Genomic DNA, 285,478 nt, shown 5'->3' on the forward strand with positions numbered 1-285,478 from the left:
AAGGACTCAACAGACTGAAAAGATGGAAGGAGTCTAAGAAGGTGAAACAGGATAGTGAGAAATGCCACATCCTGAAGCTGGGTCCCAAATTAACTTTCTAAAATTGGAATGAGGTAGACATACTTTAGAAGCAGCATATTTAGGAAGGATTTAGGGGTTTGCAGTGGTCACAGGCTCAATTTGAGTCAGTATCATGATGTGCCTGCCAAAAGTACATGCCATCTTAGGCTACGTCAACAAAAATATGTCCAGAATGGGGAGGTGATGATAAGAATATCCAAGCGGTCAGAGTCCCGATCTTCAGACACTTGAAGGATTGTGAAGGATTTAGGCCAAACCTGGCTGAATCTGTTGGGAAGCTTGTTAGAAGTAGGTTGGGTTGGGCTTCCCTGGTGGTGCAGTGGTTAAGAATCCGCCTGCCAATGCTAGGGGACACAGGTTCAAGCTTCTGGTCCGGGAACTAATCCCGTGAGCCACAACTACTGAGCCCGTGTGCCACAACTACTGAAGCCCGCATGCCTACAGCCTGTGCTCCGCAACAAGAGAAGCCACCGCAATGAGAAGCCTGTGCACCACAACGAAAGAGTAGCCCCCGCTCGCCACAACTAGAGAAAGCCCGCGCACAGCAACAAAGACCCAAAGCAGCCAAAAATAAATAAAATAAAATAAGTAAATTTATTTAATAAAAGAGAAGTAGGTTGGGTCGCCAGATTTGGCAAATAAAAATACAGGATGCACAGTTAAATTAATTTGGATTTCATGAATTTCATATTTGGGACATCCTTATACTAAAAGAAAATTATTCATTGTTTATCTGAAATTCAAATTAAACTGGGTGTCTTGTATTTTATATGTGATTCCTACCTAGACCTACTGAATCAAAATCTCTGGGGCTGAAATTGTCAGTGTTCCCCAGGTGATTCTGATATAGACCATCTGTGGACCAGCAATTGGGAGCCGGTTTTACAGCAGCCGTTCTCAAATCTTATTAGGCAGCAGAGTCACCTGGAGGGCTTGTTAAACCATAGCTGACTGGTCTACCCCTGAAATCTCTGATTGGGTAGATCTGGGGTGGGCTCTGAGAATTTGCATTTCTAACAATGAGAATTTGCATTTCTAACAAGTTTCACCTGTGCTGGACCTTGACCCACACTGAAGGGAGCAAACCCCTAGCCAATCTGGGTGGTTCCAGAAGACAAAGCCAGGACTCCTGCCGAGAAGTCATCTTGAGCGGACTTCAGCTAAGTCCAAGGTAGGATTTTTTCCCCTAACAATCAAAACTTTAGAAAAACTAAGCAGTTCATCCCAGGATGAGTGAGTTCCCCATTACAGGAACTACTCAAATAGGAGATAAACTATTATATTCACACAACAGACACTCGCACAGCATCTACTCGCCCCCTCCCCCAGCAACAAATGCTGGAGATTTGGAGACAAGCAAGACCCCATCCTGACCCTCTGGCAGCTCACAGGCTAGTTTGGGAAACCAGTAGTTATCGCGGTGTAGTGTGATAAGAGAGAATTTGAGGAGTGTCTGCATCTCTGCCTGGTTGGTCAGGGCAGGCTTCCCAGAAGGGGTGAGAGGGGCTGGAGACAGGGACACCAGGGCAGCTGGGCCCTGGCCAGGATTCAAGAAATAAATGGACAGACTGGGCAGGACTGTTGGCGGACTGGGTGTGGGGTGGAGGGAGGCACCTTGGATAACACTGGGTCTCTGGCTTGGGCGGCCAGGGGGATGGTGCAGACATTTACTGTGATGGGGAATATGGAGGGCAAACTGGGCTGTGTTAAGGGTGAGGGGCTTCTGGGGGTCAAGCAGGCAGCTATGAGGTCTGGAGACATAACACTGACCCTGACTTGTTAAGGTCCTTGGGGACATTGGTGCTGTGTCTCTTTGGAGGCAGGGTGGCACATGGGAAGTCTCTTCTTGACCCCTGATTGGCTGTGAGACCCTGAGCGAGTCTCTTCCCATCTCTGGACCCTGGTTTTCCCAGTGGACAATGAGAGACTGGACTCAAAGACCCCACAGGTCTTCTCCTGCTCTGGAAATCTAGGTAATACTGACTATGTATGTATACCGCCAAGCCTTCAGCCCACCTCCTTCCTGCTGCTGTAGCCAGTGGCCAGGACCACACCAGTTCCCCCCAGAGCTCAGCCTGAGGCTGTCCCCAGCACTGGGTCAGGTCCCAAGGGCAGGCCCAGATGCTGGGCCAGTCAAACCCATGTGCAGATTAAGTCATGAATTTAATGCTGTCTGACTGGTGGGGCGGGGGTGCGCGGCAGGGTTGCATCTCCTCTTCTGACAGCCAGGAAGTGGTTAAAGGGCCATAGCCCTGACTTCCAAGCCCCACTCCTGAGTCCTTGGGCTTGCCTCCTTCCCTCAGTCCCAAGCCTGGGTCCCCTGAGCAGGCCTGGCTGAGGACAGGATGGAACACAGTCTGCCTGCCAGTACCTGCAAGTCCAGTCCTGCTGGTAGAGATTAATTGAAGGGGAAATAGCCCATCTGTACTGCAGGGTCCAGCCTGCTGTCAGGCACAGAGGCCTCTCAGCTAATGAGATCATCACTCACCTCGGGGCTCAGAGGGGTAGGATGCTAAGGGTGGTAGTGACTGGACCAGGTCTGGGGAGAGGGAACAGTGGACCACATATGTGTCTGAGAAGGAGACTGCGTTGTGCCACGGGGAACATGGTTTGAGGCGGGGAGACAGGGCCGTGCTCTTTGGGAACTCATGAGCTGAGTGACCTTGATCATGTGGCTTAAACTATGTGCCTCAGTTTCCTTGCCTGTGAATTGGAACTAATAATAGCACCCTCCTCGTAGGGTCGTGGTAAAGGACTAATGCATGTGAAATGCTAGCACAGTGCCTGGCACACAATGAATGGCCCATAAATGGTGATGATTATTTGTCAGTGGTGACTGTCCTCTTTTGGACATGGTGGGGGTGAGGAGCCCTTGGACATCCATGTGAAGATGTCCAGATGGCTGAGCTCTGGGTCTGATTGGGGGATGTCATCACATAGCTGGGGACTGAGACCCAAGGGTAAGCAAGGTTGTTGATTGTGGAGGGAGGAGAGGGCAGAGGCCGGAGCCCAGGGCAAGGATGACCTGGGCCACCTTTCCCCATCGCCACTGGCCTCAGCAAACCCCTCCCAACTCACTTTCAGTGTCTCAGCCTCCAGCCCCCATGGCACCAAACCAGGGGCCCCCTTTGCTCCTGGGGCTCAGGAGCCTGTCTCCCCAGGGGCCCACTCACCCCCCTGGGGGCTCCTTTCCCCACCCCTGCCTGCCAGAGACCCATCTACCCGGTGATGATGTCAGGACTCGGGGCCTCTGCACCCTCAAAGGTACAGGTTCCTACAACTTCAAGTAAACTCTTGACCTGTGGTCATACACAGTTTAACCACCTTCTTGCCACTAAGGTCCCTCTGCTGCTCCCGCTGGCTCAGGAACAAGGAGCACTGGGTTGGGAATCAGAAGATTTGAGCTTGAATTCTGGTTATACCAGTTCTCCCTGGGTGATCAGGGAATGTCACCAAACCTCCCCGAGCCTCAGTTTTCTCATCTGTAAAATGGGGACAATAACTCCCTAGCTCATAAGGTGGTGGGATTGTTCATTCTTTCAGTGACAAGCTTGTTATGAAGACAGATCCTGATTACCCCCCCCCCCCAATGCTACAGGAGCAAAAATGAGACCAGGGAGGGTCCACCTTTGCCTGCGATGGTCAGGGAAGGCTTCACAAAGGCAAGGGTGTTTACACTGGTCCTTTGAAGGATGAGTCTAAGGAAGGAGGAGTCCAAGCAGGGGATGGCACGGGCTGAAGGCAAGGGTACGGCGAGGTCCAGGGACCTGGGATTAAGAGGGTCAGGGTGGAGTGGGATGCATGATGGAGAGCAGCCTTCCCGTGAAGGTGGGGACTACTAACACAGGGTGAGCCCGCCCAGAGAAAAAGCTCAGTGTGGGGAGAGGGGGTGGGGAGGGACGTGCCTCCGGAGTTTCCTGGAGGAAAGAGTTCTTTGTAACTGTCAGAAACGTGATGGAACTGACAAACACACGTGAAACCAGGCACTTAGCTTGTGAAACTAAGTCTGGGTCTCTGTAAAAATAAGTGTGTAACAACAATGGTATTGTCAAGATATTTTATGAAGCTGGCAAAGAAAACCCATCTCCACTGTGTCCAAGGAATCTGGGTGTGGCCCTTCCCCACCCCAGTCCCTGCCCTGAAGCCAGGCTGTACTCCTGACCACAGAGGATGTGTCCCCAGAGCACCCTGGGGAGGGGGCTCTCCTGTCAACTCCTCCCTTTCCCGGGGGGACCCTTCTCCAGACCTCCAGCCCATGAACACAAGCGTGGGGAGGTGGCATAGGTAATCAGGTCATGGCTGGAACAAACTAGAAGCCCTCCCTGTGCTCCCTGCCCAAGGGGGTGCGGCTGGGGAGTAAGGGCCACAGGACTGGGAGATGGCGCCTCAGCTCTAGGGGCAGGTCACTCATTCATGTCACAGCTATTCGGTGAGTGGCCAGTCTGAGGCTCACCAGAGGAGATGCAGGGGGAGAAGCACTGTGAGGTAGCAAGATAAGTGCTGGGATGGTAGACATGCAGCAGAGACATCAGCTGAGCTGGAATGTGTTTGGGGAGGATCAAAGCTGGGAGGTCTTCCTGGAGGAGGACTCTTGAAGCGTAAGTAGGAGCTGGTAGATGTAGAAGGGGAGGAAGGGTGTCTTGCACAGAGTGTGGGGCATGTGGGAAGAAGGTTTGGAGAGGAAAAAAGGAAGAGCATGGGCTCATGCACAGGTAGGCAGAGTGGGCCAGGAGGGGCTGGAGGAGCTAGGCCCACACCCTGCAGGCAATCGGGAGCCAGTGAAGGCTGCTGAGCTGGGGAGGTCACAGTCAGCTTTGCATTTCAAAAAGATCTCTCTTGCTGCCTGGTGCCCTTGATTTTGGTGGCCTTTGCCCTGAAGAAAGGTCTGCCTCTCAGAGATAGCCCGGTCCACATTAACCAAGACAGATCTGTACGGATCAGCAAGTGACAGAAGAGCCAGGCTGGGTTCAAATCAATTACTATGTGCCCTAAAGTGACTTGACCTCTGTGCTCAGTTTCCTCATTTGTAAAATGGGGTTAATATAAGTACCCCCACCATTAGGGGTGAAGGAATTAACATATGTACAGTGCAGCAGTGCCCAGGAATGTAGTAAGTTCTGTGTATAAGTGTTAACTGTTAGTACTATTCATAAACAACGCCAGCTAGTCTAAACCACTACAGGCATGAGTTAACCAGGAAGACGTATAGATCGGTATAAATCAGAACACATAAGGTAGATAATGTACCACATCAGTGCCAACTTGTGAAGACTAGTAGATACCAACCCACACGGACCCATAGAGACCAGTATTCGCGGGTCAGAAGATGCTGTGGGGAAAGGCCTGGGAGGAAGGTGCTTGGCAGGCCGGCAGAGAGGATTAGCAGCGCAAGCTTCCTCCCTGCCTTCTTGGAGTCTCTCTCAGGAGGCGCTGGCACTGCTGTTTGTTACCCAACCCTCAAGAAGACGCTGCAGTGGGGAGGGAGAAAGCTGAAAGCCTTCTTTTCAATTATTCAGCATCCGGAGCTTCCTGCCGCCCGGATGGAGCCGGAGGAAGGCTCTGGCCAGAGCCCCCGGGCTGGGTCTGGCTGGGCTGGGGGGAGGGCTGGTTGCAGGAGGGATGGGCAGCCTGGCCTGCACACAGCCTGGGCCTGCTCCTGCCCTTCCTCCCCGATGCCCGCAGCCCTGGGCTGCGGGGTTTGGCGGGGGGGGGCAGCCGTGCCTGGGCAGGCTTGGAGCTATCCCCTTCCCTGCGGACTCAGACTGTGCTGTGGAACGGAGGTGGGGGCGGGCTGGCCCAGTTCCCAGAGCCAAGGTGGGGTGTCTGGGGGTAGGCAAGGGAGGGAGGGCCTGTCCACTGTCCACAGGAGAAAGCCAGGCAGCTTAGCTGGCACCTCCGTCCTGGGCAACCTGTCCAGCCCCCTGTACGTCAGAAACACGGCACTCGGCTTCACCCAAGAACATGCTAGCCCAGACTGCTCCCTTTGCCTGGAATGCCCTTCCCCTTCCATTCATCTTGCAGTACGCGGCTCAAGCATCACCTCCTCTGTGAAGCTCTCCCTGACCTCCACTGTGGCGTGTGCCTCCACGCTGCTTCCAGAGCCTTACCTTCTGGTTACCACTCTCAGTGTTCCCCTTGTCCTGCTGTGACTATTTGCTCCCTAGCTGAGCGAGGGCTCTCCAAGGGCAGCGACTGGGCTGTGTCCATCTTTGTGTCCCTACGGCCTAGCACAGAGCTTGGCACAAAGCAGCCATCTGTGAATATTTATTGAAACCCGGCTTGTGTTTGCACTGACGGGGAGCTCACTACTTATTTTTTTAACCACCTCCATCTCTGGGGACCTCAGTGGGAAAGGTCCCTGGTTACCGCTCTCAATATGCCCAGACTTGATGTGTGTTAATATTTGCAAAGGCCACATTGTCATATACTTTGTAAGCCTTGGAGTCCAGCTCTGTCATTGAATGGATAGGAAGGACTCACCTGGCACCTAGGTTCCTGCCCATCAAGCCAGGGCCCTGTCTTTATTCCTGTTGCCTCTGATTTGGGTTCCCAGAGCAGAGGATCTGGATGGCAGGTCCCCAGGGACAAAGAGGCCTCAGCTGTCTGCTCCCTACAGAGGGGCCCACAGTATAGGCAATATAGCCTAAATGAGACCAGTGCAGCCCACTGCAGCCCAGGACAGGCCAGAGAGGAACCAAGAATTCAGACTGGATACATCAGGGAGCACACAGACCAATGCAGACCCGTATCCTAGACCAGTGGAATAGAGCAGAACACACAGTACTGGTCATTGAAAATAACACAGACCAGTTTAACTCAGGAGGCAGCCTGTATAGACCAGTACTGATATCAAACAGCAAGCAGTGTTTTAGTCTCCCCTCCCCTGCGTTCTGGTGGAACAAAGGAATCCCTGCACCCACTCAGCCCACTCTGTTCCTTTTTAGGGCCCTCAGTGGCCTTCAGGGAGCTGTAGCCTTCCAGCTAGGGAGCAGGCAGCTTCCCTGTGGCTGCCTGAGCTCCAGTGGAGATTTGGGATTGCGGGGAGAAGACTGCGAAAGAACATTTTCATGGCTGAGCTGTCACTGATGGCCTGGGCTGCCAGGGAGGTGGGGATCTCTGTGTCCTGGGGAGGGGCCGAGCCAGATGGCCTTGGGGAGGTGTCCTAGAGAGAGTGCCCTAGGTGTCCTGCTCTCTAAGGACTCTCCCAAGCTGGCCTCTAGGGCTGAGGCTGGAGTAAAATCAGAGGGGCCCTGTGCTGTCATCAGCTTCATTACGTCCTTTACCCGCTTCTCCTCCCGGAAAAGATCAGACCCACCCAGGTTCACACCCGGGAGCTGGGCTGAGGAAGGGGAAGATGGGCTAGAAGCTGTATGACCAGATTTCTTTCCCTTTTCAGGTTTCAGTTTCCCCATCTGGACTAAGTGCCAGGGCCTGGTTACTAGTGGGGCCAGGGTAGGGCTGGGCTCTGAGTCCCTGGCAGCCCAACACTTGGAAGAATCCAAGTTGGGTGGTGATGTGCCTGCCCTCCCAGGAGCTATCAACAGGAAGCGTGTGTGCTGGACAGACAGACAAGCCCCTTCCACCCGCTGGGGAGGGTGAAGTGGGGAGACAGGGCAGCTGCCTCCACTGCCCACACAATCTCATTATGGAAAATTCCCTCTATTGACTCAGCTTTAATCAGGCAGGCTGCCCTGGGCTTCCCCCCCACCAGGTTTCTGCTGGGCTGGGTGAGATCAAAGAGAGAGCCGGGCTGGGGGCTAGAGCCTCATCTGCCATTCCCATCGATCCAGATGCGCCTCTTGTTGCTAGGCAACAGTCTCCAGTCTCTCCTGGTCCTTCCTCCCCCAGGGGCGGCAGGATCGGGCAGTAAAGGGGGAGAGAGACCCCACGTTCATTCTCTAGTTCTCCCCTTACCAAGCTAGAGATATCTGTCACCAAGCCGGGAGCCCTCTTCCTGCCCAGGAAGGGCCCCCCATCCTGGGAACTTGACCCTCCCACCAAAACAGACCCCTTTTCTCCCCTCACATTTGTATTCATCTCCAGAATACTCGAAATCCACACCTCCTATGTCCCATGTAAGCACTCTATCAGGAAGACAGTCCAGGGATTCACCAGAGAGGGGAAGGGACCCTTGGGGGTGTGGGGTAGGAGTCAGTGAAAAAGTCCAGATGGGGCTGCAGGCTACCGTCTTCCAGCCCAGCATTGGACTGGATGTGGGAATCATGTAATCTTGAGAGAACGGCACTGAAGACAAATTCACACTCTCAGTTTTGAGTGGGTTGGCTTTTTTTTTTTCTTTTTCCAAAACGTAGGATGCATTTCATAGTAGTTTTTTCTTTTTTGTTTCAAGTGCTATAATTTAAAACTGTAAGTTGTATTTTAAAACAGGCATCAAAATGTACTGTGGGTTTTGGGGGCTGTAATTGACTAAATAATGCAGATCATTTTATCACAGTTTAATATTTTGCATATTTGATCTACCCCATACTGCTCATCTTTCTCTTTTTAAAAAACTGAGTGTGTGCAAGTCATCCCCACAGTTGTTATGTGGTGACCTACTTATATCGTGGCTTATTTAGGATTTTAAGGTCTCTCCCCTCTCTGAGGTCTTTACAGTCCTTGGGGATGGAAAGTGTCTCACTCTTACCTCTGGTCCCTCATCAGACCTTTTTTTAAAAAATGCAGCTAAGGGATAGGAAGAGTCGATGCACTTCCCAAAGCATAAAGACCCAGAACTCAGGAGTCTGAGGACCCAGCCCCGAGAGCTGCTGGGAGATGCACAGTCCCTGGGCAGCCGTCCTGGTGCCCTCGGTCCTGCCACTGCCTGCCACCTGCTTCCCCCAGCTCCACAGCGCAATGACAATTCCTCTCTGCCCCCCCTGCCCAGACCCAGTCACACACTCCAACTCTGAGAGGCATAGCTTTCCAGGGTCCTTGACAAATGGTAACCAATTAATGTCAATTAATCTGATTAGCCTAAATAGTTAATTAAGCAGTTAATTAACAACATCATTGACAATAACCTATGGCTCCCGAGGGATTGTGGGTGGGCGGTAGGAATGGCAGGGGGCGGGGGCCCTCCTTGCTCTGGGAAGAGGCGAGCCCCTTAAGTTCAGGTTGAGAGTGGGTGGCTACTCGTGCAGCTGTGGCCTCTCTGAGTCTCTGCCTTGCTCTGCCATCAGGCCCAGAATCTTCATCAGGGCCTCCGACCCCACCCCGGCCACAAACCCTTCCCCGGCCCCTGACCAGGTTTGAGAGGGTCTGATTTCTATGAGAAAGGCTGAATCTCAGCACAGGAGGGAGAGGGAGAGGAGGGAGAAAGGCCTCCTGTTTGGGAAGTTGTTCCACCCCAAAATCCTAGCGAGGAGTCCCTGCCCCTGCTGCCATCCCAACCCCCCCGCCCAGACCGCACACCTCATAGCCTACCACCCCCACCAGGGCCATGGACTTTCCCAAGCTGCAGAGCAGCCCTGGAGGGGACTTGTCATCCTTAAGCCCAGATGAGGAGACAGCACCTCTCCTATGCCGGGCTCTGTGCTTGCACTGAGCACCAGCAACGACAATCAGCCCCGGGTGGCTGCCCTCAAGGGCTCCTCGTCTGGGGCGTCACAGAACAGTGCAGCCTACTGCGTCTTAGCTGGATGACGCCAGCGACGCTAACCACCTCTCTGGGCCTCAATATCCTCTGCTGTGTCCTGGCTCCGTCATACGATGTTGTGAGGACTAAATGAGTTAGGACACATGAAGCCCTTGTAGCGGTGCCAGTCACACGGGAGATTCCAAATGTTCGTGATGGTTACCGAGGGAGATGGAAGGGTAAGCAACCATCAGGACAGAGTATAAAAGCGGCTGAGAAAGAGGTGGTCCCAGGCACCTGGGGGCACACAGAGGGAGCTTGGAACGAGGCATCGCACAAAAGACGTGGGAGTAGAGGCTGAAGGTCAAGGAGGTAGAGGAAGAGGGAAGAAGGGCATCTAGGCAAAGGGAACAGCATCTGCAAAGCAATGAGGCACCAATTCTCCCTGCTAGCATGGGTAGTCACTGGGGAGCTTTCAAAAATCCTGACCTCCCTGGTCCTACACTCAGATTCGGAATGGGTGGGTCCCAGGAACCTGCTGTTCATGGACTGTTTTGGAAATACCAAGGCAGGTAGGTACTCTGCACCTAGAGACCGTGGCTGCCGTGGTTTCTGGGTGTCCCAGGCTGGGAGGAGCAGAGCTGCATCAGGAGAGGCCCCAGGCCATGTGACCCATGTCCCGAAAGCATACCGCAGGCCCCCCTGTTCTCTCCATCTGTCCAATCATGCTCGCCCTTCACGGGTGACCTTCCTGAAACAGCTCTGGCCATGTGCTTACCTGCTGGAAACATCCCTTGGTTTCTCTGCTGCCTTCAGGAGAAAGGCCAGACTCCCCGACTGGCATTAAGGTGCCTCACGAGGCCTCCCTCTCCAGCCTGCTCCTGTTCCTTGGACTCTCCAGCCGCACTATTCCCTAAGTGCCGGGGATCTTTTCTCCTCCGTGACTCTGCTCATGCCTGTTCTGTTCCTTCTGGCCAGAAATTCCCTTCCCCTTTTTCTCCCCCTGGCAAACCTGTACTCATCCTAGGAGGACCATCTGTGATGCTGGCTCCAAAGTCAATCAGGCAGGCAACTACCCACCCCCGACCACCAGTGCCCAGGCAGCCCCCGGGATGGTCCCACATAACCCACATTCCATCCCTAAACATTCACCAGCTCATGGGCCTTGCTCCCCACTGGACTGAGGGCGGCTCCTCCCTTTCTCCAGCGCTGAGCACAGGGCTTGGGGATGACAGGGATAATTGAGTTTTCAGTTTAGAGGAGCTGCTGAGCAAATGTTTAATGAATGAAGGAATGGCCGTCTCTGCTTTCTGACGTATGAGGAGCAGAGGACAGAGGAAGAGAGAATTCGGGAGGCAGATAAGAGAGGTGTTCTGGGTACAATAATGTATGGGTCACAGGGACCGAGAAGCATATGCTAGACTGTGCCAGGTAGGGAGGGGGGACAGGGCTGCCCGGAGGCAGGACCCGCTGAGTGTCCCAGCTTCCCTTCCATCCCGGAGGCCCCCTCTGGCCCCCTGCTGGGAGAAGAGGGGGCTGGGCCCCTTTGCCCGTCCTGAAGCCCACTTCCCCAACCTGGTTCTCTGGTGCTGACGGCTGTGCCAAAGCTGCGCTACCTCTCACCCTGCCCCTGCCCCGGGTGAGCCCAGCCTGGAGCACGTGCACATGCCCTGTCAAACCTCCCAGCGGTGCATCTCCGGTACCCGTCTCACCTGCAGCTGTGCCATCACCTCCTCCCTGGCCTCTCGCCCTTGGTCTCTTTCTCTTCATCCTCTTCCTCCCAAAGGCGGCCAGCGTAGGCTTCCTTACGCGCAAATCTGATCATCTCATGCCACTGCTCCAAAGGCTACTTGGCTCCCATCACTTTCCAAATAAACTCCCAGCGCTTACAGTGGTTTTTGAGGTCCTTCAAGACCTGACCTGGCTCACCACGCCGCCGGGGCTGCGCTCTATCCTTGGGCACGCCCTCTGTGCCATGGCTCTGTTAGATCACTGACTATCCCCTTAGTTCACTAGGACTTCTCATACCCCTGTGCCGCGGCCCACGCTGTTGTCTGGAGTGCCCTGCCTCTACCTTCTCTGTCTGGCACCTTTCCTGTCATTCTCCAAAGCCCAGCTTAAAGGTCTCTCTCCCCAGTCTCCTCTGGCTGCCCACGTCACATCTTAGTCCTAGCAGAACCTCAATGGTCATCACTGTCAGTTAACTCACGCCCCCGTTTCCCACTAGTCTGGGAGCTCCTCAAGGTCAGGGTTGGTGTCTGATTCACGTCTATGTCCCCGGTGTTCATACAATGCCCGGAAAATCAGAAGCATTCAATAGATGTTAACGGTGTGACCTCACACACTCAAATGACCGCCACCTCTGGGCAGCACACTGGGTTTCATCTCTCCTTGGGTGTCTTCACACTCATTACCTGAATCACTTGTCAGTGCACACCTGGAGGTGGGTATTATTATGCCCATTTCACAGGAGGGAGAAACAGATCTGATTGTGGAGGTTGGGGCCTAGATGTGATCAGAGGCCAGGAGATTGGCAATCGCCTGATTCCCAGCTCTGAGCTCCTTCTTCTAAGGTCTGGGTGGGTCCAAGTTCTCACCCTGCCCAGGGGATGTATGACTCCCTCGTGCTTCCCCTCGCCTGGCAGCCTTGGCCCTCCCCACCTTGGTCCCTGGCAGAGGGGTGTACTGAGGAAGCAGGCCCACCTCAGTCCCTGGCTAACCCTGTCACAGGCCTCAGAGCCATCCTCTCCAAGGGAAACCCACAGCCCACAGCAGATCCCCAAGGTGTGCCCCACCCAAGAGGGCAGGGGAGGGGCGAGTTCTCCCCCCAGCTCTCACTAGCTCCCTGGGAAGCTGGTCCACCTGTGCCCAGTGTTCATATGGCCTTGAAAAGTATGCTTTTTGCAGAGTCTTTAAAGACATCAGAGAATTCTCACTATAGAGTAAAAAACAGCATGCCGACTTCCCTCAACAGGGCGTTCCCAGTTATTTAATGCTATGTATCTATGAACGCATGGACAAAATCCTGGTAGGAAACACCCCGCTGTGTTCACAGTGGCTGTCTCTGGGTGGTGGGACCACACATGACTTTTTTCTCCTTGTTTTCTATTTCCCAAGTCTCGCACAGTGAGGATGTGCCGTTCTTAAAATCAACAGAATTCAATGAACCTCACTTGTCTCCATCCTAGGGAGTTCTGGGGAATGGTGGTGGGAATGGGGTTCAGTACAGGGAGAGGTCTCAGAACCACGGGCTACTCCGAACACTGGCGCCCCAGCTCCGTAAGCTGCCTGGCCCTCAGGGTCTGTTTCCCTGGGCTCAGGCCCCCCTCTAGTCCTCACAGGCCCCGGCAGGATGCTGAGCGAGCTGTGGTCCTGCCCGCCAGCTCCAGCTGGCACAGCAGCCTCTGCAGTGGGCAGGAGGCCAGGGCGGGGGCGGCAGGATGCTGAGGCCAGGCTGACTGCCTAGGAAGCAGCGCCACAGACGGATGGGCTGGCGGCTTTTGGCTATAAGCGGGGAGACCCTGGAGGTTGGGGGCTGCTCTGGAGCCCAGGCACACGTGTCCGCTGAGGCCTTTCTCCCAGATCAGTGGGCAGCCTGGGCCTGGCTCACCTGCCCAGGCCCCCTGAGAGCCCCGTTCTGGATGACACAGAGTCAACAGGGCTTGGCCTCTGGGGATGGAGCTGTCACCCCCCTGTGCTCATGACCCAGAAGAACATGAAGAGACAGGAACCTAGAGGTGTCAGCAGGCACTAAGCCACAGTGAAGACCTAGGCTGGGCCAGGCTGGGGTCTGTAACTGTTGGTAATGGTCCCTCCCTGTCACGGGCTCCTCTGGGCTTCCCACGCCCTCATGCTCCTGTCTCTCCTCTCTAACGGCCTCGGCCTCGTCCTCTCTGAGCTCACTCTCCCCTCCTGAGCCCCCATACCCTCTTCTAACTCCATTCCACTCATCAGTTGCCCTCCCTTCTCTGAGTACCACCTCCCTGAGCTCCTTCCCCTCCCGGAGCCTCTAAGACCCCACGGGGCCCCTTCCTTCAGCGAGTGACCTCTTCCTTTCTTTCCTTAAGCGCTTCCCCCTCTCCCTGAGCCCAGGTGTTAGAATTGAGCAGGAACTTCCCCATTTCTTGCCTGGCTGCTCCTCCCCCAATACAGTCTAGACTAGTGTCCATACCAACCCACTCCCGTGGCAGGGCCCCGCATCTTCTCTTTAGAGCATCAGCTGCAAAAATCCCTCCCTCTCCCCAAGACTCTATGAATAAGCTTCCAACACCGTACCGCTGCTGCTTCCCTGGATGTGGGACCTGAGCATACGTGTCCTGGGGGATTCCTGAACATTGCTGAACAACTCTGGGAGGTGTGTGGAAGGCATCTTCAGTGTCCCTGCAGGTCACCTTAAATCTTGGGCCAGGAGGGCTCAATCCTGGCTCTGCCACAGAGTCCTGGGATCTCTGGGGGAGCCACTGGGCCTCTCCAAGCCACATTTCCCCATTTTGAGTTAAGACCACAAGTTTGTAGTTAGGAGGGATGGGTGAATTTTAAATCTCAGCGGCAATGAATAAACCTAAGCTTCAAACATTGGAGGTGAATTCTATCTCTGCTGACGGGACCACAGGCTTCCTGACGCACAGATTTATGGAGCAGAGAGATCTTAAAACTTTAATGCTGGCAGGGCCGTTGGGGGGGTCATCTGATCAAGGCCCATCATTTTATGGTTGAGAACACTGAGGCCCAGAGACAGGAAGAGACCTGTTCAAGGTTACACAAGGAGCCAGGGTCAGAGATGGGCCCAGAAAGAAGGTCCTGGGACTCCATCTCATGCCACCCTCCAACCCCTACTGGCCCACAGTGCCCTGGCTCATCCTCACTCAGGAGAGCCTGGAGAATCGAGGGCAGAGTGGCGTTGTGGAAGCCCTGGGCCCCTGAGGCAGAGGGCTAGAGTTGGACCAAGACCTTGCTCTGTGACCTTGGGAAAGTCATGTCACTTTCAGGCCTTGTTTTGCTTCCCTGTGAAAGGGAGACAGTGGCACCTTTGGCACCAGGTTATGTGAGGATGAAATGAGATACGTATGTGAAGTGACAGGCCCATGGCAGGGGCTCAGAGTGTGTGTAGGAGTTAAGAGAGAGAGGGTGGGCTCTCGCCCGTCTCCTCAGCAGCACCGATGGCTGGCTACTGGGACAGGAGGAGCTGTGATCCTGCCCCACTGGCAGCGAGAAGCAGGCAGAGGAAGAGTCAGTAGGCGAGGCTGACCCCAGCATTGCCGTGGCCCCATCACAGAGGGTGAGGGCTAACTGCTCAGAAAGGAACAGGCAGTGACCGGCTTGCCAAGGTCAGCAAGAGGCTGGCAGGCAGAGAAGGTGAGAGTGGGTGCGGAGGTGAGCAGACGGGGCCTGCCAGACCCAGACTCCCCCTCTGGCAGGCATGATGGTGGCGGGGGTGGGTTGTGATGGGAGCACCCAGCTGGATAATTCAAAGCACATTCCACCTCCAAATATCCCGGTGACCTTGGGGGAGTCAGCGCCTCGCTGCACTGCACACCCTCACCCATGTGCTACGGGCTCCTCACCTGGAAAGCTGGCCTCATGAATCAAGAAACTGGCATTTAACTGGGTCTTGATATCAAGGGGCCAGGACAGGTTATCAGCTCCACAGCTGCCCCAGGGAAGACAGCTTGGGTGGCTTCGTGGCCTTGGGAAAGTCATTCAAGTCTCATTTCTCAGTTGTGAAATAGGGACATTGATGGCTTCCTGGGCACGTTCTCGTGAGGATGAACTGAGTTAACTGTAGCCTCCTGTGTGCCCATTATGGAGCCTGGTGCGAGGCCCTCAGCCAATGTCCACCTCCTTCTGGGGAGAGGAAGACGCACTTGAAACAGTGCTGGAAACTTTTCCACCTTTTTCTAGCTCCGCCGTAAGAAATTCTTACTTGCGTTTGATTTGCTAACACCTCAGCATTTTACAGCTGACAGCTAGTTTCCTATCTAATAGCTGGAGTATTTCTTTGACCGCCAAAGCAGATACTGTTAACGCTATACCTGTTTTACAGATTGGGAAACAGGCTCAGAAAGGTTAAGTGGCTTACCTGAAGTCACATAGCTCGGATATGAACCCATGTCTCTCACGCTTCAAAGTCCATGACTCCCTACCCATTCAACCCCACCTTTTAAAATCCAAACCATTCTTTATTCGCTCTTCAAGAATTCCTCTTCCATCCCTCATGGGAGAGTGGGATGGGGCATAAAGTTAAGGAACCAAAAAGCTGATGTGTGGGAGCAATTTGTTAGCCACCTTGGTCCTATTTCTGCCTGGGAAAGGATCTGGCTGGCACATGCTGGGACCGTGACCTTAAGATGCCCCCTAGACAGAGAAACTCTCCAAACCCTGCCCTGCTCTCCACCAAAGTACCTGCCTTTTCTCTTGTCACAGGATGAAAGACCAGCCCAGGCCCCTTGATGCCAGAAGTGGATGAGTGAGTGAGGTCTTAGGAGAGTGAGAAGTTATGGCTGGGATAGAGAACAGGCATTAGAGTACCAGGTCAGAGCTGGGTGCGTTCCTCTTGTTCCCCCTCCAATCCCCACAGTGGACCTGCTGCCAGAAGCAGGAACTGCAGGAGGCTTCAGCACTGTCCAAGCAGGAGCTCTGGGATGGAGGGGGAGGAGGATACAAGAAAGAGGCTGCGTCTCTTCTCTATCTCTCCTTTTTTTTTTTTTGTAACCAGGAATTTGCTCTGGGGTTGGTTGGGCCCACTCTGAGCTCCAGAAACTCTCCCTGGGCATCCAGAGAGACCATGTAGAACCCCCCCTAAATTCCTAGTGGCTATTATCTCTTCTGTGCCCTCCATTCTCTCCCCAGTGAGAGAGTAAATGCCATCCTGTGTGAGACCCAGTTCTCGTTGCCAGCTTCTGCCTCCCCAGGGGCGTTTGGACAGCTGGGAAAGGGGCCAGACTGTCCCTTATGCTGCCACCCTGTGCTGGACAGAAGCCCAGCATTCAGGTGGGGGCCTGCTCATTCCATCCCTCCCAGTGACCAGCATCTCCACAGGGTCCTTCATTGGTCTTTCCCTTCCCTAGGGAGCAGGTCCTTCTCCTCAATTGGGGGAGGGCAATTGGACTGCAGTTGGGTGCCTCTCTAGCATCCTTATGGGCCAGGCCATGGTCATTTATGCTCAGTGGAGTCCTGCCCATGACCCGGCAGGGTTCTCACTTTCTCCATCCCTCTCAGCGAAATGAAAAACGTTTCTCATCTCTGTTTCCCAGGTGCCTCGCACCCACGACCAAACACACTAACAGTCCCCCAACCTCTACCCTCTGCTCTGGGATCTGTGGACCGTGGGCCCCGGCCCGTCTGGGGAGGCCCAGGATTCCACCCAGCCCCAGCCCCTCTGGGAAATGCCCCCGCCCCGCCAGGGGCTCTCACCTCCCTGCTGATCGTTGCGCTCCGCCGGGCGCTGGAGCCAGGCCCTCTGGCCCCGCTTGTCTGGGCGGCCTCCGGGCCGCCTCCTCGGCTCGGCTCGGCTTGGCAGGGCAGCTCTGCCGCTCCCGCGGCCCCGCGCCCTCCGTCTCCCCGCGGGCGCCGCCGCCGATTGCTGAAATGCTGGACAGCGCACCACCATGGAGGCGGCCTCCCTGCCCGCTTGCCGGCCAGAGCGGCCCGGCATCCACAGCGCCCCCTATAGTCCTGGAGGCCGACGGCAGCCAAGCCAAGGGACTGGGCGTCTGTCGGGGGCCGGAACCTCCACGGCGGTGACCTGCTCCACGACTTACGGGTAGCGGGTGGGGGCAGGCGCCTGGGGCAAGGGATCCCGCTGGGATGCCCTCTTTCATCGTGCATCCTGGTGGCCTGACCGAGGCCAGGCGGGGTGGTGAGAGACATCCCAAAGGGGTGAGGATTTTGAGACTGGAATCTCTGGACCTTCTGCGGTGCTGGGTTGGCTGTCTGGAGTCCTGAGTTCGAGTCAGGACCTTGGTAGCCTGTTGTCCTGCAGCTCCCGCCTCCGTTTCCTTGGCTGGACAGTGTAGCCGGTGGAGTGAAGGGACCTCGGGTGGGGCAGGCTGTGCAAGGAGCACTGAAAGCACAGAGACCTTTCTGTGGTAGGAAGGAGGCCAGGAACGAGGAGGCCTTTGCGTGGAGCCACCAGTGGTATCCCTGTGCTGTCCCAGGAAGCAGGGCTGAAGTGCTAGAGCAAACCTGAGGCAGAGCAGGGACTAGGATGAAGCAAGTGAGGCACCTGGGGCACAGATTATAAGAAGGCCTTTGCACGACACTGGGAGTCATTCAAGTGAATGTTTGTTATGAATCTGCACGTGTTTATGCGTGTGTGCACCCGTATATACGTGTGTCTGTTTCTATATTCCCGTCTGTGTGTGTCCTCCTCCCCTCCTCTCTCCTTTCCCCCAAGTTTCTTCACCTACCTGTGTCCTTGGAGTGTATCTTGGGGTCTGTGTGTGTGTGTGGTTGGGATATTGGCACTGCAGGCCCTTTGAGTCTGCAGAACAAAGCTTGGGGTGGGGGAGAGGGCTGGGCTACAGCTGCTGCTGCCATTACTGCAGCCCCATAGCCCCAGGGGTGAGTCCTCTGCTGGTCTCCTGCCGTCTGGCTGCATGAATATTTCATATGCTGGGGCCTTGAGCTGGCCTAGCACCAGTGTGTTTGCTCCCCCTGCCTGGGAGGAGCTGCCCCCTTTGCCTGGCTGGGCCTCCCGAGGCAGAGGGGTAGTAGGCAGATCAAGGGCTGGAAGAGGGCCCCCTGGAGGGCCTGTGGCCTCGCCTTGCCTGGGGAGCCTTGGCTGGGTGTGCGGAGGGGAGGGCGGGGGTGGGGGTGGAGGCCAGAGGAGGTGCAGGGAGGCGGCATCCTCCCAGAGTGAAGCCCATGCCTTAAATGAAATCAAATTAGTTTTTTGAAACCTCACCGCATGATTTGGTTCCTGATCAGCCCCCACCTCAACTCTGTTTGGGACTGGTGCCTGGGAACACGTTGCCCCGGCTGGGCACACCTCCTCCTGCCCTCTCCTCATCTGCCTCTGCAACCCCTGCTCCCTGGCTTCACAGTGGGAGCTGCTTTAGGGGAGAAGGGGAGAGGGGCCTGCAAGCTGGCTGCAAGCAAACCTCCCCAGCTGCCTTGGGCCCTCTCTTCTACCAGACCTGGGATGGGGGAGCCCTGGAAGCCTAGGCAGGCTCTCAGCCCCAGTAGCCCCCTCACCCCTTGCACTCTTGTGCCCTAGCTCAGAGGGATAGACCTCTATCTTGGTTTCCCTACCAGCCTGCTAATTTTCCAAAAAGAGCTCCTTCCTTTGTGTTACATATTTCAACAAATGGCATCACCATCTGCCCTGGTTTTTCTCCACTTGCCCCTCTGGTCCATTCCCATCCTTCTCTGCCCTGTTCTGGGCCTTGGGAGACTGACCTCTGCAGACTGATTACCCAGGTTCCCCTGCTCTTGGCTTCTGGTTGGGTTCATCCAAGGGGAAGCATCACCAGGAGAATGAAGGGCGGGAGGAGAAAGAAGTTAAGTATTTATTCTCCTGCCGAGTTCCTCTCCATCTCTGGTCCAGTGTCCCCTCATCCATGGCTCCATTCTTCTAGTCAAGCTCTGGCATTAAGTTTCCTCCCTGTGACACTTCAGGCCCAGAGGTGGTAATGGCTCCTGCTGTTATAAGTCTCTGGGTGCTTCTCTATCCCTTGGTGGTCCATTCTCGTATCCCCACCCCATCTCAGTGCATAATCCCTTCATCAGGGTCTCTTCTGTTAAACCTTTGGAGGTGCTGTCGACTTCATTCTGGGTCCCTGGCGCATGCACCCTCCGTCTCAAGTCCAGTCTCCAAGCCAGAGCCCTGAGTGTCCTTGAGCCCTACAATTCCCCCTTCTCCCTGCAGACCTTCCACCTACTGGAACTGTGTTTCTTCTTCACCTCCAGGGTGTCTGCCTGGCCCAAGCCTTGGCCCTGGACCCCAGCTTAGTGCCTGCTCACTCCCCATTCACTCCCCCCTGAAACATACATCTCTGCTTGGATAGCACTCGATCAACGAACTCTTCCAATGAACCTCATGAAATAACGTCTCCCAGACCAGCACTCTTGTTCCCTCTTAGTCTCCTTTAGAAAAATTTACTGTGGTAAAATATTCATGACATAAATTGGCCGTTTTTTTTGCGGTACGCGGGCCTCTCACCGTTGTGGCCTCTCCCGCTGCGGAGCACAGGCTCCGGACGCGCAGGCTCAGCGGCCATGGCTCACGGGCCCAGCCGCTCCGCGGCATGTGGGATCTTCCCGGACCGGGGCACGAATCCGTGTCCCCTGCATCGGCAGGCGGACTCTCAACCACTGCGCCACCAGGGAAGCCCAATTGGCCGTTTTAACTATTTTAAGTGTTTACAGCTTAGTGGCATTAAGTACGTTCACAATGTTGTGCAACCATCACCCAAACCCAAGCTGAAACTCTGTACCCATGAAAGTCCCCCAGCCCCTAGTACCCCCCATTCTACTCTCTACCTCTATGAATCTGACAGCTCTGTGGGCCTCGCATAGGTGGAATCATACAGTATTTATCTTTTTGTGTCTGGCTTATTTCACTCAGCAGAATGTCCTTAAGTTTCTTCCATGTCATAGCCTGTGTCAGAATGTCCTTTTTTAAGACTGAATAATATTCCATCGTATGGAAGGACTACATCTTGTTTATCCATTCATCTATCAATGGACCTTTGGGTTGTTTTCACTTTTTGGCTTATATGGTAATTCTATGTTTAATTTTTTTGAGGAACTGCCATACTGTTTTCCATAGCAGCTACACCATTATAATTCCCACCGCAATGCACAAGAGTTCCAATTTCTCCACATCCCTGTCAATACTTATTACTTTCTGTTGTTGTTTAGGATAGCCATCCTAATGGGTGTGACTTGGTGTCTCATTGTGGTTTTGATGCATTTCCCTGATGATCAGTGATGTGATCTTTTTTGTGTGCTTATTGGTTATTTGTCTGTCTTCTGTGGGGTACCCTCTCTTATTTTTTATCTTATCCCCACCCGTCGTATGACTCATCCACTTGTGTTTTTTCCTGTTTTCCCACTCTGGACCTTGAGCTCCACGAGGGAAGGCCTTTGCTTACTGCTGTCTTCCCGGCTCCAGCACATAGTAGATGCTCAATAAATATCTGTTGATCAAATGTCTAAATTCTCCCCTTGATGCTTTTCTCCATCCACCTCTGCCGAGCCTCACCAACAAAATTCTGTCTGTCTTCCATTCTGCCATTTGTATTATGAGAACGATAGTGCCGTGAATAAACTTTTCCAGACGCGGGATCCAGGGTCTGATTCAGAGCCCTGCACCTGCAGCAGATTCATATTTTCCCATTCCCCGCATAACCAGACTCCCTGGCCTTCAATCTGTCACTGAATTTGACATTGCCCACCTCCCCAGCAACACTTGCCTCCCCACTGGCCTTTACACTTGCTGTCCTCCCAACGGTAGCACCTTTCCCTACTTCCCCTGTCCTTCAACACTCAGCTCCAGGGGGAGCTCCCCTTCCAGGCGCCCACCCTCCTACGTGCCTGGTCACCCCTCCTAGGGGCCTCATGCCCAGAGGCAAGAGCAGGAAAGACCCTGTGATGAGAGACCAGCCCGGGCCAGGCTGGGGTGCTTCACTCACCAGAGTTCCCAGGCCCAGAGAGTGGCTTACAGTGGTTTTGACCTCAGAATTGGCCCTTCCCTTTCTCTCTTATTCTGCCCTGTCTCTGATACCCTCTCTCTGTGCCAACCTGTGTCTAGAATGTGAATTCCGTGACGGCGGGGATGCATTGTGCCTACCTCCCATCTCCCACCCTAGCACAGAGGAGGCAAGAATCTTTGCTTGTTGAGTTGGGTTGTCGGGATTTCTGCCTGCCTCCAAGCTCTTCTCCGTTCTCCGTCCCCATCTCCCACTTTTTTTTTGCCTCTCCACTCCTCAGACAATCGACTCCTCCCTTTCTCTCTGTCTCTGTCTCTTTCCACTTATCCTTCTGTATGATGTGATGTAGACATGCACCTTGGGGCACTTGGCCTTGGAGTCAGCCCCTCTCTTCTGGCACTTCTCAAAGTGTTTCCTCTACCCTCTGCATCAGAACCACCGGAAGTGCTTGTTGAATGCGCTGGTATCTGAGCCTCTCCAGACCTACTCTAAGGGTGATCTACTGCTGCGTAACAACAACCATTTTACTGTATTTCACAAGTGTGTGGGTCAGAAATTTGGGCTTGACTACGTGATTCTTCTGCTCCACGAGGCATTAAATGAGGTCACTAGGTGCTTTTCAGCTGATGGATGTGTTGTGGACTGGAAGGTCCAGGATGCCAGGATGCCTTCTTTCACATGTCTCAGGCCCTGGTGGGGATGTCTGGAGGGCTGGGCTCAGCTCCGCTTCTGTCCTTCTCTGGGTCATCTCAGGGCTCTCCACATGGTGTCTCCAGAAGAGTCGTCAGACTTCTCACACAGCAGCTCAGGGCTCTGAGATCAAGTGTTCCAAAAGAGAGGAAGTAGACATTACCAAACTCCTAAGGCAGGCCGAGGCTCAGAGGCACAGCACTTTCCCCGTTTTCCAGCGGCCAAAGCAGTCACGGAGCCCACTCCATTTAAAGTAGTGCTTCCTCACTCATATCCAGAGGTAGGGGACATAGATCCCCTGCTCTTGATGGGAGGAGGGGCAAGGAATTGGTGGCCATCTCTCTTTTTGTTTTTTTTTTTAATAAATTTATTTATTTTTGTCTGCGTTGGGTCTTTGTTGCTGAGTGAAGGCTTTCTCTAGTTGCTACAAGCAGGGGCTACTCTTCGTTGTGGTGAGCGGACTTCTTATTGCGGTGGCTTCTCGGGTTGCAGAGCACAGGCTCTAGGCATGTAGGCTTCAGTAGTTGTGGCACGCGGGCTCAGTAGTTGTGGCTTGTGGGCTGTAGAGCACAGGCTTAGTAGCTGTGTTGCACAGGCTTAGTTGCTCCGCGGCATGTGGGATCTTCCCGGACCAGGGCTCGAACCCGTGTCCCCTGCACTGGCAGGCGGATTCTTTACCACTGCACCACCATATTTAATCAGCCATACCTACTGAGTCACATCTTAGGGGTAGACCCACAATCATGCCCCTGAACTTGAAGAATGCCATGGCCCCCATCTGCCCTAGAACTTGCACTCATCATCCCCTGGGTTGTTCCTTTGCCTCACGGTTACCAGAGCAACCTGGGAGGGAGAATCTTGAGCTGAGTCCAAAGGGTGGGGAAGGTATGACTGACCCAGTGGGAGGAGTGGGTTCTGGAGTCAGGACCCAGGTCTGATGCCCAGATGTGCTGCTGACTAACTATGGATTTGAGAAAGTGATTTAGGCCTCACTGAGCCTCAGTTTCCTCATCTGTAAAATGGGTCTAGTAATACCTGTCTCTGAGGGCTGTGCTCCTTTTCTAATTATTATCGATCATCTCGTGGTCATAGCTTGCAGTGAATTGGTAATGTAGGTGACAGGCCAGTGATGTTCTGCTGTCTTTTATCTGGAAAATGACAAAACCTGGGTGTCAGGGTCCTGAGACCTTAGTTATTCGCTCCTTTCCCCTGGTTCAACCCAAAAGTGTTTTCCTCCTGTTATCCTGTCTGTCTCCTCGCTCCCTTCCCTGTCGCATGAGGGCCCCCTCAGAGCCCAGAACTCTGCTGGGTCCACTCTGCATTCAGGAACCACCAGGCCTCTTTCTCTCGGTGCCTCTCTGCCTGGCCCACTCCAGGCCTCTTCCTCTCCATTTCCCTCCCGTCCTCGTAGCGCATCACTCTCATTTTCTCTGCAGAGCCTGGGAAGTTGAGGAGTCCCTGGTGGCAGACGGGCAGGGCTGACCTTGAAGCAGATCTTTAATAAAAAATGAGCAGAGACAGCAGCCTCCCCCATTCCTCAGCTTGCTTCCCCTGACACCCCTCCTCCCTCCAGCCCGGGCTCTCCTCTCCTTCCCCTGTAAACCTACCGTAAGGGGCTACTGCTCTGGGTTAAGCATCGCCTTCATCAGGGTCCTTTTAGAGGGTGCAAATCCCTGGGCTGTGGGAGTGCGAAGGAGGGAAGTTTTTGTTGGGATGCGGGGTTGGGGGGGGGAGGGGGGGCGGGAGGAAGTGGTATAGGAGGGGAGGGGGGTATACTCTGAGGCTGTGGGCCCTGCCTGCCTCTGCCTTAGAGCTTTACCCAAGAATCCCCCTCCCACCGAGGCCTCACAATTGTCTCAATGGTTCAGCCCCACCCCTGGCCCAAAGCCATCCTGGGCTGCAGTTGGGGGTGTCAGCAGCAGCCTAGGCCTCACCCACTTGGGTACTCGGAATCAAGTCCCCCACAGACCCAGGTCCCACTCAGCCTGAGCGCCGGAGTGAGAGGGACCCGCACCTTGAACACTGCCTTATCCCAGCAATTGCATTCCGCCTCATTACCTCTAATCCTTACAATGAGCTCCTGAGCTGGGGATCACTGTCCCATCTCACAGATGGCAACACTGAGGATCAGAGAGGTTCAGCGCTGCCCACAGCCACCCAGCCCATCGGTGACCTGGGCGATGACTTGAGCCACCATCTGTCTGATGCAAAGCCAAGCTTGTCCCTGAACCACTGACCTCAGAGCTGAGCACAGTCTTATTCCTTCTTCCTGCTCCTGACCGGGGCCCACAGTTCCTCCGCTTCCCTGAGGCTGCACCTCACCCTCCAGTGTGGGCCCTGTGGGAGGGACAGGCCTCCCAGAGCCAGGTTGCCAACTCCCTGGCTCCTCAGTGCGTCCCCCTTTCCCCCTGGACCTTTTGGGACCCCAGAGCCTAAACCCACCCTGAGCTGTCCACATGGTGGGTGTGACTCTGGCTGGCCCAGCTACTTTGCCCCTTGGGGTCTTACAGGTGTACAGGAGGTGTAAATATGTGTGTGAACAGATGGGTGGATACAATGTGTGTCAAGGGCCTGGGGAATAGATGAGTGAGTAACTTAGTGAATACATTTGCAAATGAGTGAATGAATGAGAAGTGATTCAAATGGATCCGTGAATGAGGCACTGAGTCAGTGAACTCCGTCCACCAGGCAAGGTCAGGGCAGGAGCAAAGAGATTGTGTCCTCTCTGGGCTCTGCCTCCCCATGAGGCCCACTGTGACGGAGATGCCCACCGAGTTGTCAATGGGATGTGACTGCCCATCCAGGGACTACATCTCCCAGCATTCCCTGCATACAGATAGACTATGTGACCAATTCTCACCAATGATGTGCAGGCAAAGTGCCATTTTCCTGGAAGAGGCACCTAAGAAGCAGGTGTGCGCTCTCCCTCCTCTCTCCCCTCTCTTCCCCCATCTGCTGGCAGGTTGTACAGGACTCCAAGGCCCTGGGGAGGGGAGAGGGAGCCACGAGATGGAAGGAACCTGAGTCCCTGTATCATCATGAGGAAGAGAGCTGCCTGCTGACCAGGAGCGTCAGTCTAGGACCGTTAGAGAATGAGAAATAATAAGTAGCGATAAGCTACTGAAATGTTAGGATTTATTTGTTATAGCAGCTAGCGTTTCCTTAAGTGACACACTCACAGAAGCTAATTATTCATTGCCAAGCTATGGAACTCGTCCCTGAAACACTTAGGCGGGGGCTGGGGAGACCCTCGACAGGCATCTGTGACAAGGACCAGTAGGGGCTCCATCCTTTGCCTGCTGGTGGTAGGGATAGACAGTGTGACCTCACAGCTTTCTTCTCACCTCTCCCATTCAGGGAGGAGTTAATGTTGCTCTGGGGTTGGGGGAGGGACTCAGGCAGGTATTGGGAATCAAAATGACTACTTAGACAAAACTATCGTATTAGAAGTCAGGACCGTAGTTGTCCTTGGGGAGGGCATGACTAGAAGGGGTATAGGAGGGCTGGTTATGTTTCTCGATCTGGGTGCTGGTCCATGGCTGTGTTCAGTTTGTGAAAATTCATTGAGCTGTGTATGTATGATTTCCATACTTTATGTATTATTGTATTTTAATAAAAAATTTTAAACGCCCAGGAGAAGGGAGGGTTAGGATGAGGAGACAAAAAGAGCAAAAGAAGACAGGGGAATGTCAGCAGAGGGACAGGAGGGGTGCAGGTGGGCAGAGGGCAGCCTGCCCCTTCACCTATCACTGTAGCCTGGGATGCACACCTCCCTTCTTTTCTTGGCAGGTCACCATAGACCCTCACCCAACACCCATCGTCTCTCCATCCTACACTGGGCACCTACTGCATCCAGGTCCAGGAAGAATCCAGGTTGTCCCAGTGGGCAGGTCCCCTGTCCTGGGAACCCCCATCCCCAAGGAGTGTGCAGTGAGCTCTTCTTAAAGGCCTTGAGCGCCACAGCTGGGTCCACGTGTTCCGATCAGGACAGGGCGGGTGGGGAGGGGATGCAGAGATGGCAGCTGAGGCTGTCTTGGAGGCTGTGACCCAGTTTCATCTCCAACATTCGTCTGCCAGCAGAAGTGACCCCAGTCACCTGACCCCACCATACACTAAGTCCCATACACAGCCCCATACACATGTCAGATCCACTCATACACACACACACTCAGGAACGTTGTTACATCTCTACACCTGGACAACCCAAACCTCAGACACACACAGCACACACACACTCCCGCATCAACATGGGCCCCACACATGTGCGTCCGTGCATAAATACTCCCACCAACACATCAGACTCTGGGACAGAGATGGCTAGAGACGGCTTATAGGAGGCGTGCACCCACACTGAACCTGACCCCCGAGGCACCCAGAGGCAATCAACTGAGGGTCTCTTTAGGGGGGTCTTAACCTGGGCGCCATCTGTTTCATGCGCACTTTCCTGACTGTTCAGTGGCCCAAGAGAAGCCCCCCAGCCCCACCCCAGCTGGAGTGGCAGCCAGAGAGAGCTGGGGCCAGGGCTGGAAGGCAGAGCCAGGTGGGAGCAGCTGGGGAACTCCAGGGTCCTAGACTGGACCAACCTGGGCCTGCCCACTCCGACCGCTCTGGGGAAAGGGCAGCTGGCCTGGGACAGGCTGTCAGGCGGGGACGGTGAAAGAGCAGGCTACTTGGGAGAGGCCTGCACCTGTGTGTGTACACACATGCAGAGATTGGTATAAATGTGATGCATTTAATTGCACACTGCCAAAAAGCCTCCCTCTTTCTCTCCCCTGGCCGTGTTTAATGATCCCTCCGGGGACCCCAGCAGGCTAAATTTGCTTCCTGAGCTGAGGCCAGCTCAGACATAAGCCCAGGCTGGCCCAGCCCTGCGGGGTGGGAGGGCCCTGAGCATGTGCTCTGCCTGGGGCTGTCCCCAGGACCCCGGCTTCCTTATCTCTGGCCAGAGCCCTCCTCCCAGTAGCCCTCACCCTCAGACCTGGAGCCCCAGCAGGGCCCTGACCTCCAAGTGAGGAACATGGCAAGGATGGTCATTATTTATTGAGTGCCTACTGTGTGCTGTGGACTTTATTTATTTTTTAAATTAAAAAGAGTTTTTGGCCGCACCCCGTGGCACGTGGAATCTTACTTCCCTGACCAGGGATCGAACCTGTGCCCCCTGCCGTGGAAGGGCGGAGTCCCAACCCCTGGACCACCAGGGAAGTCCTTGCTGTGGATTTTAGACACTAAATCCTCTCAGCAAGCCTGGGAATGGGCATAATTTTACTAGTGAGGAAGCCGAGGCCCAGAGAAGTTAAGTAATTTGCTCAAGGCTGCACAGCCTTGGGGGCTTGGGCATGGGGAGGAGGTCTGGGGTCTGGAGTGAGGTGACCCCTTGTTGGCCCTCAGCAGCCTCACCTCCCAGGCTGTCCTTCTAGACTACTCCAGCCCTGTTGGACTCTCCTTCTGGAAGGTTCTGTCGCACTGGGAAGCTTGCAACGTAGCACGGTGCCACCGAAACTTCCGCAATTCCTGTCCTGTCTCCACATTTCTGCTCCTCTGTGTACCTTCTGTGCTATTTAACTCGTTCTTGAAATCAGTTCCTGTTTGTACTCAGCCTTGTCTGAGCCGTGCTGCCCAGGGTGTGTCAGGCTTCATGAGCTGATTTCCGACACTGAGACACTCGTCACAATAAACGTCCCTAAGTCAGGTCAGGGCCCCTGGGAGAGGCCTGGCCTGGGCAGTGGCCTCCTCCTTCAGCCTCTCCCACAGCTGCTGGGACAGTCCCCCCTCCAACAGCTGGTCACCTGACTCGAGCCTCAGTCTGTTAATTATCTTACACGTACCTGTGCCCAGGAGGTGCCTGGGACAGAGCAGCCGTCCAGTAAAGGCGGCTGAAGCTGCGCTGGGCTCGCATCGGGAGAGGGGAATGGGGGGTGCTCCTGGGCAGCCCCTCCCTGCTTTCCCGTTTGTAACAGCTGTGAGATGTGAAAGGTTCCAGGTGAGGACAAGATGCTCTGTGATGCAAACAGGCACTGCCTGGTCCGCTCCAAGCGCTCAGTGGGAGGCACTTGAGGGTCCCATTGCCCCCCACCCCTTTCCTGAGCCAGAGCTTTTCCCTGAGCCCAGGCCGGGTACATCTGGCATCGGTCACCGCTTTCAGAGCTTACAGTCCCCCAAAACATACACCCCACATACACACACTGCCCACACATACACACACCACGCAGAATCACCCCGGCCCGTGAAAGAAGCACTCCCAGTCACCCCTACCCCAGCCGCAACCAGCCGACCTCCATCTCTGGCAGGAAGGGAGTTAACCTAATTACTGGCCTGCGTCTGCCTGGCAAGGGCTCTCAGCCTGGCTGGGAGAATATTAGCATCAGCAGGAGCCTGGGAGGGAGAGAGCAGGGCGGGGAGGAGTTATTTTTAGACAACGGAGGTGGGGTTTGTAGTTGAGCTGGGCTGGTGGCTGAGGGGGCAGGGGGCAGTCTTCACGGAGTGATGGAGGGCTCAGGTCAGGGGGTGAGGCAGCCTGGCTGTGGCCCCTCCTAAGAGGGACCAGGCCAGCTCTTAGGAAGGAGGGGAGGGGACAGAGAGAAGGAAGGAGGGACTTGCCAAGCCTTCCTACCAGAGCTGTCCCACTGGGCTGGGTTGCCAGCTGGGAGAATGTGAAATGGCTCTAAAATGGGGAGAAGGCTCTGCATGAGCTGACAGCCCTTCCCCCCACCCACAGGCAGACATACAGGGTGGGAGCAGGGCGGGGCTTCTCCGTCAGGCCTTGAGAGCAGCTGGGCAGTGGCAGGGTCTGTGACTTCCTGAGGGCACACCAGCTCCTTTGTGAATGGCTGGTCCCCTCCATTCAGGCTCCCGATCTGGGGTCAGTGTTCCCCCATCCTCTGTGGAGTGCCCCCAAGATCCTGTCTCGCAGTGAGGGGCACACGGGGCAACCCCCCAACTCCCAAAGCACATAAAGCATCAGAGCATGGTGAGCCAAGAACCCAAGAAATCCAAGGGTCTGGTTTCGTGGCACAGAACCGCCCCACATTCAGACAGCCCTGCCCTCCCCAAGGCTGCAGGCACCTTGCTGACTGGGGCAGGGGAAGCTCTGCAGCCAGAATGCCTAGGTTCAAGTCCCAGCTCCCTTCACCTGCTGTGTGACCTTGGAAAGTTACTCAACCTCTCTGGGCATCACTTCTCTTGCTAATGTAGCCACCTTAGAGGACTGTGATGAGGATACAAGGGAATACGTGTGCAAAATGCCTAGGAGGGTGTACCAGCTTCCCATGGCTGCTGTAACAGCTGACTACAAGCTTAGTGGCTTAAAACAACACACATTTATTATCTAACAGTTCTGGGGGCCAGACTTTCTAAACTCAAGGTGTCAGCAGGGCTGCTTTCCTTCTGGAGGCTCTAGGGGAGAATATTTCCTTGCCTGCCTTTCTGGAGGCTGCCTACACTCCTTGGCTGGTGGGCCCTCCCTCCCTCCCTCCCTCCCTCTCTCCCTCTCTCCCTCCCTCTCCAAGGCTTGAGACAGTAGCATCTTCAGATCTCTCTCGCTCTGACCACCTCTGTCATTACATCCACTGCTTTGATTCTGACTTTGATTCCGCTCTTCCTGCCTCCTTCTTAGGAGGACCATTGTGATTACATTAGCCCCACGCAGATAATCCAGGACAATCTCCCCATCTTAAAATCTTTAACTTCATCATATCTACAAAGTCCCTTGGAAGGTAACATATTCACAGGTTTCAGGGATAAGGAAATGGACATTTCTGGGGGCCATTATTCTGCCTCTGCTAGGAGGCCTGGGAAGTAGTGAGTGCTCAGCAAATGTGAGAGAGGGAAAAGTGCTCACGGCCTGGACAGGGGGACACAGCTTGCACACTTGGGGGTTGATTTAGTCGATAGGGGTTTCCAGGGGCTGCCAGGAAGAGTTGGCCCTGGTTCTTGGCTTCCCCTGGCAAAGGCTCAGCCAGCTCATCAAGGTCATTAACACCATCCACGCAGTCCCCGGGTTTTTGTTCCTTGCTGAGGCGGACAGGAGTCGTGTGTCAGGAGGCCACCGGAAGGTAGGGATGACAGCCAGTTCACAGACTGGGAGGTGTATAATTGGAGCTTGAAAGTGGGGGTGTGGTTAGTTTAACCCACGCTGCCAATGGGCTGATGGACTTCTGGGCGGTAGAGGTGGGGCTGGGAGATGCTGGTGTTTTCTCCGTCATCCTTCCCTTCCCACTCACTGCCACCCCGCTTTGGGCCCTTGTCCCTTCTGCTGTCAAAGCGTCCTGAGCAGTCCCCGCTGCCACATCTTTCCTACTTAAGTGTGGCCAGCAGCAAGGACATCACCTGGACCCCTCCCCAGGCTCCTGGGCCACAATCTGTATGTTAACAAGCCCCCGCCTAGGATCGTGTCACCTGCCTGCTCAGCGCCTTTACCCTCCCTGTTCCCACCACGCACAGGACGAGGTCTGAGCTCTGCAGCCTGCATGGAAGAGCCCCACCCCCCCCACCCCAAATGGCCTCACTCCCCTCATCGTGTGAACACTGGCCATTCCTCAAACCCTCTGGAGCCCATTCTCCTAAGCCTAGCCTGATTCTGCAGCGGCTGCCTGCTCGCCGTGACCACCCTGCCCTCCCGGCCGGCTGGAATCCTACCCCTCCTGCAGGGCCAGCTCAAATGGCCTCTCCTTCTCTTCCCTCCTGGCTATCTTGATGGAGCAGTCTCCTCTGATCCTGGCCTCTGCCAAGATGTCCAGAAGTAACCTAGTCCTCTTCTGAGTCCTGTGGTACTTGATCTGCATTTTTCTGATTCTCTCATCCCTGACTTATCTGTAAGTCCTGAAAGGCAGGAGGCTTATATAGTGAAAAGAGCTCTGGGGCAGCCAGTGTCCAAAGTGCCGTCACTGACTACCCCATCCCCCCTCAGCATAATCTGGAGGGATCTGGAATATTATAGGTTCTTGGTCCTTCCTCTCAAGACTGCTAGATCAGAACTTCTGAGGGGTGGGCACAGGAACCTGCATTTAAAAAACTTAAAAAAAAATTGAAGTACAATTGATTTACAATGTTGTGTTATTTACTGCTGTACAGCAAGGTGATTCAGTTATACATATGTATGCATTCTTTTTAAAAAGTATTCTTTTCCATTATGGTTTATCATAAGACATTGATATAGTTCTGTGCTATACAGGAGGGCCTTGTTGTTTATCCATTCTATACATAAAAGCTTCCATCTGCTAACTTCAACCTCCCACTCCATCTCTCCCCCAACCCCTCCCCCTTGGCAACCACCAGTCTGTTCTGTTTGTGATTCTGTTTGTTTCATAGATAGGTTCATTTGTGTCATATTTTAGATTCCACATATAAGTGATATCATACGGTATTTATCCTTCTCTTCACTTAGTATGATAATCTCTAGGTCCATCCATGCTGCTGCAGATGGTATTATTTTGTTCTTTTTTATGGCTGAGTAGTATTCCATTGTATATATGTACCACATCTTCTTTATCTATTCCTCTGTGGATGGACATGTAGGTTGTTTCCACGTCTTGGCTATCGTGAATAGTGCTGCTATGAACACACGGGTGCATGTATCTTTTGAAACTATAGTTTTGTCTGGATATATCCCAGGAGAGGGATTGCTGGATCATATGGTAATTCTATTTTTAGTTTTCTGAGGAACCTCCATACTGTTTTCCATGGTGGCTGCACCAGTTTACATTCCCACCAACAGTGTAGGAGGGGGCTGCATTTTAAGCAAACCCCTTCGACGGGCCTTATGTGGTAACCGCTGGTGTATGGAGACCGGCGCCGACCTGACCACCCTAAACCAAGACCACTTGTGGAGTCATCGCACTAGGTCCTGCCTGTCAGCCCAGAGCTGGCACAGTGCCTCAAGTACAGAACCTCCAGGAGGCATTAGTCCAACAGCACCGTGCCGTTCAGAGCCATGGTCTTCATAGTAGTGAAAGTCTAAACCACCTAATGATCCAACAGTGGAATACGTTTTATAGTACATTCACCCGAAGGGTCATCCAGCTATTAAACAAGCGATATGGGAAGACACGGATACACTTAAGGAATTGTGCGCGTGTGGTAGAGAATCTCCAGAGCTGGCTCCCAAAGGACCCTTGAGGCCCCTCCCGCCATGGACCTGGGCTTGCCTGGTGACTCGCTTTAGTCACGAGGATCTGGCAACCGTGATGCTGTGCCGGTTCTGAGCCTAAGCTTTAACGCCTGGCAGCTTCTGCTTTTGCACTTTTGGGAACCCCAGGCCATCAAGTAAGAAATCTGCGTGCCCTGCTGTAGGGCCTCGTGGAGCCCAGCTGTCCCATCACCCCCTCAACAGCAGCCATGCGCCGGAGCCATCACCCTGAACGTGCCTGACTAGCCAGCCCCCCACACCTGGAGGAACAGAAACTTCCAGCGGAACCCTGCCAACCACAGAATCCTGAGACGTAATAAAATACTGGCTTAAAAGCAACTAAATTGTGTGTGTTACACAGTAATTAACCAGGACAGGTTGCAAAATGGCCCAAGCAGCTTTATCTCGACTTTTGAAATATGCAAAATCAGGAGCACAAATACTATTATCGGAGATAATTTCCTGTATTTGGCTACATTTTGGTTTTTAAACGATGAACATGATCACTTATATAAGAACACAATGATGTCATACTTGATAAAATCCACTGCAGTTTAAAAAAAAAAGCTGCAGATAAATGGGTCTCTGTCTACTGGGCGTAGCTCGAACACCACCTGCCCTTTCACCGGAAGGTCATCACCTGTTGTCACAAAGTTCTCAGGTATTGAGCTCTCAGTTTCCACTTCAGAGGCCACGGCTTCTGGGGAGCAAACTGTACCCGAAGGGAATCAGGTCTCCCTTTAATTCCCCACATGTATCCTAAGCCCAGCTAATGCAACAAAGTCCCTTCTGGCCACTGATGAAGACACGAAGCCACCTCCCCTGTGTCCTCAGCCCTGTGGCTGCAGCTGGTGTTTTGGTTTGGTTGTTCCTGCCCCTGCCCAGCCCTCCTCACAATTCTGGCTTTGGCTAGTCATTGCCACTGAATATCAGGGCTCGATCAGAAGAGGACGAAGTCCAGCCAGTGGTGCTGTCTGCTCGGCCAGAAAAACCACACAGAGAGAACCTGCGACAGAAGACAGCGGCCCAGCGTCGGCCACTGGGCTGCCACCCGCACAGGCGAGGACACCGCGGAGTCAGACCCAAGCTGGCCCTTCCTTCAGCTCACACACCTGAGGGACACGATGGTGCAAAGAGCAGGGTTGGGAGAGCAGTTACTGATGAAGATTACAGGCTTGAAGCTACTGATGAGACCATGATGTTTCAGTCTACTTTTTTTTTTAACCGTACGCAGGCCTCTCAGTGTTGTGGCCTCTCCCGTTGCGGAGCACAGGCTCCGAAAGTGCAGGCTCAGCAGCCACGGCTCACGGGCCCAGCCGCCCCGCGGCATGTGGGATCTTCCCGGACCGGGGCACGAACCCGTGTCCCCTGCATCGGCAGGCGGACTCTCAACCACTGCGCCACCAGGGAAGCCCAAGTCTACTTTTTAAATAACACCTGATTCTAATTCGTGATGGAAGAGATGTCAGACACACACTCTGCAGTCAGCTCCAATGGGCTTCTGAAAGCACAGTATTTAATTGGAGACCTTGGAAAAGAAAATCAAAGCCTGCTTTTATTGATGCACCGACAGACTGACCCGCGATTTGGAAGGGGTAGTTCGCTAATACAATACTCATCATCAGAGCAAACTGAGAAGACCACGGTGTCTGAAGTGGCTTTACAGCGACACGATGCCTTAATAAGTTACGGAGACGGCCTGCTCGTTAACCGCCTTCTCACTTCATGTTCTTTACAAACTCCTCTCCTTTCTTGATGGAGGCTTTCAGCTCAGGAATGGCCTCGGCGATCATCTTCTCTTCGAAAGGGGAGATTTTGCCAATGCCTAGATTCTTCTCGATGCCCTTTTTCTGAAGGAGAGAGGGGAGGTGGTAAGATTTTACAAGAAAGTTTCCATGAATGGGTTTGTTACAGAAAATCCCACTTGTAACTTCATCAGCCCTGCCTCGCCTGTCTAACCGGTGGCTCCTGGGCAGCCTGCTGAGGGAGCCGCACACCCTGGGGACGGGGCAGGACGGGGCCGGACAGGTGTGAGCCGTGCCAGGAGCTCAGCTTCTGTCATTCAGCCCTGGGCTGGGAGCCGGGCTCTGGCACTCACTGTGTGTGCACCTGTCACGCACCCGCCAAGTGTGTTTCCTTATGGACCCCACAGGAGGCTGTGAGGACACATGTGGGTTGCTTGGCACACAAAGAACTCAATAATTAGTAGCACCTGAGTTATTCTCCCTGACACGGAGCGTACTTTTGGGATCTAGTTTTTTTCCCAAGTTGGTAAAGGACTGAAGAAACACTTTCATAGCCACCTGAATCCAACGTAATTAACGAGATACACGTCGGACGTTAGGAAAACAGCAGGCTGGCGTCCAGGCTGCCTCCTCGGAGCCTCCCTGACCAGGACTATCAGCCTTGGGGGCCTCTCCTACAGGCCCCACCATGCTGCACACACCTGCGCTCAGCTGGCTCTGGAGCTATAACCACAGGTAGTTCTGGAGACCAGTGTCGGTCTCGGGGATTTTGGACACCAGGGTGTCTGTGGGAAGGGCTTCTTTCTGGGCACGAGAGGAAGGCGAGCACACATTTGCCTGATCCCAGCGGGTGCCCACGGCTAAGACGTGGAAACCTGCTCACTGAAGACTCGGTAGGAGTCAAGCAGACCAGAGAGCTGCCCCAAACCAGCCTGGCTGAAGCCAGCAAGGTGACTAGAAGGGCCCCGTCCCAGTGCATTTCAAGGAGGAAAAGCAGTGAGACGAGGAGCAGGGCCCAGGAACGCCTGAGCTGGAAGGTCTAACACGTGTGCACGCCCCGGCAGGCCCTGAGGTCAGAATGAGAAGGAACCAGCACAGCCTGGTGTGGGGAAGCCTCTTTTGTGAGGGCTGTCCGTGGGCCGCCTCGGGACACAGCGAGGGTCTCACTGGGAAACATACCCAGGCGGCCGCTGCTGACCGGCTGCTGGAGCCGTGAGATTCCCGTCAGCCCCCACAGACTGAGGTGTCTCCCCGCCACTGCTCCTGGGATGCTTCTACCCTCAGAAGTCCAAGCACAGGCCAGGCAGTGAGATGCAGTTACTGCACAAGGAAATCTGAACCATGGAGCAAACGCACGGAGTACAGCTGCTGAGTCTCAGCTACAGAAAGTGCTCCTCCTTCCGGCCAAGACCTGGCCTCTGGGATACATACCCCCAGCAGCAATGGTGTGGAGAAGTACGGACAGTCCGTTTCTTGGGACTTAACGAAGGAACATTCGACAACTCCTTCCTTTCCGTTCATCGCATCCACGAGGGAGAAGACAAACCGGGCTCCAGCATACGCCATGGATAGGGTGGCAGAGCCTAGGAGGACAAAGGCAGGTCAGCCAAGCTAGCGCTGCGACCGTAAGACCCAGACGAGCTTCCCCGCCAGCTAAAACCCCATCTGCATAACCTCCAGCTTTCCAGTCTCATCAGGAATTTAGGTCAGCATCCCTTGAAGTGACAGACCCGCAGACGGCACGCAATTAGCTCTGCTGACCTCAAACACTACTCCACGCCCCCCAGCAAGCCGCGCTGCCCTCTGACCGGGGGGCTGCTTATCGAGCAGACGGACGTGAGACTTAGAAAAGGACCCGCTCCTTGCTGGGCCCTCATGAGTCTTCGGCTCTGCCTCTAAAAGCCTGGGGCCACCTGGGCGCCTACCTGCTCCGGCCTTGGCCTTGACCACCTCCGTGCCGGCCTCCTGGATCCGCCCGATGAGGGGGGTCAGCTGGTCCTGGGGGAAGTCCACCTTGGGGGTGCACTGCAAGTGCAAGTCACAGGGCTCACGTGAGCAGGACCAGGCTCCGGTCACCTCCCAGCCCCACGCCCGGCGGGCCCCGGCATCGCTGCCACGTGGGAAATCAAGACCTTTTCCTTAAAGAAAAAGCCAACTTTGTTGGGAGGTGTAGTGAGTTCTCTACTCATTAAAAAAAAAAAAAAAACTTTCTCTATTTTGGACTAATTTTAGACTTAGAGAAACGTTGTAAAAATAGCAGAAAGATTTTCCTCACCCGGCTTACCCTGATAACACTTTACATAACCACAGCGCAGTTATAAAGAACAGGAAACTAACTAAACCACAGACCTTACTCAAGTGTCACCGACTGTTCCACTACCGTCCCTTCTGTTCAGGGTCCTACCCAGGACCCACCAGCACCCAGGGATCTCGCCTTTGACTGCTTCCTCAGTCCTCCCCTGGCTTTCAGGACATCTGCCAAGGGCACTGAATGCTCGCTTTGTAGGGTGTCCATCAACTGAGGTTTAAAAGGTGCTTCCTCAGTACTTTCTCCTGAGGTTATGAGGTGATTTATCTTATTCTCAGTGGTGTTTACCTTGTCTCGCCTCATTTTTAAACAAAGCAGCTTTGCCTGCTCTGACCTAATCAGGAAGGCAGTGACGTTTCCACCAGCAGTTTTCACTGTGTAGGAGCTGGCCCTTTTGAACACCTTCTGACCACACTCACTCCCACAGCTGTGGACGCTTCAAAGTAACAACAGACGGTGAGATCCGTGTCAGCCTGATTCGAGGGCCCCAAAGTGAAGCTCTGAACTGTGCTCGTGGTCGTGAGGCTTCCGGGCAGGGTGACACACGCACCTGAGAGACAAGGGGGATGATGGTCTTCCCAGCATGGCCGCCAATGACAGGAACACTGACGCGAGCCGGGTCCAAACCCTGGTCACCGAAAGTGGAAAGAAAGCCTGATTAACTTTTAACAAGCGCTTTGAGTGTAAAACACGTCATATGCACCTAAAGCACCAATACCGGAAAAATCCACAGAACTCGGAAACCAGGTAAGAGGCCGCCTGACTCCAGCCGTGCTCACATGTCCCACTAGGCGCCCCCTGCAGTTTCAACACATGCAGTGAGTAACTCGGTGTCTGGTGAGGTCACTCCGAGGCTTTCCCTTCACAATGTGCTGCAAACTGCCTTCGTGAAGGGTCCCAATTGGTTCCCATCAGTCCGACAGCTTCTTGGAATCAGAGGATGACAAATCCTCTTTCCCACACCTGATGTCATCCCCATGCCTTAGCTCAGACTTATGTGCCTACACTTTGTTACAGAGAACAAACACCTCGTATCAGAGCAAGACTCCACAACACCCAGGGGTGAGAAGTCTGTCAACTCAAACAGTGATTGGAACAGAAAGAAGGAAACCAAGTTGAAAGGGGTCACAACGCCAAGGTTCATTAAGTGGGGCTTGCTGGGACGGCTGATTCATTTGTTAAACCGGAGGCACGATGCCCCCAAGAATCTGCGAACCAGGTATTTCTTAACACAGTCAAAAAAAGAAGCTGGTGGGAGTAACGGGAGGGGGTGAGCAGTCCCCAAATGCTGCAGCTGCTAAAGAGAGACACCGTAAGTTAGGAACCAGCCTTGCCTAGGTTGGGGAGCCCAGCCACAAGGGTGGGCAGACCCAGCAGCACCGCTAACGGACATGCACGGCAGTGCCTACAGGCCAGGGCACCACGCCGGTCACCAGGGACACAGGCACGAACAGAAAGGGCCCCTGCTTTTGAGAAGCTCATTGTCCAAAATGAGACAGATACAAACAGACGCTCCAATGCGAAGGGTGAAGCCAGCCACAGGGTGGCTCTGGAAGGCGCCTGAGAGAAGGCCTCCTGGGGCAGACCTAACTTCATCTGGGAGGGAGCAGGACTCCACCAAGGGAAGCGTATTCTAGGCAAAAGGAGCAGAAAGAACAAAGACCTGGGGGTTCACAGGGCAGGTACCATCAGCAGAGCATGAAGTGCAAAGGGCAAGCGCAGTGGAAGGCGGGGGTAGAGACGGCCGAGGGGGGAGCCAGAGGCTGCGAGGTTAAGGGCAGCCTTTCGCCCTCCATGCAATCCAGGAACTTTTCAGAATGCCAGGCAGCCTGAGGTAAAGGGCGCACTCCTTAACTGATGGATCCAGGGCGGAGACATGCTTCCCCACCTCACATGGCAAAGCTTCGAGGCCAAGCCTCTATGGTCTAACAGAACTCTCTGTGGGAACACAGCAGCCACGTGGGGCTTTGGAGCATCTCAAGTGTGGCTGGTGCAACAGAGGACCACAGTTTCTAATTTAATTATAATTAATTCAACTAGCCACAGGTATCTACTGTTGCAGCAGGATTAGGGGCCCAGGGGAAACGCGTGCTTCCCCCGGAGCTGGCAGCACCACGGGAGCCCTAAGAGAACGAGCACTGCTGCTTCCAGGAACCGGGGGCGTGTGCCTTGGGAAGCTGGAACCCCCGCCTCCCGGCCTGGGTGCGTTCAGACTCGGCTTCACCGAGACCCGCTCCGCAAAGCCTTTCCTGACTCAAAGCCAACCACAGTCTAAACACACGTGCACTGAAACGGTGATTCAGTTGTCTCTGGAATTAAAGTGTCTCTTTCCTCTTCACTCACAGAGCTCCCAGGCCCCGGGGCCACATCTCAGGGATCCGACCCCACTCGGAGAGCAGAGCCTGAGGAACACGCCAGAGCGTGAATTGCAGCGGGGCACCGTACCGTCCACACCCTAGAAGAGAAGTGCTGGGTGCAGGGGAGGAAGAGGAAGGTCAACGGTCCTGCGTGCGCCCTTCTCACTAAGCTGTGCGCACGACAATTATTCCCGACTTGGGAGGACCCCCTCTTCCACAAGTTCACGAAAAATGGCCTGAAGCTCAGGAGGGACACTTATTTGGGCCAGAGGAAGTGGTTCTGCTGGGTCCACAACCCAACAGACTAGACGGCGAGCTGTGAAAGGTACCGAGGACTCCACACCTGGCGCCGGTGCCACACCCCCCCTCGGGACAAGCCCGGCGGCTCAGGAAGAAGCAGGCAGCCAGCAGGAGCAGAACTGAGGTAAGTCACTGCAGGCACCCAGGGAGTCAGAACACAGACCAGGGACAAGAATTCTGACATGATTTCAGGGACTCTCCCAAGTTCTTCGTGTTTGCTGATTTTATCATTTGTCTAATGGTTAGCGGGTAAAACCTGTTAGGACCAGTTTTCAGAGCCGAGCCGATGAACACGAAGAGCACAACCCAGTCTAGCCAGTGAGAAAGCCCGGGAAAGCCGAACCCTTGCTACAGCAGGGAGAAGAGCGAGCCTGGCCGGTTCCCGCCCGCAGGCGCCTGCTGTCTGCGTTCCCCGCGCAAGCTGCTTCCCACCAAGGAGGCGAGCTATAAAGACATTTAAACCCTCCAGTTACATGTGGCCTGTAAGGGCCCCGGTGTCCTCCAGGCCCGTAAAGGAGCCAAGAATAGCCACAGAGGTTCCGAAAGGGAACCTGAAAGATGCCCGAGGCAGCTCTTACCTTCAGTTCTGCAACAAAAGTGTTGGCTCGGACAATGTCCAGGGTTGTCACCCCAAATATTTTGCTGGGGTTGTATACTCCGTGTTTCTTGAAAACTTCTGCTGTGATTGGGATGGTGGAGTTAACCTAGTAAATCCAAGAGAGAGGGGCACAATTTGCCTGTGTTCTGAGAGCAGAGCCTCGCGACAGGAAGAAAAATCTTCTCGTCAGACCATGAACAAGCTCTAAGCTGTCACATTAAATTGCCCTGATAAGCGACCCTCACGATGGAAGGCCCCCTACTCTAAAAGACTGCTGCTTCTCCCCGCCACGAGAAAGAAGAAACCATTCGCTGGGGGAGGCACTCTTCTCCTTGGCGGCCTCCGAGCCCAAAGTTCAAACGTGCACGTGACCCTTCAACTATCAACTTAAAAATGTGATGGAGGATCCACAAGGCACCTTCTGCTCCAGCTGGGACTTAGCCCAAATGGCCATTAAAAAAAAAAAAAAAAGACAGCCTAGCAAGAAGCTACAAGCTCAGTCCCAGCTCTGTCACTCTGTGTCGTAACCCCGGCCAAGTTACCTCAACTCCTTAGAACTCAGTTTCTTAAAACGGGAGACAACTACCTCATGAGGTGGTTGTGAAGATTAAGTGACTTAATACATGGCAAGGGCTTAACACATTACCTGGTACATAGAAAGAATAAAAACGAGACAAAAACAGCGAGATTTATATTAGGCACCGGTTAATCAGCCCCCCAAGATCTTCTGACCAGTTGCCCCCGAGGAAAGGTGAGCTGGTTGGAAAGGGCAGGATCCTCTTCTCAGAGGCCACGGGCACAAGCTCTGCGTGTTCATCAGCGGCCACGTTCCTGAGTCCACATCAGTGTCATTGCACTTCCACCCAGATCCTTCTTGTACTCGCGAGACCAGATCAACCAGCAGGGAGGAACAGAGGGCTGCTGTCAAATGCAACCTGAGGCCCTGCTAGGGCAGGCGTGGGAGCCACAGCCAACTTCTCAGGAGGGACACAGCACCCGGAGTCTCTGAACTGAAGAACTAGCTTCCTGCAAAAAGCAGCAAACAGGGCCTGGGGGGCTGCGTACGGGACCATGTGTGAGTGTGAGGAGGGAGGGGGCGCCAGGAAGCAGGAATTGCAACCCCCAAGTAGAACACAGGAAAAGGAGTTAACAGGCTACCACAGTCACGGCTGAAGCAGCCTCAGGAATGGGCTTATTTTCCAGGTGGAAAAACTAAGATACCGAGAGGGGAAGCGATCTGCCCAAAGGCACACGGTCGATGGGAAAACCAGGTTAAAACTCACTTAGTCTATGCCAGAAGGAATCCTTAGGAAATAAATTTAAGGGCCTTTTACTAGCTCATCCACTTTATCCATTTCAGCACATGAACCTGATTATTCCCCCTCTAAGCACAGAAGCACACTTTTGCTAACTGTGGACCTTCACGCGGCATCAGCAGCCGGCACTCACCGGATTTGCAATGATGCAGATCATGGCCTCGGGGCAGTGCTGGGCACAGGCAGCAGTCAGCGTGGCCACAATCGTGGCGTTGGTGTTGAACAGGTCATCCCGGGTCATGCCTGAGAACAATCCAATTCGAGGTGTTCATAAAGCACAGGACGAATTTCCAAACGTGTACCACGTTGTGTGTGTTTGTTGTTATGGGAAATTCAAACATGAGTGAGACAGGGTCCCTGTTTCAAGTAAATCCATCTTGTAGGGAAAACGGCCCGGTGTGATAAGTGCCAAGATAGAGGTCTGTGAGGGTGGAGCGTGGGGAGGGGAATGAGGGGGCTTATACCCGAGGAGGATCACCAAGGACCAGTACAGCTTCCAAGGTGGAGGCAGGTGGAGGAAAGGGCCTTGCATGCAAAAAAAAAAAGTGCACACAGAGCACAATGAGACAGGGCGAGGGGACCCAGGACAGGTGGAGGGCTTCATCTGTACCCCACAGGCACTGGGGAGCCTTTGGAATTTTTTCTGCAGCAGAGATCTGACCAGATCCATTTTTCACGGAAAACCACATCCTCAGCTGACTTGTGGGGAGATGCTAGGCAAGGAGTTCAACACACACCTGGTTTTCTTGGGACTCCCGCTGGAATCACCACCACGTCGCAGCCCTTCAGGCAGTCTGGCAGCTGCTCAGGTCCGAGGTAACCTGGAAGAAACACCCACGTGAGCAATTTCACCACTTCCGACTTGGAGAGGCCAGCACGTCTGTGGGGACAGAGCCCAGGTAGGACGGGCCCACCTGAGTCCAAGGCCGGCCACAGGCCTCAAGACAGGCTGGAAGGACCGCCCACGAAGGGGTTCCTCTTCTGGAGAACTACCACTGTGGGCCTGATGACACCGGCTGGCAGGACAGTCTCTTTCACTCCACTTTCCTCCAGCCTCACTGGCCCAGCCCCGATTCGGAACAGAGTAACCGTCCAGGTTCCCACAGAATCAGCCAAATCGGCTGCTTTTCCTTATCCAACCCAACTCGCCAGCACTTCTCAGTCCTTCTCGGCTCCCAGTAAGAGCTGCTTATTCCACGTCACGGTCATCCTAACAAAAGCTCTCTCTCGGAGTCAGATCAGAAGGCACGGTGGAGGCCAGGAGAGAAAAGCCCCGTGCTGAGAAGCAGGGACGAAATATTAGCATCCATTCTGTTTACTCCTATCATCCGAGGCATAAAAGGTCCACTTTCAAAGATCTCGGGGAAATCGGCCGAAATCTGCTTTGATTTGACTTCTCCCTTATTGTGGGAGCTTTTGGAAACGCAAATATACAGCCCAAAAGAAAATGAGCGAACTAATTCAGAGGCACCACGGAAGGCACACCAACAAATGATCGGACAGTCAGTCAGTCTCCTGTGGAGATGAAGATACATGCAAACACCATCAAACAGTCTCACACTGACAGCAGAGACAGAAAGCAGTACAAGTTTTCTGCACAGCAATCTGATACTTTATAGTAAAAGCTTTAAAATAGTCATACCTACTCATTCTACTTTTAGGATTCTTTTTTTTTTTTAAGGATTCTAAGAAACAAGAGGTAAAGATAAAGATGTTTACACAGCCTAGCTATTTACAGTAGAGCAAAACAGGAAACAGCCCAATGGACAATACTGTGGGTATAATAATAAATGATAAATTATAGTACACTTTTAAAAATGATTTTACCAAGAATTTGGTGACATGGAAAAATGCTGCTATAACGTGAAGGTAAGATAAGCAGGATATATATGATTGTATGTAATTATGAGTGACTTCTTGGATGACATAGCTAGATGTCCCTTGGATTTTCCTAAGGTGGCCATGCTCTGAAGAAGTTGGCGGAGGAAACCCTGGGGTGGAGGGACGGCCCAAGGTGGGGAGCGGCTGGCAGCATTTCTCACTGCCCCCACGCCCCTGCACAAGGCTGCCTCTTCCCCATCCTCATATTACTTGTTGAATTATAAAAAATTAAAAATGGGAAGGTGAGACCACCGTTGTTATTCTCAAAGACACTATTTAAATTTTTGTAGGCTCAAGTCAAAAAAGGTGCAATAATATATAAAATTTAATTCTAAAATGAGCATGGAAACCCCAAGTCTCTGAACACCTAGTTTCACTTAGGAATCTCACTCTAAACCTGAATCCTGGCCGACGGGGGAGGACAGGTGTAAGTTCTCAGGGCCGGCGCGCTCGATACCTTTTACTGTCGCTCTGGTCTCTATGTGGCTCAGATCGGCGGCCACTCCGGGCGTATGAGCAATATCGTAGAGGGTCAGGCGGCTCACCAAGGGGCTGTTCTTCAGGAGAAGTGAAAGCGGCTGCCCGATTCCTCCGGAAGCCCCCAGCACGGCTACTTTAGCATTGTTCTAGAAAGAGGCACAGAGAGAGGACTGTGAAGATGGAATCAGCATTAAAAGGATTCACATGGTAATAAACTGCAGCGTACTGTACTGGGTCTTTTTTATTGCAGCAGTACCAAATGAAGATGCAATCGTATTCCTACCATTCCAAAGGCCCCCTTTCCTTCTGAAGTTCAGAGGTTTGCCTCAGGAAAATGGGGGAGAACTCATGTCTCTAGATGCTGTGACAGTCAGGGGCATACTCCTGTACCCTCCGAAAGGGGAGCAAACTTCACTCGATCGCCACCTGGACTGGTAACAGAAGGCTTTCCTTCAATGTGCAGTTTTATTATTTTTTAAATAAATTTATTTATTTTGGGCTGAATTGGGTCTTTGTTGCTGCGCACGGGGCTTTCTCTAGTTGCGGTGAGCGGGGGCTACTCTTCGTTGCGGTGTGCGGGCTTCTCCTTGCGGTGGCTTCTCCTGTTGCAGAGCACGGGCTCTAGGCACGCAAGCTTCAGTAGTTGTGGCTCGTGGGCTCAGTAGTTGTGGCTCACAGGCTCTAGAATTCAGGCTCAGTAGCTGTGGTGCACAGGCTTAGTCGCTCCGCGGCATGTGGGACCTTCCTGAACCAGGGCTCGAACCCGTGTCCCCTGCATTGGCAGGCGGATTCTTAACCACTGCGAGTGAGGCTGTTTCTAACCTAAACTCACAAATGAGAAGGGGAGCCTTTCCCGGGCAAGCAGGCAGGGAGCTGCCAGGGAAGAAGACAAACCGAGAGAAGAGCAGCCACAAGAACGCAAAGCGTGGCGTGTGGTCCTCTAGGGCAGCCGTGTACTCTGGGTCTTTACATTATCACTGCACACTGTGTTCCACAGCAACGGATGCTAGTAATAACGGGCTTCCGTTATCAAAAACAAAAATCAAACCAAACAAACCAAAACTCAAGCCGAAACCAAAACAACCACACAGTGTCATCTGCTCGAGGAAACTAAAACTCTAAAAAGCATATATTACATCTAAGATTGGAATTCAGGTTTCATTTGTTTGTTTTTAAGTTGGTGCTTTAAAGGTGGACCCTTGACTTCATAGAAAACTAGCTGGACCAACCCAGAACCTGAGGTCTGGCAATCTCACCCGTCTCCAGACCTTCAATTATCACTCCCACATCCTGTCCCGAATCCTAGGGACTCCCAAGTTCCAACTCCACATTCCCAGTTCTGTTAGGCATACCCACTGGTCCCACAAACCCAACTGTGTAAATAAATTTGTCCTTACTACCTCTCCCATCCCTGTTCCCAAATGGCATCTGTGTGCACCCAAATTCAAAACTTTAGAGCTATCTTCTGCTTCTTCCCTTACTGGAGACACCCAGTTAGGACACAAAAGGACTTGGCATCTCAAACATCTTCCCAATCTGCCCCCCGATTTCCATCCTGATTCCATTATCTAACTTAGGTCCTCAGCTCCACCTCTAAACCACCCTTCCAAAAATTCAAAGTTTTAATCATTTCCTTGGGTAAAAAATCTTCTCAAGTTCCTCATGCCCAGATTACTCAGCCTGGCTCCCAAGGCTGACCAGGGCTCCAATGTGGGGAGCATAAGACAGTTCCCTTGGTGTGCAGGATGACAATGTCAAGGCTGTGTCTTTATTTTCATCAATCAGGTGAAGAATTAAACTCTACCAAGAAACAGACTGACCTGGTGCTCTCAATTAGGGTCCTTAAGTGAATCAGTCCCACGTGACACAGAAGATGAACCCAACACAGGGAGAGGGAAGAGGGGACTGCTCTCAGTGTGACGAGGTGATGTTATTGTTTGTATATTATAAGGTTTCATCAACTTAGTTAATATTTATAAAAACATAACTTGTAAGTGGTGATATCTTTACAGTGAGATGAGAATCTTTGGTACTGCAGGTTAGCTCATGATCTCTTTGTAAACAAGCTGTTTCCAAACTCCATATCTTTTTCCACGTTGAGGAATGGTTGTCAACAGCACACTGTTTAGCAACGGGGCTTTGAAAATGGATGTATAGTAACACTTCCTTCACTTATTAAGTTTTCTTTTTTTAATCTGTTATGGTTTTTAAATTTCTGTGTTTTGTGTCATACATATTAGTACATTAGTACATACGGAAAGACATAAATACACTGAGGTTGAAGTCTCCCTAGGCCAATGTACCATCTGGCTCAAGCTCATCTTTCTGACTTATACATACACTTATATACTTCAACAACTCCACCTTTATGTCCAATAGGCATTTTAAACTCAACACATCCAAATCTGAGCTCCTGATACCCACCACCCTACAATCACTCTCTTCTAGCAGTATTTCCCACCTCAGCAAATCTCAACTCCAAAACCCAAAGCCTTGGTTTTCTCCATGTTCCTCTTTCTCTCCATACACCTCATGAAACCGTTATCAGCAAATCCCACTGTCTTACCTGCAGTTAATCTCCCTTCCCCCACTCCTCAGCATCAATCTTCATCACCTCCACCTGTCTTACGTTTGTTTTCTCACTGTTGGCTTAAGTGCCACTTCTCACTCATCCTGGTATCACCTGCAACACCCAGCACAGTTCTGGGCAACACGGATACTCAAATGTACTCATTCGTATATTTATTTTTCGAATGAACTGAATGCACAGGAAACTGATCTGAAGAACAAAAGCTAAGTAAGAAATGTGGAACCTCATTTAATAATCACCTCCCTTTTAGGGTGTGGCACTTCAAGAGGCAATGTGGGCATCTCCTGGATTCTAACTTTGGTTATATTAGAATCACTTGGGGAACTTGGCAAAAAACACGCAGGCCCAGGTCCTACCCTCCTTCGATGAGCCTCGGCCTCTGATCTTTACCAGCTTTCAGGTGATTCCGACAACAGAGTTTGAGAATCGCTGCCCTAGAAGAAGACGACTAAAAATAGCTTAGGCTTAAGTAGTCTCAGGCCAAGCCGCGCAGTTAACAACACCCGGGGGCAGGCCCAGTCCGCCCACCGCAGGAAGGAGCCTTCAAAAGGTCCTCAAGCAGAAGCAGAGTCTTCAGGTTCTTAGAGGAAAGGCTTGATGATCCAAACAAGTTACTGACAGTGGTCAGGAGAGCTGAATTTTAATCCTCTGGCCAAAACACTGTGTAACCTTGGACCAATGCTCTGCCCGCCTGTACTATGGAGTTAAAAATTACAGTGTAGGGGCTTCCCTGGTGGCGCAGTGGTTGAGAGTCCGCCTGCCGATGCAGGGGATGCGGGTTCGTGCCCCGGTCCGGGAACACCCCACATGCCGCGGAGCGGCTGGGCCCGTGAGCCATGGCCGCTGAGCCTGCGCGTCCGGAGCCTGTGCTCCGCAACGGGAGACGCCACAACAGTGAAAGGCCCGCGTACCGCAAACAGACAAAAAAATTACACGGTGCTTGTACGGACGCTGCAAGAACGAGGTTAGTCTCTCAAAATACTATGGAAAATAAGTTACTTTCGGCCCTAGAGCCCTGGCTTCTCCACCTTGAAGGAGCACAGGTCAAGAATAGACCCTCTGGGGGGCTCGGGGGCGAACTGGGAGACTCGGAGAAGCGCCCCGGTCCTGAATCCAGCTGGACTACTTCCCCACCCCCGACTCCTGGGCTTTCTCCCCCGCACCTCCTGCCCGGTATCAGGGCCGGCCCAGGACGCCACAGCCGAGGACCAGCACCGGGTGGCCCTGCGGTCCAGGCTGGCCCGGGGGTCAAGGCTGCACACGTGGCCTAGGTCGGGGAGCCTCCACCTGCAGGCAGCCCGTCGCAGGACCTACCTGGGCCGAGGTGCTGAAGCTGCGGCGGAGAGCGGCGCTGGCAGGCCGGGCGAGGGCGGAGAGCATGGCTGAGACGGGCGGGGTGCGGACTGGTCGGCGAAGGAGCTGGCAGTAGGACAGTGACTCCAACGACCTCCACGCTGCACCGAGCCTCCCGGCTCTGCTCCACCTGGCCTCGCGAGAGTGGCCTGGCTTCCGGCACCCCACCTTCTAAATCTCGCGGTATTTCGGCCACATCCGGACTGTCGCGGAGGCCGGCGGAGGGACGCTCTCCGTGCGCAGTCCTGGGGTGGGTCGTTGTGCGCTCGGGCGCCGTGCGGCCTGTCGGGGAGACGCGGTCGGAGTGGGAGGGAGAGTCAGCACCCGAGAGGTGCAAGAAGACAGGCTTTAGGCTGGAAGAGCCTTAGAGGAGCGATTTTGCAGGTGGGGGCCCCAGACAGAGGCTGTGATAGGGAGACCGGCTGAGGTCGCGCCGCAGGCCCGACAGAATGGGTGCGGCCCGAGTCCCCCGAGCTCAGCCCAACCCACCCCTCCTGTCCTTGGAGGCGGGAGGGGCTCCGAGCTTTGGAAAGCTCTGGAAAGGAAAGGGGGGAGGGGAGGTTGAGAGTCCCGCGGTTGGGGTGGAGGATGAAGGCTCCTCTAATCAGTCACTCCCGTGCACCCCTCCCCCCACCCCGGTCGCACACACCCCGTCCACCCGCCAGTGTCGTCGTCCCTCCTGGTGCCCAGGACCTTGTAGTAGAGTTTACAAAGCTTTAGAGACACCTCTACCAAGAATGGCCGACCCTGAGCACTGACGTGGCGCGAGACACTGTTCTACGAGTTTACAGGAAAGCAGTCCCGCGTTACAGATGAGGAAACAGGTATACAGTTGATAACCTGCGAAGTCACCCAGTCCCTGCCCCTCCGGTCTGCCCAGACGTGCTGTGAACCCGGCCACACTGTTTCTGAGAAACCAAGAAACCATGGCTGAGCTCAGTTAAGTGGATTCGTTCAGAGTCTACCAGAAAGAAAGTAAAGATACGGTTTCTCCTCACAAGAAGCGTATTTAAGTTGATCAGTATCCTTATAAGCTTCATGTGCCCCACTGCTGTTTTCTGGGCATACAGAGAATTCCTTGCCCACAAAAAGTTCAGGGTCAAGTGGGACAGGTAGGTGTGTGGCAGGTTGTTAACCTTAGAGGAGTGTACAAACCCAGTGGAGGGGACCAGTGACCGCTTCCCTGGGAACAGTGGTCAGGGAACCAGCGGTGAAAAGAATAGTTAACACAGGTGCTGAAGAACCTATCCGTAGGAGGGAGTGCATGGTGCCTGGCTTACTCTTTCCTCCCTCCTTTCCACTTGTTTATTGAGCTACTAAGATGTGCCAGTCCAATCTTGGAGCTGGGTGCTCAACTATGAACAAGATCCAGACATTTTCTGCCTTCCGGGAGCTCAGAGTCTAGTGGGGAGACAGGTAAACTGCAAGCAGCATGGTATGGCTAACACCAGGAAAATTACGAGGGGCTGTGGGAACACAAAGGAGGTCCATCTACCCCAGATTCGGAGTGGAGGTGGGGGCCATGTGAGAGAGGACTTGGGAGGATGAAACATCTAAGCTGAGATGTAAAGGAAGAGCAGGAGTTTCTCAGTGGGACCATTCACCTCCACAGGAGGGAGAGATCCTTGCCTGGGCTTTGGACCTCTCAAAGTGGGGGCACTAGGAGCTGGGCGTTTAACAATGGGAAGTGTCCAGATGAGAAAGAAAGGGAAAAGAGCCCAAAGACAAACCTGGAGGAAGGGACAGTGAACAGGTAATTTCTGTTGGAGAGGGGACATGAGGACAAACAGTGTTCTTTATCTTATCACTGACTGTGTTCTCTCTAATTGTTTACCCCTCTATCTTACCACTAGAACTGAAAGCATCTTACAGTCAGGTTCTTTCATCTCTTTATTGTCCAGCATCTGACCAGGCTGAGAGTGGGTTTCTGAATTTTGGGAGAGTTGAGTGGTTTTAGATACAAGGCTGGAAGACCCAGATTGTGCAGGACTTAACCGAATGTTAGCTGAGAAGTTTGTATTTTATTCCTCGGGAAGCAGGTGTTTATCAAAGGCTTTTGTGATGCCACCAGAACTGTGTTTGAGGAAGATTAGACTGACTTTGGCGTGTTAAAAGTTCCAAGGGGGAAAAAAAAAAGTTCCAAGGGAAAAATGTGCAGGGCAGGGAGATTGTTCAGGAGGCTATCTAATGAGATGATAAATATCTGAGTTACTGTGATGGTTTTAGAAATGGTGAAGTGGGGCCAAATGAGGGAGAGGGAAGAATGATAAGCGTTTGTGCCCATCTGGGTTTAAGAAACAAATGGAAGTGATGTGGGAAACCAGCCTGAGAGAACTGTATATGTACAGAAATGGAATTCAGGGTGTGTGTGGAAGGAGAGCTGGCTGGAGAAAAAGTAAAGAGTTCTGTTTTAGATGGGCTACATTGGAAGTGATGGTGAGTTGTCCATATATCAGTGGACACTTGGGGAATTACTCCAAGGGGAAATATGGGATTGAAACCCCTGAGAGAGGCCAGGGCTGAAGTCATCCCTATAGAGGGGAGAGCTGAGGCCAGGGGAGAGCTGAGGCCAGGGGAGAGAAACTGGAGTCACATTCTCGTGTGCCCACTCCCACATCTGGGGCTGGAACTCCTCCCCACCCCCCTGGCAAGTCAGTCAGCCCCTGTCAGCATCTCCACGGCGGGGAGTCACTACCTCCCAAGTCCTCTGCTCGGGCCATCCCAGCCACTTGACTGTTAGAAAAACGTCCTCACATTCAGCTCCTAGTTGCTTCCCTTTAAATCGCAAAATGGTTCGTAACACTCTTAGCAGCTACCGTATCAAGCATTGACTTTGTACCAGGCACCATGCCCTGCTTTGCAAGTGTAACTGTTAACAGGGAACATGCACAGCCTCATTCAGGAAGCCTAGTGCAGTCAGAAAATGACTGTATGTCTTCATCCCCATTCTTCCTCTAAATCTTTGCTTGCCCTTGGATTACATCAAGCCACCAGGACAGACTTGTTGCAATAGGCTAAATGTCCTGTTCACGTTAATAGTCAAAACTCTGAACTTTTAAGTCAGTGTTAAAGCTTCTCCCCTTCCCCTCCTGAGCTTGCTTCAGGCTCCCACCTTGGGAGTCGAGAGTGGTTGTCTTCTCCATTTCTCCATCTTACTTCCTCACTACCCCTCATCCCTGAAGACTGAGGCTTCAGGCCCATCAGTGTTAGTGGAGGGGGTTGTGAGAATAAAGATAGGGGCAGGAAGGGTCCATTTGGCATTAGTAAGAATTCTCTGAGCTTGATGGGAGTTTGTGGCTGACACTTCCATGTGGTGCTTTTGTGGGTCTCTCTTACCTGCAGTTCCCTTGACCTGGGTGGTTACACCTCAGCCTTGCTGTTTCCAGTTGCTCCCTCAACCCCTGTTTTCTGGAATCCTCCAGTACCTGAGATTGGTCCATTGTCTGTCCAAGTGGCCCTCTTGGGCAAAGTCCCTTTAAGATTGCTTCTAGTTGGCCCTCTCTCCTGCCTGGCCCACATCTGGTCTACAAGAGACACATAGGTATCCTTCACCCCATCAAATTCTGGGGGTGTAGGCTGTTTCAAATGCAGCTGCTGCTCTTTGCTAACAGCTAACCAGCTTCCGCTTTTTCCAGGCAGGGGCCCACCGCCAGCCTCTATGCCTGCACAAGCTTCAGAGGGCACAGGCCAAGCTATTCTAGGGGTTTTCTTTCTGGTTTCGTGAACTGCTTCAAGAAAGCTGAGACTTGTGAATATTTGAAATCAGGGAGAAAGAGGCTATAATAGAGGTGAAGAGCTTTGAGATGCTAGAAGTCAAGAGAGAAAAGGATTAAGTGGGAAAAGATGAGGTCAGAGGACACTTACCCCTTTGATTTTGGGAAGAAACTTGAAGGGCACCCAGCGGGCAGTTGGTGAGGTAGGGCAGTTTGCATCCCGTGGCCTTAGCCTTCCCAGGCGAGACCTAGAAAATGAGAGAGGTTGCTGCATGGCGAGGAGGTTTGGATAACAGTTGTAGCCATTGGGGAAATGCTGGGAAAATCAGGAACGGTGAGAAAGGATTCATTGGCAGCTCTGGGGGCCCAGCTGAAGGTCTGCAGTGTGTCCTTTCTGTGTGCCCAAGCTCATGTGGCTTCTCACAGCCCAGACCCCCACACCAAGTTCACGGATGTACGGGTGGGCCACACACCCACACATTTGTATCCTTGAACACAAACACATGGTTCTATACGGGGGATTAAAAGCAATTATTGCCATATAGTTTACATACAGTACAGTATACAGATCTTCAGTGTGCAGTTGGATAGTTTTGACAGTTTGCAGTCTTCTAACCACCACCCAAAACAAGCTATAGAAGCATTTTCATTATTCCAGAAAGTTCCCTTATGCCCCATTCCCCAGACAGCTACTTCCTGACTTCTATCACCATAGATTAATTTCGCTAGTTCTTCATTGCATGTTTTCATACACAGTTTAGAAATACATTGATGTCCTCCTTGCCACACCCCCACACAAGCCGCACACGTGCGCCTATACTGACCATTTTGTTCCTTAAAATAGGCTGAGGCCACAGTCGAGCTGTCAGATTTTTGCTCTTAGGTGCACATATTCTATGCTAACCTACCTTCTCTTCAACCCTAAAATCGTACCTCAAAGTGCAGTATTTCAAATCTTTCCTTTCAGATCCCTGGAGATAAAATGAAGAATTAGAAAGGTGGTAATCATCCCACCTGCATGAGAGTTTTCTTTATTTTCCTCTAGGGTCTCTAGAATATCGGCAAATGGGGACATAAAATTTTAAAACAGAACTGTTTAGATATATAGCTTAACTTTCAGTTGTGGCCCGGCTGGAAGTCAAAGGGTGTGGCTTTCCAAGATACATGCCAGCAGAGCAACTAGGAGATGGTGGACTGGTGACAGCAGAGGCAGCTGGCAAGGAGCTCCCAAGAGCTGAGAGCCGCCGATGGTGGCAGATCTGAGTCGGGAGCAAAGCCTGCAGTCCTCCAGGCCAGCCAGAGGTCGGGGAAGTGAGAACAAAGCTGAATCCAGAGGTTGCTCACGTCCAAGAACCCGTGTCAGGTGCAGAAGGTGGGGCGCTCGCCCAGCTGAGCAGAGGAGAAACAAGTGCTGGAGACAGAGTTGGAGGAGGTGAGACCACACCTGGTGGCCACACAGCCTTTGTGTAGCAGTTCGCTAGCCGCTACCTTTGACATGTGAATTGCTGCATGGGTAGGCCTGTCACCCTCCCAGGACCACTAGGGTACCTCTTGGGGATGTAGTGGGCCTAGGTTTGGGGCGATGGGAATGAAGGTAAGATAGACAAGGGACAGGGATGTGGTGGCTTGAGTCTGGGCCTCTAGCCACAGGACCTGGAGCTTCTCTGAGCTGAGAACTGGTTTCAGGACCACTTCTGCAGCCTCCACAGCTCTGGGGTGCTGCGCCTGTGACTGTGTCCTCTAGCTTTGTCAGGGTTCAGACCACAAGGAAGGTGTCTGGTTGGGACTGAGGAAAGACTATACCGGATCCCTTAGGAGCCTGACCCTTAGGCAGCATCACTGGATCCCCCCGCTTACAAACTTGGCCAGCTCCTGCTCTGGTCTTCAGCCCGAGATTTCTCTGAATGGTGCTTTCTGTCTACTGGGCATCCGGAGGCTCCTAGATGAAATTGAAGAGAGAGAGAAAGCAGGAGTAAAGGAATTTGTTTCCTAAGCTCCTGCTCTGTGCTGGGCCCAGTTCTGGGCAATTTATGTTTGTTATTTCAACATAACATTCCTACAGCCTTTCCAGGGTGTATTATTGCCTCAGTTTACAGGTGAGAGCATTGATGCCTGTCACTGTATTTAAGCCTGGGTCATCCTGGCACAGCCTCAGTTTCCCACACAGAACCAGGGCATAGTGGGGTTGGCTGTGGACCCTGATTCATATCTGTGCAGTCCTCTGGTCCCTGCTCAGCCTGAGCCAGGAACCCAGAGTAAAGCTTACGGTCTGACTTCTCCAGGAGTGTTGAGTGATGCCTCTTTTCCACTAGAAGCAAATGCCCATCAGTTGTGTCCACCTGGACTGTCTGGGCCTGAGCGCTAGACCAAGCTCTCAGGACCCTGGAATACCTGTGAGAAGGATGGGGTCAGGCCCAGCCTCTGGCAGTGATGCCATCAGTCAGAATGGAATTGGTCAGGCATAAGGAGGCAAGAAGGCCTGGATCTGGCCAGTTTCCCCTTAGTCTCAGGCTATGATGACCCCTAATGAAACATCCCTTCTCAAAGGTAGACACGGTCTTTTACTGGAGCTGAGCTCTCCAGCCCAGCTGTGTCTGGACCGGAGAGAGAGCCCCACACAAGCCCCCTAGGTTGAAGTTCAGGCCAGGTCATTACAGGGAGGGTGAAGAACCTTCCTGCTGGTGGGTGTCCAGTGTGCAGAGATGAGGCCTGTGCTGGCACCCTGCTCTCCTGACAGTAGGTGGCTCCTCGCCACCCAAAAATCTGTGTGGATTTCCCAGATGGGTCAGTTCATAGGAATACTGGTATCCTCTCACCCTATGAAGCCAGATCCCCAGGAGGTGCTCCCTTTGACCTCCCTTCCCACCTGCCTGCCCCATCACCCTTGCAAGAGCTATTGCACTAAATGCACTGAAAGTCTCTTAAGAGCTGTGCTGTGCTAAAAGAGCCCAAAGGGGAATGTCTTAAACTTGCCATCCTGGCTCCACTGTTTTGAATAGATCACCAGGAAATGAGACTTGGTAGAAATAATCATTACAAATGAAACTCACAGTGGCAGAAACCATACTCGGTAAAATCCGATACAATAAGAATCTGATTAAGGAATCAGATATTTATTGTAAAATTCACAGGGAAACAAGACTTGATCTTGGGAGAAATAATTTTGGCTAAACAAAATTGAAAGTGAAAAAAATTGGAATTGGTTAACTGTGAAATATAGAAAATCAATTAAGGGATTAAATCGGCTTAGTGGAATTCATCTAAGAAAAATACTTTTTGCAAAACCTCATCGACATTTGTTTAATGGTTCTATATAAAAGCTCAACATCAGAATATTCTTAGGGCCCAAATGGTGGAGCCAAGAACATCTTCCACCTTTCAGAATTTGGAGTAGTGCTGGAAGGGCTGTTAGCTACGTCCGGTCCTCCACCCACCGGGGCTAGTGGCCCTCCTCATCACGGCTCACAGAGACGCGTCTTCTCTCAGAAGTGTGCCGTTAGGTTCAGGACTGTACTTACCCTCCTGAAGTTTACCAGCAGGTGAGGCAGCTCTTTTTTTTTTTTTTAAATAAATTTATTTATTTATTTTTGGCTGCGTTGGGTCTTCGTTGCTGCGCGCGGGCTTTTCTCTAGTTGCGGCGAGTGGGGGCTGATCTTCGCTGCGGTGCGTGGGCTTCTCATTGCAGTGGCTTCGCTTGTTGCAGAGCACGGGCTCTAGGCGCGTGGGCTTCAGTAGTTGTGGTGCGTGGGCTTAGTTGCTCCGTGGCATGTGGGATCTTCCTGCACCAGGGCTTGAAACCTGTGTCCCCTGCATTGGCAGGCGCATTCTTAACCACTGTGCCACCAGGGAAGTCCCAGTGAGGCGGCTCTTGCTTGACAAGGGAGAGTGCCCCCTTTGGGAAGGAGATGTCTGAAGGAGTTGATTGCTGGGGCTGGACTGGGTTTTTACCTGAACGCCCAGAGACAATCCCTTGGCTAGTGAATAAAGAGATGGAGGTTGTAATGGGGAAAGCGGGTGGGAGTGTGAGGATGGGCTCTGAGCAATAGACCAGATAGGTTAGGAGCCAGCTTTTAGGTTGGCTTAGCAAAGTTGTGGGACTAGACACAAAACCCATCCTCTCTCCCCTATGCTCACCACCTCCAGAATGGCCTGAGATCAGGACTTTCAGAGGCAGAGGACCTGAGGGTACGAGTTGGGATGTCCTCAGGAAGGATCTTTATGTAGCATCTAAAAGTATGGCCTCAGGTCAGGATGGCCCCATTGGTGAAGGCAGGAATGGTGACTAGTAATAATGTAGTCATTCAACACGTGCTTACTGAGCACTAGTCTGCATCAAAAATCCTGGGCACTGGGTGAGGACACAGCAGTGAACAAGAAGGTCAAGGTCCGTACCCTCAGGAGCCGTATATTCCACTGTGGGGAGACTGATGATAAAACAAGCAAACAAATGAGTGCAATAATGCAGGTGAAGACAAACTCGTAGTTTGCAAAGATCACCCTGACTGCCATGGGAAGATCAGACCGTAGGGAGAAAGCAAGAAGCCCAGTTGGGAAGTATTGCATCCTCAGGAGAGAGATGCTAGTACCTTGGTCTAGGATGCTAGCCCTGGACTCGGGTTTGGAACATATTTAAGTAGTACAGCTAATAGATTGGATGTGAGGGACTGAGGGAAAGAGAGGTTAGGGATGTGACCTTGAGTAACTAGGTCGCTAAATGGTGCTGTTTATTGAGACAGGGAAGATTAAAAGACATATTGGAGGTAAGGGCACGTGTAATTTAAACATTCCTTTTTGGCCATGTTTTATTTGAGATGTCCATCAGGCGTCCAAGTGGAGCCTGGAGCTCAGTGGAGAGGTCAAGTAGGGGCCATAGTTGGGGAGTCGTTATTATACATGGGGTATTCAAGGGACTAGATGAATCACCTAGACTCTAGGTCTTAGATGCTTGTTCTCAACTGACAGTGACTTTGCCCCTCTTCCAGGGGACATTTGGTGAAGTCTGGAAACATTTTTGGCTGTTATAACTGGAGGGTGGGGTTGCTACTGGCATCCACCCAGTGGAGGCCAGGGATCCTGCTGAACATTCTGCAACGCACGGGTCGGCCCCACGACGAAGCATTATCTGGCCCCAAATGTCAGTGGTGCTGAGGTTGAGAAGCTCTGTCCCAGGGTGAGAGTAGATAGAGAAGAAAAGAGATGACTGTGCCCAAGGGCATTCTCATGGAGAGAGTTAGAGCAGGAACTGTCTGAGAGGTAGGAGGGAAGCCTGGAGAGTGGGGTGTCCTGGGAGTGGAGAGTGTTTGGGGAAGGAGGAGCGCTCAACTGGGTTACTGAGGCTCCATGTTTGAGCACAAAGAGAAATGACTAGTGGATTAGGCAAGAGGAGTATTTTTGATGAGCTTGATAGGAGCAGTTTCTGTGGTTTGGGGTCAGAAGTTCCAGGGGAGAAGGTTGTACCAACAGCTAACAATTACTGAACACTTCCTCCCTGCTCAGAATGTCTTACATGTGTAATTTCATTATTCCGCACACAACAAGTACTATTATCCTTGTTTTACCGAAATGGCAATACTATTTTTACCCCCATTTTACAGAGGTAGAAACTGAGGCACAGAGAGGCTAATTATTCCCTCAAGTCAGGCAGCCAATAGTAGGTGGCACAGCAGGGGTTTGGACCTAGAGTTTGGAGGTGAGGAAATAGAGGCAGTGTTAACACCACCTTTTTTTTTTTTTTTTTTTTTGGTATGCGGTCCTCTCACTGTTGTGGCCTCTCCCGTTGCGGAGCACAGGCTCCGGACGCGCAGGCTCAGCGGCCACGGCTCACGGGCCCAGCCGCTCCGCGGCATGTGAGATCTTCCCGGACCAGGGCACGAACCCGTGTCCCCTGCATCGGCAGGCGGACTCTCAACCACCGCGCCACCAGAGAAGCCCAACACCACCCTTTTGAGAAGTCTTGGCTGTAAAGGAGAACAGAGACTGGTACAGAGGATGTTTGTGTGCCACTAGGAATGACCTGTATGGAGGGTGAAACTGATGATGCTGGAGGGGAGGCTGAGAGCTGAAGTCCTTGAGGAAGTGAGAAGGATCCAGGGCCCAAGTCAAGGGGTTAGCCTTTCTGGGGAGCATTGTTCTGGTAATTCTGAAGTGGACCCTAACTGTTTTGAGCAGGATACCCCTGGACTTGACTGGCCTTCAGAGGTCTTCTGGCTGCCCCCACCCCAGCTAAAAGGTAGCCTCCCTGCAGGAAGCTGCTGCACAGGCCCAGCCTTCCCCCTCAGTGTCCATGGGGCACCAGAGACAGTTGTGCCAAGGAACCAGTGTCCCAAGAGCAGCCCTGTAATCAGGAGCCAGAGCCCAGGCTTGCTGGGCAGTTCTGTCAGTACAAGTGAGCCATTCTCCTCCTTCCACAGACCATCACGATCTTCATCATAACCCTAAAGGCCCCTCACAAGGGCACCTGCGTCGGCCTCCCCAGGGTCTTCACTCATTACTCTCTTCCCACTGTTGCCACACCAGGCTCCTTTTGAAATCTCTCAGATACTAAGTTCCCTCCTGTTGTCAGTTCCTACCTCCTCCATCCTCTCCCTCTCCTCCACCTGCCTAGGTCTTGCCTAACCTCCTGTCTCAGCTTAGCAATCACATCTCAGACAGCCCTTCTCTGATCCCAGCTAGGTGAGGCCCTCCTATTAGCACCTCCCATGACACTGGATGCTGACTCTTTTAAAAAAAACGCTTTTCCTACTCACAATGTATTTTTTTGTCCAGTGTCTGCATTCCATGCTAGACTGTAACCTTCATGAGGGTAAGTCTAGTTTACCACACTTATTTCCAGTGCCTGGCCTGTGGTAAGTGCTCAGTAGTTATTTACTGAAGGAAAGTGAATTGGTGACTGTTTTACAGCCTGCTTTGTATTTATATGGTTCAGATATGTCGTGTGCAACGATTATCTCCCCTACACACATTTCACTATCAATTTTGGAATTTTCCCTGATCACATGCATGATTATTTTCACCTTTGTTTGAAGGCATGTTAAGAAAGAGTTGAATTATCTTACTTTGTGGTCATTCATCTAAAATAGAAAGACGCACTAAGCTTTTACATGATTGATTCTTCCCTGTAGGATGAGTGGTTTGGTTTTGTGTGAACCAACAGAGCTTTACAACATCTTGAATCAGGTCACAAAACTATCCAGATTAACTGAACCCAACTATCTCTGTTTATTAGGTAAGTACTTTAAAAAATGTTGTGAACAGTGTCCTTCAAAGATTATTTTTCATGAATTAACAAACTTTGAAGAGTAATAAATTACTTTAGAAAACTATTAAACTAATTAGGCATAGCTCAAAATGCTACTATTAACTGTCATGTGACTTGGAATATTGCCAGATTAAATAAATCTAGAAGAAAAGTTCCCAGAAGACTCATGTTTGAGTCCTCTTACTATTGTTTTTAGTGAAATATTTTAAACGTCTAACAAACACATAGTAATACACATAAGCGCTTATGTACACACCATTCAGATTTAACATAATAAAAAGTTACACAAATGTACCCCTCTTTTGTACTCCATCCTGATCCTCTTCCTTTCCCTCCCCGAAGATGACTGCTTCTGTATTTTTACACGTTTACGACATAGGCAGGCATCCCAAAGTAATGTATGGTTCAAACATTTACATAAACAGTACCATAAGGTACAGTGATCCTGCAACTTACTTTTTTTTTTTTTTTGCGGTATGCGGGCCTCTCACTGTTGTGGCCTCTCCCGTTGCGGCATGTGGGATCTTCCCAGACCGGGGCACGAACCCGTGTCCCCTGCATCGACAGGCGGACTCTCAACCACTGTGCCACCAGGAAAGCCCAACTTACTTTTTTTAAATTTAGTTTAATTTATTTTTTTTATACAGCAGGTTCTTATTAGTTATCCATTTTATACACATCAGTGTATACATGTCAATCCCAATCTCTCAATTCATCATACCCCCCTGCCCCCACTGCTGCTTTCCCCTCTTGGTGTCCATACGTTTGTTCTCTACATCTGTGTCTCAGTTTCTGCCCTGCAAACTGGTTCATCTGTTTCCCCATTTCTGTATATGAAGATCTAGTTTATTTTAACTGGTAGTTGCAATATATATCCATTCCTAATTGATTGTGGTGTGTTGCTTGCATTGTGTTGCTATTATGAACAGTGCTGCAGTGAACAGTTTGTATCTCTCTCCCTATTCATGTGCAAGAATTTTTTCAGGATATATTCCCAGAAATGGAAGTACCAAATTGCACATTCATCTTCACTACATTATTGTCAAATTGCCCTCCGAAGACATTGTATCAATTTTATACTCCAATCAGCAGTGTAAGAAACATACCTACCAATACCTGGTTTTGTCACCCTTTAAATTTTTTTCTCTGATTGGCATGAACTTGTATTATGATGTTTTTCCCCACAATTAAAAACATCGTGTTTAAAATACACATAAAATTTACCATCTTAACCACTTTTAAATATCCAGTTCGGTGGTACATCATCACCATCATCTCCATAGCTCTTTTCATCTTGTAAAACTGAAACCCTACACCTGTTAAACAATAGCTCCCCATTCCCTCCTCCCTGCAACGCTGGTAACCACCATTCTACTTTATGTCTCTGATTTTGACTACTCCAGGTGCCTCATATAAGTGTAATCATACAGTATTTGTCTTTGTGACTGGCTTATTTCACTTAGCATAATGTCCTCCAGGTTCATCCATGTTGTAGTGCGTGTCAGGATTTCCTTTATTTTTAAGGCTGAATAATATTCCATTGTATGTATATACCACATTTTGCTTATCCATTCATCCATCGATGGACACTTGGGCTGCTTCCACCTTTTAGCTGTTGTGAATAATGCTGCTATGAACATGGATGTACAAAATATCTCTCTGAGACCCTGCTTTCAATTATTTTCAGTATATACCCAGAAGTGTAATTGCTGGATCATGTGGTAATTCTATTTTTAATTTTTTGAGGAACCACCATTGTGTTTTCTGTAGCAGCTGTACGATTTTACATTTGTACCAGTAGTGTACAAGGGTTCCAGTTTTTTGAAATCGTTGTCAACGTTGTTATTTTTCTGGGTTTTTATTTTTATTTTTAGTAACCATCCTAATGGGTGTGAAGTGGTATCTCATTGTAGTTTTGATTTGCATTTCCCTAATGATTAGGGATGTTGAGCATCTTTTCATGTGCTTATTGGCCATTTGTATATCTTCTTTGGAGAAATTACTATTCAAGTTCTTCGCCCATTTTTGAATTGGGTTGTTGTTTTTGAGTTTTAGGAGTTCTCTATATATTCTGGGTATTAATTCCTTACAAGATAGATGACTTGTAAATAATTTCTCCCCTTCCGTGGGTTACCTTTTTACTCTGTTGATATTGTCTTTTGATATGCAACATTTAAAATTTTTCACGAAGTTCAACTTGTCTATCTCTTCTTTTGTTGCTTGTCATATCCAGGAAATTGTTGCCAAATCCAGTGTCATGAAGCTTTTGCCTTATGTTTTCTTCTACAATTTTTATACTTTTAGGCCTTACATTTAGGTCCTTGATCCATTTTGAGTTGAGTTTTGTATATGATGTTTAGATAAGCATCCAATTTCATTCTTTTGCATGTGGATATCCAGTTTTCCCAGCATCATTTGTTGAAAAGACTGTCTTGTTCATGGTCCCTAGGGAGTCCACATGAATTTTGAATAGATTTTTCTATTTCTGCAAAAAACATCATTGGAATATTGATGGGATGGCATTGAATCTGTAGATTGCTTTGGGTAGTATTGACAGCCTACTATTAAGTCTTCCAGTTTGTGAACACAGAATTTTTTTTTGTCTCTAATTCATTTTGTAGTTTCCAGAGTTCAAATCTTTCAAGTCCTTGTTTAAATTTTATTCCCAAGTATATTATTATTTTTAATGCTATTGAAAATGGAATTGTTAATTTCCTTTTCAGATTGTTCATTGATAGTATATAGAAATACAATTGACCCTTGAACAACGTGGGGAATAACCTGTGTATCACTTATAGTCAGCTCTCCGTGTCTGTGGTTCTTTTGCATTCGTGGATTCAACCAACCATGGACCATTTAGCATTGTAGTATTTATTATTGAAAAATATCTGCGTGTAAGTGGACCCATGCAGTTCAAACTCATGTTGTTCAAGGGTCAACTGTACAACTGATTTTTCTGTGTTGGTTTTCTCTCCTGAAGCTCTGCTGAATTCATTTATTAGTTCTAACAGGTTTTTTTTGTGTGGAATCTTTAGGATTTTTTTGCATATAAGATCATATCTTCTGTGAACTTAGATGATTTTACTTCTTCCTTTCCAATTTAGATGCCCTTTGTTTCTTTTTCTTGCTTAATTGCTCTGTCTAGGACTTCTACCACTCTGTTGAATAGAAGTAGTGAAAGTGGGCATCCTTGTCTCGTTCCTTAAAGAAAAGCTTTCAGTCTTTCACCATTGAGTATAATGTTTGCTGTGGGTCTTTCATATATGTTTTTTTATTATGTTCAGGTAACTTCCTTCTATTCCTAGTTTGTCAAGTGTTTTTATCTTGAAAGGGTGTTGAATTTTTCATACTTTTTCTGCATTGATTGAGATAATCATGTAGTTTTTCTTCCTCCTTCATTCGTTTGAAGTGGTAAATTAAATTGATTTTTGAATGTTGAGCCATTCTTGCCTTCCAGGAATAAATTCCACTTGATCATGGTGTATAATCCTGCTGAATGTGGTTTGCTAGCATTTTGTTGAGGACTTTTGCATCAGTGTTTATAAGGAATATGATCTGTATTTTTCTTGCTGTGTCTTTGTCTGACTTTGGTATCAGGGTCATGCTGGCCTCATACGATGAGTTAGGAAGTGTTGCCTTCTCTTCAATCTTTTGGGAAAAGTTTCAGAAGGATTGATATTAATTCTTCTTTAAATGTTGGGTAGAATTCACCAGTGAATCTATCAGGTTCAGGGCTTTTTTATTTTCAGCCTAAAACATGTATATTTTAGTAAACACATGATAATTCCCTCTGAGAATGAATAGATATCCAGGTCATGAATTTCAAGAAGTTTATTATCATTTTTCAAGAAAATAAGTGATACACTGAATTCTTAAGTGTTACATTCCCAAGGAGCGGTGGATGAGATTCTTTCCTGAGAGCAGCTATTGGTTAATTAGATGTGGGAAAGGCCCTTTCAGGGTAACAGATTGGGGAGGCTACAGACAAGGGAAAAGCCTCAGTGCCCATACTATATTTGGCTTATTTTTATTTTATTTTTTTAAATTTAATTTAATTTTTATACAGCAGGCTCTTATTAGTTATCCATTTTATACACATCAGTGTATACATGTCAATCCCAATCTCCTAATTCATCACCACCACCCCACCCCCCGCCACTTTCCCCGCTTGGTGTCCATACATTTGTTCTCTACATCTGTGTCTCTATTTCTGCCCTGCAGACCGGTTCATCTGTACCATTTTTCTAGGTTCCACATATATGCATTAACATACAATATTTATTTTTCTCTTTCTGCCCTACTTCACTCTGTATGACAGTCTCTAGATCCATCCACGTCTCTACAAATGACCCAATTTCGTTCCTTTTTATGCCTGAGTAATATTCCATTGTATATATGTACCACAACTTCTTTATCCATTCGTCTGTCGATGGGCATTTAGTTTGCTTCCATGACCTGGCTATTGTAAATAGTGCTGCAGTGAACATTGGGGTGCATGTGTCTTTTTGAATTATGGTTTTCTCTGGGTATATGCCCAGTAGTGGGATTGCTGGGTCATATGGTAATTCTATTTTTAGTTTTTTAAGGAACCTCCATGCTGTTCTCCATAGTGGCTGTATCAATTTACATTCCCACCAACAGTGCAAGAGGGTTCCCTTTTCTCCACAGCCTCTCCAGCATTTATTGTTTGTAGATTTTCTGATGATGCCCATTCTGACTGGTGTGAGGTGATACCTCATTGTAGTTTTGATTTGCATTTCTCTAATAATTAGTGATATTGAGCAGCTTTTCATGTGCTTCTTGGCCATCTGTATGTCTTCTTTGGAGAAATGTCTATTTAGGTCTTCTGCCCATTTTTGGATTGGGTTGTTTGTTTTTTGAATATTGAGCTGCATGAGCTGTTTATATATTTTGGAGATGAATCCTTTGTCCGTTGATTCGTTTGCAAATATTTTCTCCCATTCTGAGGGTTGTCTTTTGGTCCTGTTTGTAGTTTCCTTTGCTTTGCAAAAGCTTTGAAGTTTCATTAGGTCCCATTTGTTTATTTTTGTTTTTATTTCCATTGCTCTAGGAGGTGGATCAAAAAAGATCTTGCTGTGATTTATGTCAAAGAGTGTTCTTCCTATGTTTTCCTCTAAGAGTTTTATAGTGTCTGGTCTTACGTTTAGGTCTCTAATCCATTTTTTTTTTTTTGCTGTACGCGGGCCTCTCACTGCTGTGGCCTCTCCCGCTGCGGAGCACAGGCTCCAGACGCGCAAGCTCAGCGGCCATGGCCCACGGGCCCAGCCGCTCCGCGGCACACGGGATCCTCCCGGACCGGGGCACGAACCCGCGTCCCCTGCATCGGCAGGCGGACTCCCAACCACTGCGCCACCAGGGAAGCCCCTCTAATCCATTTTGAGTTTATTTTTGTGTATGGTGTTAGGGAGTGTTCTAATTTCATTCTTTTACACATAGCTGTCCAGTTTTCTGAGCACCACTTATTGAAGAGACTGTCTTTTCTCCATTGTATATCCTTGCCTCCTTTGTCATAGGTTAGTTGACCACAGGTGCATGGGTTTATCTCTGGGCTTTCTATCCTGTTCCATTGATCTATCTTTCTGTTTTTGTGCCAGTCCCATACTGTCTTGATTACTGTAGCTTTGTAGTATAGTCTGAAGTCAGGGAGTCTGATTCCTCCAGCTCCTTTTTTCCCCCTCAAGACTGCTTTGGCTATTTGGCGTCTTTTTTTCTTTTTTTTTAGAGAAATCCGTGTACCATCCAGGCATCTCCTTTTATTTTATTTTTTATTTATTTTATTTTTTAAACATTTTTATTGGGGTATAATTGCTTTACAGTGGTGTGTTAGTTTCTGCTTTATAACAAAGTGAATCAGTTATACATATACATATGTTCCCATATCTCTTCCCTCATATTCCCTCCCATATTTTTTTCCCCTCAAGACTGCTTTGGCTATTCGGCGTCTTTTGTGTCTCCATACAAATTTTAAGATTTTTTTTCTAGTTCTGTAAAAAATGCCATTGGTAATTTGAAAGGGATTGCATTGAATCTGTAGATTGCTTTGGGTAGTATAGTCATTTTCACAATATTGATCCTTCCAATCCAAGAACATGTATATCTTTCCATCTGTTGGTATCATCTTTAATTTCTTTCATCAGTGTCTTATAATTTTCTGCATACAGGTCTTCTGTCTCCCTAGGTAGGTTTATTCCTAGGTACTTTATTCCTTTTCTTGCAGTGGTAAATGGGAGTGTTTCCTTAATTTCTCTTTCAGATTTTTCATCAGTAGTGTATAGGAATGCCAGAGATTTCTGTGCATTAATTTTGTATCCTGCAACTTTACCAAATTCATTGATTAGCTCTAGTAGTTTCCTGGTGGCATCTTTAGGATTCTCTATGTATAGTATCATGTTATCTGCAAACAGTGACAGTTTTCTTCTTCTTTTCCAATTTGTATCCCTTTTATTTCTTTTTCTTCTCTGATTGCTGTGGCTAGGACTTCCAAAACTATTATGTTGAATAATAGTGGCGAGAGTGGACATCCTTGTCTTGTTCCTGATCTTAGAGGAAATGCTTTCAGTTTTTCACCATTGAGAATGATGTTTGCTGTGGGTTTGTCATATATAGACTTTATTACGTTGAGTTAGGTTCCCTCTATGCCCACTTTCTCAGTTTTTCACCATTGAGAATGATGTTTGCTGTGGGTTTGTCATATATAGCCTTTATTACGTTGAGGTAGGTTCCCTCTGTGCCCACTTTCTGGAGAGTTTTTATCATAAATGGGTGTTGAATTTTTTCTGCGTCTATTGAGATGATCATATGGTTTTTATTCTTCAATTTGTTAATATGGTTTATCACATTGATTGATTTGCATATATTGAAGAATCCTTGCATCCCTGGGATAAATCCCACTTGATCATTGTGTATGATCTTTTTAATGTGTTTTTGGATTCTTTTTGCTAGTATTTTGTTGAGGATTTTTGCATCTATATTCATCAGTGATATTGGTCTGTAATGTTCTGTTTTTGTAGTATCTTTGTATGGTTTTGGTATCAGGGTGATGGTGGCCTCATAGAATGAGTTTGGGAGTGTTCCTTCCTCTGCAATTTTTCGGAAGACTTTGAGAAGGATGGATGTTAGTTCTTCTCTAAATATTTGATAGAATTCCCCTGTGAAGCCATCTGGTCCTGGACTTTCGTTTGTTGGAAGATTTTTAATCACAGTTTCAATTTCACTACTTGTGATTGGTCTGTTCATATTTTCTATTTCTTCCTGGTTCAGTCTTGGAAGGTTATACCTTTCTAAGAATTTGCCCATTTCTTCCAGGTTGTCCATTTTATTGGCATAGAGTTGCTTGTAGTAGTAGTCTCTTAGGATGCTTTTCTGCGATGTCTGTTGTAACCCCTTTCTCATTTCTAATTTTATTGATTTGAGTCCTCTCCCTCTTTTTCTTGATGAGTCTGGCTAAAGGTTTATCAATTTACTACATCTTCTCAAAGAACCAGGTTTTAGTTTTATTGATCTTTGGTATTGTTTTCTTTGTTTCTATTTCATTTATTTCTGCTCTGATATTTATGATTTCTTTCCTTCTACTAACTTTGGGTTTTGTTTGTTCTTCTTTCTCTAGTTCCTTTAGGTTTAAGGTTAGATTGTATGTTTGAGATTTTTCTTGTTTCTTGAGGTAGGATTGTATAGCTATGAACTTCCCTCTTATTACTGCTTTTGCTGCATCCCATAGGTTTTGGATTGTTGTGTTTTCATTGTCATTCGTCTCTAGGTATTTTTTTTTTACATCTTTATTGAAGTATAATTGCTTTACAATGGTGTGTTAGTTTCTGCTTTATAAAAAAGTGAATCAGTTATACATATACATATGTTCCCACATCTCTTCCCTCTTGCCTCTCCCTCCCTCCCACCCTCTGTATCCCACCCCTCTAGGTGGTCACAAAACACTGAGCTGATCTCCCTGTGCTATGTGTCTGCTTCCCACTAGCTATCTATTTTGCGTTTGGTAATGTATATATGTCCATGCCACTCTCTCACTTTGTCACAGCTTCCCCTTCCCCATATCCTCAAGTGTATTCTCTAGTAGGTCTGTGTCTTTATTCCTGTCTTACCCTGAGGTTCTTCATGACATTTTTTTTCTTAAATTTCCATATATATGTGTTAGCATACGGTATTTGTCTTTCTCTTTCTGACTGACTTCACTCTGTATGACAGACTCTAGGTCCATCCACCTCATTACAAATAGCTCAATTTCATTTCTTTTTATGGCTGAGTAATATTCCATTGTATATATGTGCCACATCTTCTTTATCTGTTCATCCGATGTTGGACACTTAGGTTGTTTCCATCTCCTGGCCATTGTAAATAGAGCTCCAGTGAACATTTTGGTACATGACCCTTTTTGAATTATGGTTTTCTCAGGGTATATGCCCAGTAGTGGGATTGCTGGGTCATATGGTAGTTCTATTTGTAGTTTTTTAAGGAACCTCCATACTGTTCTCCATAGTGGCTGTACCAATTCACATTCCCACCAGCAGTGCAAGAGTGTTCCCTTTTCTCCACACCCTCTCCAGCATTTGTTGTTTGTAGATTTTTTGATGATGGCCATTCTGACCAGTGTGAGATGATATCTCATTGTAGTTTTGATTTGCATTTCTCTAATGATTAATGATGTTGAGCATTCTTTCATGTGTTTGTTGGCAGTCTGTATATCTTCTTTGGAGAAATGTCTGTTTAGGTCTTCTGCCCATTTTTGGATTGGGTTGTTTGTTTTTTTGTTATTGAGCTGCATGAGCTGCTTGTAAATTTTTGAGATTAATCCTTTGTCAGTTGCTTCATTTGCAAATATTTTCTCCCATTCTGAGAGTTGTCTTTTGATCTTGTTTATGGTTTCCTTTGCTGTGCAAAGGCTTTTAAGTTTCATTAGGTCCCATTTATTTATTTTTGTTTTTATTTCCATTTCTCTAGGAGGTGGGAAAAAAAGGATCTTGCTGTGATTTATGTCATAGAGTGTTCTGCCTATGTTTTCCTCTAAGAGTTTGATAGTTTCTGGCCTTACATTTAGGTCTTTATTCCATTTTGAGCTTATTTTTGTGTATGGTGTTAGGGAGTGATCTAATCTCATACTTTTACATGTACCTGTCCACTTTTCCCAGCACCACTTATGGAAGAGGCTGTCCTTTCTCCACTGTACATTCTTGCCTCCTTTATCAAAGATAAGGTGACCATATGTGCGTTGGTTTATCTCTGGACTTTCTGTCCTGTTCCATTGATCTATATTTCTGTTTTTGTGCCAGTACCATATTGTCTTGATTACTGTAGCTTTGTAGTATAGTCTGAAGTCAGGGAGCCTGATTCCTCCAGCTCCGTTTTTCATTCTCAAGATTGCTTTGGCTATTTGGGGTCTTTTGTGTTTCCATACAAATTGTGAAATTTTTTGTTCTAGTTCTGTGAAAAATGCCAGTGGTGGTTTGATAGGGATTGCACTGAACCTGTAGATTGCTTTGGGTAGTAGAGTCATTTTCACAATGTTGATTCTTCCAATCCAAGAACATGGTATATCTCTCCACATATTTGTATCCTCTTTAATTTCTTTCATCAGTGTCTTATAATTTTCTGCATACAGGTCTTTTGTCTCCTTAGGTAGGTTTATTCCTAGATATTTTATTCTTTTTGTTGCAGTGGTAAATGGGAGTGTTTTCTTGATTTCACTTTCAGATTTTTCATCATTAATGTATAGGAATGCCAGAGATTTCTGTGCATTAATTTTGTATCCTGCTACTTTACCAAATTCATTGATTAGCTCTAGAAGTTTTCTGGTAGCATCTTTAGGATTCTCTATGTATAGTATCATGTCATCTGCAACCAGTGACAGTTTAACTTCTTCTTTTCCGATTTGGATTCCTTTTATTTCCTTTTCTTTGATTGCTGTGGCTAAAACTTCCATAACTATGTTGAATAAGAGTGGTGAGAGTGGGCAACCTTGTCTTGTTCCTGATCTTAGTGGAAATGCTTTCAGTTTTTCACCATTGAGGATGATGTTGGCTGTGGGTTTGTCATATATGGCCTTTATTATGTTGAGGAAAATTCCCTCTATGCCTACTTTCTGCAGGGTTTTTATCATAAATGTGTGTTGAATTTTGTTGAAAGCTTTCTCTGCATCTATTGAGATGATCATATGGTTCGTCTTCTTCAATTTGTTAATATGGTGTATCACGTTGATTGATTTGCGTATATTGAAGAATACTTGCATTCCTGGAATAAACCCCACTTGATCGTGGTGTATGATCCTTTTAATGTGCTGTTGGATTCTGTTTGCTGGTATTTTGTTGAGGATTTTTGCATCTATGTTCATCAGTGATATTGACCTGTAGTTTTCTTTCTTTGTGAAATCCTTGTCTCGTTTTGGTATCAGGGTGATGGTGGCCTCATAGAATGAGTTTGGGAGTGTTCCTTCCTCTGCTATATTTTGGAAGAGTTTGAGAAGGATAGGTGTTAGCTCTTCTCTAAATGTTTGATAGAATTCCCCTGTGAAGCCATCTGGTCCTGGGCTTTTGTTTGTTGGAAGATTTTTAATCACTGTTACAGTTTCAGTGCTTGTGATTGGTCTGTTCATGTTTTCTATTTCTTCCTGGTTCAGTCTTGGAAGGTTACACTTTTCTAAGAATTTGCCCATTTCTTCCAGGTTGTCCATTTTATTGGCATAGAGTTGCTTGTAGTAGTAGTCTCTTAGGTTGCTTTGTATTTCTGCGATGTCTGTTGTAACCCCTTTCTCATTTCTAATTTTATTGATTGAGTCCTCTCTCTGTTTTTCTTGATGAGTCTGGCTAAAGGTTTATCAATTTACTACATCTTCTCAAAGAACCAGGTTTTAGTTTTATTGATCTTTGGTATTGTTTTCTTTGTTTCTATTTCATTTATTTCTGCTCTGATATTTATGATTTCTTTCCTTCTACTAACTTTGGGTTTTGTTTGTTCTTCTTTCTCTAGTTCCTTTAGGTTTAAGGTTAGATTGTTTTATTTGAGATTTTTCTTGTTTCTTGAGGTAGGATTGTATTGCTATCAACTTCCCTCTTATTACTGCTTTTGCTGCACCCCATAGGTTTTGGATTGTTGTGTTTTCATTGTCATTTGTCTCTAGGTATTTTTTGATTTCCTCTTTGATTTCTTCAGTGATCTCTTGGTTATTTAGTAATGTATTGTTTAACCTCCATGTGTTTGTGTTTTTTATATTTTTTTCCCTGTAATTCATTTCTAATCTCATAGTGTTGTGGTCAGAAAAGATGCTTGGTATCATTTCAATTGTCTTAAATTTACTGAGGCTTGATTTGTGACCCAAGATGTGGTCTATGCTGGGGAATGTTCTGTGTGCACTTGAGAAGAAAGTGTAATCTGCTGTTTTTGGATGGAATGTCCTATAAGTATCAATTAAATCTATCTGGTCTATTGTGTCATTTAAAGCTTGTATTTCCTTATTAATTTTCTGTCTGGATGATCTGTCCCTTGGTGTAAGTGAGGTGTTAAAGTCTCCCACTATTATTGTGTTTCTGTCGATTTCTTCTTTTATAGCCATTAGCAATTGCTTTATGTACTGAGGTGCTCCTATGTTGGGTGCATATATATTTATAATTGTTATATCTTCTCCTTGGATTGATCCCTTGATCATTATGTAGTGTCCTTCTTTGTCTCTTGTTACATTCTTTGTTTTAAAGTCTATCTTATCTGATATGAGTATTGCTACTCCAGCTTTCTTTTGATTTCCATTTGCATGGAATATCTTTTTCCCTCCCCTCACTTTCAGTCTGTATGTGTCCCTAGGTCTGAAGTGGGTCTCTTGTAGACAGCATACATATGGGTCTTGTTTTTGTATCCATTCTTCAAGCCTGTGTCTTTTGATTGGAGCATTTAATCCATACATGTTTAAGGTAGTTATCAATATGTATGTTCCTGTTACCATTTTCTTAATTGTTATGGGTTTGTTTTTGTAGGTCCTTTTCTTGTGTTTCCCACTTAGAGAAGTTCCTTTAGCATTTGTTGTAGAGCTGGTTTGGTGGTGCTGAATTCTCTTAGCTTTTGCTTGTCTGTAAAGCTTTTGATTTCTCCATCGAATCTGAATGAGATCCTTGCAAGGTAGAATAATCTTGGTTGTAGGGTCTTCCCTTTCATCACTTTAAATATGTCATGCCACCCCCTTCTGGCTTGTAGAGTTTCTGCTGAGAAGTCAGCAGAGTTCCCTTCTATGTTATTTGTCGTTTTTCCCTTGTTGCTTTCAGTAATTTTTCTTTGCCTTTAATTTTTGTCAATTTGATTACTATGTGTCTTGGTGTGTTTCTCCTTGGGATTCTCCTGCCTGGGACTCTCTGCGCTTCCAGGACTTGGGTGGCTATTTCCTTTCCCATGCTAGGGAAATTTTCAACTATAATCTCTTCAAATATTTTCTTGGGTCCTTTCTCCCTCTCTTCTCCTTCTGGGACCCCTGTAATGTGAATGTTGTTGCGTTTAATGTTGTCCCAGAGGTCTCTTAGGCTGTCTTCATTTCTTTTCATTCTTTTGTCTTTATTCTGTTCCATGGCAGTGAATTCCACCATTCTGTCTTTCAGGTCACTTATCTGTTCTTCTGCCTCAGTTATTCTGCTATTGATTCCTTCTAGTGTATTTTTCATTTCAGTTATTGTATTGTTCATCTCTGTTTGTTTTTCTTTAATTCTTCTAGGTCCTTGTTAAACATTTCTTGCATCTTCTTGATCTTTGCCTCCATTCTTTTTCCGAGGTCCTGGATCATCTCCACTATCATTATTTTGAATTCTTTTTCTGGAAGGCTGCCTATCTCCACTTCACTTAGTTGTTTTTCTCGGGTTTTATCTTGTTCCTTCATCTGGTACATAGCCCTCTGCCTTTTCATCTTGTCTATCTTTCTGTGAATGTGGTTTTTGTTCCACAGGCTGCAGGATTGTAGTTCTTCTTGCTTCTGCTGTCTGCCCTCTGGTGGATGAGGCTATCTAAGAGGCTTGTGTAAGGTTTCTGATGGGAGGAACTGGTGGTGGGTAGAGCTGGGTGTTGCTCTGGTGGGCAGAGCTCAGTAAAACTTTAATCTGCTTGTCTGCTGATGGGTGGGGCTGGGTTCCGTCCCAGTTGGTTGTTTGGCCTGAGGTGACCCAACACTGGAGCCTACCTGGGCTCTTTGGTAGGGCTAATGGCGGCCTCTGGGAGGGCTCACGCCATGGAGTACTTCCCAGAACTTCCACTGCCAGTGTCCTTGTCCTCATGGTGAGCCACAGCCACCCCCTGCCTCTGCAGGAGACCCTCTAACACTAGCATGTAGGTCTGGTTCAGTCTCCTATGGGGTCACTGCTCCTTTCCCTGGGTCCCAGTGCACACACTACTTTGTGTGTGCCCTCCGAGAGTGGAGTCTCTGTTTCCCCCAGTCCTGTCGAAGTCCTGCAATCAAATCCCACTAGCCTTCAAAGTCTGACTCTCTAGGAATTCCTCCTCCCGTTGCCGGACCCCCAGGTTGGGAAGCCTGACGTGGGGCTCAGAACCTTCACTCCAGTGGGTGGACTTCTGTGGTATAGGTGTTCTCCAGTCTGTGAGTCAGCCACCCGGCAGTTATGGGATTTGATTTTATTGTGGTTGCGCCCCTCCTACCGTCTCATTGTGGCTTCTCCTTTGTCTTTGGATGTGGGGTGTCTTTTCCGGTGAGTTTTTGTGTCTTCCTGTCGATGATTGTTCAGCAGTTAGTTGTGATACCGTTGCTCTCGCAGGAGGGAGTGAGAGTACATCCTTCTACTCTGCCATCTTAAACCAATCTTCTATATTTGGCTTGTAATTCTGCTTTGTGTCAACTCTGTCAGTAAGAGAGTATATATTTGCATTATAATAATAAGGTGGTCTGCCCACCGCCTTGGCAGTGCTATGTGCGGGGTACATGTGTAGCACCCTGCTTTTGCTCTCAACTCCTCAGAAGTGGCAGTTGGGTTGTTGGTCTTTTTGTATTTTGTTGTTCATAATTTTCCCAACTGGGCATGCATGTAGTTATTTTTAGTCCCTTATAGTTTCTTTGTATTTATTGCTGGAGGAGACTTTTGTCCAGGTGCAAGTACTGCAGCAAAGGGTCCCAGGTTCCAGCCTGTCTCAATGGGACAACCAGGACACGTACTAGTTTGTGGAGATCCCTGGGAAAGTGTGGATTTTTAATCTAGAATGTACTTGAGTTTCACTAGTCTTTTTCATTGTGTTCATAGGAAGTTGCAGCTGGTCTGCCAGCAGTCATACTGTCTCTCTTATCCTGAGTTTGTTGTGAAATTCTGAAGCCATAGGTAGCTATTATACAAGTGAGATTCTGTAGAGTTTAAAGGAATAATCATGTCTCCTCATTCCAGGTTTGCACTTTCCAAATATCACTTAGAGTTCTTTATTCAGTTGAGTAGCCATATAGACACCAACTGTTTTTCTCAAATATCTGACTTAACACTGTCATTTAGGAAGTAGCTGTACCAAAACAGGCCAAAAAGAAACAAACACAAAAAAGAAATTACTGATGGCTGGTATTTGAGATGAAAATCCTTTCACTATAGAGCCTAGGGGTTGAGTTATTGCAAAATAAAAGCTGAGAGCTGTGAATTTACTACATCCATTCAAAATAAGTAGCATACAAAATACAGGCTCTGGCATAGAGAAAGGATGCGAAAATCAGTTCAATGGACTGAACTTGCAGATTTCGTGTTTCATTGCTCAAACTTGCACACACTAATATTCTGCAAAAGATAATTGCAGCAAAGAAAAATGACCTTTTGCAAATAGTCTAAAAGCATTCCTCCAAAGAGACCAGAGTAAACATGTGTATATAGGTATAAAGTGTTACTATTCAACACATGTTATTTCTAGAAAAAACTACATAGGTTAAAACTATGACAATGTGCAACATCTTAAGCCATTATAGCAGCAGCAACAGCAACAACAGCAGAAGTGGATCAAAATCACTGTTTTTATGGTGATTAACGTACCCAAATAAGAAATACTGATCAAAACTCAGGAAATAAATGCCTGGATGTCAGTTGTTGAACACTTTTTGACATATTTAAGATCATTTAAAAGTGAAAATGGAGTTCAGGCATCCAAAATGGATCTGGGTGGCCACCGTGGATGTGGTTTTAGACATGTTCCTACATCACTGAGAGCTTGAATTTTCTGAACCGTATAAAACTCATGGATACCACCAGCCATTTTCAAAACAGTATCTGCTAGCAGCTGCTAGCTTCAACCTTGTAGTATCAAAGTCTGAGCCCCCTCTTCCCGCACTGAAACTATGAAACTATGAAACATCTCAATCCCCAACCAATCCTTGCTTGACAAGTACCCTTACTTCTTGCCAACTCCAATTCTAATTCTTGACAAACAATGTATGTAACCTTGTGAAGTTTTTTGCCCTTTATAAGCCTCCCCCATTTTGTAATCTGGCGGAACACAATTCAAGTGCTTCTTGAATCGGTGTCTCTTGGGCTGCGGTCCTAACAAAGCCCAAATAAACACCTTTTTGTTTCAATCAGGTCTCCATTTCTCACATTTTGGTTTACGTTTACTTCAATTTAAATGTCTTATCATCTCTAAAAAATTTTTTAAGTGTTAATATTATATAAAGCAGGCAAATTCTTCAAATAATTTGCTATTAAGTATGCCAATTTTTATAGAGCTAAACAAGGAACTGAGAATAAGTTAAGGTGAAACAGGAAAAGATAGACATGGGGAAAAACAAGTTGTAGCTGCACAAGGCAATAAAATGCCGTCTTGGCCTCCTCATTTCAGTTAAACGCATGAGCTAACAGATTAGATGTCTGCTGGTTTAGCGTACTAACTCCCTTGGATTTGCTAAAATTTATACAACAATCAATAGGTATACATAAAGTCCTAAGGAAAAGAGTACCACTTAAAAATCAACATCGGAAACTATCAAAGCAATTTTCAAAATAAAAGATTGTCTATTACTGTGAATGAATATAAAATGTAATAGATATACAAACTAGGAACTAAAGCCTTGTCCAAAGTTTAATTACTTCTCCCTTTAGCTGCTTTTTCAAGGACGTGTACACTAACCAAAGGATGATTGAAGTGTTTGCTGTGATCTTTTTCTTTTCTAAAAAAAAGAAGCATAGAAGATACAAACAAAATCTCCTTCAGTCCCTTAGACTGCCAAGACTTCCTTTGCATTTCTTCTACTAGTTTCTTGTGAAACTGGCTGAGCCCTGTGCAGTCCAGAATCATCACTACCCTCTGACATGTTGTCACTTAGGTCACTTCCATCATGACTGTGGATGCATGCATCTTCATCAGTATCCTGAGACTCATCTATTGACATGGTAACAGGAGGTGATGCCAGTGTGGTTCTAGACACTGCTCCACATTTTTCTATTGGTGGGAGAAGAAACAGTGGTGAAATTGGTTCTCCACCTGCTGAGTTCTTACCAGGGAGGTTCTCTGTTGTGTTCTGATCATTTTCCATTTTACAGTGCATAATGTCAGCCTGTTAACTATCTGAAATTTCACCCTCTGGGTGAAATGCAGGTTTTATTCAGAGGATGAAGTACCAGTAGATTCCTTTATACTGGCAGCAAAACCAGGAAGACTCTTATCTGCCTCTTCTGCTGCTATTTTCTGAAGGGGAGCCTGTTTTCTTCCCTTTGGAGAGTAATTTTTGGTCTTTTGACTCCTCCTCTTTTAAGTTTTCCTTTGGCTGCAGTGGTGATGGTGGTAGGAGACCCTGTGCACCTGCACTTTCCTAGAGATGCTGCATTTTACTTTATATTCACTCTGCATGTTAGACTTTTCCTTTTTGTTATCTTTTTGGAAAGGAGACATTTTTGGGAATTGGCCCCATGTAAAGAAGAAGATCTGTAGAAGGAGTTGTTTTCACCCAAGCAGGCCCCTTCTGAGCAGTCTTGCTGCTTTTTTAACTTGATTTACTTTCCAGAGTTATCATTTTACTTTTTTTTCTCATGCAGGTACTTTTCTTTTCATTCTCCTCTACTTTGCTGTCACCATTTGGCACTTCCTGACTATTTTGGTAGAAAGCTTTTCTTTTTCTTTTTTGTCATAGGTTTTTCATCATTCACAGGATCATTTATGGAATGGGCTTCAGCTTCTATTTTCTTGTAACTTTTCTTGGTTTTACAGGATTTCTGAATCATTGCTGGTATGCACATCCATCTCTTTAGTCTCTGTTGCTGATTTGCAAGTTTTGGTAGACACTTGGATCTTTGAGACATTACTATAAGCCTTTTTCTCTTTTAGAACATTCTCTTTTTTCTCCACTTTCAGACCATTATTGATTTTTAAAATATATTGTATCTAGCAACCTTGATGTACTCTCCTACTAATGCTAATTGTTTGTGATTCTCTTGGATTTTATGTAAAACAATCATTTATCTGCTTATAACAAAAGTTTTATTTCTTCTGTTTCAATTCTTAAGTCTCACTACATTGCTATACCCTTTGCCCTCCAGTACAGTGTTAAAAAGGAACAGTGTGTTATAAAGCAGAAACTAACACACCATTGTAAAGTCATTATACTCCAATAAATATGTTTAAAAAAAAAAAAGGAACAGTGATGATACCAAGTCCAAGCTCGTACTGCTCACTGCACCACAGGCCAATAAATCGAGAGATGAGTTGTTGGGGCAAGGAATAGTGACTTTATTTGGAAAGCCAGCAGACTGAGAAGATAGTGGACTAGTGTCCCAAAGAACCATCCTACTTGAGTTAGAATTCAGGCCCCTTTTATACTAAAAGGGGAGGGCATGTGGCTGGTTATTGCAAACTTCTTGGTGCTGGCCAGACTCCAGAGGGTATGTAATAATCCTTCTTGCAGCTGTCCACATAGGTCTGGTCACAATGTTCCTGTAAACCTCCAACAAGACAAATGTTATACCTTTTAAAGGTCAAGCCTGGGAGTCAGAACCTTGAGAAAGGGCTAGTATATATATTTCATGCTATAGGCAACATTCCTTTACAAAGGTGTAGAGCCAGCATGACTAAGCACAGGCAACAGAGCACAAAGGTTAGAGATAAAGGAATAGATCCAATATGGAGTCAGGTTTGTTCTTCTCTGTTACAGTAATAGTGAGCATTTTGTCTTGTTTCTCACTTTATCAATCAGTATGATGTTTACTGTAGATACTGAGTAATTTACCTATCACATTAAGGAAGTTACCATATATACCTAATGTACTAAGAATTTTTTTCATGACATGAATTGAAAATTTTCTTAATTTGTTAAAATGAACATAGTTTTTCTCCTTTAATATCTTTAAAAAATTATTTATTTATTTATGTTTGGCTGCTTTGGGTCTTTGTTGCTGCACGCAGGCTTTCTCTAGTTGCGGCAAGCGGGGGGATACTCTTCGTTGTGGTGCGTGAGCTTCTCATTGCGGTGGCTTCTCTTGTTGCGGAGCATGGGCTCTAGGCTTGCAGGCTTCAGTAGTTGTGGCACACAGGCTCAGTAGTTGTGGCTTGTGAGCTCTAGAGCTCAGGCTTGGTAGTTGGGGCGCACAGGCTTAGTTGTTCCACGGCATGTGGGATCTTCCCGGACCAGGGCTTGAACCCGTGTCCCCTGCATTGGCAGGCAGATTCTTTTTTTTTTTTTTTTTTAACTTTTTGGCAGGCAGATTCTTAACTACTGCACCACCAGGGAAGTGCCTTCTTTAATATCTTAAAGATTTTCTAGTATTATTTTCTAGTATGACAGAATTCCTACTAGATCATGTTATATTATTTTTTGTGAACACGGTTAGGTTTAGCTTCCTATTCATTTCAGATTTTCGCAGCTATATTTATGAGTGAAACAAGCTTATAATATACTATACTCAGTTTCACTTGTTTTTAAGCCATATAGACCATGTCACTGACTTCCTTTGCTCAAAATTATATGATTAAGTTTCGCTTATGTTGTTGTATGTAGCTATACTGTAGTTTGTTCGTTTTTGTTGTTAAATTATGTTAAAGATAAACAAAGCCAGACACTAATCAGAGTGGTGAACACAGAGTTTAATCGGTAGTATACTCTTGCCATAGGGAAGAGTCCAGTGTGAATGGAACTCCACCTCAATTTGCACAGAGGCAACTGGGCCTTTCAAAGGAAGAGTGAGGGAGTAGGGAGGGAGATGAGTGGAGCTCAGTCAGGGAAGTGAAAAACTACAAAAAGGGGATGGGAGTTGGACCATGTGAAACCCAGGGGGGTTTACTAACTGGTGCTTATCCGAGTTAGGTTCTTACCCTCCACAGGGCCTGGGAGACAGGGGCCCTATCTTCAGGTGTTGGCTGAAATAAACAGTAAGTTCTTTGGAAGCCTTGAGTTTCCTCAGGCAGGCACTTTACTGGGCTGGAGTCAGCCTAGGGATGTGGTCTTGAGCTGTTTCTAAATGTGTCTCATAATACAGGTATCTTCAGATAAAGATATCTTCAGATGTCTGAATTTGTAAGTTCTTTATAAATTCTGGATACGAGATTTTCTTAGTTATTTGTATTAGGGATATTTTCTCTCAGTCTCTGGCTTGCCCTTTTGCTTTCTTAATGTTGTGTTTTTAATTTTTTTATTTATTTATGTTTTGGCTGCATTGGGTCTTCGTTGCTGCATGCGGGCTTTCTCTAGTTGCGGCGAGTGGGTGCTACTCTTCATTGTGACGCGCGGGCTTCTCATTGCGGTGGCTTCTCTTGTTGCGGAGCACGGGCTCTAGGCACGCGGGCTTCAGTAGTTGTGGCACGTGGGCTCAGTAGTTTTGGCTCACGGGCTCTAGAGTGCAGGCTCAGTAGTTGTGGCGGACGGGCTTAGTTGATCTTCCCGGACCAGGGATTGAACCTGTGTCCCCTGCATTGGCAGGCAGATTCTTAACCACTGTGCCACCAGGGAAGTCCCCTCAATGTCGTATTTTAATGAAAAGAGAAGTTTTAAATTTTAATAGGATTAGGTTTATCAATGTTTTCTTTTGTGGTTAGTGCTTGCTTATGTCTTTTTAAAAAAATAGACGTTTTTTAGAGAAGTTTTAGGTTCACAGCAAAATTGAACAGAAAGTACAGAGAGTTCCTGTATAACCCCTGACTCCCCCCACACCCCACAGGTACAGCCTCCTCAACTATCAGCATCCCAAACCAGAGTGGTATAGTTGTTACAGTTGATGAACCTACATTGACACATCATTATCCCGTAAAGCCCACAGTTTACATTAGGGTTGATGTATTGATACGTTCTGTGGGTTTTGACAAATATATAATGACATATGTCCATCATTATAATATCACACAGAATAGTTTTCCTGACCTAAAAATCCTGTATGTTCTGCCTGTCCATCCCTCTCTGTCACTAACCCCTGGCAGCCACTGATCTTTACAGTTTTGCCTTTTCTAGAATGTCATATAGTTGGAATCGGACAGTGTGAAATGAAGCCTTTTCAGATTGGCTTCTGTCACATATATGCATTAAACTTTCCTCCATATCTTTTCATGACTTGATAGCTGTTTTCTTTTCAGTTTCATTAATATTCCATTGTTTGGACGTACCACAGTTTGTTTATCCACTCACCTACTTAAGGACATATTGGCTGCTCTCAAGTTTTGGCAGTTATGAAAAAGCTACTATAAGCATCTGTGGTCATACGTTTTCCACTCATTTGAGTGAATACCAAGGAGCACAGTTGCTGTTAAGAGAACGTATGGTTTTATTAAAAACTGCCAAACTGTCTTCCAAAATGGCTGTACCATTTTACATCCCCACCGGCAACAAATGACAGTTCCTGTTGCCCTGCATCCGCACCAGCATCTCGTGTTCTGTGTTTTGAAGTTTTGCCATTCTGATAGGCATGTAGTGGTATCTCGTGTTTCAATTTGCATTTCCTTGATGACATATGATGTGGAGCATCTTTCCATATGCTTATTTGCCATTTATCTTTGGTATGGTGTGTCTGTTCATATCTTTTGCCCATTTTAAAAATTGAGTTGATTGTTTTCTTGTATTTTAAGAATCCTTGGTGTATTTTGGATAAGTCTTTTTTTTTTTTGATAACAGTCCTTTTTAAGATTTATGCATAACGGTTCTTTTTAGGATTTATGTTCCATGTTCCTCCCAACTTAGAGGACATCAGTACCACAACTTCTGTCCTCACAGGGGCATTAGAACCTCAACTCCTAGGCTCTAGAGTCTGAATTTGTCTAAAATTCCATGGGGCATTTAGTATGAGGCTACCCTGACTTTGATTTCTCCCCTCCCTGCTTTTTTCGACCTCAGAGAGAACTTCCCCTAAATCATAGATGCAGAGTCTCACTGTTCCTTACGGGGGATATGGGTGTGGATATGAGGGGGCAGGGGAGTTATATGGGCAGCCTAGAATAGGACAGCTACACGCTTTGAATTTTAAATTCACGACAAGTGTTGCCTAACTGCCAAACAAATATATGTTAATGCTGATGTAAGTGCTCTAGTTTGGTCATGTGTTCCTTTGCAAGTGCAGTTATTAGTTAAATACTTTTCCTTTTCAGATGTGCGTTCCAAATGGGAGTATGATGAAAGCCATGTGATTACAGCCCGTCTTGTGAAGAAGGTATATGGGCAGAGTCAGAATCTGGGGCTACCTTACAGGGGGGTGGGGAGAATGGGAGATTGTGTCCGAGGTCCAGGAGGCAGCACCTACTACTGGACACTGTGGGTGGCAGAGACAGGACTGCCCTTGTGCGTCCACCATGAGGGTCTCCTACACTGTTTCACACTCCTTAAGGTCTCCCCACTGCCCCCCACGGTCAACAGCTTCATTAAGCAAATGTTGCTTTAATTCCTTGACTTGCCAGGCGCAATGTTCCAGACCCTGGGGATACAACAGAATATAAGATGCCCTTAATTCATTCTCCCTGCCTCATGGAGCATCTCTTCTACTTGGGCAACAGACAACAAGCCATAGAAATAGTTAGTATAACCCAGAGACAGAAGCCCCTTCCCTACCCTCCCTTCCATTTCCATCCTATCTTCCTATTCCCGGTCCAGCTTTTATAATGCCTGGGCCCTGCAGGCAGTCACCGGCCTCACTCCTGCAGTGAAGCCCTTCCCTCCAGTCCCGTAGGGAGTCTTCTCTCTCTGGTCACTGCTGAGCATGGCAGCCTTCACTTGGGCTCTACCTTGACCCCTCCCATCCTGACCACATTCTCTGCCCTTGACTTCCAGGTTCTCCCTTGCTTCCCTGGTTTCTTCTCTACCTCGTTGGTTCAGCTTCATTTTCTCCTGCTGCCACCTGAAGAAACCACTACCCTGTTCTTGTATATCTGTTGGTCAGTATACTTTCTTCAGAGATTTCATCCAAGCTTACAGCTTCAGCTGTCCACACGCAGTTAGCCATCCTGTCAATTTTACTTCCACAATTCTGTCTTGCAATATTTCCCCCTTCTCCCTGTTCCCACTGCCACGTGCTGCTGCGCACTCCACCTCTGGCCCTTTCCCACACAACTGGCCAGGGAGCCTGTGCCCTGCCTCAAGTATTTTTCTGGGATAAGCTTGCTCCTAACACCTCCCTTTCCCCGCCCTAGTGTGTCATTATCTGCTTTTTTCCTCTCTGGATTTTCAGTTTTCTGGCTCCATACTCTAGCTCTTCATCTCCATTTCAGGCCTTCCTTGGTGTTTTGCAGCTGATTCAGAGCCCCTTCGTCCTGTATGGCTTTCAGCTTCCAGCTCACCTCTCAAATCTGTGTGTTCCTTTGATTCTGGCAGTACCCCCGGCTCTGGAAAAGAGGCATTCCCTCTGCCTCAGCCCCTCGGCCAGGCTGACACCTCACACCTCCCCTCCCCTACTTTCTGGCCAGGAGGTTACAGGCCTGAAGGCTGGAAGGGAACCCCAGCATGAGCAGGACACACAGCCCCCAAGTCGGTGTTCACACACCAGATCTGGTTCCACCTCCCTCTCCAGCCTCATCCGGCATGCTTCTACTCTCCCCTGACACCTCCACAACCGTGTCCTGCCGTGTTTCCTGGGGTCTAAGATGCTCATTTGTCCTTGTATTTTAACACTTCTGAGGTTGGAATATATCCTACAATTGATTTGCACCTTAAAGTGACAAAGTCTTTTCCCCCGAAAGTGAATGTGGCCACAACATCTGTTGTTTTTCTGCCTGGCACCTCCACTTTTTTGAGGGGAACTCCTCCTCTCTCTGCTTAAATCATGGGGGATCTAGTGGTGCTCCTTAGAATAGGATCCAGGCCCTGGCCACGGTGATTGGCCTGGGAAGAAAACAGCAAATCAGAATTGGCATTAGGGAAGGCTGCTCCTTCTACTCTGGTGGTAGGGTTTGGAGGATGGGAGTCTGAGCATCGCTGGTGGTCGTGACTCAGGCTTCAGGACAAAGTGGTCTGAGAAGGTGAACCCAGTGTGCAGGGGACACAGAGAGCAACAGGGCCCAGGAGGGAGGTCTGGGCTTTAGATCACCGATTCAGGTCTTCCCAGGACCACTTGCTCCCCGCCCTGCCTGAAGTAGCGTTATGTGCCAACACACCTCTCCTTCTGTGTACACTCCTGATTGCAAATGTTATGAAATTGGTGGTGCATCTTACAACCAATGGTCTCTTACAATCTAGGAAATGACAATATGTGTGGTCCCTTGGACACACTGCTCTCTGTGACCCAGGGACGTGTATGCTGTGTTCATCATTGTATCCCGGGTGCTCACTCTGGTCCCTGGCATCTGGTAGGTGCTTGGGACCTATTTGTTAACTAAAAATGAATGACGGGTATCTGTTTCTTCAGCCTGGAATGCTCCCCCAGCCCTTGTCCATCTGGCAAATTTCCACTTGCCCTCACAGTCTCATCTCAAATGCCTCCTGTCCCATGAGACCCTTCTGAGTCCTCCAGGCCAACTCAGGCATTTCCCTTTTTGTTTTTTCTTTTTTCTTGTATCTCCGTATTTCAGAACCTAGCACAGTGTGAGTGCAAAGTGAGTCCTCAACGAATGTTTATTAAGTGAAAATGGATGTTCGGCCACAACTCTCCTGTGCTCCCACCTGCTCAGGCCTCTAGGGGCTGTCCTCGCCGTCCCCCTTTTGCTCATGCTCTTCTCCATACCCAGAGCCTTCTACCCCCTCATTGTTGCCTGTCTAAGTCCTGCTCGTCCTCTGAGCACCACCTGTCTCCCAATTCTGTTAGACCAATATGATTTCTCTCCTTAGAATCCTGGAGAACGTCCTGGGTCTGTACTTCCAGGGGCCTTACTGCTCTGCCTTGCAGTACAGTAGATGCACACTCGTCCTATCCCACCTGAATGTCCTCTGTCAGGGCCTCTACGACAGTCAGCTCAGGTCACAAGGGACAGAGCCAGGCTCAGGTTCCCCTGAGTAGTGGGGGCTTTCAGGAAGCATTGCGAACAAGTGAAGACCCACCTCTCTGCTGCTACCAGCTGGGCCTTCCCGAGCTCTGGGACACCCTTTGGAGCCCTGGGCAGTTCTGGTACTGGGAGAGGTCATCACCTCCTTGGCAGAAGGCACCTGTTGTTGCTGCCCTTGTGGTCCAGCATAATGATGACTCAGCCAGTCCCCAGCTCCTCCTCATGACCTCATTGCTGCTGTCTGCCCATTCCTTCCTTTAACCATATTTATGGCCTGCTGTGTGCCAGGCACTGTTCTGGAAGCTCAGGATACATCAGTGGCCATAAAGGGACAAAAGTTCCTGCTCTCACAGAGCTTCCATTTGAGCTTACAGCCTGCCTCATGATGCCTGCTTGCTTATGACTTCTGTGCATTCAAGCCTTCTGCTTATTGCCCTCTTCATGGCAGAGTTTGGATTCGGTCCCCAACGCCAACACTCTCCCCCAGACAGAGAATGTCATTAGTTAAGGTGGCCACGACTGCTCTCATAGCACTCATGCCAGGGCACCTAAAGGGCTGTGGGCTGGTCCATAGACCACTGTTCTTTGACCCGGCAGTTATCTCTGGCCCAGTCAGCTGTGGTCAGCTTCCCCCAGGAGGGAATATGGGTGTGGCAGGTCCTTGGAGTTCAGCAGACTCTCTGTCCACTGTCAGTGCTCCCGTGCCTGTGTGTAGTCAGGCAGGTGGACACCGTCCTACCTGCGGCTCCTCCCGGTGCTGGCGTGCAGGGAATATGGGTTCAGCTGGACCCACCTGCCAGCAGCCTTCCTTTGTGGTTTCTTTAGAGGGCAGGTGAATATCTTATCCCGGAGTCTGTGGATCTGGAGTGTGTGGAACACTGTGTGGTGTATGATAACAACACCAGCTCCCTGAATGTCATCCTGAAAGGTGACAACGACGATGACAACGCTGATGAAGGCGATCAAGGTGGGTTTTTACAACAGCAGCAAGAATATGAGTTTGGTTATTGAGCACTTTTGTCACATGCCAGGAGCTCTGCCTGGGTCACCTCATGCAGTCTGCAGAGCAGCCCGATGAGGATGGCAATGCCAGGAACTGGGAAGGGCCTGGGCTTTTTCCTTCCTGTGCAAGATGACAGGTGAGCCTGCCGTGGTTCATGGATGCTGGCAAAAGACATGAGGCTCCTGGGTCAGAGGCAAAGGGCTTTATTTCTCAGAGCAGTAAAAGTAGCCAGAGTGCAGTGGGTGGTGTTATGGAGAACTCTGAGCTTAGGGGGCCTGAATCTTTTTTAACAAATGGGCAGAAAGCCTGCCTGCCCTTGGTTCTGGAGGCAGAAACTGTCTCTATCATCCAAGGCTGTTTGTTATACACATATCCTTGAAAAGCCAGTGCCTTTGTTCAGAGGCTATGTAGAAACACGAAAGACCATGGAGAATTGTGCCCTAATAGGTAACGTCCCCACTTTATTGATGAGGAAACTGGGGTCCAGGAAGGTGAAGTAACTCATTCCCCAGGTGTGAGACCATGGGTATCTATTGCTGTGTAACAAATTACCCCAAAACTCTGTAGTTTTTTTTTTTTTTTTTTTCCAGTACATGGGCCTCTCACTGTTGTGGCCTCTCCCGTTGCGGAGCACAGGCTCCGGACACGCAGGCTCAGCGGCCACGGCTCACGGGCTCAGCCGCTCCATGGCATGTGGGATCTTCCCGGACCGGGGCATGAACCCGTGTCCCCTGCATCGGTAGGCGGACTCTCAACCACTGCGCCACCAGGGAAGCCCAACTCTGTAGTTTAATACCATAAACATTAATTATATATTCGTTTCTGTGGAATTCAGGAGTAGCTTAGCTGGGAGGTTCTAGCCTGTCCTAAGGTTGTAGTCATGACGTTAGCCAGAACTGCTGTCTTGTGAAGGTTTGGCCAGGCCAAGATAATGTGCCTCTGAGATGACTCACTCACATGGGAATAGCTAGGAGTCCTCAGTTCCTCACTGCATGGATTTCTGCATGGGGCTGCTTAGATGGCCTCACGACAGGGCAGCTGGTATACCCCAGAGCGAGTGATCCAAGAAAGAGGGAGAGAAAGGGACAGCCATGTACCCTTTATGACCTACTCTTGGGACTTAAACAGTCACTCTTGCCACATTCTATTCATTAGAAGCAAGTCACTGAGTACAGCCTACCCTCAAGGAGAGGGGAATTAAAACTCAACCTTTTTAAAAAATATATTTATTTATTTATTTATTTGGTTGCACCATCTTAGTTGTGGCAGGCGGGCTCCTTAGTTGTGGCATGCGAACTCTTAGTTGCAGCATGCATGTGGGATCTAGTTCCCTGACCAGGGATCGAACCTGGGCCCCCTGCATTGGGAGCACCACCAGGGAAGTCCCTAAACTCAACCTTTTAAAGGGAGGTGTTTGAAAGAATTTGTGGAGAGTTTTTTTTTTTTTATTCAAATGGAAAGTCACAAAAATTATAATCATCCTCATCAGTTCACTCAGTCCCATGTAATTAATTTTTTTCATCTTGATCTTTTGTTAACACTTTTATGAATTCATCAGTTTTCCATTAGAGTTCTGAAAACGCTTATTCATTCAGTTCAGCAGTATAGTCAGTTACCAGAAACCTGTACTTGTCAGAGTCTTTTCCATGAATTCGTTGAAGATGAAACCCTTTTACAGGAACATTTTTGCAAAAGCATCACAGTACACCCAGAACTGTCTGTAAATGACAAAAGACTTAAAAATGACCACGGTTAAAGAGTTGATGGAAGTTCATAATAATGCAGTTAACAAGGAAATTTAGTTATTTCTGAGACATACATTTTAAAATAATAACTAGAATTATGACTTATAATATTATACCAGAACATATAAGATTTTTATGAATTTCATGTAATGTCTGAAACATTTATATTAACATATTTCCATACAAATAACCCAAAGAAAGTTTAGTATCAGTTTTTTTAAAGAACTTTTTTGAATTTTATTTATTTTTTTATACAGCAGGTTCTTATTAGTCATCAATTTTATACACGTCAGTGTATACATGTCAATCCCAATCGCCCGATTCATCACACCACCATCCCCACTCCCCGCGGCTTTCCCCCTTGATGTCCATATGTTTGTTCTCTACATCTGTGTCTGAACTTCTGCCCTGCAAACCGGTTCATCTGTACCATTTTTCTAGGTTTGTGGAGAGAGTTTTAAAACCACCACACCTAGCAAGTGCTGGGGCCAGGATTCAAACCTGGGCAGTTTGGCTCTGTCTGGTCTCCTAAGGCCAGGGTAGTGATGCTGGAGAACAGTGCAGTCACTCCAGCCACACGCTGGAGCGTGGTCAGTTCTAATCTGCTTCACTGAGGCTCCACTGCATTCTCCATTCAGCCCCTGCCTTGGGCTGACCACCCCTTGCTGCTGCTTGTGGCTCAGTGACTAATATATATGGGTGGAGTTCCATGGGTTGGGCATTCACACCAGCGGTCACTGGGTGGCGCTAGGCTTCCACCTTTAATAAAACCAGTCTTCTCAGGAGGTCCTTAGCCAGGAAATTGTCCCCTCTTTCCTAAGCTCATCCTGTTGGTCTCCAGTCTGCAATCCTAGGATTGTCGGCTGGACCCTGAAATCCTAGGAAATGTTGGTCAGTAAAGACAGCGCCGTCTGCAGTCTATACCTGACCTCACTTTAGTGCTATGGAGCCCCCAACCTCACTTGGTAAGAAATCACAACCACAGAACAACAAAACCCAAAAACCACACGCATATAATTTGCCTGCTCATGGAAAATTGCACAGTCGGGGGCAGCTGCAGTGGCTGATGGCTTGATGGCCGCAGCATCCTTTGTTTACTGATATGGCAAGCAACATTCTTTGTCCACAGTATATACCAAGAGAAATTAAACATGTGCACACAAAACCTTGCACATGGATGTTCATAGCAGCCTTATTCATAATAGCCACAAAATGGAAACATCCAAATATTCATCAATAGATAAATGGGTAAACAAAAGGTGGAGAGCCACACAGTGGAATATTATTCAGCTATGAAAAAGGATGGAGTGCTGACACTTGCTGCAACATAGATGAACTTTGAAAACGTTGTGCTCAGTGAAAGAAACCAGACACAAAACACCACATATTGTATAATTCAATGTCTATGAAATGTCCAGAATAGGTCAATCCGTAGAAATTAGATTAATGGTTGCCTAGAGCTGGATGTTTGGAGGGAAATGAGGAATGAAACCCTCTAACTGGTACATGGTTTCTTTTGGGAGTGATTAAAATGTTCTGAAATTGACTGCAGTGATGGTTACACAACTGTGAATATAATAAAAAACATTAATTTATATACTTTAAATAGATGAATTGTATGTATATAATATGTGATATTGTATATATACATACACATTCCCCTCATGCTGAATCATCCTTCCTTGCAACAATATGAAAAAAAAAATGAAATCTTGGAGTTTATAGAAAAAGATCAGCTTACTTGGTGGTGAATTGCTTTTTAAATTTTAATTGTAACATTCACCTCTATTTATATTTGCTTCAGCTTTCTAGACAATTGCTTTTCAGAATGGAGTGCCTATCCACTGGGCCTTTAGGCAAATGGTGAGCACACAGGGGACATTGATCTCTTTGGTCTCTACTCTTAGGAATTGTGCTTGGAGCTGCCGTTGAGTGTGGCAGAACCCTGACTCACCTTGCCCGCCACCCCATCCGTATCCTGAGAGGAGGCTACGAGAGCTTCTCGGCCATGTACCACTTCTTCCGGACACAGAAGATCATCTGGATGCCACAGGTAAGGCAGGGTGCTGAGCACAGGCAGGCTTGGATGGGAGCATGGCCTTCCCCTGGGGACCGAGGGGCAGGGAGCAGGGCTGGAGAAAGAGGAGAAGGAGACAGATGACATGGAAAAGATGGAAGAGATGTCAAAGATGGCTTGGGAATGAACCTGGGACAGCCAGGAGGTCCAGTCCAGTATGATGAATTTATAATCGCCAGGTTCAGGCAAAATCCAGGGCGGTGTTTAATAGATGAGGTTGGTTCAGAGGGCAGGGAGCCGGGGCAGCGTGTTCTGGATGGTGGGTCGTGGTCAAAGTCACACGGGCAGGCAGGGCCATCATGATTCGAGGCTGCCTCGCCATCCTTAGCCATCTGGCCTCACAAACCCTGGCTGGGTCCAGAGGATACAGTAAAAATTGGGAGATGGGTTGTAATAAGGTGTGGCCAAGGGATGCACCAGATGTCTGGAGCCCGGAGGAGCACTTACTTCCTGGAGCCAAACTGGGTGGCAATGATAGGCAGGCAGGACTGGTCCCTGGGGGCATTTTATAGTATCTGGTTTCTTGAAGGGTCTGAATGTAATGGAATGTGAACCTGCAGAGGTTTCATTCTTTCCAGCAATTGCCTTCAACTGTGCTCTCATTCTTGCCCTTTGCAGCATCATGGGCAGATTCCATACTTTCTGGCCGCTTTCGGTTATGGACAATTTCAGTCTAGTCATATTATAAAACAGCGGGGGAAATGCGCCTATGAACTGGAATTTGATGATATTATATTATTGTTATATATTTCTTTAGGTTGTGATGACATTATTATGGCTATGTTTTTAAAAATATGAGTCCCTATCTTTTAGAGATACATAATGAAATATTTATAATTAAAATGATATGATGTCTGGAATTTCCTTCAAAATAATCTGGGGAGGGTTGGGGAGTCAGGGGTATAGATGAAACAAAATGGGCCATTAGTTGATAATGCTTGCAGAAGGGTGATAGATCCAAGGTTTGTTATACTATTCTCTCTACTTTTGTGTGTTTTTGAAGTAACTTTTTGAAAAGGGCATAAAAACAGTCCAGTACAATCTAGGCTAGTTTAACATTCTAATCTCAACTCAAATCTCCTCTCTTCTCATCTTCCAGAGCTGGGCAGCCTTCCATTTGCTGGGGGCTGAGGGCTGGGAGTGGGGAGGGGTGTGGGATAGCTTTATGGGCATCTCCTTACGTCCCCTCTTCGGGGTCTGGTCCCTTTGGTGCTGGGGGTCCAGCGTGGGCCCTGTCTTGTGTGGCTGCCTGTTTGTCAGTGGTGGGGAAGTGCCTTCTCATTCTGTCCCAGCCAGCTTCTGTGCGCTGCTGCTGGCCTTTGTTGCTGGTTTTCTTGGGGCTGTGTTCAGGGGGCCCCGTCTGTTACTGAGCATCCTTCAGAGACAGCCAGCTGGGAATTCCTGACAGGAGTACCCCCAATGCCCTTCCCTTCCCTTGGTAGCTCATGACCTCCCACCACATCCATATTCTTTCACCTGAATCCCAGAATGAGCCACAGGGGAGTGTGACAGTAGGGAAGGAGGCCCCTTCTTGCCCTGCTGGCTTGGCTGCTCCAGTCAGCCTGTGTGAAAAGCTAGGGACCTGTGTCTGGGGTCATACCTGTTCCCAAATGCAGGGTATATATGTCAAGTTCTCCAAAGGCCTTCTTCTCCTTCTTCCACTGAGCTATGATGTTCAGCTCAACAGGTGTACAGCCAGCCTCCCCGTCCTGCCAGGCACTCCTCCTCGCTCCTAGAGGAGCACCCTTACTGGCTTTGCAGTGATGGGAGGGACTCTTTCTGATCTGAAGACGTCACATGCTGATACCTCACCTTCTTTATTTTTCTTTTAAAGCTTTAGGAAGGTGGAATTGGCATAGGATGAACTGCACCTATTTAAAATGTACAGTTTGGTCAGTTTTGACATGTATGCACCTGAGACTTGTCCTTGCCCCCAGTCTTCTTAAGTAGATTGGGAAGAGGGGTAGGGTGGTGGCTGGTGGTATCTAGCAGGGCCTGGATGGGTGAGTTCTACTCTGCTTGTATGTGGCCCTCTTTAGAATGTACGTTCCAAGAATTTGCCACTCCCTACTTTGGGACCTTTGTTATTAATTCAGGGGCAAGAGTGAGAGCCCCACTCCCTTCCTGTTACGTGTTCTGACACAGTATAAAGCAGGAGTGTCCCTACTGCTCCCCAAGGAACTCCTGCGAGGGGAGATGGAGGCACAGAATTTGGGCTCTGAGACTGCCCCTTTCCTTTAGACACAGTGATTTCTAATTTCCCGTTTTATATGTGGTACCCCTTAAATAAGATTTCACTTTGAGCAAAGGGGTTCTGTGACTAGGGCACGTGTGAAGACCACACTAGAGAGAGATGCTGGTGAGCCACCAAGTGGTTTTAAGTCCGGGGAGGGGCACCTGGTTAGATTGCCCTTTAGAAAGATCAACTCTGATTGCAGAGCAGAGCCCAGACCAATGCAGGCAGAGTGGGTCTGGGGAGACCTGCTAGGAGTCAGGGATGAAGAGGAGAGGACAGATTCAAGAAATACTTAGGAAACGGCTTCGATTAGACATGGGGCAGGGGGTATGGGAGAGGGAGGAGTCTAGAATAATGCCACAGTTCAGGTGCGGGTGACAGGTGGCCAGTGGTGTGGCTCATTGAGAAGGGGACACAGGAGGAGGCGGTGGCAGTGTCAGGGGAAGGCAGTGGGCTCGGTTTGGGCATGTTAATTTGTGACACCAGTTTCTTTTACATTTGTCAATGTGGTTGTCAAAATCGTGTCCTCTAGAATTAACAGCAGAGCTTCTTTTATCCGTCCCACACCCTCTTCCGCACAGCTGTTACAACCACAAAGGAAGCTGGTTTGAAAGCGTCAGGAAGAGTTGACAGATTTGTGGTGGGTATTGCGTGAGATTTTCCGAAAGAAACCAGATGGATTTCATTTGGCCCCCGGCAAGCTGAGCGTCCTGGGCGGGATCACCCTGAACCCTGGGGAGTGCTTTGGGTCACATCCGCAAGTAGTGGGCCTGCCTGCATGTAGAAGGGCCGTGAGTCTCACAAATTTGAGGGTTGGCTCAGCGTGGTGTCTGCTCATTGATAAAGGCTTTTGAGGCTAACAGTTTGGGAGGAATGCGGGCTTGTGGTAGGTTCACGGTGAGGCGAGCTGTGCTGAAGCCAGAAGGCTCTGAAAGGCTCAAGTGGACAGCAAAATAGCTTGAGGTACTTAAGATGTTATTTCTGAGTCAGACTTGGAGCCAGAGGCATTTTAGAGCTGGTTTGACCTTTGAAATTATATAGGTTAGCATTTCCCATGGAAAACTGATGGGAACCAAAGGGGTCTCTAAACAGATCGTATTAGAAACATCAGTTCATAGAATGTTAGTGGATTTCTTTTTTTTTTTTCTTTTGAGGTTATGCCTAGGTTTTATTTTACTAAACGTAACAGGTAAGTTTTCAATCCATGACAACAACAAATATGTAGCCACTGTTTTATTACAGACATCTGAACTGTAATAGGTCACCCAAGAAACCGTTAGGGGAATTTCCATTAGTTCTCAGTTTCCTGGAGGCATGCTTTGAGAACAGTCTTCGACTGGCATGCTTTTCTGGCTGTTTTCCAACTTGTTTGTAAGATGAGTCTTATTATTTGATGATAATTGTTTCTAAACACCTGATTGGTGCTCTAATAATCTTTCCTTGGAAACAATCAAATTTTGTAATTTTCCCTCTGGCTTTGATATATAATTGACATATAACATTGTGTAAATTTAAGGTTTACAACAAGATGACTTGATACACATATATGCAGAATGATTACCATAAGAGTCACACATCCGTCACCTCATGTAATTACCATTTTTTGTGTGTGTGTGAGATGAGAACATTTAAGATGTACTTTCTTAGCAACTTTCAAGTACATAATACTGTATTTTTTAAAAATAAATAAATTAGTTTATTTGTGACTGCATTGGGTCTTCGTTGCTGTGCGTGGGCTTTCTCTAGTTGCGGCGAGTGGGGGCTACTCTTCATTGCAGTGCGCGGGCTTCTTATCGCAGTGGCTTCTCATGTTGCAGAGCACGGGCTCTAGGCGCGTGGGCTTCCGTAGTTGTGGTTTGTGGGCTCTAGAGCGCAGGCTCAGCAGTTGTGGTGCAAGGAGTTAGTTGCTCCGCAGCGTATGGGATCTTCCCGGACCAGGGCTCGAACCTGTGTCCCTTGCGTTGGCAGGCGGATTCTTAACCACTGCGCCACCAGGGAAGCCCTGTGTTGTTAACCATAGTCACCATGCTGTATGTTAGATCCCCAGAACTTATTTGCCTTATATCTGGAAGTTTATAACTGTGACCAACATCTCCCCATTTCCCTCACCCCCACAGCCCCTGGCAACAACTCTACTCTGTTTCCATGAGTTTCGCTTTTTAATTTTTATTTTATTTTATTATTTTATTATTATGATGATGATTTTTGGCCACGCTGTGTGGCATGTGGGATCTTAGTTCCCTGAGCAGGGATAGAACCTGTGCCCCCTGAATTGGGAGTGTGGAGTCTTAGCCACTGGACTGCCATGGAAGTCCCGACTTTCACTTTTTTAGATTCTACATGAGTGAGATCATGCAATATTTGTTTTTTTCTGACTTATTCTCTTAGCACAATGGCCCCAAGGTCCATTCATGTTGTCACAAATGACAGGATTTCCTTCTTCTTTATGGCTGAACAATATTCCATTGTGTATATATGCCATATTTTCTTTATCCATTCATCCATTGATGGACACTTAGGTCATTTCTATGTCTTTGTGAATAATGCTCAAATGATCCTGGGGCGGGGGGGCTCGTGCAGATATGTCTTCAAGATGGTGATTTCATTTCCTTCAGATATATACCAAAAGTGGGATTGCTGGATCAAAGGGTAGTTTTGTTTTTAATTTTTTTTAAAAAGCTTTATTTATTATTAATTAATTTACTTATTTATTTTGAGCTGTGTCGGGTCTCAGTTGCGGCACGTGGGATCTTTGTTGAGGCATGAGAGGTCTTTCGTTGGGGCGTGGGCTGTTCGTTGCAGTGCGCGGGCTTCTCTCTAGTTGTGGCGTGCAGGCTCCAGGGCGTGTGGGCTCTGTAGTTGCGGTGCTTGGGCTTAGTTGCCCTGCGGCACGTGGGATCTTAGTTCCCTGACCAGGGATTGAACCCGTGTCCCCTGCATTGGAAGGTGGATTCTTTACCACTGGACCACCAGGGAAGTCCCTGTTTTAAATTTTTTTAATTTAATTTTTATTTTATATTGGGATATAGCTGATTTACAATGCTGTGTTAGTCTCAGGTGTACAGCAAAGTGGTTCAGTTATTCATATACATATATCCATTCTTTTTCAAATTGTTTTCCCATATAGGTTGTTACAGAATACTGAGCAGAGTTCTCTGTGCTATTCAGTAGGTCCTTGTTGATTATCTATTTTATATATAGTAGTGTGTATATGTTAATCCCAACCTCCTAATTTATCCTTCCCCCCTCTACCTTTCCCCTTTGGTAACCAGAAGTTTGTTTTCTATGTCTGTGAGTCTGTTTCCATTTTGTAAATAAGTTCATTTGTATCACCTTTTTAGATTCCACATATAAGTGATATCATATGATATTTGTCTTTCTCTGTCTGACTTACTTCACTTAGTACGGTAATCTCTATGTCCATCCATGTTGCTGCAAAGGGCATTATTTCATTCTTTTTTATGGCTGAGTAATATTCCATGTGTTATGGCTGACTAATATTCCATGTGTTATATGTACCACATCTTCTTTATCCATTCCCCTGTCAATGGACATTTAGGTTGCTTCCATGTTTTGGCTATTATAAATAGTGCCACAATGAACATTGGGTTAGTCTCATTCACTGTCCCAGTTTGTCTTTCTAAGCTTGTTTGCTGAGCCACATTTCAAGAGATGAAACAAAAACAACTTCTTCTCTGGGGATTGTTATCATAGCAGCCTTTCTCCTTCTCCACCTCAGGAACTGGATGCCTTCCAACCATACCCTGTTGAGATAATGCCAGGCAGGATCTACCTGGGAAATTTCAGGCAAGCCTGCGACCCTAAAATTCAGAAGGATTTGAAAATCAAAGCACATGTCAACGTCTCCATGGAGACAGGGCCGTTGTAAGTAGAAAAACCATTGTTTTTTTGTTTTTTTTATATTAGTATAATTTATTTATATAAGATTCCTAGTGGCATGCATTGACAGAATTGAAAGGGCTTTTAGAAATCAGCATATACTGGAGTAGGGTCTGCATTTATTTTCATCTATTCCTGGCCTGCACTTCATTGCCTGGCATGGCCATGGCATCCTCTGCCCCTGACTGAGAACCCCACACTTGCCCCATACCCCATACTTAAATCTTACCAAAATAATACTTTCTTGGTACTTAACATTCTGATGCAAAAATACCCTGGTTTACTCTGCTTCTCCTATCTCAGGCCCTCTGAGAAGTGACCCCTCTCTTTGTCCATCTGGGCTGCTGTAACAGGATACTGTAGACTGGTGGCTTATGAATAACGGAATTTCTCATGGTGTGGAGGCTGGGAGGTCCAAGATTAAGGCACTGGCAGATTCAACGTCGGATGAAGGCCTGCTTTCTGGTTCATAGATGGCATCCTCACGTGGCAGAAGGGGCAAAGCTCTCAGGGTCCCTTTTATAAAGGCACTAATCCTGCTCATAAGGGTTTCAATTTCTATCCTCATGACCTAATTACCTCCCCAAAGCCCCACCTCCAAATACCATCACTTTGGGGATTAGGTTTCAACATATGAATTTTGAGAGGACAGAAACATTTGATACAGCAACCTTTATGTCAGATTTTCCTTGGTGCTAGGAACATACAGACACACACACACACCCTCACTCATCATTGTTCAAAGAGCAGGAAAGTTCTGCACAGCCTTGCTTGTCAGCCTGTGTCTTCCCAGCTGTGTCCACTCATGATCACCAAGGCCCCCCGCACTGTACAACCTACCTCTTCTAGCTCCTGATCAAAGCTAATAAAATTCAGCTCAGAGAGAATTTATATAAATAACACAAGAATTCAGTAAGGCATCTGGTAAAAAACTATATAAAAATCAATAAATCTAAAGAAAATTGCGTCTAGGTACTTAGTGAAACTGCTGAAAACCAAAGAAAGAGAGAACATATTAAAAGAAGCAGAGGGTTTCCCTGGTGGCACAGTGGTTAAGAATCCGTCTGCCAATGCAGGGGACACAGGTTTGAGCCCTGGTCTGGGAAGATCCCACATGCTGCGGAGCAACTAAGCCCATGCGCCACAACTACTGAGCCTGCGCTCTAGAGCCCACGAGTGACAGCTACTGAGCCCGTGTGTCACAGCTACTGAAACCCACGTGCCTAGAGCCCACGCTCCACAACAAGAGAAGCCCCCGCAATGAGAAGAAGCCCGCTCAATGAGAAGCCCATACACCGCAACGAAGAGTAGCCCCCGCTCGCCGCAACCAGAGAAAAGCCCGCATGCAGCAATGAAGACCCAACGCAGCCAAAAAAAAAACTTAATTAATTAAAAAAATAAAAATAGGGCTTCCCTGGTGGCGCAGTGGTTGGGAGTCCGCCTGCCAATGCAGGGGACACGGGTTCGTGCCCTGGTCCAGGAGGATCCCACATGCCGCGGAGTGGCTGGGCCCGTGAGCCATGGCCGCTGAGCCTGCGCGTCCGGAGCCTGTGCTCCACAACAGGAGAGGCCGCAACAGTGAGAGGCCCGCATACCGCAAAAATAATAAATAAATAAAAGCAGCAGAGAAGTAAGACATTACTTTCAAAGGAGCAATAATTAGACTAACAGCTGACTCATCAACAGAAATCACTGCAACTAGAAGGAAATATGGAATGCGTCTTCGTAGTCAGTAACCTTTCTGGTGATTCCCCACCTCCTACCATTCACAGCATTGAATGTGGGCTAGATTTACTGATGTGTGCTAATGGATAGAATAAAGCAAAAGTGATGGGCTGTCACTTCTGATATTGGGTCACAGAAAGACTGTGGCATCAGTATTGCTCATTCTCTCTTGCTCACTCATTCTGAAGGAAGTCAGCTACCATGTGGTGAGCTGTCCTATGGAGAGGTCCACATGGCAAGGACCTGACAGTCTTCAGCCAACAGCTAGCAATGAACTGAGGCCCTCAGTCAAAAAGCCTGTGAGAAACTGAATCCTGCCAACAGTCATGTGAATTAGCTTCTAATTGAGTCTTCAGATAAGACCAGATGACAACGGCTTGTCCATAACTTTATGAGAGATTTTAAGCCAATGGTACCCAAATAAGCTGCTCCCAGATTCCTGATCCATAGAAATTGATAATAATTTTTTATTGTTTTAAGCCACTGAGTGTTAGGACATTTTGTTATCCAGCAATAAATAATAGAACCTTAAAGCACTGAAAGAAAATAACTGCCAACCCACAAGTTTGTACCCAGAGAATATATCCTTCAATAATGTAAGTGAGAGGACTTCCCTGGTGGCGCAGTGGTTAAGAATCTGCCTGCCCATTCAGGGGACACAGGTTTGAGCCCTGGTCCAGGAAGATCCCACATGCCATGGAGCAACTAAGCCTGTGCACCACAACTACTGAGCCTGTGCTCTATAGCCCGTGAGCCACAACTACTGAGTTCACGTGCCACAACTACTGAGTGCGTGTGCCGCAACTACTGAAGCCCATGCGCCTAGAGCCTGTGCTCCGCAACAAGAGAAACCACTGCAGTGAGAAGCCCACACACTGCAATGAAGAGTAGCCCCTGCTCACTGCAACTAGAGAAAGCCCACGTGCAGCAATGAAGCCCCAGTGCAGCCAAAAATAAATTTAAGAAAAAGAATGTAAGTGAGAAGAATTTCCATTTCTGGCCATGATAGAGTAAGTGGCTCCAGATTTACAACCCCACCTTAAACAACTAAAAATACTCAGACAAAGCATCTAAAACAAGGGTTTTTCAGACAATGGCCAACAGACAGCACAGGACAATGATTCCTGAGAGGAAAAAAAATGGTGAGCTCCACAATCGAACCAGCTTATTGCTTGGAGATTGTTTGCAGGTCACAACACAGATCCTATTATTCTTTCTGAGTTGAGGGTACAGAGTTGAGGACTCAGAGCTGTTGAGTTGGCTAGAATTTGCAGGAGACCTGCATGGAGAATAGAGAGCTGAGTACAAAGAAAGACTCTGGACATCTGCAGAGAGTCCTCCTGTGTCTTCAGCTAAGTACTAATAAGCACATGCATGTGAGAAAACTACTCAAGGCAGGGAGAAAAACCAATAGAAATCAACAGGTGGTACAATCCCCAGAGATTATGTGGGGCCAGGAGTAGTTTGTGTTTCCCGTCAAATTAAACAAAACTCACAATATACAGTGCATCAAACAGAGTACTTAGAAGACTACTGCTTCAGTAGTGAGGAAAAACTTAGCCCTATATTAGGGATGAAAAGTACAGTCTGAGATGAAAAATATACTGGATAGAATTAAAAGATTAGACACTGTGGAAGAAAAGATCGCTGAATTTGGAGACATAGCAATAGAAGTATACAAAATGAAACATAGAGAAGAAAAAGACTTAAAAAAAGAAACTAGAGTAGAACTTCAGTGAGACTGAGACAGCTTCAGGTGGCCTAACATATGTGTAATTAGAATCTCCAAAGGAAAGGAGAATGGGGAGACAGGAAACATTGAAGAAACAATGGCCAGAATTTTCCAAATTTGACAAAAGCTATAAATGATCATCTGCACTGATCTCAATAAAATTTTTAATTAAAAATAGAATAATTTGGAAGATTATGAGCAACTTTATGCCAATACATTTGAAAAATTAACAGTTTCCTCAGAAGACTCAAGCTACCAATGCTTACTTAAAAAGAGATAGATTTATAAAAACTGACAATATGATAGTTCCTAAAACAAGATTCAACCAATTTCAGGAGATGCAAATCATATAGAGTTGGCTTTCAACCACTGTGGAGTTAATGTAGAAAACAATAATTTGCAAATATAACTAGGAAATTCCTAGAAGCTTAGAAATTAATTTTACAACAGCTCATGGATCAAAAAAGAACTCACAATGGAAATTATGAAATAGTTTCAACTATATGATAATGAAAATAGAATATATCAGAACTTGTGGAGTGTAGCTAAGCTGTGAGGGAAATTTATAGCTTTAAATGCATCTATTAAAAAGGAGAAAGGCTAAAAATCAACTAGTTACGCATTTATCTCAAGAAATTACCAAAGAAACAGCAAACTAAACTCAAATAAGGAAGGAAGGAATAATAAAAGCAGATAAAATGAGCTAGAAACAATAAAATAGGATCTAGAAAGTCAAAATAGTTTTACAAAAATAATAAATTTGGTAAACCCTTGGCCAAAAAGAGAGAAAGCACAAATAACCATCTGTAAAAGGGGCTTCTAGGGCTTCCCTGGTGGCGCAGTGGTTGAGAGCCTGCCTGCCGATGCGGGGGACACGGGTTCGTGCCCCGGTCCGGGAAGATCCCATATGCCGCAGAGTGGCTGGGCCCGTGAGCCATGGCCGCTGAGCCTGCGTGTCCGGAGCCTGTGCTCTGCAATGGGAGAAGCCACAACAGTGAGAGGCCCGCGTACCGCAAAAAAAAAAAAATCTTCGCAAACTGAGAATAGAAGGGAACTTCTTTGATCTAAAAATAAAATTCTACAAAAATCTCTATAGCAAACATCTCAATGATGAAATGTTGAAAGTTTTCCCTCTGAGCCTGGGAACAAGACAAAGATGCAACTATCACCACTTCTATTTAACATTGCACTGGAGGTTCTAGTTGGTGAAATATGGCAAGTAAAAGAAATAAAATAGGAATCAAAAGGGAACAAAACCTGTCATTATACACAGTCTAATTGTATACACAGAAAAGCCAAAACAACCTGCAGATAAATTATTGGACTTAAATAAGTTTGCTGAAATTTTAAAAGCATACAAGTTACAATAGGACAAAAATATTAAATATCTAGGATTATACCTATTGAAAGATGTGCAAGATCTCTACACAGAAAAGTATACAGCATTACTGTGAATTACTAAAGATTATCTAAATAGCTAGAGGATGTTAGTAAACATCACCTGAATAAACAGAGGATGTACCGTAGTTGTGGATTAGAAGAATCAATTTTGTAAAGATGTTGATTCTTGCCCAATTGATCTATAGATTCGATGGAATGCCAATAAAATTCCTATGGATTTGTGAAAATTGATACAGTAATTTTAAATTTTATATGGAAATACAAAGGGCAAAAATAGCTGAATAGTGAATAACAACAAATGGGAAAATTGACTTGACCAGTTACGAAGACTTAAAAAGAACCACAGCAAGTAAGGCATTGTGATATTGGTGCAGGATAGAAAAATAAACCAATGGAGCAAAATGGAGTCCAAACACAGACCCATACATATACGGACACTTGAATTATGCAAAGATTTTCTCCTATATTTTCTTCCAGAAGTTTTGAGTTTTAACCTTCACGTTTTATGATACATTTAAAAAAATATTTATTTATTGCTTCAGGTCTTAGTTGTGGCATGTGGACTTCTTCGTTGTGGCATGCATACAGGATCTAGTTCCCCCACCAGGGATCGAACCTGTGCCCCCTGCAATGGGAGCACAGAGTCTTACCCACTGGACCACCAGGGAAGTCCCCTGTGATACATTTTGTGGTTTTTTGTTTTTTTTTTTTTTTTGCGGTACGCAGGCCTCTCACTGTTGTGGCCTCTCCTGTTGTGGAGCACAGGCTCCGGACGCGCAGGCTCAGCAGCCATGGCTCACGGGCCCAGCCGCTCCGCGGCATGTGGGATCCTCCCGGACCGGGGCACGAACCCGCGTCCCCTGCATCAGCAGGCGTACTCTCAACCACTGCACCACCAGGGAAGCCCCCCTGTGATACATTTTGAAATCAGTTTTTGTATATGGTGCCTGATATGGAACAAAGTTCATTGTTTTGTATGTGGAAGTCATCACTGTTGAAAAGGTGATCCTTTTCCTGTTGAATTGCTTTGATACCTTTGTTGAAAATCAGTTGACCATACGTGTACAGGATTATATCTGGATTCTTTGTTCTTTTTCATTGATCTATGTTTTTCTTTATACCAGTTTCCCACACTTGTTTTTCTCTTTTAAAAAAAATTTTATTAAAGTATAGTTGATTGGGGCTTCCCTGGTGGCGCAGTGGTTGAGAATCCGCCTGCCAGTGCAGGGAACACGGGTTCTTTCCCTGGTCCGGGAAGATCCCACATGCTGCGGAGCAACTAAGCCTGTGCGCCACAACTACTGAGCCTGTACTCTAGAGCCTGTGAGCCACAACTACTGAGCCCACATGCTGCAACTACCGAAGCCCACGCTCCTAGAGCCCGTGCTCTGCAGCAAGAGAAGCCACCGCAATGAGAAGCCCGCACACTGCAATGAAGAGTAGCCCCCGCTTGCCGCAACCAGAGAAAGCCTGCGTGCAGCAATGAAGACCCAACACGGCCAAAATAGATAAATAAAATAAATAAATTAATTTAAAAAAAAGTATAGTTGATTTACAATGTTGTGTTAATTTCTGCTGTATAGCAAAGTGACTCAGTTATAGATATATATTCTTTTTCATATTCTTTTCTGTTATGGTTTATCACAGGATATTCAATATAGTTCCCTGTGCTATACAGTAGGACCTTATTATCAGTTCCACACTTGATTACTGTAGTTTATAATAAATCTTGAAGTCAGGTAGTGTTAGTCCTCTAATTTTGTTGTTCTTTTTCAAAGTTGTTTCCTTTGAATTTCCATATAAATTTTAGAATCAACTTGTCAGTTTCTATACAGAAGCTTGTTGGAATTTGGACTGGGACTGAATGGATTCCATAGGGCAATTTGTGAAGAATTGATTGACATCTTAAAAATGTTGAGTCTCCCGATTCATTAACATGGTCTATCTTTCCGTTTACTTTGCTCTTTGGTTTCTTTCAGCAATGTTTTGTAGTTTTCAGTGTACAGTTCTTGCACATCTTGTATCAGATTTCTTCCTAAGTATTTGATACTTTTGATGTGATTATAAATGGTATATTCAAATTATAAATTTCTTGGGAATTCGCTGGTGGTTAGGACTCTGCGCTTTCACTCCTGGGGCCTGGATTCAATCCCTGGTCGGGGAACTAAGATCCCGCAAACTGCGCGGCATAGCCAAGAAAACTCAAATAAAATTTAAATTTCTGATTGTTGCTAGTATATAGAAATCCAGTTGGTTTGTATATATTGACCTTGTATCCTTCAGTCTTCTCCACCCAGATGTCTCCTCCGTTGTAAGGCTTTCCCCAGCTCCCTCGACTTTTCCCTGCCCTTCCTCTTCAGGAGCACGTGCAGGTCTTTATCCTAAAACCTAGCCAGTTGGATTGGGGCCATTTGTTTATGCGTCTGCCTCCCCCATCAGACTGGGAGCTCCTTGAAGCTGGGAGGGGCCCTATTTGATTCATCTTGTGTCCACTAGGGTCCAGCTCAAGGTCTGGCACACAGTAGGCATTGAGTGAGTATCTGAGGAAAGAATGAATGGTTGGGGATAGATGGGTGAATGGATGGTGGATGGGTGGTCAGGTGTGGAGGGAGAGAGGGATGAGGGGGAAGGGAAGGATGGATGGACGAATGAATGAATGCAGGGTGAATTGCGCTTGTATTTGTCACAGCAAGTGCTCATGCAGAAACTAAACCAGGATATTTTCATTTCTGAATCTGCTGCAACTTTCTGCATACCACAGTGAATGAATGTCACAGTAGGCCACAGTCGTCATAAATAACATTTACCAAGTGCGCACTGCACACTAGGCATTGTGCCAAGCTCCTTGTGGGCATCTTCTCATTAAACATGCCACGTACCTCATCTCCCTCCTCTTTCCCCCTTGATTGTAAAGCTCTAGCCCCTCTGATCTCTCTATTGTTTCTCAAACATATGAAACATACTGCCCTCAGGGCCTTTGCACTTGTATTCTCTACTTGGAACACTCTTTCCTCATATAACTGCCTGGCTTGTCCTGTCACCTCCTTTAAACCTCTGCCCAAGTGTTACCTCCTCAGTAAAGCCTTCCATGACCATCCTATCTAAAATAGCAGGCCCACCACTCTCCATCCTTCTCACCTTGCTTTCTCCATTTAACATAGCAGATTCATTACATATTCCTTTCCACCCTCACTTTCTTTGCTGTATTCTAGGAAAGCATCAGGTTTGTTTAATAATAATAATGTCACATTTATTGGGCACTACCGTGTGCCAAGCAGATTGCTGAATGCTCTACATAGATTGACTTAATCTACACAACACCCCTATGAGGTAGGTGCTGTTTTTTTTGAGAGGGGTTCATTTATTTGCCCACATCTCCCTGATGCTAGTTCAGCCTCCTTCCCCTATGATCCCATTGCTGTGGGTGAAGGATGCCACAGTAGGGCTCTGTGTGAGTTTGCCTGATTACCTGTGCTTTTCTTCCATTTAGTTTTGCAGGTGACGCCGACAAGCTTCTGCACATCCAGATAGAAGATTCCCTGGAAGCCAACATTACACCCTTTTTACGCCACCTCTGTCACTTCATTGGTAAGGAGCATTCTTTAACCAGGCAACAACTGGTCTGTGCCCAGGGAGCAGAGGGGCTGTGGTACCTCATCCACATGCCTATTGCTGACTGCCACTCCCAGCACTCAGGAGGAAAAGGGCAGGGCCCAGCACATGCCCAGCCAGGTGTGGCCAAGCCCTGGGACAAGCCTGCCCCCGGGGGGTCCTTGGAAATATGGGCAGCCATGCGTTTACCTTGGGAGCAGTGGGGCCAAATGAGAGCCCCAGACTGTGGCTTGAGTGCCCTGTGTTCTGGCCCTGGCTGGATCGCTATGTCCTTTCATGCCTGGCCAAGCTCCAGTCTCGGCATCACTGTGCCTGTTGTGAAATGAGGGTCCTGGCCCATCCTGGGTGCATATGTTCATGAAGGCCTGCTCCAGGCTAGGCTCCGGTGACCTGCAGGTGAATCTCACTCTGTCCCGACCCTCCTCTCTGGTCAGTATGGTGGGGTAGAAGGAAGACTCCAGAGCCCTTCCATCTCTAAATTTCATGGTCCCCAGTGTGTGGGCCCAGTGCCCCTTCTGTTCTCCTACCACACACAGCAGTGCCCACCAGCCGCTTGCCTCCCTGAGGGTGGAGTTTTCAGTCATCCTAAGGAGAGCAAGATCCCTGGAGAGAGCAAGGTTATGTCCGGTTGGAGGCCCACCCCAGGACGGCCTGCTCAGCACCAACACAGTCCCCAGCCTGAGAATGGCATTTTGGCCCAGACATCCTTTATTTTTCTGGGAGGTTGTAACTATCACTTGCCTAGGAGCTGAGACTGAGACTTGCCCTGGGTCCCATCATGGGGTGGCAGAGCCCTGTGGCCCAAAGAAGCCCCCTCTCCAGCTCTACCTCACTGGGTGGCTCTGAGCCAACCCTTAACTTCTCTGTGCCTCAGTTTCCTTATCCATACAATGAGGCAGTTGGCCTTAATCATTTGAGTCATCCTCCAGCTCTGACAGTCTGTGATTTTGCACTTGGTATATTTATCTTCAGTTCTTGGGGGTTACCAACCAGCCTAAGATGCCAGCTTAGATTTCCTTCCCACCCCTCACTGGGTGAGATTGACAGCCCCAGGGGCATTATTGAGTGTGGTTAGCTGACACTTGTGTGCCAGGCACTGGGCTAAGCACAGTGCAAAATCTTATCAGGTAGGTAGTATACTGTTGTCACATTTTCCAGATGAGGAAACTGTGGGTTAGAGTGCCCAAGCCCAACAGCCAGTACTTACTGGTTGTGATTCACATCCAGGCTACACTGCCTCTATCAGCACCCAAGTGCCCTTGGGGTATAGTCCTTTTATCCCTACCTGGGGAGGTCAACTGGTAGCAGACCTTCCTGGGATGGAAGCCTTCATAGCCCAGAGAAGGCCTTTGCATGATAATGCTGAGTGCCCAGGCGTGATTCTCTTGAACTGCCAGCTAAGTCTGAGGATCCCCATTTGCCAGGCAATGAAACAGTATCCTAGAGATGTCATGTGACTTGCCTAGACCATGGTGTGCTGGTTCTGAACCTACTCTTGGACCCACTGAGGCCAGTCATCTTACAGACCCACAAGGAAGGGGGCCACGCACAACCTCACACCTTTCCTTCCTTTTGCAGAAATTCACCTGGAGCTTGGCTCTGTCATCCTGGTCTTTTCCACCATGGGCATCAGTCGCAGCTGTGCGGCCATCTTGGCCTACCTTATGCACCGAAATGAGCAGACCCTGAAGGTATGTATTCCCTGGTCCAGGAGGTGGGGTCAGAGCTGCGCCTCAGAGGAGTGGGTCTCCAGCACTGACTTGGGGCCTTAATTGGGGGTGGGGGGTTTGGGAGGGAAGGGTCAGGGAGTGGAGCCCCAAGTCCAGGGCTTTACTCAGCATACCACATCCAAGGGAAGGAACCCGAGATCTGGGTTAGAGACCTGAGGCTGGGCAGACAGGGCAGGCCCAGGGACTCAGGCTGGGCAAGGCTGTGGCCAGCAGCACCATCTGTGTGTCCCCCAATGCTGTCAGTCTGTGTACCAGTGTTTGTTCAGGGTTTTCCAAGGGAGGTGCATTTTGACTCTTGACCATCTGTATGTCTTCTTTGGAAAAATGTCTATTCAGAATCTTGGCCCTTTTAAAAATCAGATTTTTTGTTTTTTTGCTATTGAGTTGTATGAATTCTTTATATATTTTGGGTATTAACCCATTATCAGTTACATGATTTGCAGATATTTTCTCCCGTTTCTTAGGTTGCCTTTTCATTTTGTTGATGGTTTCCTTTGCTATGCAGAAGCCTTTTAGTTTGATGTAGTCCCACTCGTTTATTTTTGCTTTTGTTGCCTTTGCTTTTGGTGTCAAATCCAAAAAGTTACCACCAGACTGATGTCAAGGAGTTTACCACCTATGTTTTCTTCTAGTAGTTTTATGATTTCAGGTCTTCCACTTGAGCCTTTAATCCATTTTGAGTTGATTTTTGTGTATGGTGTAGGATAGTGGTCCAGTTTCTTTTGTTTTTTGGCTGCACTCTGTGGCTTGCGGGATCTTAGTTCCCCAACCAGGGATTGAACCTGAGCCCCTGGCAGTGGAAGCATGGAGTCCTAACCACTGGACCGCCAGGGAATTCCCACCAGTTTCATTCTTTTGCATGTGACTGTCCAGTTTTCCCAGCACTACTTATTGAAGAGACCGTTCTTTTGTCATTGCATATTATTAACTCCTTTGTCCTAAATTAATTGACCATATATGTATGGGCTTATTTCTGGGATCTCTATTCTATTCCATTGATCTATGTGTATATATATTTTATGCCAATACCATACTGCTTTGATTACTATAGCTTTGTAATATAGTTTGAAATCAGGACGCATGATGCCTCTAGCTTTATTCTTCTTCCTCAAGTTTGCTTTGGCTATTTGGGGTCTTGTCGTTCCATACAAGTTTTAGGACTGTTTATTCTATTTCTCTGAAAGCTACCTTTGGGATTTTGATAGGGATTGTGTTCAATCTGTAGATTGCTTTAGGTAGTATGGACATTCTAACAATATTCCTCCAATCCATGAGCAGGGAGTATCTTTCTATTTATTTGTGTCTTCTTTAATTTCTTTCATCAGTGTCACAGTTTTCAGTGTACAAGTCTTTCACCTCCTTGGTTAAATTTATTCCTAGGTATTTTACTCTTTTTGATGCAATTGGGATTATTTTCTTAATTTCTATTTCTGATAGTTTGTTATCAGTGTATAGAAACACAGCGGATTTTTGTATATTGATTTTGCATCCTGTAACTTTACTGAATTTGTTTATTAGTTCTAACAGTTTTTTTGTGAAGTCTTTAGGGTTTTCTATATATATGTTGTATGTAAAGAGAGACAGTTTTACTTCTTCCTTTCTGATTTGGATATCTTTTTCTTACTCTGTCTAGGACTTGAAATACTATGTTGAATAAATGTGGTAAGAGTAGGCATCCTTGTCTTGTTCCTGATCTTAGAGGAAAAGCTTCCAACTTTTCACTGTTGAGTATGATGTTAGCTGTCAGCTTGTCGTATATGGCCTTTATTATGTTGAGGTACATTCCCTCTGTACACACTTAGTTGAGAATTTTTATCATAAATTGATGTTGAATATTGTCGTATCATGGCTTTTGTATATGTCAGCTTGTCGTATATGTCAGCTTGTCGTATATGGCCTTTATTATGTTGAGGTACATTCCCTCTGTACACACTTAGTTGAGAATTTTTATCATAAATTGATGTTGAATATTGTCAAATGCTTTTTATGCATCTCTTGAGATGATCATATGATTTTTATCTTTCATTTTGTTAATTTGATGTATCACATTGATTGTTTTGCAGATGTTGAACCATCCATACATCCCTGGAACAAATCCCACTTGGCCATGGTGTGTGATCCTTTTAATGTATTGTTGAATTCAGTTTGCTAAAATTTTGTTGAGGATTTTGTATTTATGTTCATCAGTGATATTGGCCTGTAATTTTCTTTTCTTGTGGTGTCCTTGTCTGGTTTTGGTGTCAGGGTAATGCTGGCCTCACAGAATGAATTTGGGAGTGTTCCCTCCTCTTCTGTTTTTTGGAAGAGTTTGAGAAGGATTGGTATTAATTCTTGTTCAAATGTTTGGTAGAATTTGCCAGTGAAGCCATCTGGTCCTGGACTTTTGTTTTTTGGGAGGTTTTCGATTACTGATTCCATCTCTTTGCTAGTAACTGGTCTGTTCAGATTTTCTTATTTCTTCATGGCTAAGTCCTGGTAAGTTGTGCATTTCTAGGAATTTATCCGTTTCTTCTAGGTTGTCTGATTTCTTACTATCTTTTGTATTTCTGTGGTATCAGTTTAATGTCCCCTTTTTCATTTCTGGTATTATTTATTTGAGTCCTCTCTCTTTTTTTCTTGGTGAATCTAGCTAAAGCTTTGTCTATTTTGTTTTACTTTTCAAAAAACTAGCTGGTAGTTTCATTGATCTTTTCTATTGTCTTTTAAGTTGCTATTTCATTTATTTCCCCGCTGATCTTTGTTATTTCCTTCCTTCTGTTCACTTTAGGCTTAGTTTGTTCTTTTTCTAGTTCCTTGAGGTGTAAGGTTAGGTAATTTATTTGAGATCTTTCTTATTTTTAATGTAGGCACTTATTGCTATGAACTTCCCTTTTAGAACTGCTTTTGTTGCATCTCATAAGTTTTGGTATGTTATATTTCCATTTAATCTGACTCAAGATATTTTTTGAGTTCTTGTTTGAATTCTTCTTTGACCCATTGGTTGTTAAGTAGCATGTTCTTTACTTTTCACATACTTGTGAATTTTTCAGTTTTCTTCTTGTAATTGATTTCTAGTTTCATACCATTGTGATTAGGAGAGATAGGAGAGATGCTTGATATGATCTAAAATTTTTTTTGGACATTTTAATTAATTAATTAATTAATTAATGGCTGCACTGGCTCCTCGTTGCTGTGCGTGGGCTTTCTCTAGTTATGGCAAGTGCAGGCTTCTCATTGCGGTGGCTTCTCTTGTTGCAGAGCACGGGCTCTAGGCGGGCGGACTTCAGTAGTTGTGTCATGCGGTCTCAGTAGTTGTGGCTTGTGGGCTCTAGAGCACAGGCTCAGTAGTTGTGGCACACGGGCTTAGTTGCTCTGTGGCATGTGGGATCTTCCCAGACCAGGGCTTGAACCCATGTCCTCTGCATTGGCAGGTGGCTTCTTAGCCACTGTGCCACCAGGGAAGTCCGCTTGATATGATTTTAAACTTAAATTTATTAACACTTGTTTTGTGGGTCTAATATATGGTCTATACAGGAGAATGTTCCATCTGCACTTGAGAGAAAGTGTATTCTGCTGCTTTTGGATGGAGTGTTCTGTAAATGTCTGTTAAGTCTATGTGTAGCTTAAGTCCAGTGTTTCCTTACTGATTTTTTCTGAATGATCTATCCATTGATGAAAGTGGGGTATTGCTGTCTACTTCTCCCTTTAGGACTATTAATATTTGCTTTGTATATTTAGATGCTCCTATATTGGGTACATAAATATTTATAAGTGTTATATTCACTTGTTGGATTGACCCCTTTACAGTGACCTACTTTTGTGTCTACTACAGTCTTTGTCTTAAAGTCTATTTTTGTCTGAATAAATATAGCTAACCCAGCTTTCTTTTGGTTTCCATTTGCCTAGAATATCTTCTTCCATCCTTTCACTTTCAGTCTGTGTGTGTCCATACATCTGAAGTTATTAAACCACCACTTTTACATTAGATTATTTTGAATTTTACTATATATTTACCTTTACCAGTGAGATTTATAGTTTCATATGTTTTCCTGTTACTAATTACTGCCCTTTTATTTCAGCTTAAAGAAGTCCCTTTAACATTTCTTGCAAGGCCTAGTGGTGATGGACTCCTTCAGCTTTTGCTTGTCTGGAAAACTCTCTACCTCTCCTTCAATTTTGAAGGAGGACAACTTTGCCAGGTGTAAAGCAATTTTTGGTTGGCAATTTTTTTCTTTCAGCTCTTTGAATATATTATGCCACTCCCTCCTGGCCTGCAAAGTTTCTGCTGAGAAATCTGCTGACAGTCTTATGGGGGTTCCCAAGTTGTTTTTCTCTTGTTGCTTTTAAGATTCTTTCCTTGTCTTCAGCTTTGACAATTTAAGTATAATGTCTCGGTGTGGGTTTCTCTGGGTTCATCTTGTTTGGATTCACGGGACTTCCTGAATCTGGAAGTTTGTTTCCTTCCCCAGGATAAGGAGGTTTTCAGCCATTATTTATTCAAATAAGTTTTCTGTCCCTTCCTCTTTCTCTTCTCCTCTGGGATCTCTATAATGTGAATATTGGTCCTTTTGATGTCCCTTAAGTCCCTTAATCTATCTTCACTGATTTTTAAATTTAATTTTAAACTTTTATATTGGAGTATAGTTGATTAACAATGTTGTGCTAGTTTCAGGTGTACAGCAGAGTGATTCAGTTATACATGTATATATTCTTTTTCAATATCTTCACTGTTTTTAATTATTCTTTCCTTTTGCTGCTCTGAATGAATGAGTTCTACTGTCTTTGAGTTTGCTGAGCCTTTCTTCTGCTTCATCTAGTCTGCTGTTGAATCCTTCTATTGCATTTTTCAGTTCAGTTATTGCATGCTCTGAGACTTCTATTTTGTACTTCCTTATATTTTCTATCTCTTAGTTGAGATTCTCACTTTGTTCAGGCATTCTTCTGACCTTGGTGATCATCTTTATGACTGTTACTTTGAACTTTTGTCAGGTAAATCACTTATCTCCATTTCATTAAAGTGTTCTTGTGAGGGTTTCTCTTTTTGTTTCATTTGGAACATATTCCTATGTTTCTTCATTTTCCTTAACCCTCTGTGTTGGTTTCTATGCATTAGATGTAAAACAGCCACCTCTCCTAGTGTCTCATGTAAGAGATGAACCATATTGTCCAACCCTTCCCTATCTCTTTGTTATCTCTCACAGCTTTGTGATTGTTCAAGCAGCCTACTTTGTTCTTAGTGGTTCCCAGTAGTTGAGGGTGTGCCAAGACCTGTCAGCCTTCCAAAAGGAAGGATCTCAGTCTGCACCTAGATTCAGGCTGATTGGAAGCCAGACCCTCAGGCAGCAACTTTTAAAGTGTGCAAATACATCTCTTTAAGGGAAAGAATGGAAAAAGGGTGTTTCTGTATGCTTTCTTTGCACTTAGCCCTGGGCTGATAATCCAGTTAAGAACTGTTTGTTTACTACTGTCCTGTTAAACCCATGAACACAAGCCCCACTGGCCACTTGCTTTCAATTCTTTTGGGTATAGACCCAGAATGGAATTTCTAGATCATATGGTAATTCTGTTTTTACTTTGTTGAGGAACCACTGTTTTCCATAGCAGCTGCACCATTTTACATTCCCATACATAGTACCATAAGGTTCCAAATTCTCCATTTCCTCACCAACACTTATTATTTTCTTTCTTTTTTTTTTTAATAGTAGCCACCCTAATGGGTGTGAGGTGGTATCTCGTAGTTATTTTTTCCCTTTTTTATTGCATTAAAACATACATAACAGGGGCTTCCCTGGTGGCGCAGTGGTTGAGGGTCCGCCTGTTGATGCAGGGGACACGGATTCGTGCCCCGGTCTGGGAGGATCCCCCATGCCGTGGAGCGGCTGGGCCCGTGAGCCATGGCCGCTGAGCCTGCGCGTCCGGAGCCTGTGCTCTGCAACGGGAGGGACCACAACAGTGAGAGGCCCGCGTACAGCAAAAAAACAAAAACAAAAAACAACAATAACAACAACAACAACAAAATACATAATATAAAATTTACTCTCTTAACCATTTTTTGAAATAATTTTTTAAAAATAAATTTATTTTTTTGGCTGCGTTGGGTCTTTGTTGCTGTGCTGCTGTGCATGCAGGCTTTCTCTAGTTGTGGTGAGTGGGGACTACTCTTTGTTGCAGTACGTGGGCTTCTCATTGCAGTGACTTCTCATGTTGTGGAGCACAGGCTCTAGGCATGTGGTTTTCAGTAGTTGTGGCACAAGGGCTCAGTAGTTGTGGCTCGTGGGCCCTAGGGCGCAGGCTCAGTAGTTGTGGTGCATGGGCTTAGTTGCTCCGTGGCATGTGGGATCTTCCTGGACCAGGGCTTGAACCCATGTCCCCTGCATTGGCAGGCAGATTCTTAACCATTGCACCACCAGGGAAGCCCCTGTCTTAACAATTTTTAAGAATATAATTCAGTAGTGTTAAATACATTCCTAATGTGCACCCATCACCACCACCTAGCCCCATAACTCTTCATCTTGTAAAACTGAAACTCTATATTTATTAAACAATAACTCCTTATTCTCCCCTCCCCCTAGCCCATGGTAACCACCATTCTTCTTTCTGTCTTTATAATTTTGACTACACTAAGTACATCATATAAGTGGAATCATAAAGTATTTGTTTTTTCATGAATGGCTTATTACACTTAGCATAATGTCCTCAAGGTTTAACCATGTTGTAACATATGTCAAAATTTCCTTCCTTTTTAAGGCTAATAATATTCCCTTGTATGTATATACCACATTTTGCTTATCCATTTATTCATTGATGGACACTTGGATTGCTTCCACGTTTTAGCCATTATGAATAATGCTGCTGTGAACATGGTTGTGCAAATATCTCTTTGAGACCCTGCCTTCAACTCTTTTGGGTATATACCCAGTAGATGAATTACTGGGTCATATGGTAGTTCTAATTTTAATTTTTTGGGGGGATCTCCATACTGTTTTCCACAGTGGCTGTACCATTTAATACATTCCATCAACAGTGCACAAGTGTTCTAATTTCTCCACATCCTTGCCAACAGTTGTTTTCTTCCTTCCTTCCTTCCTTTCTTTCCTTTATAGTACCATCGTAATCAGTTTGAGGAAGTATAGCATTGTAGTTTTGATTTGCACTTCCCTAATGATTAGTGATGTTGAGCATCTTTTTGCACGCTTATTGGCCATTCATATACCTTCTTAGGAGAAATGTCTATTCAGAGTCCTTTGCCCATTTATTAGTTGGGTTGTTTGTTTTTTGTTGTTGAGTTTTAGAAGTTCCTTATATATTCCTCATATTAACACTTTGTGCATTGAAGAGTTTTGGCACCCCTGTTGGAATCATTTTACTATATATGTGAGCATTTATTTCTGGGCTGTCTATCCTATTCCACTGGTCTTAAATGTCTGTCTTTATGCCAGTACCACATTCTTTTATCATAGTTTTGTAATAACTTAAAAGGTTTGAAATAAGGTTGAAATATAAAACAGGTATATGATTTGCAAATGTTTCCTTCCATTCTGTGTCTTGCCTTTTCACTCTGTTGATTGTGTCTTTTGATGCACAGAAGTTTTTTTTTTTTTGATGTACAGAAGTTGTTTATTTTGATATAAACCAATCTATTTTTTCTTCTATTGCCTGTGCTTTTGGTGTCACATCCAAGAAATAATTGCCAAATCCAATATCATGAAGCTTTTCCCCTATGTTTTCTTTCAAGGGTTTTATAATTTTAGCTCTTACTTTATATCTTCCATCATCTTGAGTTAATTTTTGTACATGGTGTAAGTTTACACTAGTTTCATTCTTTTGCATGTGGATATCCAGTATTCCTAACTACATTTGTTGAAAAGACTCCTTTCTCCATTGAATAGTTTTGGCACCATTGTTGAAATCATTTTACTATATATGTGAGCATTTACTTCTGGGCTGTCTCTTCTATTCCACTGGTCTAAATGTCTGTCTTTATGCCAGTACTATATTCTTTTATCATAGTTGTGTAATAACTTAAAAGGTTTTGAAATAACGAAGTGTGAGAACCCCAACTTCGTCTCTCTTTTTTCACAATTGTTTTGGCTATTCCAGGGTTCCTTGAGATTCAATATGGATTTTAGGATGGATTTTTCTATTTCTGCAAAAAACGCTGTTGGGATTTTGATAGAGATTGCATTAAATCTTCAGATCACTTTGGGTAGTATTTGCATCTTAACAATATTAAATCTTCTATTCCATGTACCTGGGATGTCTTTCCATTTATTTTAGTCTTCATTAATTTCTTTCAGCAACATTTTGCATTTTTCAGGGCACATGTCTTTTACCTCCTTGGTTAAGTTTATTCCTGAGTATTTTATTCTCTTGATGCTAGTGTAAATGAAATTTTCTTAATTTCCTTTTCGGATTGTTCATTGTTAGTTAGATACACAACTGATTTTGTATCCTGCAACTTTGTTACATTCGTTTATTCTAACAGTTTTTTGTGTTTAATCTTTAAGGTTTTCAACATACATTAAGTTCATATCATCTGCAAACAGAAATAATTTTACTTCTTCCTTTCCAATTTGGATGCCTTTTCTTTTTTTTCCTAATTGCTCTGTCTAGGACAGTGTTGAATAGAAGTTGTGGAAGTGGGCATCCTTGCCTTGTTCCTGATCTCAGAGGAAAAGCTTTCAGTCTTTCACCATTATGATGTTACCTGTGTACTTTTCATATATGACCTTTATTATGTTAAGATAGTTTTCTTCTAATCCATAGTTTGTTGAGGAACTGCTTTTGCCTTTTCCTTTTTCCTCTATCCTCAATCCAGATGGAGACCAGCTGGTCACCTTCCTTCATGTAATAACCTTTCCTGCGTTTGGGGGTGGGCACCTAAAAGAAGGCAGCTTCAGTTTTTCTTCTTCAGAGAATTTGCCGAAGTTCTCTTCCCCTTTCCATTCATTTATCCACTTACAATGCAAATCTTTGTTGAGGCAGCACTGAGTGCCAGGCATGGGCATGGTGCTTTCCTGTCCACAGGAGGTTTCACATATGTTTTCTCAACCTTCACGGGAGCCATCTGACATAAGAATGATTTCTGTCTATATTCAGAATGCAGAGGGGCTTGCCCCAGGCAGAGCCAGCTCCTACAACTCCTTGCCCTAATCTATTAACCCCAAGCTGCTGCTGTTTCTTTGTCCTGCCCTTAAGCTATGTTTCTGACCCCTGGGCAAGTGCCTCCTGTCCCCTCTGAGCTGGCTGTGATCAAGGTGGTAAGGGCCCAGGTCCAATCCTGAAGTCTGCTTTTCTCTCCTTGGGTTCACAGAGGTCCTGGGCCTACGTCAAGAAGTGTAAAACCAACATGCGTCCAAATCGGGCTTTGGTGGCTCAGCTATCAGAGTGGGAGAAGGTTATCCTTGGAGACAGCGTCACAGACATCTTGGATCCACTCTACTGATTTTCTCTGTGGCCCAGCTATGGGTCCAGAAGAACCTGCCTTGGGAGCTTTTTGTGGGTAGTGGGCCAGGGTGTGTAACCAGGAATGAGAAGGCCTTTGCTGCCTGGAGCCTTGTGTCAGCCTCCCGCAGTGCTTCTTCCCAGGTTCCTCATTTGTGCTAGCACAGGAGGTGCTCAGACTCAGCGAGAACCCCCATCCCTGGGGCATCGTGGACCCACCCCCACTGCACTCCTGAGGCTGCTTCTGGAGGAGCATCTGGTGCCAGAGCAGCTGCCCCTCATGTCCCCCATAACGTGGACCCTTTGGAGGCTGCTGGGTGGGAGCTCCAAGGGTTCCCCCAGCCTTGTGTTGTTCCACAGGGGATGTCACAATGCCCACCCATGGGTGGAGATCCCCCAGCCCCAGAGATGCCAAGCTCAGCCTTGGCTCAGGCCGCAGGCTACACAGCTTTGAGAGGCTCCTGGCACAAGGGCATACCCTCGCCTCATCCCCAGTTTCAGCATCCCTACTGCTCCATCACCTGTACAGATGTCCTTTCCTTGCTCCTCACTCATTTCTGCCTGGCTGTGTTCACCAAGAAGAGACTCTCACCCTCCCATCCCTCACAACCAGGTTTCTAGAAATTCCTCGGGTCTCAAAAGGAATTTTCCTCTGACTGCGCTTCTGAGTGCTGGCAGCACCCACAGAACGGGCCTGGAGTCAGGAGACAAGGGGACTGATGGAGAATTTAACATGTCGGTCCACGTTCATCCAGCAAACATTCCCTGACACCTGGGCAGGGCTGAGGACATACAGGTGAACGCCATGTTGCCTCCTAGGACTCTTTGCAGAGGGTTAGAGTAGCACTCCCCCGTGCCCCAACAGGAGCCCACGCCCTCAAAGAGTGGGGTTTTGCCAGAGGGGTAAGGGCTTTTCAGGCAGTGCAGCCTTTAGTCGGGACTTGAACTGGAACAGAGCCTGGGATGGCTGCAGAGCGATGGCTTAGGGACCTCCTGGCAGGAAGGGCAGAGCCATTGGAAAGTGTTCAGCAGGGACATGGTGGGGATTCGCCTTGTGTTTTAGTCAGGGCAGTCTGGTGGGTGTGGTAAGGGACACTAGCGGTGAACTTGGAGACAGGGAGACAGTAAAGGGGCCCTTGTAAAAATCCAAGCGAGATCAGAGGCTCGGAATCCCCTCCCTGCCAAAGAGCAGCTTCCCAAGGGGGAAAGTGTTTGAGGCAGGTGGCACCTCCCTGGGCCTTGGTTTACTCCCTGCCTGACAGGCAAGGACACTGCTGGCTGCACCACACAGTTGGCGCCACCAGGAGTGCCCCGGTTGGGGGCTGCCACCACCCTCCGAGCTGGGAGCAGCCGGGCGTAGGGCCCTCGGAGCACGTGGCCCCGCCCCCGCCCCTGGCCCGGATTGGCTCAGGCAGGGGGCGGGGCCAGCGCGGTCGCCGCTCCAGGCTTTTCCGCATTGGTGGTCGCGGCGGCTCGAGCCCGGAAGCTGACGGGGGCGGAGGCGGCGGAGGCGGAGGCGCCTCGAGCCCGCCGGGGTTGCGGCTCTGTCTTCGACTCGGCTCGTCCGGCTCACGGAACGGCAGCAATGCATCCCCCGCCTCCGGGCCCGTTGGGCGACTGCCTGCGGGACTGGGAGGAGCTCCAGCAGGACTTCCACGGCATCCAGGTAAGTGCTGATGCGGTCCCCCATTGGTTCCGAGCCATGTCTATCTGGCTCTGGGTCAAGGGTCGGTTAGCCCCGGGTCGGGCAGCGGGAGCTCGGGGTCAGGGGTCGGGGACCCTGGTGTCGCTCCCGACGGCGGCGAGGCCCCGGGTCTTGGTGTCCCCGGTTGGACCTTCCCCTCGGCCTCAAATGAATGTTCGGCAGCGGGACCTCTTCCCCGCGCGGCCGCCGCGACCCCGGAGTGACCCCACTGACCCAGGCGGACCTCCGGCCTCCCTCTGAGGCCTCGGAAAGAGGCCCCGACTCCGACCCGGTCCCCTTCCAGGAGAGTCCGAGCTGACCGGGGCCAGTCTTGTGTCAGTTACTGAGCAAATGCGCCGTGGGCGCCGGCCGGGCCGGATCGGCGAGGAGCGCCTTCCCCGCCCTCGGGCCGCGCGGTCTGGGCTGAGTGTGGCTGGGCAGCAGTCCGGGAGGCAGCCTGGCCTAGGTCGGGGTAAGTGGTGTTTAGGTGAAGTCCCTGGATGGGGGCGGGGCCCATCCAGGGTGAAGGACAGCTCCCACCAGAGACAGGACCACGTGGCTGATGCAGAGAGTGAGGGGAAAAGTGGGTGGGCCAGACCCTGCCGAGAGACCTCACGGGCGACGGGGATTGGAATCTCTCTGAGACCAGTGGGAAGCCAAGGGAGGAATCGTCTGGATCTGGCTGCTGTGGGCCGCTGTGCTGTTCTGTGGGAAGGCAGACAGGAGAGCGTGGTGGCTGGGGGTAGGCCGAGGTTGCCCCTCCTGGGCATGAGAAACAAGACCCAGGCAGGGTAGAGCCCAGGTCAGCTGGGCACTTGGTCAGGACTTTGCCTCTCCTGGACTGGTTCCAGCCCTTTCCTGTCCACGTTGAAGCCTGACTGCCCCTGGCCTGGCCAAGCTGCTGCCATTAGTGCTTCCCAGCTTGGTCACCACTGTCCTGGCCTCAGCCCCTGCCCGACGTTCCTCACACTGCTCCTTGCCCCATCTCTAGGCTGTTCCTTCTCAAGACTTACCCGTTGGGGCAAAGTGCTCTGGGAAGCCTTGGGCTAAAGGTGTTGGGGGAAGAGTAGAGGAATGGTCTTATAGCAAGAGGTCCAAAGGCTAAAGCCTGATGACCTTTACTCTGGGAGGAAGATGCTGGGAGTGCCAGAGCAGCAGGTATCTTGGACAACCTCATCTTCCCCTGCACTTGCAGGCTATCTGGGCAGGAGGATCTGAGCGGGCCAGGGATGGCTTTAGGTAGCCTGCTTGGGCCAGAAGGTAGACCCATGAGCCTAGAATCCGGATTCAGGACAGGCCAGAGAGGGGTGGGAACAACTAGTAGATGGGCTGAGGCTAAGAAAAGCTTCAGAGAACTCCCCTGTTTCTGGGAGAGCGGTACTGTGGGGGCTTCTGGGCTTACAGGGAGACCCCTGCCTCCTTGCCTGCCTTGGAGAGAGAGTACCCTCAGGGAGTTCCCTGGGCTGGCACAGCTGGCTGTCTCCTTTCCTGCTGAGACCCTCCCAAGGAGCCCTGGAGGAGTCCATGCCCCACCTCCTTCCCAGCAGGCTCTGGCTCGGGAGCCCACTAGCCAGCCTGAGCCTTACCCCGACCTGGTTCTCAGGAGACCCACCGGCTGTACCGCCTGAAGCTGGAGGAGCTGACCAAGCTGCAGAACAACTGTACCAGCTCCATCACTCGGCAGAAGAAGCAGCTCCAGGAGCTGGCCCTTGTCCTGAAGAAGTTAGGACCTGTCCCCATATACTCCCCCATGCCCTCCCATACCTCATCATACCCACCCCCCCCATACCCTGTGGCCTCGGACTGGGGGTGGGTGTGTGACCTGGTGGGGTAGAGAGCTGGCACTGACTCCCAGATGTCCCTGGGCATGGCTTCTCCCCTCTCTGGGTTGCATTTGCTCTCCTGCCGCGCAGGTGTCAGGTGTGATTCACACGTGGGGGTCCCCTGTTCTGACTCTGGCTTCTGTGGCCGCACCTGCAGATGTAAACCCTCCCTCCCGTCAGAGGCCGAGAAAGCTGCGCAGGAGCTGGAAAACCAGATCAAGGAGCGCCAAGGCCTTTTCTTTGATATGGAGGCCTACTTGCCCAAGCAGAATGGGTGAGGTTCCTCCCCCAGCTCAGTTCACAGCCATTTCTGAGAGGGAGGCCTGAAGCGCCGTCTTCCTCTGCTTGGCTTCCTGCACCCACTCTGGGCTGACCACTGAGACACAGTCCTAGCTCAGGGACAGCCTGAGTGACAGTGACAGCTCACTGCAATGAGTGCTTTGTGGGGGAGGTATAGGGAATGGGGGGAGCACAGTGAGGGGTACCTAACCACTTGGGAGGTCGGAGAAAGCCTCCTGGAGTAGGTGATGCCTGAGCTGAGTCATAAGGATAAAGAGGAGTGAGCCAGGCAGACATGGGAAGGCGGAAATAGTAGGTGTCACGGCCATAGCTCACAGTAGGAGGTGAGAGGTTGCGATGAGACCAGAGGGGGAGCCAGCCTGCAGAGCTTCCCTCTGGCCCAGTGGGCAGGGGAGAGTGACAGGTCAGTCATGCACTTAGATCAGCTGCAGACACAGCAGAGGACATGGCAGAAGCCTAGGTTTAGGGAAAACAATCCCGCAGAGACCCCAGGCAGCAAGACACCTGGGAGAGAGCGTGTTCCAGAAGGCAAGGAAGGGAGGCCTGGCCAGTAGCCTCCGATTAGTTGGCCCGGGGCAGCGTGGGAGGCAGTCAGATGCAATGCAGAAGGGGAAATGTTTCCTGGAAGTCAGGGTGACCTTGGAGAGAACCGCTTCACAGGAGCGTAGGGGTGGAAGTTGATACTGGGGATGACAGAAGAGCTGAGGATACAGCCAAGTTTAGGCCTTGCTTCAGAAGCTTGGCTGTGAGTGGAAGGAGAAACTGGCAACGAGAAACCGGTGGCTAGGACTTGGCATGAGAGTTGAGGAGTGGCTTTTGTTTGGGTGTGTGGGTGTAAGTTTGTACATAGGAAAGACTTGAGCATATCTGCCTGCTGAGAGGTGGGCCAGCAGAGGGAGAGACCCAGAAGAGGTGCCCTAAACAATGGAGGGAAGTCCCTGGGGAGGTGGGAAAGGGTGGGTGTAGGCCCTTGTTTTCTGGGATGGGGGGGTGCAGAGATGAGGGTGAGGAGGCAGGCAGGGGAGATGTCACCTGCCCGGACAGGGACAGGTTGGAGGATTTGGGAGAGGGTTGGACAAGGCCACTGCTGAGAATGGGAGAGGGAGCCCGTGGCGATGCTGAGAGGCAGCCTGGTCCCAGTCCCCGCTGTGCCCCATAATCTCTTCGCTGCCTCAGGCAAGTCCCTGAACCCCTCTGAGCCTGTGCATACGGCTCGAGTGTGAACAAGAGCCCCTGTGGGAACAGCTGCTTAATACACGACTGTAGCTTTCAGTCACCTCACGGAGTTCCTCTGGCAGAGAAGGACGAGACAAGCTTAGATGGTGGGGTGATGGCAATGCAAGGATTGGCAAGAAAGTGGTTCCGTGTTATGGAGGAGGGCTTGGTGACTCAGCTGGCTCGGGAAGGGAGACCAGGGTCAGGAGGGCCTGGGAGCCTCGGTGAGGGAGAGGGTCCTTGTGGGTGGGAGACTGGGCGCTCAGGGGTCAGAATATAGCCAGGGTTTCCGAGGAGGCCCTTTTGGGTTGGGAGGAGGGTGGTGTGGTCAGGTGTGGGTTGCTGCAGTGGCCTTGGGGCTGAAGGCTACCTCTCCTCACCTGGTGTTCCCTCCCCCAGGTTGTATCTGAGCCTGGTTCTGGGCAATGTCAACGTGACACTCCTGAGCAAGCAGGCTAAGTAATTTGTTGTCGTGGGCGGGGTCTCCACCCTACTCCCCGTCCCCTGCCCCGGGCCCCTTCCAGTCTGCCCCAGCTTCCCTGGCTAAGCTTGGGGTTCAGGGGCTGCTCCCCCATGCTGGCCCCATGCCACCACAGCAGTGTGTCCAGAGGCGTGGGTGGGCCCTGCCATCATCCCAGCCTGTCCCATGAGTGTGTACCCCTCGCTCCTCCCCAGGTTTGCCTACAAAGACGAGTACGAGAAGTTCAAGCTCTACCTCACCATCATCCTCATCCTCATCTCCTTCACCTGCCGCTTCCTCCTCAACTCCAGGTGGGTGTCCTGCTGCACGGGGCTGGACCCTGTGCCCTCTCCAGGCTCTGGCACCAACCTTCCGTACCCCTCCCTAGGGTGACAGACGCTGCCTTCAACTTCCTGCTGGTCTGGTATTATTGCACCCTGACCATCCGTGAGAGCATCCTCATCAACAACGGCTCCCGGTGGGCGAGGGCCGGAGCCCGGCTCCTGGGGGTGGGGGGTGGGGGGTGGGGGGAGTGACACTGGAGCTGCCCTAGAAAGCGGGGTGGGGGCGGCGGGTGCCGTGGCCCTCTGAGAAGCGGGAACTGGCTGGGGTACTGGTTTCTTCCCACTTCCTGTCCCGGAGCACTGATCCTGGGGGCTGAGGGGACAGGAGTGACGGTGCCTTCCTGACGCAGGATCAAAGGCTGGTGGGTTTTCCATCATTACGTGTCCACGTTCCTGTCAGGAGTCATGCTGACATGGTGAGTGGCCCAGCTTGGTCCTAGGGTCTCTGGGGGAGCCGGGGCAGGGAGAGGTGGCATCCCCGAGCCCTGACCCCTTCCTCTGCTCTCTGCCTTAGGCCCGAGGGCCTCATGTACCAGAAGTTCCGGAACCAGTTCCTGTCCTTCTCCATGTACCAGAGTGAGTGTCTCAGAGGTCCTGCTGAGCTTGGGACCGGCCCCCCCTAGGAGGGGCGGGAAAGAGACTTGGGACTCCAGCCCAGTCCTGATGTCCCCCCGCCCTCCAGGCTTCGTGCAGTTCCTCCAGTATTACTACCAGAGCGGCTGTCTGTACCGCCTGCGGGCCCTGGGCGAGAGGCACACCATGGACCTCACTGTGGGTGAGTCGCGCGTGGCCGCCCCTCTCTGGAATCCTGACGGGGGAGCTGGAAGGGCAAAGTCCTTTCCTCTTGACCTGGGCCTGAGTGATGGGGTCGTCTCTGTCCTGGTTGTGGTCCCTGCAGAGGGCTTCCAGTCCTGGATGTGGCGGGGCCTCACCTTCCTGCTGCCCTTCCTCTTCTTTGGACACGTAAGTTGTACCTCTGTCCCTGTCCATCGGGCTCTCTGTCCCCGGCTCTGATTCGAACAGGGACTGTGTGTAAAAACCGCCCTCCCTCCCAGTTCTGGCAGCTTTTCAACGCGCTGACGTTGTTCAACCTGGCCCGGGACCCCGAGTGCAAGGAGTGGCAGGTGAGCCGGGCCCCTGGAGAGGACGCCGGGAGGGCCGGGGCCTGGCTTCTGTCCTGACCCCGATTCCTCCCCCAGGTGCTCATGTGTGGCTTCCCCTTCCTCCTCCTCTTCCTTGGCAATTTCTTCACCACCCTGCGGGTTGTACACCAGAAGTTCCACAACCAGCAGCACGGGAGCAAGAAAGAATGAGGCTGGGCCTTCCCTGCCTGCTGGCACAGCCCTCTACGGCACCCCCGGCCTGGAAGGGGCTTCTGAACCCCATGTGTTGAGGGGGTGGGGGCTCCTCTCATCTGGGAGGGTCTGTCTGCTCTTCCCTGGGTTTTGTGGGCTCTGTGGGCCCTGAAGGCGGCGCTGGAGAGGAAGACCCGGGCCTGTGTCCCCGCCTGCGGGAGCCGGGGGCCAGCGACCTCAATAAAGGGTGAGAGGCTCAGAGTGGCTCGGTGTGTGTTCTCCTGCTGGTAAGACAGGGGTCTTGGGGTTCCTGAGGTCTCTCTGGGGTCTGAATTAAGGAGTCCTGGTGGAGGCCCCAGATCTATGCAAGTAATACCTGGCAAATACAGAAAACAGAACTTTATTCCAAGGGCCAGAAGTTATTTAAAATTATTTACACTCATTGAAAATCACGGGGAGGGGCCAGGCCCCACTCAGCTGAGAGGAGGAGCCCCTCCTGCTCAGCCAGCGAGGGCCCGAGGTGTTCACGGAGCATCAGCCCGGTCACCCGTAGCCACGCCCCCTGGGGCTGGCGGGTCCCAGGGTACAGCTCAGGCCTGGAGCAGTCTCTGTCAGTCACTGGGCCTGCCTCCTGTGGCAGGGCCAGCAGAACCCACCTAGGCGACTGGCAGAGGGGAGCGAGGAAAGCGATCACATTGGGGAGCGAGTCTGTAGGGCGTGCAGAGCAGAGCAAGGCGGCCCGGGTGCTCCTAGCTCCACACGTCCAGGGAGTAGCGGCCCTTGGTCATCAGCTTCTTGACATAGTCCACGGCCTGGGCGTGCTCCATGGCCCCCTGCTCGGCCACGATGTCGTAGAAGGTGTTCTGCACGTCCCTCGCCATGTTCCGAGCGTCCCTGGGGGCGGGAAGGAGGTGGCACTGGGGGCTGGGCAGGGGTCCCCCTCCCCCCACGGGCAGGTAGGCCCTGTCCCCGCCCCGCGTCTGCCCTCACTCACCCACAGACGTAGATGTGGGCGCCCCCGTCGTGGATCAGCTTCCAGAGGTGCTCCCTGTCCCTCTTCAGCAAGTGCTGCACGTAGACCTGGGGGTGGGGGCACCTGTGAGGAGGGCTGGTCACACCACCCTCCGCCCTGCGGGGCCCTGCCCGCGGCCTCACCTTCTGGGGCTGCTCCCGGGAGAAGGCCACGTTGAGCTGGGTGAGGGCGCCGTCCTGGTGGAGCTTGGCCAGCTCCTCGCGGTACAGGTAGTCCTCGTCAGAGCGGCGGCAGCCGTAGTAGAGCAGCGTCTCCCCCACCTCCTTGCCTGGGGCAGCAGCAGTCAGGGGAATGTGGGACGCCGGTCCCGCCCCCACTGCCCGCCCACCCGCCCGCCCAGGGCCCGTACACTCACCCTGCTGCCTCAGCCAGGCCCGCTCCTGGACGAAGCCTATGAAGGGGGCAACCCCGGTGCCGGGGCCCACCATGATGACAGGTACGGTGGCCTTGAAGGGCAGGCGGAACTGGGACTTGCGCACGAACATGGGCACCAGGGCCCTGTGGCCGTTCTCCCCGGAGGGCTCCTTGGCCCGCAGCCAGCTGGTGGCCACGCCCTTGTTAACGCGGCCAGACTGGGTTTCATACTCCACAGCCACCGCACAGATGTGCACGGAGTTGGGGTGGACCTGGCGGGGCGGCAGGGTCGGAGTGAGCGTGGTGATGCCGGAGGCCCCCTCCCTCCTGCCACCCACCCTGCCGCGGGGGGTCCCTGCTCAGCGCCTCTTTACACCCTCCGCGGCGCCCAAACCTGTTCAAAGGCCCCTTCCTGGCAGCTCTCCTGACTGGCTCTCGGCACTGGGGCCGGACAGCAGTTTGCAGTCTTACAGTCCAGCCTACTGGACACACAGCCCAGGAGTCTCGAGTGAACTGCCCTGGGCACGGGGGGCAGAGCTGGGGCTGTGGCCCAGGGACCCCGGTCCCTCCAAGGAGCCAACACTATGTCTCCTATAAGCGGGCAGGCCTGGAGCCCACACCTTGGAGGACGAGGCGATGGAGTAGTAGCGGGCCTGGAGACGAGGCAGCAGCTCACACAAGTGGTCGATGGGGGGCCGCAGGGACGAGTAGTCCTGCAGGATGGCCAGGATGTGCCTTCGAGCCTCGACCACCCAGCTCAGGTACAGCTCCTGGGGAGACGCAGACGTAGGTGAGACACGGGGACCTAGGGGACAGGGCTGAAGTGGGGCCCAGGCAGCCTGGGGAATGGCCCGGGGGTGCTGGCTGGGAGCCGCGGTGCAGGGCTGAGGCGGTGGCGGGCGCTGGGGTGTGGGTGGCAGGCCCACCTTGCCCTCGCCCGAGGAGGAGGCCATCTTGCGCAGCTGCTCCTGTTCCGAGGGCTCTGAGGCGTACTGGGCCAGCTCGTAGAGCACGTTGGTGCGGGGCGGGTTGGTGATATCCAGGTAGTAGGTGAGGGCCGTGCGGTAGGAGGTGGGGCAGGGGAACGGGTGCTTCTTGTTGGAGTCTTCTGTAGGGAGAGAGCAGGCAGGGTTCGGGGTTAGTGGCCGCCCCCGGGATGGGTGGAGTGCCACGGGATGGGGTGGGCAAAGCCTCAGGCCTGCTCTCACTGGAAGCAAGACCAGCTCTTTCTGGTCCTTCCTTGACTTTGGGGGCAAAGCCTCAGGCTTCGGCCACCCTCAGGCTTCACGCTGGACAGGTCGTCTTCATCAGAGGCAGGATATTGCCGGGGTAGGCCTGGCAGTCACTGTCCCCACCCAGGAGAATCAGCCCCTTCGGGCACCCTTCCCCTGCCAAGAGCTGCTCAGAGACAGGGCTGTAGAGGGGGAGCTCCCCAAGTGTGTCCTGCCTGCCTGCGGGCTGGACCTGGTCCACTGTGGGGGGGTGGCGCTCCAGGCTCATGACTGTGCGATGCCAATACCGGGCCTTCAGCTGTGACAGCAGAGCTCCCTCCGGGTCGGTTTTTATGCTTGGACACATGTGGAGGTCTGTGCATGGGTCACCCAAGGGCCAAGCTATGGGGGCAGCATCCTGTACACTCAGGGGCAGCTGCTGGCACAGACCCCCCCCCCCCCACCAGCCCTTGCCAGGGTCCTTCCACTACTACAGTCAACAGGCTGGCTTTACTGAGAGCTCCCCACAAGCAGGCTAGAGCTGGACTGGACCCAGGAGCAACTCCATCTCTTAGAGGCATGACTGCAGGGGCGTTTATTCCTGTGCACAAATGAGCCCCGTGGAACCGCGAGGCTGCCGAGCCACATGGAGAGGAGAGGAGAGGGCCTGGCCCAGGACGGCTCAGCCTTTAGGGGTGTGGGTCTGTTTTGGGGAGGGGTTTGAACTTGGTACTGAAGTGTGACCTACGTACAGTGTACAAGTCACGGTGCAATGCCTGATGGATTTTCATGAACTGAAAGTCCTCGTGTGCCCAGCACCCACACCAAGCAGCAGGTGTTCCCTGCGCCCAGGCGCCCTCTTGTGTGAGCCCAGAAACCAGGGCTCAGGCCTTGCACTACAGGGGCAGGTGTGGGCGCTTGTACAGCCCCACTTCTGCCTCTAGTTGAGCCTCTGCAGCCCTCTCTCTAAGCAGCTCTTGGCAGTGAACGGCTCTCCACAGGGGCCCAGAGTCTCCTGGGGCAGAGGGAGCACCAACACCCCTCCTGACCCCCAGCAAGGTCCTGCCTCAGATGGCACAAGAGACATGCCCCCCAGTGCAAGAAAGGCCCACGTGTGCACTACCGACCGCGAGTGCACTGCCGGCACAGTGAGATCTGATACAAATGAGCCCCCTTTCACGCAGCTCCTCTCAAGGCTGACTCGGGAGCTGCTGAGAAGGAGCTGCCCAGGCTCAGGTCACTGAGGACAAGAGTGAGCGGGGCAGGGCCAGGCCGTGCTGGGCCCCAGGTCAGTGGGCAGCCCTGCCCCATGGTAGTGCCCCTTGCACTCTGAGCACCCTGAATGGGCCTGGAGGGCCATCAGGATTGCTGACTCGGATCCCTGGGTTCACAGGTGAGGAGACCCTGGAGCCACAGAGGACCTTCAGCAGCCAGTTGTGGCTCTCTTCCCTGTAGGACACGGGCTGGCTCTGTCTCCAGGCACCCGCACTCCCTCAAGGGAGTATGGCGGTGAGGAGATGGGGGAACCCCAAAAGGGAGAGTGCCAGACCCTGCAGCCACCTCTTCCCCCAGCCCTGAGTTTGTTCTACAGCCTGTAACTGGGGTCTTGGTTATGAGGGCTTCTAGGGCACCAGGCTTTAGGCCGAAGCAGAAGTTCAACCTATGGACCTTGCCAAGGGGCCCATTCCCACCAGCCACCTCAGGCCCAGGTAGGTAGGGAGGCCTGGATCCCAGGACTCACCGTCAAGATTGTTCAGGGACATGATAACGTCCAGGTCGGCACCCAGGATCTCGCCAAGCTGGTTGACCAGGGCAGAGTCGTTGGCTGGGTAAACAGCCACGTGGTCTCCAGATTCATACCTGGGGGAGATGCGAGGCTCAGGAGGAGGGTGGAAGACAGCTCTGCACCCAAACAGGAGGGCTGAGTGAAAGGTTTGAGGGGGTGGGGGGTGGCAGCAGCTGATACCTGATTTTGGAGTCTGAGATGTCTAATTCCAGGTGCATGAAGTGTCGCTCGGTTCCCTGGTTCAGCTTCCGGTTGGTGGTGACGACAGCCAAGAAGGGGTTCTTGGCGTCGAAGGGGCTGGGTGGGGAGAGCAGCTCAGTGACTGGCCAGGCCTCCAGTCTGAATCTTCCCACCCCAAGGGACACTTCTGGCCACACAGGACACAGGAAACATCAGAGCTGGCCTCCAAGGGTCACGAGGACACCTCTCCAATTAGGTAGTGGCCTTTCCCAGCCTAATCCACAGCGGTGCTCCTGGCAACCCGCAAGGGGGTACAACTAGGCTATCAGTGTCCCCTCTTACAGACATGGAAACTGAGGCTGGTCCCTAAAAACCTGGGGGACCCTCCACACTCTGCACACGTTGGTGAGCAGAGCACAAGGAGGGCCAGGCCCTTGAAGGTGGCTCCCCAGGACGGAAGGGGCCTGGGTTCCGAGTGACTGTGGAGCAAAGCCGCCTCCCCCACGTGCCCAGGACTGTACGTGAGCAGGAGAGAGGCTTTCACTCTGTGAAGCCACTGAAATGTCGGGCTTTCCGGCTACAGCTGCAGCAGGGCTGCTGGTCTCAAAGCCTGGTGGTTCTAGGAGGTCTTTCCTGGGCGGCTCCAGCAGGATTCTGGGTGGCACCCAGGGGCAAGTCAGGGGCCCCAGAGAAGAACACTATGTTTCTGGACATATGTCCAGACGTCGAGGCAGATTTTTAAGGAAGCGAGCCCTTTTGCCCAAGTTCCACCTAGACCCAGAGCTGAACTCACTGTCCTGGTCCAGGGACTGGTGGGTACCCCCCACCCCAGGGTATTTACAGGGAAAATGAAGTACAAGCTGAGCAAGGGCCAGTCCCCCCAAGGCCATGCCCTGGGCGGAGGGACCGCTGGGAGCGGAGCGGAGGGGTCCCCAGGGCCCCGGGGTCAGAGCAGCCTCCGATCTCTCTCTGCTCCAGGCCTCACGCCCTCCTGTGCGGTGGAGATGGAAACGGAGGTGCCCTCACCCGGGCCCACTCCTGGATGTGGGGGTAAGGAAGCCCCACAGGACAGGGCCTGGGAGGACAGGCCCTGCGGGGACGCACAGGACAGGCAGCTGTCCGGCCCCAGCCACGCTCTCTACTCACGGTTTCTGGTTCTCATAGCTCTTCAGGCGGCCCATTTCGCCCACGTACACCTTGGCCGCGTCTATGTCTGTGTGGACCACAAGCTCATACTGGCGAATGCTGCAAAGGGGAGACGCAGGGTGAGGCGGGGGGCGGGAGGGGGCCGGGTCCCAAGGAGGGAGTGAGGCTGTGAGGCGATGGGACGTGCGGCGAGGGCTGCGGGGCCAGACGTGACCCACAAGGAAGGAGACGCGTGAGCATGGGAGGCAGGAGGGGCCAGCACAGCGTGCTCGGAGGGCGGGGCGGCCCGTCAGCAGGCCCGAGGCTCTGCCCTGAGGAGGCCAGGAAGCCCGCCCTGACCGTCACCTGCAGGCACAGCCCAAGCGCTTGGGCCCGCGCCCCTGCCACACCCTGACGGAGCCTCCTCCAGCCCCACCACACACGCCAGTCCAGTACCCCCCCTCAGCAGGCAGCACCCGAGGCCCCGGCCCACCTGCGCACACTCACCTGGACTCCTCTCCAGTGGCTTCCACCCCTAAGTGCTCGCACACGGCCGGCCAGAACTGCTCTCGCCACGTGATGAAGTCCTCCTCCAGGCTGGGGACGAGAGGGGATGAGCCAGGCTCCAGATGGGGCTGCCGGGAGAGCTCGGACTCTGTCCCATCACCCCTCCAAGCTGGAGGGTTCATTTCACGCCAGCCCACCCAGTGACGTAACCCAGGGCATCAGGAAGCGTCCAGAGGGTCTGCAGTAACCACGGGAGGCGCCATCTGAGCCGGGTGAGCCGGGAGGGTGTGGATGAGCAAAGAACGTGGGGACTGGTGATGGGGGGATGGCCTTCCCTCCCCTGCGGTGAGGCGGGTCACGGAGTTGCGCTGACATGGCTCTGCCCTCTCCTCCTGTGCCCCGGCCAGCCCTAACCTGTGGCTCCTGACACACGACAGCCCAGGGGGCCGTGCAAGGGCGGGGGCCCTGGAGGGGGGTCACTTACTTCCCGTCGTCGTCGCCCAGCCCCAGATCAAAGATCCGCTGGGCCCCGAGCTGCTCCAGCCGCTTGTCCACATACTTGCCCATGGCGTTGAAGTGCTCATAGGTCTTGTTCCCAAGGCCAAACACCTGTGTGCATGAGGGGCCAGTGGTCAGCGGTCCCTGCCAGACACCTTGCACTGTAAGGCCCCAGAGGCGGCTTTGTTTTGGTGACCTGCAGTCCAAGCCCCTCCTCAACCACCTTGGCCTTGACCCTGGCGGCAGCAGGGGGGGGTTCACCCTGCCCATTCAAGATTCTCCTTGCCCAGCCAAATCCTGGTCAGCCCACCGCCCTTCTCTTGCCTTCAGTCTCCAGTAGCACATGCTCCCGAGCAAAGTGGGGCTGGGACGTGGGGGGGAGCTCTTGGGCCGGGCCCGGGCGCAAGACAGGGTCGCCCCATGAGCGGCCTTCCTGGGAATCCCTGCCACGAGCTCCCTACCAGGCCCTCAGCTCGAAGCCGCTGTCCTGGCACCTGGGCCTGCCCTAGCTGATCAAACGAGGTGAGAACCGGAGGAGTTCCTCTTGGACACGGGGTTCCGGAGGTTGCACAAGCCCACACGGGTGACTCACCGCATACTTGACCCCAGAGAGGTCCACGTCCGTCTCCTGAAGCCAGTCATAGAAGTCCTGGGCATTGTCAGTGGGGTCCCCCTCGCCGTAGGTGGCCATACAGAACACTGCCAGGGCGTTCTCAATCTCTGACAGGCTGCTCAGGTCGCCCTGGGGAGACAAAGGCAGGGCCAGGCCCAGCAACCAAGACTAAGCCTGCTCCCAGCAGGGGTGCAGATGGGCGAGTCAAGGGTTCACGTGGACGGGGTGCATTTCAAGAGCAAAGGGAACAGCAGGCCCAGAAGAGCACAGGTGAGGGCCTGGGGTGTGGACAGAAGTATGCTGGGTTCTAGGCTGTGGGCTGGCACTTGGAACACGGTGCCCTGGGCCACCTCCGGAGAGCCTCATCATCCCACCAAGTCCCTGGGGCACAGGAGGACCTGGGCTCGCACTAATTCCTAACCAACTGTCCGCCAACTCGAAACCCAGGTCCTAAGACAGATGGGTAGTGGTGCTCGTCCCCAGGACCGAAGGCAGGGGTGTGGAGTCGGTGGGGGATGGTTCGGTTTGGGAGATGGAGTGGCACATGTGGGAAGCAGCTCTAAGGGAAAGTTCATTTATCATGTTGTTGGAGCAGCAAGAGCCCGACATTGCCTCCCCTGCCCCGATGTCTGGCAATGACCCTTCAGGGGAGAAGCAGGAAGGCAACTCCCTGGGGCATCTTCCCAGGACTACCTGCTCCCTGCCAGCCCTGCCCCTCCTGGGTGCCTAAGGACCACTCCCCACTTCCCTGCCCACTGAGTCCACCTGGGGCCGCCGGCCTGGCTGTCTCAGAAACAGGCAAGCAGACTGCTGGAAGTTTCCTGCCCTCTGGAGAGCCACGACTGGCGAAAGAGCCGATGCGCGGAGGAGAGGTAGCAAGGCGAGCGGGTCCCCACCACCCTCAGAGGCAGGCTGGGTGCAGCTGGGGCCAGGAAGTGGGGACTGCGTCCTGCAGACAGCCCTGTGTTGGCCCGGAGGAGCCACGTGCCAAGGATGGCTGACAGGAGAAGGCGGGGGTCCTGCAGCTCCAGATGGGGGCCCTTCCCTCAATTCCTGGGCTCTCTTTGGCCCTCCCCAAGCCCACACATGCGAGTTTACAGCCTCATTTCAAAGCCCAGCTGAAGGGTTCCTGGAGATGGCTCACCCAACACCCTCACTGCCTCTCTGTAGACGAGTCAAGGAAGGCCCTCGGTGGGCGCTCGCTCAGGGTCACACGGGCAGTCAGGGCAGAGCGGCACTAGAGCCCAGACCCCCCGATGACTCGGTCCAGCTCCCCTGGAACTGCAGTTCTCAGGTGGGGGTTGAGGGGAGATGAGAAACAGTTCCTCTCCTGACTTGCTGAGACCCTTTTCATCTTTTAAGCCACAACCAATCCACTAGGTGCCTGAGTCCCTTCTGCTGGCACCTGCCCAGCACTTGCAAAGCCTGCAGCGTGGAGAGCTTGGAAGGCTGAGCGTGAGCACTGCTGAGAGCGCACATGCGCACACCGGGGCCAGGTGTTCTTAATGTCCTTACAACTGGGGCCACCTGGCTGCTGGAACAGATGACAAGAGACGCCTATTCCTGTCTGTCCCTTTGGCTAACTCAGCCCTTTAAGCGTCTCCACGATCCAGACGTGACTTCCTTAATGCCCTGGGCTGCACTGCATGGGAGGAAGGGGGCAGGGTGCGGCAAGAGCTCACCAGGTCATACTCCTCCGGGTCTGCCGCCATGCCCCGCATCCCGTAGCGATGGGCATCCTTGGACAAGCGGTTGGCAAACTCCTCGGCGGTCCCCGTCTGGGAGCCGTAGAACACGACGATGTTCCTGCCCTAGGGACGGCCAGACACGCGGGATCAGTGAGGGGCCAAGAGCCACAGGCTTCACTAGAGGCTCTAGGTGACCACAGGGGCAGGCAGGTCCCTCAAGGGCACCCTCTTTCCTGCCTGCTTCAGGTCCTTTCTAAGTCGCTCTGGGGCTAGCATCTCACTGCCACAGCCACTGCAGCGGATGGGGTCAGAGGCCACCTAGCTGACTTCAGTGGAGCCATCAAGATAATGCTACTCACACAAGCTGCTCAAAATCACACTGTGGGCATATTTTTTTTTTTTTTTTTTTTGGTGGGCATATTTTTAAAGGACGTGTAAAAATGCAGAAATGACGTTCAGTAAAAAAAAAAAACAAGTGATCAAAGACTGTGTATAGCATAATCCAATTTTGTTACATATCCACTCCACATATATGTGTGTGTTTATACATATAAATGCACAGGGAAAAAGAACGGCGTGAAATATACCAAGAGTCTCTAAATGGGGATCATGGGTGAGTTTTTCTGGATGTTTACAAAAGTAATGCATATGCTTTATAAAAATCTAGACAATGGGGAAAGGTACCATATAGACTGGCTCACAGGCTCTTCATCCCACCCTCCTCCTACTGTGCCCACTGCAGCAGCTCTGGAAAAGCTGGAACTCCATCCCCCAGACTCCCTCCAGCCAGGGATGCAGCAAATTAGGTCCAGCCAACTGGATGTGCTTTGCAAGATCTGGAAGGTGGAAGCAAGGCACAGGCCACCTCCCCGGTCCCTTTCTGTAGACATGAGGTTTCTCTGCGGCAGCCTTCCAGTGCCCAAAATGCCTGGAGGGGTCTCTGGCCTGGCACAGAGCCCTAACTGACAGGTACAAATGACAAAATAAAACGGAGGGACTACAATTGCTGTAAAGTGTTCTCATACATTTTACATTTCCTGAATTTTCTACAAATCATTTTAAAATCATTTAAAAAGGTATTTTAAAATAATGCTTATGATGTCAAGGGAGCAAAAGAGGATATAAAACAGTAGCTAAATATTTATGGTAGCATCAAAATATATAAAGTACCTAGAAATAAGCCATACAAGAAACATGTGAGAAGCTGCCGAGTGATAAAGGACTCAACCAAATGGAAAGGCACTCTGATCTTGCACAGGAAAACTCAACGCACAAGACGCCAGCCCTCCCTCTATCAGTACAGAAATGTAACACGATCCTAATAAAAACCTGAACAGCTCTTTTTCCATCAACAATTTGATCCTAAAAATCCTGTGGAAAAATAAGTGCGAATCCATCCACTGGAACATCATTTGGCAATAAAAGGAATGAAGTGCTGACACGTGCTATAGCATGGACGAACCTTGAGGACATTACGCTAAGTGAAAGATGCCACAAAAGGCCATATACTGTATGATTCCACTTACATGAAATGTCCAGTTGCCATATAGGCAACTCTATAGAGATAAAAAGTAGATGAATAGTTGCTTAGGGCTCAGGGTGGGGGAATGGGGAGTGACTACTTATGGGCATAGGGTTTCTTTTGGGGATGATGGAAATGTCCTAAAATGGATTGTGGTGATAGTTTGTACAACTGGGAATATACTAAAAATCACTGATGTGATTTTTAGTATATTTATTTTTTAAAATAAACTTTAAATTGGAGAACTGTATGGAATAGGAATTATATCTCAATAAAACTGTTACCTAAAATGAATGAATACGTATGAAGTAATAGCCAGGAAAACTGAAAAATAAGAGTGATGGGGAGGGAGGAAGTGCCTAGTGCTACAGATATTAAAACCAGTTATAATAATTATACAACAATGTTATAATAATTAAACAGTATGATATTGCTTATACACAGACAGCTAGATCAAAGTACCAGAACAGGAAAATACAGAACTACACTCAAATACCCATGGGAATTACATTTATGATAAAACTAGTGGGGAAAAGATGGACTTTATGACACGGAATTTAGAGAGCTGTGTAAAAAATTGTTGGACTCGTACCTTACATCTTACACCAGGATAAATTCCCAACAGATTGAATTTTAAATATGGAAAACAAAATCATAAAAATACTAGAAAAAAATATGGAAGAATTCCTTTATCTCTTTAGAGGGGGGAAGGCTTTCAAATGATGACTCAAAGTCCAGAAGTCAGAGAACAGTTAAATGGACTAAAGAACTTTAACAGGCGAAACGAACAAGTAAACACACAGTAAGCCGAATGATACACAAACTGTTAGCTGGGAGAAATATTTTTAACTCATATCACAGACGAGGGGTTAATCACCCTAATAAGTTTAAGGAGTTCCTTGAGAAAGATCAATCCCAACAGAAAAGGGGGCAAAAGATTTGAACAAAGAATCTGTAAAAAAAGAGAAAAGAAATGCCAGCATAACATGAAAATTTGCTTAAACTCATTCATAGGAAAAATGCAAATTAGAACTCCACAGAAATATCTTTTTTGTAACCTAGAAAACTGGCAAAATCCCAAACTTTGCTAGCAGACTCTGTTGGCAAGGCTTGGGGAGCAGGTGTTCTCACACTGCTAGTGACGGCCCCGCGGCGTGACCTCTACGGGGGTGGGGCACAATCTGGCAGTTTCTATCACAAATGCATATATCTTTTTTTTTGTTTTTTTTTTTTTTTGCGGTACGCGGGCCTCTCACCGCTGTGGCCTCTCCCGTTGCGGAGCACAGGCTCTGGACGCGCAGGCCCAGCGGCCATGGCTCATGGGCCCAGCCGCTCCGCGGCATGTGGGATCTTCCCGGACCGGGGCATGAACCCGTGTCCCCTGCATCGGCAGGCGGACGCTCAACCACTGCACCACCAGGGAAGCCCTGCATATATCTTTTGATCCAAAAATTCCACTTCTGGGATTTTACTGTATTTTCAAATATGCAAACTGATCTACACAGTCACAGCAGCACTATCTGTAAGAGCTAAAGATTAGAAATATTCCAAGCGCCCATCAACAAGGCAGTATTAAAACAAATTATAGTACTTGTGGCCACACATGGAATCATCACGCAACTATAATAAAGAATGCGAGAGGTATTTTTGAATTGTTGTGAAAGGAGCTCCAAGACATACCATTAAGTGGGAAAAAAATGAAGGTCTATAGCAGTGTATGTAATATGCCACCTTTTGTGTTTAAAAAGTATAAGTCTGTATTTGTTTTTATTATATGTGCATAAAAAAGCTCTAGAAGGATCTATAAAATACTAAGGACAGTGATGGGTGACAGGGATAGGAGAGCTTTCCACTAAACAGTTTATGTTTTGGACTTTAACCATGTGAATGCAGCACCTGGTCATAAAATTCAACACTTAAATAAACAAAAATCAAACAGATAAAGTTGTAGCTGTGCTAGGATCACAGCTATGTGAGGTTTACATATGCTCACGGACACAGCCCGGCCTGGGAGGGAGGAAATGGGGCAGCATCCGAGTCAGAGGGAGGGTCTGTTCTTACAGTTTGGTTTGTTCAAGAAGTAAACACGCAAAAAGCGGAGTAAACTGTCCCAGCAACAGCAGAGCAGGCTCGAGGCTCTGGTTAGCCCAGAAAGTACGCACACAGGGAGTTGAGCCGGCTTCCCGCCCGCTTCTCCTCCCGGCCAGTGAAGCTGGCCTTCTGCTGGATGCCCCCGCACACCCACCAGGGCCGAGCACAAAGAGAAAACTCACCGTCTTCTTCATCTTTTCCACGAAGCTGCTGTCTTTGACAGAGGAGGTCCTGAAAAATAAATGTGTCTGCTGGGCACGGGAGGCACATGGCAGCAGCGAGGGGCATTTCCAGCTCCGCCCGCTCCACTCTGTGGTGCCCCCGCCAGCAGCCGCCTTTGGTCCAGTGCCGGGGCTGGAAGAGGCAGGACCCAGGCTCCGGGGCACCACTCTGGTAAGTCCAAATCCAGCACCTCGCAGGGCCTGGGCTGACCCACCCGGGTACATGAGTTCACGAGAACGAAGGGTCAAGCTCACTCCCCAGCCGCTCACCATCCACTGCCTATGGTCCCCACCTCAAGGCAGCCAGGAGTTTCCCAAATGAGATTCTGACCGTGCTACTGCTGCGCTCTGGAACCTTCCATGGCTCCCATGACCCGCAGGACCAGGGGTGCACAAGTCCCTTCAGAACCTGTCCCAGCCTCGCCTGCCACTCCCCTCCACACACCAGCCCTCCACGATGGTCCTTAGAATTCTGTCATCACCACCGTCTCCGCCCAGAGCGTCCTCACTCCAGTTCCTCACCTGACAGACCCCTGTTCCCCACCAAGGCCCCACGTGAATAGCAAGTCCCTTGGGATTCCCAAGACAACCCCCCCCCCCAGTCCTCCCCTGCCCTGGAGCCACTTTTACTTGCTCCCCTCTCTGTGACCCTGTCGCCTTCTAAAGCCCTGAACGGGACCGCCTCTCCACCTCCTAGCTCTGGCCTCCTGCCCCTCCCTCTCCACTGCTGGTCCTTTCCCTTCTCTCTGTCCTTGCCCCAGGCCTGCAGAGCCATCTAAAGCAACCCAGCGAGCCTCCCCAGGGACGCTCAGGCCTAAGACAGCAAGGTGATTTACCTCTGGACGGTAAATATTTAAGACGTTTGAAACATGGCCGGTCTGAACCAAGCGACAAATCTGAACACTAAAATACCGTTGTTTCTGTTTAAAAAGACACCATCAAGGGAATGGAAGGCAAGCCCCAGCACGGGAGAAGGTGTCTGCAATGTACACGTATCTGACTGATGACTAGGGTTGAGAATATAAGAAATCCCTACAAATCGATCAGAAAAGACACATACTGCGACAGAAACATTGTCAAAAGGCTTGAACGGGTACCTTCTTAAAGAGAGCATCTAAACAGCCAAAGAACATAGTGCTCGACGTTATTAGATACCGGAGAAAAGGAAGTTAAAACCACAGTGAGATCTATCATACACCCAGTAAGAATGGCTAAAACTGAAAAGACAGACAAGATCTCAAACAAGCGAGGTTGTGGAGCAATGGGAATTCCTACACGCAGCTGGGAGAGGGCGACATGGCACGGTGACTTTGGAACGCGGCTTGGCAGTACCTCCTGTGACTCTACAGCCCAGCAATTCACTCTCTGCTACACGCCCCGTAGGCTGCATTCAAAGACATACATTCTTTGCTCTTTCCACTGCCTCCTGTGCACAGTAGAGTGTAACAGAGTGAAGTGCCAGCATGCGCGCGCGCGCGCGCACACACACACACACACACACACACACACACACACTCTCATCACAACAGCTTGAAGCAATGTCTATCAGGGCTACAGGCCTGGAGTCCGTGGAAAAACTTATGTAAGTGAAGGTTTCTTTTTTCGGTACGCGGGCCTCTCACTGCTGTGGCCTCTCCCGTTGCGGAGCACAGGCTCCGGGTGCGCAGGCTCAGTGGCCATGGCTCACGGGCCCAGCCGCTCCGCGGCATGTGGGATCTTCCTGGACTGGGGCACGAACCCGTGTCCCCTGCATCGGCAGGCAGACCCTCAACCACTGCGCCACCAGGGAAGCCCTGAAGGTTCCTTTTAAGGATGCCCCTGCAAAGCTGTTCAGACAGGTATTTTGTAAACATAAGGGTATCAGAAGTTTCATGTCTAAGCCCCCGCTGGGTTTTTCACTAGGTTAGTAGGTGCAGGACTAATGCTATTTTCAGGGTCTTAGCATTAAATAACATCACAGTCGGCAGCAGGGGAAGGTGAGGCCCGGTGCCCGGGCTGGCCACTCCAGCCTCCCTCCTCCGTCCCGAGGTCCCTTTGGTGCAACAGCCCCACAAGGGGCAGCAGGGAGGCAGCGGGGGGCTGGCCACCCAGGCTTTCCCACCCAGCAAGGGCCCAGCTGCACAGGAACCCAGAGCAGGCCATCCCCGACTCCCCATTTATCCCGGCATCCCCCGGCTGGCCCATCCCTAACCTCAGCAGGGCCAGGGCAGGAGCATGAATGAGCAGAGGCGCTCAGGCCTGGCCCCATCTTCCCACGCCCAGCTCCATCTTCCCACGCCCAGCTCCATCTTCCCATGCCCAGCTCCATCTTCCCATGCCCAGCTCCATCTTCCCACGCCCAGCTCCAACCTGCACTTCAAAGGGGTCTTGTGTCTAGCATCTTGGCCACATGTCCAACTTCTGCCCGCGCCCAGCCGCGAATGGCCACGTCTTCACTAACCCTCTACCTGTGTGCAGACTGAACTACAACACAACCTACAACCTTGTCTGTCTGTCTGTCTGAGCACTAACACGGTGTGCTCACCAAGACACACCATCAGGAAAGGAAGCAAGGCGCACGATGACGCGAATTCCACCACTGAGTAGCTTTGAATTCTGAGTCATGAGAATATATTACCCACTAAACATAAAATCAGATGTAAATCTAAACTGATGGTTAAATACCAGCAACCTAGACAAATGTTTCTGATGAAAAATCATGAGAAAAAAAGCAGGTCAAAGCTAAATGCAATTTCCATTTATAGGAAACGTCTGGAATAGGCAAACCCATAGTGACGGGAGGTGGACTAGTGGTGCCAGGGGCTGGGGGGAGGGGGTGGGGAGTGACAGTGTTTCCCTTTGGGGTGATGAAAGGTTTTGAATTAGGCAGTGGTATGCCTGTACAACAGGATGACTGTACTAAAAGCCACTGAATTATACACTGTAAAATGGTGAAAGCCATGAATTTTAAGGGGTGTGAATTTCACCTCAATTAAAAAAATGAAAACAAAGTAAATGCATTCAGCTGACACCTAAAAGGGGCCAGGATTGAGTTTTGGAATATTCACTTATATGGAACTCTTCTTCGTCAATTTCTTGACCGTTGCCAGTTCTCCACGTGTGGACGGGCCACAGCAGATGCTCCAGGAGAAATTCAGACGACGCAAAGCCAAGCGACAAACAAGCCAGCAAGGTAACCAATGCATCTTCCCTCACAATTGCCCTCTTCTAGGAAAAGCAGAATCTGTGTCCTTAGAAGTGGAACGCACATGATTAGTTGTTCATAGAAAAGTGGCCTGAAGAGAAACACGCCAGCATCTTAACACAGAGGACACGGGAGTGTTAGGATAACGGGTGAGAGGGTTTCCCTAATTTTCCAAATTCTTGTTTTCTGTTACTTATATAATTAAAAATACATTTTATATTCAAATACACATTCAGACGTCTGAAGACAGGGGAGAGGTTGAACAGCCTAGTGCCTCGTGACGCACGCTGCTCTGTACCGAACAGCACAGACCATCACCTGATGTTCTTGTCAAATGGGAAAGGCAGGCTACAAAGTAACACAGGTGACACAATCCCATTTTTGTGTAAAAGCAAGGTACAGAAGGGTAGATGCTGATGTGTTAAGAGCTGTTCTGTCCTCAGGTTGAGCAATTATAAGTTTTTTGTTTCTTTTTCTTGCTAATTTCTATTCCCAACTCCTCCACTCTTTTCTTTCCTACAATGAAAATGTAAGGCTTTTGTACTAAGAAGATACAAATTACTTGCTATTTTAAGAAACGCTGTGCCAGTGGATATAGATGGGTTAATTTTGAAGGCTCTGGTGAGGATGACTAGAAGAGCTACACCCTGGGTAGAGACCCACATCAGAGAAGCTATTCTAAGTAAGAGAAAGGGGCCCACCGGTTCAGAATCCACCCCCCTCCACCTTCCAAATGCTCTGGCCACAGTGACCAGCCCGCCGCTCCCTGGTTCCATTGTGTCCTTGGACCCACCACGCCGTGGCCTAGAGTGTCCTTCCTCTAACCCTTTGCCACCGACCCCTGCTTATCCCTGAAGACACTCGGCCTAAGCTCCTCTCCAGAGCACCTTTCCCTGCCGCTCAGACATAAGGTTGTTTGTCACCGTCTTCAGTACGTCTTCAGGAACTCCATCCAGGCGCTTGTCTCAGCGTATTCTCATTGCTCAACTTGAGGCCTGGGTTTCACAATCTGGGGGGAGCTATCTGTGTAACTCTTTGCAATCAGCACGGTGCCCGGCACTCAGCACACGACGTTTTATGGGCTTCTCGGGCGGTCAGTCCTGAGTCTCTGCCCAACAGAAGGTTGGCTGAGGCGGCCTGGAGGCCTTTGGAGGCTCCCCTGTCCACCTGAGAGGGTCTGACGTCAGCAGAAAAGCTCTCTTTTCTCAAAGGGCAGAGGTTTCCTCAGAAGCTACATCTGAGCAGATTTGGGGCCTTGCTGAAGAAAGGGACCAGAGGGACCCGCACCGCCCAGGAAGCGCCCGGTTGCCCTTTCTCCATCTCCGGTGACGTGTGCACTGGGCGGTGCCGAGGGCATGAGACAGCCTCCACCTTCCAAGGGCCCATCGCCAGGCTGGAGAAAGAGCCCGGGAGAATCACGGAGGAAGGGGAGGGGCCGCACACCAGGAGCAGAGACTTGGGTTCAAATTCTGGTTCTGCCACCAAATGGGCCTGTGACTGGACAAGTCGGGCCTCTTGAGGCCTCAGGTTCCTCTATGGGAAACACTGCATCTCGGCGTCTGCAGTCACCCCATGGTCGCACTCAGCACCTGGAACTTGTTTAGCTCTCGAGGATACGGAGGGCAGAAGAAAGCTGTCTGGGTCACTCTGTGATTTCAACAGGGTGAGGTGTGCGAAGACCAAATGGACGGAGCGGACGCCATGCCACGGGGTTTCTGAGGGAGCAGGCACTGCGGCCGAAGAACCCAGGAAAGGCCTTGCGGAAGAGCTGGGCTCTATTCTCAGAGAGGAAAACGGCTCCCAGGAGGGAAAGCCGTGGCAGCCGGCAGCTGAGGGGCTGCTGGATGAGACCCAAGCAGCGGATGGGAGCTGAGCTCTGGGGAGGAGGTCTGGGGGGCGCCCACGCAGCTGCATGGGGCGGACGATCCGGGCCGGCAGCAAGGGCGGGGGGGGGCCCTCCACGCAGGTCTCACTGGGGGTGTCAGAGGGCGGGCAGGAGGTGCTAGGGCCCCCCGCCCCCAGGGGAAGGGTGCTCCTGAGAAGGGCATGCACTTGAAGGCAGCACTGGTCCCGTCATTAGCTTCGGCCCACGGGGAAAAGGAGGATCACGCCCACAGCCCCATGAGGGAAAAGGGAAACCCGTGGAGGCGGGGAAAGACACTGTCCGTGCCTCTAGTCGCTGCCCGGCGCGGAGCAGCTCCCCACGTTCCCACCGGTTACACCAGGCGGGTTCCGCCGCTGCCCACCGCGACGCCCGGCTGCCGGGCCCCGAGCAGGTCCACACCTGGGCGCCCTCGGCTGGCTTCACCCCTCCTGACAGCTTCATGCCGGGATCTGCACTCGGAACCCGATCTTTCACAGGCCGAGGAGTGGGTGATGGGGGCCCTTCTGGTTTCCGGTCTAAACCCCTTCCTCTGGAAGCAGAGAAATGCAGCCTGCAAACCAGGACCGAAGGAGCCAGGGTGGCCGTGCCTGGGTGAGCCCCCTGGGACTGCCCCCGAGTCTGCGGTCAACTCTACACAGCGCCCTCCTCGTGCCTCCAGGCATCCCTGCCCGGGGAAGGAGTTCCATCCACACTGAGTAGGGGTGCCCGCGGGCATCCACACCATCTGCCCGGACACTGTCTGGAACTGACCTTCTCAGGATGGGCTCGTCCTGCAGAGATGAGTACGCGCACCCCATGGTTTCTTACTCTCAACTCTGGACTGAAGGGAAAAGGAAGCTTGCTGCTCTCCTGGAAACGGACGGGGAGCCAGCAGCTAGCGAGTCGGGCTCTGTCCATTCTCTACCAGTGCTGGCAGCGGGCAGACTGGCCCGCAGACACTGAACATCCTCCCGGACACCCTGGTCCTCTCGGAAGCCCTGCTGAGCCCCTGCCTGCCTCGGTCCCCGCAGCCTGGGAGAGCTGCTGCGTCTGGCGGCTCCAGCAGGGAGGAACCAGGACTCTGGGCTGGAACCTCCCGTGAGCCCCTGCGTCTGGCACACACCCCTCCTCCTTCTGTATGGACCGAGGGAAGGAGGAAACCTCTCCAACCCCGGCTCGGGTCTCCTTGGTAACTGTTTATATCAGAGTCCTTTCTCCCCACATCCTCCCCCTTTCCCATTAAAAAAAAAAAAAAAAAAAAAGTGAGTCGTGCAGGCGGAACAAAGCTCCTCTGGACACTGGAAGGCGGTGGTGCAGGTTGCTATGGCAGGGCCGCTTCCCCATAGAGGGAGCGCAGCGAGCCTGCTGCCGGGGCGCCTCAGGATCATAGTAAATTAGACCTGGTTCCCACCTCCCTCCCTCCAGAAGAACTGTGGGTAACAGAGCCTACGATGCTGGGCCCAGTCACCTGGGGGCAGAGCGCACTGTGGAACCAGCACATCTCGGCCTCCTGTCGCGCAGCGCGGGGAATGCCCAGCAAGGCGGGCACCGCATTCGCTGCTGAGACGTTTGCAAGTGAGGAGCCACCTTCGAAGGCGTCCAAGTACAAACGGCCCATCAGGAGAGGCCGCAGCCGACCCAGGCGCGGAGCCCAGAGACCACGACGCTCCAGCATGGAGCACAAGTGGTTCCAATTAGGGCTCTCGGCTCCCAAACTGGGAGCAGGACTGTCTCTGGTTCAGGCTTTGGAAGTCAACTGCAGCCCGCCGGGTGGGGAAGCGAGAGGGAGGCTGGACAAAAGCACTGAGTCACTTGGACAGAGATGAACCACGATGGCCCAGCACGATTCATTTTGTTTCCAGTCCCAGGCAGGGCTCGTAAGGGTTACTCTGAAATTTAAATTTTCTGCAGAGCGGAACTGACTTCTGAGACATCCCCCTGCCCTTGGCGACACACAGGCCAGCTGCTTTTGAACGGCTCCCTTCCAGAGCCTAGCGTGTGGCAACAAGTTCTCTGGTCCCCAGCGCAGCACAACAGGAGAGGGGACGAGAGCTGAGCAGGCGGCTGGACCGGGGCAGAGCCAGCCCGGAGCCTCGTGGCAGAAAGCTAATGGTTTGGAAGAGCTGCCTTTGGTGAAGACAAAGTGGTTCGCTGGAGCTTAAACAAAAAACCGCAGCTCTCTCCACGGACGGGGCCAGGAACGGGGACCAGCGCCAACGGAAGGCAGTGAGGACAGGTGGGAGCTTGAAGCAGGTGTGAGGCCACTGGTCAAAGACAAAAAAGGGAACAGGAACTACAACTAACTGAGTACCTCCTGTATACTTTTCATTTTACTTCATTTAATTGTCCCCACCCTGTGAAGTGGCAAAGGATTCTACCCCATTTGACAACGGAGGGGAGTGAGGCTCAGGGCTGAAGCAGCAACTCCAAGCCTGTGAAAGCCCAGGGCCCCCGCAGCTTCGCATCTGCTCCCACTGTGCGGAGCAAGGCTGCACCTCCCCTGGCCACCTCATCAGTCGGGATGCAGGACACAGCAGCCCCATTCACACTTCACTGCCCTTCCCAGGGAGCCTCCTCCCTGTCACTTAGGGTGCTCCAAGGCTCGAGGGGGCTGCTGTTCCCCTGGTGGAACCCCTACCCACACAGCCTTCAACACGTATTCACCACCGTGCCTGTCGGGATTCCACAACGTGCCGTGGCCCGGGTGGCCTGCCCTCTCTTGGGCCAGTTGGGTGCCAGGTAGGGCTAGTGCTACTGTGCAGAGACCGAGGCCCAAGAAACTGCTCAGGGTCACCCAGCCTGTCCAGGACAGAGGAAAAGCCACAGCCTCTGACACTGGGATGACGTGGCTCTAGTCACAGACAAAGTGGCCCTGAAAGGAGAGTGGGGTGGGAGGGGCGGTGACGACAGGGCCGGGGCGGGGGGCTAGCAGGAGTGGCGGCAACGGCATGGGGAGTGAAGTCCTGCTCTGGGGCTTATTCCTTCTCAGCCCTGGGTAAGTTACTCACCTCCCCCCGAATCAGCTTTGCCTCTTGTAAAACAGGGATGCAAGAACTAAAGTGTTAGAAAGCCCCAGCACACATCCTCTCTCTGGGCCACTGGCACGGCTGCTCTCCGTGCCCTGCCTGTCGCCTGTACCGCGGGCCCTGGTCAGCGCCAACGCCTCCCGACGACCTTCCTCCAATCCACTCCAAACTGCATTCAGGAATGGCTGGTCTCAGGGCTGCCCTGGCACCAGCCCTCCCGTCGGCTCCCCACGAGGGTCAGATAAAACCCCAAGGCCCTGTAGATCCATCCTCTGGCCTCTCAGTTCCCTTCACGACCCCTGACTCCCTTGGCGACTTACACCCAGGCTCTACCAAGATGCGCCCTTCCCAGAGCAGGCCCTGCTTTCCTTGCCCTGGGCTTCTGCACACGCAGCCCTGGCCCAGCTTCCTACTCAGCCTCCCAGACTCAGCTCGGGGGGCACCTCCATCCTGACACAGCCCCCTCGCCGGTGGCGCCCTGGGCTGTTCGAGCATCGTCACTGTACCATCCTCACGCGCCCCAACTGCATGTGAGCCCCCGAGGATGCCGCACGTCCCTGTGCCCTGGTGTCTGGCCCAGAGAGGGAGCCACCAGCACCGAGTGCCCTGGTGATGCCCAGAGAGGTCAGAAGGTCCGATGACACTCGGCTCTGCATCACCTTCCCAGACAGGCCACGATCAAGATTTCGGGCACTGGCTAGAACAGCAAAACTACCCCAGTCTCATCAAGGGACAGGAGAGGTCCCTTGGTGGTCAGGTGGCATCAGAAAACCCACGCCTGTGCTTGCAGGGCGGCATGAATGTCCTGAGCCCACAGCCTCACCGTTTCCACGGATGCAGGACACTTTGGGCACTGTCCACCCTCCACGGCCACAGGGGCCTTTCCTTGCGCTCTTCTCTCTGTAAAACCCATTGATGTTTCTATCGTCGTGCTCGGCAGAGCCAAGGACCCATCTCTAGAAAGAGTGGCCCTGAGCTGGGTGTGGAAAAAGGAGATAAAGATGGATAGAGATGATGCAGGTAGCCTTGACTCCTGGCTTTCCCGGCCTTTCTGGCAAGAGCAGGCCGTCAAACGAAGGTCACGGAGGAAAATGAGCTCTTTTGTGGCTTCTCAGAAGCAACCCCCAGTGGGATGCAGGCAGCAAAATTCTAGACTGTGGGAAACTTTGGGAAACAAATGATCTGGGTTCTTCAATGAAAATGCCGCGAGGGAATCACAGGGATGGAAGGAAGCCCACGGACTGAGAGAGACCTGACATTATGTTAAGGGGAAGCAGCCTGGCACCAGAGGCTGTGATGACATAACCCCGTATGCATGACAGTCTGGAAAAGGCAAAACTACAGGGACAAAAATCAGATTGGTGGTTGCCAGAGGTGGGGCTGGGGGGTGGCGACTGCAATGGGACCTGGGCAGTGGAGGGGGGGGGCGCTTTCTGGGGTGTGGAGTGTCCTGTATCTTGACTGCAACACTGGTTACACAACTGCACACACCTGTCAGGACGCATCAAACTGTACACTTTAAAAAGGTGACTTTTACTGCATGTAAATTACACCTCAATAGACCTGACCTCCGAAAGAGAGACTTAAAAGATTCGGTAGTCAATTGCAATGTGTGGGTTTCGATCCTGAATTAAAAAAAAAAAAAGGTTAAAAAAAATTGATCAGTCACTTAGGGAGCTACGAACAATGCCAGCTGAGTATCCAATGATACTGAGACATACTGTGAACTTACAGGGGTGGGAGGATAGCTCTGTTAGGTTTAAAAAGGGGAGTCTCTGCATTTGAGAGGACTGAAATATTCTCATAGTTCATATTTCCACATAATTTCATAGGAAATATTTCCAATTTCCTATGAAATCATGATTTCTTTATTCATAATTCATATGAATTATAGGATTAATTATGAAATTATATGCTTGCTTTAAGATAATCCAGCAACAGTGGGGAAGGGGAAGGAAGCAAGACTGGCCGGGAGCGGACAGTTGTTGAAACTGGGTGACAGGTGCAGGAGTTCCCCCTCCTACGCTCCAGCTTTGGTGTTTGCTTGCAGTGTTCCATAATAAAAAGCTTTGTTTTTCTTTAAAGCACTCAGGCGCTGCAAGTGCAGCAGACTGCAGGGGGGTGGGGGGCTGTGAGCAGAGCCGAGGAGGACAGCTAGGGCTGGCTGGGGGGCACAGGCTGTGGTGCAGGCCCCATCTAGAAGGGTGGCCCCGCTCAGCCTCAGTCCCTCCTGGCAAGTGTCACGGTGGGCTCCGTGGGGTCAGGGCCTCTATTTTGTTTTTTTTTCCCAAAAGAAGCTATAAGTGACTTTTATGTGGAATTGCCAGGGTTTTCAATGTTCTAATTTAAAAATTAAAAAAATTTTAACATAAGCCACACCCAGATGTGAGCTAGTTTGCCTTAGAGGCAGACACACGTGCTGGTTTAGCATTTACTAATTCAACGGACTTTCTCTGAGTATCTGCACTCCAACAGGCCCTGCGCAGAGCCAGGGACCCAGACAGGAATGGGATGCTCCCTCTGCATTACGGGAGACAGAAATAGAAACAAATTCCCACCCAGCCAGAAGGGTGTTGCATTACAGGCACGAACAATGCGCCTCGGGCCACAGAGAGGCTCCCTGAGCTTCAGACTCCTCTGGGAGCCACCATCCCCCCGGGCTCCCCTCCATCAGGAGCTGCCCTGGCCCTGGTGCTCTGCCCAGAGGTACAAGCTGAGCAAAGCCTGAGGGGCCAGTGGGAGGAGAGATGAAAGAGCGACTTTTAAAATGATTATGATTAAGAGAATGCGCTGCTGTAACTGCTCCTCTTTAACCAGTGTTTAATTGCTATGATAAACCATTCAAAAGACCTCCCCGGGGGATAAAATCATGTTCACTGATTAGAAGGCTCAATACTGGAAGATGCCAATTAAGTTATAGATTCCACCCAATCTCAACTAAAATCCCAGAAGGTTTTTTTGTTTGTTTTGGTGGACTTTGACAAGCTGATTCTAAAAGGTATATGGAAATGCCCAGGGCCCAAAAAAAGCCAAGAGAATCTTACAAGAGAAGAACAAAGCTGGAGGACCTAGACTACCAGTGACCAAATCAAGAGTTGCTGTAAAATCACAGAAAGCAGAACATGTGGTGTTGGCGGAAGGACGGAAAACAGATCAACAGAACAAGCAGTCTAGAAATCAACCCCCAGCTATACAGGCACCTGATTTATATCTTCAGGGATGCTTCAGTGCAGTGAGAAAAGAATAACCCTTTTCAATAAATGGTGCTGGGTCAAGTGGATGGATAACCACAGGAAAAAATGGTTTTCGAAGCGCCTTGACAATTTGCTGATACCAAAATCAATTTCAGCTGGATGGCAGATCTAAGGATAAGAACTATAAGAGTGAAGCTGCTAGAAGAAAATACAAAAGAAAAGCTTCATGACCACAAGATAACAGTTCTTAAACTGAACACCAGAGCATTAACCATAAAGGTGAAGGCCAACCAAAAGGCTGACAAACTGGGCCAGTTTAAGGCAACAACTTCTGATCACAAAAAGACACTATGAAGAGAGTAAAAAGGCAACTATACAGAAAGATATTGACAATACATAGATATCTAACAGGGGACTCAGATCTAGAATATATAAAGAACTGTAACAAATCAACAAGAAGGCCAATAGCCCGACAGGAAAAAAATGGGCCAAGTCACAGAAGATACCTCAGTGGCCAATAAACATATGAAAAGGTCACTGGACATAAGAGAAATGCAGTTAAAACAATTACCACCACATGCCCATTAGAATGGCTAAAATTTTATTTCATTTCATTTTAATAAAAAAAAATTTTTTTGGCTGCACTGCATGGCTTGTGCGATCTTAGTTCCCTGACCAGGGATCAAACCTGGGCCCCTGACAGTGAAAGCATGGGGTCCTAAGCACTGGACCACCAGGGAATTCCCTAGAATGGCTAAAATTTTTTAATTGACAAAAATAAGTGTTGGTGAGGATGGGCAGCAACTGAAACCCCACATGCTGGGGGTGGGACTGGATGCTGGAAAACTGGCTGTATCTAACAGAGCTGCACATGAGCCTTCCCTCTGACCCCCAACTCCACATCCAACACATACCCAACAGAGCTACGTCCACATGGGAACCACATCCACATGGGAACCACATCCACATGTACTAGGATGTTCCCTGCAGGACTGCTGGTAACAGTGCCCTAGGCTGGAAGCAATCTAAAGGGCCGTCATGATGGGAATGAATAAATTACAGTTTATTCCCACAACAGAACATTATGCAACAATGAGAACGAGAGAACTACGACTACACACGACATGGAGAAATCTCAGAAAGAATGGCCAAATACTACATATCCCAGGACACAGACAACACTCGTCTATGTCACGAGGAGTCAGGAGAGTGGGTGACCTGGGGGTGGTGGGATTGGAGGGGGAAGAGGGGTCCTTTCTTACATGATTCTATCCGTTTTGTGACAAATAAACTGTGTGCTTATGATCTGTAAACTTTTATGTCTGCCTGTTATGTACTTCAGTACTTCAGTAAATAGTTTATGAAAAAAACCCAGGAGGCCTTCCAGAACTGACCTCCCTCTAAGCCCTCCCTGGGCTCCTGAGGTTCTGAAGCCAAATCCGGCCTGGTGGTGAGGGCCCCAGAGGCCAGCGTGCCTGGGAGATTCACTTGTGAACACAGGGACTCCTTCTGAATCCCCTGCACCTGTAAGTCCAGGGTCAGGGGGCTGCAGGTGTGTGTCCTATGCTTGCTGCTCAGACACAATTGTTCCCGTTGGCTTGGTTTTTAAAAAACATCCATGCCCCAAGGTTTGGACTCACCATCCCAGGTGGTGAAGGCCTGAAAAGGCCTTAAAAGACCAACTAGAAGCCACTGGGGGTTGTGGTGAGAACTCCTGATACAACCCTGGGCGCGTACTGTCCCCACACTAATCACCCTCCACTGACCTGCTGGGGTAAGGGAGGCACCGTGCCATGGCCAAAACCACCTGTGTTCACTGAAAGTACAAGTGGACAGGGACAACAGTGCGGGATTTCTAGCAGGAGGTGGCGGCCACCATCTAGCTGGTGGCCCAGATGTATCAGCTAAGCGACCACTCTGAGTCTCAGTTTTCTCATCTTTGAAATAGGGATATTAACTACCTCTTAAGAGATGGAAGGCAGCATGGCAAAGCAGGGAAAACAGGGGGTGTGGAGTTTGTAGATCTGGGTTCAAAAGGCAGCTCTGCTACTTGTGAGTTAGGTGGCCTCGGGCAAACTCCTCAATCACTAGTGCCTCAGTTTCCTCCTCTGCAAAATGGGGTAATAATGGTGTTCTTGGAGGGCTCCTGTAAGACTGGATATGGTATTAATAATAAGAATAGGTACTTCCCTGGTGGCGCAGTGGTTAAGAATCCACCTGCCAATGCAGGGGACACGGGTTCGATCCCTGGTCCGGGAAGATCCCACGTGCTGTGGAGCAACTAAGCTCGTGAGCCACAACTACTGAGCCCACGTGCCACAACTACTGAAGCCTGCATGCCCTAGAGCCTGTACTCTGCAGCAAGAGAAGCCACCGCAATGAGAAGCCCACGCACCATAAAATACATACCATTGGAGGGCTCCAGGACCTGGGCAAAGAGCTCTATGACAGCTTATGCCGTTTAATTTTTACAACCCTACAAGGTAAGTTCTATTATTATCTCCAATTTACAGTTGAGGACACTTCAAAAGATACAGTTGAGACTTCAAAAGATTAATGTCATATTAAGGGCAAATGTCATATGGCTAATACATGGTAGAGTCAGGACTCAAACCTTCATTACCCAGTGTCAGGGCCTAGAACCTAACCACTGCACTATAACAGTTTCCCTGTGCAGTGTACACGTAGAACCCCTGGTCATTATTCAACATGATATAATAAGGGATGAGAAGCGGATTTAAACATATAGGGTTAAAATTTTAGGATTATGAAGAGGGAAATATTGCTTCAGCATCCTGGCAAGGAGAAACAATTAGAATCCACAAGATACAAGTCCAGGAGTTCTGCTTCAAGTCCATCTTGCAAGGCCAGAGATCTTGGGGACGGGGAGGCTGGCGGCCCCATGCTCTCCTGCGGCTCAACCTCGCTTGGGGATGGGGGTGGGGACACACCTCCATCCCACAGACAAGGAAACGCAGGGCTACTGTAAACTGGGCCCTGGACGCTGGCCCCCTTATCCCGAGTGCCATATCTTTTCAGCAAAACTACTTTACCACACCAGGAATGGACCTGTCCAGCCCTGAGGGAACAGGCTGGACCCTGCTCACCTGCCCAGCCTCCCAGCTTCCCTCTGGCCCTCTGCTGACAAAGTCCTCGAAGCCTCGGGGTGTGGCCCTCCTCCAGCAGCACACCTTCCCGATCCCTCCAAGGGGAAATTCCTTCTTGGAGTCCCCAGAGCCAGTGTGTCCCGGCTGCCTGGCCTCTCCCTCCATCATGAGCGATGAGGCCGTCCCCCCGCACCGAGGGGGCACTGCTGTCGCAGAGGCCCTGATTAGATCATGCACGTGAAAGCAGTTCACAAACCATTTTTCAAAAGTATCTTTCAATGTCCTGACTTCTCAGCCTCTTTAATGTAAAGGCCACCTTTGCATACGTGTAGCGCCCAGCGTAGTGCTTGGTACGAGATACTTTCTGACACAAAGACTAAGCAGCTGCCTTGCGGCAGGACCAGGGCTAGGTGACATCATAACCGTCACCCACAAGAGCCTTCATTTAGGGTTACTGACCTCCGGGGAGGGGAGAGGGCCTGGAGGCTGAATTAATCCCCAATGGTCAATGATTTAATCAATTATGCCTACATAACAAAACCTTCATAAAACCCCAAAAGGATGGGGTTTGGAGAGTTTCGGGGTTGCCGAACACATGGAGGTGCTGGCAGGGTGGCACCCCAGAGGGGGCATGGAAGCTCTGTGCCCCTTCCCCACACCTTGCCCTATGCTGATGACCTTTAATGCCCTGAGCCTCAGGTTACCTGTCTGTGCAAGGTGCCTTCTACTCAGAATGGTTCCTGTGAAGCCTGAATAAGAAACAGGTATCAAAGGACCCTGAACACTGTGAAGTGCAGTGTAAACATAAGGGATTATGAAGGTGGCTCCAAAGCAGAGTCCATCAATAAGGCAAAGCCCAAGACGCAGCCCAACACGATACAAGAGACCCTGCAGCTCTCAGCCGGCTCGCTCCTGCCCAGGCACTGCTGGGATGGCAGAGATGTGCTCTAGAGGGATCCTGAGCGAGTCACTTACGTGGTCTGAATTCTGGTGAACTCGGGGACTTCATCTTTCTTCTTCCTGAAGAGGAACCAGTATGTCAGGAGACCCACAATGAGGGAAAACATGATCACATCCGTCGTGCTGAAAAGGGACACTTCTTCAGCCACCGTGTCAGATGCGGTGGCGCCAGCCTCCACACTGGAGTCTCCCATGTTGATCGAGAAACTGTTGGGAGACAGAACGACAGACGTCAGCAGGGTCCATCTGAGGCCTGCTGGGAAGCCCCCTGAAGGCTTTGGTCTGGGACTCACGCCCCAAGGGCTGCAGCAACTAGCAGAGCCTCGGGGCAGCAGCTGCAGCCTCGGACCAGGACTAAGAGAGCACGTGGCCTGCACGGTGCCTGCACAGCCCTGGGCACACCTGGCTAGAACTAGGACTGGGTCCCCTGCGAACACAGAGAACGGAAGCCACAGCCTCCCTGTGCCAGCACTCTCCGGCCCCACAAGGACACAGCAGAGGCCCTGCTTCCACACGATAGAGGGGCCGCTTCACAGCAAACCCTTTCCCCAGCTGTGTGGCAGGCCTGGGATGCCCCCAACCCTGCACATTCCAAAGGTCTTCAGGACTGGCCCTCGGATGGCTCCAAGGAAATCACCCCTGAGGCCACGGAATGTGCCGCCTGATAAGATGTCTCCATACACCTGAGACCTTGGGTCATGCACGTAGCTTATGCTAATGATGTGATTGAGGGGAACACCTGGGGCTCTGAATCACATCATACTGGTGTCGCCTCTGGGGTGCTGGAGACCGAGGAGGTAAGCTTAGGCACTGGGGCGCCCGATGCCTCCAAGACTGACCCCCAGTAAAAAACCTGGACACCAAGGCTCAAGTGGGCTTCCACACGAGGCTGCTGGGAGAATCAAGCACCGTCGCGTGACTCCACGGGCAGAGGACAACTGGAAGCTTCTGCCTGGCTCCTGCTAGACTCTGTCCTATGGAGTCTTTCTTTTGCTGATTTCAGTCTGTTTCCCTCTGCCGTAATAAACCGTGACTGAGAGTAAAACAGCTTTTCTGAGTTCTGCAAGTCCTGGTGAATCACTGAGCCAGGGGGTGGTCTTTGGGACCCCAGCACACCAACCTACTTAGCTCCCTTGAAGGGTGCTCAACTGGTCCTTCCACCACTGAAACCTGGCGGGTATGTAGATATGAGTCAACAAAGACCGAGGTGAGAGGACCTCAAACCCCAGCAGCGCATTTCTGCCTCTTATCACCGAGGCTGGGCTCGGCTCTGGAGTCGGCATTGTGCCCTGTCACCGAGTGGGTGGCTCTCACTGTAACCAGGCTCCAGACTCGGTCAGGAATGCCTTAGTCACAGCTCTGCAACTCGGGCAATGGGAGATTACTTCACATCTGACTTCCCTTAGCTGTCACCGCCTCCAGGAAGCCACAGGGTGGGCCCTGCAGCAGAGCACCCTGTCATCCGAGGGCTGGGCATCAGTCCTGCTGACCTGTGCAACCTGCCAGGAACAGGTCATTCAGGACGGCCCTCAAGCCTGGCTCTTGGCTTCGTTATTAATCTGAGGGGCTTTCCTCATGCTGAGTTCCTGAGTCATGGCAGCTTACACCCTTTTGCGATATCTGACGTTAAAGGACAATCTTAATTCTAGTGCCCAGAGAGTACTGTCTATATTTAAGCATTAACTTATAAACACACTGAATATTTATTCAATGTTAGTCACATCTTTCTATCCAACCCTGGCGGTGGCACTGTCATCTGGCCCACAAGCCTACTGCCATGGAGAAGCAGAGGGGAGGGGACCTGTCCCACATGATCTCAGAGCCTGCCTGGAAGCCTGGGGGTTCCGGGCGGGGCTGATGTGCTGACTCCGGAGAGCCCCCAGCTGGCGCCCCTCACATCGCAGCAACGACCGCCCGCTCCCTGTCCGGCCACCTTTCTGATTCAGGCCGCCGGCCCCCTTACTCTACCGAGGGGTGACTGATGCCCACCAAACGAAATGACTGTTTCTTGACACGCGCGCAGTCGACCACAGCAATCAGAAGAGAAAGCGCAGCCCTGGAGGAGGCGTCTAAGGCGACGGCGCGCAGAGCAAGGGGAGCTGCATGGCGGCCTTCCACACATCCGACCCTGCGAGAGGTGCCTAACGGGCTGTTCTCCACACAGTAGCCAGAGGGAGGCTTTGAAAAAGTCAGACTCTGTCACCTCCCTAATCAAAACCCTCAAATGACTTCATATCATACTCAGCACAAAATCTAACGTCCTTAACGTGGTCGATTAGTCCCATGCGATCTCGCCCCTGGGTACCACTCCCACCCCGATTCTTACTGCTCTCCCCTTTCCTCACACTTCACAGTCACGCTGGCCTCCTTACTACTCCTCAAGCCTCCGGGCCTGCTCGTGCCCCAGGGCCTTTGCACATGTTAATACGGCTACCTGGACTCTCTTCTAGTTACGTGCAGGGTTCTCTCCCTTGCTTCATTCAGGTCTCCGCTCAGAGGTCACCATCTCAGAGAGACCTGGCCTCGCTATAGTATCTTGTCATTCTCCCTGCCCTTCCCCACTCATAGCCCTGATCACTACCTGACATTATATTATACGTTTTCCCCACTGGCCATCTCCCTGACTACAGGGTCAACCCACAAGGGCAGATAATGAGCATCAGGTACAGCAACTGAACAGAACTGTTCAATGAATGAGCATCAGATTCTAGAGTAGCTGGGCTGGCAAAGCGTGGCATACAATTATGGAGCGGTTTTAGATTCTGGAAAGCACAACACAGACACGTGATTACAATGCAGTTTGTGAGGCTATGTTCACTCTTCTCCCCTCTCCCTCTGTCTCGAACAGCTGACTTGCTGCTTCCTTCAGAATCCCAGGCCTCTCCCTTTGAGCTCAGAATCAGGACACCACGAATTCCTGCCCCACTGCAGAGATGACCAGGCGCTGCGCACAGGCAACGTGACTGACCCCCTGCAGTAGGCCCTCACCAGCATGCTGGACACGCCAGCACTCAGACCTGAGGTCTCCACAGACCTGAGAATGTCCCCAGCAGCTTTAACTCTGAGGTCAGACAGACAAAAGCTGAAGAAGGGCAGTGGAAAGGAGCCTGGAGAACATCTGATCTACAACCGGGAGTCGGAGGGTCCAACGGGTAAGCAGCTCACCCAAGCGGCAAACTAGAAGGGAGCGCCAGCTTCCCAGGGGAGGGCTGTGCTCACTACCCATTTAAGTGGGGAGACTGAGTGGACACGTGTATCTGTGTCAGAGGCACCTCTGTATCTGGCACATGGTGGGAAGGAAGGATTGGCAGGCTGGCAAGAAGGAAGTCAACCTGGGAGGAAAAACCTTCACCCTATGCTTCCCACTAGGATCGGAGCAGCGTGCATGGGGGCTGAAGCCGAGAGCAAGCTGTTAAACCATCATCGTCACGTTGAAGTGCACACAAACACGCCCGCCCATCTCTCCAGCCGGCGCCACTGCATCCCTGCCCCAGGGCCTTTACATGTGCCTGGCATGCTCCCCCCCCACTTGCTTCCTATTCAGTCTTCAGACCTCGGCTCAACCGTCACTTCCGGGCGTCACACTTTCCTGGCACAGCGCTTGGCACATAATCTAGTGCTCCGTAACTCCCCGTGGAATGAATGAAGGGAGTCAGTGAATTCACTACAACACACAGAATGTAAAATTTGCATGAACCACTATGTGAAGCCTGCAGATTGAAAAGAACTTCGGGACTGGGAGTGTGCCTGTGCGGCAATCCTCCAGGACACAGATTCCCAAACTTTCTCAGCTCATGGAATCCCTGACATTTCAGCGAAATTTTCATGGTATCCCTAGGCCAAGAGAAATACCTAATCGTTCCATTTAGGAGTAGTTAGATCCAAACAACCCCTGAAAACCCAGCTTTGCAAAGACACAAAGTATCAAAAGGAATGTAGAAGATCAAAGGAATGTAGACGATCCCACATGGATACTGAGAATCACCCCAAGCTGCACCAACGGGGACAGACGTGGACTCTCCCCGAGCACCTCTGGGCGCCGGCTGTGGTGCCTTGAGGCACCTCGGTACCGTCTGGGAAACAAGACTCTGTGACATAAAATCACTCTCTTCTGCTGTGTGAAATATTCTGATGGGAAAATTTTGACCACCCTGCTTGGTGAGTGTCCCTCCATTTCAGGTGTGGTAGGGTGACCATGAGACAGTCTGAGGTCCCCACAGGCCCTCCCAGGAGCCTCTGGGAGCCCTGTGTGATCCTTCTGCCCATTAATCATCCATTCTTTTACACTTAGTGGAAAGGAGGAACGCCAAACACTACAGAGCTCATGGGGCCCAAAGCAGCATTTGTCAGCAACAGAAAACCAACCAACCAACCAACCCAAAAGGGCCGCGAGCAAGTAGAGTACGTTCTTAACTAGACCAGGCTCTTGCCACAGCTCTGCCGCCAGCTGTGCAAATCCCTTACCTGGCAGTAGGCGTTCATGTCCTCATCTGCAAGGCTAGGCACAGAAAAAGGGGGTACATCAAAGGACTAGCCAAGCAGGTCTCGCCCACCCCAAACAGAGCAGGTCTGATTCGATCTTTTATTACAAAGTAGGTCTGTACGTAGGTTTTCACTTTTATCATAAAGACAATGTACATTTGGAAACGGGCATAGATAGATAGATACATAAGATAGGTAGAGAGACAGGGGCTATTCTTCCTGAATCTCACTGATTAGCCAGTTCCCACTGATGCTGAAGGTCAAAGGCAGCCACTCCAGTCCCCAGGCAGCCCGACACCCTGCAGAGCAGGGCGGACAAATTGCTGGTCACCCAGGCCAAGAGCATGATGGGAGCTTTGCCAGCTTCTGAAAGGGCAAATGAGGCAAGAACAGAAGGGCTCTTTCTCCATCGGACTGTTTACAACACCGGGGCGTAAAATCATCCTCCAGGAAGTATTTGTGGCTTTGCCTTCGCTGTACGTAACTTCTGGTCAGTAAATGACTGATCAACCAAGCTGGCACTGACGTCACAGTGAGCCGGCCATGGATGCAGCAACAGGAGGGAAGGAAGCCAGCGAGTAAGTCAGTCGGCCCCTTTAGCAAGCACAGAGCCCAGGCGAACAGGCAGCCCAGACCCCCCAGCTGCAGTGGGAGCAGGGCCTGCTCAGTCACAAAACTCGTCCATGGTTCAGTGGCTTTAAGACAGGGGAAACTCCTCAGGGAAACCAAGCCTGCTTTTGCCTAACAGCTCATCCTCCAGGGCCTGAGAGATACTCAGGGGAAAGTGCCTCCCCAAGGCAGCCTGCTGAGAGCACTGCAGCTGGCACACATTCCCCTCTGTTGTCCACCTGGTCAATCACCTAAACCGAGACAAGACAGTGCGGCTTTGAGTTTATCCTGTTTAGAAGTCACTCAGCTTCTTGAATCTGTAGGTTTAGGAACTCTTCAGCCATTATTTCTCCAAATACGTTGTCAGCCCCACCCTCTTTCTCTTCTCCTTCTGGGACCGCGATGACATACATGTGTTTTGTTATTAGTCCCACGAGTCCCTGAGGATCTGTTCAGTTTTATCAGTCTCGTTTCTCTCTGTGACTCAGACTGGGTAACTTCTATTGTTCTATCTTCAAGTTCACTGGTGACTCCCTCTGCCGTCTCCATTCTGCCACGGTACCATATACTGAGTTGTGGTTTTCTTTTCTTTTTTTATGTTATAGTATTTTTCAGTTCTAAGATGTCTGTTTGGCTCTTCTTTATATCTTGTATGATTGTCTCTTCTCACTCAAGTTGAGATTTTCCTAGTTCTCCCTATGGTGATTTTAAAAATTGTATCCTGAACATTTTGGGTATTATAACACTCTAAATCTTATTTAAATTCTCCCTTTTGTCAGGCCTCTCCCACCATTGCACTGGTGGGAGATGCAGGGCACCAACTCATTGCTGTGATTTGTAGGCATATCCCAATGGTTTCAACACCGTGGGGAGGCCAGGCATAGGGGAAAATGGAGCTCTGAGGAAGAAGAAGGTCAGATAGTCCAAACAGTCAAAGAAGGGTCACCCAGGGGCCAACCTCTGAGCAGGGTGATGAAAAGTGACCAGGTTCCAACAGTCAGGTAAAGGAGGTAAGAGTTGGGACTTCCCTGGTGGTCCAGTGGTAAAGAATCCGCCTTCTAACGCATGGGACGTGGGTTCAATCCCTCATCAGGGAACTAAGATTCCACAAGCCGCAGGGCAACTAAGCCTGCGAGCCACAACTACTGAGCTCACATGCCTCAGCGAGAGAGCCCGCGTACCACAAACTACAGAGCCCACACACAACTAGAAAGAAGCTCGTGAGCCACAATGAAAAGATCCCAATGCCGCAGTGAAGACCCAATGCAGCCAAAAAAAAAAAAAAGAAAAGGAGGTAAGAGTCGTTCCAGACAGAGGAAGCACATGCCAAGGTGTACATGATAAAAGAGCAGTAGTTACAAGAACCTAGTGTGACTCAAGAGTGGCATGAGGAGATGCATGTATGGGTAAAAGGCTGGTGAGGAAGAGAATGGCCTTTAAAAACAGATTAAGACCAGTTTGCAAAGGGCCCAGGAGCCCTCTACGTGTCTAAAGTCTTTGAGCCCTGGTTGGAGATGATGACAGGGCGAGGGTGTGGCATGATTAGAACCATGTCATAGGGTGGTAACCCTGAACAGTGGTCACACCCAAAGGATCAATGCAGACATGGAGCTATGACCAAGGCATCCTAGACTAGAACACTCTCAGGCCAACATTCTATGCAGATGCCCAAATGCCCCAGCTGACGACCTCTCCTCCACTTAACAGGGCTTACGGGTGGGATGTGGAGACGCATGACTGGCACTGTGTCTGATGCAATGACGTGAAAGAGGAAGGCAGCCAGGCGAGCTGGATCTGTGAAAGCATGACTTGGCGAGAAGCAGGCAGAAGACCTAGCATCACTCAGCACAAATGGAGCTGACAAAGCCCCACAGGCGCTGACCACAGGAACTGCAGCCGGTCGTGGGCAGCCACGTGGGCTTGTTTCTATCAGCCTCTCTGGGGCCCCAGCCACCTGGCCTGAACTCCAAGTGGGGCAAACCCACAGATCCCCTAAGGCAATGTACTCTGGGGCATTCTGAGGGTATAACTTAGTAACCCTACTAAAAGTTAGCACAAGGCAATTTATGGGTACAAGAGACTGCACAGGAGTTCTGTGAGATAATAGAAAAAAATATATATATATATGTATACACACACACACACACATATGTCTCTGCCCCCAGTCCCTGGCACAGAGCTCCTAAAACTCTTGTAATTTCCTAAGTGATAAGAGCACTTGGAGTACCTTTTGTTCAAATGCAGCTCTGGGTGGGCTCCTGCACAGGGGCTGGTTACCAGAAAGCCCAAGCCATGAATAGAAGCTTGGAATTTTCAGTCCCTGCCTCCACCCCTTTCTCTAGAGAGGGGAGAGGGGCTGGAAATGGAGTGAATAACTGAGCACGACTACATGAGGAGACCTTCCTAAAACCCCAGAAGTGTGGGGCTCAGAGAGCTTCCAGGTTGGTGAGCACATCCATGTGCCGGGAGAGTGACCCTCACACTACATGGACAGAAACTCCTGGGTTCTGGACCCTCCCAGACCTCGCTCTATGCATATTTTCATCTGGCTGTTCATCTGTATCCTTCATCATATCCTTCAATAAACTGGTAAACATAAGTGAATGTTTCCCTGAGTTCTGTGAGCTGCTCTAGCAAATTCACCAAACCCGAGTAGCAGGCTGTGGGAATCCACATTTACAGCTGATTGGTCAGAAGCACAGGTGACAACCTGGACCTGTGACTGGCATCTGAAGCGGGGTGTGGGGAGCAGTCTTGAGGGACTGAGCCCTTACCCTGCGCGGTAACGGAGGACAGAGGTTCACACACTCTCCAAGAAGAACTTTCTGACAAAAATATGTAGAAAGAAAATGAGCTGTTGTGAGGCGTGGCCCCCCACCTCCATCACTGGGGATGTGTCAACACAAGGCTAGGTGAACTGTGCTTAATGACAGAGTGCCTGCCACCCCAGGGGCCTGGGACACAGACCTGCCAAATTAATGATCATTAAACTGAACCGGCTGATTGGTGACGATGCCAGGAGGAAAAACCCCTAGTCTCTGACCTGAGTTAATACTTCAACACTGATTCCTGGACCTTCTTTCCCTGAGCGTGTTGAAACACACACACACACACACACACACACACACACACACGCTTCTAGTTCATGTTAAACAAGAGCAGCTACGGAAAGTGAAAGCAGACAATGACGCTGTGACACGTGGTCCGTGGCACATCCTAAGGACTCAGGAAATAGGAAGAGAGACGGGGAGCCACACAGCAGACTCCGAAAAAAGGGGGAAGTACTAACTCTTCCGATTAAGAAACTGGTCCCAAGAACAGTCCGTGCTTCCCACAGAGCCTGGCTTTCGGCTTTTAAGGAGGAGCATCTTCAGAGGTAAATGAGTCTTTTCGCCTCCAAGCACACGGCCATCATGTCTGTATGATATCTTTTCAAACCCAACTCCCTCTGCACAGACACAAGTGCTGCTCCCTGATGGGACTTCACTGCTCCTTCTGGCCCCAAGAGGAAGGACTTGGTAAACCGGGGCAGGGAAGGAATGCCTGCCTCAGGCCTCCTGGACCAGGCACCTCGACAGCCCTTTGTGCCCCGTGATTTCAGTGATTTCTTTTGTGCCTGTACAGCCTCTAGCGACAGGGGACGCAGCACCTCCCATCCCAGTCTCACCCCACTCAAATGGTTATCTTAAAGGATGAAAGGTCAGGCAGAAGCTGACTGCCCACAGAGCTGCTTTCTCTCTAGAGTTTTCTTTCATTTTTTCCATATATAAATACATTATACACACGCATCTACATACACTCATTAACAAAAGTAGATAAAACGTATTCTACTTTGTAACACAGTTTTTCACGTTGCTAAAGAATCCTTTATAATGGTATTTTCTTTGGCTGCCTGATGGTCCACTGATTTGACGAACCATTATGTAATGACTTTCCTATTCTGCGTTTATTAAAATATTTTTGAGCACTTAAATCTATATGGGCAACAGAGAGAAAAGATAAAAACATGGCCCGGCTGTGCAGCAGTGCGCAGTCTGGTCAAGGAAGCACAGAAGACACTGCGGTCAAATGTGAGAAATGCTATAAAATCACTGTTTACAAAGTGCTGTGGGGACAGAGGGGAGAAGTGAGGAGCTGCTCCAGGGGAACGCGGGCACACTGCACACAGGGATGATTTTGGCAGGGTCGTCTCCAACTTCTCACTCTGAGTAACAGATGCACAGGTGCCCATGTAAGCAGGCACGGGGCCTGGCACTTTTGGGGTGTACATCAATGTCTCAGCCACTCTACATGGAAATTACTATTATCTCCTTATAACGATGACATCAGTACTCAGGTGGGTTTGAGTGGTTTGCCTGAGGTCACACAGCTGGTGAGGGGTGCAGTTTGAATTAAAATGTGTGTCTGTTACTGACGTCCATTCTGATTTCTTCCCTAAATAATATTAAGAAAAGTATCTTTAAACAAGAATCTTTCTCTTAAAAAAAAAAATCTTTGGGGACTTCCCTGGTGGTCCAGTGGGTAAGACTCTGTGCTCCCAATGCAGGGGCCCGGGTTCGATCCCTGGTCGGGGAACTAGATCCCGCATGCATGCCGCAACTAAGAGTCTGCATGCCACAACTAAAGATCCTGCATGCCCCAGTGAAGATCCCGCGTGTCGCAACTAAGACCCGGCGCAGCCAAAATAAATAAATTTTAGGACTTCCCTGGTGGCGCAGTGGTTAAGAATCCGCCTGCCAGTGCAGGGGACACAGGTTCGAGCCCTGGTCCAGGAAGATCCCACGTTGCCACGGAGCAACTAAGCCTGTGTGCCACAACTACTGAGCCTGTGCTCTAGAGCCCACGAGCCACAACTACTAAGCCCACATGCTACAACTACTGAGCCTGCGCTCTAGAGCCTGTGCTTCTCAACAAGAGAAGCCACCGCAGTGAGAAGCATGTGCACCACAACAAAGACCCAACACAGCCAAAAATAGATAAATAAAATAAATTTTAAAATTAAAAAAAAAAATTAGGGCTTCCTTGGTGGCACAGTGGTTAAGAATCCACCTGCCAATGCAGGGGACACGGGTTCAAGCCCTGGTCTGGGAAGATCCCACAGGCCACGGAGCAACTAAGCCCGTGTGCCACAACTACTGAGCCTGCGCTCTAGAACCTGTGAGCCATAACTACTGAGCCTGTGCTCTAGAGCCCACAAGCCACAACTACTGAGCCTGTGTGCTACAACTACTGAAGCCCGCACGCCTAGAGCCCAATATCTGCAACAAGAGAAGCCATCGCAATGAGAAGCCCACGCACTGCAACAAAGAGTAGCCCCCGCTCACCACAACTAGAGAAAGCCCGCGTGCAGCAACTAAGACCCAATGCAGCCAAAAATTAAAAAAAAAAATTTAAAAAATCCTTAAATTCTCGACTAGATTTGAATTCTTAGAACTGTTGACACATACATTGCTCTCAAATAGATCAATCTCAGGCAGAATGATCAGGAAGAAAAGAAGACATAAATCACCAATATAGGGAATGAAAAAGAGGACATCAAGAGATTCTATAGGCATTAAAAGGGTAATATGGGAAATTACGAACAGCTTTATGTCAACATTTGATAACTTAGATGAAATGGACAAATTTCTTAGACACAAACTGTCAGAGCTCATTTGAGAAAAATAGATAAGCTGAAGAGCTCTCTAAAAGAATTCAAATTACTAGTTAAAACCTTCACCAAAAGTGAACTCCAGGGGGCTTCCCTGGTGGCGCAGTGGTTGGGGGTCCGCCTGCCGATGCAGGGGGCGTGGGTTCGTGCCCCGGTCCGGGAGGATCCCATGTGCCACGGAGCGGCTGGGCCCATGAGCCGTGGCCGCTGGGCCTGCGCATCCGGAGCCTGTGCTCCGCAACGGGAGAGGCCACAGCAGTGAGAGGCCCGCCTACCGCAAAAGAAAAAAAAGAAGTGAACTCCAGGAGCAGACAGCTTCACTGGTGAATTAAATTAAACATTTAAGGAAGAAATTATACCAATTCTGTACAAATTCTTTCAGAAAATAGAAGACTTCCCAACTCTTTTATGAGGTATGTATTACTCTGATACCAAAACCAGACAGCAACAGTACAAAACAGAAGGCTACAGACCAACATGCTTCGTGAACACAGATGCAAAAATCTAAACTATTAGTCAATCGAATTCAGCAATATGTAAAAAGGATATATGTCATGATCAAATGGAGTTTTCTCCAGGAATACAAGGTAGTTCAATATCCAAACATCAATGTAATTCACTATATGAACAGGTTTGTAAAAAACCCACCTGATCATCCATGGATGGAGAAATTCAACATCTATTCATGATGAAAAAATTCAGTAAACTAGGAATAATAGGGAACTTCATCAACCTGATAAAGAGTCATGGACATGTTATTATAATAATAGTAGTACCCACTTCACTGGGTTATTGTGAGGATTAAACAAGCTGAACTTGTAAAGGGTTTAGAACAGTGCCTAGCACAGAGTATGTGCTGTAATAAATGTAGCTGTTACTACTATGAAAAATTCTTTGAACAACAAGAAGTATTAAGTACCCATAGACATGAAAAAGAATGAACTATTGCACGCAGTAACACAGATGAATCTCACAGACGTAACACTGAACAAGGGAAGCTGAACACAGGAGAGTACCTTATTGTAGGATTCCATTTATAGTTGAACTTCAAGAAAAGGCAAAAAGTCTATGGTGATAGAGGTCAGAACAGTAGTTACCTTTGGGTCAAGGGTCATAAGTGGAGGAAGAGGTACAAGGGAAGGTTCTGGCATGCTGGATTATGTGCAGTACCTTATCTGTGGTGGTAGTTACAGGGGAGTTTATCTACGTAAGAATTCATCATTAAAGATCGTACTGTATATAAGTATATACACTGTATGTAAGTCACACTGCAAAATAAGTATCCACAATACAACAGCATGGGTACTATGGCCCAACGATGTAAAAATATTCATGTATGTACATACATAAGATGATATGTGAAAGGATTACCAAAATATTATCTCAGGGGTGAGATTTTAATTTTATCCCCCACTTTATTTTATTATTATTAGTTTTAAAATAAATTTATTTATTTATTTTTGGCTGTGTTGGGTCTTCGTTGCTGTGCGCGGGGCTTTCTCTACTTGTGGCAAGCGGGGGCTACTCTTCATTGCAGTGCGCACGCTTCTCATTGCAGTGGCTTCTCTTGCTGCAGAGCACGGGCTCTAGGCATGTGGGCTTCAGTAGTTGTGGCACGTGGGCTCAGTAGTTGTAGCTCAAAGTCTCTAGAGCGCAGGTTCAGTAGTTGTGGGCACACAGGATTAGTTGCTCTGCGGCATGTGGGATCTTCCCGGACCAAGGCTTGAACCCGTGTCCTCTGCATTGGCAGGCGAATTCTTAGCCACTGCTCCACCAGGGAAGCCCCCCATTTTATTTTTAATGTATTACTTGCTTCTTTTAAAATAATGGCTATTTATCTAATCAGAAAAATATTTTTACAGCTGTTTTCTTATGGGGAAAAAAAAAGGCCCAGATCCTTGGGTCTGGTGACTCTCTTCTTGAACTGTGCCTCTCACTGAGCCCAGCACTGCTTGTACCAGCCCCAAACTGGATGCTTATGTTTTCCATTCCAAGTAATGGAATGCTATGCAACAGTTAAAAAATAGTTACGTGGAGCTAATGGTACTCTCATTGCAAGACTGACAAAATATATTAAATAAAAAAGCAAGTTATATTTTCATTAGGAAACCGTTAATGAAATAAAAAAAAATTAGGTATTTCTCCAGAAATATGATCCAGGAAGATATACACAATAGTGATTTCCTCTAGGAAACACCTAGAATATGATTGGGGTGTCTAAAGGGACCTTTGCTTTGTCTGTTCTTTATAAGGAGATGGTTGGTATTCATGTGTTACTTCTGAAGTTAAATACATGGGAGCTGGATTTCTTACTGCTGAAGGAGGGAGGTACAAATATGGGAAGAGAGACTGGGGAATGAACGCTGTGGGGCTGGACTGAAACTGCAGATATCAGAATACACAATGGTCTCTTAATATATAAAGATGGACATAGAAATGCATATGTTTTGTGTGTATTTCCTAGTTTTGTCTGCTGAGAGGGCATAGAAGTAATGATACCCTAGGAGCAAGGAGCCATCTAGCACCCAAATCTTGGTTTCTAAACATCATTCTCCATCCAAAGAAACCAGGGCTCTTTGCAGAGATGGCTGACTGGAGAATAAGGGCAGGAAAAGTAGTGGATGAACCTGGATCACCTTGCTGCGCACCAAAGGGTAAGGAAGGGCTTGAAGAATGACAGGTACATGGCTAAAGAACATAAGAGTCTACATGAGGGGGTTCCCACTGGGAAATCTGGGACAACTTGAGCATTAAAATAAACACCGTCAGCGACAGACTATAACCCAAAGGATAGAAGAATAATGCAAGAGTCAATACTGCTATAAACACATAAATGAATAAATAAACACATCGGTGAGAAAGGAAAGTTCTTCCTTAGAGTAGAATGTGAGCTAACAAATGCAGAAAGAATGAAGGGCTTAGAAAATCACCAGTTGGCAACCACCATAGTAATAACTTTCAGACAAGAATCATGAGTGCTAAAACCTGTGGGTAAAAAGTCTGACGAGAAGCTATTGATTCCATCCGAAAAAAACCAGAACTTCCTGGTGGAGAGCCTGGCTAACACCACCATAACCAAGGGATCAAAGTCCAATACTGGGACAAGGACAAAATACCATTTCTGTGATATTCCCTAAAAAACATATAATCTGAATCTTATCATGTGGAAACATCAGACAAATCCACACTGAGGGACATTCTATAAAGAGATGGCCTGACTTTTTGAAAAATGTCAAGGTCATGAAAGATAAAAAAAGACGGAGGAACTGCTCCAGATCAAAGGAAACCGAAAAGTGGTTACAGTTCAGTGCAATCTTGGACCAAGGGGAAAAAAAAAAGATTTTTTTTTTTTTTTTGCTGTAAGAGACATTAATGGGAAATCTGAACAACTGCTATGATTAGACAACATAGTATATCAATGTTAATTTCCTGATATTGATTATTATACTGTGGCTATGTAAGAAGGTACCCTTGAATTTTAGAAAAGAAACACTGAAGTACTTAAGAGTAATTCCTATGTCCATATGTACAACTTATTCTCAAAAAGGTCAGGAAAAGACATGATAAAAAGAAAGAGAGACACGCATTGGCGAGGATGTGGAGAAAAGAGAACCACTCGTGCACTGTTGGTGGGAATGTAAACTGGTGCTGCCGCTGTGTAAAACACTACGGAGGTTCCTTAAAAAACTAAAAATAGGACTACCATATGATCCAGCAATCCCACTACTGGGTATTTTCCCAAAGAAAATAAAAACACTAATTTTAAAAAATATATGCACCCCTCTGTTCACTGTAGCATTTTTTACAACAGCCAATATATGGGAGCAACCTAAGTGCCCATCCATAGATGAATGGATAAAGAAGAGACGGTATATGTATAAAATGGACATTACTCAGCCATCAGAAAGAATGAAATCTTGCCATCTGCAACAACATGGATGGACCTAGAGGACATGTGCCAAGTGAAATAAGTCAGACAGAGAAACAAGTACCATATGATCTCACTTATGTGTGGAATCTAATAAACAAAACAGAAATTGACTCAGATTCAGAGAACAAACAGGTGGCTGCCAGAGGAGAGGGTGGGTGGAGGGGGGATGAATGAAATAGTTGAGGGAAATTAAGAGGAGCAAACTTCCAGTTACAAAATTAACCAGTCACGGGGATGAAATGCACAGCATGCGGAACAGAGCCAATAATATTGTAATGTCTTTGCATGGTGACAGATGGTAATTAGACTTATCATGATGATCATTTTGTAATATATAGAAATATTATGTAATGTATAGAATATGTCATGCACCTGGAACTAACATAGACCTATAGGTCAATTACACTTCAATTTTAAAAGACAGAGAGAGAGAGTATAAGGTAAAATGGTAATATCTGGGGAATCTGCGTAAAGAGTATTCAAAAATTCTTTGCTCTATTTTTGTAACTTCTCTGTGAATCTGAGACTATTTCAAAATAAAAAAGTTAAAAATAAATACATGTGGGGCTTCCCTGGTGGCGCAGTGGTTAAGGATCCGCTTGCCAATGCAGGGGACACGGGTTCGAGCCCTGGTCCGGGAAGATCCCACATGCCGCAGAGCAACTAAGCCCACGAGCCACAAGTACTGAGCCCGCGAGCCATAAGTACTGAGCCCACGTGCCACAACTGCTGAAGCCCACACGCCTAGAGCCTGTGCTCTGCAACAAGAGAAGCCACTGCAATGAGAAGCCGGCACACCGCAACAAAGAGTAGCGCCCGCTCGCTCCAACTAGAAAAAGCCCATGCGCAGCAACAAAGACCCAACGCAGACAAAAATAAATAAATAAAATAAATAAATTTAAAAATAAATAAATACATGCTTACTGAAGAAAATATGCTAAATTTAAAACCATAAAGTTAAAGAAAACATAACCCAAACACCTATTTGTTTTTGTCCCACCCATTTTTACGTGTATATTGTAAAACATATTTATTTTTAACATTATTGGTTTTATACTACATATAATCTTGTCCTGCTTTTTTCATTTATTAAATTGCGAAGCTTAAAAAATCTCAAATGTTCTTCCAGCCTAAGAATATAGAGCACCTTACTGGATATTTTCACTATTGTAAACAACACCACCATAAACAAGATGACTGATATCTTTTCAAGATAAATCTTTGTGCACCTCTGATTATTGAGTTTCTGAATATATCTTAGAAATATTTCCGAATCAAAGGGAATAAATATTTTTAGGATTCTTGACTCACTGTCAAATTATTTTCCAAAAAGCAATTTATTTTCAACGTTTCTCTGCAGCCTTCCCTCTGCAAGACATATTGCTAACCTGGGGAGGTGAGAGTAACTCCACAAAGCACTGCACCCCAGAAGCCTGGGAGGGAAGCAAGGTAAAAAAACAAAAACATGGGGACTTCCCTGGTGGTGCAGTGGTTAAGAATCCACCTGCCGATGCAGGGGACACAGTTCGAGCCCTGGTCCGGGAAGACCCCACATGCCGCGGAGCAGCTAAGCCCGTGCGCCACAACTACTGAGCCTGTGCTCTAGAGCTCATGTGCCACAACTACTGAAGCCCGTGCGCCTAGAGCCTGCGCTCCACAACAAGAGAAGCCACTGCAATGAGAAGCCCGCGCACCGCAACGAAGAGAAGCCCCTGCTCACCGCAACTAGAGAAAGCCCGCACGCAGCAACGAAGACCCAACACAACCAAAAATAAATAAAATCGATTCTTTAAAAAACGAAAACAAAAAAACCCCTACATATAAGAATCAATAAGCACTCCAGGGAGGCCAGAACACCTGTGCCCCAGAAGGACGGGCAAAGAGAAGAAACTGGAGAGATGGATGTATAGACAAGATGGGCCCTCTTGGGCTTCCCTGGTGGCGCAGTGGTTGAGAGTCTGCCTGTCAATGCAGGGGACACGGGTTCGAGCCCTGGTCTGGGAGGATCCCACATGCCGCGGAGCGACTGGGTCCGTGAGCCACAACTACTGAGCCTGCGCGTCTGGAGCGTGTGCCCTGCAACGGGAGGGGCCGCAGCGGTGACGGGCCCGCACACCGCAATTAAGAGTAGCTCCCACTTGCCCCGACTGGAGAGAGCCCTCGCGCAGAAATGAAGACCCAACGCAGCCAAAAATAAATTAATTAATTAATTTTAAAAAAAGGAAACTGCCTACGGGTTCCTGTTCTTAAAAAAAAAAAAAAAAAAAAAAGATGGGCCTTCTCCACCACGGAAACCATACCCAGTAAAGGAGACCCTCTGCGGTACTAAGTGGGAAAGGTGTGCAGCGGAAGGTGCTGGCCCAGGGTCAAAACCACACACCAACCTGGGGACCACAGCCTGGAGACACACTAGTTCCACCTCTCAGCTCTCCTCCTGCTGTGAGTTACTCATCACCTGCTCCTTAGTCCCCTGAGCCTGCCTCAGTGTGATGGCTGGAGGGGAGACCGTCAAGGCAGAGCAGTGGGTGACTCAGAAAGAAAGAACCAGAGTCCTGGGAAAGCAGTCTGGGTGACTCCCAGAAACTCCTAGATTTCCTTAAGAGTTTAGAGAAATATGGTCTGGAGACACCCAAAGGCTCTGGAGAAACCCGACCTTTACTGAGAGGAAAGTAAGCATCTGGGTTCTGACGTCTAGAGCTCCCAGAGTCTGTCCCATCCCGCCTTTCAGGGAACCTGAGCCATCAGAGGACTCATCCAGAGACCTGCCTCAGGCTGAGCTGCTGTGGAAGGACCACCACCCCTCCCTCCCCCACTGCCCTGCCCCCAGCCCCTGCCAACAGGAGCACATTGAGTTTCAATTCATCATCTTTCAGCCATTCTTGATGGGCTCACCTTGACTTACATCTGGGTTCTTATACCTGATGCAATACAAGTCCTCTAACTAAAGGGATGGAAGGTCGGGGGGTGGACACAGGCCCCAGAAGCTACTGAGAGGAGATAGGAGACGATGCCTGACAGAGGGCAGGTCAGAAGAGAGCTCGGAAGGTCTGAAATGACTCAAAAAGGCACAGCAACAGATCTTCTGGGCTTTAAGAACACACAGGTTAGGACTTGGAACCCCTGCCAAACCCCAGTGCGCCTCTGTCCGCATTTTTCTACCATCAGCAGACAAGGTCAGCTCAGTCTTTGTCAACTTCCACCGGCCAGAATGGAAAGGTGATGGCCCCTCTATCCAAACTCACCTGTCTGCTCTGGCATGAAGAGTAACCTGTCCTTGTTCCAAACCATCTTAACAGGAAAATAAAACAAAATAAATAAAAACCTACCTACCTTTATTTATTTATTCCTTCACAATGATAGTATTACATCAAATTTCAAATTTCCAAATGCCTCCATTTAGTATCCCCTAGAGAAAGGGAGTGACTACTTTTTTTTTTTTTAATCATCTGTTGACTCTGGAAATGTGACTCTACTTTTCAGTCATATCATAGGAAACCAAGACCACTTTCCGAAAGTAATACTCGAATTTCAACTAAAAATCATGAGTTTTCTAACTAGAAGTGGTTTCACAGAGAAGGGACCATAACATTGAGGGGAACCAAAGAGCCCCATCTTTTCTTTGATTTCTCTCCAGTCCACTGGATTATAAAACAGAAAACCTGGAGCAGGGGGACATAGTGAAAAGGGTGTGGGACTTGGCAGCAGTTCAGAGAACCGAACTTGGGGACCGGCTTGACCACCACCTTAGCAAATTACTTCTCACTGAGCCTCAGCCAACAAGGTGGGCTTTTAATCCCTGTTTGGCTTTTGCACAAATGATGCTTGTGGAAGCATTCCACAAAGTATCCTAGAAATATTGATGGTGATGTTGATTTGAAGACAACTGTCCAAAGTGAAATTGCCTTGAGGAGAAACACTCCACTCATATCAAGAGTGGCTCTTCCACGTTCATCAGGTAGGTCACGTGCCCAGCACCCTGCCACCTAAACGGGCGAACACAAACTAGGTCAGGGGATGTCCCCTGCCCTTCTATGGAAAGAGACGAGACACACAGTTACTTCCTTGCCAAAATGAACAGTACAGATTCTGGCCAGTGCAGCTCACGGTTGGGCAGAGGCTGGCTTAGGATGGCTTCTTGATGGGAGGGGGTGCAAAATGGCAGAGATGGGGGCGGGCGGGGGGAGAAGAGGATCCAGAAGGGCCTAAAGGGAAAATGGGGGCATAGGTCTAAAGAAAACTAAAAACGAGTTCAAAATTGCTCTGCCACTTACAGTTCTATGACTTTGGGCAAAACTCAACTTCCCTCAGCTGCCTTCCTATCTAAAACGGAGAATCATCATCACTGATAACTCTGAAAGGGCTACTGGGAGGATAATATGGGTAAAACTGCACAGAATGCATGGTAGGCGCTCAAAGACCCTTGGTGGATGACTCCTCTCTCCCATTCGTATTCTTCAGGGCAGAAGCAGGTTAAAATAAGCCATGTCAGGACTTCCCTGGTTAGGACTCCGTGCTCTCACTGCCGAGGGCCTGGGTTCAATCCCTGGTTGGGGAATTAAGAGCTCACAAGCTGTGTGGTGTGGCCAAAAAAAAAAAAAAAAAAAAGCTGTGTCCTCTCTGCATCTACTGCGGGGATGAAGCCCAGTTTTAGCAGACTATTAACACTCCAGAAAACGTGGACATCACTCTGAAGGGACACACGGTTATTGTGAAGGGCCCCAGGGGCACCCTGTGGAGGGTCTTCAATCACATTAATGTAGAACTCGGCCTCCTTGGAAAGAGAAAGAGGCTCCGGGGTGACGAATGGTGGGGAAACAGAAAGGACCTGGCTATCGTTGGCACTATCCGTAGTCACATACAGAACACGATCACGGGTGTCACACGGGGCTCCCGTTACAAGGTGCGGCCTCTGAACTCTCACTTCCCCGTCCACACTATCATTCAAAAGAATAGTCTTCTCGTTGAAATCCAAATTTTCTTGGGCAAAAAATACATCTGCAGGGTTCGGATGAGGCCAGGCGTTGCTTGTTCACTACCTCAAGCCCAGGAAGATGAGCTAGTTCTTGAAGGAGGTGGCAGTGAACATGTATCAAACGCAGCTGCTTGGATTCACGAGCCACAACAGTTAAAAACAAGGATACCATGGGCTTCCCTGGTGGCGCAGTGGTTGAGAGTCCGCCTGCCGATGCAGGGGACACGGGTTCGTGCCCCGGTCTGGGAAGATCCCACGTGCCGCGGAGCGGCTGGGCCCGTGAGCCGTGGCCGCTGAGCCTGTGTGTCCAGAGCCTGTGCTCTGCAACTGGAGAGGCCACAACAGTGAGAGGCCCGCATACCACAATCAAAAACCAAAAACCAAAAAAAACAAGGATATCAGAAAAATTTTTGGATGGTATCGATGTTTCTGAAAAAGGAACAGTTCAGCAGACTGATGAATAGGATCTAAGTTATCCAGCTACAGAAACAACAAGTCTGTGTCTAAGCTCAGGCTGCCATAACAAATACCACAGACTATATAGTTTATACAACAAACAATATAGTTCTGCAGGCTGGCAAGTCCAGTAGATCTACTGATCTACTGATTAGTCTGTTTAGATAAATATTTCACCCATTTTTACAGACACGTACTCAAAGACCTAAGGAACCAGAAAATCACTGAAAGTCCCACAGCCAGCAACTCAAAGAGGGAGATTTAAGGGCCATACGAGACCCTCTCTGTCACTTCCTGTCACAGCTCTAGTCATCGTCTACCTGCAGACGAGCAAGGGGGTGGCCCAACTCCTGGCTCATCATCGTCCCGGTTGGTTCCCAGGCTGGCCTGTCACCCCAGGTTTGGCCAGCAGGAGTCGGTGCCCTTCAGCGAAGACGGAGTCTCTGCCGGGGGTGGGGGGATGGGATGGCGGGGGGGGGGGTGGTGGTGAGGACAGGAGCCGCACAAGGCTGCTGCAGCCAGCAGCTACACACAGTGATGGAGGCGCTGACGGAGGACGGCAGAGAGACACGTGGCCACGCACTTTCCAGGGGCCAGCTTTTATCATGCGGTCAGGCCAGACTGCCGTCAAGCTTGGGCCTTGGATGGCACTGTTTTGATCCCCAGCTCTGCCTGCATTTCGCCTTGACATTAGGTCACTGCCATGCGTTAAAGGCTGGTGTCAGTCAAGTGTGTCTGAGCACCAACTGAAGGTCATCTCCGCGATCTCTGCCTGCCGAGTCACACCATGCTTTTCAACGGTAGGATGTGGGCAGTGGGGTTATCGAAGTTCACAACAGAACAGCATGAGCGAGTCGGTAAGAACCAGACCCCATGGGGATAGAGGAATGTCTCATGGCGTCTGTAAAAGTGTCCACGATTATTACGTCACCCACACTAAACCAGGAGCTGCTGAGAGCTTTTGATTGCCTGACCATGTTCTCTTAGGGGGGGAGGAAGACAAAATGCTGGCCTGACATTACACCACGCTGTCACTTGAGGCAGGTACACTCAATCACTCGACATGCTCCCAGAGGCTGAGTTTAATGCTCTCGCTGACAGACAGGGCTGTGAACTCGGCTGCAGCCAGCAGTGGGGATACACTCGGGTCCCAGTGCATCGGCTGTGGCTTCGGTTAGAAAAGACCCACATCACACAGCACGCATGAGGGAGGGGCTATGAGGACATGGGCCACAGCACCGGGGAAAGGTGTCTTCCTCCCAGCCCTGCCTTATGCCCCCAGTGATGTAATGCATAAGTTTACACGATGTCTAGTGGAGGCCAGGTGTCTCTGCCAGGCTCTTGGCCTCGTTAAGGGGACTTGGTGCTTCAAGCAGCTTTTTCCTTGTGATGCCGCCAACTCAACATGTAACTTGCAGGGCTTCTGTGATGAGGAGAAGACTGGGAGGGATTGGTCCCAGACCTTAAACGCTTCAGGGCAGAGGGGACACACCATGCTCCCACTCACAGGGCGTTAGCTGAGGTTAACTTCCAGAGGGCTAAGGGATGGGAGGGTGGGGACAGAAATACACCGTGAGCAGTGAATGTGTCTGCCGCAGGTGTGCACAACTTGCTCGAGGTGATGGGGACTCAGTAGCAGAACTAGTGAGAGTCTAGCTGCTCAAGGACTTGAGACCGATAAACCTGATTTTAAAAAATCGAGATATATTGGGAATTCCCTGGGGGCTCAGTGGTTAAGAATCCGCCTGCCAAGGCAGGGGACACAGGTTCGAGCCCTGGTCCGGGAAGATCCCATGTGCCACAGAGCAACAGAGCCCGTGTGCCACAACTACTGAGCCTGAGCTCTAGAGCCCACGAGCCACAACTACTGAGCCAGCGTGCCACAACTACTGAAGCCTGCACGTCTAGAGCCCGTGCTCCGCAACAAGAGAAGCCACCCAAATGAGAAGCCCGTGCACTGCAACGAAGAGTAGCCCCTGCTCGCCGCAACTAGAGAAAGCCTGTGCACAGCAATGAAGACCCAACGCAGCCAAAAAAAATAAATATTAAAAAAAAATCAAGATATAATTCATGCCCCCCCACCCCAAATTCACCATTTTAAAGTGCACGATTCAGTGGTTTTCAGTATGTTCACCCGCTGCACAAGCAGCACCACTAGCTAACCCCAGGACATTTTCATCACCCCCGCCCCCCAAAGGAAATCTCTGTACCCATCAGCAGCCACTCCCACCCCTGATGTGCCCCACCCCCTCTTTGCTCTGGACATCAGGAAACTCTGGACAAACCCAAAGAGCCTTGAGCAGCCATATGCTATCTTATCCCTAGGTCCCCACCCGCCATCGTATCTATTTTTTTCTAAATAAATACTAAGTGTAACAGCCGTTACCAGGTATGAAGCATTCACACTATGACTTTCTACTACTTAATGTTCTCCTTACAGCAACGCTCTGAGGTACAGGAGCTGTAATTAGCACAGAGATTAGAGTGGCTTGTCCAAAGTCGGGGAGCTGATAGGCGTTAGAAGCAGGATTCAAACCCAGACCCACTGGCGTCAGAGCCACTCAATCATCCATTTGCATGCCCTTCACCACCTTTTTAGAACAAGGCCAAGCTGTAGACAGAAGCCGCCTCACTGCCTGGCCTGGGATTCATCTGGCAGTTTAAGATCCTGACTATACCATCAGGTGACAGCATTGCTGGGCTGGTGTCTGGCTGGGGCTGCCCTGCATTTCAGTAGCCCTCGTGCTCAGGAGGCCTGGCATGACACAGTGCTCACCATGTACCTGCTGCATGACTGAATCCACAAAGCTCCAGGATCTCTCTCGCTCCCCACTCGGTGGTACAGAATGCTGGCCGGGAGCACTGAACCATAACCAGTGCTGCCTTCTGAGAACTCCCGGCTCTGCCTACAGTCACCCGATAAGGGGCAAGAAGCCAAGCCAGGCTTTCCAACTTTCACGGCAAAATAGCTGGACACAGCGTGGAGGATGCGCTGAGAGCCTCGGGGCCTCCACTGTGGACTGCCTGCCTTCCACCTCTGGCAAAGGGTCTCTCCGCGCTCGCTCTCCCAGACTCCCCTGCTCTACCCCTGCCTGATAAAATAGACCACTCTGGGTCTATTCTCTGGCTCCCATCCCCAAAGAGCTGCCCTGACACTATTATAAGGGAGTCTGAAGTTCGCTGCCTTTACCGCAGTGGGTTCCAGAAAGGGTGACCTGTGGTCACACTCCTCTGTTCTTTAGAACATTCCCTCCACCCTGGCCTAAGCCACCTATCTAATCCTGTCGATCTTGTCCTCACACAGTGCAGTCCCAGCACCTCACAGGGGGCCTGGTACACACGAGGGGCTCTTCAAACGCCTGCTGACGGAGGTTGCTGCCCGCTGCCTTACTCAGTGACCGTTATACGAAGCCCCAAGGAAAAGTGCTTCCTTTTTTCCATCACGTTTGCTGTGAATCCTGTCCTTCTTTCCTTGCCTTCCACGAGGCTCTGAGATGAATTCTGTGCTCCATCACAATCACTTCCCTTGACTGTCTTTTGGTAAAACTACCTGCCTCCTGGGACCTTCTCTCAATTACTAGGTTCTTGGTTTTGCTGAGGAGGGTGTGGGCCTTGAAATTCAACCAACCTAAAACAAAACCCAGTTGAGCCATGAAAAGAACATGGGCCTTGTAGGTAGACAGACCTTGGTTCAAACCCCAGATGTGCCACCTCCACACCACGGGACCCTGGGCACGTCGCTTACTCTGCCTCGGTCTCCTTGCTGACCATCCTCCCACATTGTTATATGATCACCACATGAGATATGAAACACCTGACATACAACAGACACTCAAAGGTCAGATTAGATCCCTTTTATTCATTTCATTAGAATTTTTTAAATAAACACATTTATTCATGCTTTTGGCATCCAGGTAACTGATCTAGAAATATCCAGAAAGACATAGTATACTACGATGGAAGGGCAGTACACAAGTTCTTTCTCTCCTTCAATTAAAAAATAATTATTGAATAAACTATCAGTGGCAGGAGGAACTTGAAACATTTAAAATTTCACACCTAGATGGAAACTAAAATCCTACAAAAAGTTCATATTGTATCTTAGAATAATCTTTAAAAACATAGATCAGACCCGATATTGGCACCTCAGTCAATATGCAGGAGAAAGCTGGGCAGTACACCTGGGAGAAGAAACCATAAGCACCCACGCGCCACTCATCCAGCTAGTGTTTCTGAGGGCCTCCTTCCTGCCCGGCACTATTCTATGTGCTGGCCTACACTCGCGGAAATGAAGGGACTTCTCTGTTCTCAACGAATCCACATTCCTCTCCAACCCCCATATTGCCATTAGAGATGGGGAGAATAAGACTCCTTTTATTATAAGCCACTTCCATATTCTGGGTGGAAGCAGATGGAGAAGAAGGAAAAATAAACAGAAAACAGTAAGAGTGACTATAAATTCTTTTTTTTTTTTTTTTTTTTTGTGGTACGCGGGCCTCTCACTGCTGTGGCCTCTCCCACTGCGGAGCCGGACGCGCAGGCTCAGTGGCCATGGCTCATGGGCCCAGACGCTCCGCGTCATGTGGGACCTTCCCAGACTGGGGCACGAACCTGCGTCCCCTGCAGGGGTAGGCGGACTCTCAACCACTGCGCCACCAGGGAAGCCCGACTGTAAATTCTTGAGCAAAGGAGGGTTGATAAGAGTTGGGCTTCATGAGCAATGGTACCATGGACAGATCACGAGAAGTGATGGGGTGGGGCAGGGAGGGAGAATTTTGGACTCAGGGAGGCCAATTCGAGAGCTGGCACAGCAGAAGATGACAGGGGCCACAATAAGACCACAGCAGTGGAAGGAGATTCAAAGACTAAACACTGTTGGGACTGTGTGGTGGAGGCACCCCAGCGTGAAGACAAGGGGAAAGTGGAAAATGTCTTTTGTCCTTAGAGCTTCGGGGAGATGGCAAGGTCACTAGCAGGGGCAGAGACCTTGCTGGTGGGGGTTTCAGATAGGCCGGACGGTCTTGCTCAATGACCTTTTAGAGTTTGCAAATCACATTACATAATGGACGGTGTCCAACATGTCCAGGTAATGCCATGTGGTTTCTTAACCGCAAAGGTTCTGAAACCAACAAACGCCCTTCTTCAAAAGACCACAGTCGCACCCGAAACCCCACTTCTGAAAGAAGCCGGGAACAACTGGCTGATCCATTCTCCTGTGTTTTCAAGAACTGCAAGCCCTGTTTTCAGCGTTGAAAACTGACCCCAAGTGACCTGTAGATACAGAGTCAGCACATCGGGTTCAGGGAAGTTGAGCATGAGCTCGTGTGTTCCTACCCAGTCCTCCAACCTTTGTACAGACCCAGCCTACCCGGCGCAGTGATGGTGTGTGCCGTGAGGATCAAAGTTATCTCGGTCACAGTGCTCTTACCTAAGCGTCAAAGGAAGAAGTGATATGAAAGGCTGCTCTGGCAAAAGGAATGGGGTGCACAGGGCCACAGGAAAAGGCACTGAAGACAAAAAACTAGGGGAGATTTTTTTTAAAAATGACTAAACATCATTCTTGATGTTCACCTAGAAGCAGATTACACAACCCCACATCAGAGTATCCTCACAGAGTCCATCTTCTCCGTGATTACAACCAGGGGACAAAACTCAGCTTTCTCCGTCCTATTTTCCTACTACAGGTCACTCCCAAAGAATCCAGTTCTCTGAGAAACAGTCTACGGCTGATGGCACCACAGTCTGGCTCATCATTTTATTCTAGTTTAGCTTTGAAACATTAATTTCAGGGAAGCACGTGTACAATTCTCTCAGCTGCGTACAGACCAGAATGCCTCACCCTCCAGCACTCCAATTAAAGGATAATTCTTAGATGTTCCCCCACCACATCACCTCTTTGTAAGTAAAACAAGTAAGCCCCTATGTCAGCAGCTTTCTCCTCAAGCCACCCAGAAGAAGGACCAGGTCCCCCAGCTGCTTTGTTCACAACATCCCCGAGCGTGTTGCCATGCCAATGAGCAACAGGCATAACACAGGCTGATGAATTTGGCTCCAGTGGACCCAACCAACAGGAGCCACCAGTCCGCAAAGAGCCATGGTTTGCGCCATGGGCCTCCTCCGCCACCTTCACACACACACATCCCAGCAGGCACACAACCAATGTAAACACCTCACTTGGGGAGGGGGTTGGGGAAGGAAAAACACTTTTAGGATGTAGAGCTCTAAAATGGTATGACACAGATTTAGGCAGAGTAAGATTCCTAAATGATGAATTCATCCAGAGAGAAGTAAGGAAGTCCGAAAACCTAAGAAAAGAATACACTGTTCTGTGCCATATATATATATATACCTAATACAAACTTAGCTCAGAGTCTCACATAAATTTTCCTGAAATAAAAGCATCTCTGGGCTTCCCTTGCAGTCCAGTGCTTAAGACTCTGTGCTTCCACTGCAGGGGGTGAGGGTTCGATTCCCTGGTCCAGGAACTAAGGTCACATGGCACTCATGGCACGGCCAAAAAACAAAAAGCATCTCTGCCCTTAGCAGTTAGCAACTGGCCCTAGAATTATGAATTAAAAAATGAGGAGTCTTGGGCTTCCTTGGTGGTGCAGTGGTTAAGAACCCATCTGTCGATGCAAGGGACACGGGTTCAAGGCCTGGTCCAGGAAGATCCCACATGCTGTGGAGCAACTAAGCCCACGAGCCACAACTACCGAAGCCCACGCACCTAGAGCTAGTGCTCTGCAACAAGAGAAGCCACCGCAACGAGAAGCCCATGCACCGCAACAAAGAGTAGCCCCCGCTCGCCGCAACTAGAGAAAGCCTGCGTGCAGCAACGAAGACCCAACACAGCCAAAAATAAAATAAAATAAATTAATTTTAAAAAAATGATGAGTCTCTGCTGGTGGGAACTAACAAGATTATCATTTTTGGAGGGAAGTTTGGCAATATCTATTGACATTTAAAGTCACCCCATTTTTACAAACACACATACTCCTCTGTATTATTTTTCTCCATCTGGAAACTGTCTCAGCGTAAGGCTATGAAGGACATTCGCTGTCTATATTGCACATTTCTGTAAGAGACTTTTTATAATGAGCATTTAATAATTTTGTAAACAGAAAAAATACATTTTTATAAAAAACAGTCATTTCTCCATTTCAATTTTCAAATGAATCTGACATATAGTAAAAAGTTAAATCTGAAATTATATCATCATTTGACAAACCATGTGTCAGAGCCATGGAGGACTTGTATGTTATGTTCACTGCTATAGGCCTAACACCTCAAATATTGCCTGATATATCACAGGTAATCAACATCTGTTAAATGAATACATTTAAAAGCTCAAAAATGTTCCAGTTCTTCCACTTCTAAGAATTCATTATGCAAAAATATTTGTCTAATCGCTGAAAGATAAAGAACAAGGCTAATCACTGCAGCAGAATTCAAAACAGTAAAAGGCTGCAAACAACATAATTTTTTTTCAATAATATTGGATACTGGGGTATTGTCATTTTTAAAAAGAATGAGGTTTTAAAAAAGGAATGAGGTAGATCTTTACATAGTGCTATAGAAAGACATCATGTTAAGTTATAAAAAGCAAGACTCAGAACAACATGACTAGTTTCATCTTAATTCTGTGTTTTAAATTTAAATAGTAAAAAATTCCTGCTATTTTAAGTAAAAAAAAAAATCTAGGTAATAAATGTTTTTATATGTGAAGAAAAATATCTGGAGAATATATACTACACCACTAGCAGTAATTTTTTTGTCTCAGTGTAAGGCTATGAGGAATGTTCACTATTATATTGAGTATTTCTATAAGAGTTCTTTTTTTTAACATCTCTATTGAAGTATAATTGCTTTACAATGTTGTGTTAGTTTCTGCAGTATAACAAAGTGAATCAGCTATACGTATACATGTATCCCCATATCCCCTCCCTCTTGTGTCTCCCTCCCACCCTCCTTATCCCAGCTCTCTAGGTGGTCACAAAGCACCGAGCTGATCTCCCTGTGCCATGCAGCTGCTTCCCACTAGCTATCTATTTTACATTTGGTAGCATATATAAGTCCATGCCACTCTCTCACTTCATCCCAGCTTACCCTTCCCCCTCCCCGTGTCCTCAAGTCCATTCTCTACGTCTGTGTCTTTATTCCTGTCCTGCCCCTAGGTTCTTCAGAACTATTTTTTTTTTTTAGGTTCCATATATATATGTTAGCATATGGTATCTGTTTTTCTCCTTCTGATATAAGAGTATTTTTTAAAATAATGAGCACTTAGTAATTTTGTAAACAGAATAAAATCTATTTTTATAAAAAGTCATTTCTCCATTTCACTTTTTTCTCATTTTAATTTTTAAATGAATCTGACATGTAAGTTAAATCCCACAGCACTAACCTGAGGTCCCCGGGTCTGGGGTGCTTTGGTGAAAGGCACACAGTGCTAGTGCCTGAGCCGGGACTCAGGTCCCCTGACATCACACCCTCCACCCCATCCAGGGCTCTCCTCCTTCCTAAAGCATGAGGAAGCAGATGTTGCCAGGGCAGCTGGGCCCTCTGGAACCATGAAAAGTCCCACAATTACAGAAGCCTCTATTAGGGGGAAAAAACAAAAGTTGCTTAAGAGCTACATTTTTATGAACTTGAAATGTTCCATGAGTTTAACAAGTAAATGTTCTGGATTTGCCAAGCAGTTCTGATTTCAAATAGTCTATCTCCTAAGTACGTGTGAACTTTATTGAACTCGGATCCTAATGTTCAAAGGGTTAAGGAAGGATCAATTCAGAGTCACCGGCATGTCCTAAAATGTAAGGCTTGTCTGGCAACAAGCACCTCATACATCTCATGAATTGTTTACAAACTCATACCACTCAGGAGTTTCGCCTGCCTTACTCATGCTGACTGCAGTCAAGGTTGCTACTTCCAGGTGCTGAAGTACATTCCTTTCACCTCAAACCTACCTGTAACGTTTTCAAGTGCTAGACACGAAGGATTTGGGAGAGTTATGATCACTCTGAAGTTTTCAACACTACAACCCAACTGGAAGCCAATATTCTGTTCTCTGAAATGCAGACCACGTTTTTAGACTTGATTAAACTAGGTGGTATGAAAGTCATGAGAAGCTCCAGAACTGACCATTCTCTCGAAAGGAAAATGAGAACTCCGTAGAGGGACACAAAGAAAAGAAAGTGGTTTCTTCTGGGTGCACTGCTTTACTAACCGGGACGTTTGGACTTTTTTCCTGATCAAGCCAAGCCCACAACCACTCAAAGGGGACTTGTGTAGACAGAACTTGTCAGTGGTTGATGAATCAATGTTTTCTCCCCAAACAGGTAGGCCTGTGAATTACAGCATCGCACAGTGAGGACACTGGATCCCAGAGGGTTAGTTAACTGCTCAGCTTACGTGGAATGTCACCGTTCTCAGTGTCACCCTCCGAGACCCTCTCTTCTGAACCTCTGAACCTCAACCCTGTGGGGGCCTACAGGGTGGGCTGTTATTACTATCTGGGCTACTGATTAGGAAACAGAGGCTCCAAGAAGTTGTGTCCTGCCAAGATGCCAACGTTCCAACCGAGGACTACCCACTCCAGACCTGTCTCCCTTGGTCTTAGCACTATTCCCTACTTCGGCCAAGCTCAGAAGGAAGGCTGTATTTTGTCGGTCTAAGAGAGGAGGCAGCCACGTTCTTCGAAATGGCCCCAAACTTCTCAGTACTGGTCACCGGCTCACGCAATGGTGACTCTCATCGAGAAATGAAAAGCAAAAAGTCGAGGTCAAGTGCCCCCGCCGCCCAGAAGACCTCCACCTCTTTCCCAATTGCTCCCACGAGCTAAGGGTGTCACGGTTGCCCAGCAGAGCCCGGCAAAGCACCTGCCAAGGCACCTGCCCGCGAGGAGCACTATCCCCCAGGGATGCCGCCGGCACGCAGAACGTTTCCCAGGAGAGGCCGGGCTGGCGGGCTCGACTGAGCCCACCTGATGCTGCGAGATCAGATTCGGGTCCCACCCACACTCATCGAGCGCGTCCTACGTGAGTGAACCCAATAAGTGGCCGCCTCCTGAGGCCCACTGTACAGACGGGGAACCTGAGGCTCGGAGAGGAAAAGTGGCTTAGCCCAAGGGTGGCGGCGTGGGGTCTAGAGCCCTCTCACGCCGAGACCCGATCCTCCGCCGAAGGGCCGGTAGGGCGCCTTCGGCCGTGGAAACGACGACCCTCAAGCCTCCGCGAGAGGTCAGCTCGAGGGGAAGGGCCACCCTAAGAAGGGCCGAAATGGGAGCCGCGCTTTCCGCGTCTGGCGAATTGGGCAGTGACCCGGCCCAAGAGCCCGCCCCCATGCCGAGGGCCAGGGCGGCCGAGGCGGCCAGAAGGCGTCGGGCCCCGGAGCCCGGGCACCCAGAGTCCTGGCGACCGGACCCCGCCAACCCAGCACCAGCGAACGCACGTACTCACCACGGTCGGCCGGCTGCAGTACGGACACCTGAGCAGGACGCAGGCCCACACCACTGAGGCGCTACCACCGCCCGCGCCGGCTGCGGGGGTGGGAGCGTGGCCGACGGCGGCGCCGCTCCGCCTAACCCGGCCGTGCGCTTGTTTCTGGGGCCAGGCTTCCCCCCTGCGAATCCGCGCTCTTGGTACGGCCCTGAAGGCCACGCCCCCTTAGCGTCCCAGCTCAGCAGAGGGACCCCGGAGCTCCGCGCTTAGTCCTGGAGGGGGCGGGAAGTCCCCTCACGCCTTTGACAGTTCCGTGGGGGCAGTAGCCGTGAGCCGCGCCTTCTGGCCTCCTGCTGCCGGCCGCCGCTCGCGTGTGTTCGCGACTCTTTCTCCTCCACGATCCTCAGTGCCCTCGCCTGAAAATGGCGAACCTGCATGAACAGAGTGTCGGGGTCCCTCCAGCCTGGGACTGGAATGCTGGCCTGCTTGGGTCGGGGGGCAGGAAGTGAGCAGGCAGGGGACAAGGACTGGACCGAAGAGGCAGGAGGGGGCAGAAGGCACTTCAGGTTTGGAAAGATAGGCTGTCTTGGTCGGGGGTAAGAAGCCCACCTTTTCCTCCTGCCGTGGTTCCTATATTACAGGATTATGAGGATTAGATGATATAACTCATGTTCATAAATAATTTAGCTCAGTGCGATAGTAAGTGCTCTAGAAATGTAAGTTGTTGTTGTTGTTGTTATTATTATTACAGGCTCTGCTGCGAATTCCTTTTGGAACAGTGGGCAACTCACTTCGTTCAGAACCCGTTCTCCATCTTTAAAAATGGGACCCACCAATGACAACCAATTACTTTGAAAATACTAAAGGCCTATATAAGGAGAGGATTATTCCCGTGGCCCCAGTTTTAGGGTTCCATCGTTCCAGTCTGTCAGGAACATGTCTGATTCACCCCATTGAATCAGTCCCTCCAACAGGTTGGATGAATACAGTAGCCCTCAGGGTGGGGCGTACCCCTGTCTAACTAAGGGACTGAATGTGTAACTCCTATGCTAGGCCCTCAAGAGAGCAGTAGGGAAATTCATCCCCCAGATCTCTGATACTCCCTGTCACCTTTTCACCACCTTGCTGAACAATCTTCCCTGCGTGTCCCAGAGAGGCTTCAAACTTTGCCTCTGAATCCTTGCACCCTGCTTCTGTGAAGCCAGAACACATACCACTGAATTCTCTCTCTCTGCTAATAGCATCTCTGAGGCAGGAGACAGGCATCTTCTTTTACTTTTTACCATTAAACCAGTAGCTGAGTACTAGGGATTCTATCTCCAGGACCACCCTCCCCCTTGCTCATCTTTATTGCTCTCCCTACCCTAGTTTAGGCCCACCTGGGTTCACCTTTCACCTGGATGATCTCAGCAGTTCCTGACTCGAATGCCACCTCCAGTTTCTTCTATACCTATACCAGGGAAACTTCCTCTTATACTGCTCTGCTCAGTGCCCTACCTTCCTGTCCCTTAAGCTTTCCTCCTCAAAACATATTCTCACTAGCCAGCTGGGGGAAAAAAATGTAAGTTGGAGACACATCTCACACCTTACATTAATATAAACTCCTGATAGATAAAAGATGTAAACAATTTTTAAAAAGAGAAGAAAAAGGAAAAGTCCTACAAGAAACCACGGGAGAATTGTGTTAATCTCCAAGAGGACTTTCTGAGTTAGAAGCCGTAAATGACAGAAAACTACTACAAACCCCAGAAGCCATAAATGACTGAGAAAACCACTACATAAAAATCAAAACTTGGGACTTCCCTGGTGGCACAGTGGTTAAGAATCCGCCTGCCAATGCAGGGGACAAGGGTTCGATCCCTGGTCTGGGAAGATCCCACATGCCGCAGAGCAACTAAGCCCGTGTGCCACAACTACTGAGCCTGAGCTCTAGAGCCCACATGCCACAACTACTGAGCCTGCGTGCCGCAACTACTGAAGCCCACGTGCCTAGAAGCCTGTGCACCACAACAAGAGAAGCCACCGCGATGAGAAGCCTGCACACTGCAACAAAGGATAGCCCCCGCTCGCCACAACTAGAGAAAGCTTGCGCACAGCAACGAAGACCCAAAGCGGCCAAAATTTTTAAAGAAAGGTAAACTGATTAAAAATCAAAACTTGATGTGTTAAAAAAAAAAAAAACTTGATGTGTGACAAAGATCTACAGGCAAAGTCCAAAGGCAAAGGACAAACCCAGGAGGAAATATTTGCCTAATAAACAGCCTCTACTAATTAATAAGAAAAAGACATTAATATAAAGGGGCAAAAGATAGGAATCATCAGTTCACAGAAGAAAAAATACAAATGGCTCTTAACCATATGAAAAGTTATTCAACCCCACACGTAGAAAAAATGCAAATTAAAAGTTGACCAAGGGCTTCCCTGGTGGCGCAGTGGTTGAGAGTCCGCCTGCCGATGCAGGGGACGCAGGTTCGTGCCCTGGTCCGGGAAGATCCCACATGCCACGGAGCGGCTGGGCCCGTGAGCCATGGCCGCTGAGCCTGCGCGTCCGGAGGCTGTGCTCCGCAACGGGAGAGGCCACAACAGTGAGAGGCCCGCGTACCGCAAAAAAAAAAAAAAAAAAAAAAGTTGACCAAGAGACTGGTTTTCACCTACAATGATGACAAAATCTGATGACACAGGGTCGGTGGAGCTGTGTGGAAAAAGACACTGTCATTCATTGTTTCCCCATCCAAACATGAATATCATCCAGCTATAAAGAAGACAAATAAGGAAGCTCATTGCTGATACAGAACAATCTCTCAGATAAATTGATGAACTAAAAATACAAGGTGATGGCCAATACAAGGCAGAGAATGCTACTGTTGGTGTTTTTAAAAGCATTGCAGTGGGGGAAAGTGGTGGAAAAAATGTACATACTGTGTATATATATTTGGTTGTATGTGTATGACCTCTGTGGAAAGAAAAAAAGAGATAGCATTGGTTGTCTCCAGAGGACTGGGAGAACTGGGACCAAGGGCAAAGGAAGCGTCACTGTACACCCTTTGTATCTTTCACATTTTGTGCCTTATGAATGTTTTATTTATTCTAAGTCAAATACGTAAATACTTTTAAAAATACTCAAACAATCTTGTCACTGGCCAAAGAACCAACTCTTTTACTGGCTCCCAATAGGTAAAGAACAGTGACTATCCACTTCATTTTTCTTAAATCAAAATTCAGCACGTGTGGGGTTACAGACAACAGTTTCCTGCCAACTCCCCTCTGTTACGCCTCGTCTTCACTGCCCGGAAAGAATCACTTCTTACCTCGTTTCGCACTTGCTTCTGGTCCTTATTTCCATGCTGGTAAAGAAATGTTTGTGTGGCTGCCTGTTGTCCGAAATTTTACCTCTAGAGTTACCTCTAGAGTCCTGCTAATGATGAGTTAGGTTATTAAAACCACAGCCCGCCTCCCCTGCCCACATGTCAACATAATTGTTTATATACCTATTTTACTTCCTCTGTTAATCATTTTTATAATTGAAATAATAGCCTTGGACCTTTATTTCTTGAGCCATCCACTGCAAGCAGTATCTTTTCACGCCATACCATGAAGCTCTCAGCATCCTTGCCCTTCCCTTTGCTCTGTACCCCAGCCTCTGTCTCCCCACTTAGCTGTCTGAACTTCCATATTTTCATTATTGAGCTTGACGACATTTGCATTGTACATATGTTCTTTGCTTTGTCCCTTGAGCCTAGAAGTCCAGCTGTCAAGCAGCACCGACTGTTGTCACATTGTACAGGGGATGCATGGCCAAACCAACCACCCCTATGATTACAGGGCTCGTGCTGTGTGTCCTCTTTCTGAAAGTTCATTTTTCCCCCCCCGGCACAATTTAAAAGAAACAGATCCTCAATCTCTCCAGGGATCTGGTGTATCAAGCTTTTTTCCTGAGACTCCCTCCAAGGTTCTCAGGCACACCCCACCCCCATCCACACTGGTTACTATAAAGGACGAGGCTGATTCCTAACTGTGTTTCGGGTCTCATAAAGGGGCACAGCAGTTTGTGGAATGAGTGGATTGCCTTAGTCTGGAATGCAGGAAGAGCATTCAAAATCTGGCCCCAATGTATCTTTCCAGCTCGATCTTTATAACCTTCTTTCACAAATTCTACACTGTAGCAAGACTGGATGAATCCAGTTTTGTACATGCTGTGCATTTTTATTCCTCTGAGCCACTAGGAATGTTGTTCTCTTCCATGTTTATATGTCCATCTCCTACCAATGCTTCCACCTCTGGAAGATGCCCTGATCCCTCCAGAAGTGATGGCTCCCTCACTACTGTCCAGCTCTCCAAGGCCCAGAGTATTTCCTACTTTAAATCGTGTCTCGTCAGTCTTAAGTGTCTCCGGGGCAGTCTGTCTCAGAAGCCTCTTCTCTCTCTGCCTCCCAAGCCCCAGGTACTGCCAGATGCAGGCAGCATGGAGGCATTTGCGGGATGAGCCACAGAGGATTCAGGAAAGGCAGCCTGGAGTCGAGGGGCTTGGGCTTGGGTGAACGAGAATGAGGGTCCAAGGGGCAGGGATGCCAGAGCCGGGGCAGGGATGCCAGAGCCAGGGCTGGAATGAGAGGGAGAGAAGGGAAATGGACTGTGGTCTGTGGGCAGAACAAGGACTTTGTGACTTGTCCAGGCCACTGCTTTGTTGCTTTTGGAAGGGCTGTGTCCTTCCACTGAACAGAATGGAAGAAGGTTTGTCCAGGTGAAGGTGCGGGTACCACTGCATTAAGGGCTCATCAGGAAGATGTAGTCTTCTAAGGGAGGGATGGGGGCCATCAGGATAGGGCCTTTCTCTGCCATCCCGCACCCTCTTCCCACAAGGTTCTTCTGAATGTGAGCAACCTGAAAGCTCAGAGCACCTACAACAGACAGAAAGCTCAGGGGCTGGGGGGCCAGAAACTGACCCCTAAAGCAAAGCTCCTCTCCACAGCAGAAGCTTTTACACATATAACATCCCACAAAGCTAAGGACTGTACCCTGTGTCCATACCTCTTGATTGCCATGATCCCTTGAAGCCTCCCCTTGCTCTATAGAACCAAACGTTCACTGAGCACTTGCAATGGGCTCCCACTTGCTATGGGACAGAAGGGAGGAGCTGATTATCATTTACTGAGCACCAACTAGATCCCGAGCGCTGTACTAAGCAGTCTACAGGTGTTAATGCAAATCTTCTCTCAAAAGTATATTCTGTGATTCCCATTTGACAGATGAGTAAACAGAGGCTCAGAGAAGTGAGGAGATGTGTCCCAAGCTCCCCAAGATCCCACAACTAGTAAGTGTTTAAACTGTGACTGGGGCCTGGTACCCACCGGTCAGCGTGTCAAGCACATCCAAACCCTTCCCACTTCACCCCAACCCTGGGAGCTGTCCTTTCCCCCGGGGGAACTCACCCAGCCTAGGAGGGGGGCTTTGTGCCACTCTTGCTTCAGAGTGGTACCATTTCTCATGCTGGTGGAGGCTCCCCCCAGCCCCACCCAGGGCAGTTCTGCCTTGGAGGGTTCAGCCTCTCAGGGCCCCTGTCCCAGTCAGCCTGACTCTTCCCTGCTCCCTCTGACTCCGGCTTCCTCCTTCTCGGGTGCACAGTCTCCAAGATCCGCTTCAAAACCCCTTGCCTTGAGCAGGAACTCACTCCAGGTGTGTTGAAAGGGGCTGCCCTGTCTACTTATAGAGCCAGGGATGCGGCAGTCACCAGAGCACAGAGGCACAGAACCGCCATCTGGAAATCAGGAGCCAATTTCTGCTTTGACTGCTAACCAGATGCACGGCCTCCCTGGATAAGAAATCGTTTCTTTATCAGCAAAATGGGGAGAGAAACCCTGTCCCGCCCCCCCTTCTCCCAGGTGTTCTGAGGTTCGTGGTGATGACCAAAGGATGTATTTGTGATGGCAGGGCCGAAGGCAAGGACCCAGGTGAGACTTATTGTCAAAGAGGAGCAGAGGGAGGGAGCCTGAAGACGCACTTCCCCAACCTCTAAGCCTCTGGCCAAATCTCATGCCTGATCTCGTGCCTAGGGGGACTCTGAACTTCCTGAAGTTCTCCGATGAGCACTTGGTCTTGCCCCCATTTTACAGATGAGGAAACTAAGGCAGCCAAATAAAGCAGCTCCATCTGGCTGGTGCACCCAAAGTCTGTTCTTTCTCCATTGATGGGATGGTTCTCCGCCCAAACCTCTTTTACAAAGGGCAGACGTCCTAGTCCCCTCTGATGTCAGGGGCAGCTGGCTCAGCCTGCCCAAAGGCTCCCCGGCTGGTCAGGGGCCAGGTCCTTATGAGAAAGAGCAGAGGCCCTGGCTGCGGGGCTTACTAAGCCAGTTGGGTGTGTGGGGGCCTGCTGGCTGCAGGGTGAGCTGGCCAGCGGGGGGCAGCTGTGGATATCCTGTCTGGAGACAGTGTCTGGCGACAACGTGAATTGTTCCCAGGGAACAGCTGAGAGGACGAGAGGGCAGGGGCAGCGGGGAGCTAGAACGAGAAGTCACTGAAACCTGGGGCCTTCCAGAAGGGACAGTGAAAGTACAGGAGATAGCGGAGGCCCTGGCTGGATGTCTCAAAGGGCAGTTCACGGGTCCCCTACATCAGAATCATCCTGGGGCCTATTAAAACTGCCAATTCCTAGGTCATCCCTACCCCCAGCCGTTGGACCAGACTCTCCAGAGGCAAGGCAGAAATTGACGTTTTAAACAAGCTTCACTCTTATCCACACTGGAATATGAGAACCACTGCCTTATGGGGTTAACTTGGCCAGAACAGGGGTGAGGGTGGCATGTCCACGGCAAGGCACACCTCAGGTGGATCCAAACACAAAAACAGATAAAGAGGAGGGGGTGGTTGCTTTGAAGGAGAAGCTCAGATGATGACTGGCCTGGCCACCCCCGGGGTGTTAAAATGTCCCCAGACCTTCCTCACAGCCTCCCTGCCACCCCACACTCCTAGTGCTCTAACCTCGTCCAAAGTTCAACAGTTTCAAAGAGGCAGCCCTGAAATGAAAGAACAAACATAGCCCTTGGCAACAGCAGATTGGATTTCCAATCTGGACACCGCCAAGGCCCAGACAGCTGTGTAACCTTGGACGGGTACTGTGGGTCCTTGTAATGCGGCCCCTTGGGGTCTGGGTGAGGATTAAATGGGTTCATGGGCATGAAGTAGCCAAGCGTCTGTTGGTTCTCAGGGACCAGGGTTCCTTCCTCTTTCCTGTTTCCTACATATGAGCCCCTCCCCCGCCCAGCCCCCTTCCCTTTGTTCCTTTCTCTGTTATGCAACGAAAGTTTAAATTATTCCTGGGTTTGGGGCCGCTGCAAAGCCAATGGGAGGGTGGCTCTGTAATGGGAGGTTTTGGAAGCCACGTCTTCCCTGCCTACCTCCGCGTTCTTGTCCACGTGCTGCTAGGTCAGGCCCTCCGCCCCCTCCTCACTATTGCAAAGATCCGCGTGACTACGTTCCCCATATCGCCTGCCTGCTGCTCCAGCTGTTGACACAGCAACCAGAACCCAGCGACAGCCATTGAGAAAGAGCCTCTGAGGAGGAGCCTGCTTGGCTTCCATCTACATTCAGTGCAACAGCGCTTCCTGAGAGCCCCTACCATGGGCCTTAGCAGAAATGGAAATAAGTTAGAGCTGGTCCCTGGCTTTAAGGGGCTGGTGGTCTCCTGGCCAAGATAGAGAATCTACTGGTCTAGTTGAATGATTCTCAAAGTATGGTCCCCAAACCAGGAGCATCAGTATTACCTTTGAATTTGTTCAAAATGCCACATGTCAGGTTCCTTCCAAAGTCTACCGAATCAGAAATTCTGGGGGAGAGGGGATCCTGAAATCTGGCTTTTAACAAAAGCCCCCCAGGTGATGCTGATGCAGGCTGAAGTCTGAGGACCACAGATCTAATTAAAACCTCACCCAATCCCAAGAGCTGGGGTCTAATGTTCCTGTATCACAGATGAGGGAACGGAGGCTCTGTCCTGCTCTGTGTGCAGACTAGCTGAGAGCTTATGAAGGGTTTGGATTATCAGGTCCCTCCCGGTGTCAAATTCTACCTGTGTAGCACCTGTGATAAGGTAATGAGCAGATATACTTTTTCCTGGATCCTGGCTGGAGAAACGTAGAGGTATCTTACACTGTGTCCGGCAGGGTCGGGGTAGAGTGACGACGCAGACAGAAATGAAAACCTTACAACGGGAGCAGAGAAGAGCTGGGAGTAAAGTCAGAAAGAGCAGCAGCCCTGGCGACAACCACCTGCCCCAAATGTGGGGACACTGGGCTGACACAATGCCCCCAGCCGAGGCCATCCAGGCTTCTAAGCCCGACCCCAATCCTGAGACCTCCTCTCCTGTTCGCTCACCTGCACGCTAGGTTGGTTTCTTTCCTCGCTTTTGCCCCCGGCAGACTCTCAGGGTCCCCTCTTACACAGCATCTGCCTGAACACCTGCCTCCCTAAATTTGCAATCACCTCCTCAGCAACGAATGACTTCCAGCCGCTCTTTGCCCACATTCCGTGACTGGGCACTCACTGCCTTTTCAGGCAGCCCATCCATCTGTGAAAGCTCTGATGGGCTTAAGTTTCCCTTTGAATGAGCTGACATCCATCCCCGTGTAATTTCCACCTTTTACAATATGAGTTAGTCTAATCCCCCGTAACAGAGATTACAGGCTTATTTTAAAGTAAGAATATCTATCCCAATTATTTCCCATGAATCTACCACCCACCTTTGCGGATAAACAAGGCAAGGAGAACATACCAACCCATGACCTTGAAAACAGTAGGAACAACAAGATGAGGTGAAAGTAGAAAGGGGCAGGAGGAAGGACAGGAGGTGGTGGAGGGAAAGATCGCTGACTTGGAGCCTCCGTCTTGCCACTTCCTCCCCAGGAGACACTGGCAGGACCTCAGCAGTTTTCACAGGAGTCCCCTTCAAGAAAAAGCATACGATTTTCCAGAACTTGTTTCCTTTTGTTGAATAAATTCACAGTTGGATGGTTTGTAATGGCAGAAAGGTAAAACTCACTTAGTGCATCTTCCGTGATCATTTCACATATATTACTGTTTTCAGCGAATGGGGATCTTGAAAGTTAAGCGACTTAGCTTCGTGGAAATCTGCCTCTGACTCTGGGCCTCAGTTTCTCATCTGTAAAATGGGGGTGAACCTAGCCACCTTCCAAAGTGGGTCTGAGAATTAAACAAGCTAATGGGAGGGGAAATCATCTGTTGAGATATTAGTATGTTCTCTGATTTCTAAAGATGAATGCTTGGAGTCTGGGTATGAGGGAAACTGGTGGATGGTTTCTATTGAGGGGGAGAGGGGCAGAAGTGAACCCCAGCTTAGCATTCTGCCTGGGGGAGACCACAGCTGGAGCTCTGGGGCAGAGCCAGTAGAACCAGTGAGTTTGGATGGTTTCTATTGAGGGGGAGGGGGGCAGAAGTGAACCCCAGCTTAGCATTCTGCCTGGGGGAGACCACAGCTGGAGCTCTGGGGCAGAGCCAGTAGAACCAGTGAGTTTGGATGGTTTCTATTGAGGGGGAGAGGGGCAGAAGTGAACCCCAGCTTAGCATTCTGCCTGGGGGAGACCACAGCTGGAGCTCTGGGGCAGAGCCAGTGGAACCAGTGAGTTTGGAGGACAGCTCTCTAGGAAAAGACAATGGAACAATGCCCTTGTCGCCCATCGCTGTTTTTGGGGTTTGCTTTTCAGGCTTATTTTTCACAGGATCCTCTGCAAAACGGGCCTCAATGCAATTTCTTGGGTGAGGGGATTTGCCCACGTTTGGGATCAGAGAGACTTTTCAACCCCAGAGGTAGCTCTCCGGGGCCCGTGAGAGACCCTTCGCTTCCGGGGAGTAGTGTCTCACAAGGAAGGAAAGCCTCTTGTGCGGAGCCAGGGGGATGATAACAGGATTATTTTAATCCTTCTAGCAACACTGGCTCTGCCAAGTCTGCCAAGAGAAAAGGATGTGGTAGGTCAGGAAATTAAAACAACTCTGGCCTCATTCCCCAGAACGTGTTTTTCAAGAGGGATGAGTGTCTAGCAGGAGAAGGAAGGAGCCCTAGAAACTCCCTCCTCGCCTTGGGCTGCCCAGCCTGCACGTGGCCACTGGCCCTGCTTTGCAGAGGGTGCCTCCTTTGTCGAGGTCATCCTCCCCCCACCTTTACTTTTTATTTATTTATCTTTTTCGATCAATATTTATTGAGCACTTATTCCCCTTTATTTTTATTTTACAAATATTTTTTCCTTCGGCAATGCCACGCAGCGTGCGGGATCTTAGTTTCTCGACTAGGGATTGAACCTGCGCCCCTTGCAGTGGAAGCGCAGAGATTTAACCACTGGACCGCCAGGGAAGTTCCCTCCTCCCCTTTTTGAAAGGTCTCCAGAGAACACCCTAACTCCTGGCCTAAGCCGGGTACCTGGGGGCCCCCAGTTCCAGACACTGCTGGTGCCCACCTCCCAGAGAGTCCAGGAGCCTCCCAGACTGCAAGTGGCACCCCCATCCATCTCTGTAGGGCTGCTTGCAAAGGAGACTCAGTCTCACCACCTACCCCTTCCTGGGTCTTCCAGAGCAGTGGCTTCCAAACTATTCGGCAGAGGAATCCCCCAGGTACCGTGCATGCCAAGGAGTCCCATTCAGGAGGCCAGGCGCCGGGCAGGTGCACATATCTGCATGCTGCTGGTGGTCCAGGAAGCACAGAGCTAGAGAAATTCGGGGTGGTTCTCCAGGGACTCAGCCCCACGCCCTTCACAGGCCAGTCCTCTGCCTCCCCAGCCGTGCAGCCTTGGGCATTCCGCTCCCCTTCTCTCCGATAAAAATGCCTGCTCAGCCTGCCTCCGGGGAAGAGAGAAGATGACCATGAAGATCTGGGCCCCACAAGGCCCTGAAAAGTTATCCAAAGTCTCCAGTCCTTGGCCTGGAGGCCCAAGGCTGGAAGTCAGAAATGGCTGCAGGATGGGTTGAGGGTGAGAGCAGATGGGGTGGAAGGTGGAGGAGGGCGGGCCACCCATACCCAGTCCCACCACGAACTTAAAGCAGAGATGGTCAGCCCTGAAGAGCCTTCAGGATCATCACAGGCAACCTCCCCATGGTACAGATGAGAAAACTCAGCCCAGAGAGGTTGAAGCACTTGCCCAAGGTCACAGAGTAAATGAATGGCAGGGCTGTGACTAGAGCCTTCGGTTCAGCATCCGTATCCAGGACGTTCCCTGCTGCACCCCTAGGTCTGGACACGGGTCGGGGGTAGGCCCCCCACCCCCAGACTGGGACAGGACAGAGGGCAGGGCAGAGCCCAGCCAGCGGCTCTGCATCCTCAACGCCTCCTGCCTTCAGCCGCTCTCACTCGCAGTTCTGGTGGACCTTCCAGGAGCAGGCAGCCTGCTCTCTGCCCTCCTTGCCCTGAACCTGGCTTCCCAGGAGGGCCAAGGAGGGGTGGAGCAGCAAGACTGCCGCCTCCGGCGCTTAGCCTCTGGCCCCCTCCCCCTCCATCCTACCCTGCCCCCTGCTGAGAAAGCACCTACCTGGGCAGCTGGAGGTGTGGGAGCCCTGGGCAGGGCCAACCACCTGGGGCAGGTCCTGGGCTGAGGACCGTCCTGCCTTCCCAGGGCTTGAGCCCATGGTGGCCTTTTATGGGACAGAGAGGTATGCCGTGAGGGATTAGGGGTGGAGCCTGGTGTATCTGTATCGTATCTGAGAAATGCCCCCCACCCCGCCCCCGCCAAGTGCCCCTGTGAGGAGCAGCTGAGGCTGGAGCTGATTCCCAGACAGCTTCTGCCCTGGCTGAGGCCCTGGCCCCTTACAAACAGCATAGAAGCCCCATCCAGCCAGGCCCGGGCTTCCTGGGGGGCTGGTCAGGGCCCCGGGGAGTGAGGCCCATTCGGGACACACACCCTCCCCAGCCCCCTGCGGTCCTGTCTTCGGGGGACTCAGACCTTTGCATCAGGGGCCAGACAGATGTGACAATTCCCACATACTCTGGGAACTTGAACAAATTATGCCATCTCTGGGCCCAGTTTCTTCACTCTAAGATAGAAATAATAATACTCACTTCATAGGATTGACCCAGGACCTAGCACATAGCTACTCAATCACTATTTGAAGGAATGAATGAATGAATAGAAAGATGACTAGGTTGGGAGGGGTCTGGAGACCCATCCCTAGCAACTTTATTTCCTCAACCTCTCACCTTGCTTGATCTAAACATGCCAAAGTCTCTCCCCATTTCCCAGCTCCATCCGTAACTGTCCCCCACATCCTGTCATGGTCAGGCTGTGACTCCCTCTCGCTCTGGCTGGTTGCCTCCCAATAGCCCCTGTGCCCAGGTGGTTTCCCTGATGGCAACTGGCTTAGGAGTGACACATGACCTGGCTCTGGCCAAGGAAGCAGGAGGGGAGGTCTTTTGGGAGGCTGCAGGGAGGGAGTTCCTGGCTCCCAAGAGAAAGATAATAGAGGAAATGGCCCCTTTCTGCCTCCGGATATAGTCATGTCCACTGGTGACATAGGAACTCGTGCAGCCTTCTTATGGCCATGAGGGGAACTGGCCCGAGGACAAAGCCAATGATGGGGATCGTACAGCAGAGAGTTCCTGAACTGCTGGTCATACCACACCAACTGCCCACCTGCCTCTGGACTTCTCTCTGTGTGAGATAATGAAGGTCCTCATTTGTTAAGCCAATTTGAGTTGGGTTTTCTTACTCACAGCTAAACGTGTCCTGTCTGATCTTCTCTCCAGCCCCTACCTGCATCATTCCCAGCACTATTCAGCAGATGTGCCCAGTCCTGGGCTTTGTTGTAAGGACCCTGAGATGAGCCAGACTCTGTGCCTCCCCTGGGGAAGCTCATAGTTGTGAAGGGAGAGCCTGGCAGGTAATTATCAATAGATGCTTGCAAGCTTGTGAGCAGAGGCTGAGGGTATCTGGGGAGGGACAGACTAACTGTCCTGGGCAGTTAGAGAAGGGTTATGGGATATGGGTTTTGAAGGATGCCTAGGGGTTTTACAGACAGACAAAAAGAATGTGTTCCAGGCAGAGCTAACAAGGTCAATGAAGGGGTACAACTTTGCTTAGAGAACATTGGTGAAGCTCAAGTTAGGTCCATTGAGGAGTGGTGAGCGGAGGCTGAGTGTCTCGCCCAGGAATCTGTGTATCCTGGGGAGCCAACAAAAGTTTTATGCAATATGTACATTTTGGATTAGAAGAGCCTGGGTGTTCAGGATCGAAGTGACAAGGATCTTACCTGGGTGGGAACAGAGGGGAGAAATGGGGAAACTGGTGAAAGAGGTATTGTAGAGGCCCAATCCTGGGCTTTGGTGACTAAAGGAGAGAGTGAGGGTGAAGGGGGAGGGGAACATGATGGCCAGATTCCTGGTATACGAGGGAGAAGGGGTGGTTGTATAAATCTTGGAGCAGGGGACTGTGGTAGCCAGTCTCCAGGATGGCCCCCAATGATCCAGCATCCTGATATTCACGTCATCGTGCAGTCCCCACCTACACTGTACCAGGACTGGCCTACGTGACCAGTAGAATATGCAGAAAGAATGATTTGTGACTCCCAAAACTGGATCATAAAAGACATCATAGCTTCTGCCTTGCTCTCTCTTCCATCACCAGCTCTGGGGGAAAAGCCAGCCGGCACATTGTGGGTACGTTCAAGCAGCCTCATGGAGAGACCTATGTGCTACGGGATGGAGCCCTCTGCCAACAGCCAGCAAGGCACTGGGCTCTCCCACCAACAGCCATATGAGTGGGAAATGGAAACAGATCCTCCAGCCCCAGTCAAACCTTCAGATGACACCTTGGCTATAACCTCAAGAGAGGCCTTGAGCAGAACCGCACTGTGAAGTTGCTCCCAAATTTCTGACCCACAAAAACTGTGAGATAATAAATATTTGTTATTTTAAGCTGCTAGATCTGGGAGTAATTTGTTATACAGCAATAGATAATATTGGGACTTAAGCCATCGAGATCTTATTTTCCTACCTGTCCTTCCTAGAGTGAGGGAAGACTATTATTATCAATGGGAGAGGCACTCCCCAGCCCACATGGTCCACACCTTCATCCACCTCTCTTTACAGCTTACAGACTATTTTTACATGAGCAAACCTTTCACTGTGGCAACCAACCCCAGGAGGTAGTTATAATCCCTGTTTTACAGAGGGGGAAACTGAGGCTCAGAGAGTTGGAGTAACTTGCTGAAGATTATACAGGTTGTCAGTGGCAGGGCCTGGACCAGAACCAGGTCTGTTCCCAGGCTCTGAGCGGATCCACATCCTACCTGATGTAAAACAAAGAATGTTGCCCACCATCCAGTTCTTCAAGGATCAAGTCATTAGCCACTGCAGTCGCTGACCTACAGTGCAGCCCAAAAGGAATTCAACACCAAGAACAGGATGAGGCACTCTGTTCTTTGAAAAAACAGGCCACTTAGATAGTTAGATACATCTCAGGAAGAATTTTAATGGACCCAGATTCTTGCACGTTCCCAGACATAGAAAAAGCACTAAAACCATTAACTGAGATACCTGTTTCTTGTGACTAGCAGTGACCTTTTACCAAAAGGTATACTTGATTGTATGTATTCTGCAGCCGAAATCATATATACACGTATCCTGGCTTCTTCCCCACTACCCGTTCAGAGCAGTCTCCTCAAAACTACTGAGAGGCTGTTTCCCGGGCTATAGTCTTCAGTAAGCCCCCTGAATAAAAACTGAAACTTACAACTCTTAGGTTGTGTGTTTTTCTTTTGGTCAACAGTGAGCACACAGTAGGCCCTCAGCACAGCCTGGGACCTGACTGGCCAGGTGAAAAGGCTGGAGAGCCCAGCCACAGGAGCCTGCGCTGAGGGAGCTGCTCCAGCCTCCCAGGACCTTTCCAGGATGGTGGCTCTGTTAGTGGTAGCCCTGGCATTTACAATGATCTTGGAAGGCCTGCCTGGGTCAGATGGCAACCCCTGTATTATTAGATGGCTCTTCAAGGAACCCAGCTTCCTCTCCTTTCTGAGACTCAGCTCCAGGCCTAGGAGCCCTTGAGGCCAGGGACTGAGGGGCTGGTCGCACCCTTTGAGAACTGCATGAGCAATGAAGGAGTCAGGGAGGGAGCCCAGGAGCATCCTTAGCTGGGGCTGAAGGAAGCTGGCACTGCATCCCTTGCCTTGGCCTCAAGTTCCACATTTCATCACGGAGCCCTTTATTTTACACCAGATGGGGGGCCATGAAGAAAGAACCCTCAAGGGACTGGCCGGTACACAGGGAGACAGGCAGACACCCGGCAGCCTGCCAAGCAGGACAGGAGGTGCTGTGGGTTGTATGAGAGGCCCTGGAGTGGGAGAAGCAGGGTGGACCCGACACCAACTCGTCAGTACTTCCAACCCACAGGCCAGTGTGGGGAGGGCTCCGTGCTTGCCTCTGCCAGGGGACATGAAGGGCTTGGTCTCAGCACTGCCCTTCTGGAAAGTCTGATCCATTGTTCCCAACATCTCCATATATCCCACTGGTCCTCCTGGTAATGGCTGTTACTCACAGTGGGGCTTCTCTCCAGCCTCACTCTTACACATTCTGCAGCCAGAGAGCCGGTGAGGCTCCCAGAGTCATCTCATCCCATTTTGTCCAAGCTCTGGCCCCAGGAATAGCCTCTCCCCTTGTGGATAAGGCCCCGCCACCCACGCCCACTGAAGAGCCCCTGAACACAGGTGAGGGTGCTTTGTGGAAAATAGCCCTAAGTAGATTTAGCAAATAAAAATACAGGCTACTCAGTTAAATGTGAATTTTAGATAAACAATAAATAGCTTTTAGTATATCACAAATATTACAAGGGACTTACTTATACTTAAAAATTATTCATGATTTATCGGAAATTCAGTTTAACTGAGTATCCTGTATTTTACCTGGCAACTCTAGTACTAAGACTCTGAAGTTACTGCTGTTTCCACCTCCACCTGGGAGTGGCCTTGGTCCTCAGAAATCTTAAGTTAATGGACCCTTACTGGGCCCCGACTCACTGCCAAACACCCTGCTAAATTGGAAGGCCCTGAAGACAAATGGGGCAGGATCCCTTCTCTCAAGTAGGGAAAGGAGACATGCAACCAAATAAATTGTAAAGTACTGGCTATTAGGGAGGCACTCAGCTGCCAGCAACCAAAAACCCAATTAACAATGGCTTAAATGAAGAAGGCTTTGTTTCTCACACAAAACAAGAAGTCCAAGTTGGTCTGCTGCTAGCTTTGGCTCAGCAGTTCAATAGTATCAGAACCAAGATTTCTGTAATGTCCTTGACTTTTCCCTTATGGCCTCAAGATGGCTGCCATGGCTCCAGCCATCATAGCTGTGTTCAAGATGGAATAAAGAGTGGAAGGCAAAGGTTTTCCAACCCTGCCTGCTGCAATAGATTTATATTCATGTCTTATTGGGCAGAACTGGGTCATACGGCCACCTCTAACTGCAAGGGAGGCTGGAAAAGTAGACCATAGGATTATCATAATCAGATTAGATCCATCCCAATGTACTGCTGGGGCTGGGACCATTGCTTCCCCGCAGGAAGATGAGGGGAGAGGGCATTGGGCAGGCCCAACTGGTCTGCCATGTGTTCCAACAGAGGTTTGCACTAAGTGCTAAGGGAACACCCAAGGATGTAGTGACATGCTCTACCAGAGGGGTGGTAGTCAGGGAAGGCTTCACGGAGGAGGTGGCTTTTGAGCTGAGACTTGTGGGATCATTGGGCATTTGCCAGGAGGAGAAGGGAATTCCAGGCAGGGAGGACAGTGCAAATAACTGCAAGGTAGGCATGGTGACTGCTGCGGCCAGGGGTGGGTGGAGCTCTCAGTGAGGCCATCCTGAAGGGTCTTGATGGCCATACTAAGAAGTTTGTGCTTTACCCCAAGAACAGTTTTCTGTCATCTTACTCAATGTCTCAGCGGCATTTGGCCCCTTTGAATGCCCCTCCACCCTCGCCTTCTGTGGCTTGTGACCCTCTCGTGCTCTCTTCCTCATGTCCTGCTCAGGGTCCTCTGTGAACTCCTGCTCCTCTACCTGGCCAGCCAGGGTCCTCAGTTTAAACCCCCCACTGAACCATGTTCATTTACCCCAGAGCACTTGCCGCGGTTGGTAATTAGATATTCATTTGTGTGGCTGTGTGATTACTGGCTTTCTCCCCTCCAGCCTGTAAGCTGATCTTGTGCACCCACGCCTGGCACATAGCAGACCCTTCCTAAACATCTGTTGAATGAGCTGATGAACAAAGGGTAACGTGTGTGATGGCGGGGGGAGGGGGGAGGGGGGCGGCATCAAAGGGGTGAGAGCTGGGAAGAGCTGTGGCTTGTTTCCTTGTGTTCTGGTCACTCCATTGTCCACTGAGCAGAGGGGACAGGAATGGGGGATGAGGTACAGGCAGGCTGGAAAGGGGAGACCAGATAGGATACTTTCGGGTCTTTGGTTCTGCCTCTGAGGACCCCAGACCAGTACAGGTGGGCCCCCAATGAGGCAAAAAGAGATCTGATTCCCCTCTGGTGTTTCTCATCTCTGGGCATCTGGCTTCTTCCTTGCAGGAAGAGGATGGTAACACGCAGCCGCCCCCTCCCCGGCCAGCTTGGGGCAAAGGCGGCCGAGAAAGGGACAGCATGGTTTTCGAGTGGGCCTTCTTCCTGTGTACACAGCTTTCTCACTGCACTGGCGGGTCCAGGGTGGGGCCCACTCTCCATCCTCAGAGACCCAGCAATTCCCAGCAAAGCCCTGAACAAGGGACCAGAGCCTGAAGAAGGGTGGCACCTTGCAGCTGTGTTTGCTTCCGAGCAGTGATCCAGACCCCAGGAGAGGTGAGGTCTGTTGACACCACTGCCCCCATTACCTACCACCCTCCCAGAGCCCTCAGGGAGTACAGCCCGCAAAGGATGACTTGAGTGTCGTTGTCCGAGCGGGGGTTGGAAAAGAGTTTCCAGGCACAAGGCAGAATGTAAGGAAGATAGAGTTTATTAAAGAGAAGGGTCGCTGCAAGAACAGCGGGCCGACTTTCTGGTAGCCAGGGAAGGTCGACAGTGAGCATGGGTTGCTGGTCTGGCTTTATAACCAGGGAACCTGCAAGTCATCTGCTGACTAGGCAGAGTATGTATACTTTCAGTGTGCTGAGCGGGAGAAAAACATGGCAAATGTCTTTCCTTATATGGGATGGGAAAGGGACAGGGCATGCTGCTTGGGAGGGCTCTGGGACATGGCAGTGGTCACACTGTGACACAGTGATAGGAGTCCTGTAAATCTTTGTTCAGGCAATACGGGCCCCTTGAGTTTATCTTGTTCTTTGTCCTTGGAGCACACCACATCGGGTGTAGGGCGGGGAGGGAGGAGAGGAGAGACAGCCTGGCTCTAGGTGTAGTTCACACAGTAGGGAATAGACAGAAGCCGAGCATTATGTGGACGAGGCCCAGGTAGACTGTGATCTGCCCCAATTCTGCCCAGATTCTCAGAGAGTTAATGGTCTTCAGGACCCTACAGCACATCAGATTCAGCCTTCACAGCACCCCTTGTCTGCTCACCTCGGTGACGGGACCTCACCGTCTTCCAAGGCAGCCGGTTCATCCTCAGCTGGGCCCCCCTGGCCGCTGTACCAGTCCACGCAGCTCCCAGAGCAGGCTCCGCGGTGGGCAACATGACCTTCGTTTTGCAGTTGAGTGACCTGAACTGGGAGGCCAAGGGCACACAGTGAAGCCGGCCTCCTGATGGCCATGCCGGTGCCCCCCACACCCGAGAGAACGGGCAGCACCCCTGTGGTCCCTCCCTCTCCAGAGCTCAGCCCCGCCTGGGCAGCCCCTCCTCCACCTCTCCCAACAGAAGACACACACACACTTCCAGCACCAAGTTCTGCTGCGGAAGGAGCAGACACCCTGGCCTACCTTTCTGGTTCTCCCTGTCCTGTACTAGAAGCTGGCCCTTTGCCTTCCACAGGCTTGCAAGGAACCTTCTGGACTTCTCCCCAGGACTTTTCCTTTTGTCTCTCTGTGTCCCCATCTGGGCGCAGCCCTATCCACTCTAAGGGGGAGCACAGCTAGGCTCTCGCTGCAGAGGAGGAGTGAGACCAGGAGGGGCCAGCGGACCCGCAAGAGAGGCTCAGCAGGCTGGGCACCGGCCGGGAATTGTGTCCCCAGCTGATGACGACACTCCCAGCGCCGCCACGTTGCAGCCGAGTGGACCTCGGCCGTACCCAGCGGGCTGGCAGGGAGGCTAGAACCCAGAGCTTTGGCATCTGTCTCCTGGGTTCAATCCTCGCTTCTTAATGGTATGACTTGTGCTGATTTACTTCACTTCTCTGCGTGTCGGTTTTACTATATGACGACAGCGATGAGTCATTCCTACCTCATAGGATCGTTGCAATGATTAAACGAGTTACTACATTTATCCAGCAAATATTTGTTGAGTGCCTGCCGTGTGCCAGGACTGGCAGAACAAGAACAGTTCTGGGCACGGGGGATAACGCTGTGAATGAAACCAAGGCTCTGATCTCATGGAACTTAATTTTTGTTGTTGTTGTTGTTGTTTTTTGGCTATGTTGCACAGCTTACGGGATCTTAGTTCCCCAACCAGAGATGGAACCCACGCCCTTGGCAGTGAAAGCACGGAGTCCTAACCACTGGACCACCAGAGAAGTCCCTCATGGAACTTTATATATATGTTGGGAAGGGGTTCTGTGCAAGGGAGGGGCTCCTGAGGGGGGGGAGGGGAGGGAGTTCTCTGACGGGGGGTGCGGAGCGAGGTTCTGTGAGGGGAAGGGGGAGAGTGGGCTCCATGCAGGGGAGGGGTTCATGGAGGAATCTGGTCCCCCACCCCATTCACAGGCATACACACATGTACACAAATGCACACAGAAACACGCATACATGCAGACGCATGCCTGCACATACGCACACACAGAGCTCTGAGAAGACCCAGGTCCGTTCTGCCACATCCAGCAGGCATTGTGGCCACCCTCTCTGCAAGCCCCCTTCCTGGCTGTGAGCAGGGCAGGATCAGTGGGCTGAGGACCTGGGTGCTCAGCAAGACTCTGCTTTTCCTGGCCAAGTGGCTTCCTTCCCAGAGCCTTGATGTGCTCATCCATAAAATGGGAGCGAGAGTCCCTGCCTCCCAGTGTGGGGTGCCAGGCTCAGGGGCCCTGCAGGGCGGTGGGGGGAAAAGAAGCCAGGTCTCACCATCCTCTGCCCTCATTCTGACCTAGCTCAGCCTCTCAGGACAGGTGAAGGGGGATGGGCCGGCTCCCGAAGGCTGGAGAGGGCTGGAACTGTTACCTAATACCACCCGGAGCCTCCCAGTGAAAGTCGGAACCTGACCCCATCAGACCTTGGTTCTCAGGAAAACTGACCCTCTCCCAGGTGCAGAAGCCACCAGAAGGGCCTGGCACCCTTGAGAAGGGAGGAGTCAAGGCCCTACGGAGAGACCCGGGCTTCTTCCATCAGGACTTGGGACTGCAGCATGAAGGCTTAAGGCTAGACTCCAAGCAGAGAGTTCCACCTCAAACATCCCAGAGGGCTGGCTGAACACCAAGGGGGACTGAGCCACACTGACTGGAGAGGCCTGGGTGGAGGCCGACGCAGGGGAGGGCAGGACCCGGGCAGTTTTCACTCATGGGAGAAAGTCTCTGGAGATGAATGGGATGCTGGGGTGTGGGATTTGCCTCTACTCCCTGTGCAGCCCTGGGAAAGGGTTCTTTCCTCTCAGGACCAGAGGGGATCTAAGGGCCTTTCCCGCACAGCCATCAGTGCCCCTAGGCCGAACCAGCCTGGGAAAGGACCTTTTCCACTGGAGAAATGTCTAATAGGCAGTGTCACCCGCACCTTCAAACTTACCCACCTACTCCCACGTTGAACACACACAACGATGCATCCACCTTCCAGCTGCCCAAGCCGCCATACTCATACACACACGCTGTTGCTCCTCCGCCCATCCCTGGGCTCCTCCAGGGAAGGAAGAGTGACGGGGACGGGATGCTGTTACTGGGGCTACCGCCCTCTCCCTCAGGCCCCAGGGGAGGTCCTGGTGTCTCCTGTCCCTCCTCACATCCCAGATAAGGAGAAGGGATACTGGGTTAGCAGGATTTGACACCTGCAGTTGAGGCCAGCTGATTTCTCGAGGGACGTGGGCTCGGGGCTGTTCCAGCAGCCACGGCCAGGATGGCGGAGAGTTTGCCTCATGCTGGCAGAGCCCTCAGGAAGTGAGGCTGAAACACCCTCCTTTTCTCCACTTGCCCACTTCCTCAGACAGCGGAGAGGGGAGGAACTGGGGGCAGGTGGGATCCGGGGAGTGGGACACCTGGGCTCCATCCTTCCATGTGGGGAGTTCGGCTCTGCCCTACCTCACCTGGAATGGCAGGTAACACTTCTGTGCACCTTGAGCCCTGGGAGTTAACAGAAGAGGGACCACAGCTGGGAGTGAACAACAAAGAACAGACGAGAAGGCTCAGGGGTTTTAGATTTCTTCTCTGCCAGCCACAGGAATGCCCAGACGGCGTGGGGGGTGGCACGGGGGAGGGGCCGCCCCATCACATGGCCAGGGAGATCCAGAGAGCCGGCTTCGGCAGAGAGCTCAGGCACGTGGAAGGGCCAGCTCTGCCCACCCTTAAATGTCCTCCTCCAGCCCCGTGAGCCCTGGGTACATGAGGAAGGCAGGGGCAGCCCCAGGGGAGAAGCCCGGCTTCAGCCACGTGAATGTGTGCAGCTCCCTTCAGACCCCCGCACAGTGACCCAAGCAGGGAAACCCACGGAGGTCTCCACCACCCACAGGATCCAGTCCAGACTCCTCAGGCTGGCCCTCAGGGCCCTTCTCACCCTGGCCACCACGGCCTCTCCACATCGATCTCTCGGTGCTGGCCCCATGGGCCCTTCCGTACCACACTTTCTGGGCTGGCCAAGTATCTGGGCCCAGGCTGTCCTCTCCTCCTGGAATGCCCTTCTCCACATTCTCTTCTGGGGAGTCCTGCCCTCCAGGCCAGGTTCGGGGATCACCTCCTCTGGGACACCTTCCCCGGGCTGGCTGTTCCCTTGTCTGTGCTCTGCCAGGGGTGAGCAGATGTCTCTCCCAGAGCTGGGGCCTCCCGGGGTTACTGTGGTTTCTGTCTCCCTCATCAGACCTCGATGGGAGGGGACCGTGGTCCTCTTTGTGCCCCAGCCCTTGGGATGAGGCCCAGGATGTAGCAGATGCTCAGTAACTATTTGGTAAGGGAATGAATGAATGAATGAATGAAACAAATGAGTGAGGGTGGGCACTGTGAAGGCTCAGGCTCCCAGGATCTATGGCCCTTGACAATGAGCTCTCTGTGGGCCATGTGGACAGGTCATCTGGGCTCAGAGAACCAAGCCGTGAGCATGGGTGTGGCCTCCCCAGCCCAGGATGCCCACATGCAGATTCCCAGGGCAACAAGCATCGATTGAGCGCGTACGGTGTGCATCACCCCAGGCCATTCTCCTCCATGTTCCACCCTTCCCACCTGGCCCTCTGCTCTTGTCCCTCTGTCCACCTGGAATGCTTGCACCCTGATCCTCTCATGGCTGCTCCTTGGATTCCATCGTCTCAGCAGAAAAGTCACCTCCTCCAGGAGGCCTTCCCTGATCTAAGGTTACCCCTCTCTATGCCTCATTGTCCTGTCTTAATGCTCTGGACCACCCTATCACTAGCTACTATTTTCTGTTTATTTTTGTTTGCTAATTGTCTTTCTCTCCCTCCCTGTCCCTGACACACAGATTATTAAACTCTTTGAAGGCAGGCATTTGGCCACCTTGCTCTCCGCTGCATCTCCACACCTGGAATAGAGCCTGGCACCTAGTAGGTACTCAGTAGATGTTCAGTGAATGCAGACTTTGGGGATGAGAGCCCAAGCCAGACAGCTCCCGTTTTCACGGAGTCTGAGGTGCAATACACAGGCACCTGCTTGGAGAAGGCCACCTGAATCGGTGCAATTTGCCACAGTTGATAAAAGCCTTTCCCCCACCCCTCAAAGCTGCATTCACATCACATCAGGTGCCTCTGACAACCTCCCTGAAGATAGGGATGACTGTTTCCACTTGGCAGGTAAGGGAAGGAAGCTCAGGTGAGGATGCGTGCCTTGCCCCCAGGTCAAACACTAGAAAGAAGCATGGTTTGAACCCCCCTCCCTCTTTATTACCTATATAATCTCCCTGTGTGGTGCAGGCAAGTCTCCCTGAGCTCAGGGAAGGCAGGTGACTTGCCCAAGGCCTCACAGCCAGGAGAGGCAGCTGGAGCCTGGAGGCCCCCCTCTGCCTTCTGATCAGAGCTCCTTCCTTGGGCTCAATTTATAATTCCAGCTCTCCCTTCCCTCTCCCTGGGGCCCGGGGCTGAAGTCTATATTCTTCAGAATCTGGGTTCTAGCACCATCTCTCTCCAAGGCCTCAAGCAGTCTCTGCCTTGTGACCTCGTGACCTCGTGACTGCAAAATCACACGGCCCTAAATGGCACACCCACTCGCACCCCTGCCTGCAGTCCACCTCCCTCTTCCGGCCTCCCTATTTCCAGTAGGGACTCAGCCACCTGAGTTCAAAATGTCATTTCTCTTCACTCACCTCCCCCCGTTCCTTGCCACCGAATGAGCACAGGATGTTGTGGAACTGACCACGTTGTTGGTGGAGAGATGGCAAGGGGCGGGGTCCGGGGGCCCGGGTAGGGGTTGGGGAGCCGGCTGTGATGGGCTCCTGGGATTCTGAGCGGGATGGTGATGTACTGAATGTAGCCGTCTGGGGAGACGACCTTGCCCGTATTAGCTTCCTAGGGCCACTGTAACAAAATGCCCCAAACTGGGTGGCTTCAAACAACAGACATATTTCTTTCACAGTTCTGGAGACTGGAAGTCCAAAATCAAGGTGTCCAGGGGGCCATGCTTCCCCTGAATGCTCTAGGAAGGAACACTTTCTCCCATCTTCTCAGCTTCTGGTGGCTTCCAGTGATCTTTGACGCCCCCTGGCTGATAGACAAATCCACCCCTTCTCCGCCTCCGTCTTCACACGGCTGTCTTCTCCCTGTGGGTCTCTGTGTCCCTGTGTCTTTACGTGGCCTTCTTATAAGGACAACAGTCGTTGGGTTTAGGACCCGCCTGAATCCAGTATGGCCTCATCTTAACTAATTACATCTGCAAAGACCCTATTTCCAAATGATGTCACATTCACAGGTACCGAGGTTAGGACTTCAACATATTTTGGTGGGGAGGACACATTACAACCCATGACCCTAACCAAAGGGTGCGCAATGGAGTGGGAGGCCCTGCGGATGACCAAAGCTGGGCCGGGAGGCTGCCGCCCCGACGGGGTAGGGGCCGAGGTGCGAGCCCTGGGGAGGGGCGATCGCTCTCCAAGCTGCGCTCCGGGGTGCAGCGCGGGTGGTGGGCTCGCTGCTGTGGCCACGTGTGTGGGTGCTGTGGGGCGCCACCTTGCTGGGGTCTTTCCTCGTCACCCTGACCCACTTCTTCCCAGGTGAGGCCCGGCGAGGCCTGGCCACTGCAGAGGGTAAGGGGGCAAGGGGCTGCGCTGGGGTTCATGGGGGGAGCGTTTCTCCTGTGCCCTAAAAGCCTCCCCCGAAATGTCCCTTCAGAAGGATGAGTGTACAGGGCTGTGGTCCCGGCGAGGGGAGCTAGACATGGGGATGGTAAGCTTTTTTTTTTTTTTGCAGCTTGCGGGATCTTAGTCCCCCAACCAGGGATTGAACCCAGGCCTGTGGCAGTGTAAACACCAAGTCCTAACCACTGGACCACCAGGGAGTCCCCTAGAGGTGCGGATGGGATTGCAGGAGAGGTGGAGGTCCGTCCCGTCCAGCCCTGGTAGGGGCAGGTGGGGACTCTCTGCTCTCCTCTCCCCAGGGAGACCCCAGGCTGCAGATGAGGCTGGGAAGGGGTCCTGCGTGTCCTGCCTCCATGGCCTGGCCCAGCCTGATGGGAGAAGGGGTCTCACCTGCTCTTCTGAGCTCCTGATCTCTCTGGAGAGGTGCCACCGTCCTGGAAGGGTTCGGAGAGCTCTCGTACACCGAAGCCACCCCGCCTCGGCAGCAGAGTCTGATTGAAGGGGGCTTCAGGACACCCTGTGAGGACCGAGACCCCCTGCCACCACTCCTGGCGTCAGCACAGCCGAGTGGGCTCAGCTGGGCCAGGTGAGAGCCGCTGCCTGGGCCTGCCTGTGATCCCAGCTGCCCGCCAGCCCATTCCACCCACCGACCAGAACAGCGGAGCAAACAGGAGTGAGGAGACCCGGGTTCGGTGCTGGCCCTGTCATGGATTCACTGGGTGTCCTTAGCCAGGTAACTTCCCCTCTCTGGGCCTCACGTTCCCAAGTGCAATGTGAGGGTTGGACGCAGGATCTTTTCCAGGGTTACCTCAATGTCAGAGGAGCCTAACCCACAGGAATGGCTTTGATGGTGGAATTCCGGGCAGCGTGTGATGGGCACTTGGAAGGGAGGTTCAGCCCGCTGGGCTTTTCCTGCTGCCCTGCTGCTAAAGATTTCACTCATCTCCAGAAGCTTCCTGCCAGCTGTCTGGTCATCTCACGTCGTGCCAGCAGCAGTCTGTTTGGGGAAAGCAGGAGGGTGGTGGGAGATGAGATTGGGGAGGGAGGCTAGGGTCACGTCAGGTAAGGTCGAGGAGGAGGGGTTAGGGGTTCCCACCCAAGGGCTTGCCTTGCTCTGTGACGTGTCAGGTGCACATGCATGTATGTACAGCATGTACTGGGGCACAGACCAGCCTATGCACAATTTTGTGCGTGTACGTGTGCGAATACACATAGGTGTGTGACTTAACCACATACGTGTGCATTTTTGTGGGTGGGTACCTACCTATTTGAACTTGAATTTATGTGTGGGTAAGGGCCCGGGTTTGTGAGTTCAAAGTGTCGTGTCCGTGTTTACATGTGCCTGTGTTGGTATGTGTGTGTGTTTGTGTGTGTGCGTATTTGTGTGGGCCCTCTGTGTCCCAACTGCCCCGGGCCCTGGGAAGGCCTGAGCTGTCCCAGCGTCGCCTCTATGGGTAGCCCACCTGATCCTTGGCTCTGGGGGTGCTGAAGCCAGGCCCCCAGGAGGAGTTCCGTTAAGGAAGCAGCCTTGGGATGTGACTTGGACAGGCAAGCTTTCTTGGGGAGGGGCTCCAGGCTCAAAACAGAACAAGATCCCGGGTGGCCTGGGATCTGGAGATGGTGTGGAGGCGCCTCAGGAGCCGAGCTTTGGGTCCGGGTGGGGGGACGCGGCTCCTGCAGCTGGCGGTTGTCCAGGCACAGATGGGCAGAGCAGAGGCCAGGGAGCATCCTGGGATGCAGACTAGGGGAGCTGCCCCTGCGGGTCTCAGGAGTCCAAGGTCCAGTACCCAACTCCGAGGCCAGCTCTGCCCTTCCCCAGTCCCCTCATTCCACGCTTGGGAGAACCTCATCCTACAGGATTGTCCTGCCTCCACCCCTACCCGGGGCCCTCCCCCATCCCACCACCTGAGGGCGAGCGGGCACCTTCAGGCAGGGCAGGAGCTCTGGACTTCGGATGGGAGAGCTGTGCACAGGCTCTCAGCTCGGCCACACGCTTGGTGTGACCCCGGAAAGTCACTTTGCGTTCTAGGCTGTTTCTGCCTGTCCCACCCCTCGGCCAGGGCCTCAGGACGGGCTCCCATCACGTCCAACTCTTTCCTACCTGCCCTCCCAGCCTCCGGGCTCACGTCTCCGCCCTGCCTACTGGATCCCCGCCTTCCTGTCTCGGCTCACACCGTCACCCGGCGTCCTCCGGGCCCTGCCCTTGCTGGGTAACTCTCTCTTCCTGGAAGTCTCCTCTCTGACACCCTCGCCGCAAGGTGGGCTCACCTCACCTCTGCACCTGGCTGCTCTCTCTCACTCCATAGAGCACGTCTCCCTTAATGGACTGTGAGTGCATTGAAGGCTCAACTCGTTCTTCTCCATCTTCACGTCCCCAGAGCCAAGCACAGGCCTGGAACTCAGCAGTTGCTCACAAAGCATTTGTTAAATGGAAGAATGAAGGAGCAGGTGTGTGAAGGAGGGAGGCCTCGCAGGGCAGGGCGGCCATGCCTCTCAAGGCCCTTAACTTGAGTCGCGGTTAACCACAAAGCTGGTTCCCTCCCGGGAGGGGCCTCCTCAGAGGACGGGAGCGATCCCTCTTCCTCCTGTTCCCCCAGCGCTGGCCCCAGGGAAGGTTTCAGAGGCAGCCAAGGGACTGCTTCTCTGCTGCCCCCTGCTGACGAAAAAGGGGAAACTGGATGAAGTCTGGAAGCGTCTCTGGCTACAGTGGCTCCCTCCTGGCCTGGGGATAAGAGAGAGGTTTCTGGTGCGCGGGGAATAATGGCCTTCCCTTTGCCAAACGTGCTGTATTCTTCATCCTCCTAACAGCCAGTGGTTAGGGTCTTCCTCTTTCCCTCCCTCCAAAGTCACCCCTTCGCCCCCGTGGAAGGGTGTGTCCTGGGTATCCGAGACCGACCCCCAGCCTTCCAGGCTGGTCTGGGCGCCTCCTGGGAGCGCCTGAACAGCGTTGCTGAATTACAGTTCTTTAATCATCCACTCCCCCCACCCCCAGACTGAGCTCCCCAAGGGCAGGGATCCCAGTTCATTCAATTGCTCAACAGATCTTTACTGCGTGTCAGCCCCGCGTAGGGGGTTCTCTGCCCCCACGGAGCTCACCTTTCCGTTTCCAGGCCCAGCCTGAGGCTTGACACACACTTGGTGTTCGCGGAAGGGGGCACACTGGCGGATCATTCAACAGCAAGTTGGGGAGGGGCTTGGGAGCCCCTCCAGTTCCTCTCATATGCGTGTTCAGGGGAGAAATGCCCCCTCTGACCTGGCTCCAGGCTGCCTGCTGTGGCCCAAAGTCCAGGGGAACGGACTAAGGGCCAGTCTCAGCGCAGCAGCTGTGGCCGCAGCCCAGGTAGCCGCTGCTGTCAGCTGCTCTGCTAGACCCATCCTGCCTCCCTGGACCCCGTTAAGGAAAGCAGGGCTGGAGGAGACGGCTGAACAGAACGACCCCTGAGGGCCCTTCGGCTTTCTACTCGGGGTCGCATGAGGGCCCTGGAGCCTGACCATCCCCAAGGCCCAAGGCCCCCACAGCTCCAGCCAGACAGCCCAGCAGGAAGGCCAGACGTGAGGGAGGTGACTGTGCCACACTGGGAGCAGGTGGCCACCTCACCTGCCTCTGGATACAGGCTGGGACTGGAGGGAAAATGTCCAAGGGACACACAGCAGCCCGCACTCAGCGAGTGAACATGATGGGAAAGATGCTGGGTGTGGCTGGAGACACCAGGCTCCGGGACTGCAGACAGGTCTCAGCTGCAGCCTGGGCCCCCAGCTCCTCGGCTGGTGAATCCTCTTCACAATCCCGCTCAGGAGCCACCGTCTCAGCTTCATGCCCTGCCCCCCGCCCCAGTGCAGGCCACTCACTGCCCTGTCCACTGCTGCGGATTTGTGGGTGTGTCTTATCCACCTCTAATACCCAGGGCCTCCCAAAAAGCCAGCCCCGAGCAGGCCATGCAGCTCCAGGAGTAAACGAAGGCCGCGTGTGCTGGTGTCTCTGAGGACACCTGCATGTGGCGTGTCTTCTCAACGTGAGCCCACTTCAAAGAGCTCAGCTGAAGGCTGATCAGGAGCCAGGAGCTCCCCTCGGCCTGGTCGGGCGCCCGTAGACTCAGTCACATCCCTGTCCCTGTCCCGCCCTGCGTGGTGTGTGGGGGGCCTGACCTCTGCAAACTGCATTTCCCGGGCTCACTTGCCAAAGGTTTCCTGGTTAATATGGCCCACAGGAGACCCTGCGGGTAGATCAGGCGACAAAGCCGCCAGGGCTCTCCTCCCCGCCTCTTGCTTCAGAGGCCACCGTGGCCGCTGCCTGCGTCACTCCCTGGCATAAGGTCCCGCGGGCAGCCCTTCTTGTGGTGACCCAGCCTGGAGCCCTGGGAACACCACAGCGGCTCCCCGCTGTTGCCAATCTCAGGGTTGCCAAACTCTCCCATTTGTCCTTTCAGCTCTCTGGGGACCTTCTCAACTCACGCCCTCACGCCAGATGCCCGCTGGGAGTCGTCTGCCTGACTTGACCACAAAGACACCACACACCGAGGGCAGGCTGGAGGCTGTTTCTTTATACAAAGGTAATCAGCACTATGGATCCAGAAGCATGCTGCTGTGGCTCACGCTGGCCCGTCTCACCACTTCCGGGGCAGAAGTCTGGGTGTGGGGCTGGGGGGTCACCGCAAGGGAGGAACACCGCACAGGCCTGGGGACTGGCAAGCACACCAGCCGGGAGCTCCCAAAGGGCACGCGCAGTCACACGAACACGGCATAACCACGAGCATGACGTACGAGGACAAGAAGGGAACGGAGAGCTGAAACGAGCCACTGACCACCAATGCCCTCTTCTCCCAGGTGTCCTGTGGGGGGCGGGACAGTGGGTGGGCGGGGCCTGGGCCTGGAGCCAAGCGCCCCAGCTGTGCCACTACAAGGCCACGTGACCTCACTGCACGCTTTCTGCAACTGTAAACTGGGGACGACAAGCTGTACTTCACCAAGTTGTCATGAGGATGAATGAGAATGAAATAGAGACACATATCAAAATACTCAACACAGAGCCTGGCACATAGAGGTGTTCAGTAAGTAACTTTTTGTCAAGAACATCTCAGCTCAGAAAGTACCTTCCTCGGAAGGCCGGGATGGGAGATCGCTTCCCTGGAAACTCTCTCTCAGGGGATCAGGACCCTTGAGCACTCCTTGGAGCCTGTAGTCGCTGAACTGGCCAGGGCCCCGGAATGCACTGTGCCGGGGCAGTTGAGGGGGGCGGGGGGCTGGACCCCCAGGGAGGCACCCGCAGAAGCCGGGTAGACACCAGAGGAGCTGGGAACTGTGCCAAAATGGTTCTGCACGTAACACAGGCCGGACGTGGGCTGGTACGGAGGCAGGCTGGCCGTGTGCCCAGGGACCCAGGACGGCCAAGGGGCCAGTTTCTGGCCACTGGTGTGCTGCATCTGGGCCACAGGGTGGTTCGGGGCCAGGTGAGGGTGGCCGCTCTGTGTGGGGTAGGAGCCAGGCACAGGGTTCAGCCTGGAAAGGAACAGAGAGAAAATGGTCACTCAGCCACTCACGCCGGGGCGCACAGCAGCCCAGTGGTCGATCCGCAGGCGCGAAGCGTGGGTCGCTGTACTGCTTTCTATTACAACGTGCTGTGGACGGTTCCTATAACCAGCTGTGAAAGTGCCAAGCGGGGAGGAAGGTCAATCTCAACTGGACAGAAAACATATGCCCAGAGGGGGCAGGGCCCACTCACGGTCCTGCAGTAAGTCAGCAGGAAGAAGGGGTATCAGGCCCATGCCTGAGACACCCTGAGATGTAAGAGCAGCTTGCAAACTGGATGGACCGGATGGAGATGGGGACAGATCACAGCAGTCAGTGTTTGTGGTCGGCTCAGCAACTGGACCCAGGGAGAATGGATCCCCCTCTGTGGGAGGGAGGAGGGGAAGGCTCTAACGGGTAACACAGAGCTTGGGCCCAGGCCTTGTCTGCTGGGAGATATTCTACCCACGTCTTCAGGAATAAAGACTCACAACTCAAAGTCCTGGAAGGCAGGAACCGACATGACAGACGTGGGGAGCTGTCTGTACTGAGGTTGGAGACCCCACCACAGACGCGTGCGGCTGGGGCCACAAAGGGGGACACATTCTAAGGGTTTTAGCCTGTGACCTTCGTGCAGAGTTCCAAATATGAAGAACAAGTGTCAACACCACTGGTACCTGTGTTAGGTAACTAGACTAAACCTGTATACATTTCAATCCAAACCTAAGCTTACAAATCAGCTGCTTAAGTACAGATACAGGACGCTTAACAGCACTTCTGGCATTTTAAAAATATAGAGGTTTTGGCCGATAAGAAGCTTGACAAGAGCCTCCAGGGAGGCAAGGCTGTCCGCGCAGTCAGGTCTGCTGCCGAAACAAACACGCGTGTTCTAATACTACCTGTGTCCCGTTGTCAGGTCATCCAAAACATCACGTTCTGTTCCGGGTGCCTACAGCAGGCCAGGATAACGAGGGATCGAACAGCACGCCATGCAAGGGACACAGAAGGAGCTGAGAGGGTCACCATGGCCCCTGGCCAGATCAGCGCGTCATGGTGAAGCAGGATCACCCGGCACCACGGTGTCACAGTTACAGAGAAGTAACTGCGATTCAGCGTGGAAGACCTTTCTCATTATGGGCTGCCTTGGAGAGCCAGCCCCCAGCCGCCAGGGGTGAACATCGGCAGCTGTCTTAGAGGGGATTCCTTCATGGGAGAGGGCGGGGGAGAGAGCATTTGCAAACGTGGACCCTTAAGTTCTCTCTAGATTCTGTGAGAACAGCAATTAAGAGCCAAAAAGCTACAATACACCTAATTCTAAATTTAAACACCTCCCACCCATTTAGACTCCAGGAATTACCTGCCGGAAACAAAATGGGTGAGTGTGCGTTTCTATTTTTCCCAGTACCCGTCCCTGCCTTTAAGAAATGGTCAGAGTGGGGAATTCCCTGGCGGTCCAGTGGTTAGGACTCAGCGCTTTCACTGTGGGGACCTGGGTTCGATCCCTGGTCAGAGAACTAAGATCATCCTGCAAGCCGTGCGGCCTGGTGAAAAAAATAAAAATAAAAAACAAACGGTCAGAGGGCTCTGAGCTGCTGAAGGCTGGATTGTCCACCTCCTAAAATAAAGTACAAGGAGCAGACTCCAATTCAGCCGAAGTCCTGCCTCCAGGGCAGCGCGGGGGCAAGATGTACTGCACAGCTGAAGCAGAAAAGGGCCACTGACAAAGCACCTTGACTTTGTACTGAATCCGTTCTTTGGGAGGGACTTGAAGGAAAGGAAACCTCCTCCATTGTGAACTCTCAGCATCGGCAAAAACCAGTGAAGGCCACCTGAGGCCGGCAGTGTGTGCCCCAGCGACAGGGAGTCAGTAGGACCCGGAAGCAGGAGCCCCTGGCTCTACACTGGGCTCTTCTGACTGTGTTACCTGGAGACAGACTCTTGTCCCCTTTGGGCCCTCTCTCTGAAAGGAGGGAGTCAGGCTACGTGAGCTCTGGCGGCTTGCCCAGGACTTTCCATTGAGAGTTAACGTGCCTGGACTGGAAAACAGTAAGCTTCGCCTTCTCCTGCCAGGTGGCCAAGAAAACCCTCTCAGGTTCGGGCCGTGCCACCTCCTAAGGCTCCCAGTCCGTTGCGTGGACTGTGCTTCTTACCAGCGTCACACGCAGGAGCCCAATCCCACCTGCACAGGGTGCTTGTCGGCGCTGAGGGCTGTTAATGCCACTGGATGGGGCCACAAGTCACTCGGGATTATGCACAAGAGCCCCTTCCTGCTCGGTCCCTACTTCAGATGCAGCTGGGCAGAATCTAGGGTGCTCGGGAGAAATTTGTGCACAGATTTTTTGGGGCCCAGGCTGCCCACACCCTCTTGCCTATTCCCCAGGACAGTGAACGAGTCACACCCTCTAGAGGCCCAGGAATTGCTTTAGGAATAAAGCACAGAGTTCTATAACTTACTTCCGGCTTTGGGCTGCCCTTCTTTCAGCTGAAGAGCCGGAGATGTACTTGAACATCGAAATCTTCCTCATCAGGCTGAAGGGGAACTTCTGGTCGAGCTTCAGTGCAACTCGCTCTGGGAGGTCGATGGAGTAGCAGTAGGTGAAGCCATCTGAGGTTGGCATATTAAGGAAAACTGGAGGCAGCTAAAGGGAGGAGGGCTGAACACTCCCCAGAGGACACAGGTGCCCACATTGATTGTACAGGGGAAGTAAGTGCTTATTCCACCATAATATCTGACTGGAGTTTCAAGCTCAGGGGAAACCAAGAGTTGAGTTTCTATCCCCTGTACCTCAGAGGGAACATGACCCAGCAACAGGAGAGGGCAGACAGGTGCTAACATTTCACCTTCCCCTAGACACATCCATCCTGTCTCCTGAGCCCCTCTGGCCCCTTCAATCACAGTCAGAAGCCAGCACACATCTCTGTCTTTCCAGTGGGATGAGGCAGGAGGCTATCCTAATACCCTCTGGGAGGACTGACATCTTCTTGTACTTTGTCCCAAATAGGAGGAACCTTGTCTCAAGGTGACCAACTGAGCTTTCTGTGGGCCTCTGTGGCAGCCCTGGGAGGTCCCAGGGATGTGATGGTACTCTGGTCATCCGACCTGTGTCAGCCCATCACTGCCTAGACAGCCAAAAAGAGTCAGCCTTTATCCAACCATCCATCCGTCCTCTCGACAAATATTCATTGAACCTCTAATATGTACCAAGTGCTGGGGTAGAATAAGTGGCCACAAGCAAAAGCTTATCTATGGATGACCACGCTGGGGGCCGTAAGCTAGCCTAGGGAGATCTGAGAAATTTTTCTCTAAGGACGTAATGAGGAGGTTGAAGCCTAAATTGTGAGGGGTGCTGGCTAGAAGAGGGGTGCTGGCAGAGAGAAGACTGTACAGACGCACCAAAAGAGCACTGTTCCTTGCGGCAGTGTTCTTAACTAGAATACTACTGGCGAGATAATTCTCTGCTGGGCTAGACTGTTCCACTCATCATAGGACATTTAGCATTCCTGGCACCAGCCACCAAATGGTGGTAGTACCTAGTCATTGTGATAAACAAACACACCCTTGCTATTTCTAAATTCTTTCAGGGATGACAGTATGCTTCCAGATACTGATTCCAGGTGGTAAGCAATGCTGTAAGGAAGTCAAAAGCTGTCATGGCTGATGACTTCAGAATGATCTCAAGAATCTGTTCTGCTTCTGACTCTGATGAAGTAACAATACTAGACTAGTCCTCCCACATATATAACTATAAACCAGGATACAATATTTCACACAATTGCTTTCAGACTTTGGACCACAAACACTCCCAAACTGTGATACCTAAGAAAAGGGACACAAAGCAAGTGAGCCTCAAGATCAAGCCGGCTTTCTGCCCGGAGGTACTTTCTAAACCACAGCACAGGAACGGGAATCCAAGTATCATTCCAACTTTAGTATAAGTGCTGCCAAAGCAAGCACGGGGAATCCAAGCAGAATACAGTGCTCCTGAGCTGGAGAGACAAAGAGTTCAGGTCAGTAATGGAGAGGAGGGAGAAGAAGCCCCTCCTCTTCTTCTGGATGGGGCCACAAGTCCCTTGGGCCCGAAGAGGTTCCCCGAGTCTTTAGCTAAACACTAATGTAGACGTACACAGGCTGAGACTCCTCCAGTCAGGCAAAGAACAGCTACTGAAGAAACAACAACTATCACAGAGCTGTAAGATTAACAACTCCTGGAGCTCCCACAGGACAGGGACACGCTCAAGTTCTAACCAGAGTAAAGAGACTTCACTGAACACCCAGGACATTCAGAAGAGACCCCCAAAAGGCAATGCCTCAACAAGTAAATTAACTACCTATTAGGAAAATAAATACTCTTTAAAGGAAGACAACAATATTCAGCCCTTGATAACACAATATTCACAAGGTTTATCAAAAAATAAAAAATTACAAGACAAGGGACAACGCAAGAAAATAGGGTCCATAATCAAGAGGAAAAGCAGTCAAAAGAAACAGGTCCAGAAAGGACAAAGATGATGGTATTAAGAGACAAGTATTTTAAAACAGCTATTATAAATGTGTACGTGAATGTGTTTAAAGGAAAACATAAACATAACAAACAGATAAAGAATCGCAATACAGAAATGAAAACCATAAAGAAGAACCTCTTGAACCGAAATATACAACACAAGGAATAAAAAACTAACTGGGTAGGTTTAACAGCAGAGTAGACGCTGCGGAAGATGAGATTGCTGAACTTGAAGGCAGTGTGACAGAAATTATCCAAACTGAAATGTAGAGGGTAAAAAAGGCAAAAATTAAAAAAAAAATACAACAGCCTTAGTGACCCACTGAACAATACCATGTAGCTTATATATATATAATTGGAGAAGAGAAAAGAGGATAGAAAAAAAATACTTCAAGGCATAATGACGATAATTTTTTTAGACTTGATGAAAATTCTAAACTCACACATCCAAGATCAACAAACTCCAAGTAAGGTAAACACAAAAACACCACCTCAAGGCACAAGATAATAGCTAAAAACCAATGATAAAGAAAAAATTGTGAAATGAGCCAGAGAAAAACAATGAATTATACGGGGAAACAATAAAAATGATTACTGATTTCTTATCAGAAACAATACAAACCAGAAGTAATGCAAGGACATCTTTAGAAGTGAAAGGATATCAGAGAAGGCTAGAATTCTATATTTAGTGAACTAAAAGCATTTTCAAAGAACCAAAGATGGAGAGAATTTTTCACCAGCATACCTACTGTAATGTTAAAGGAAGTTCTTTCAGCTAAAGGAAAATGATACCAGATGGGAATTTGGATCTACACAAAAGAATGAAGAAAAATAGAGATGATAAATATGTGAGTAAATGTTGCTTTTTAAAAAAATATAATTGACTGTTTAAGAGTAGCAAGAGAAGCAGCAATGTATTATGAGGTTTATAACATATGTAGAAGTAAAACATAGAACAATAACACAAAGGATGGAAAGAAGGAAAACAGAAATACAATGGAATAAGATTCTTACATACAAAGTGGTATATTATCTGAATGTAGCCTGTGATAAACTAAAAATGCATATTTAAACTCTAGAGCAACCACTAAAAAATAAAACAAAGAGGCATGGTTAATAAGCAAAGAAGATAAAATGAAATACTAAAAAAATATGCAATTGAAGGCAGGAAAAGAGGTAAAAAGGAACAAAGAACATTTGAGACAAAAAGAACACAAAAAGCAAGCTGGTAGACTTAACCCCACTATATCAATAATTACACTAAATGCAAATGGGCTAAACAAGCCTTTAAAAGGCAGACTGTCAGACAGAGAACCACCTATATGCTATCTACAAGAAACATGCTTTAAATGTAGACATAAACATGTTAAAAATATAAGGATGGGAAAATATATACCTTGTAAATCCTAATTCTAAGAAAGGAGAAAGCTGGAATAAGTAAATTAATATCAGACAATGAAGAATTTAGGGCAAAGAATATTACCAGAGATTTAAGTGTCAATTTCATAACAGTAAAGGGTAAATTCATTAAGATGATATAACAATCCCAAATGTGTATGTATCCAATAAACAGAACTTCAAAAACACTTGAAGCCAAAAACTGATAAGAATTGAAAGCAAAAAAGAGAGATCTACAGTATTAGCTGGAGATGTCAACAGTCTTCTCCCAGTAATAAATAGAATAACTATAAGGATATAGAAGATTTGAACAATACAATACCTTGACCTAACTGACATATACTGAACACTATACCCACCAATTGCAGAATGCACATTCCTTTCAAGTACACACAGAATACTCACCAAGATGTAACAAATGCTGGGCCAGAAATAATTTAAAAGGACTGTAATCTTACAAAGAATTTTCTCGGACCACATGAAATAAGAAATCAATAACAAAAAGAAATCTGGGAAATCACCAAATATTTAGAAATTAAGCAACTCCCTTATAAATAACCCTTGGATCAAAAAAGAAATCCCAAGGAAAATTAGAAAATACTTTTAACTGAGTGATAATGAAAACACAACATATCAAAATTTGTGGGATACAGCTAAAGTAGTGCTTACATGGGGAGTGTATAGCTTTAAATTTTCATGTTAGGAAAAAAAGTCTAAAACCAATGAAATTAAACTAGAATTTAAAAATAAGATACATAAGAACAATGTTATCAATGTGGATTTATACACTACCCACACTAACAGCTCATAGAATCACAAATTGTAAGATATGTCAGGAATGCACCTTGTCCAACTCCAAACACTACCATTCTGATGTTTAAAAAAGAACCACTTTGTATTTTAGAATACTTTCCCCTAATTGCCTGAATATTTATACAAGGAATATGAGGCTTATCCTAAGTTTTTAACTACCCATATGGTAAAAGCCTACCATAAAAAAAAAATTTTTTTTTCTTCTGAGAAAAAGATTAAGCCAAACAAAAACAAACAAACCTGTTTCCTATTCCTTTCATGGAACATCTCCAGCCCATGGGTAGTTCAGGACCCTCCAATAAAAAAAATTAGTCAAATGCAGGTTTACACCTTGGAAAAAATCAATACAGAATATTTTACTAGCTGGCAGTGCTGAGCCAGTGTGAGGAGTGAGCTATGGTGATCTTTTCCAGATGAGAAAACTCTGGCCTAGAGAAGGGAAGTGACCTGCCCGAGGCCACACGGTTTTCAAAGCTGAAGCTAGCACACAGATTACCTACATCTGAGCTCACAGCTCTATCTACTGGACACCCCCAGGCCCTACAACTTGGTTCACCCTTTGGCATGTCATTGTTCTACAGTTACCTTCTAGGAAGGATACATGTTAGCCCAATTCCAAGTCCACAGACGTTACTGAGGAAAGAGGTCTGGGGAATGAGCCAGGAGGCACAGAGCAGAAGCCACGGCACCAGCATTGAGGGCACAACCATGCCAAACACCAGGGCCCTCCTCATCCGAGAGCGGACGGAATTGACTCCCAGCATGGCAAAAGCCACTGGGGTGAAACCTCTGGCGTCCTCTACCTCCCCCAGCTTTGACAGCGATGACACAGCTTCAAAAGACAGGAAGATGATGGCGCAGATGATGGCGAAGATCACGGTGAAGAAGCAGTGGCGGACGGTGCCCACGGTTCTCTCAAAATTGCCAGCAAAGCGCCAGATGATGATGGCACCGCAGAGCAGGGAGACTGGGTTCTCGTAGACAAAGATGTAAGTCACCAGCCTGTAAACTGCAGAGGGAACTGAGTTAGAGGCCCAACGGTGGGTTGTTCCAAGAAGGGAAAGCCAGGTTACAACCCACCTAGGAAACGGGGAGCAGCTGGCTCTCATTGCCAGTGAAAATCAGCCCGGAGCCAGTGGGATAAGCAGAGGGAGGCAACAACGAAAGACCCAGGACTCAAAGTAGAGGCGTGGATGTCTAATCTTTGCTCTTTCCCAGACCTGGAGCAAGTCTTATCCGTGACTGGCTTCCACGTGGGGAAAAAAATAACACTTTTTAGCGTGGGATGGTCTTTAAATTTGCAATGTGCTTTATAATCCTTTTTTAGGTTTTAATACTGACCTATCTCACCGGGCAGTTTGAGGGTTAATTAATTGTAACGGCTTCAGGTGGATTGAGTGGGTGTCACTTAACACTCTTTGTGCCCGTCTCCTCGGCTGTAATCCTGACCTCTCCTTCCATAGTGGCTGTTCAGAGGAAGAAAAAAGGGACCATGAATTATTTTGCACCTGTAAAGATTAGAAAACTATCACTGATAATGTAGATACAGAACTCAGAAGTCTTTCTTTAAAGTGCTGATCTAGTCTTCGAGGCAGAGCCACGCTTTATATGCAATAAGACAGCAAAGAATCTCACTTTTATTTTTCTAGAACCAGTCCTCTCTCTTATGTACTTTTACATCCCCACAGGCCAAAATACTAAACTGAAGGAGGGGGACTGGTGAAGTGGCAGTAACAGTGGACTTGGGAGCCTAAAGGCTTGGAGTGGAATCTTGGCTCTATCACATCCAGGCCGGTTGAGCTCAGTCAAGTCACAGGCCCTATCGGCTTCAGTTCTCTCTTTGTATAATAACAGGCATACACTCGAGGCCCTCAAAGGTCTCTTACATGTCTAATACTCACATTGCCTGTGAGCCCCAGAGAAGCCGTGAAGTAAAGAAAAAAAAGGGAGCTCAGTTTAGGCTGGCATTTTGCATCTGCCTCTGAAGACAGATGTGCTGTGTGTATCTCAGGTGAGGTTGGGAGGGACCAGTTTTAGATTTGAGCAGGGAGGCAGGCTATGAACCATGTACCTCAGTCAGGCCATCTCTGTAAGGCTTCTTTATCTGAAGAGTACTTCACTGCTTGCTGAGTACTTCTGACACTGAAAACCCAAGTATAAATGTGAAGATTCTAGAAGCAATTCTATATAATTTGGGGATCATAAACCCCAAGGTTCCAGTCCCAACACATCACACGATAAAAAGAAAAATCTGGGTTCCTGTGTCAATTATATAACTCAATAGCTCTGCGAGTCTTCGCATTAAGCCTCAGTTTCATCTAAATAATGCGCAACAACAAAGCCTACATTACGTCATGGGATCACCGTGAGTATTAAACGAGATTAATGCATGTGAATGTGCTTTGGAAAACAAGTCATACAAATTTCCCATTTTCCTCCCCATAAAAGAATGGGGAAGAAATAGAGACTAAGAACATCTTTTATGAGCAGATGTTTATACTTAATTGGTCTGCAAAATCTCTCACCCTCCCCGAGAAAACAAACACCTCTCCCAAAGGTAGAAGGTACCCCCTCGCGCCATGAGCAGGGAATCGGAGTGAGGATTAAGATTAAAACGAAGAAGCACAATAAATTCTAAACCCCAGGAAGCCAGGATCTTATAGGGGTGGCCACAGATAAAGTTCAAGTGTCTTGACGAAGGCGAAAGAAAAAAATTTTTCAGTGGGGGGGTGGGCCCTTAAAGCAGACGTAGGTGTGAATGTGACAAGGGAGGGGAACAGAAAAATCCTCCTTGGTGATGGAGCAGGGGTGAATGAAACCTATTTGCTACGAATGGATATGGGGGACTTGACCAGTCGGATGGAGACAGGTAAGGGAACAAATCTGGGTAGGGAAGCATTACAGTGGTGACGAAGATGGGGCTCTGCACAAAGACGTGGAATATGGGGCTGGTCTTCCAGGTGGGCAGAATGATGATGCGGACGGAGGCGGGGTGACGCGGATGCTGGGAGGCCAGAGCCCAGGGCCTGGCGAGGTCGGAGGAAAAGGGCTGGCACCCGGGGTCCGGCCCCGCCCTGCTCACCTTGCCAGTTGCGCAGAGCCTCGGACCGCAGCGAGAGGCCCGAGGGCGCCAGGGGAGGCTGCAACAGGAACAGGCGAGGCCCAGACACCAGCAGCGAGAGCAGCGCGGTGAAGAAGGTGGCGGATGGCACCTCGGGCCACAAGGACCAGCTCCTGTACCCGGGCTCCGAGACCGCCATGGCCGCCAAGGTTCCCGCTCCCCTAGGCGACTCCGGCAGGTTCTCGGCTCCTTCCGCCTCCTTGCGGCTGTCTCCCATGGCAACAGCGGAGGAGGTGGCCGGAAGCCCCGCCTCCCAGACGCCCCGCCCCGTGCAGAGTTGCCCAATCCGGTCGCGCTGGCCAGTCTCCCCTGCGCGTAGGACAGCGCCCTCTGGCGGCAGCACCCCCCTTTTTTGTGTTTACCCCCATTATACCAATGAAGAAACTGGTGTCAGGGTAATGCAGTTAAATGGCAAAGACAATTAGAACTCAGGTTCCCCCCAGTTGCTATGGCCTGGAATTGGCTACTGGCAAGGTGCCTGGGTTAGAGAAACAGGGGTGGGAGAGGAAGGAGGGATTCTACTGAAGTCCCCGAAGGGATGTAATGTAGCAACAGTGATAACCAAGGTCTATTTCAGCCCTTAAAGTCTGAAAAGCACCTTCACCAGAGAACAGCTATTTAAAGTAGCCAACTGGAATATGGTTTCCCTGATTACAGATACTTTGGAAGGTGACTTGCCCAAGGTCACAAGTGGGAAGCAGTAGGACTAGGATCTGAATTCCTGTTTGCTAGGCCCCGATTTTCTTCCCTTTTCACTACTTCCCTCTAATATCCTGCCTACTGCTACATGTATGTAAATTCGACTACTGAAAAATAAACAAATGCTCCACTGTCTGTGCTGGACATTCAGATCCGTTCCCAGCCCTAGTCTGCCCCCCTCAGTAGTTCTGGCAATATCTGTGTGCCCATGAACCTCAGGAAGAGAACCTAAGATTCTTTTCGTCTTTTGTGTTTAGTACTAAAATATAACCATGTAATTTTCTGGATATAAATATACAGCAATGGGACATATTTCAATGAATGCTATGTATATTTAAACTAATGCTGCTCACGACGCAGCAGTGGGCATGAAAATTAAGGTTTTACTCAACAGGAAGCAAAACGGGAATCAGAAGTGTGGTGGAGCAGCTAAAAATAGCGAGTGGGGACTTGGGCTGCTGGAACCAAAGTCTGGGCCTTGGAAAGAGGAAGGGGGTGATGGTCCCATCTCCTCTGTGCCCATCAGACCACTCCAGGAGTTCTGGGTCTACTTTCAGACATACATTCTGAAAAAGGATGTAGAAAATTAGAGCTTGTCCAACACAAAGTGGCTAGGACTGGGAGGAAAGGGGGAAATTTCAAATCATATCTTGATGAGGGACAATTAAAGGGACCAGGGAGACTTCCGTGGAGAAGCTTCAGTGGTCGAGACCACTGGCTCTAACTATGTGAAGGGCTTTCCTGAAGAGGGGGAGTAGACTTATCCTGTGTTACTCCAGAGGGGAGACCTGGAAATGATAGGGCGACACACTTGACTTAAGAAAGAACTTTCTGACTTCCCTGGTAGTGCAGTGGTTAAGAATCCGCCTGCTGATGCACAGGACAAGGGTTCGAGTCCTGGTCCAGAAGATCCCACATGCCGCAGAGCAACTAAGCCTGTGCACCACAACTACTGAGCCTGTGCTCTAGAGCCTGTGAGCCGCAACCACTGAGCCTGAGTGCCACAACTACTGAAGCCCACGCACCGCAGCAAGAGAAGCCACTGCAATAAGAAGCCCGTGCACCACAACAAAGACTAGCCCCTGCTCACCGCAACTAGAGAGAAAGCACGTGTGCAGCAACGAAGACCCAATGCAGCCAAAAAACAATAAATAGATAAGTAAATTTTTTTAAAAAAGAAAGAACTTTCTGACAGTTTGGATTGTCTATCCGTGGCATGAGCTGCCTTAATAGGTAGTGAGCTCCCTGTGACTACAGTGTGCAAGCAGAGGCAATCTGGGGACTTGATGAGAAAACTGAAGTGATTCAAGCATCAGTTTGGAGGTGGAACTAGATGCCTTTTAAAATCTTTTTGGACCTTCAGTTCTAAGACTCCATAAACAAACAAACGCATATGGAGTGTTGATACATTCACCACTTACCCGGGGGTTGGGGATAATTGCATTTGGATTCCTGGCAGGATGAGAGTTGTGGTGACATCACATATCCTACAGCCAAGGGCTGTGTGGTCTAACGCAGGGAGCACCCAATGGTCTCACTTCTCTCTGATTCTGCCTCCCTCTTCTCATTTTTTCCAATTATGCCCCCAGAAAACCCCAAGACCTTCTCTTCAGCTCAGGCGACAGAGGACTGTCACGAGCAAAGCAGAGCCTTCTTCAGCAGATGGGCGCAGGGAGGGGGCAACCCAGTACCATGAATCTTTTTTGTCCTGTCTTTTCACTCTTGGTCTGCAAACATTTCCAGGCCTCAAATGTGCTACCTGGAGTTGCCTTTGTTTACGGTTCCACCAAGCATCCTCCTCCTTGGAGAGTGTCTAGTTTTCCACGTGCCAGACTTGGAGGCTGGGGGACAGGTGACTTCTCAGGGGGCACACATACCAGTGTGGACATTTCTAGATGAAACCCACGAGCAATGCTGTCCACGTCCAAATCCCCAGATTCTATGTATATGCTACCTTATGTAGCAAAAGGGACTTTGTGGGTATGATTAAGTTAAAGATCTTGAGACGGGAAGATTATCCTGGATTATCTGAGTGGGCCTAATGGAATTGTGAAAGTCCTTTTAAGGCAACAGGAGGGTCAGAGGGAGAGACGGCAATGTGATGACAGAAGCAGAGGGTGGAGCTATGAGGCCTGAAAACGGAGGTGGGGGCCACGAGTCAAGGAATGAGGGTACCGCTAGAAGCTGGAAAAGGCGAGGAAACAGATTCTCCCCTAGATCCTCCAGAAGGAACACAGTTCTGCTGACGCCTTGAAGTAGCCCTGTAAAGCCCATTTCAGACTTCTAACCTCCAGAACTGTAAGATTGTAAATGTATGTGGGTTTTTTTCCCAATGTTTTTTCATTGTGGGAAAGTACACACCACATTTACTATCTTAACCATTTTCAAGTGTACAGTTCAGTAGTGTTAAGTACATTCATAATGTTGTGCAACCATCAACGCCATCCATCTCTGTAATTCTTTGGATCTTGTACACATCAGATGATAACTCCCCACTCCCTACTCGCCCCAGTCCCTGGCAACCACTATGTGTCTTTCTGTCTCTATGAATTTGACCACTCTAGGTACCCCATATAAGTGGAATCATGCAGTATTTGGCTTTTTGTGACTGGCTTCTTTCACTTAGCATAATGCCCTCAAGGCTTATCCATGTTGTAGCAGGTGTCACAATGTGCTTCCTTTTTAAGGCTGCATAATATTCCATTGTATGGATGGACCACACGTTCTTTATCCATTCATCTGTTGATGGACACTTGGGTTGTTTCCACCTTTTAGCTATTGTGAATAATGCTGTTCTTTGAGACTTAGCCTTCAATTCTTTGGGGTATATACCCAGAAGTAAGATTGCTGGATCATATGGTCATGCTATTTTTAATTTTTTTAGGAGCCTCCATACTGTTTTACAGTGGCTGCACCATTTTACATTCCATCCAACAATGTACAAGGGTTCCAATTTCTCCACATCCTTGTCAACACTTGCTATATTCTGTTTCTTGGATAGTAACCATCCTAATGGGTGCAAAGTGGTAATTTGTATTGTGTTAAGCCACTAAGTTTTTTTTTTAATTTTATTTATTGATTGATTGATTTTTGGCTGCGTTGGGTCTTCATTGCTTTGCGTGGGCTTTCTCTAGTTGCGGTGAGTGGGGGCTATTCCTCGTTGCGGCGTGCGGGCTTCTCATTGTTGAAACCACTAAGTTTGTAGTAATTTGTTATGGCAACGATAAGAAATGAATTCATTCCCTCACTCACTACACTGGTCTCTGTTTTCCAAACAAGCCAAAGTTGTTCTCACTTCAGGGCCTTTGCCCATGCTCTTTCATCTGCTGAAATGCTCTCCTGGCTCTTAGTATAGTGGCCACGTTCTTAGCCATCAGGTCTCCAGCTCAGATGCTGCTCCTCATAAGGGCCTTCCCAGGTCACCTCTTCCTGTTACTTCTTTCAGTGCACTCCCCTGTTTGTGCCTTTACTTATCTAACTGTCACTCTTACTAGACTACAAGCTCCCTGAGGGCAGGGACCTGCCATATCCCAGCACTTAGGATAGAGCCTGGCACATAGTTGGTACCCAGAAATACTTGTTTAGTCCCTGCTCTCCACAGCTGGTGTCCCTGGTGTGGGGAAGGAAAGGCTGTGGAGGGTTTGAGGAGGTGCTAAACAAACACCAGCTGTCGCACTTCGCACGGCTGAGGCAGCACTGGGACCAGTGCCAACCACCCAACTTGATGGGGCAGGGGTGTTCCTGGATTTACCGCCCCCACCCCCAGTGCACATCTGCAGAAGGTACAGAATGACCAAAGGGCTCTGGGGGGCTAGGGGTAGGGTGGGGACTGGACCTCATCCATCCCCAAGGGCAGTTCCAGAGGCGCAGAAGAGCAGGTCCCTCTTAGGCGGACCCCACTGAGCAGCGCTGCTCCTTCCTGGCCCATAAGTCCCTCTCTTTCCTCCTCATTTCCACCGAGGATGGCAGCGGTGCAGAATGACATTTCTTAACTAGTTCCCAACTCCAGCTTCAATAAGCTGCTGTGGAGCCTCCAAGGCACGTCCTTACTGGCCCCTGGTGGACAACCCTGTGTAGGGTTCCTCTAGTCTGTTGGCGAAGAGGCCACGTCCCAGAGCAGAATACTACTCCCCTGCTGGCTGTCCTGGGAAGCAGCCCACATCTAGACGGATGGTTTTAATTCGGGGACAGCTGAGTAGGTCCAAAATCCTGGATGGCTACCCCCCAGAGCAATGTAACTTCAGTCCTCCGTGGCATTCGGGTGCCATGCCATCTCGCCCCAGCTCTCTTTTCCCACACTCGTAGCATGGGGTGCACGGCAGCAAGCTCTCTGCCTAAACACACGTCCCCCCAGGGAAAGGAATGCCGGTTCCCTGACCCCTTCTGGCTGGCATCCCATTTTCTACAATGATCCTCCTTGGATCTCCCCCAACACTTGGCTTCAGTGTGGCCTGGGAAGAAAGGGTGGCAGCGGCCAAACAGTGGAAGCCCTTGCAGGCTGTGGTGAGGAATGCAGATGTTATTCCAAGAAAGTGGGAAGAGGGGTTATGCCAGAGTGTCATCAACCAGTTATGGTTTCGAAAGTGGAGGAAATGAGCACCCTCAGACATTACTGAGAGGACCGAATATTGGTACAATTTCTGTAGAAGGAAGTTTGGCAACATCTTTCAAAATGACTACTGCACATATCTTTGATGCAGCAATCCTACTTCTAGGATTTTAACCTACTGACATACTCGCATCTGTGGAAAATGTCTTATGTAAAAAGCTATTTATTGCAGTGTTGATTGCAATAGTAAATACTGGAAACAGCCCAGGTGTCCGTCATTGTGGGGATGATTAATAAATGATGGTACATCCCTTCAAAGGAATACTCCACAGTCATAAAAAGAAACAAAAAACTGAGAAAGCTCTGTATCAATATGGAATGATACCTAAAATATTTTGTTGAGTGGAGAAGCAAGGTTATTGTCAGTGGATATAGTGTGCTACAATAAATATAAAGAGGTGGGGAGAAAATAATACATTACTCTGCATGGAATAATTCTGAGGCTTCCAGGGAGAGGAACTGAGTGACTGGGGAGTAGGTCTGGGAAGGCTTGCTCTTTCGTAATCTCTTTTGTACATTTAAAATTTTGAGGGCTTCCCAGGTGGCACAGTGGTTGAGTGTCCGCCTGCCGATGCAGGGGACACGGGTTCGTGCCCGGTCTGGTAAGATGCCGCAGAGCGGCTGGGCCCGTGAGCCATGGCTGCTGAGCCTGCGCATCCGGAACCTGTGCTCTGCAACAGGAGAGGCCACAACAGTGAGAGGCCCGCATACCGGAAAAAAAAAAAAAAAAAAGCCAAGTAAAATTTTGTTATGGCCTGAATGTTTGTGTCCCTCCCAAATCCATATGTTAAAGCCCTAACCCCCAAGGTGATGGTATTCGGAGGTGGGACATTTGGGAGGTAATTAGGTTTATATGAGGTCATGAGAGTGGTCACCCCATGATGGGATTACTGTTATAAAAAGAGGAAGAGACCAGAATCATGTGAAGACATAGCAAGAAGGTGGCCTTCTGCAAGCCAGGAAGAGAGTCCTCACCAGGAACCAAATCTGCCAGCAATTTGATATTGGACTTCCCAGCCTCTAGAACTTTAAGAAAGAAGTGTCTGGGTTTTTTTGTTTTTTTGTTTTTGGGCGCGCCCCGAGGGATGTGGGATCTTAGTTCCCTGACCAGGGATTGAACTCGCGCCCCCTGCATTCAAAGCACGGAATCTTAACCGCTGGACCTCCAGGGAAGTCCCATGAAGTGTCTGTTGTTTAAGCCCCGTGGTGTATGGTATTTTGTTACAGCAGCCCAAGTGGACGAAGACATATGTGCAAGTAATACTATTTTAAAAAGTAAATAAAATTAAGGAAATGTTTTTACTCAATTATTTTTTTATGAAAGCATCTCTAACTTACAGTAAAAAGTTAATCTTAAGTATAATTGGCAAGTTTAACACACATATATATGTATGTATATCTCTCATGTGACTTTCACGCAGATGAAGAGAGTTTCTAGCATCCCTTCAGGTCCTCTCCTGCCCTTTCTCAGTTTCCACCTTGCCCCACCCCAAGCCGTTCCTCTCCCTCCTACCCCCCCCATAACCTTTATTCTGACAGCTGTTATCATGAATTCATTTCGACCATTCTTGAACTTCATAAAAATGGAATCATACAGTAGTATGCTTTTATGTATGGCTTCCGTCATTCAATATATTATCTATGAGATTCATTGACATTGTTCTAAGTAGCAGTAGTTTGTCCTGTTGTTATTATTACTGCTGTGTGTAATATTGGGTTGTATAAATAAATCATAATTTATGTTTCCACGTTCCTGTTGATTAACATTTGGTTGTTTTCCTTTTTTTTTGTTCTTTTCCTTTTGTTATTATAAATGAAGCGTCAATGCACATTCTTATACATGATTTGTGTGTGTGTGTGTGTGTGTATACATCTGCACTGGGTATTTACATCTAGGAGTGGAGGACAGGTGTATGTGGTGGACACAGTGATGCACCGTTCAGATCGCCCTTTAGAAACAAAGGCCTATTTTCCCAGCTGCTATGCATGCTACCTGTAGAAAGCCCTCCACTATGGGTGCTCTATGGAGATTGGCTCGGCTAAAGAGAGCTGCCTTGCTTGAGGTCACAACAGTTTCCTGGGTGGCCCACATTCAATGACATAAACTGGGAGCATAAAGGTGCATCCCTCACCCCAACTTGTGACAATTCTGAAGGATCATGGCAACTTCAAACTGCCCAGGGGTCGACTTGTAAGCAGCTCCTTTGCCTCTTTTCTGTTTGATCATCCCTGTTTTCTTTAGACATTAATCAAGGAGACGAGAGCATTAGAAAACATTTAATTTAGCTCCTGACTTCTGCTTTACTGGGTATATACAACATTTTAGGCAGTCCAGTGGTTAGGACTCGGCCCTTTCATGGCTGTGGCCCAGGGTCAATCCCTGGTTGGGGACCTAAGATCCCACAAGCCATGCAGCGCGGCCAAAAGAAAAAAAATATATATAACACTTTTCCTGTTTCCTGAAAGGAACCTGTTGAGTCCTTTCCTGAATTAGGAGGAGTAAGAATAAAGAATTAAGCAGTTAAAGAATGACTGACCCTCTGCCCCTAGCTTACCCTCAGTAAACTTGAAGGCAGACCACGTGAACAAGACCGCATCCCAAGTAAGACCAAGAGAAGTCAGCAGGTCTGCACGCAATGGAAAGATGACAAAGAATCTGACCTGTTGCCTTAATGATTAATTGAGATCGTTCCCCTTTTTCCCTTCAAAAATTGTCATGGCTGAGCAGAACCTTCAGAGTTGGTCTCTCAACATTAAGTCCACCGTCTCCCCAGATTGCCGGCTTTTCTGAATAAAGTACCTTTCTTCTCTACCAAAGCTTGTCCCTTGATTAATTGGCTGTTTAGTGACGCGAGGGGCTGAACCTGCGTTCGGTTACAGAGTGAGGCCTTCACCGAGAAGAAGACTAGGGTACGGCATAAGGACAGGCATATGGACAAGTGGTGTACAACAGAGAGCCCATAATAGATAAACCCTCACATATGCGGTCAATTGATTTTTGACAGAGTGCCAATGCCATTCAATGGGGAAAGAATAATCTTTTCAACAAATAATGCTGGGAAAGCTGGATGCCACATGCAAAAGAATGAAGTTGGATCCTTATACAAAAAACCATATACAAAAGTTAACCCAAACTGCATTATACCCCAGTTTTTCTCTCCAGTCCTGCTTCCTTCCCTTCCCTAGGTGCTGATCCCAAGAGCGCTCTCCCAATAAATGATCACCTCTCTCTCAGAATGTGCTTCCCAGAAAACCCAGCCTGCACCAGCATAAAATTAATTTTAGTAGAAGCTGCCAAACCATTTTCCAAAGTGGTTGGGCTATTTTATTCTCCCCCCAGCAGTAAATAAGAGTTCCAGTTGCTTCACATCTTTGTCAATATAGGAGAGTATTCGTTTTGGTTTAATTTGCGTTTCCATGATGACTAACGATCATGGTCATTTTGTGAAATGCTTGAATACAAATAAAATATTAAAAATGAAACCAAAAAAAGATGTCCTGGAGAGAGATGACCATGGCTGGACACAGCAGCTGAGGTGGAGAGAAATAAGTGGATCTGGAATATAATTTGCAGGTGGCACCTATGATTTAGCTGATGGAGTGCATACGCAGAGTAAGAGAAAGAGAAAAGTCAAGGGGAATGCCTACATGAATTGTGGTACCCCTTGAAGATCTGGGGAAAACTAGGGGGGAGAAGAAGACTAGGGTAACAACAGAAATCGTTTTGAAGGAGGGGAAGGATTGGGAGAATCTGAAAGGGCAAGGAAGGCATTAGAACCAGGGAAGCAGGATGAATGAGGAATGATCTGTACAAAGCTATAGTAATTAAAGCGGTGTGGTACTGCATAAGGACAGGCATATGGACAAGTGGTGTACAACAGAGAGCCCATAATAGATAAACCCTCACATATGCGGTCAATTGATTTTTGACAGAGTGCCAATGCCATTCAATGGGGAAAGAATAATCTTTTCAACAAATAATGCTGGGAAAGCTGGATGTCACGTGCAAAAGAATGACGTTGGATCCTTATACAAAAACCCATATCCAAAAGTTAACCCAAACTGGGTTAAAACCCTAAAACTACAAAACTCTTAGAAGAAAACACGGGGGAAATCGTCATGACATTGGACTTGGCAGTTATTTTTGGATATGGCACCAAAAGCACAGGCAAAAAAAAAAAATAGATACGCTGAACCTCATCAAAATATAAAACTTTTGTGCAACCAAGGACACTGTAAGGAGAGTGAAAAGACAGCCCACAGAATGGGAGAAAACTCTTTGAAGGAAATATAGGTGTAAATCTTTGTGACCTTTGATTTGGCACTAATTTCTTAGTTTTCACATCAAAAGCACAAGTAACCAAAGAAAATATAGATAAGTTGAAAGTCATCAAAACTAAGAACTTTTATTTAAAATTAATTAATTAATTTTGGCTGCGTTGGGTCTTCGTTGCTGCGTGCAGGCTTTCTCTAGCTGCAGTGAGCGGGGGCTACTCTTCGTTGTGGTGTGCAGGCTTCTCATTGCGGTGGCTTCTCTTGTTGCGGAGCACAGGCTCTAGGCCCGTGGGTTTCAGTAGTTGTGGCATGTGGGCTCAGTAGTTGCGGCTCGCGGGCTCTAGAGCACAGGCTCAGTAGCTGTGGCGCACGGACTTAGTTGCTCCGTGGCATGTGGGATCTTCCTGGACCAGGGCTCGAACCCGTGTCCCCTGCATTGGCAGAAGGATTCTTTACCACTGTGCCACAAGGGAAGTCCAAAACTAAGAACTTTTATGTGTCAAAGGACACCATCAAGGAAATGAAATGACAATACACAGAATGGGAAAAAAATGTTTGTAAACCACATATCTGACAAGGGTCTAGTATCCAGAATATATAAATAACTCAACAATAAAAGAAAACCCAATTAAAAAACTGGGCAAAGTGTCTGAATGGACATTTCTCCAAAGAAGATATACAAATGGACGATAAGAAAATGCTTAACATCATTAACCATTTGGGAAATGCAAATAAAAACCATAATGAGATACCACATTACACTCCCCAAGATGGTTATAATTTAAAAAAGAAAAAAGAGGAAATCACAGTGTTAGTGAGGATGTGAAGTCAGAACCCTCATACACTGCTGAGGAGAATGTAAAATACTGAAGCCACTGCGGAAAACAGCAGTAGTTTTTCAAAAAGCTACACGTAGAATTACCATATGACTCAGAAATTCTAATCCTATGTACAAACCTGAGAGAATTGAAAAACCGGCATTCAAACAAGAACTTGCACAGGAATGTATATAGCAGCATTATTCATAATAGCTGAAAAGTGGAAACAACCCAAATGTCCATCAATTGATGGATGGATAGACAAAATGTGGTGTATACACACAGTGAAATATTCAGCCATAAAAAAGAATGAAGTACTGGGACTTCCCTGGTGGCACAGTGGTTGAGATTCTGCCTGCCAATGCAGGGGACACAGGTTCAAGTCCTGGTCTGGGAAGATCCCACATGACACGGAGCAACGAAGCCCGTGTGCCACAACTACTGAGCCCACATGTCCCAACCACTGAAGCCCGCGCACCTAGAGCCTGTGCTCCACAAGAGAAGCCACCGCAACGAGAAGCCCGCGCACCTCAATGAAGAGTAGCTCCCGTTTGCCGCAACTAGAGAAAGCCCATGTGCAGCAATGAAGACCCAACACAGCAAAAAAAAAAAAACAATGAAGTACTGAAACATGCTGTAACATGGATGAACCTTGAAAACATAACGCTGAGTGAAAGAAACAAGTCCAAAAGGAGGACATATTGTATGATTCCATTTTTATGAAAAGCCCAAAGTAGGCAAATCCAGAGACAGAAAATACACTAGAGGTTGCAAAGGGGTGGCAGAGGCGGAAGGGAATGGAGAGTGAGTACTAACAGGCATGCTGTCTCTTTTTGGGGATGATAAAAATGTTCTAGAATTAGTGGTGATGGTTGCCTAACTCCAAATATACTAAAAATGACTGAGGGAGTTCCCTGGTGGTCCAGTGGTTAGGACTCTGTGCTTTCACTGCTGTGGGCCCGGGTTCTAGCCCTGGTCAGGGAACTAAGATTACAAGCCACACAGCGCAGCCAAAAAAATAAAAATAAAAAATAAAAATAATTACAAAATAAAAGTGACTGAACTGGGTACTTTAAAATGGTGAATTTGGGACTTCCCTGGTGGTGCAGTGGTTGGGCGTCCGCCTGCCAATGCAGGGGACAGGGGTTTGTGCCCTGGTCCGGGAGGATCCCACATGCCGCGGAGCGGCTGGGCCCTTGTGCCACAGCAGCTGGGCCTGCGCTCTGGAGCCAGGAGCCACAACTACGGGCCTGGGGCCCGTGCTCCGCAACGGGAGAGGCCACCACAATGAGAGGCCACCGCAGTGAGAAACCCGTGTGCCGCGCCGAGGAGTGGCCCCCGCTCGCCGCAGCTGGGGAGGGCTCGTGTGCAGCGGCGAAGACCCAACGCAGCCAAGAAATGGATAAATAAATAAATTTATAAAATGGTGAATTTTATGGTATGTGAATTATATTGCAATGAAAATATGTGCAAAAGAATACAAATTTTAAAATAAACTAAAAGCCTGATGGGATTGTAGGCCAAAAAGAATGAATTTTCCTGTGTGTAAATTTAAAAATAAATTTTAAGTGTGAAGAAACTTCAAGTTTCTTGAGGGTAGACCCTATGTTTGCATCAGATTGATAACTCCCAGAGAGGTGAGTACATTGCTTTATGCTTAGAAGTTGCAGATTAAAGTAAATGATTATTAAATCAAAGTTATTTTCTTTGAGCAAACATCGGCACCTTTAGGGCAATTACTCTTTCATTTCCACAGCTTAATGCTGACAAGAGGTTCCTATTTCTCTGTGATTGACAAACCTTCATTCCAGTGAACGCACATTGACCTGCAAACTCACTTTCTGAGCTATTGCCAGATGTCAATTTGGGTCAGCATGCCCTAAGCCTTCCAGAGAAACAAACCCTCCACCCACAACTTTTCTTCTATACTGTCTAACCCAACTTCCTCCATCTCCTTCCCAGAGTTCCTATACATGTGTACACATACACAGCCCCGCAATGGATTGTGACATGATCAAGAAATAACCTTTCATTGGGTCAAGCCACTGAGATTTGCAGGTCTATCTTTCTTATTAAGGCCCTGGAGTAAAAGGATGGTAGACGCACTCAAAATGGGGTCCTTGAGGGAAACTTAGTAAAGGGACTCTTTGTAAAGGTGTGGGCCAGGTAGGCTGGTAGGTACCCCAGGGCTGGGAATGACTAAGAGTCATTACACCTCCAGGGCCTGAGGGGTAAGAGGAGGGTGTCATTCCTGGGCCTGATGAGGGCAGCTGTACCAGGACACGGATGAGCTAACTTCCTGGCGCCCCCCATTGGTCAACACCCCTGAAGCCAGATGGCCACGGAGCCTCCTGATATGACGCATAAAGGTCAGCCTACTCCACAGAGAAGGATGGAGAAGGGTGGAGGGTGTGTCTGGGGGGATGGAAAATATCCTGCCCACCCTGTTATAGCTGCCACTGCTCTTACCCAAAATTACACCACAGCTAAGAGTCCAATCTCCTTTATAGGAGTTTATTCCCTAGAGTTTGTGCTGCTGGTAGTGGGTGGGAGGGTGAGAAGGTGGGAATACACGCATCAGCTTTTGAATCAGAATACCTGAATTTAAGGGGATAATAGGATTTACTTCCCAAATCTGTGAAGAGCAACAAACAAGTTAATATTTGTGGAAGAGTTTTATAACGTGCTATCCAAAAATAATTTACTGGAGTTACGCCCCTCCCCTGTGTGTCCCTCCTGAGGATCACCAGCCAACCCAGACTGCATTCCCGAGGACTTACATCTTGCCCCCTCCACATGCACTAAGTTCCCACTGTGCTGTCCTCAGTTAGGTCTCCATTTTCCCCAGGAGCTTCCCCTCTGGAGAGGACACGGGAAGGACACAGATGCTGGAGCCAAATAGAAGTGGGGTTGAATCCTGGTTTTGCCACTCACCAGCTGGGGACCTGGCTTAATCCTCTTCACTTTAACTTCCTCATCTGTAAAATGGGTACAATAAAGCTTCCCTCAAAACATTAGAAGTAATATATGTAAGACACATGACAAAGCAAGTGGCCAATAAATTGTAGCTGTGATTATTGACCCTCCACTAGTGGCAGATCAATCTCCTGCCGGAAAAGATAGGGCTCAAATCCCACCTGTGAATTCCTCACCACCGGAAGTGAAGTAGAAACTCCTCACTGTTGGGAGGTAGGAACCTAAAGGAGAAATCCGAGAGAGAGCCTGTTTACATTAGATGGTAAAGGCACCCACTGGCTGGAGGAATTAAAAGATGTACGTGAGTATGCTGGGGGAGGTGACAGAGGTCAATCTGATCTTTTAGGGAGATTCAGACCTTGGAAAGAGAAGCCAAGTAGGGAGAGAAAGGAAGCAGAAGGATGGCCTGGTTTGCGTTCTTTTGTCAAAAAGAGTGAGGAAAGCCAAGAATGAAGGGGGAATCCATACACACACACAAACAAACCCAGGAGAATCCCCCTCCGGTTGCCATGGCAATGGGGATGAGTCAGGTGTGGCAACAAGAATCCAGAGGGGTCACGATTCACAAATAGTCTCTTAGCTCGGTTTGGGGGCAGATATGGGGAGAATTTTGAGAAGAGTTTGTGACTCTGGCCTGCTCCTGGGCTGCCGCAGCTGGCAGTAAATCCTGGAATTGCACATCCGTGATGTCTTGCCTCCACGGTGTCTGCTTTGCTGCCTGGAAGGAATCACAGCCTGGTGAAAGGCAAAGACCCCTCTTCGGGGCCCCTGCGTGGGTCAGCCTGGCACTGGCTTGGGATCCCACACTCGCATCAGCAGGCAGCCATCCCCTGGGGATTGGGGAGTGGCACACGTGCACTGAGACATTCAAGCCCCCTCATCGGGGGAGACAGGCAGGGTGACGCAGGGGAAGGAACACAGTATGGGAATCAGAAGACCAGGGCTTACGTCCCAGCCCTGCCTCCTCTGATCTGGGTTTCAGGCACCATTTCAGCCCCTCTGGGCCTGTAAAATAGGCCTAATAAGTCCCAATAAAGCTGTTTTTATTCAGAATCAACCAATTTTCACTGATTCTATGGTTTCTTGAACGGCCATCCTGGGGAGTGGACTGGGAAGGAGGTTTAAAACCATATATCCTCAGAACTTTTCTGGTGGCGTAGTGGTTAAGACTCTGCGCTCCCAATGCTGGGGGCCTGGGTTCCATCCCTCGTCAGGGAAATAGATCCTACATGCGTGTCACAACTAAGGAGCCCGCATGCTGCAACTAAGACCTGGCACAACCAAATAAATAAATAAAATATTTTTAAAAGATAAAGCTATTAAAAAAAATTTATGTTCATCAAACACAAAGAGAAGATTTATATGAAATCAGCAGATACAAATTTGCATACATGAAGAAAATGTTCCTCAAATCTTAACCTTTCTACCCAAATGACAAATTCCTCTCCATGAAGCACAGTCTGATCTCTCTTAAGTAGAAATCGATCCCTCCCTCCCCTGGAGTTGGGTGACACTCAGCTGCCCGCTTGGGACTTGAGCGAGTTACTGGTCTTCACCGACATGTTACCTACTTTGTAAGTGTTTCTTCCCCACTCCAGATGTTTCCTTCCATGTGGTGGGAGTCTGTTGGCAATACACTCCTGGCCTTTCTCTGTCTGTCCGCTTACTCTGTTCCAGAGAAGTTGGAATAACTTAGTTGCCTGGAAAGTTTGGAAGGAGAAATCAGGTGTCTCCCCTCACCTCCCACCATCTTCCCCTTTGCTTATGAGCTGGTTCCTTCCCTCGGAGTATATTTTCTGTTGGCTTCGAGGAACACATTCCCCTTACAGGCCTGCCCTACCCAGCAAAGCGTCGATTGGGCAGAAAGGTTTTTAACTCTGGGCTTGTATATCAGGGATCCCATTTTGGCTCTTATACCAAGCTGCTATCCTCCAATCTAGCCTATATTAGCAATAAAAGAGTCATTTTGATTGTCTGTATGTGGCTTCCTTTGTCTTATGTCTTAGTTCAGAACTCAGGTAGAAAGAGGGTTCTGTTACTTACAAAACAGAAACAGACTCACAGACTTCAAAAACAAACTTATGGTTACCAAAGGGGAAAGGAGAGAGGGGAGGGATAAATTAGGAGGTTGGGATTAACATATACACACTACTATATATAAAATAGATAATCAACAAGGACCTACTGTATAGCACAGGGAACTCTGCTCAATATTCTGTAATAACCTATACGGGAAAGGAACCTGAAAAAGAATGGATATATGTATATGTATAACTGAACCACTTTGTTGTACATCTGAAACTAACACAATATTGTAAATCAACTATACCCCAATATAAAATAAAAATTAAATTAAAAAAGAGGGTTCTGTTCATTGGCCCTGTGGTAGATAGTATTATTGTTCCAAATATTCACTGTTCTTCCCTAGAGAAGATTATTCCCCCCACACTCCTGAAGTCATTTAGGAGCATTTACTGAATGTAGCTAATGAACCATGTGAGTAGAAGTATCCTTCTACTTCAGGCTTCCACCATTGCTCTTTGTACTTTTTCTCTGCCATGAGGCTGGTTTGTTCCAGATAAGAGCTGCTCTTGCAGCCTGGGACATGGAACATAGCTGGGCTGACCACAGAATAACATGTAAAGTGAGCAAGAAATAGCCTTTACTTCTTTTGGTAGGCTACTGAGATCTGTGGGTGGTTATTGAAACATTATAGTGAATACTGACCTATACAAGAATTGGTACCTGGAAGTACGAAAATCTAAAAATAAGTGGCATTGTTTTTGGGGCCATTAGAGATTGGGAAAAAATGGCAGTCCATGTTTCACAGTGGCAAAACCTTTGTCAAAACTATCACCTGAGCTAACCGGGAAGGAAGATGATTTAGCTAATGAACTTTTGGCTTTAGATAAAGAGATGAGAAATTTGGTAGCATGAGTTGGTTTTACTCGGTCGTATCTGACAAATATTCATGAAACCAACGAAATTTTTGAGAAAGTTGTAGCATTAAAAGAACCATTAATCTGAGCTAAAAGAAAGAGTGACTATTTCAGTACTTGAAATCATCCTTGGACCCTCCAACATTCTACAGGAAGGAAGCAAATTGAGAAAGTTACTCAGCCCCCATGGAGAACTTATTGTCCAATGTCTACTTCAGATATGGCCGCTGGGTGTAATGATGTAGTCAGAGCTTCGTAAAGAGTGAATCCAAGAGCCACAGGGAACGATGGACTAGGGAGACACTTCCAGAGACAGAATCTAGACCCAGTCAAGGAATTTTCCCCAGTCCCAGGTAAGCGGCCTTCCATCTTCCCCTGTCTGAGTGGGAGTGTTTACTATGGTTAACCTTTCCTGTTCCACCATTGCATGTTGGCGAATATTGGGGTGGAGGGAGGCCTGGAAGTCAAGGAATTTCCCCCAATCCAAAGTAGGGAACTTTTGCCAGGAGGATTTTAGAAACGGCTTATTAAAACATTATTTAATTATAAAATGAAATAAAACATCATCTTCTTGGGACTTCCCTGGTGGCGCAGTGGTTAAGAATCCGCCTGCCAGGGCTTCCTTGGTGGCGCAGTGGTTGAGAGTCCGCCTGCCAATGCAGGGGACACGGGTTCATGCCCCGGTCCGGGAAGATCCCACATGCCGCAGAGCGGCAGGGCCCGTGAGCCATGGCCGCTGAGCCTGCACGTCCAGAGCCTGTGCTCCGCAACGGGAGATGCCACAACAGTGAGAGGCCCGCATACCGCAAAAAAAAAAAAAAAAAAAAAGAATCCGCCTGCCAATACAGGGGATATGGGTTCGAGCCCTGGTTCAGGAAGATCCCACATGCTGTGGAGCAACTAAGCCCGTGAGCCACAACTACTGAGCTTGCGCGCCACAACTACTGAAGCCCATGCGCCTAGAACCTGTGCTCCGCAACAAGAGAAGCCACTGCAATGAGGAGTCTACACACCACAATGAAGAGTAGCCCCCGCTCGCCACAACTAGAGAAGGCCTGCACGCAGCAATGAAGGCCCAACGCAGCCAAAGGTAAAATAAATAAATAAAAAATTTAAAAATCATCTTGTTTCGGCAAACACGAGCAACTTTAGGGCAAATATTCTTCCATTCTCATGGCCCAGTGCTGACCAGAGGTTCACATTTCTCAGTGTTACCTTCACTGACACAAACACGCGCTGACCTGGATCCCTTTCTGAGATGCTGCCCACTGCCAGCCTAGGTTAACGTGCCTTCCCGAGAAACAAACTCAGTCTGACTGTGTCCCAACCACAACTTCTTCTACACATTGTAACCCAAATTCCCTTGCTCCTTTCCATCTGCAGCTGAATCTCTCGACACACGCACACACCCCTATCTCAATCCCTTGACAACTCCCCAGAACAAAAAGTTCCCTTCCTTCCGGAAGTCAGCTCTTTGGTAAACCTCGACTCTGCTGACAGCCTAAATTTACGTTAATCTCGTTCTTGCTAAAGAGTTGAGAATTCCTTTTCACCGATAAAACCCATCTGTATTTCACAGGAAGTCACCTCTGAGTCACAGGCGGAAGCACCAGGCTATTCAAAGGCTGCCCTCTATAGGGAAGGGCTGGGAGAAAACATTCGAGCCCAACAGGCTTGAGCAATAGTGAACAGACCTTGTTCTTTGGAATCACATGAAACGAGTCTCTTCCATTGCAAATGGTGCCATTTGGAGATTTACAGGTGGCGATTATGACCCTCTAAGTCTCCTGTTCTTCAGGTTAGATATCCCCACTTTTTCACATATCTGCAAAAGGGAGGAAGAGCTAAGTGTTTCATAAAATGTAAAGTACCACATCGCCTGAAGTTATCCCATTGCATGGATTCAAACCTCAGTCTCCATCCTGTTCCCCCTCCTCTAAACACAATCCACTCTGTGAATAACTTTCACACAGAAAATAACCCAAAATATCGGCAAGGCTTCACGTGCAAAATTATTCACCACAGCATTATTTGTAACGGCAAAAAGAATCCAAAAATCAACTTCAGTGAGAGGTTCAGTAACTTCTCAGCCTCTTTCTCCTCCAATGTAGTGTGTTTCAAAATAAGAAACCAGCTCTTGGGGCCAATCACTGTCAATCGTCAGCTCGGAAAAGCCATCAGTCACATCACTAAGTAGAAGAAAGGCGAACACATTTAACCAGTTGAAACCAAACTGTCAAACCAAAGTGTCAACCAGTTATCTCATCTTTCACGGCAAAAATGAGTTATGGCCAATTAGCTACGTGGTGAAAATGTGTCTGGCAAGAATGCTTGTGGCAAAGATGCTGACAGCAAAGATGCTTGAAGGTGAAAGTACCTGGGATTGTTTCGAGGGTTAAATAGAATGCTTACCGTTTCTGGCAGGTGGTGACATTTGTCAGTGATAAGTTCTCCTTACTAGGAAGGGAGACTAACTTGCCACTGTGAGCCCAAGCTGCAAACAATGAATACTGTTCTTTGGGCCAAAACATGGGCACTGAGACACAAAGCTGAGGGGCAAAAGGGGAGGGAAGGCTAGCCTGGGGAAATAAAGCTATCTTCTGATCAGATAAGGCTTCCTAAAGCTAAGACAACGTAACAAATATCGGTTGAACATCTACTTTGTTCCACAGGGTTCTTCTGTGTATTGGGTTCAGGAGGAGGTCCCACAGCAGGTTAGCAGCAGAGTTGGAACTAGAATTTGGGTCCCATCATCTTGACTCAGTACTAAGGAAGTGTGGGTGGGAGTTGTGTTTCCCTGGAAGGAGTAGAGATTTCACTTTAAGTCAACCTGGAAAGAGGCCAGTCCTTGGACAGTAAATGGCGGGGTGGGGGAGTGGAGGGTGGGAACTCCTCCGACTGGGCTCAGACTGGACTGGAGGAAAGCAAAGGTCTCTCTCTCTCTCCTGGCCTCAGGCCCATTGAACATGTGCTCTGAGGCACAGGCAAAGGGATGGTTCACTTGATGCGTCAAGCTGCCTAGGCTGAGATGCCCAGGTGTTGGTTGAACACCAGTCTAGATGTGGCTGTGGAGGTACTTTTTAGATGTGATTAACATTTGAATCAGTAGACCTTGAATAAAGCAGATCCCTATAATGTGGTGGGCCTCATCCAATCAGTTGAAGGCCTTAAAAGCAAAAGCCTGAGGGTTCCTGAAAAGAAGCAATTCTCCTCCTGCAGACTGTAACATAAACCTCCTCCCTGAGCATCCGGTCAGCTGCCTGTGGAATTTGGACTCGACACTGTGACATCATCCTGAATTTCCAGCCTGTCATCTTGCCCTACGGATTTTGGACTCGTCCTCAACCATAATCCTGTGAACCACTTCCTTCAAATAAATCTCTATCTCTATTTCCGTAAGCTCTAGCTCTAGCTCTACACCCTAACGGTTCTGTTTCTCTGAGGATCCTCACTAACACAAACAATTTCTCCAGAAACCGACTCCTGCGAGAGCTGAGGCTGGGAGTGGGGCAAGGGCAGTGCTGGAAGGGGTCCTGTGGGGGGATGGGCACCCGTGGACTCCGGCTGCAGCCCCTCCCAAGACTCAGCTGGGAGGGTGTGCACCAGGGTCAGCAGATGTTGGGCTTGCGAGCCAAATCCTCGCCAGCCCATCGTGTGCAGCTCACGGAGCTAAGACTGGGTTTTGTACATTTCAAGGGCTGTCAAAACAAACAAACAAACAATCAAAAAGAATAGGTGACAGAAGACTGTATGTGGCCCACAATGTCTAAAATATTTATGATTTGACCCTTTACGAAAACAAGTTTGCAGACCCTGCTATGGCTTATTATCCATTAACGTCCAATAGACTTTCGTCAGATGTTATAGTCTGATTGCAGCGGCTCTGTGGGGAATTAAGGGATTACATGGTGTCAGAGGAAAATTGGTGCCCTCTCTGGAAGTCAAGGGAGGTGAGAGCCGTGGAGATCACCGTCAGAAAAGGTGTGTACCCAGGGCATGGCTATCTCACAAGGGACAGATGTGGTCAGAAGGCCAGAGGGGAAGAAACTGACAAATTCACCTCGAGTCCATGAGAAGCCGCCCCTTGGGGACACACAGAAATGACAGATGAATAATATGAGGGGACCTGGGTCCCAGTATGGGTAAAGCAGGCTCTAGGTAAATCTCATTTGCGGGGTTTAATGAAAATAATGAGACTTTGTTGGGGAAGGTGTGGACTTAACATTTTTGTGGATGGACCAGCAGAATTATTCAACACGGAAACCAAGTTGGTAAAGTGAGGTGGTTGGTGGACGTGGCCGGTCTCGTGTCACCCAGGCTCTGCTGAAGCATTGGGACCCAGTTCTTCTCCAGGAATGAGGATGCCTTTCTAATTACGGGATCCTCTCGTTCATCACAGAAATATGCCTTAAATGCTAGAATATAAAAAGACCACAAAGACAAAGCTCCTTCTGAAGAAGTCTAAAATAAAGGGTCTTTTTCCCAACTTGAATATATAAACTTTTAGGGAGAATGATGCCTATTTATAATATTATATTTGTACTCTTTATAAAATGTATGGTCATGAAGAACCTAGGTAAAGGACGGGAATAAAGACACAGACCTACTAGAGAATGGACTTGAGGACACAGGGAGGGGGAAGGGTAAGCTGGGACGAAGTAAGAGAGTGGCATGGACATATATACACTACCAAACGTAAAATAGATAGCTAGTGGGAAGCGGCTGCATTGCACAGGGAGATCAGCTCGGTGCTTTGTGACCACCTAGAGTGGGATAGGGAGGGTGGGAGGGAGGGAGACGCAAGAGGGAAGAGATATGGGGATATATGTATATGTATAGCTGATTCACTTTGTTATAAAGCAGAAACTAACACACCATTGTAAAGCAATTATACTCCAATAAAGATGTTAAAAAATGTAATTTATTCATTTAGGTATATGCTCATTTTTTTAAATGCATGTTATATATAACAATGTGTTAATTTGCAAATATTGGATTTTCCAATTTCTGATTTCATGAAACTATTTGTTTCAAATCTTTCCCTGAATCTTTGACACCAGTGTCTTTATTATCACTAGAACCCTCCTCTTAAACACACACACACACACACACACACACACAGACACACAAATACACACAGCTTTTTATTACGGAACATTTTAAACATATATACACATCAAGAGAGTAGTATGGTGAAACCCCAAGTACCCATTACCAGCTTCAGTAATTATCAATGCCTGGCCAATCTTGTTTTCTTTATGTCCACCCTGTTCATCTCTCCCACATATTTTTTTCTCTTTTAAAAATTGAGGTAGGGGGAATTCCCTGGCAGTCCAATGGTTAGGACTCCACTCGCTCACTGCCGAGGGCCCGGGTTCAATCCCTGGTCAGGGAACTAAGATCCCACAAGTCATGTGGTGTGGCCGAAAAAAAAAAATTGAGGTAAAATTCACGTAAGATTAACCATTTAAAGGGTATACAATTTAGTGACATTAAGTATATTCATGATGTTGTACAATCACCCCCTCTGTCTAGTTTCAAAACATTTTCTTCAGCCTCAAAGAAACCCATACAGCCATTAAGCAGTCACTCCTACCCCCGACCCCTGGCAACTGCTAATCAGCTGTCTGCCTCTTTGGGTTTACTTTTCTGGGTATTTCATACAATATGTGACCTTTTGTGTTTGGCTCCTTTCACTACAGTTTATGTCTCTAATAAATAAGGCTTTTTGGCAGATAATATAATCATAATGACATCCTTCATTATGATATAGTCATAATGACTATTATGACATCCTTCAAAATCAACAATTTTTTAGTATCACCTAATACCCAATCTGTGTTCAATTTCCCCAGTTATCTCAAAAATGTCTTTTCGGTTTGTTCCAACGAGACGCCAACTAGGACCACACAGTACACTCGGTCTCAATGCTTCTTAGGTCTCTCTTTCTCTCTTTTTCTTACAATATTTAATTTTCATGTAGTTTCACCTATTATAGAAAATAATATACTGATTAAGAATACTGTTTCCCCCACTCTCACATTTCATGCAACAATTTTATTCCAACGCATGTATATCTAGAGCAATATTTTGAATCATTCAGGAGGGTATCCAGAGCACATCATATTTAAGATGTCTCAGGTTTTAAATAGAGCACTTTTGGAAATCATATATGATGTCATCATTGGAAATCTGTAAAATATTTTTTTAATTAATTTATTTTATTTATTCTTTGTGGGTTTTTTGTTTTTGTTTTTGTTTTTGGCTGCGTTGGGTCTTCGTTGCTGCGAGCCGGCTTTCTCTAGTTGCAGCGAGCGGGGGCTACTCTTCGCCTTGGTGCGCAGGCTTCTCATTGCAGTGGCTTCTCTTGTTGCAGAGCACGGGCTCTAGGCACGCAGGCTTCAGTAGTTGTGGTTTGCAGGCTCTAGAGCGCAGGCTCAGTAGTTGTTGTGCACGGGCTTAGTTGCTCCGCGGCATATGGGATCCTCCCGGACCAGGGCTCGAACCCGTGTCCCCTGCATCGGCAGGCGGACTCTCAACCACTGCGCCACCAGGGAAGCCCTGTACATTCTTCATACATCAATGCAGTAAATCTTAGGCATGAGTACACTATGTGATGAATCCTGAGTCCTTCTAGTGAATCTCTACATGAAGAGATGGTCTTGGGGACCCTGATATGAATCCATTTACATTTAATGTAATCATCAGTATAACCGGGTTTAGGGCTACTATTTTATTTGGCTTCTGTTTGTCTTATCCTTTAGTTTGTTTTATTTTGCTTTTGTCTTACGTTCCTCTGTTCCTACTTTCCTGCCTCCTTTTGTGTTAATAGCATATTTATTTTAGAATTTCTTGTTAATCTATCTATTAGTTCTTTTGCTATATCTCTTTACATTACCTTTTTAGTGGTTACTCTAAGGAACACAATATACATCCTTAACTTTTCAGGCTATTTACAGCTAATATTGTATCTTTTGATATACATTCTAAGAACTTTGCAACCATCTAGGTTCATTTCTTCTCATTCTTCATGCTATACTTATCATCTATATTATACCTACGTATGTAATAAACCTCACAGTAAAATGTTTTAAATCTTTGTCATAAACAGTTATATATATTTTAAGTAAATTAAAAGAAAAAATATTGCCTTTAATATTTACCCAAATATTTACTATTTCTGATGTTCTTCATTCCTTCCTAAAGATGCAGGTCTGTGGTCCAACAGAACAGAACTCATCAGCCTTCATATCTGAATAAGAGTTCCCATCTCACACCCACTAACTCAGCTAAGTTTTTGACAATGCTTTTGGGCTGGCACACAGGGTGGAGATCACTATGCCCATCTTACAGGTAGGAAAACTGAGACCCTGGAAGAGTTAGTGACTTGCCTGCTCAGCTGCTAAGTAGCAGAGCTGGAATCAGAATCTAGGTCTATCAACTCTCGGTCCAGTGTCTTCCCATGTTTCTCAAAGATTGCAAAATAGTTAGAACTCCTCGTGTTGTATAGACAGCTTCTCCTATTGGGGTCATCATATTCTGGGAAACTCTGTCCATCAGGAGATCATTCCTTGTAAGGAGCCATTCTTGAGGGTCCTTGGTAGCAGAAACCAGGGAAAAGATGACCAAAGTGATCTTTCTCATGTGCCCTGTCTTCCTGCTGAGGTTATAAGCTTCCTGAGGATGGAGAGGGTTCACGGGCACAGTGGTTGGTGCTGAGACTCTTCCCATCTCCTCTCTCAGTGCCATCATCTGTCTTGGTGCTCCACCTCTCCCAGGAGCTCCTTTATTTTATTTTTATTTGTTTATTTTTTTAATTTTTTATACAGCAGGTTCTTATTAGTTATCTATTTTATACATATTAGTGTATATATGTCAACCCCAATCTCCCAGTTCATCCCACCACCACCCCACCCCCCGCCAATTTCCCACTTGGTGTCCAGGAGCTCCTTTAGAACCCCATCTCCCCCAGGCTCCCAAAACTTACTGGATAGCTAACTACCCAGCTCACCAAGGACTTTCTCTGTAGCCTGAGCCACTGAGTCAATGAGTTGGGGCTGCTTCCCAGGGGTCTTTGGTGAATGAGGCATCACCATCGTTCCATCACTCATTTCTACTCAGTGCTCTGCAATTTGCCAAGTGCTCTTGTAACTATCTCTCAGTCAAGCCTCCTACTGCTTCCAGGAGGTAGGGCAAGCAAGAATATTCCAGAAGCATAAGATTCCCAATTATTCCCACTGATCCCATGAGATTTGGGGTCAAGTAAATGGGAAGAGTGTGTCTGACCCCAGACCCAGAACTTCAATATCCTTGGGCAGCCCAGTGAAAGAGCTGGGCCTCTGTGGCTCCAGCCTCATGTTTTTCTGTCTTAGGGAAGAAATCCAGCTGGGCTAGTCCTTCAAGAAGAATGCCCCTTTCACTTCTCCTTTTAGTGAGGTCCTCAGCCATGACCTTTCGAGGATCAGCAGAATCTAATCCTTCCTTAGCTTCCAAGCAGGAGCTATTTCTACAAGGAGAAGGATGGGACCTGGCCTCAGGCAAGACAGGAAAAGCTGGTGGTTAGGGCTTCCTGTCCCCAAGCCCGGGGACTCCTTGCCTTCTTAGGGTGTGGCCTCCTCAGCTGTGGCCCATCAGGACCTTTGTGCACGTGCTCAGAGGCCTTCCCTCCTCCTGCATCCACCTGCTTTCAGTGAGCCTCTGGCTAGTAAATATATTCCAACCTCCCTCTCAGCACCACTCTTTCCCCTCCTTGCATCTCCCAGAACTTAAGGACCATGAGCCCCCTAAGTCCTCATCCTGGGTCCCACCCAGTGGTATACCAAGGCCAGCACATACCGACCTGGGACAGCATCTCTTCCCAACTCCACGTTCAGTGACACCAGGTTGAAAGCTTGAAATCAGCCACTGTAGGAGTATTTACATCATAGGAATCAGCAAACATTGCAAATCAGAGCTTTCCGCTCAGAGCCAGTTGTTAAACATTTACCAGCACATCACTGGCCCCATCTTAACTGTCTGTCAACCAAGACCTGCCAAGTTATTTGCTCATAATCACTGGTATTGGTATCAGCCACTTCCGGGTGGAGTTCCTGAGTCCCCTTTCCCAGCAGGTCATCCTGGCCCCAGGGGGCAGAGCCAGCCAGGTGGTGGCAATGGAAGCCAGGCCAGCATGCCCTGAATTGACAAGGACAAGGAGATATGGGCAGAGCATGGATAGTTTCTGCTACAGACACACACATACACACATACTCACTCCTGGTTTACCTTAACACTTGTGGGCTCGTTTCAATGCATATTGGAAAAAATACAGCCAGTACACTAAATCTGTGATTTCATGGGTATTTTTATTTTTTTGTTTTTGTTTTTTTGGCCATGCCACATGGCTTGAGGGATCATAGTACCCTGACCAGGGATGGAACCTGGGCCCCTGGCAGTGAGAGTGCCAAGTCCTAACCACTCGACCACCAGGGAATTCCCTCATAGATAATTTTGGATGAAGTCAATTTCAATTAAGTGTTTAATAGATTGGGTGGTGGGCAGAAGTGGTAAAAAATTACGGAGATGATGGAATGAACAAAGTTTAGCTGTTGGTGATGGGGTCCTAGTGAAGAATTTTAGGCAGGGGAGTAAGCAGGGCTAGTTTGCATTTTAGGAGTTTTCTTGCATTTGTGTGCAGAACAGATTGGAGGGAGGCAGGTAGGGGCAGAGGAATGGGGTTGAGAAGGAATAGATGGGTCTGGGAGTTAAACAGGTACAATCAACAAAATTAGAGACATTATCAGATATGGGGAGGGGACAATTGTGACTTCCCTGGACATTAAGGAATAATATGTGAGTTGCTTTGGGGGCAGGACAATTGAGATGCAGTGTGTTATTTCTGCCCCCAAACTCCCAACCTCACCTCCTCCCATCACCTTCTGGAACTCAACCGATCTGCCGCTCACCAGGCTTCCCATTGGCTTGGAATGTCCTTGACCCCTTGTCCTGCGGAGCTCTTGCTGCCTTCTTTTTTTTTTTTAAATAATTTTTATTGGAGTATAGTTGATTTACAATGTTGTGTTCATTTCTGCTGTACAGCAAAGTGAATCAGTTATAAATATACATATGTCCACTCTTTTTTTAGATTCTATTCCCATATAGGTCATTACAAAGTATTGAGTAGAGTTCCCTGTGCTATACAGTAGGATCTTATTAGTCATCTATTTTATATATAGTAATGTGTATATGCCAGCCCAATCTCCCAGTTTATCCCTCCCCTCCCTTTTTCCCCTTGATAGCTGTAAGTTTGTTTTCTACCTCTGTGAGTCTATTTCTCTTTTGTAAATAGGTTCCTTTGTACCATTTTTTTAGATTCCACGTAGAAGTGATATCATATGGTGTTTGTCTTTCTCTGTCTGACTTACTTCACTCAGTATGACAATCTCTAGGTCCATCCATGTCGTTGCAAATAGCATTATTTCATTCTTTTTTATGGCTGAGGAATATTCCATGGTATATATGTACCACATCTTCTTTATCCACTCCTATGTCAATGGATATTTAGGTTGCTTCCATGTCCTGGCTATTGTAAATAGTGCTGCAATGAACACTGGGCTACATGTATCTTTTCAAATCATGGTTTTCTCCAGATATATGCCCAGGAGTAGGCTGCCTTCTTTTCTGAAGCTTCCTCATTTGCCACACAGAACCGTGTCTTCCTTTGCACTCCCAGATCCCTTCGTACCTTTGTGCCTGAAGGTGCTTGGCACTAGCAATGACCCCCCTTGTTAATATTTATTACAGGCCGGGCACCCTGCCAGGAACATTATGTACAGCACGTGGTTCACTCTTTTCTCATAATACCCCTGGGAAGCAAAGGGTTTCATCCCTACTCCACAGATAACAGAACTGAGGCTGATAGAGCCAGTATATGAACCCAGGCCTAATTGTCTCTAAAGCTCGTGCTCTTAATCTCTCTGCTACGTATGCCTTATCATGCTATAGTGTAATTATCCATTTATGCATTTGTCTTTCCATTGGACTTAGAGTTCTAATGGCATTGAGTCTAAAATGGGTCCTTCCCTGGATCCCAGAACCCCAGAACTGAATGGGACTTCCTCATCTGAAGCCTGAATTTCCTACTCGGAGGCCTGCCAAGAGGTGCTTGCATGGTCCCCTTGTTGGGGATCTCACTATCATTCCAGGTGAGCAGATCTGTCTCTGAATGGCTCTGCCCACTACCAATGTCTTTCTTCTTTGAGCTTTATCTCTTGACCCCTGCTTCTGTTCCCCTGGGGCCTCCAACATCTAGGAGGTAGCAATGACACTGAGACATACAAGGGGATCTTCTAGTTCCCTTTGGTTTACAGCTGTCCCAGCTCACCAGGCAGAGTGGACCAGCTGGTTAGCGGTACCACTATCTGTGCTCCTGTTTGTGTTAAGTTGAGCTCTGGCCTCCAATAATCTAAGCATGGTGTATGGTAAAAACCATATATAGTGAATGCATAAATTCATGCTGCAAGTAAAACTTAACATTATTTGAAACTTATGAGACTTTTATATTGTTGATTTTTGAGTTAATTTCACACACTGAGCCGCTGACATAAACATCCGTTTAGTTTTTATTACGTGGTCAAGAGTCTTTTTTACTAGTATGTTTATATACATCATGAATAAGCAGGTCTACAATTAAATTTTTGTGGTTTTTTTGTTTTTTTGTTTTTTGCGGTACGCGGGCCTCTCACTGATGTGGCGTCTCCCGTTTCGGAGCACAGGTTCCGGACACGCAGGCTCAGCGGCCATGGTTCATGGGCGCAGCCGCTCCGTGGCATGTGGGATCTTCCCGGACCGGGGCACGAACCCGTGTGCCCTGCATCGGCAGGCGGACTCTCAACCACTGCGCCACCAGGGAAGCCCGACAGATTTTTTTTAACCTCTTAAAACACATCCACTTCATCTACCCCAGGAAGGATCTTGAAACAGCTGTCTGTCACCCAGACCCCAGATCCCAAGAAAAGAGCAAGACCGATATTGTTGGTCCTATCCTCCAAGTCATTTCCCTTCTTCCTTAAAGCCCATTCAAGGGCCAGCAAAGGGAATCCCCTGGTGGCCCAGCGGTTGAGGCTTCGCGCTTCCACTGCAGGGGGCGTGGGTTCCATCCCCGGTGGAGGTACTGAGATCCTGCATGCCACGTGGTGTGGCCCTGAAAAGAAAAAGAGCCAATCTGCCTTGATATTCAATTTTAGGGGCCCAAGAAAGACCTCAATGACCCCATATATTTGCTCCTCTGCTGTCTAATGCCTGAAATGGGCTTAATTCCTCTAGTTTAAGGCTCTGATTGCTGTTAGATGGTGAAGACTTGCAGGGGCACCATGCTTTGAAGTTTACTAGAAGCTCTCATATCCATAACTTCCTTGGAGTCTCATGATCATGTCACCCACACCCCCTGCCCATTACATAGATGAGGAAATTGAAGCTTGGGAGAAGTGAGTGACCTGCTCAAGTCTGCACAGCTAGTTTTTAGCGGTCTGGGTATAGAACATTCCAGTATATCATAGCTGATTCTCTCCTTGATCCCCAGTCCAGTTCCAAACCTTCCTAGGAAGACTCACATGGCTTTTAAGAAATTTGTCCCCCAGGTTTCTTCACTATTGAGTCACCGACTTTTTCTTTGTAATTAACGTGATTCGTGGGGAGATACTTTGAGACTATGTAAATAACCCATCTCTCATCACCCGTTTCCCACTAATTTTAGCATTCATGGATGATTTTCTAACTCCATCATTTCTTCTATATTTATTAGTTGATATCCTACTGTAGGGTAAAGCTTTCTCTTCTCTCCCTAGTTTGCTAGGGCTGCCATAACGAAGCACCATGAACTGAGGGGCTTAAACAACAGAAATTTATTTGCTCCCAGTCAGTTCTGGACACTAAAAGTCTGGGATCAAGGTGTCAGCAGGGTTGGTTCTTCCTTGAGGGCTCTGAGGGAAGGATCTCTTCCGGGCCTCTCTCTTTGGTTTGCAAATGGCCATCTTCTCCCTGTATCTTCACAACATATTCCCTCTGTGTGTCTATCTCTGTGTCCAATTTTCCTTTTTTTGTAAGGACACCAGTTATACTGGATTAGGGCCCACCTTAATGACCTCATTTTAACTTGATTATCTCTGTGAAGACCCTACCTTCAAATAAGGTCACATTCTGAGGTCCTGGGGGTTAGGACCCCAACATTCATTTTTGTGGGGAGACAAAATTCAACCTCAAACTTACTTTGTTTGTTCATTGATTGATTGATTTCTTATTCAATACATCACTATCAACTATTACTGGTCCAACTGTCTCAGATTTGGCCAGCGTGAGCCCCTGAGAGCTGGCTCCTATGTCCTTTTGACATATCCCCATGATTCTTTGAGCAACTTCTTACTTTCTGGCACCAAAAAGATATTCCAGGTTCTACTTTCTTTGACCCAGGACTAGAATCATTTATTTCTCCAAGAAGAAATATCTTTGCTAGGTATGCTCATCGCTATTGGTGTATCAGTGTTTCTAAAAGATGATATATACATGGATACCTCTGCTTTCAATTCAGCAACGTTGGGTTCACGCACTCCTTCCCCCTTTGCATATTTTCAATGCCTCTCTCCAAGAAGCAGAAACCTGGCTTCAATGGTCCTCATTTGCAGAGGCCTAGAATACAAGAAGCGTCTTATTTTAAGCTGTTATCAGTCACTTAGGTGTAGAGGGAATGTGTGCCTTTTATTGCCTGTCTATAGAGTAGGTTTTGATATAAGAATGGAGAGAGGGAGTAAGGAGGCACTGGGGTCTGAGGACGGTCACAGGAGGAAAAAGAGAGAGAGAAGGGGGCCCTCAAGCCTCAACTCTCTAAGGACTCGGCCATGGGACCCACTGAAGGAAGCTTCCTTGTCTGCCTGCTTGCCAGGAAGTGTGACCAAGGTAAGGGAAGACCGGGGGAAATCCCACTGCCTGTGCCCTCTCGGTTTCCAGTCTAATATATCAGACTGTTTGATGAAAGTCAGGCCACATGAGGGAGGCAGACAAGATCTTTGAAACTGGGCGCAGCTTTAATAAAGCCATTAATAAAGGCCCCACCATTTGAACAAACATTTTGAATGTTTCCACAGCATCTTCTCTTCCTTTTTTCGTCTAATTTTTAATTGAGATAAAATCCACATCACATAAACTTCATCATTTTAACCCCTTTAAAGTGTACCTGTGAGTGGTATACTCACAATTTGTACAACGCTCACTGCTATCGAATTCTAGAATATTTTCATCACCCCCAAAAGAAACTCTGTATCTCCCTACTTTCTACTCCTTCCAGGCCCCTGGCAACCAGGAATCTACTTTAAGTCTCTATGGATATGTCTATTGTGAACATTTCTTATGAATGGAATCATACAATGTCTGGTCTGTTGTGTCTGTCATTTAACATAATGCATATATCGGTACTTCATTCCTTTTTATGGTTGAATAAAATTCCACCGTATATTGCATTGTACCTTCGTTTATCCATTTATCAATTGATGGACGTTAGGTTGTTTCCACTTTTTGGCTACTATGAATAATGCTGCTATGAACCTTCATGTGCAAGTTTCTGTGTAAATATTTTCAGTTTTCTAGGGTATATACTTTAGAGTGAAATTATTGGGTCATATTGTAACTCTATGTTTAACTTTTTGAGGAACTGCCAAACCTTTCCATAGTGGTTATACCATCTTACATTTCCATGAATAATATATGAGAGTTCCCGTTTCCTTGCCAACACTTTTTATTTTCTGTCGTTGTTGGGTTTTTTTCATAGCCATCCTACTAGGTGTGAAGTGATATCTCATTGTGGTTTTGATTTGCTTTTCCCTATTGACTAAGCAATCCACAGTTGAGCATATTTTCATGCGCTTATGGGCCATTTGTGTATCTTCTTCTGAGAAATGTCTAGTTAAATTCTTTGCTTATTTTTAAATTGGGTTATTTGTCTTTGTATTGTGGACTTGTTTATAATTCTGGACACTAGAATTATCAGGTGATTTCCAAAGGTTTTCTCCCATTATGTGGGCTGGCTTTTCACTTTCTTGATAGTGTGCTTTGATTCACAAAAGTGTTTAATTTTAAAGGAGTCCAACTTATATATTTTTCCTTTGCTTGCTTGTGCTTTTGATATCACATCAAAGAAACTGTTACTTAATCCAAGGTCATGAAGATCTACACCTGTTTTCTTCTAAGAGTTTTATCTCTCATTTAGATTTTTGCTCCATATTGAATTAATTTTTGTATGTGGTATGGAGTAGGGTTTCACTTTATTTATTTGCATGTGGATATCCGGTTGTCCCAGCACCAACTGTTGAAAAGACTGTTCTTTTCCATCAAATGGACTTGGCACCCTTGTCAAAAATCAATTGACTATACATGTAAGGGTTGCTTTCCGGACTCTCAGCTCTGTTCTGTTGATCTGTATGTCTATTCTCACACCAGTATCAAACTACCTTGATTACTTTACGGTGAAGTAAGTTTTGAAATCCAGAAGTGTTAGTCCTCCAACTTTGTCTTCCTTTTTCAAGATTCTTTCGGCTGTTCTGAGCTCCTTGCATTTCCACATGAATTTTAGGATCATCTTGTCCATTTTCCTCCTCTTTCTTAGCCTTTTTCTCCCTCACTTTCCCCATATTTCTAACACCCTTGTTTTCAGGTTTCAGCTGCAAACAAGGTGTGGTCAGGGACTGTGACCAGAACAAGTTACTTGACCTCTGTGCAACAAAGTGAATAATATCTACTCCACAGGGTCATTACTGTAAAGATTAGATTAAATGCCATGATATATTAAAGGGAAGAGCCTGTGGATTGCTTAGTCAGTTCACCAGCTTGTAAACGAGTCGTAATAAAAACAACAAAACAAGAATGACCACTTTTTGTTTGCTGAAATATGGTAACAGGTATACACTTTACTGAACTACCTCTTTAATAAATAAGCCAACATATTTTTTCTTTTTTTAAAAAAATGTATTTATTTATTTATTTTTGGCTGAGTTGGGTCTTTGTTGCTGCGCGCGGGCTTTCTCTAGTTGTGGCGAATGGGGGCTACTCTTCGTTGCGGTGCGCGGGCTTCTCATTGACGTGGCTTCTCTTGTTGCGGAGCACGGGCTCTAGGGGCGCGGGCTTCAGTAGTTGTGGGGCGTGGGCCCAGTAGTTGTGGCTCGCGGGCCCAGCCGCTCCGCGGCACGTGGGATCTTCCCGGACCGGGGCACGAACCCGTGTCCACTGCATCGGCAGGCGGACTCTTAACCACTGCGCCACCAGGGAAGCCCCGTTCCCCAAGTCTTTGCCTGCATCTGCTGTCTTGGCCTCCTGCCCCTCCTTCTCCTTCTCCTCCTCCTCCCCATCCCCCTCCTCTTCCTCCCCCTCCCCTCCCCCTTCCCCTCCTTCTCCTTCTCCTCCTCCTTCTCTATCTAAATGTTAGCTCTCTTACCATATGATCCTGCAATCCCACTCCTGTGCATATATCTGGAGAAAAACATGGTCCAAACGGATACATACACCCCAATGTTCACTGCAGCACTGTTTACACTAGTTATCCCTTTCTATTCTTTCCTGGGATCTCCTACTTCTCCCACTCTTACTTTGAATAACTGCTCGGGCTGTTGGAATCCCCCCTTCCAGCGGGGACGTGCAGTTCCCATTTTGGGAGTCAGCATAAGTAGCTCCGTGGTGGTGTCTACTCACTCACCTTTTGTAGACTTCAGCTTTTCCTTTTGTAAAATGGGTTGGTAGTCCCTGCCTTACTTACTTTCCCAGACAGAGCAGCGAGACTGGGTGCTTTTTTAAAAAGCTTCTTTGGAGGCTTCCCTGGTGGCGCAGTGGTTAAGAATCTGCCTGCCAATGCAGGGGACAAGGGTTCGAGCCCTGGTCTGGGAAGATCCCATGTGCCGCGGAGCAACTAAGCCCGTGTGCCACAACTACTGAGCCTGCGCTCTAGAGCCCGCGAGCCACGACTACTGGGCCTGCGCTCTAGAGCCCCTGCTCCGCAGCATGAGAAGCCACCCCAACGAGAAGCATGCACACCGCAACGAAGAGTAGCCCCCTCTCGCGGCAACTAGAGAAAGCCCGCGCGCAGCAACGAAGACCCAACGCAGCCAAAAATAAATAAATAAAAGAAATAAACTTTAAAAGAAATGCCTTTTAAAAAAAAAAAGCATCTTGGGAAAGCCCCTAAATAGTGTTACTAATTGGGGTGAGGCACCCCACCCCAAACCCTCCCGCCCAATGACCTTCTGCCGTCCCAATGAAGTTGCAACACGTGGTCAACGCGCGAAGGCTTCCCACCCTGCTCAGGCCAGTCCTCACCCTTCTCCTGTGTGCTGCCTCTGTCTCTCCCATCTCCAGCCACCCCTCCCAGCGCCCCCTGTTATAAAACCCAGACAGAGAGCAGGCTATCCCCTCGGAATTGTTGAGGAGCAAAGATTAGAAGCAGCTTCCTAAAATGGACTCAGTGAGAAGCCCTTGCATATGTAAAGGGCTCTCACTGAATGCTCCTCTGCCAGGTGAGGGTCCTTACTGCTGGCTGGGGAGGGGAATGTGCAAAGCTAGTGAAGAGCTGAGCGGGGTGCTCACCATATTTCACTCCATAAATAAGGACTATGAGATCAGGCACTGCTGGCCTCCCCAACTTCAGTCTTGTCCCCATCAGAGGACCTGCTGCATGGCTCCCCTGTGTACACACTGACCCCAGTCATGCTGGGCAGAGACCACATGGGAGTCCCTGATCCAAAGGAGAGTGATTCAGAGTCGGTCCATCATATATTCATTCTACAAACACTGGCCATGGGACAGGTGATCTGCATGGGACTTGGTGGGCGTGGAAATGAGACATTGATCTCAAGGTGTTCATGGTCAAGTGGGAGATGTAGACACACAGCTGGTCATCATCAGCCAGGTGATGTGGGCCACTGTGCTGCCACACAGGTGTGCTCCTGGGAGGCCACAGCAGGGAGGCTGGAGAAAACCAAGTATTTCCATGAGAGGTGAAATGGAGAGGACGCGAAGGGTTTAGGAATGGAAGCAGCAGTGACAAGAGTCTCTAAACATGGGGTCCCAGGCTGGGAGTTGGAATGGGGGTGGGGGGTGGGTGGGTGGCATGTCCCACTCTGACAACTGAGCCAAGTATTATGGTTTACGAAGCCCCAGCGCGGTCCCCACTGTCTTTCATCTTCCAAACCTCAGCAGAGCCAACCTCACACTCCACAAGTGCATGCGCCACTCTCCCCCCAGAAGAACTGGCCAGTCCTCCCTATGTGCCTCACTCCCTCACACATACACATTGTCTCAGATTGGGGTCCCCAAAGGAGACCCTGAGACGAGGATTCGTGGGCCAGTCGTTTATCAGGCAGAGCTTCCAGGGGACACCAGTAGGGGAGGGGGAAGCAGACCCTGAAGGGGAGGAGACAGCCAAGTCTTGTCTCACAGAAGGAAACTGGCTCCACCCCTCCAGGAACTCGAGAAACAGTACACGTCACGCTGGACCTGGAGTCTGTACCCCTCCAGCAGGCATTGGTCAAGGGCTTCCCCGAGGATGTAAGTCTCCAGGCACGTCCCACTTGCCTAGAGCCTGCAGGCTAGGTGGATCCAGCAGCTTGGGGATTCGGAATGCAAGGTCACCAAGAGGGGGTGCCGCATGAGCATGGGAGAGGGGTCTGAGGAGATAGTAATGAACAGTGACGGCATCTGCTTTCCTCTATGCCCACTCCGCCAGCGCCTGTGATAGTTGACTGCACACTTGACCTCACATCTGCCTCCGCAGTAGACGCCTGGCACATGGTACTTGCTTAACAAGAGTTGGTGAATGAACGAATGGATGGAAGGAGAGAGGATAACTTTACTCCTTTTCAGATGAGGAAACTGAGGCTCAGTGAAGTGAATGACTTACCCAGGGTCCCACAGGAAATGAGCAGCACAGCCAGGATCGCCATCATGCATCCAATGCGTTTGCACTTCGCCCTAGCAGGGCAATGCCCTCCGCCGCCAGCCCTTTCTTAGAGGACAAGATAACCCCTGACTCAGTTAGCAGCGACTTCCTTTTTGCTGATCTCAGAGGCTTCTAGGACTTTGAAGGAGGGGAGGGGAAGGCTCCCTGGGGAGGCTATATGTATATAAGCACATGTTTCCTCCTAGCTGCCCCGGTAAAGGCCAGAGGGCAGCTGGAGTGCTCGCAGGGAACCACGCCCCTTGTCCCAGCCCCGCCCCTCCTGCCCCCAGCTTTGAGCTCTGAGCTGCCTCCTCTGCTCTCCAGGACATGGCAGCCCCCATGACCATGGCAACCGGCCTCCTGCTCATGGCCCTGTGCACCTACTGCATTGTCCTTGCAGGTAAGAACTCTGACCCCAACCTGGGTTGCTCACACAGGACAGCTGTCCCAAGGGCATGGCTGGAATGGCAAAGCAGAGGATGGAGGACTGAGCAGCCTGGGTCTGGAGGGGACTGCTGAGAAGGGGGCAGCCCAGTGGCTGGACTGGAGGGGTTTAGTGCAGGGGACGGGCTCCATGTTGAAGCCCAGAGTCTAGAGCAGGCTGGTAAAGAAATTGGCTCTTCTCTCTCCTGTCTTTTAGGCTCCATGATCATCCCCTCTTCCTGCTGCTTAGCCTTCATTTCCAAGAGAATTCCTGAGAGACGAGTGATAAACTACCAGCTGTCCAACAGGAGTGTCTGCCCCAAGGCAGGAGTGATGTAAGAAACTACTCCTCCTCGGCCACCTGGCAGGAGTGGGGCAGGGAGACGTGAGCCTTCAGGATTGCTGAGGGCCCTGCTCTGTGACCCTGGGGAGGTCACCTCACCTCTCTGAGCCTCAACTTCCTCATCCATAAGATTAGGAAGAGGATTCAGAGTCAATAATCGTGTACTGAGCACCAAATATATACGAGGCACCATTCGGGGCATATAACGTTCCCTTATCTCACCCTCTCAGCCATTCTATGAGCTAGGATTGATTATTCTCATTTTACAGGAGGCGATTAAGGCTCAGAAAGGTGGCCTATTCAAGGTCACTTAGGACTCCAAATAACTTCAGAGTTACAAGACAGCAAATGTAAGCTCACTGCGTAAACAGTGGCATGCCCTAGAAATGTGGTCTTTTCTTAACCCAGAAGGTAGCATTTATAATGCAGAATCATTTACTTGTAGTGAATTGTTTAAACTTGTTAACACTTGTTTACATTTTTTTACCCTATAGCATTTATGCAATGGTTTACCGAATTCATGGAATTATTTTCATCAGTATGGAAATTAATTAAAACTTTGAATCTTAATTTTGTCTGCATCTTTGAGAAAAAAAAAATTAATTATTAACTGTAATTTTCCCCACTGGCTCCAGACCCAGCTCCACAGCCTGGCATCCACCGCTCGGAGCTGGCTTGGAAAATGGCATCCCACTGCCCACTCCCAGCTCTGGCATCCTTATCGGCCACGCTTCCTTGCACACTGTGTGAACTGGAGGCCTTTTTTCTTCGGGGTTTTCAGTGCATCTTCTCTCCCCCCTGTGAGTAGACATTGTGTCTCTCTCTTCAGACCCAGTGTTATCTAAAGGCAGGGCTGGGCCTCCCCCATATGACAAGGAGGTTACTGAACATGAACATGAGGTTATTGAAATAAAGAGATGCAGACGCACAGAGAGGAGACATCGTGTCAGGAACCTGCCAGGAGGCTGGGACAGCAGCGTGTCCTCTGGGCTTCCACACGACCTCCTCAGAAAGTGAAGGGATCCAGACCCCCTGCCAGACCTCACGTGTGCCCTGTCACTCTTCCCACAGCTTCACCACCAGGAAGGGCCAGAGGTTCTGTGGCAACCCCAAGTTGCTGTGGGTCCAGAGATACATGAAGAACTTGGATGCCAAGCAGAAGAAAGCCTCCAGTAGGACCAGAGTGATGGGTGCCAAAGTCGCTGTCCAGAGGCACCCTGCCAACGGCACCTTCATCTAACCCCTGCCCGGCCCCCAGCCCTGAGCTTGGGCCTGGGTCTCACCTCCTAAAAGGCTGCTTGGGGCCTGGTGAGCCAGCGGTGATAGGCAAAGGGCTAATGGTCCTGTTTCCTAGCATCATTCTCAGGGGATGTGTCTAGTCTATTAAAAGAACCCAAGTCAGGGGAGGCCTGCTCCTGGGGGCTGAATGAGGGCTCCAAGCATCCCGGGCCTCTTGCCTTTCCTGAGCTGGGAGAGAAGGTCCCGGAGGAGGGCCATGGTGGTCCTTTGTCCTCCCCCTGAGCTGGGGCGGGCACCTCTCTGACTTCTGGGTTCCGTCAGAGCCCAAGCGCATGAGTCCTACCCTGCAGACAGACTCTGCTTGTACCTTAGCCTGCAGCCGTCTTCTATGGGCCCTCTGGTCTTGCAGTGGGGCCTACGGGCTGTCTGTCTATCTGTCTGGGGATGGGTGACCTCTCAACACCCATAGCTCTCCATTACAGTGGGGATGCTCCTGGCCTGTCCCACCTGCAGCCTCCCAGGTGAATAAAAACCCAACAAAAGCATAGGGCTCTTTGCTGCGTTCACTGCCATATCCTGGCCCTCCTTGCACACCTCTCGTGGGATACGACTCATAAAGTTTTTTCAGGAACTCTTTGGTTTTTGTAATGAAATGCACCTGGAGGACCTGGATGAGGGGCCAGCCTGGGGAGCTGAATTCCTTTGTGAAGATATGGGTTTAAGGAGATGTTTTGCTTCATGGCACAGTGTGTTCCATGCTACTTTGGGGACAGAGGCCGTCTCTGCCTTTAAGGCTGGTCTTTCCCCACATTTTGGTGAGGGGAAGATGGGGTGGGAGCTGAGGGGGGAGAGGATCCCAGCTTTTTTTTTTTTTCTATACTATGTGATTTGTATGTCGAGTATAGATGGACACACTTGCTGTTCTCTAAGAACAATCTAAGTAAAATGTGCTTTCTCCTTCGAAGGTGGTCGTGCCTTGCCTGTCCTCATCTCCCTTGGGTGGCAGAGTTGGGGTGTCAACAGTGGAGTGCGTGCCCCAGAAATCACCCTGAGTTGCCCATCCGAGGCTGGGGGGGGGGGAATGAAGACAGCCTGAGCACAGGGTATCCCAGGAGTGGTCTTGGCCTGCCCTTGGGAGTCCTGTTATGAACCCTGAAGAACATACATGCATAGCTAGATTCAGTTAAATTTGTAAAAAATTTTGACAGAACGTATTATTGCACAAGGAGCTGTTTAGGCATCAAAAGACTATTAAATTATAAAAGGTGGTTGGCCTCTGGCTTCAAAGGATTAGGGAGAAAAATAACACACTCACAAATCAAAAGCAGTGTGGGTTTAACACCAATCCCGACTGAGAAGCCGCATGACCTTGAAATATGTTACTTAACCTCTCTGAGCCTCAGTTTCCCTCTTCTGTAAAATACGGATAAGGAAACCTTTCAATTTTGTTTGGGTTTTCCCCAGAAGCACTCCCTGAAAACAAAGATTTGGGTTCAGATATTATATTTGGGAGGTACAGGAAATAACACCAGGAAAATGAGGAGGTAATACGAGGGAAGGAAATAAGAGTGTGTTATCACTGCCAATAAGAGTGTGTTATCACTTCCAATAAGAGTGTGTTATCAAGCAGAGGGGAATTAGCGCTCCAGCCACTGGGCAGTGGTGTGAGACCCACCCCTCAGAATTACACCCCCTCCATTAGTCATTGTCAGCTGCGGGGAGGGTCGGTCTTGCTGCAGGTGGGAGCAGGGCAGCCTTCCACGGTTCAAAACAAGCCTTCAGGTACAGAGAGTCTGCAGAGCACAGGGAAGGCCTGGCAGCAGACTATTAAGGTTCTTTTAACTCGATACAAAGCAGAATCAAGGGTAGCGTTAAAAACAAGAGAGGACATTCTGATGGGGGAAGAGAGCCTGCAGAAATCCTCAGCCCAGCGCTGGCCTCTGAACGGTGATTGAGCTTTCACTCTCTAAAGAACAGTGTTTCTTCTTCTTCTTTTTAAAAAGTCTTTGCTTCCTTTTTTTTTTTTTTTTTTTGGCCGTGCCGTGCAGCTGTGAGGGATCTTAGTTCCCCACCCTCACCCCCGAACAGTTCCCAAGCAGTGGAAGCACAGAGTCCTAACCCCTAGACCACCAGGGAATTCCCACAGAGTGCTTTTCTAAGGATGGAAGAGAGCTGGTGTCTTCAGGTGAGAGACGGAACTACAAACAGACATTGGTCAGACTGTAGGTGACAACAGAACTCTGACGCACAGCCTCTGCAGCAAAAACCCCAGAATCATGAGATTGGTCAGTGACTGCCAGCTTCCTAATCGTCCCCTTTCTCCAACTCAGAACCAACCAGAGATGGCCAAACATACTCCCGAATCAATCACAGAAGATGTCTGCTTCTAGTTATCCCGCCTCCAGCTTCCCGGGCCAACAGCCTCCATTCAAGATATACCTGTGCTTTCCCTCTGGTCCTCTCTGAAGCTCTCCCACTCCCTGGAGGCCTGTGAGTCTCTGCCAAACACAGGTGATGCGCCTGATTCCCTTGCTAGGCAAGCGCTAAATAAACTACCTTTGCTGGTTCCCATCTGAGGGTTCTCATTTATTTCATCAGGGAAGCTGTAAAATCTGGTACAGTTGCAGCCATGCAGCAATGGAAGGATTGAAGCAGGCAGTGGCGAGGAGGGGAGAGCCTCCAAGAGTGTGCAAAGCTGGAACCCTGTCCTTCTTCTGGCAGGTGTGTCTCCTGGGCCAGCCTCTTTGGAGGACCGTCTGGTAGCATATGTTAAAATGCTAGACACACATACTGGGACTTCCCTGGTGGCGCAGTGGTTAAGAATCCGCCTGCCAATGCAGGGGACACAGGTTCGAGCCCCAGTCCGGGAGGATCGCACATGCTGCGGAGCAGCTAAGCCCGCGAGCCACAACTACTGAGCCTGCACACCACAACTACTGAAGCCTGCACGCCTCGAGCCCGTGATCCGCAACAAGAGAAGCCACCACAGTGAGAAGCCTGCGCACCGCAAGAGTAGCCCCCCGCTTGCTACAACTAGAGAAAAGCCCGCGCACAGCAACGAAGACCCAACACAGCCAAAATAAATAAATACATACATACATACATACACACACACGCCATTGACCCAGCAATTCCACCTCCAGAAATATGTCCTACACATTTGCACAGAGGTTCATGTACAAGGATGCAGGCAGCACTATTTGTGGTTATAGAGAACTAGCAACAACCTAATTGCCAATTCATAGGGGACTCAGCAAAGATATATTTTTAAGTGAAAAAAAACAAGGTGCACAAGGACATGCACTATATGATCCTATTCATGTAAAAAAAAATACACGTATGCTTAGCAACTTGATGGATGCAAACTATCAAAATTGTGTTGACTGAAAAAAATGCACAATGTGAGAGTTGCGAGTTACGTTTTACAAACTTAATGAGGACTATAGTCCAGGAGACAGCATTTCAGATAGCTCTGAGAAACTGCTCCAAAGAGGTAGAGGGGAAGATGAGTATATATGTGAGTTTGGTGAAGGGGGAGTCCATGCAACCAAGCACATATTTTTTGCAGAAGGTTGCTGCTAGTCACGAGGAGCGGACGTCACCATGAAGGATTTTAGTGCTTTTCTAGATATGAGGAGATGCAAGAGTTGGGCTCATAAAGTCTTCTCCTGAAAATATCTAACTATCTAAAGACATGTTCTGCCAGTTCTTCCCAGAGCACAGAGGGCCTCATTCCTGATCTCCACCCTGAACTCCTTTCAGGGGGTGTCAATGGTCAGCAGCTGCAGCAGCTCATAATTTGATCCTTGTAGAGGTAGAGGGCAAGGGCCAATTTGTAGGTGACAGGTGGTTGCCTTAGGCAAGTCACGCTGGGAGTCAGGGAGAGAGAAGATACATCTTTATCAGTACTTTCCTGGGGTGTTTAAACTTCTTGCTATGTGCATTTATCCCTTTTGTAATAAAAACTAGTGTACAGAAGCTGTCGATGCGTTGCCTGTGCGCCTTTCCCTCGGACTGTTATCTTTCATCATGCTCCTGACTTCTTCCAACAGCCAGGAGGATCTGCGTCTCTGTGCCTGGGTGCTTCGGCCCGAAGGCTGCTCTGCTGGGTCAGGCCAGAAGTGCCAGGGAATGAACAGCCCCCGGGCAGCCCTCAACCAACAGCTAATTAAAGTGGGTGTCTAACCACCATCCCAGGTCCCTAACTCCCTGGTCGGAATAGCTCTAGGGAGTGTGTTCTCCGCTCTCTGCCAATCGTTGCCCTGTTTCCCAATCAGTCACTAGCTTGACAACACACGCTTCTGGCTGCCTGCCCTTCTCGCCGGTGTCTCTGCCTCTCCTGAATAAACTACATACTCCCAAACCCTTGTCCCAGGGTTTGTATTTGGGAGAATACAAACCAAGTCAACTAGTTTAGATGACAAATAAATAAATAAAGGAGAAATGACTTGGTCTAGGAAGTCAGATGGACCTGGATTTGATCCCAGCCTCCTCGGTTTCTGGCTGTGTGGTGCTGGAGGAAGCTAACTGAACTCTCGGGCCTCAGTTTCCACATCTGTAAAATGAGCATAATGGAAGTACCTATTTCATGGGTCGGCTGTAAGTATTAAACAGGCAATTAATGCATGGGAAGCATTTAGCTGAATGCCTGGCACATGGTATAAAGGCTGTGGGCAGCCTCAAGTTTAGGCAGGAGGCAGAGAAGCTGAAGCTGGCCTTGCTGTGGCCAGGGCACCCAGCTAATACTTCTATGGCCACTCCAGTGGCTCTGTGCCCCCTGCTTCCTCCTGTCTCATTTCTCTGGTGGCCATTAAATGCCTCTGGAGAAAGGAGGCACTGACTGGAGTGCTGATCATGGGGCGCCTGAACTGTCCACCAGAAGTCCTGGCCTGCCTTGGCCCGACCTTGCTTTGGGATGCGAGCCTTGGCCGTGGATGGCCATTCTGTGTGTGGGGAGGTGACATCTCCCGCCCTGGCTCTGGACGGACCACCAGCACAATGACAATGCACTGAGTCCCCCACAGTCTTTCTCAAGCTACCTTGAGATATTCTGGAGATGGAGGGGTGCCAGAAGCTGCTGTGGTCAGGGAGGGACCGGGCTTAGTTTGTGGCCACGTTAAGACAAAGTTGGTCTGTGTTTGGGAGAATACTCCACCCCGGACAAAACCTGGCCTGTGACTCACTAAAACTGAGTTAATTAAGCTCTGCTATAGCCCACGGCTGACATATCAAAAAGTACAATCATATTCCAAGGGTGGAAGAGGAAGCAAGCACAGGTGAGCCCTTGAGTCCAAGGGGTGGGAGGAGGAACAAAGAAGACCCACAGAACAGCAGTTCTCAACCCTAGCGGGGCTTTAGAATCAGAATCTGACTTAAAATGCAGATTCCTGGGCCCTGCCCCATACATGATGACTCTGCTGGGGTGGGGCCCAGAAATCTGCATTCTTGAAGAAGTTGCCCCAGTTGGCACAGCCACTATCGAAAACTGTATGGAGTGGGCTTTCCTGGTGGTGCAGTGGTTGAGGGTCCGCCTGCCGATGCAGGGGACACGGGTTCGTGTCCCGGTCTGGGAGGATCCCGCGTGCCGTGGAGCGGCTGGGCCTGTGCGTCTGGAGCCTGTGCTCCGCAACGGGAGAGGCCACGGCAGTGAGAGGCCTGCGTACCACAAAACAAACAAACAAACAAACAAAAAAAAACTGTATGCAGCTTTCTCAAAAACGTAGAAACAGAACTGCCATACGATCCAGGAATCCCACTTCTGGGTATTTATCAGAAGGAAATGAATACACTTAGTTGAAAAGATATCTGCACCCTGATGTTCATCGCAGCGTTATTTAAAACAGCCAAGACATGGAAGCAGCCTAAGTGTCCACTGGAGGATGAATGGACAAAGAAGAAAATACACACACACACATATACACACAGTGGAATGTTACTCAGCCATAAAAAAGAATGAAACCTTGCCATTTGCGACAACATGGATGGACCTTGAGGGCATTGTGCTGAGCGAAATAAGATAGACAGAGAAAGACAAATGCCATCTGATCTCATTTATATGTGGAATCTGAAACACAATAAAACCCCAGACTCATAGATACAGAGAACAGATTGGTGGTTGCCAGAGGCGGGGGCTAGGGGTTGGGCAAAATGGGTGAAGGGGGTCAAAGTTACAAATTTCCAGTTATAAGATGAACAAGCCCTGGAGATATAACATACAGCATCGTGACTGTAGTTAACAATACTGTATTGTATATTTGAAAGTTGCTAAGACAGTAGATCTTAAAAGTTCTGCTCACAAGAAAACAAAATTTGTAACTATGTGGTGATGGATGTTAACTTGTGGCAATAATTTCACAGTGTATACATATATCAACTTATTGTGTCGTACACCTAAAATGAATACGTTATACGTCAATTATATCGCAATTTTTTTTAAAAAGTAGTCCAGGTTATTGTCACGGCCAGCCAGGTTGACAGACTTTATCTCCCACTCTGGCAGACAAGGGACCGGGGAGGAGAAGGGACCTTTGGCTTCATCTGGCACAGGAGTGCTGTGAAGTGCTGAGAAGTCCAGTTGAGAAGTGCTGAGCTGGGTTAAGTGACTCAGGACCCCTGCTTGGGGGCAGGGGCAGCTGATGAGCAGAGTCTGGTCTCAGCCACCTCTCCTTCCAGGTGGCAGCTGGAGCGGCAAAATAATGTTGGGGTCATGATAAAGTCTTTTTTTTAATTGAGGTATAGTTTATGTACAATATTATATAAGTTTCAAGTGTACAACATGGTGATTCACTTTTTAAAGGTTATATTCCATTTATAGTTATTTTAAAATGTTGGTTAGGGGCTTCCCTGGTGGCGCAGTGGTTGAGAGTCCGCCTGCCGATGCAGGGGACGTGGGTTCGTGCCCCGGTCCGGGAAGATCCCACATGCGGCGGAGCGGCTGTGCCCGTGAGCCATGGCCGCTGAGCCTGCGCGTCCGGAGCCTGTGCTCCGCAACGAGAGAGGCCACAACAGTGAGAGGCCCGCGTACCGCAAAGAAGATAAAATAAAAAATAATTATTTAAAAAAAATTTAAAATAATAAAAAGAAAGAAGAGAGCAACCAAACCAAAAGACAAATCCACCCATGATAACAAGCGCTAAAAACTAGACTAAAAAAAAAAAAAAAGGACAGACAGAACCGTAGGACAATGGTAAAAGCAAAGCTATACAGACAAAATCACACACAGAAGCACACACATACACACTCACAGAAAGAGGAAAGGGGAAAACATATACATATCGTTGCTCCCAAAGTCCACCTCCTCAATTTGGGATGATTGGCTGTCTATTCAGGTGTTCCACAGATGCAGGTACATCAAGTTGATTGTGGAGCTTTAATCCGCTGCTGCTGAGGCTGCTGGGAGAGATTTCCCTTTCTCTTCTTTGTTCGCACAGCTCCCAGGGGCTCAGCTTTGGATGTGGCCCCGCCTCTGCGTGTAGTTCGCCGGAGGGCGTCTGTTCTTCGCTCAGACAGGACGGGGTTAAGGGAGCCGCTGATTCGGGGGCTCTGGCTCACTGAGGCCAGGGGGAGGGAGGGGCACGGCGTGCGGGGCGGGCCTGCGGCGGCAGAGGCAGACGAGACGTTGCACCAACCTGAGGCGCGCCGTGCGTTCTCCCGGGGAAGTTGTCCCTGGGTCCCGGGACCCTGGCGGTGGCGGGCTGCACAGGGTCCCCGGAAGGGGGGTGTGGAGAGTGACCTGTGCTCGCACACAGGCTTCTTGGTGGCGGCAGCAGCAGCCTTAGCGTCTCATGCCCGCCTCTGGGGTCCGCGCTTTTAGCCGCGGCTCGCGCCCGTCTCTGGAGCTCCTCTAAGCAGCGCTCTGAATCCCCTCTCCTCGCGCACCAGGAAACAAAGAGGGAAGAAAAAGTCTCTTGCCTCTTCGGCAGCTCCAGACCTTTCCCCAGACTCCCTCCCGGCTAGCCGTGGTGCACTAACCCCCTGCAGGCTGTGTTCACGCCGCCAACCCCAGTCCTCTCCCGGCGCTCCGACCAAAGCCCGAGCCTCAGCTCGCAGCCCCGCCCGCCCCGGCGGGTGAGCAGACAAGCCTCTCGGGCTGGTGAGTGCTGGTCGGCCCTGATCCTCTGTGAGGGAATCTCCCCGCTTTGCCCTCCACACCCCTGTGGCTGCGCTCTCCTCCGCGGCTTCGAAGCTCCCCCCTCCGCCTCCCGCAGTCTCCGCCCGCGAAGGGGCTTCCTAGTGTGTGGAAACCTTTCCTCCTTCACAGCTCCCTCCCACTGGTGCAGGTCCCGTCCCTATCCTTTTGTCTCTGTTTATTCTTTTTTCTTTTGCCCTACCCAGGTACATGGGGGGTTTCTTGCCTTTTGGGAGGTCTGAGGTGTTCTGCCAGCGTTCAGTAGGTGTTCTGTAGGAGTTTTTCCACGTGTAGATGTATTTCTGATGTATTTGTGGGGAGGAAGGTGACCTCCACGTCTTATTCTTCTGCCATCTTGAAGCTCCTCCCCAGGAGCTTCATTCCTGAACATCCATTGTGTGGTCAGGCTGCTCTATGCTCCTGTCCTGAGACTGTCCAGACCTCAACAAGAGATAAACAATGTTTAGAAAACCAAGAAAGGGGACTTCCCTGGTGGTCCAGTGGTTAGGACTCCGTGCTCCGAATGCGGGGGCACAGGTTCGATCCCTTGTCAGGGAACTAGCATCCTACATGCCATGCGGCGAAAAACAGAAAAAACTCTGGCCAAGAGCCAGGAATCTATCTGGAATAACTAAGGTCAATTCTCTAGAATTCTTATTTCCTCTGCTTTTGCTTTTCAAACAATCAAGCATTGCCTCAGACCATCACACTGGCTGGGAGACTCTCAAGGGTGTGCTGACTCCTCCCCTTCCCGCCCCATGACACCTCCTCACTTTCCAATCTCCTTTTCAGGGGTGTCAGATTGCTTCCCCTCTGTAGTACAAAAGAGCTGCTTTTGTGCTTTACGGTAAAATTCTCTGGAATTATCTTCAGGGACCACTCAGCCCCATAAAAGAGGGTACTGCTGAGACAGGAGGAATTAGGAAGAAGGCTGTGAAGGACCCAGCTTGTAGCACCATGAAGAACTTCCCCACGGCTTTCCCTCTTTTCCTGGTTTTTATCCTGAGTGTCCATCTTGGAGCTGCTGCACGTACGGCGCTGTCCAACTCCCTTCCCAGGCTGATTAGGGATGGAAGCAAAGGGACATCTCCAAGCTCCTTTCTCTCCCTGTTTATTTAGGTGGCAGTGATGTGGCTAAGTTCTGCTGCTTTCAATACACCCACAAGATCCCTCCCTGGAGGTGGGTGAGTAACTATGAATTCACCAGGAACAGCTGCTCCCAGCAGGCTGTGATGTAAGTATTTCTCCTTTGGGCTTTTAGGGTCCCTTACCATTCATGCTGTTGGATGGATTCTGGGAAGACCCCCACAGTGCCAGGATGAGCCTCAAGATGGGAACCCAGTGACTTGGGTTATCACCTTATCTCAGGCCTTAAGAAGCGTAACCCTGAGCTTGGTTTCCTAGCTTGCAGACCATGAGCTGGGCGCCTGCCAGGCACTGTGCTAAGTGCTGGGTATAAAAGAATAAACAGCCCTTACAGACCTTATATCTAGCATAAGAAAGAGGGCATTAAAAGACATTTGCACAAAATAATCAAGATTGTGATGAGTGCTTGAAAAAGACAGCGGGAGAGAGAGCAGGAGGGAGCATATTGTAGCGCAGGCAAAACTTTCTCTCTACCCTCTTAGGGGCTCCAGCTGGGCTTTAGAATTAAATCGACATAAGACATTAACAAGAGGAAAACATATAGCTTTTTACACGCACACAGGAGCCCCACAGGAAGATGAAGACCCAAAGAAGTGGCAAGAGCTACATGCTTTTTATATAAAACCTGCGTGCTTTTGAACAAGGAAGGAACTGTGGAGAAGTAATTAAAATATATGGGCGTGGGGAAAGCTAACGACTGATAAGAGTTATCTTCACAAGGTCTGTTTTTACAGAGTTCACTTGGCCTTGACTCTATCTCTGGTGTTAAGAATATTTCTTTCCTCCCGGTACGAGGAGGACATTTTTCACATGGGAGTTTCATCTCCTGCTTTCAGGGAAAAAAAAGGGGAGGTCAGAACGCTCTTCTTGCCCCCTGCTGGGGTTTTTTTGTTTTGTTCTGTTTCATTGGGGTTTTTTTTAGTGTCTTTCGTTCAAAATAATCCTCACGTCAAAGTGGCATATTTGGGGGCGGCATATTCGGCCACCCTTCATCATAGTCACAGGAGGACTTAACTTAGTGTTGGGAGGGTCTCCTGGAGGGAGTGACATTTACACTGAGACCCCCCAAGGCTAAGCGGGAGTGGCCCAGGTGAAGGGGGCAGGCAGGAGCATGGTGGAGGGGAGAAGGATGAACATGTTACTGACTAGGCAGACAGGTAGACAGGAGGCATGTCATGCCAAGTTCATCGGTAGCAGGAGAGATGACACACACCTGGAAGGCTCCCTGGCAGGACTAAATGAGGTTAATATATGCAAAGAATTTAGCGCTGAGCCTGCACACAGTAAACATTCAGCAAATGGAAGCGATCTTTAAGTGCAAATACACAATCAGGGGACCTTGGGTTCCTGAGCATGAGAGAACGGTGCGGAAAGGGAGAAAACGGGCTCCAGGGACAAAGCTGAATGTTATCATTTTGAGACAGTTATGGATGGGAAAGAAGCACTCAAGTGCCTAGATATGGAGGGGGATGCTCCAGGGCTCAGGATGTCCTGGGTCTTCTCCTTTGTGTCTTGATTGGCTTTCTGGAGTTTTAAAGACACCAACACTTAACCAACAGCTGGCAAAGAGCTCTGAGCTGAGCTCAAAGCAGTGGCTCTTTCATTTTATAAGCTGTGTGACCTTGGGCAAGTCAAGTTTCCTCATTTGTAGAAGGAAGATGAGGGGCCTATATCAGTCAACTGTTGCTGCGTAACCAACCACCCAAAGCTTAGTGGCTTAATCCAACAATGGTCATCTTCTCATCTCTCGCGGTTTCCATGGGTCTGGAATTCCAGAAAGGCTTGGCTGCAAGGTTCTGGAAAGGCGTCTCTTGTGTGGTTGCAGACAGATGGTGCTGGAGCTGGAACAGCTCAGGGGGCTGGAGGCATCTCCCTCCAGGGGCCCTCTGTGTGGTCTCTCTGTTGGGCTAGTTTGGGCTTCCTCATACTATGGTGAGCTGGGGTGGTAGGACTCCTTATGAGGAAGTCCACAGCTCCTGTGTAAGTGCTCAGTGAACCAGGCAGAAGTTCTACAACCTTCTATGACTTAGCTACCAAATCACATAGCATCACTTTTGCCATTCTCTATTAGTCAACCAGTCCTTAAGACTGGCCTAAATTCAAGGGGAGGGGACATAGACCCCCATCGCTCAATGGGAGCAATGTCACATGGATGTTCAAACACCCACAGAGCCCTTCCTCTCTCTTATTTCCCCATCCTTTTGGCTCTTCTCCCCTGCTCCAGGTTAGAGCACCCCCTGACCTAGGCTCTTGTCACTTCCGAGTACTCTCAGGGAGTAAAGGCTGGAAGCCTTTCAGGGACATCAACCACAACCCCCAGTCTTAATGAGCTCACAGTGTGGTAAGGAAGGCAGGAATCGTATCCACGTAAGCAGCCGTGGCTAACAACCCATGATAATGTGATTAAGAATTAAGTGGCACAATACACAAGAGGTTCCTTTGCGGGGCAATACAAATGTTATAAAATTGATCATGGTGACGGTTGCATCATCTATTGATATACTAAAACCAATGAATTATGATTATACACTTTAAGTGGGCAAATTAGTGACTTATATCCCAACAAAACTGTTACATTAAAACGAAAGAGTTAAGAGGCACGGTGCAGATTACCTGCTTCAGACCAGAGCTGTTGTTACATCTTTCCCGGTGAAGGTGGGCCAGGAAGTGTGGTTTCCAGTGGAAAACAGGATAGCAGAGAAGAGGGAGGTCAAGGGCCAGAAGAGGGAGCAGGGACAGTGTGACAGGGGTACAGCAAAGCGAGCAAGAAGATTGGGGCGGGGGGGGGGCTGCCCCTCCCTTTCCATCCCTTTCCGGGAGACAAAAGTTTTTAGCATTGACTGTCAGCATCTCTTTTGCATAGATTCACCACCAAAAGAGGCCAGAAACTCTGTGCAACGCCGAAGGAAGCATGGGTGCGAAAATACATGTCTTTACTAAGAGCCCGGCAACAACCGTGACCGCCGAATTCTCAGTCCAAAACGCCTGGATCCTGCTCTGTTCTTGGCTTTGCCCCCCTTGGTGGAGCCTGAAGAATTTCTCCAACAGAAGGCTGCATGGGTCTGGTGGGGAGGACAGGATATTGCTCACCAGCCTTTTTTTTTTTTAATAAAGATTTCATTTGCTCAATAAACATTCTAATTCAATAAAAACTGAGTTTTCTTCAAAGAAAATAAAGCAGTCGATATTTGCAGCTGACGGCCTGGCAAGTCTCCAATCCCTGAACTGACCCTGGTATTGAATTCTGCCTTATGTTTTTGTTTGGGCAAAAAAAGCAGGGACAATGTTAATATATTTTGGCAAAATGCCCATGAAATGTCTTAACATTATTTAGAGAGATAAGTTTATGTTGTATGGGAAATTAAACTCTGTGCAACACCTCATAGCCTCATAGCCTGTTGGTGCGGGGCATATGAAATGCATCCATATTGGGCAGTGTTTTCTCATAAGGCATTAATTAATAAGCATGAATATTGTCTACCTACCAATCCTAAGATGCCTATGTCTATATAGCCTAAAGAGCTTAAAAAAATATATAGCTTCACCAGAAGTTGCAAAAACAATACAAGGAAGTCAGGAGTACCTTTTACCCAGTTTTCCCCAATAGTCACATCTTACATAATTACAGTACAATACCACGCCTAGGAAATCGACATTGGTATAAAGTGTCTGTATCGTTCTGTTACTTTATCGCGCGTAGATTAGTGTAGCCATCATTACAACCAAGATACAGATCTTTTCCGTCAGCACAAAGATCTCACCGGTGTTCTCTCTCTTCGGTCACATCTCCCCTCCCCCACCATCCTTAACCCTTAGCAACCACTAATCTATTCTTCTCCATGATTTTGTCATTTCGAGAAGGTTATATAAACAATCATATCATATCATACGTGACCTTTTGAGATTGTTTTTTTTTTTAACTTCACACAATGCTCTTGAGATACATCCAAATTGTTGTGGGTTTCAATAGTTTATTCTTTTTTACTGTTAACTAGTATTCCATGGAGTGCCACCTGCAGTTTATTGAACCACTACCTTCCTGTAGGTTTTCATTTTGGGGCTATTACAAATAAAGCTAAGAAGAACAGTCATGCACACAGATGTTTTCGAGTGGACATAGGTTTTCATTTCTCTGAGATAAACGCCCAGGCATGCAATTAATTGCTGGGGGTCATAAATTAAATGTATGTTTCGTTTTTTTTAAAGAAACTGCCAAGCTATTTTCCAGGGTCACTGTGTCATTTGACCTTTCCACGAGTAATGTATGTTTCCACCAGTTTTCTGTGCATCTGGGCTAGCATTTGCTATTATCACTTGTTTTTCATTTTAGCTGTTCTAATAGGTGTGTAGTGATATTGTAACCGAAAGTGGGGTCCGGCTGCTCATCGCTCAAAAGCCAATAAAGAGGCCAAGTTGGTGGAAAGGAAAGTTTGCTTTATTTTGGATGCTGGCAACGGGGGTGGGGGAGGGTGGATGCCTGTCCAAAGGCCGACTCCCCCCACTGACAATCAGGGGGCAAGAGCTTTTATAGGCGGAGGGAGGGGGCTACGTGCAGAAACAGCACAGTCAGCTCTGACGGTCATCTTGAAATTAATCATGAAGGGGTCTGCCCAGCACCATCTTGATTGTTTTAAGTACAGTTAGTCTTCAGTTCCAGGGTTGGTTTGTTCCCATTTCCTTGAGGCCAGTTCTCGGAACTGTGTGTGGCAGCTTACCGTCATGGCTACAGTCTGGTCATCACATAGTTAACTTCTTCCACCTGGTGTGGCTTTCAGTATCTATAAGACAGCTTACAGGATATGGCTCAGAATATTATCTGTAGCCTGTGGGGAGGAACTAAAGGTCCTTGACTATGCTTAGTGACTAAACTATTACTATTTGGTCTCCTTTGACTGTTTGCCTTTGTTTCTGCATTTTCTCATTTCTCTGATTAAACTTATTCTTTGGCTAAAGTTTTTCCACAGACAAAAGGCAGGCTGAGGACATGGGGAGGCAAGGACCATGGGACCCTGCTCCATTTCAAACTCTCATTGTGGTCTTAATTTTCACTTCCTGAATGGCTATCACTATGCAATGTCTTTTCATGTGCTTATTTGCCATCCATATATCCTCTTTGGTGAAAAGTTTCTTGTGTTTTTTCTCTACTTTCTAATTAGAGTGCTTGTTTTCACTGTTGAGGTTTTTTAATTTTATTTTATTTATTTATTTTTTATACAGCAGGTTCTTGTTAGTTATCTATTTTACACACATTAGTGTATATATGTCAATCCCAATCTCCCAATTCATCCCACCACCACCACCCCTGCCACTTTCCCCCTTGGTGTCCATACATTTGTTCTCTACGTCTGTGTCTCTATTTTTGCCCTGCAGACCGGTTCATCTGTACCATTTTTCTAGGTTCCACACATATACATTAATATACGATATTTGTTTTTCTCTTTCTGACTTCCTTCACTCTGTATGACACTCTCTAAATCCATCCATGTCTCTACAAATGACCCAATTTCATTCCTTTTTATGGCTGAGTAATATTCCATTGTATATATGTACCACATCTTCTTTATCCATTCATCTGTCAATGGGCATTTAGGTTGTTTCCATGACCTGGCTATTGTAAATAGCACTGTTGAGTTTTGATATGAGTCCTTTATCAGATAGATTCCAGATATGAGTCCTTTGTCAGATACGTGGTTTGCTGTCTTTTCTTCTTCTTAACAGCGTCTTTCACAGAGTTAAAGATTTAATTTTTTTTTTTTTTGGCCACACGGTGCAGCATGCAGGATCCCCAACCAGGGATCAAACTCGTGCCCCCTGCAGTGGAATTGGGGAGTCTTAACTGCTGTACTGCCAGGTAAGCCTCAAAGATTTAATTTTGATGAAGTCTAATTTATTGATTTTCTCCTTTTATGGAGAATGATTTTCTCCTTTTATGGAGAATGTCATCCCGAAGAATTCATCACCAAGCCCTAGGTCCCAAACATTTTTTTTCTATGTTTTCTCCTTAAAGTTTTATAGTTTTACATTTACATTCGAACCTAGGGTGGATTGGGTGTTAGTTTTTATATAGGTGTGAGGTTTAGGTCAAGGTTGACTGGTTGGTTGGTTGGTTGATTGATTTACGTACCTACCTACCTACCAACTCAACTGCTCCAGCACCGTTTAATGAAAAGACTCTTCTTCCCCCATTGAATTGCTTTTGCCCTTCAGTTCTTGTGTGGAGCTATATCTGGGCTCTATGTTCTGTCTCATCTGTTTCATAAATACAATCAACTTAAAAAAATTTTTTTGAGATTAATTTACACACCATAAAATTCACCATTTAGAAGTGTACAATTCAGTGATTTTTAGTATAGTCACAAAGTACTGCAACCATCATCACTACTAATTCCAGAATATTTTCATCACTTCCCTAAAGAAACCCCATACCTGTTAGTATTCACTCCCTAACAGGTAGTGCCAGGTAGCCCTGGCAACCTCTTCCCCCACCCCCACCCCCAGCCCTGGCAGCCACTAATCTACTTCTGTCTCTATAGATTTTCCTATTCTGAACATTTCATATAAATGGGATCATACAATGTGTGGCCTTTTGCATCTGGCTTCTTTCACTTGGCATAATCTTTTCAAGTTTCATTCCTGTTGTAGCATATATCAGTATTTTGTTCCTTTTTATGGCTGAATAATATTCCATTGCATGGATATACCACATTTTGTTTATCCATTCATTAGTTGAAAGACACTTGGTCTGTTTCCACTTTTTTGGCTGTTATGAATGATGGTGTACAAATTTTTATGAACACATATTTTCATTTCTCTTGGGTATACGTGTACAGATGAAACTGTTGGGTATATGGTAACTCTATGTTTAACTTTTTGAGAAACTGTAGAACTGCTTTCCACAGCAGCTGCCTCAATTTACATTCCCACCATCAATGTATGAGGATTCTAATTTCTCCATATCCTTGCCAACCCTTGTCTGTCCTTTTGATGTTAGCCATCCTAGTAAATGGAAATTGGTATCTCATTGTGGTTTTGATTTGTATGTCCCTTATGACTAATGATGTTGAGCATCTTTTCATGTGCTTATTGGCCCTTTGTACATCTTTGGAGAAATGTCTATTCAAATCCTTTGACTCTGTCTTTTCATTGTTGAGTTGTAAGAGGTATTTATATATTCTAAATACTGGAACCTTATTAGATATTAGAGCTTCTAAGCAGACAGTTGTGTCAACTGCAGACAGGGGCAGTTTTATTTCCTTCTTTTTGATCTGTATGCCTTTTATTTCCTTTTCTTGACTTCTTGCATTAGCTAGAACTTCAAGTACTTTGTTGAATAAGAGTGGTGAGAGTAGACATCCTTGCTTTGTTCCCAATCTCAGGGAGAAAGCAATCTTTCACCGTTAAGGATGATGTTAGTTCTAGTTGTTTAGGTTTGTTTTTTTTTTTGCTCATAATTGAGAAAGTTCCCCACTATGCCTATTTTTGAGAGTTTTTATCATGAATGACTGTTCAGTTTTGTCAAATGCTGTTTTGGATTAACACGATTATGTGATTTTTCTCTTTTAGTCTGTTAATATGATGGATTACGTTGATTGATTTTCAAATATTGAGCCAGTCTTGCATCCCTGGAAGAAACCTCACTTGTTACGGTGTATATATTGCTGAATTCTATTTGAAAGATTTTGTTAAGGAATTCTGTGTCTATAGTCACGAGAGATATTGATCTGTAGTCCCCTCTCTCTCTCGGTACTGTCTGTTTGGTTTTGGTATTAGAGTAGTTCTAGATAAAATTAATTGGGAAGTGCTTCTTCCATTTCTACTTTCTATGAGAGATTGTGTAGAATTGACATTTATTCCTCTTTAAATGCTTGGCAAAATTCTCCAATGAAAACATCTGGGCCTGGAGATTTCTTTTTTAGGAGTTTTAAATTACAAACTCAATTTCCTTAATAGTTGCAGGGCTATTCAAATTATCTATTTCATATTGTTGCTTAGATGTGATAGTTTGTATTTTTTGAGGAACTGGTTCATTTCATCTTTGTCAAATTCGTACGTGTGGATGTTCTACACGTAGATGTTCCAAGTGTTCTTTTATTAACCTTTTGAAGTCTGCAGGGTCTATAGTGGTTTCCTCCATGTCATCCCTGAATTTTGTAATTTGCATTTTCTCTCTTTTTTTCTTTGTCATTCTTGCTAGAGGTTTGTCAACTGCATTGACCTTTTCAAAGAATCAGCTTTTGGTTTCTTTTATTTTCTCTATTGTTTTTCCGTTTTCAATCTTCATTGATTTCTACTTCTTATAATTTCTTCCCTTTTGTTTGCTTTGGGTTTATTCCTTTATTTTTCTAATATCTTAAGGTAGTAGCTTAGGTGATTGATCTGAGACTGTTTCTTTTTCCTAATGTCAGCATTTAGTGCTATAAGTTTTCCTCTTAGCTCTGCTTTAGCTGTGTCTCACACATTCTAATATGTTGTAGTTTCACTCAATATATTTTTTAAATTTCCCTTGAGACTTCCTCTTTGGACCATGGATTATTTTAAGTCTGTTGTTTAGTATCCAAGTATTTGTTCCAAGTGTTTGTCATCCTTCTGTTATTAGTTTCTAGTTTCATTCCAGTGTGGTCAGAGAACACGCTCTGTATGATTTCAAGTCTTTTTGATCTGAGGTTTGTTTTATGGCTCAGAATATGAGTGTATCTTTCAATTGTGACATATTTACTGATGTTCTTAGCTCTCTACCGGACTGTAGGCTCCTGGAGGTCAGGAGTTAAGTGTAAATATCTTTGCAGAAGTGAAGGACTCAGCAAACATTTGTGGACTATGCCGCGAACGTTGCCAGACACACTTTGCCTAGGCTCCAGTAACAGTGGTTTATACACAGGAAGAGGGCAAGACGTGCAAGCCTGCAAGACTTTTGTCTGTAGTTCCACACAGCTACCAGCAGATGGCAACAGTCACTTACCATCTTTCCAAGACTCTTGTTACCTCTTCCCTGCCAAGGGGCCAATTTGCACAGAAGTCCATTCTCTGAGTCTTTACTGAGGATCTACCTGAGATCCAGGGTCACACACAGGCACTGGAGGAGGAAGGCAAAGGAGAGATATGAGAAAAGGAAGACTTGGCTCAGTCTTCAGAGGGTACAGTTCAGGGATTGGGGGTCTAGGGAGGGTGGGAAGGAATTGCACACAAAACAATTAAGATCCCCTACAAGATACGGGACCTGTGGGAGCTTGAGTGGAGACACAATCTCCTTGGGCCTCAGTTTCTTCATTCGTAAAATCAGAAGGTTGGAATAGATGCTAAAAGAGAGATCACCATGTGCAGACCTAGCTCTGCAAGGTTTCGCGAAGGAGACTGGGGCTGGGTCCAGAAAGATGGGCAGGGTTTGGTAAGGGAGAGGCAATTGTCGAAATAAACAGCTTTGTCCATACTGCACCTGGTTCTTCCCATTCAGTCCTTTCTTCTTCTCAGCCACTTTCACAGGCTCTGTGCTAGACACTCTGCTAGGTGCTGGGGGCCCTGAGGCGGGGGAGGGGTGACATGTAAAAGTGGCAAAGACTTTCCCTGTTTCCTAGGAGTTCATGGTCTAACGGAGAACTGACATGTCAACAAATATTTACAGTGAAATTTGTACAGTGCCATGCGATAAGAGCTGTCAAAATAGCTAACGTTGATATACCTATCGCCTTATCATTTAAAAAACACGTCTAGAGTATTCCTCAATCCTGTGAGGTGAGGAAGACAAGGATTCCCATTTTCAAGGAAGCAGAGGTAGAAACATGAAGTACTGGGGTTGAGGTCACACTTCTGGGAGTGGTGGAACGCAGGCTATCACCAGTTTCTCCAGATTCATATCCTGTGGTTTTGTGTACTTCCTCATGCTGCAATAAGACCCCGCTGGTCAGCTACAAAATCGAAAATCTTGGCTCTCAGACCAGAACATCAGAAAACTCCTCCTTTACTCTTTACTAATTAGGGAACAAACAAACCTCTTGGTCCCCTGAGGGAAATCCTGGGCTACTTGGGTAGCATATACTCCCAGAGTGACTGCCAGGGGCTGGTGTCCTTGCCCTGTCCCATGGTTACTGGCTCTCCAGGGACTCTCAAACTCATCCCAGGCTGCTGGGAATCTCATGAGACACTTGCCCCTCCCTGCTGAGCCCCTGACATCAGCAGTGAGTCACTCAATCTCCAGTTCCATTTGGTCAAAAAAGGAGTATACTCATGTAGGACCCTGGAGATCCATATGGTTGATGCCCCCAAAGAGACTTCCAGAAGGCCTCTCAGGGTCCCTTCAACTCTGAACTTTTAAGTCTCAAAATCTCAAGTTTTAGAGTTAGTCCTGAGTTTCAGCTCAGGACTGAGTTAGTCCTGGTTTCAGCTCAGTCACTCCATCTTTGGGGACCTTTAATTTATAATTTAGTTTTTAAATTTATAATAATCCCTCTCATTTGCATGTAATTTTAAAACTGATAACATGTTCCCACATCCTCATGATTTTTTTCATTCTTTACAACTCTGTTAGGAAATTTTTCCCTCTAATTTAGAGATAAGAAAATCTAAGGCTCCCAAATGTATAACTAGCTCAAGTGGCAGAGCTTGAATTCAACAGATACTTGACTTATGCAATCAGTAAATATTTATTACGAACTACTGGATGACCAGGTGCTATTTGAGAATATGGAGGCCAACAACTTATGCTCCCTAGCCTGTGGCAATCATGTTCTAGCAAAAAAGATAGACACAGTAATATATTATTATGTTGCAATGTAATAAGTGCTACAGTAGAATGTTGAGGAAGGTAAGAACAGTGATTGGGTAGCTTCTATATGCTAAGCCCTGCATAAAGGGCTTGGTCACAACTTCCTTTGAGATCAGTCAGGACAAATTAAGTTATGCTCCAGAACAAATAAGCCCAAATCTCAGTTTATGTCCCACTCATACATGTTCCATTCTAACATGGGTGGGCAAGAAGCTTTGCTCACATGGTCACTCAGGGATCCAGGCCAACTGAGGTTCCATCTTGACTACGCTTTTGTGATTGCAACGACAGGATAAAATGAACTCTGAACCAGCAGCTAAATGTTGTGGCCCATAGTGACACCTGTCCATTCACTGTACAGATCCCCCTACAAGACCTCAGTCAACCATAAGGGGGCCTGGAAGTTGTCTTCCTTGTGCCCAGAAAGAAAGAAAGAAAATATTGGTGGGTACTAAAGTCAAATAGGGAGAGCAATGCAGTATCTATAGCATACCATCCGCTCTATCAGATTCTGATTCTATGGGAACTCTTCTACAACTCTGTAAGGTTCAGGTAACTGATAGACACATGAATTCTGTTCCATCTGACAGAAGTTCAATTAAGCGCACTCTCTCTTTGTGGAAAAACCAGTTTGCCTCTATTTGCATATTCATTTCAATATTCTTGATCTGTAAAGGTGTCTGTTTCTCAGATTCTCTTTTGAACCAGTCATAACATCTGCCTGGTTCCCTTATTATGAGTAAAATAAAATCTTTACCGTGTGTTCATGAAAATTACCGTGAAAATTATCTTTCAATAATATACTTTAGAGATGAGAAAAGAGGTTCAGAGAGGTTAAGAAACTTGCCCAAAGTCACCAGCTAAGCAAGTGGCAGAGGTGGGAATTCCTATCCCTTCTGTCTATCCTCAGAGCCAGGACATGGCAGAAGGTAGGGTTCATTCACTATCAGGATTGAAGAAGACTGGTGTTTACACTGCGTCTTGGCAAGCAGGGAAGAGCACATGCAGAAACATCGGGAGCTGGGAAGGGCAGGGTGTGTTTGGAGAACACACAGAGCACCACAGTGGCAGGTTGCAGGGGAGCAGAAAGCGTAGGCTGGAATTGTGAAAAGACTCAAACACCCAGGGCAGCTCTGGACTCGACTGTGTGAACAACAGGGAGCATTTTGCGGATTTTAAGTAGGAGAGTAAATGATCAAATCTGTATTTTAGGAAATCGTGTCTGACATTTGTATGGAGAACAGGCTGGGTACACGATCAAAAGCAGGGATGCACCCATGTTCATAACAGTATCATTCACAATAGCCAAAAGGTGGAAATGACCCAGATGCCCATCACCACTGAATGGATACCCAAAATGTGGAATATACATGCAACAGAATATTATTCAGCCTTAAAAGGGACACATGCTGATACATGCCACAACATGGAGAAGCATTATGCCAAATGAAAGAAGCCAGACAGAAAAGGATATTGTATGATTGACTTATATAAGGTACCTAGAAGAGGCAAATTCATAGAGATGGAAAGTAGAAGAGAGGTTACTGAGGACCAGGAGGGAGGAGTAGTGAGTTATTATTTAATGGTTCAGAGTTTCTGTTTGGCTTGATGGAAAAGTTCTGGAAATAGTGGTGGTGGTCACGTGACATTGTGAAGTTACTTAATGCCCCTGAATTGTACCCTTAAAAATGGTTAAAATGATACATTTTATGTTATGTCTATTTTACCACAATGAAAAATAGCTTTTTAAAAATGGTGGGGAGGGGACTTCCCTGGTGGCGCAGTGGTTAAGAATCCGCCTGCCAATACAGGGGACACGGGTACGAGCCCTGGTCCAGGAAGATCCCACATGCCGCAGAGCAAGCAAGCTCGTACACCGCAACTACTGAGACTGCGCTCGAGAGCCCACGAGCCACAACTACTGAGCCCTCATGCCACAACTACTGAAGCCCGTGCGCCTAGAGCCCGTGCTCCGCAACAAGAGAAGCCACTGCAAGGAGAAGCCCATGCACCACAAGGAAGAGTAGCCCCTGCTCTCCACAACTAGAGAAAGCCCACGCGCAGCAATGAAGACCCAATGCAGCCAAAAATAAATAAATAAATTTATTTAAAAAAAAATGGTGGGGAGACTGCTACAGAGTCCATGTGAGAAATGCCGAGGGCCGCTGTTCCCACCTGGATCCTCTTCAAGGCTCACATGCTTTGATTCTATTCTAAGATTGTCTGCTTCTGTTATGCTACTACTATGAATTATCTAATACATCTTTTTTTTAACATCTTTATTGGAGTATAATTGCTTTACAATGGTGTGTTAGTTTCTGCTTTATAGCAAATTGAATCAGTTATACAAATACATATGTCCCCATATCTCTTCCTTCTTGCATCTCCCTCCCTCCCACCCTCCCTATCCCACCCCTCTAGGTGGTCACAAAACACAGAGCTGATCTCCCTGTGCTATGCGGCTGCTTCCCACTAGCTATCTATTTTACATTTGGTAGTGTTTATACATCCATATATACACTACCACTCTCACTTTGTCCCAGCTTACCCTTCCCCCTCCCCACGTCCTCAAGTCCATTCTCTAGTAGGTCTGCGTCTTTATTCCCATTCTGCACCTAGGTTCTTCATTACCTTTTTTTTTTTTTTTTTAGATTCCATATATGTGTGTTAGCATACAGTATTTGTTTTTCTCTTTCTGACTTACTTCACTCTGTGTGACAGTCTCTAGGTCCATCCACCTCACTACAAATAACCCAGTTTTGTTCCTTTTTATGGCTGAGTAATATTCCATTGTATATATGTGCCACATCTTCTTTATCCATTCATCTGTTGATGGACACTTAGGTTTCTTCCATGTCCTGGCTACTGTAAATAGAGCTACAATGAACATTGTATTACATGAGTCTTTTTGAATTATGGTTTTCTCAGGGTATATGCCCAGTAGTGGGATTGCTGGGTTGTATGGTAGTTCTATTTTTAGTTTTTTAAGGAACTTCCATGCTGTTCTCCATAGTGGCTGTATCAATTTACATTCCCACCAACAGTGCAAGAGGGGTCCCTTTTCTCCACACCCTCTCCAGCATTTACTGTTTCTAGATTTTTTGATGATGGCCATTCTGACCGGTGTGAGATGATATCTCATTGTAGTTTTGATTTGCATTTCTCTAATGATTGATGATGTTGAGCATTCTTTCATGTGTCTGTTGGCAATCTGTATGTCTTCTTTGGAGAAATGTCTATTTAGGTCTTCTGCCCATTTTTGGATTGGGTTGTTTGTTATTTTGATACTGAGCTGCATGAGCTGCTTGTAAATTTTGGAGGTTAATCCTTTGTCAGCTGCTTCATTTGCAAATATTTTCTCCCATTCTAAGGGTTGTCTTTTCATCTTGTTTATGGTTTCCTCTGCTGTGCAAAAGCTTTGAAGTTTCATTAGGTCCCATTTGTTTATTTTTGTTTTTATTTCCATTTCTCTAGGAGGTGGGAAAAAAAGGATCTTGCTGTGATTTATGTCACGGAGTGTTCTGCCTGTGCTTTCCTCTAAGAGTTTGATGGTGTCTGGCCTTACATTTAGGTCTTTAATCCATTTTGAGTTTATTTTTGTGTGTGGTGTTAGGAAGTGTTCTAATTTCATTCTTTTACATGTAGCTGCCCAATTATCTAATACATCTTTGATATAGTGCCTGGGCTAATGCCTGACACACATTAAATACTTAATACCAATGTATTGTAGGAAGGAAGGAAGGAATAAAAAAACCAGAACTCCACAGCAGTGGCTCTCAGCAGACACGGCAGAGAGGGAGTAGCATCATAGAATCACAGGGAAGCCTTTACTACATAAACTTACTCCTGCCCTTCAAGGAATGCTGTCCCAGTGCCACGCCCAAATTCCAATGCAGTCTCAGGTGGGGTGGAGGCTGGGGGATAATCAATCAGGTGAGGTGGACTCCTGGCAGGTGAGAAACCCAGGCATACAGATGGATTGGGGTCTTGGTAGACACTGGGACCCTGAAACAGAGAAGAGAGAAGCTGTGGATGGAGAGATAGGAGCCAAGGATTGGCCAGAGTGGGGTTGGATCCTTAGAAGCCAATCACAGTTCTTCTTTCCTCTACCTCCCAGCTCTGGTCCTTAATGACCTTGCCTCCTCCATTATTATCCACTGTTTCAGCTGAAGTTGTGACTCTGCAGGTCCATTAAGGCTCTCCTGGGGCTGTCAGGCTCCACCAAGTGCATTAGAGTGGAGACGGTGCGGGCAGAGAGGCACCACTCACCCACCGGCCTGCCCGTCCACTCCCCACCCCTCCCCCCAACCAGGAACCCCAGCAAATTCAAGGAGCTTGACTAAGGACGTCTGCACCAAGCGGTTCCCAGCGTCCTACATAATAATTCCTCCTCCTTGTGAAGCAGTTTTCTCATTCCGGGACGTTCTGCACGTGATCTGCACGTTGCAGGCAGCAGAGCCGGTGGCTGGGAGTTCGGGCTTGGACTTAGGCTGCCTGGCTCGGGGCCCAGCACCATCGCTTATCACTTTGCGGATCTAAGATAAGTTCCTGAACCTGAACTCTCCATTAACCCCGGTTTCCTTACCAGGAAAGTGGAGACTGTAGTGACACTAAGCTCAAGGGGTTGCCCTGAGGTCTAAATGAGGTAATGCATTAAAAGCTGAGAGTGCAGGGCCGGGTCTATGGTCAGTGATTAACTATGTCAGTTGCTGCAGCTGGGTCTTCTGTTGTCTTTATTATTGTTACAATGAGAAAGTCGGACAAGATGATCTCAGGGTCCTCTCAGGGGCTAAAATTCTGTTCATTCATTAAATGTTTATTGAGCATGTATTGTATGCAAAGCACTCTTCTAGAGGCTGAGGATACAGCTGTGAAAGAGAAAAATCTCTGCATTCACATTTGTGGGGGGAGGGGAGCTATATGATAAGCAATAAACATAATAAATAAGTAAACTAGATAGTGCATTGGAAGGAAAGAGCTCTGAAAGAATAGAAGTGGTGGGGAGGTGCTCAGCAAAAGCCTCAATGAGAAGGTGACCTCTGAGCAAAGACTTGAAGGAGGTGAGAGCATGAGCTCTGCAGGTATCTGAAAGAAGAATGTTCCAGGGATGGGCAATAGCCAGTGCAAAGGGCATGAGGTAGAAGTGTGCCTGGCTTTGTTAGATGAGATAGTATAATGAAAGAGAAGTGAGTGAAGTGAAGAAGATTAGCAGGTGACATCAGAGAGATAATAGGGGACAAAGCTGTAGGGTCTTGTGGCTTACTGTCAAGACCTTGGCTCTTACTGTGCACTGGTACAAAATTGAATCTGAGAGACAGTTTGGGGTGAAGCAGAAAAGAATAGCTTTATTGCTGTACAAGGCAAAAGGGGCCACAGTAGGCTAATGCCTGCAAAACTGTGTGTGGCAACCTGGGGATGGGGATGGGGTGTGTGTGTGTGTGAGAAGTCTTATAACCCAGGGGCGGGGTTGTTGATAAGAATCAGTGTGTCTGCAGGGCCCGCATTCCTTCAATCCAGAGATCATCCGGCATCAGCTGGCGATGGGTGAACTGTGACCTTCTCTCTGGAGTGAAGAATGCTTCACCTAGCAGTTAACGTCTTCCATTGGTTGGGGGCTTTAGTTCTGCTTAAGAGCTCAAAGATATTGTTGTGTGTATCCCTTGAGGGGGAACCAGGACCTGCCCCAAGGCTGCACTATTGTATCTTTACTTCTGCTACCTTGTCTCTGCATCGCCTCCCTTCCTTGCTTAGAACCTGCCCTTTGGAACTCAGGGAAGGTCGTGGAGGCTGAATGAAGTCTATTTCCTACACACAAGAAACAGGGGACACAGAAAGCTTTTTGTACCCAGGAGCCCCACAGTGTCCTGCTCGGTTTCATTGCTAAGAGAGGAATGAGGGACTGTGGCAGCGGGGGCAATGAAGAGGTGGTAGCCTCAAAGGATGGCAGACCCCACAGAACTGGAGTCAGGTTCTAGAGGAGGAAGGTGGAAGGATAAGAGGTGGTGGTCAGTGAGTGGAAAGCACAAAATCGAGTGATTGATATCTATGAAGTCAAGGGTATGAACTTGGGAATGGGTGGCTGGGATTGGGTGCAGGACAAGGACCTGAGAACCGAGGATGCGGGAGGATGATTTGCGTGCAAGTGGAAATCACCGGGAATCGAGACGGAGTAATGTTGATGAGAGTGACAGTGAGCCAGGAAGCTAGAATCGTCAATGTTTTAAAATGCAGATTTTATTATCTGCATACTCAAGGCTGAGTATTATTATTATTATTATTATTATTATTATTATGGCAAGGCTGACAGATCGGGAGATGACTGTCATTGAAAAAGTAGTTTGTTAAACTCACAGATCCCATCAGAAGGCAGAGGGAGAAAGGAAAATGGCAAGAGCCTTTGTTGTGGTTTTAATGGGCGAGGAGGGTCAATAGGTTTAGGATTGGCTCCTTTGGATAATTTCAGCGGGCTCTGGGGTACGATAGGGCCGTCCCTAGTTGTCTGGTACCTGGCCCAGGGGAGATTAGGACAGGTGGGTAGGGGCCTGGAATGAGCACTCCATAAAGGAGTGGGTTAAGGTGTGAACCCTGGGGTACGGGGTTTGCATATGAAAGGTACACTCCCAGGGAAGTTGCCATCTCTAGGAATTAGCTGACCTGGGATGGGTGGTCCCAAGGGAAGGTTCCAGACCCAACATCTCCTTTCTTGTCTGCTACAGTTGCCTGAAACTCCTTTAAGAGAGGACAGAACCTCCCATCCCACAGCCATCATGAAGGGGAGGGGAGAGAAGGAGGGGAGGGGAGGAGGTTGATTCTTTGGTTTACTAGCCTTAGAGAACTACTATTTGATATTTTAAAACTCTAAACATTACAACTTTGATAAAAATAAAAAATTTTAAAGGAAAAAACACCGGAAGATAATTCCAGCATTATTTCCTTGGATCTAAGAGTTTTACTATGGTAAGAATTAGTTAAATACTTATTTTACAGATGAGGAAGTTGAGGGTCAAAGAGGTTAAGTGATGAGTACATAGTTAGCAAGTGGGTCTGGCACTTGGCCTCAGGTCGGCTGACCCCAAAATCTGTGCTTCCCCAGCTGCACAGGCTCACTGTCAAAGGAAGAAATGACCAGCCACCTGGTGCATGGACATTGGGAAGGTTCCAGGCCCAACATCTCCTTCCTCGTCTGCTACAGATGCCCGAAACTCCTTTAAGAGAGGACAGAACCTCCCACCCCACAGCCATCATGAAAGCAAGGACTCTCCCTTGATGCTCATTGGCCACTTTTATTGTGAGTCCTCTTTCGTGTGTTAAGAATCTGGATTTGGGAATTCCCTGGAGGTCCAGTGGTTACGACTCCAAGCTTCCACCGCAGGGGGCCTGGGTTCGATCCCTGATTGGGGAACCAAGATCCTGCAAGCCACCAGGTGTGGCAAAAAAAAAAAAGAATCTGATCTGGGTTCCCTAAGTAGAACTAGCAGACATCTGTTGTACCTGGGCCCTTTTCTCTTCCCAACAGCACCCCTCTCCCAATAAAGACAACCTCAGGGGGGGGGGGTAAACCCAAAGTACCTACCCATTAAGACAGAAAGAAAACTGTCAAAGGGACACCTTTGACATCCTTTCTCTAACTGTCCTGCTCAGCCTGACCTAAGCTCAGATACTCTCTCCCAAGATTTTGAATCTTGAGCAAGTGCTTGAAGGCTGAAGAAGGAAGGGATGGATCCACCAGAAAGGTCTACTATAAGACCTATCATGTAGCTCCAGCTTCTGCGCTGTGTTGGTTGTCTACTGCTGTGTAACAAATTGCCCCAAAAAGCAGTGACAGAAACAGTTAATATTCATTATCTCACATTTGGGAATTCAGGAGTAGATTAGCTAGGTGTTTCCAGCTTACGGTTTCCCATGGTTTCATCCAACGTGCCCCCAGGGGCTGCAGTCATCTGAAAGCGCGAATGCAGCTGCAGGATGGGTTCCCAAGGGGATTCATTCATACATGTGGCTATTGGCAGACGTCCTTAGTTCCTTGCCTTGTGGGCCTCTCCCTGGGCCATTTGAGTGTCCTCATGTCATGGCAGCTGGCTTCCCCCCAGTGAGGTGCAGGGCCTTTCACCACCCAGTCCCCAAATTCACACTCTGTCACTTCTGCTTTGTTCTATTCATTAGAAGCCAATCACTATGTCCAGCCCACATTCAAGAGAAGGAGAATTAGGCTCCACCCCTTAAAGTGTGGATTGAAGATTTTGTGAACATAACTTGAAATCACTGATGAGTCCTTTGTAGCTGTCATGGTTTTCCCCTTTGCAAGCCTTATTCTCCTGCCTGCCCCGCCTGCATAGCAGGGCTGGCTTTGCTTCATGGGCCTATGACCTGTGTGTGCAGTTTTACAAGGCTTTGCACTTGGAAGGGTCCCTTACTTGGTTCAATGCTCTGCTGTTGTTACCTAGAAATTCTTGATACTTTTTGAAAAAGGGACCCTGTGTTTTCATTTGGCACTGGCCTCTCCAAATTATGTAACTAGTCCTGCCAGATAGTCTTCCTATAAATTCCCGTGTGTTTGAATGAGCCAGAATTATTAACTCTTTCCTTCTTTCTTCTTCTTCCCTCCCTCTTTCTTTCCTTCTTTCTTCCTTCCTTCCTTCCTTCCTTTTTCTTTCTTTCTTTCTTATTTCTTTCTTTCTTTTATTCTTTCTCTTTCTTTTCTTTCTTTCCTTCCTTCATTCCTTCCTTCTCCCTCTCCCTCCCTCCTTTCCTCCTTCTTTCCTTCCTTCCTTCCTTCCTTCCTTTCTTTCTTTTATTCTTTCTCTTTCTTTTCTTTCTTTCCTACCTTCATTCCTTCCTTCTCCCTCTCTCCCTCCCTCCTTTCCTCCTTCTTTCCTTCCTTCCTTTCTTTCTTTCTTTCTTTCTCTCTCTCTTTCTTTCCTTCTTTCTTTCTACTAAAGCTCTATGATAGAGTAACTTTTCCCATTCATATTTGTATGCACTCTAGACCAGCATGTAGAGACACTGAGCCAGTGTTTCTTGATGAATGCAAACTGACACAAATGTAAATTATATATCAGATCCTAAGAACAGTTTCTGATTATGTGCTTCTTAAGGGGAAAGATAGTATCTTCTGTGGTCATCCCTACATCTGTGGACAGGGATAGCAAGTGGTCATTAAATATTTAATTGAAAAAAAGAACAGACAAGAAAGGAAAATGAAAACCCAGATATGTCTAACTCCAAAGCTCATGCTCTCTTCTCTATACCGTTCTATTTCAAGTGATTCATATTGCTTTAGAATCTGTGGCATTTGTGTGTCTATGGCCCTGTATTATTTGTCAGGCTGACAATGCCTTGCCACCAGACTGCAAGTTCCATGCAGGCAAGGACCACGTCTGTCTCTCTGCCTGTGTCGTCCTCCTGCACAAAGTCAGCCATGGACATTAGCTGAATGAATGAGAAATGGGATTGGAGCCACAGGATAAGGGGCAAGATGAAAACACAAGCGAAGTTCTGTTCTCCTGAGTTTCTCAACTGAACGTAT

The 285,478-nt window shown here is 48.8% G+C and overlaps 7 protein-coding genes across 8 annotated transcripts; 4 read left to right on the forward strand and 3 right to left on the reverse strand.

Annotated features, from left to right (window-relative positions):
* Nucleotides 1-33,624: 33,624 nt before the first annotated feature.
* MDH2 (malate dehydrogenase 2) lies at nt 33,625-47,189 on the reverse strand. The gene is made up of 9 exons (XM_082856920.1): nt 47,015-47,189; nt 43,088-43,256; nt 41,487-41,570; nt 40,883-40,992; nt 39,414-39,539; nt 36,729-36,806; nt 35,796-35,895; nt 35,302-35,453; nt 33,625-33,975 (listed from the first exon to the last, which is right to left on the reverse strand). The coding sequence occupies exons 1-9, from the start codon at nt 47,078-47,080 to the stop codon at nt 33,844-33,846; spliced, it is 1,017 nt and encodes a 338-aa protein (XP_082713046.1). The 5' UTR covers nt 47,081-47,189; the 3' UTR covers nt 33,625-33,843.
* Nucleotides 47,190-47,349: 160 nt separating this feature from the next.
* Nucleotides 47,350-113,117, forward strand: STYXL1 (serine/threonine/tyrosine interacting like 1). The gene is made up of 9 exons (XM_082857334.1): nt 47,350-47,437; nt 57,888-57,991; nt 79,550-79,611; nt 83,195-83,336; nt 87,025-87,170; nt 93,170-93,315; nt 101,679-101,776; nt 103,379-103,491; nt 112,823-113,117. The coding sequence occupies exons 2-9, from the start codon at nt 57,889-57,891 to the stop codon at nt 112,952-112,954; spliced, it is 942 nt and encodes a 313-aa protein (XP_082713460.1). The 5' UTR covers nt 47,350-47,437; nt 57,888; the 3' UTR covers nt 112,955-113,117.
* Nucleotides 113,118-114,449: 1,332 nt separating this feature from the next.
* On the forward strand, nt 114,450-120,326 carry TMEM120A (transmembrane protein 120A). The gene is made up of 12 exons (XM_082857102.1): nt 114,450-114,619; nt 116,241-116,359; nt 116,618-116,734; nt 118,375-118,434; nt 118,651-118,746; nt 118,824-118,913; nt 119,130-119,195; nt 119,294-119,355; nt 119,462-119,554; nt 119,678-119,742; nt 119,835-119,903; nt 119,979-120,326. The coding sequence occupies exons 1-12, from the start codon at nt 114,539-114,541 to the stop codon at nt 120,090-120,092; spliced, it is 1,032 nt and encodes a 343-aa protein (XP_082713228.1). The 5' UTR covers nt 114,450-114,538; the 3' UTR covers nt 120,093-120,326.
* Nucleotides 120,327-120,464: 138 nt separating this feature from the next.
* On the reverse strand, nt 120,465-178,808 carry POR (cytochrome p450 oxidoreductase). 2 transcript variants are annotated; one of them, XM_082856989.1, is made up of 16 exons: nt 178,793-178,808; nt 148,254-148,445; nt 132,865-132,913; nt 129,064-129,192; nt 127,361-127,510; nt 126,755-126,879; nt 126,271-126,360; nt 125,785-125,883; nt 124,639-124,755; nt 124,414-124,532; nt 122,388-122,566; nt 122,082-122,231; nt 121,463-121,733; nt 121,230-121,375; nt 121,069-121,154; nt 120,465-120,968 (listed from the first exon to the last, which is right to left on the reverse strand). In XM_082856989.1, the coding sequence occupies exons 2-16, from the start codon at nt 148,430-148,432 to the stop codon at nt 120,824-120,826; spliced, it is 2,034 nt and encodes a 677-aa protein (XP_082713115.1). In that variant the 5' UTR covers nt 148,433-148,445; nt 178,793-178,808; the 3' UTR covers nt 120,465-120,823. The 2 variants fall into 2 exon arrangements, with proteins under 2 accessions (XP_082713115.1, XP_082713114.1); XM_082856988.1 differs by having other exon boundaries at nt 122,388-122,569.
* Nucleotides 178,809-207,913: 29,105 nt separating this feature from the next.
* On the reverse strand, nt 207,914-218,822 carry RHBDD2 (rhomboid domain containing 2). The gene is made up of 4 exons (XM_082857103.1): nt 218,611-218,822; nt 216,130-216,537; nt 211,270-211,420; nt 207,914-208,806 (listed from the first exon to the last, which is right to left on the reverse strand). The coding sequence occupies exons 1-4, from the start codon at nt 218,786-218,788 to the stop codon at nt 208,449-208,451; spliced, it is 1,095 nt and encodes a 364-aa protein (XP_082713229.1). The 5' UTR covers nt 218,789-218,822; the 3' UTR covers nt 207,914-208,448.
* Nucleotides 218,823-254,241: 35,419 nt separating this feature from the next.
* Nucleotides 254,242-255,920, forward strand: CCL24 (C-C motif chemokine ligand 24; the record flags this gene model as incomplete). The annotated part of the gene is made up of 3 exons (XM_082856841.1): nt 254,242-254,314; nt 254,555-254,672; nt 255,752-255,920. The coding sequence occupies 3 exons, from the start codon at nt 254,242-254,244 to the stop codon at nt 255,918-255,920; spliced, it is 360 nt and encodes a 119-aa protein (XP_082712967.1).
* Nucleotides 255,921-265,004: 9,084 nt separating this feature from the next.
* CCL26 (C-C motif chemokine ligand 26) lies at nt 265,005-268,153 on the forward strand (the record flags this gene model as incomplete). Its single annotated transcript, XM_082858030.1, has 3 exons — nt 265,005-265,077; nt 265,167-265,281; nt 268,057-268,153. 3 exons carry the CDS (start codon nt 265,005-265,007, stop codon nt 268,151-268,153), a joined length of 285 nt encoding a protein of 94 aa, XP_082714156.1.
* Nucleotides 268,154-285,478: the final 17,325 nt, after the last annotated feature.

This window comes from Leucopleurus acutus (genome assembly GCF_964270905.1).
Source record: "Leucopleurus acutus genome assembly, chromosome: 16".
Taxonomy (NCBI): Eukaryota; Metazoa; Chordata; class Mammalia; order Artiodactyla; family Delphinidae; genus Leucopleurus; species Leucopleurus acutus.

Bases quoted from the DNA above. Each gene is read 5' to 3' on its own strand.
- MDH2 (XM_082856920.1), bottom strand. From the start codon at position 47,080: ATGCTCTCCGCCCTCGCCCGGCCTGCCAGCGCCGCTCTCCGCCGCAGC. The intron at 41,571-43,087 runs GTATCGAGCGCG...TGTTTCTTCCAG, and splicing joins GACCAGAGCGACAGTAAAAG to GTTACCTCGGACCTGAGCAG. The intron at 40,993-41,486 runs GTGTGTGTTGAA...GATTGTTCTCAG, and splicing joins GGGAGTCCCAAGAAAACCAG to GCATGACCCGGGATGACCTG.
- POR (XM_082856988.1), bottom strand. From the start codon at position 148,432: ATGGGAGACTCCAGTGTGGAGGCTGGCGCCACCGCATCTGACACGGTG. The intron at 132,914-148,253 runs GTAAGTGACTCG...TTTATTTTTCAG, and splicing joins TTCACCAGAATTCAGACCAC to GACCTCCTCTGTCAAAGACA. The intron at 121,376-121,462 runs GTGAGTGTACGG...CTGCTGCCCCAG, and splicing joins GGCCTGGCTGAGGCAGCAGG to GCAAGGAGGTGGGGGAGACG.
- TMEM120A (XM_082857102.1), top strand. From the start codon at position 114,539: ATGCATCCCCCGCCTCCGGGCCCGTTGGGCGACTGCCTGCGGGACTGG. The intron at 118,747-118,823 runs GTGGGTGTCCTG...ACCCCTCCCTAG, and splicing joins CGCTTCCTCCTCAACTCCAG to GGTGACAGACGCTGCCTTCA. The intron at 118,914-119,129 runs GTGGGCGAGGGC...TTCCTGACGCAG, and splicing joins CTCATCAACAACGGCTCCCG to GATCAAAGGCTGGTGGGTTT.
- STYXL1 (XM_082857334.1), top strand. From the start codon at position 57,889: ATGAGTGGTTTGGTTTTGTGTGAACCAACAGAGCTTTACAACATCTTG. The intron at 57,992-79,549 runs GTAAGTACTTTA...TTTCCTTTTCAG, and splicing joins CAACTATCTCTGTTTATTAG to ATGTGCGTTCCAAATGGGAG. The intron at 83,337-87,024 runs GTGGGTTTTTAC...CTCTACTCTTAG, and splicing joins CGCTGATGAAGGCGATCAAG to GAATTGTGCTTGGAGCTGCC.
- RHBDD2 (XM_082857103.1), bottom strand. From the start codon at position 218,788: ATGGCGGTCTCGGAGCCCGGGTACAGGAGCTGGTCCTTGTGGCCCGAG. The intron at 216,538-218,610 runs GTGAGCAGGGCG...TTCCCTCTGCAG, and splicing joins GGCTCTGCGCAACTGGCAAG to TTTACAGGCTGGTGACTTAC. The intron at 208,807-211,269 runs GTAAGTTATAGA...GTTCCTTTCCAG, and splicing joins AGGGCAGCCCAAAGCCGGAA to GCTGAACCCTGTGCCTGGCT.